General features: G+C 50.2%; 6 protein-coding genes, 1 long non-coding RNA gene and 2 other non-coding genes across 17 annotated transcripts; 1 reads left to right on the top strand and 8 right to left on the bottom strand.

The window, feature by feature from the left end:
* Positions 1-9,855: 9,855 nt before the first annotated feature.
* GCN1 (GCN1 activator of EIF2AK4) lies at positions 9,856-66,799 on the bottom strand. Of its 2 annotated transcripts, XM_045791581.2 has the most exons (58): positions 66,762-66,799; positions 61,680-61,782; positions 57,841-57,904; positions 57,170-57,301; positions 56,542-56,650; positions 53,142-53,240; positions 52,917-53,051; positions 51,741-51,809; positions 51,507-51,615; positions 50,951-51,025; positions 50,570-50,698; positions 49,999-50,049; positions 49,560-49,658; positions 49,175-49,348; positions 47,517-47,669; positions 46,201-46,293; positions 44,825-44,900; positions 44,513-44,672; positions 43,524-43,713; positions 43,293-43,417; positions 42,313-42,491; positions 41,912-42,005; positions 40,988-41,101; positions 40,697-40,895; positions 39,654-39,809; positions 38,988-39,169; positions 37,841-37,921; positions 37,340-37,483; positions 35,857-35,984; positions 35,487-35,676; positions 35,206-35,276; positions 34,417-34,582; positions 33,865-34,059; positions 32,583-32,829; positions 32,027-32,148; positions 31,566-31,680; positions 30,606-30,785; positions 28,204-28,424; positions 26,703-26,771; positions 26,355-26,493; positions 26,031-26,227; positions 25,692-25,834; positions 24,477-24,594; positions 24,149-24,364; positions 22,256-22,420; positions 20,865-21,026; positions 20,487-20,579; positions 20,135-20,278; positions 19,770-20,039; positions 19,411-19,524; positions 18,742-18,972; positions 16,522-16,715; positions 16,266-16,380; positions 14,171-14,267; positions 13,694-13,842; positions 13,084-13,191; positions 11,212-11,430; positions 9,856-10,545 (listed from the first exon to the last, which is right to left on the bottom strand). In XM_045791581.2, the coding sequence occupies exons 1-58, from the start codon at positions 66,777-66,779 to the stop codon at positions 10,420-10,422; spliced, it is 8,016 nt and encodes a 2,671-aa protein (XP_045647537.2). In that variant the 5' UTR covers positions 66,780-66,799; the 3' UTR covers positions 9,856-10,419. The 2 variants fall into 2 exon arrangements, with proteins under 2 accessions (XP_045647537.2, XP_087713410.1); XM_087857284.1 differs by lacking the exons at positions 9,856-10,545; positions 11,212-11,430; positions 13,084-13,191; positions 13,694-13,842; positions 14,171-14,267 and adding an exon at positions 14,740-14,841.
* A 1,352-nt stretch (positions 66,800-68,151) lies between these two features.
* RPLP0 (ribosomal protein lateral stalk subunit P0) lies at positions 68,152-72,289 on the bottom strand. Its single transcript, XM_045791580.2, has 8 exons — positions 72,232-72,289; positions 71,848-71,949; positions 70,702-70,877; positions 70,502-70,589; positions 70,018-70,164; positions 69,722-69,907; positions 68,749-68,889; positions 68,152-68,387 (listed from the first exon to the last, which is right to left on the bottom strand). Exons 2-8 carry the CDS (start codon positions 71,899-71,901, stop codon positions 68,226-68,228), a joined length of 954 nt encoding a protein of 317 aa, XP_045647536.1. The 5' UTR covers positions 71,902-71,949; positions 72,232-72,289; the 3' UTR covers positions 68,152-68,225.
* Positions 72,290-75,004: 2,715 nt separating this feature from the next.
* On the bottom strand, positions 75,005-120,954 carry PXN (paxillin). Of its 5 annotated transcripts, XM_045791575.2 has the most exons (16): positions 120,789-120,954; positions 87,475-87,595; positions 87,045-87,271; positions 86,625-86,740; positions 86,109-86,245; positions 85,810-86,011; positions 84,836-84,971; positions 82,251-83,141; positions 80,815-81,090; positions 80,244-80,561; positions 79,530-79,628; positions 79,081-79,251; positions 78,787-78,960; positions 78,143-78,224; positions 77,846-77,994; positions 75,005-77,140 (listed from the first exon to the last, which is right to left on the bottom strand). In XM_045791575.2, exons 5-16 carry the CDS (start codon positions 86,200-86,202, stop codon positions 76,874-76,876), a joined length of 2,859 nt encoding a protein of 952 aa, XP_045647531.2. In that variant the 5' UTR covers positions 86,203-86,245; positions 86,625-86,740; positions 87,045-87,271; positions 87,475-87,595; positions 120,789-120,954; the 3' UTR covers positions 75,005-76,873. The 5 variants fall into 5 exon arrangements, with proteins under 5 accessions (XP_045647531.2, XP_045647529.2, XP_087713407.1 ...); XM_045791573.2 differs by lacking the exon at positions 87,475-87,595 and having other exon boundaries at positions 120,789-120,949; XM_087857281.1 differs by lacking the exons at positions 80,244-80,561; positions 87,475-87,595; positions 120,789-120,954 and adding an exon at positions 102,282-106,558.
* Positions 120,955-134,971: 14,017 nt separating this feature from the next.
* LOC123788317 (U4 spliceosomal RNA) lies at positions 134,972-135,112 on the bottom strand. Its single transcript, XR_006778469.1, has one exon. It is a non-coding gene; the product is annotated as a U4 spliceosomal RNA (small nuclear RNA).
* Positions 135,113-135,689: 577 nt separating this feature from the next.
* On the bottom strand, positions 135,690-135,830 carry LOC123788318 (U4 spliceosomal RNA). The gene has a single exon (XR_006778470.1). It is a non-coding gene; the product is annotated as a U4 spliceosomal RNA (small nuclear RNA).
* Positions 135,831-137,306: 1,476 nt separating this feature from the next.
* LOC148107438 (uncharacterized) lies at positions 137,307-154,921 on the bottom strand. Its single transcript, XR_015722318.1, has 3 exons — positions 154,651-154,921; positions 152,055-152,220; positions 137,307-148,611 (listed from the first exon to the last, which is right to left on the bottom strand). It is a non-coding gene; the product is annotated as an uncharacterized LOC148107438 (long non-coding RNA).
* Positions 139,879-148,561, top strand: SIRT4 (sirtuin 4). 3 transcript variants are annotated; one of them, XM_087857280.1, is made up of 4 exons: positions 139,879-139,924; positions 144,809-145,306; positions 147,991-148,285; positions 148,409-148,561. In XM_087857280.1, the coding sequence occupies exons 2-4, from the start codon at positions 144,816-144,818 to the stop codon at positions 148,559-148,561; spliced, it is 939 nt and encodes a 312-aa protein (XP_087713406.1). In that variant the 5' UTR covers positions 139,879-139,924; positions 144,809-144,815. The 3 variants fall into 3 exon arrangements, with proteins under 3 accessions (XP_087713406.1, XP_045647526.2, XP_045647527.2); XM_045791570.2 differs by having other exon boundaries at positions 147,991-148,561; XM_045791571.2 differs by lacking the exon at positions 139,879-139,924 and adding an exon at positions 140,063-140,168 and having other exon boundaries at positions 147,991-148,561.
* Positions 154,922-155,713: 792 nt separating the features above from the next.
* On the bottom strand, positions 155,714-162,600 carry PLA2G1B (phospholipase A2 group IB). The gene is made up of 4 exons (XM_045791620.2): positions 162,491-162,600; positions 159,377-159,536; positions 158,736-158,863; positions 155,714-155,925 (listed from the first exon to the last, which is right to left on the bottom strand). The coding sequence occupies exons 1-4, from the start codon at positions 162,522-162,524 to the stop codon at positions 155,801-155,803; spliced, it is 447 nt and encodes a 148-aa protein (XP_045647576.1). The 5' UTR covers positions 162,525-162,600; the 3' UTR covers positions 155,714-155,800.
* A 9,071-nt stretch (positions 162,601-171,671) lies between these two features.
* Positions 171,672-194,877, bottom strand: MSI1 (musashi RNA binding protein 1). 2 transcript variants are annotated; one of them, XM_045791568.2, is made up of 15 exons: positions 194,709-194,877; positions 194,499-194,539; positions 193,860-193,941; positions 193,677-193,761; positions 190,763-190,804; positions 189,123-189,215; positions 185,478-185,526; positions 184,198-184,280; positions 183,656-183,773; positions 180,484-180,564; positions 179,153-179,209; positions 176,094-176,162; positions 175,180-175,367; positions 174,683-174,746; positions 171,672-173,489 (listed from the first exon to the last, which is right to left on the bottom strand). In XM_045791568.2, exons 1-14 carry the CDS (start codon positions 194,765-194,767, stop codon positions 174,705-174,707), a joined length of 1,089 nt encoding a protein of 362 aa, XP_045647524.1. In that variant the 5' UTR covers positions 194,768-194,877; the 3' UTR covers positions 171,672-173,489; positions 174,683-174,704. The 2 variants fall into 2 exon arrangements, with proteins under 2 accessions (XP_045647524.1, XP_045647525.1); XM_045791569.2 differs by having other exon boundaries at positions 175,180-175,334.
* Between the last annotated feature and the right edge of the window lie 23,715 nt (positions 194,878-218,592).

Below are 218,592 nucleotides of genomic sequence, written 5' to 3'. Positions count from 1 at the left end.
GTTTATTATCAGCACGTTTTTTCCCCGTTTTAGAGTGAGTTCCCACCTGCCCTAAAGTCAGATGCTCCTACTGCCATTTTGAGAATTGCAGAGAATTCGAAGTTCCTTATAGCCCTGTCCCTTTCCAGTCAGGTACCTGCTGATTATTTCTACTCGTTTTATCATTTTTAGTTTGACTTTATAAAAAGTAATACTCATGGTTAAAAAACAAACTGTAGGGGCGCCTGGGTGGCTCAGTCGTTAAGCGTCTGCCTTCGGCTCAGGGCGTGATCCCAGGGTCCTGGGATCGAGCCCCACATAGGGCTCCCTGCTCCACTGGGAAGCCTGCTTCTTCCTCTCCCACTCCCCCTGCTTGTGTTCCCTCTCTCGCTGGCTATCTCTCTCTCTCTGTCAAATAAATAAATAAAATCTTTAAAAAAAACTGTACAGAAGTTTACCCCAAAGTACAAGTTACTGTTTTTCCTTCAGACCCACTCCTCCCAGGTAACCCTTGTAACAAGTTCCTGGGACACCTTAAGATGCCTAAGAAATACGTGTTGAATGAATTAATCAATGTCCTTCAGTGAATTTCTGTGCCTATGAAAACACATGTGTGAATGTTGCCTTTTCTCTTTACCAACATGCTTATGCATTGTCATTTAACAGCTGCATGGTATGGTATGCTGTCATAGGGTTATACTGTAATTTAACCACTCTGCTATTGATAGGCATTCATGTTGTTTATGACTTTTTATTGTAAACAAGGTCCCAGGAGACAACCTTGAACAGCTCATGGAGTGTCCAACTCAAATTTTGAGTTGTTTTTCCAGGAGCTAAAAATCAAGTGTGGTGATGTCAAAAGAACATGGGCTTGGAATTTGAAGGTACTGCCTGGGAGAGGAGCTAGCTGTTCTTATGACCCTTTTTTTTTTTTTTTTTAAGATTTATTTATTTATTTGAGAAAGAGAGCACTCGAGCAGGGGGAGGGGCAGAGGGAGGGAGAGAGGATTCCAGGCAGACTCCACACTGAGCGTGGAACCCATCACCCGGCTCAGTCCCAGGACCCCGAGATCATGACCTGAGCCAAAATCAAGAGATGGCTGCTCAACCAACTGAGCCATCCAGGCACCCCTCATATGACCATTTAAGAGTGTTCCTTCTTGGGGCGCCTGGGTAGCTCAGTCGGTTAAGAGGCCGACTCTTGATTTCAGCTTAGGTCATAATCTCAGGGTTATGAGACTGAGCCCCGAGTCAGGCTCTGCGCTGGGTGTGGTCTGCTTAAGAGTCTTTCCCTTGGGGCACCTGGGTGGCACAGTCATTAAGCGCCTACCTTCGGCTCAGAGCATGATCCCAGTGTTCTGGGATCAAGCCCCGCATCGGGCTCCTCCGCTGGGATCCTGCTTCTTCCTCTCCCACTCCCCCTGCTTGTGTTCCCTGTCTTGCTGGCTGTCTCTCTGTCAAATAAATAAATAAAATCTTAAAAAAAAAAAAAAAGTCTCTCCCTTTCCCTCTGCCGCTCCCCTGCCCTCCTCCCTCTCTCACTTGCTCTCTCCTAAAAAAAAAAAAAAAAAAGTGGTCCTTGGTCTAGGAAAGGTTAATGGGATCCCCTTTGATTCAGCAGTTTTAGGAAATAGAAGGGAGAAGAACGTGTCTGTGTAGCCACCAGGTAAGCACACTCGACCCTGACTGGCCAGTGAAGCAGGAGGGCCACTCCAGCTCATCTTCTCAACCTGCTCTGGAGTCAGAGAGACCTTGGTTCAAATGCCACACTCAACATGGGGCTTGAACTCACGACCCTGAGATCAAGAGTCACACGATCTACTGACTGAGCCAGCCAGGTGCCCCAAATGTTAGCTCTGAATCCTGGCTCTAGCCCTTAAAAGCTTTGAGATTTAGGATAAGTCACATCACGTCTCAGAGCCCATTTCCTCACAGAATAGTTGTGAGGATTAGAGAGGTTTGTAAATTATCTGGCACACAGAGGCATGAGATAAACAGCAACATGCTGTTAGCCACGATCATTATGCACTGACTCATTCATACTTCCAGCCATTTCCTATTGTAGACACCTGTCGCACACGTTTCCAAGGCAGCCTCCTGATACCAGGCTGCAGGATACTTTTACTCAAAAGTAGAGCAGAGGGGTGCCTGGGTGGCGCTGTGGTTAAGCATCCGACTCTCGCTTTTGGCTCAGGATGATCTCGGGGTTGTGAGATGGAACCCCAATTGGACTCTGCTCAGCTCCGTGTCTGCTTAAGTTTCTCTCTCCCTCTGCCTCTCCCCCTCCCCTGCCTCACACATGCTCCCTTGCACTCTCCCTAAAATAGATAAATGAATATTTTTTAAATATTTTATTTATTTGTCAGAGCACAAGCAGGGGGAACAGCAGGCAGAGGGAGAAGCAGGCTCCCACTGAGTAAGGACCCGGATGTGGGACTTGATCCCAGGACCCTGGGGTCATGACCTGAGCGAAAGGCAGACGCTTAACCAACTGAGCCAGCCAGGCATCCCTAGATAAATGAATCTTAAAAAAAAAAAAAAAAAAAAAAGTACAGCAGAATCAGCCATTGTGAAGACCAGATTTCTGACTTGCCTGCCTGTGTCTTCTGGAAAACAAGAGGCATTAATTAATCATTTATTCAGTAACTATTGAATGAGTGCTTACCATTTATTATATGCCACAGGTTGTAGAATAGAGTCTTTTCCCTCCAGGAGCTGACAGTCTTCTCAGAGGTAAGACATACTCATAAGGATTTAAAAATACAAGACAATGCAGTAGATAAAGCAGCTGTCAAACAAGCAGTCTAGACTTCCGAAGAAGAGAGCTATCACTTTTAGCTCAAATGATGGGGAAGATCTCATCATAAAGATCTCATGATGGAATTGGAACCTAAGAGCCTTGAATGACGGGTGTATTTAGACAGCGGCTGTCAGTCTGAGAATCATCAATTTTGGTTTGGAGGGGGAATTCCCTATGGGCCAGGATATGTGCCTGGTGTCGCCCAAATGAAATGGAGCACATTTCCTCAGAAACATCGGTAGTTTTTTAAATTTTTTTAAAAATTTTTTTGGGGGGTGGGTAAAAGGAAAGAGCATCTTAAGCAGGCTCCAAGCCCTGCATGGAGCCCAGCATGGGACTCAATCTCACGCCCCTGAGATCACAACCTGAGCTGAAATCAAGAGTTGGACACTATGCGCCGCCCAGGTGCCCCCTAAAAATACTGTTTGACAGTTCTTTAAACTACAGTTCAGTGGTGGGCTATGTTCTGGTAGGTAGGCAGGTAGGTGGGTAGAGAGAGGGAGAAGGAAACTAAAAATGTACAAAGCTGTAAACTGGGGACCCAAGGTAGGCATCCGTATGCGCCACTGGTAGGAAACCCGGTCCCACTGTTCTGAGCAGCCAGTTTACAGAGATTTTGCGGCGCCACCTGTTTGCATGGTAGAAACTACTACGGGGAGGCAGTGAAAGTTTCTGAGCAGAGAAGCAAGATCAACGTACTATTTTAGGAAAGAAGTCTGGTGCAGCATGCAGAGTGGATTTCTGCTGAGCTTTCAAGGTTACTGCTGAAGCCCAGGTGTGAGGGTGACGGCAGGAAGGTACAGATGCAAAGGACAATATGCAAACCACATCGACTAGAGAGAGCAGCATGCAAACAACAATCACGGAACTTACCTGGACACTGGATTCATTTGCTAATTCAAAAAATACTTGTGTGCCTACTAGGTGCCAGGCACTGAAGACCTAACGTGAGCTACACAAGGCCCATCCTCGTGGAGCTTACAGTACAATAGGGAAAGACGAGTCATTCCTCACGTTTGAGGGCTTCCCGTGTACCAGGCACTGACGAAGGGGAAGCATTAGCAGTAAATAAAATTTAAAAATCTCTGCTTTCACGGAGCTGACATTCTGGCAGAGAATACAAATATTGGGGCACCCTGGTGACTCAGTCTGCTAAGCATCCGACTTGTGATCTTGGCTCAGGTCTTGATCTCAGGGTTGTGAGTTCAAGCCCTGCATTGGGCTCCACACCGGGCATGGAGCCTACTTAAAAAGCATGGGTCTGAAGAAAGAGGAAGAGTGAGGGCAGCAGCATGCAGAGGTTCACCAGAACAGACAGTGACGCCATGGAGCGGGAGGGTGTGCTCCTTTTTCAAGAAGTTGGGCGGTGAATAAAAAGCAAACAGAATGATGGTGGGGAGAACAGTGGGGCTGAGTCAAGTATTTTTCAGGATCACATAAGCGAGGGACGAGCAGCTGGTAGGGAGTGAGAGTCGAGTAGTAAGTGTTGAACATGGGCTAAGGGCACTTTATCTTTTAAAGATGTATTTTTAAAGATGTTTTTATTTAGAAAGAGAGAGAGAGGGGCGCCTGGGTGGCACAGCGGTTAAGCGTCTGCCTTCGGCTCAGGGCATGATCCCGGCGTTACGGGATCGAGCCCCACATCAGGCTCCTCCGCTATGAGCCTGCTTCTTCCTCTCCCACTCCCCCTGCTTGTGTTCCCTCTCTTGCTGGCTGTCTCTATCTCTGTCGAATAAATAAATAAAATTTAAAAAAAAAAAAAAAGAGACAGAGAAAGCAGGGGGGAGAGGGAGGGAGAATCTCAAGCAGACTGAGCAAGAAGCCCAACACGGGACTCAAAACCACCACACCAAGATCATGAACTGAGCGGAAATCAAGAGGCGGAAGTTTAGCTGACTGAGCCACCCAGGCACTCCAGGCTAAGGGCCCTTTAAAGAGCTCAGCTGGCAAGGGGTTGGGAAGTGTGATATCACCAGTGGGGAGGCTAGGAGAGTAAAGGAGAGGGGACCTCAAGCCTGAGGCCTCTGCCAGTCAGCAGTGCCTCCAAGGGAGCAGTAGGAGAGATGAAGGTTGGTGCAGCAGAGGCCTGCAGGGGCTGTGAAATCGATTTCACACTGGTGAGCAATGGAATCTGAAGTTGCTGACACAGGCAGCGAGAGAGGCAGACATGCTGCGATCGTAAGCAGGTAGAAGCAGGTGGCAAGTAAGAATTGAGAACGGGCAGGGGAACTGAACACCAGGGACTTTAAAGGAGGAGTCAGGGGCGCCTGGGTGGCATAGCGGTTAAGCGTCTGCCGTCGGCTCAGGGCGTGATCCCGGCGATCTGGGATCGAGCCCCACATCAGGCTCTTCTGCTATGAGCCTGCTTCTTCCTCTCCCACTCCCCCTGCTTGTGTTCCCTCTCTCGCTGGCTGTCTCTATCTCTGTTGAATAAATAAAATCTTTAAAAAAAAAAAAAAAAAAAAAAAAAAAAAAAAAAAAAAGGAGGAGTCAAGATGGGACGCCTCCAACACGCTGATCCAAGAGGGAGGGAATAAAGGAAATTTTGATGGAAATTGGCCTTGATCCCATCCCTGCATGCCTGGTGCCATTCTGAGAGACTGCAGTGGCCTTGCCCTGCCCTCAGGTAGCCCCCAGAATTGAGTGAGCATTAAGTTCTTGCTTGCAGGGGCCATCCTGCTGTTCTCTGGGACCCGGCACGTGGCAGGCACTGGTGTCTCTGCTGCATTCAAGCGAAGTGACACAGAGAACTGGTGAGTTAGAAGGAACATCAGAAATAATACAGGTGAACTCTCTCTTGAGCTTGCGTTCTGTGAGGTGTGGGCCAAGTTTGGGGCCTGCCACCACAACATGGGGCCAACCCCCCGCCCTCTGAACCAAACACTTCAATAGGATCTCTCCCCTCTTTGAGATTAGGTCCGTAGTTTTCCAAGTGTGGCCTGGGGAGCCCAGGGCTCCCTAAGACCCTTTCAAGGGATCTGCAACCTGAAAGCAGGTTCATAATACTGAGATGTTTGTTACTTGCCTTTTCCACGCTCGCCTGCTTACGAGTGAGGTTTCTAGAGACACTACGTGACGTGATATAGCAAGACTGAATGCAGAAGCAGACATGAAAATCCAGACGTGGAAGAGACATGAAAAACGTAAAAGAATGCCGCTCTCCTCACTAAAATGCCTTGTTTTGGAAAACTGAGCTCTATTTGTTATGGTTACTTATGGTAACATGTAATGGGTTTATTATTTTTAAAAGACTACAACTGACAAAAGCTGCCCAGGTTTGAGGTCTATAGTGGTAAGTATCAATAAGTAAGAGACGGAGAAGCAAGAGCTCTTCGGGGTCCTCAATAATTGTTCAAAGTGTCAAGGGGTCCTGCGCCCACGATGTTCGAGAAATGCTGGATTAGACACTGCTGCACCCGGCTTCCCGCCGCCCTTTTTCATGGGAGTCCAAATGGTGAGAAGGATCTAATGTAGCTTCCGACCGGCTGATGCTATCTCAGCCACAGAAATGGTCTCAGAGCAGGTGACAGAGGAACGCATTCCACTGGGGGGGGGGGGGCACAGGAGGTCACACAGAAACCCCACTGAGGGGGTAATCCTTGGACCGGTTTTTCCAGTTTGCTGAGCTTCCTCAGTATCTACACCACCCTTCCAGCCAGACAGGGTGCGGGGAACCCTCCCGACAAACTGAGGGACAGCTCAGAAAGGCCGGTGAAATGACTGGGCTCCATCTCTTACGAAAAGCGAAACCCAGTCACTCACTCCACAGAACCACATGCCAACAACTTGGCTGGTTTCTTGTTGAATTCACCTTCCCAAATTATTGTTACAGAAAGGCCCTGGGGCCTGGTGACCAGAGGATCAAGAAATAGAGGTTTTGCCCAGTTCTGCAAGCCAACTGGCTCCATGACCTTAGAGATGCTCCTTTCCATCTGTATCTCAACTTTCGTCCTCCTAAAACAAGGGCCAGTCCCTTCGGGCCTCCCAGGCACCGCTCGAACAACGGTGGTGACGGGCTTTCCTGCCGGGGCACAGAGAAGACCCAGCCCGAAGCTTACACACTGCTCACGCGGTGTCACGGGTCCAAACACGGTAATCGTCACTTCTCACAAAGAATCTGATTTTAAGTTCAGGGCTTTTTACACTTCAGGCTCAAAAAGTTAACCAGGCATCTGCAGATTCTGGGTCCAGCAGGAACTCCTGAACAGGAACTCAGGGCTTGTGACACGCTGTCGCGCTAACGGTACCTGTGGCTGTCCCTTCCCATTGACATGGCTCGTTTTAACACTCATCATCCACCAAGCGAGCACGTCCCGTGTGCCCGGCCTCATGGAGTGCGTCGTCTCCCTCACTGCAGACCAGCCTGCGACTGTCCTGTCACCGTACAGATGAGGACACGTTGGCTCAGGAGAAGGGACATGCTCTGGGTCACCTGGCTTAACATCAAGCGGTGAAGTTAAGGTTCCAGGCTGCCCTCGAGTTCACACGGCTCCCCTGCAGTGCACCATACAAAGCGAAAGCGCCTCTGCGTTTCCTTATAAACCTCTCAGGACCTAGATCTTCCAGTGAGGCTTTTCCTGTTTCTTCCTATTGTTCTAATTTAGAAAGGCTTGAAGCAATTTGCCACACGTCCATACAGACTCCTACTTAGAAAAACACTCCTAACTACCGATCTTGTTTCAGAATCTGCTCTCAGTAAAATGTTGTCTCCAAATCCCTGCAGACAGAAGATCAATCCCGCAGGCCCCTTGCCCCTCTCCCAGGAGGGCATCATAGCAGGGACAGAAGGGAACTTCCCAGTAGGTTTGGTTCCTAGAAGGCATGTGAAGCACGTCATGCTCTCCCACATTTTAAAATAATCTTGATGCCCGAATTCCAGAGGTTCTCAGAGTTAGGTGAAGGGGTGAGAGGCTCAGTTTAGTTTTCCCTGGGTTAGCCAAGGGCACATCATTTTGTCACTGCCTTTCGGACACATGAAGAGAAAGATAGGAGTCTCCCCCTCGAGGATCACTGGAAGTCCTTGGGAATAACTGTCTTTTCTAAAGCCAAGTGTCCTATGAATGGGGTGAGGTACTGACCGGCCAGCACAGCACCTGGCTGGAGCCCCTGGGCCAGTGACCCAGAGCCGCTCAGCCACATACTCAGTGTCCACCACCAGGACCTGAAAGGGCTGGAGAATGGAAGAATGCTCGGGCCTAAGTAGCCAGCGCAGAAGAGCAAAGCCGAGGATATGTGCTCTGGGGACGGACTGCCACTGATGAGCCATATGACCCCAGGCGAATGACTACTCTTTCCCCTAGATTCCCTCCTCTGGAAAACAGTAACCACAGAGAACCTGCTTCATAGGCAGAGAGGATTAAATGAAAAAATGCCAAATGTCATTGGTTATAATCACTATTATAACTTTGAGAACAAGAGATTCTTAGAGCTTCCATCCCAAATCCCTCATTTTACAGATGAGAAAACTGGCCCAGAGAGGTTGGACGGCTTGCCCAAGGCGAAACAGCTCTACTCATCATCAGGGCAGAGCTTTGCTCCTCTGCTGCTGAGCGCCACTTCCTCCAGTGTTCACACAGGGCTGCTGTTTCTAGGACTGCCAGGCCTCCCCCTGGGCCGGCAGGGTCCTCTGTGCCTGCTCCACTGTCAGGCCTACAACAGCCCTTCGAGGCTCACTTCCTGGGAGCCCACGCCCCCCCCGCAGTCTCAGGGGTGCAATTCAACATGCTCTGGGAGACTCGGAGTCATCTCTGTCTGCATCAACCTCCATCCGTCCACCCTGAACGCAGAGATCTCATCCTCCTCCAGTTTCTGGAACTAGAATCTGGTGTTTTTCCTTTGGATCTTGCTTACTGAGTGTCTTCCACTTCTCAGTACATCAGGTTTCCCTCCCAGTTTCACACTGGGGGCTGAACGCCAGAGATGGACAGAAGCATCTGTTCTAAGATCCTGGAGGAAACACTGAGGACCACACCTCAGAGCCTAAAGAGCTTTCCCAGCCCGCGGCCCCCTCACACAGAAACTTCATCTGCCGCCCCATAGCCGACTGGCAGAGGTGACCATGTGTGCAGACAGCTTGCTGGACATCTGCCCCAGGCAGCTGAGAGGATGCTGATGACCATCTGAATCCCAGAAGCAGGGAACAGTTACCGTGGCTACCAAAAGCTGTACCCATTGGCTGCTCTGGCTCCGGGGACTCACTCGGCTGACCTCTCCAGCTCCCCTGCAGCCCCGGGAGTCTACGGTTACACTGAGCCAGCTGAGCCCATGCCTGCTGCAAGAAAATAGGAAGTCCTGTGATAAAGAAGGTTCGGGCATAGAAAGCAAGGATTTCATCAGAAGTATCTCAGAGGTCACCTTGTCTTACACATCAGAAGTGCTGAGTCACGGGGCTACTTTCTAGCTCTGTTGCATTAATAAGCCACGCCTTGAGTCTTTTTTGGTGCAACATTTTAGACCTTTTTACAAAATGAGTTTGCTACCACCACATTTAATTTTCCTTCCTTTTACAGCTCCAGCCAGTCATTTCGGTAGAGATTTATTCCATATTGTGACCAGGGAAAGAGCCCAGAAAAACTTGTGTCACTGGGCCCAGAGGGGCGTGCTCCAGCAGACAGGACGTGTGGATCACGAGCCTTCTAAGAACCAAGAGGAAGGAAGTCATTCATAAAGGAGGCAAATGCTGAGCCGCAGCTTTGTTTTCCTCTAGCAAGTCCTCAGACTCCAGGAATGTGGTTCGTTCTTACTCCACAGAGGGGACGGACTTCTGTTTAAAACTTGACTGCCAGCAGCTTCCCACCTTCCTGAGTCAGGACAGAGCCAGCAAGTGGCTAACTCGACCCCTGCATTTTCCATACTCGGTGAGATCACGGGCCTGGCTGCACACCTCCCAAGACCTGACCTCAGGACAGAGAAGTGTGCAGATTTCTGCAAGACCTGCTAGAGCGGGAGAGATGCCCAGAAGCCAGAGCGCTGCCAACGCTCACGAGAACGGCTGCAAGCCTTGCCTTATTCCTGGTGCATGAAGCTTCCTGTTTAATGGTTGCTTGGAGATTTTAAAAAATCTGCTTATATCAAGATTAAATCAAAGCCTTTATTAAACATTCCTCCTTCAAACAACCCGCATTTGAACCAGTACCCCTCCCCGACTTGTGAACTGCCAGGGCGCCGCGTCATGTTCACCCGACAGGGGTCAGATACAATCAGGCCACACAACACTGCAAAGCCACGCCAAGACACAGAACCCCGGGCCAACCTCCACGGGTCGGTGGCCCACTCAGGATCTAGGCAGAGGCTGGTAGCACTGGCTCCTGAAGCAGAGCTCAAGCGCAGGGGAAGAGGAACTGGAGTCTGACCCCACCTGTTCCAGACCCAGCCATGCTCAGCTGCTCAGCTCCTGGCTACCATTTGGTGAGGCTCACGCATGTGCTTTTTCGTCTCTTCTCCAAAGAAAAAGGTGAGAGATGGAGGAGGCAATTTTCAGTTGTGTGTGGGTTTGATTTAAGGCTTTGGTTGTGGTCTGTTGAAATATTAAAATACTTTCTGGGAACGCCATCTCCTAAGCTCCCCATTGGAACAAACGTATTTTCAAAAATGAAAACATTGAACAAAGAGGTGGAGGCCAGCACGCGGGGCCTGGGCCATCAGGTCAGGATGGTGTCATCCACCGGCTCCGTGGAGTCGGCCTGGCTGGCCAGCTTCTTCAGGGACCGGCGGTTGCACTCATTCAGCACCTCCAGACTGGCCACGTCCAGGATCTTGGAGAGGGCCTGTGGGGAAGACGGGCAGGAGGAGACGGCGTCAGAAAACCTGACTTCAGGTTTCTCCAAACCAAGGCAAAAACGAGTGTTAACCTCAGAACTAGATGCCCTGTGGCCGAATCTGACAAATGCATTGGACGGATCCCGGGAAGCCCAGAAAACCACGCACCATCCTTTTCATGTGCTGAGAAGGGGTGGGGAGGGGGCAGGGAGGGTTTTCAGAACTTTAAAGGTGCTGGGGTAGGGGTTAGGGCGGGTATCTGGTTGGCTTGGTCCGTGGAGCACGTCTCTTGATCTGGGGGCTGTGAGTTCAAGCCCCACATCGGGTGTAGAGATTACTTACAAAATTAAAAAATAGAAAAACTAAAATATAAATAAAACCGGTGCCTGGGGAAGAGGAATGAGTGAGTAGGGCTCTGGGCTTCACCAGGCAGCCCTCCCGGGATTGGTTTCATAGGTTTGGGCACCATGTGACACTCTATTTGGAGAAAGGGCTCTGTTGCCAAAAGAAGCCTGAACACCAAGGAACAGAGGACTGTTTTTAGGCACTAGACCAGTCACCTGACCACACTCTGCCCCTCAACACTCAGCACACGGGGTGGCGGAGTGGAGCCTGATACTTAAAGACGCCGCACAGAAGGAGCCGCGGGCCGAGCGGCCGCAGCGCACGCCCACCTGGAACACCTCTTCGCCCTGCCGCATCTTGAGGAGGTTGACGATCGCCTGGTCACTGTAGGCCCTCACGACGGTGTTTTTATCCTTGGTGTTGTCCAGAAGAGCCTTTAGGATAGGTTTGATGGCCTGAGGGTCCAGGGGAGGCAGCGGGTCCTTGTTTGCCCACCAGATCATCTTCTCAGCCACCAGCCTGATGTCACTGGACGGGTTCTGCAGACACTGGGAAGAGGACCAGAAGCTTTTAGTCAGGCACATCCAGCCTATTTCTCACGGAAGCCCCGATTTCCACCGACACTCCCTCTTCATCTGGAAACTGATCCCACTGCTCCCTTTCAATGCTTGTCTTCCCCCTCAGGGGTGGATGACAGACAGGCCGTGACTCGGCCCATCTCTCTCCCCGCTCGTCTTGTGCCACTCTCCCTTTTGCTCACGACTCCTGGCCCACACGGGGCTTTCACTTCCTCAGACACACCCGCTCGCTCCTTGCCACCCTCGGGCCTCCGTACTGGCTGGTGCCACTGCCTGGGACGTGCCTGCCCCCAGTCCTGGCATGGTTGGTTCCTTCTCCTCCTTCAAACCTCGGCTCAGGCGTCAGCCCTCAGAGGTCTCCGCAAACAGCCCTCTCTAAATTAGGGTCCTCCCCATCCCCACAGCCTTTCTGCACATCTCCAATTCCGCAGATCTGGTCTGCCCCGTGCACCGCCACAGCTGGAGGCTCTAGCCCAGCCGGGCGCACGGGCACACAGGCGCACAGAGGATCCTAAGTAAACACTGGTGAAGAGCCACATGCAAGGTGATGCCATCATACGGGCTCGATCTCATGGGGACCCTGAGAACTTCCTCACCACTCAATCAAGGGCCACACACCAGCAGCAGCAGCATGGCCTGGGAGCTGGCGACAAAGGCAGAGTCTCAGACCTGGCCCCGCCTCTAAAATGCAGACTCTGGTTCTGATTGGTGCACACATTACTGCTGGAGAGGTGCGTTTTGACACAGGCGGCAGGGGCCCGCTGTGCGGCTCCCAGGCTTTCCTAACTGGGGCCCTGCGGCCACCACAATAACCGTTAAGTGCGTGCCAGCGAAAAGGAGGCAGGGGACAAAAGATGTATTAAGAGTCGAACCCAGGTCTGTCCCAAAGTTTACTAAATCCAGATGCCTAGAAAAAATGCCTCAGAGAGTGGTTCCTAAAGGTCTTATGTGCAAACTACGTAAACAGCTCTCAACACTTCAGTATCAGAAGAGAAAGAATACAATTTTAAGAATGGTAAAAGATGTCAATAAGCACTCCAAGTGAATGTGGGGCTGGCTATCAAGCACATACAAATCGTTCCACAGGACACCCGGGTGGCTCAGTCAGTTAAGCCTCCGACTCTTGGTGTCAGCTCAGGGGGTGATCTCAGGGTTGTGAGAACGAGCCCCACATCGGGCTCTGCGCTCAGTGTGGAGTCTGCTTGAGTTCTCTCCTTTCCCCTCGGCCACTCCCCTTGCTCACACGTGCACACTCTCTCGCGCGCGCGCTCTAAAAATAAATAAAATCTTAAAAAAAACATTTGTTCTACATCATTAGCCATAGACAAATGCAAATTAAACCACGATGTGATACCACAGCACACATCTGAGAAAGGATAAAAGTAAAACAGAAATGTTTTAAAAAATTATATAAAATAGTGGTTCTTAACTTGATTTGGGGTCGCAGGTCTACTTGAGAATCTGACAGGAAGTCAGGCACTCTTCCAGAGAAAAAAGCACAAAGAACCACTCTGTTCCACTCCCAAGGGTTTGGAGATCTCCCAGACACAGCCAGTTCACCAGCACACTTCCAGTGTTCTCTGGTCGTGGGTCCTTCTCACAAGCCAGGCTGCCCCCACTCACCTTAATGAACAGGCTGGAGAGTTTGGCTGGCAACTGTCCTCCTCCTGTTTCGATGTGATGCTTCATCAGAAAACCCATGCCCCGGATCCCACTCACTGCGATGGGGATCTGTGGGGAGAGGAGAGAGCTGGACAAGGCGGCACCCTGCCCCTTCCTCAGAGCAACAGGGACAGGCTCTGTCCCGGTCCCAGTAATCTCCAGGACCCTGGGCCCTCACACAAGCAACTCCCCCACATATACAACTTCACATCCAAGACTCCTTGACAAGCTCTCTTGCAGACAGGTTGCCCTGGCTATGAGGCAGAAAAAGCCGGTGTCACGGCTTCCCAGGAGTGGGGTTCAGAGACCTTCGGACCTAGAAGGGACCTGTAGATGTTCTCACCCAAACTCCTCATTGTTTACAGATGATGGAACTGAGTCCCAAGATCAAGTGGTGGCCCGAGGGCACAGAAAGTTACTGGCAAAGGCAAAATTCGAACCAGGCCTCTCACCGCCCAGTCTAGGGTCAAGAGATCCCCCCAATCCCACCCCGTGATACATTAACAAGGCTACAGAGGTGGAAATTGGGCCAGAGGAGGGGGAGGACGGGTCTGGTTGCCCCAAGCCTTACCCTGTCTGCCACGGCATTGCTGAGGATCATGTCCTGAACTTCACTGCTATACTTGCCCGCACAGAGTCTGCTGGGAGCCACGTTCACAGCCACGGACAGTGCCAGGCTCCGCCCGTGCCGAACCATCCAGTCAATGCCAGACACGTCCGCTGGGTGGAAGGACACAACTGGATCAACCTGCACTTTACAGTGCGCCCCCACCACCCGTGAAGCCCCCAGGCCACCCCACCTGAGCCCGGCGGAAATCCCGGTCCACACTGCACCCGGACCTCCCTGTCCCACGTGGCAAGTTAAGGAGAGGTCTCTCTCAAGCTGCTTCAGACTGGCAGCTGTGTTCTCTGAGCAGAGACGCAAAGGGCTACAGGACCACTGGAAACTCCATTTTGTTTCAAGAGCTCAATTCCCCAGGAGAGGCTAGCTTCCCCATGGAAAGGGGAGACGGCCCTGCAGGGGGTCCCCAGGGTAGAGGAGACCTACCCAGCAAGCACTGCTGAAGAACAGCGCTGAGCTCCTCTTCAGTCAGAAAGGCACACAGCTCACCCAGGCAGCCGGCCGAGGAGATGCGAGTATTGTCCTGATGGGGCACAGAAGAGAGTGAAAGGCGGCATGAGCCATACCACCAGCTCCAAGGCCAGCAGGGCCAGCCACTCTGCCCAGGATGGAGGGCAGGGGAGGTGGCAGAAGGCGACTCAGGAGCTCTAGACCCTGTCCTCACTCCAGGCATTCGTGCTCCTGCTGCCAGAGTGGGACTGCCACTCACGGCAGCTGCCACTGGGTGTGGAACGAACCACCACACGCCCAGCACTCCGCTCAATTACAGAAAACTCCAGTGTGTGTGCACGTGGTAATCATCACCATAACAGCAATAATAACCATATTTATGTAGCACCTTTCTTCTTCGAAAGTCGGAACGCTTCCCGTGTATTCTCTCAATCACTCTCAACAGCCCTGAGAGGCAGGGAGGGGCACAGAGAGGGGCAGCCCCGGCCCACGTCACTGGACGTCAGCTAGGGAACCACTCCGAGCTCCTTCCCCCCCCAGCCCCCCTCCCCCGCCAACCTTGTGTGTCATCTTGTGTCCAGAGCGACGCCCTGCTATCTCTCTACTGTGTCGGTGCCCTAGCGCCACCTCCATTATTCGGGTTTGTCCTAGGAAGTCAGAATGAAGCCACTAATCAACCCAAGGAAGACAAGTGAAAGCTGAGCATTTTCTGTCAAAATGAGAGCCAAATGCAACCTGCTCCTTGCTGCTCCTCCCTAGCCAGCTAACTATGGGAGAGTGAGGGAGCGGATTTTAAGTCAAGTACTATGTTCCTAATAAGCGCCAACCTGACGTGCCTCCCCCCAAACCAACCAACCAACCAACTGAGGGCTAATGACCTGCTGAGAGGCTAATGCCAGGTTGGCACGTGAGGCGGCCACCGTTGATCCAGGAGAAGCTCTGAGTGGGGGGAGGATGGTCTGACCACAGTTTGGGCCTCTGAGCTCCAAGCAGAAGCCCAGGTGCCAAGCAAGGCTAAAGCTGGTTCTCTCTGACACCCACTCTCTCCAACGGGATCTATTTTAAGCTCCACTGTGGTGAAATGCAAATTGGCCTAAATACTAACTTTTGCTTACACTGGGCATGGCCCTGTAAAAATCCTGACAGACTGTGACCAAAGGAAGGCAGAGTTTCCCATCTGCAGCCCGAGAGAAGGCGGGGGCTCTAGTCAGAGAGCAGCAGCTGGGGATTGGGCCAGACTTCCAGAGCAGTGGTAAACCCAGCGGCAGCAAGGGCCGGCCCCACGTGGGCGCACAGTGAAGCGCAAACCGCGTGAACCCAAAGGCTCGCTCCAGAGATTAGCCTCACCAATGTAAATTAGGCTGCACAACAGAGGGCTGTCTGTCAAAGGAGAAGGAGAAAATTCTTACGCATAGACCCAACCCGCTACTGGACCCGCCACAGCGCTGGGCAGCCAATGAGTACTTAACATTTGCTTCCAGGGTGGGGAAGGAAGGGCTGTGCGGATGGAACCCAGACAGCACGAGGGCTCACAGGACTTGGATTCTGGCTTTGGCCCCACCCCTCGCTAGGGTGCAGCCTCAGTTGAGTCTCGCCCTCTCCAACAGGGCTAAGACCTCCCAGCTGGTGTCCCAGACCCCAAAGGGCAAATTTCTTAAGGGCCATGACCATACCTGCTTCACCTCTGTGCTAGACCCTTTGTCTCAGCAAATGTTTCCTGAACCAATAAACGAACCTCTTCATTTTACACATGGGAAAATGAGGAGCAAAGACAGAAGTAGCTTAAGATCAGACAGCAAGTTCATGAGAGGTCCTTACTTTCCTTACCAGGAAAACCTTACCTTCCTTATCTGTGAATCAGAACCAACACCAACACTACCCACCCTGTCTCCCTCACAACCAAATGCTTGGTAAACCATAAAGGGGGACGGGAATGTTGGGAATGATTCTGACCACTGAGCGGGCGGCAGCTATCCCTAGTTCTTCTAACACAAACCAGAGACACCAACCAAAGCAAAGAGAAGGGGAACCAGTTGAGCCCACCAGCCCCGCCATCCACCTGCAGCCGTACCTCGTCATGTCCCAGCATGCTCAGCAGGAGCGAGACAATGTTCTTCCGAATGACCACGTCCACTTTGGCCCCTGCTCCCTGAATCACAAACCTCAGGGCCTGCAGCATGGTGTCCCTACAGAACCAATGTACCCAACTTAAACCCTGGCTCTCCTTTACCACCGCTCCCGCCCACACAGGTCCAGCCCGGCCCCGGGAGGCTTCAGCAGCTGTCTGGCCTCCTCAAGGCCACAGCACTACCCCAGCGGCACCTCACCTGACACCCGGGTCTTCCATGACACGGATTCCATTCAGCAGCTCAGTAAAGAGGGGATCCACCTTGATATGGATGGAGATGAGCTTCCCCAGCGCATCAGCAGCCTTTAGGCGCACCCCCCGGTTGGAGTCCTGCAGGGCTTTGGTAAAAGTGGTCTGCAGCTGGGGCAGGAAGGGCTTCAGGGCAATCCCAACCTGTTTGAGAGACCCACACAAGAAAGCACAGCTGTGATGGAGTCCAAGGCCACAGTGTGCTGCAGGCATAAAACAATCATAAACCCCCATGGGTGGAACCAGCTCCTGCACGCAGGCTAGGAACAGACATTGCATAAGAGATGATAGCCAGCGCGGTCAGGCTCGGTCAGTCCCATTTTCAGCATCCTTCACTGAGCTGGGAGGAGCAGGAAGAGGACCAGTGTCCCGCCACCACCTCCTCCAAGGGAGCCATAGGTTGGTTTAAGTGGAGACTAGTCCACATGGATAAGTGACTTGAAACCTCCATCTCCGAATACATGAGAGAGGGCGCCTGGGCTGCTCAGTTAAGTGACCGACTCTTGGTTTCAGCTCAGGTCATGATCCCGGGGTCCTGGGATCGAGTACTGCATCAGGCTCCCCGCTCAGCAAGGAGTCTGCTTCTCCTTCTCCCTCTGCCCCTCCCCCCGCTCATGCTCTCTTTCTCTCACTCACTCTCTCTCAACTAAATAATAAATAATCTTAAAAAAAAAAAAAAAAGAAAGAAAGAGCGAGTGGGACAGGACGACGGCTGTCAGCCCTACCGAAGACCTAGTCCAGTGCCAAGATAGGGCAATGGACTCATTACATAAGGGCAGGTGCCATCTTCTGAGCAGTCAATATACGGGCTGAGCACTGACACAGAGCCCTCAGAACAATCCTATGAAACAAATGATCTCAGAACGTCACCCCTCCCAAGACTGAAGATTTACTTATTGCTAAATGGGAAAATCAAAGTAGCTGTTTGGAGGTGTGGAAATACTGGATCGGCTACAGGCTGCTGGGAGGCACACTACGGAGTGAAGCCAGTAAGTCGGAGGTAGGAACCACCCGGCCATGGATGACATCGACTCATGGCCTAAGGGGAAAATTCTGTGAGGGAAGGGCTCCATTTGTACACAGAGTTATAAAACGCCACAGAAAGGAACAGCACAGGGGCGCCTGGGTGGCTCAGTCAGTTAAGCGTCCGACTCCGGATTTCAGCTCAGGTCATGATCTTGGGGTCATGGGATCAAACCCTGCATCAAGGCTCCATGCTGAGCACAGAGTCTGCTTGAGATCCCCTCTGACCTTCCCCCTGCTTACGAGCGTGCTCGCTCTCTCGCGCGCGTGCGCAGGCACAAGCGCTCTCAAGTAAATAAATAAAATCTTATAAAAAAAAGAGAAAAGAACAGCACTGAACACAAAGGCTGACACTCACAATGCCATTTTTTATCTGGGAAGTTGCTCCCCACATCTTTCCCTCAAAAGGGAAAAAAAAAAAGCTACAAATTTTAAGCTTGCTTTTGTTTCCAAACCTCAAGTGAGACTTAAAAAAAATGTATCTGTTTTTAATAACAACAAATCTTGGCTCTGTGTATAATTTTTTTACATCTAAAGGGCTTAATAATTGCCCCATGAAATGGGGCAGAAACGGTTAATATGCTGGTTCTTTGCTTCTTACACATTTGGCAAAGACAAGTTATTCCAGCTGCTCTCAGACTTCCTTTTCATTCCTCATCAGACCCTTCGCAACCCTCTTTATGAGAGGGCAATAAAGAACGGAAGCATATTCAAACAATGTGTAATCGTATTTATGTGGCCCTGGATTTTTTTCTTTTGAACCAACAGTTCTTCAAAAAACAGCAATTAGCATTAGTGTGCAGTGCTCAGGATGTGTCAGGCGGCGTGCCCGATGCTACGTCCTCTAGGCCCCATGCTGCGCGGCTCTTCCTGTGGCAGCCAGCGGCACCACTCCCAAATCACAGGTGAGGAGACAGGTGGAGGTTACCGGACTCTCCCAAGGTCGTACGGGCCAAACAACAACTAAGTGGTGGACCCAGAACTGACCACTGCGTAGTGGGAGTCTAGCGCCCAACGTCTCAACTCCCTCTGCCATGCTGTTTCTCCGCAATGAGCTGTCACCTTGCTGCTACGCGACACCAACTGGCAGACAGACCTGTTGTCTAAGACCCATATGGACCGAGAGATGAACGCATCAGTGGCTCACCTTGGCCAGCAGGAGGCTGAGTGTCTCGAGCAGGGCTGCCTTCACGTTCCAGCTGAACCGGTCCCCCAGGATTCGGATCAGAGGCCCAGTGATGCTGACCACGGAGGGCCTCAGGGCGTCAGCTGAGGTCAGGCGGATCACCAAACCTAAAGCTTTAGCCGCTTCCTCTTTCTGTTCTGGGCTGCCGGTCAGGACGCCCTCCCGCAACACGGGAAGGATGGAGGTTACTCCCTGACAAGAGAACCTCACGTGAGAGTCAAATCTCAAAAGCACTGGGCTCAGGGGTCTCCCGTGTGAAGCACAGCCCTCCTGTCAGCCATCCTCTCTGCAGGTGCCACAGTCCCAGCCTGAGAGGGTGCTGGCTGGGGAACAGTCTTTGCTGGGCAGTGATGAGAAGAGAAGAGCTCTGGCAGGCCCATCACACACAGGTACACATGCTGTCACCTCTGTGACTCACTTGCTCTGGCTGAGGTGGCCTCCTCAGTTTAAACTTAAGGCGGCATGGACCCTGTCCTCCTATGGCCACCACGGGGAAGAAACACACTTCTGTGAAGGTGTCAAATAGCACCTAGAACACTAAGTCATCTGCCCTGCCACAGACCTGGGATCGAGGGTGGAGGCAGAGGAAGGCCACATGCCTGTAACACCCCGCACGGGGCCCTGGCTCACCTTCTTCGGGAGGCAGAACCCTGGCACATGCTCGCCTTTGCTCTCGTTCCCTATGAGCCGGATTTCTTTGTGCAGTTCTTCAATCAGTGCCAGTTGGTTGCCAGCATCAAGTTTCTGTGGGAAGCCAGGAAAAAGCAGAGAGGATGTCAGGGTTCTAAGTACAGCCCTCCCAAGACTGCTTCAAAATAATACAGCAGGGGGAAGGGTGTGGGTGGGAGTGTAAGAAGGACTGGCCATGCATTGGTAAATGCTGCTGCTGCCTGATAGGTACGTCGTGGGCTATTTTAAGCATCTAACCTTCCGAGCGTCTGGACTGGTCTATAATCAAAAGCTGGCTGTGTGGTCAGCAGCCTCCTCACCTTGGTGATGGCATTCAGGGCATCCCAGCTCTCTTCCAGAACCACCAGGCTGGAGTCATTGAAGAGGCGGATCAGGCCGGAGACCAGGCTCCGCAGGTGGCTGGTGTAGTCAGCCTTCGAGCGCGAACAGTATATGTTGAGGATGATGGCGGCAGCCTGCCTCATGCCCACCTCGGGGCTGCGGGTCGCTTCCAGCAGATCCTCGATGATGATACGGTGCCCAGTGTCATCCTCTACTGAGAGGATCACGGCCTGACAGTTGGCCATCTCCTGAAACCACAGGGGACACCCGGGCTGAGCACAGTTCCTCCAGGGCAGGCCAGGATGGCTGTTAGAAAGCAGCCAGGGGTAATCACGACACTCACCAGCTGCTCATCCGGAGTCCCAAGCTTCTCCTTCAGGGCCAACATGACCGCTGGAAGGATCACTCCAAGGTGACGGGTCAAGGCATCGCCGGCCACAGACGAAAGGAAAGCCAGCACCCGGGTGTTGACAGGTGGAGTCGTCAGCTGCAGAACGATGAGTCAGTTCAGTGACCGCTACCCCGTGCCGGCGGCTGCGCTAGGCTCTGGGAGATCCCATCGCTGCTGTTCCGGGCACCCACCACCAGCCTCCCCCAGTATCTGAGCGCAGAAAAGGTCTCCACAGCAGGCCAAGGAATGATCACATGGCTGTGGTTTCAGGGCGAGAGGGGGACTGCCACGGAGTAGGATTTACCTTGGGCACGAGGTAGGGGAGCACCACACGACTCTTGATGGCCATAACTTGCTTCAGACCATCCAAGGCAAATTCTGACACTTCCTCATCATCCTGCAGAAGGGCATTGGGGGCAACACTGAGGAGCTGGCTCCCGTCCCCACCTCGGCTGTCTAGACCAGCCACTGCCAACTTCCTTCACCACTTTCCTCCCTCCCTTCCCACTGCACCCACATTCACTGACTGTCGAAGGAGAAGCACAGAGCCAAATCTGAGCCTGCTGCACCCACTCCCTCGGGGGCCCACACTGCGGCTGCTTTGGCAGAACAAGCCCCCTGAGTTTCGCTTCTACAGAGACAGTAAAAGCCAAACTGGTAGGTGTGTGGCAGATCCACTCACCAGCTGCTTCAGTAAAAATGGGAGAATGTCCTCCAGAGCCTGGTGGCCGATGGTGGAGTGCAGCTGCTCGAAGGTCTTGGCCGCGGCCTCTCTGACCTCCTCCAGCGGGTCACACAGAGCCTTCCTCGCCGTGGGTACAAGGGACTCGGAGAAGTACAGCACCTACAACAGCACCCGTGCGCTGTACCTGACGCGCCAGCGAAGGGGGGGCAGAGGACCTCCGGCCCAGCCAAGCCACCACCAACCCCGCTGGCTTGACTTTTAACTTAACGGTTCTGTGAAAATGAGCAAGTATAAAAAAGCAAAGAGGATCTGCAGCGTACAACTGAGGAGACTGATTTTTTAGGTGAGTTCTCCAGACACTCTCCATCTCCCACAAGAGCCCCTTCCCACGGCAAAGGCCCTACATGGTGTGGCCCCCTCCCTCCGCCCATTCTCTCCTTTGCTCTTGGAAAACTCCAAGTCCTTCAAGACTCGACTCGAACACTTGCTCCTCGGTGACATCTCTGGGGCTACCGCGGGGCTGAAGACAGCTCTGCTCCCTTTAGAACCAGCCCCCTCCCCCCAAAAAAGCCCACTACCAATCAGAGGTCTGATTATGTACTGGCCTCAGTGGTGTCAAGGTCTTAGCCTTTGACTCAGTAACTATTCAATGAATCACAACTCCAGTTGATGATAATTTATTTGTATTTTTTGCAAAATGCAAACATAAACCCCAAATATAACACTAATACTGAAACACACAGGAGAAGGGGCCAGTAGCTCAGAGGAGGATGTTCACTCAGGCTAAGCAACTGGCCACGTGCTTACATTTCTGACTGGCCAGCCACTTCCCAGCTTTAATGCCCACTAAGAACCCTATGCCTGCTCAATCAACTTCCCAGGAGTGTTCAAGGATCACCCTCAGAAAGTAAGCTCAGGGCAAGGATCGCTGGCCCCTGAATGTGGCTGGTATAAGACAGTATCACGGCCAGAAATGACACATCTCCACCCATCAGGTACTTACACTCATCTGCTCCACTCCTTGTAAGAGTGCGTGCAGCCCTCCTGCTCCTGCGGCCCCAGGACACGCATGCGTGCATGCCCTCCCTTCCCCACCAAGGATGCTGCACCTTTTAACTGAACTACAGTAGTGACACAAAAGGCATTAATCTGGAGCAGCTTCAGGAGTGGTGAGAAAAAGATCATCTCCAATTTTCATTGGCCACTCAAGGCCTGCCTCTACATTGCTTCATGAAACCAACAAGGAAACTCTGGTCCAGCCCCGCTGCCAACAACACCCTCAAGAGAGGCTTGCATGTCCCTGAGGATGAAGTGTCCCTAGCTTCTCCTGTAACCTACCCCCAGCCCTGCACGTCGGGTCACCTCTGGGGCCCTTAGAAGACACTCACGGCGTCGCGGCTGGTGGACTTCATGATCTCACTCAGCCCAATGCACACGCCCTGCCTCTCGTCACTCTTCTGAGACCTCAGGCCTTCCTCGAGGATGGGGATGATCTCGGGCAGGATTTTTTCCCCTAACTTCCGGACGAGATCGCCCAATGTCCTTGCTGCAATCTGTCAGAAGAGATCAAGCCAGGACATCAATGCCCTGCAAACCCCAGGGTACCCGGAAAGCAACTCCAGAGTGAGGGCCCTAGAACCTCCTAGACTTTATCTGAGTCACTGACTTAACTTCCCCAAATGCTCTTAGCCCTGAAGAGCCAACAGGGTGCTTGCAAAAGACTAAAAAATACAATTATTTCTTTGTGTCACATACACCTACACAACCTAAAGCAAGAGCCAGGACCTAATATATGAACAGGAAACTCATCATATGATGCCTGGTCAAGAGCCGGTTTCCCTAAATTGATAACCACAGCCTAGAAGTCACTTAATCCTGTGCTGTTGCCCAAGGGGAGCTGAACCAGGCACAAACGCTTTTAAGGAAAAAAACCCATCTTCCCTGAGGCCTCATGCAAACCCTTCTTTAGAGCCAAATATGTAGTTTGCTAGCCAGAGATGGGGGTTGGGAGTGGGCCAAAGGGGACTGGCCAAAGCAATCATGAGCCCAGGCTGGGCCCGTCCTCCCAACCATGGAACTACCTGGCCCCACTCCGCCCCTGCCCAGGTCAGGCTCCGCTCACACCCTTGCTCCCATTTCTCATTCCAGACCCAGCAGCCCCCACCCAGCCTCTACTGTTGGCTTCTGCACATCCTGCCCTTGCCTCTACAGCCCTCTTTCCCTAGTGCGGAATAGGCTTTCATCACTACCTCGCCCGGTTAGTGCTTACCCATTTTCTAACCTCAAGCATCATTTCCTGAGCCGCTTCCCTGCGCCCCCCAGCTGGTCAAAGGCCCATTACCCGCATCTGCGGCATTTACATCTGCTTGTGCGATGATCTCAGGAGCAGCCATCTCCTCCCCCAGAGTGTAGCTCACGAGGATGGGGATAAGGCTGCCCTTGCCCCCGTTATATCCGCAGGTTTTAGGCCCTGCTTATTAGCACACAGTAGATGCTTAAGAAATGTTTGTTGCAGAAAAAATTAATAAAAGAAAATCTCCTTTAGAATGGAGTCAGGAGGGGCGCCTGGATGATGCAGTCTGTTAGGTGTCTGACTCTTGGTTTTGGCTCAGGTGCTGATGTCAGGGTCGTGAGATGGAGCCCGCACTGGCTCCACGCTGAGCACAAAGCCTGCTGACGTTTCTCTCTTCCTCTCCCTGTGCCCCTCCCCACTGCGTGCTTGTGCATGTGCCCGCTCTCTCTCAAATCAATAAATCCTTAAAAAGGGGGGGGGGGTCAGGAGGCCAAAACAGGGCACTCCCACACCCTACCACGCTTCATCAACTGCAGGCCCAACAGGGAAAAAACGAACCTTGCAGACTGAACAGGAAGAAACATATTTTACTGGCCCAGCAAGATGAAGGAAGATCTTCTCTTACCCCAGCAACAGCCCAGCCAATGAGAGAACATCACAACTCAGCCAATAAACAGCCACTGTACTTCAAACTCCCAGTTTTCTCCAACAGACTTTTTGTTTACAATAGGCCCCTTTCCCTCTATAAAAAAATCGTCCACTCCTTTGTTCAGCAGAGTTGCCTATAGTTTTGCCATGGCTTATACGTCCCAAACTGCAATTCTTTGCTATTCCTGAATAAATCCATCTTGCAGGCAAAATGTCTGGCTGTTTTCTTTTTACGGGTAACCAGTGAATGACTATGTAAATAAATGTTCTCCTCTTAGATAGGGGGCCCTAGGCACCCTAGCATCTGATGCTGGGTCAGAAGCAAGATCCAGAAACTTACGGTTCTCTTATCTGCACACGTGCTCGCCAAAAAACCCAGGAGCAGCCCAAAGAGAGTGGGCAGGATCTCACGCAAGGTGCGGGGGGTGTTAGAGACCACAATCTTCCAGACGTGCAAGGATGCCTGCCGCACAACCAGCTGGGTGTCTGAGCGGCCCATGTACAGCCCCGCCAACACCCGGTTCCGCCGATCTACGCCCAGGGCAGTGATGATAGCCTGCAGGAGCGGGAAAGAAGGGCAAACGCGGGGTGGTGAAGCCCCCAGAGCACGAGCTCCAGAGCACATCCCTACCATCACCAAGCGCGGAAAACCACCTCAAGGTGCGCACCTTGTTGGACTGCGCAGTTCCGAAGTTATCATCTTCAGAGGCAGTTTCCGTGGTCATCTTCCCGGTGACCCCGGAGATGTGGAACAGGAGATCCCCAAGCAGCTGAACAGAGCTGAACCTGAGGAGGGTGCCAAGAACAGAGTCACACAGCCGCAAGGGGCAGACTCGGGGCACAACCGAGCACTGGGCAAAAAAGACGCTGGAAGGAAGCGCACCCAAAATATTCACGGTGGTTATCATGGAATGAGGGAAGTTACAGACGAGTTTCATTTCTTCCCACTTCCCCACATTATCTCCTTCCCAAGTTTTCTACGAATGAACAAGTATTACTTCAATAAAGGGAAAAAATCAACATTTTTAAAAAACATATGTGGACACTTCTACAACAGAAGTTAGGAAGACGAAGGAGTGTACAGAAGGAAGCACTAACAAGAAACCAAGGACACTGATCACCAGAACTGGACACATAAGGAGAGGCCTAGAAGGATTAACTTTATTTCTCTTCAAACTACATTAGGTTTATCGTTTTTAATGACTGCAAAAATAATAGTCCTATTCCAAGTGATGATTCAAAAAAACACAGAAAAACACAAAGAAAGTGAGTATAAACAATCACCCACATTCCCACTACTGAGGTAGCCACCCCAATATCCTGGTGACACTCCGCACACATTGCCATCTACAGACACACGCACACACTCCCACCCGACGTGGGAAGGAGGCTCGCACCACAGGCGCTGGGCTGTGGCCTACACTTTTCTGTCAGCAACAGGGTGAGGCACTTTCTGCGTCAGCTAATGTGGTTTTCTTGTGCCATTTTTTGTAAAGGCCGAATAAAAGCTCACCATGTGGATAGGCTGGCTTTTTTTAAACCAACTTCCAATTTTCTGAATGATAAAGTATACTGCAACAAACATCCTTCTACCCGGATCTTTAAGCACTTGACCAAATCTGCCCAGAAGTTAAATTTCCAGATTAAAAAGCATTCGTGTTTAAAATTCTAATACAAACTGAAGGACTAAATAGAGCGAACTTTTCAAAAGAGAATCAGGATAGAGACACTGCTACACAACATTGGAGAGTCACTGAATGGTTAAGAGTGAGGGTCTGGAGAAAGTTGGGAGAGTTCTTGGCAACATTCCACTCCTCGTTTCTCAATCAGAGTTCCTAAAACGCAAAGCCGGGGCCACTGGGTCTTTCCACCCGAGTCCTTACCTTATTCTCCAGAGATCATCAAAGAGGCCTTGTTCCAGCTGGGGCAGCAACAGGGCGATGGCCGTCTCAGCGTACATGGAGATGACCCGCTGGCCTGCACGCAGGGCGGTGTCACGCACGAACTCGTTCTCATCAGCGAGAGCCTGTGCACACAGAGCCTGGGTCAGCCAGGGCTGCTTCCTCCAAGGCACCAGACCCAAAGGAAATGGGACCCCCTGAAGAGCAGGATGAGGATTCTTGCCCCTCAGTCCCGGGTGGCAGGGAGCCCTGACTCTAAGGAGAACACGTGCATCCTGCCCCACTCATAATGCTACCCTCAGCCTGGTCCCTCGTGCCTACCTTGAGGATACAGGGGATGATGGGCCCCACATAAGGAGTGAACTTGTCCCCAAAGGTGATGGGCAGATAGTTGAACATCATGATATAGCCATCTCGGACGTGGGGTGCAATATCCACTTTGCTGGCTGTAGCCACAATTTCTGGCATCAGCTTCTCCAACTTCTCCACCCCTAGGCCAGCCATGACCTCAGCCAACCCTACAACAAAAGGACAGAATGAAAGACCTCAGCCAACCCTGCAACAAAAGGACAGAATGAACCAACCGGATCGGAGGACACTTAGTTGGCATTCCCCGTCCGGCCCCTGGGCCTGCCCTGGCCTCACCTTGCGCAGCGCCTGAGCGATCCACGGAGCTCTGCTCATAGGTCAGCGTCTCCATCAGCCACGGCAGCAAGTCCTCAAAGCACGACTCCCCCATGCCCTTCACCATGGCCCCAAGAGCCTTTGCAGACACTGTCCGTACCTGTCGGAACCAAGAGCCAGGATGGGAGGAGCTACAGCGTCTCAAGACTAGGTGTTCATGTAGGAGCAGAGAGAGGCCCCTAGGGTCTCCTTCCCCCTCCCAGACAGATGCAAAAGCACCTTATAAGGAATTCTCAGGAATCAATCATCTGAGGAATGGACTAAAATCATGAGCTCCTACCCCCCCTTCCTTTCTCCTCCCAGCCTCACCTCAGGTACAGGGTCCAGAAGAGAGGCTTTCAGGCCAGGTGTCACGCTTGGCAGGTAAGGAGCCAAGTCCTGCAACAACACAAGAGATGACTTGGGTGGAGGCCCGGCTCCTGCTTCCTCTGGACTGGTTCCACCGTGGACCCTGACCTCACCATTCTGCCGACAAGGAGAGCTCAGCAGGGATGCTCAGAGAGCCAGAAAAGAAGGGCACCTGGAGAGGAACCCCCCTGACTGGTTCCCTGGAGGCCCCAGGTAACTGCCTAGGAAACCTATGAGGGACCCGAGGCCTACCCTCAACAGGTCGAAAGAACCCCCAGCTAGAGTTCAATGTTCTTCCTCCTCTTGCCCTTGTCCCAGGACCAAGGCCTGCCCGGCCTCTGGAATCTAGGAAATTATTTCTGGCACTTTCCTTTCAGAACAATGTTATCATCTTCCCATTCTTCACCCTGAAAGCTTTATGTCTCTTGGTATAGCATTCGGCTTTAGGGAACAGTTTTAAATATAGAAAACACCTTATGTTCACTGCAGCACCATCTAAAATAGCAGAAAACCTTGGACAGTATAGGACCAACAACAGGATTATATAAGTTATGGTATACAAATTCGTTGGAATATGAAAGAACTATTGAACACCAGTTTTGTGAATAATTCATTGTAACTTAAAAATAATCTTATGGGGGCGCCTGGGTGGCACAGCGGTTAAGCGTCTGCCTTCGGCTCAGGGCATGATCCCAGCGTTATGGGATCGAGCCCCACATTAGGCTCCTCCGCTGGGAGCCTGCTTCTTCCTCTCCCACTCCCCCTGCTTGTGTTCCCTCTCTCGCTGGCTGTCTCTATCTCTGTTAAATAAATAAATAAAATCTTAAAAAAAAATAATCTTATGTTCAGGAATATAATTTTGTAAATGTAATAAAAAACATTAGCAGGAATTGTTTTAGTGTTGGAAGACTATGGATAAGTTGTTTCACCAATTTTCCCATTTCTTAAATTCTCTAGGATTGACATGACTTGCCTACTTTATCTTTTGTGCCCAGAGCCTCAGCAAGCAAAGCATGGCCGCAGGAGACCGTGAGCTCACACACGCAAGCCCCGGGGAGTACGTAAACAAACAAAGTAAATCTCCCAAACTAGGCTAATTTCCTCTAATTTGTAGGCTCACAGAAGCAAATGCTTGTGACAAGAGAACTACAAGCAGTCAAAGCAGCAGCCACGTTGCCAACACAGGGCAGGGCGGGGCCTTTCCTCCCCCTCAGCCTATAAAAGGGCCCACGCATGGCCTCATCTAGGAGCTGAGCTAGTAAGAACTTGAACCACTATGCTCTCTCTGCAAGATGCCCAGACAGCCCAGATTTCTACCCTCCACCCCAAACTGGTCTTCTTCCCCTAAACATAATCAGGGATTAAAAGCCCCCAGCCCCCTCATGTCTACTGTGGGCAGGGACCCTGTACCCTAAACCAGCGTCTCCTGGTCTGTCCGAACCAGCCCCAGTTGGGCCGCTACCTTCTGGTCCGTCAGGGAGTACATGTTGCCAATAATTTGGGCTGCCATCTTCCGCGTGTCTGTGGAACGGTCCTGGAAGGCTCTCTGAACAATGGGCATGATGAGGGCCAGGGACGGAGCATCAATGAAGTGGACAAACTTGGTATCCAGCAGGGTCTGCAAGCACTTCTGGGTCTTCCTGGAGGGGTCCGTCAGGGCATCCAGCAGGACTGGGGCAATGGCTGCATGTCCAAACAAGAGAAAAGCTAGTTTATATGAGTCTTGGGTGTGGCAAAGCCGCTGGGTCACCTGAACTACAGAGGGACACAAGAGAAGGGAGACTAGGGATACCCCTCCTCAGAGCCCCACAAGTTACCAGCTGTGGAAGCCAGCCTGCTTGCAAAGAGCAATCCCTGCTCCACGAGGAAGAAGGTGGCAGCCATCACCCCTCTGCACCGCTCAGCCTTATCTGGCAGGACAACTGGGGGCAACCTTCAGTGGGCACCGAGCTGCAGCCACGGTGCTGAGCCTCCATGGGAGCGCTGCTCGGGCACCACGTGCCATCTCACTGGACCGGCAGCCCTGGGTGGTTTTGCAAAAACACTGTTTTGAGACACCAAAGGCCACTGAGCCAGTGATAGCAATGAAGCACACCATACTCAGAGCAGGTCAGCCCAGATAAAACAAGCTCTCCTAGTCAGCATCGTCAGCAAAGCAAAGAACTGCCAGGAGAATACTTAGCGTTTCTTTTCCACAAGCCCAGGGGCTTCAACCACTATAAAAACCCATGCTGTCAGCAATTAAAAACAAAAACACCTGATAATCCAAGTAAAAAACCGACAAAAGATTTCAATAGTTCTCCAAAGAAGATATGCAAATGGCCAATAAGCCCATGAAAAGACGGTCAAGTCGTCAGTCATTACGGAAATGCAAATCGAAATGACAATGAGATGCCACTTCACACCCACAAGGGTGGCTGTACCCAAAAAGCCAGGAACAGTGTCAGCAACAGGAACTCTCACACACTGCTGCTGGGAACGTTCAATGATCCAGCCGTTTTGGCAAACAGTCCAGCAGTTCCTTGGAAAGGCAGTTACCATACCATGACCCAGCAATTTCCATTCCTGGGGATCTAACCAAGAGACCTGAACACGCCTACAGAGAAAACCACCTTGTACACAATGTTCACAGCAGCATTACTTTGAACAGCCAATACTAGAAACAGCCCAAACGTTCAGCAACACATGACTCAAGAAACAAAATGTGGTCTATCCCTATGATAGATTATCGGGCCATAAGAAGAACTGGAGCACTGACCCATGCCACGATATGGATGCACCTTGAAAACATGAGCTAAGCTCAAGAAGCTCCACAAATGATCCCACCTCAGGAAGTGCCCCCAACAGGCAAGCCCAAAGAAACAGAAAGCAGAGCAGTGGCTGTCAGGGCCCAGAGGCAGGGAAGGAAATGAAGAGTGAATGCTAACAGCTGTGGGGTTTCTTTGTGGGGTCAGGAAAATGCCCCGGAACTAGACAGTGGTGATATTTATGTAATTTTGTGAATATACCAAAAAAAAAAACCAAAAAAAAACCCACTGAACTGTGTAAATTTTTAAGTGATTTTAACATTATGCAAATCGTACCTCAATTAAAAAAAAAAAAAAAAAAAAGACCCATGCTGGAGTCCCAAAAACGAAAGCACTTGCCCTCATTTGATAGAGATTGAGACTGCCCCCAGCCCTAGGAACCCCCAGGGCTACTGGACATCGTGAAAAACAATAAAACCCAAGGATACCTGTTCACCGCTTGACAAACAAAAACACACAAGTAAGAAACATAGTTTTCTGAATGAAAAAAAGTCTGGTAACACCCTGGCTGAACCATTACCTACGTTCTACACCGAAGCTTAACACTTAATAAGTGACGTGCTGGGTGAGGTGGCTGCTGGGTTTTATTTCTAGAAATCAACCTCCTGTCATCACCCCATCAAGAACCACACTAAAGAACACAATTAAGGGGAATAACCCTTCCCTAAGCTTCCCCTCCATCACATCTTCTGGAATGAGACAGACTTGAAAGTTCCCAAAAAATATATGATGTTGATGTGGTCCAGAACGTGTCCTTCGATTCTGTTGACCTCAGGGCTCAGCTTAATGCACAGGGCTCTCTCAGAGTCAGGCTGCTTCTGACTCAGTTTCCCTATCTGTGCAGTCAATGACGATTGCTCTAGACCAGTGGCAAAACTGCTTCCGAACTACTTCCCACTAACTATCCTAGAAAAAGGGTTTCCCAGAATTCAGAGGTTATTTCAATGTGAATGTATCTGTCCTCGGAGGGCAAAAACCTTTGCTGAATGCACGTTCCCTGCAGTGTCCAGGAATGGGAGGAGGAGCCAGGGCCGGGGCCCTCATGGGAGAAGTGTACCCAGGATCTCCGGGTTCCTGATGACCGAGCCGATCTGCCTCAGCGCCTGCTGTCCGGCCTTCTGCACTTTGACGTGGGAGTCGGTGAGCACCTCCGTGAGCTTGGGCACAATGTTGGGCAGACAGGACGACAGCTGCTTGGGAGCACAGTATGCCATTGCCCCGAGCAGCTCCACTGACCCTGCAGATGGCAGACACACGCCCAGCATGGAACCACGGAGCATGGGCAAGGGAACCCCTTGTGCCGGCTGCCTGGGCACGGGACAACCGGCCTGCCCCCCTGCAGGAGGAGGATGGAGGGGAGGGGTGGTTCCAGGAGAGCAAGCGCAATGCTCCTGAGGCCTGCTGAGCCACGGCATTCTGGGGGGGATGCAAGGTGGCGTGGGGAAAAGAGGCAAAGACCAGGATGAGGGAAGACCTGGCTGAGCCCTGGAGGTGACCCAAGGCCAATTCACTGAACTTCTCTGGCCTAGTTTCTTTATCCATGTATGAAGAAACTCATTTAGATCTGTGATTTCTCCAACTGCAGAGTGGAACCTGAAGGACTGAGGGGGAGGGGGAGCCGAGGGGGAGGGCCCCAGATCTGGACCCTGCCCAAACCAGAACAGCTCTGCTTGAATCTGTTTTGCATATTAGGATGCCAGAGAAGATTCTATTTTTAAAAAGGGGCTTAATAGGGGAAAAAAGCTTTAAAGTCACAGAAGTAGCCACAAACTAACTTTAAAGCTCTGGGACTTCCTATTTAGGACTATGGCTTCCACCAGAGGCCTGTTCTTTGCATGAAAGCACACGAATTATTGAAAGACTGAGCTGCCTGAGGGCTCAGAGGGTCTTGGCCTTGTCCATGGGCTGGGGAGCACACATTCACAGGACAAGATCCCTGGATTGCTCCCCGGGTTCCTGCAAGGGCAGCCTTCAGAAAAGGAGGTTGGGACAGAGACACTGAAGGGAGCAGCCTTACCAGCTTTGGTCCTCCAGGATTCCTCCTCCAGGGCAGCCAGTAAGGAGGGGAGCACCAGCTTCACCCCGTGAGCACTCAGGTTGCTCATCACAGCCTTGGCACAATCATCTGCAGCCTCAAGGGAGGAGAAAAGGCGTTCAGGGGCCTCTTTGCCCAAGCAAGGGTCAAGGCCTGATGCTAGTCTGAATGTTCCTCCTGGTGACTAACACTTACTGGGGATCTCCTGTGTCAGACCCTGTGCCCAGGCCTACAGACGCAGCTGAGAAGGAGACTTTCTCATCTCTCAGAGCTGTAATGCTTTACTGGGAATCAGAGGAGTCTGTACCAGTCACCGGTGCCCAAGGTGCAGGCAGAGGGGTTCCAGCAGCGGGCCCTTCCACCCCCTCAGCCCCCAGGCAGAGACTCACAGCCAGCGGCTGCCCCAGCTGGCGGCAGGTCTCACGTGCAGCCTCAGGACTTACCTCACGCACATATTGGTTCCCATCCCCGAAGCACAGCAGCAGATGGGGCAGCACGTGAACCACGTATGGCTCGAAGAGCTTCCCCAGCATGGTGCAGAGCATCTCGAAGGCGAAGAGGGCTCCTGGGGGAGAAGGCGGGACAGCTGGAAACAGACTGTGCTCTGGAGGCAGCCACAGGATCGCCTGCCTGCCATCTCCTCGCCCTCTGGAAACACTCAAGGTAGCCCCATGAGAGAGCAGCACCCCCCACGTCCCTGAGAGCATGGACATGGCTAAGCAGAAAGGAGGAGAGAACCGGGCCGTGTCTGCCACTTCCAGGCACTAGCAGCTAGTAAAGCCAATTCTTTCTCAGCTGACGGTCTCTAAGCTGAGTGAGAAATAAAGTCCAGGCCACGGCAGCAAGGACCAGATGGAATGGGTTACACAATCTGCCCCCTCAAGAGCATACACACAAACACCAGGCCCTCGGCGGGGAAGGAAAAGCCAGATTCCTTCCTCTGGCGGTTGTGGGGACTGACTTCCCACCCCGGGCAGCCCCAAGCTCAGAGACACTCACCCTCTCGCCGGCGGAAGTTCTTCTTATCCTGGATGGCGTCGGTCAGCGCGGCCATCATCTCCTGCTGCTTTAGTGAGAGGATGCCCAGGCCCTTCACCAGGCCCGCCAGCCCGTAGGCGGCCCCTTTGCGCTCTGCGTACTTGTCTGACTCCAGCAGCTGCTGCATCAGCCTCTGGATCATCCCTCCTGCATCCTCTTTGATGGCTGGCACGAGAGGTGGCAAGCAGCTGGCCACGGACTCCTGGACCTAGGGGAGAGGCCTGCCTCGTCAGTGCCGCAGCTCACCCACAGCCGGTTCCCGGGGGCTGCCACAGTCCTGTGCAGCGCCTCGCCACTAGATGTCCCCAAGTCCCATCTCAGCCACTGCCTGTCAGACAACACGGCGTCAGGACAAGCGAACAGCATTATATGCCTGTGGAGGACACGGGCTCTGCCACAGTGCACACTACATCTGTAAGGACTGGTCAGGTGAGAGAAAACTCCAGAAGACCCACTCACACGGAAAGATCTAGAGAGAAGCCTTACTGCACTTTCTTAAAAATGGCCCAAGTCTCTCAGTTTTCTGTCAAAGGCACGGGTAATTAATCCAGCCTTGCCTTGGAGGGCCAGGCCCAAACTGAGTGGTACCAAAAGACACCACCAGTTCTGCCTTCCAGCCACAGCTCAGGAAGCCCAAAAAGAGAGCACAGCAAAGCGCTGTGCTGCCAGAGGCCCAGGCAGAGCCCTTGCAGGGGAGTTCTCAAATTTATGTGACCAGTTTTGTAAACCTACATTTGACACACTCTGGGTGATCCAAAATGCAAGTCAGGGGGAGGAGAGAGGGGAGAAATATACACACATATTATGTTTTTCCAAAAACAAAACAACAATCCTTGTGCTGTGGCTTGGAGACTACATTAAAAGGCCCCTGAAGTGTGTAAGGAACACAAAGAGGGTCAGGGAAAGCTCAGCAGACGGAGCCTTCCGTTTGTTTGTTTGTTTGTTTGTTTGTTTTTTTAATCTTGGTATCCCCAGTGCTGGGTTTATACTAAGTGGGGGAAAAAAAAGTATTTAGTAAATGAGTGGAAAAAATGAAAATCTCCAGAAGTCTATTGGAACAAAATAACTCCCTCTCGGGGTGCTTTTTACTATAAACCAGGCTGCCCCAAGAGAGGATGACTCCTTGCTGAGAACTAGGCATTCTGGGCCCTGATCCCCAACTTGGCCCTAGCACCCTGCTGCACACCTCAGTCGGTCCCAATTCCCCAACTGGCTTGTGGGCGCCCGGCCAGGAGGCGGGTACCTGCTGGGAGGGGGTAGAGAGGGCAGCAATGAGCTTGGCAACGATGGGCTTCACTTTGGGGTCGCTCTTGTCCAGGTGCTTGGCCAGAGAGCCCATGAGGACCACCACACTCTGCCGCACGGCATCATAGCTGGCATCATTGGGCGCGTTCTTCAGGAACTCCTCGAACACCGGCAGCAGCGAGTTGACGTTCTCCTGGAAAGCCAAGCCCACCCAGAGCCTCACGTCAACCCTCCAGGCTGCATCTGGGCATGACGGTCTCTGCACTGAGGACTGAGTCCAAATCTGGCTCCAGGACCAGCATCCTGACAAGCCAGCCAGCAATGCCAGCAGGTTTCCCAGTTTGCTAGCAGGAATGCAGCAGACTTAGAAGAATTTAACACCCTTTTGGGGTCTTTTTGGCTCAAAAGAAAGAGATATGAAATTTTTCATGGGGGCCAGTACCCTGCCAGGCCTCCTGGCACTCAGCCTCCCTGTGTCACACTGCTCAGCCCTGCCTCCTGCCCCGGCCCAGCCCGCTCCTCACCCCCTCTGCTGGCTGAGATTTCTCACCTTCCCGTGGGCGTTGAGCGTTGCGAGGGCTGCATCTAACATACACTTCCGGACATCTGGGTTTCGGTCATTGAGAGCATCGGGGACAAAAAACTGGAAGAGGGGCTTCACCTGAGAGCTGTCCAAACACTGGGAGAGCTTGTTCAGGGCCAAAGCCAAGCCACACCTGGGCAGAAGGGGGAGCGTGTCAGGGGGGCGAGGGCTGGCCAGGGGCTCCCTCTGCTGGTGGAATCTATCCTGGTATGCCACGAGGGAAGGGAGCTTGCAGCAGCTCCCTCGGGCGCAGAGCATAGCGTGGAGCCCACTGCCTGGTGCTTACCCACCAGTCTACACAATGGTCTCAACAACCCATTTGTCAAATGGAGACCTGTCATATGCCCAGAGGTCCTACAGGGTGACCTTGGGCAGGGACCAGCTCTGCCTATTTCCGCACATGTGAGTGCAATGCCTACCCTTCTACCTCCAGGGCAGGCTGCAGGATGAAGGCACTCAGAAGTAAACCTACTCTACAAAGGCAAAAGTGCTATTATCCTTTTCAGCTAGAGAACAGTGAAAGGTCTCCAGGGGCCTCTGAGGAAACAGAGGCTGGGAGGAAAGAAGAGAAACATGCCCAAAGTCACTCGGATAGCCCAGGAGTGAGGACTTGAACTCAGGTCTCTCTGACTCAGAGCGACATCTTGCCCTTTCCTTCCACTGTCCCATGACTCCACGCTACCTCCTCTCAACACCCGGCCCAGCCAACCTGCGGTATCTCAGAAAGCTCTGCGTGGACTGCAATGGCTGTCATACCTGGCTTCCCACTGATCTGGAGGAGATTCGGAGATAACGCGTCCTAAGGCATCCAGCACTGGGGGTGGCCGCTGCAACAGACAGGCTGATAAATGCGCTGCGGTGCTCTCCCCAGCCGAGCCGGGCGAGCCAGCCACCCAGCTGTGAGGTGGGAGATCAGTCACAACCACCCTGGGCCACAGTGAGCGCCAAGACTCCTGTCCAGAGCAGGACAGAGGCCAGGCAGAGTCCGACCCACCCTCCCGTGGCCCAGCCCGCAGCAGGGTACGCAGGCCACTCACATACAGCTTCTCCTGATAGATCTCCATGAGTCTGCCCATAACCTCTGCCGCCTGCCGCTGGTACCGGGCCACGGCTTGGGAGAGGGCTTCGGCCCCGGCCTGCCTCACAGCTGCCTCGTGATAGATGACATCGTCGATCAGCAAGGAGCAGAGGTCTGGCTGCAGATCTAGGCCCATCGTTGACCAGAGCCTGTAGCAGACCAAAGGCAGGGACTAGTCAGACAAGGATCTGAAGCACCCACCCCGCCAAACCCAACCACCCGGTTCTTCTCTTGCTGTAGGTGGAGCGCTCTGGGTCCAGTTTTTTCATAAGGGGAGAGAGGACAGAGCAGGAAAAAAAAAACCAGCGCAATCCTCCAGGGGTTCTCACCTCTCAGCCAGCTTCCGGATCTCCTCCTCCTTGTCAAATTTAACCACCCAGAGCCTCCGCAGAAGGTTCAAGCCATTCTTCTCATCGGTGTCAGGCGCTGGCAATACCATGTGGAGTTCCATCAGCCCCTGAGATGGGGTGGGATGGGACTGAGTGAGGCCTGACTTTGCAAGAGCTTCTGACCTGTCTCTTCGCCTCCCTCTCCAAGAACTAGCCCCCAGCTGCATGTGGGTCCAAGTTAAATCAATTAAAATGGATTCTAAGTCAGTCCCACCAGCCACATTTTAAGTGCTCGACAGCCACACACGTTGGCTCATGGCTACCACAATGGACAGCAGAGATATAAAATATTCCCATCACTGCACAAAGCGTCATTGGACAGCACGACCAGTGCTAGGAAATGCCTCGCATCACATCAACTCATTAGCGGCTCTGGCTCTTCACACAGTTTTTCCTTTGGGAGATGATGGGGCATATGGTGGTGGAATCTTCTTTAATGTAAAATCTGAAAACTTAACTCTCAATGTGCAAGACAAAACTTCAGAAAAAGGACATTCCTTTTGTCTTTACGAAAAATTCGCCACACTGCTATTCTTTTCCACATTTTGCCAAGAGCCGGTGCAAACTGTCACAGATCAACAGCAAGCAGCTGCAGACTGGCATTTGGGAAGCCCTGTCTCATACTCCAAGGGGATCCTTTAGCTTTTGGTCCAAAAGTACGAAGAAAAGCCAAATACAAGGTGATGGGTTGAAAAAACAAATTAATCCCCTGAATCTTACCTATCTATAAAAGTACCAAGAGATCCACATTCCATTTTTTTTTTTAAAGATTTTATTTGATAGAGTGAGTAAGAGAGAGAACATGAGTGGGGGGAGAAGACGGAGAGGGAGAAACAGGCTCCCGACTGAGCAGGGAGCCCGACACAGGGCTCAAGCCCAGGACCCCGAGATCACAACCCGAGCCGAAGGCAGACATTTAAACGACTGAGCCACCCAGGTGCCCCTCCATGTTCCATTCTGGAAAACAGGTGAAGTGGGGGCACCTGGGTGGCTCAGTCAGTTAAGCATCCGACTCTTGGTTTCAGCTTAGGTCATGATTGTAGGGTTGTGAGATGGAACCCTGAGTCCAGCTCTGCACGGAGTATGGAGCCTGCTTAAGATTCTCTCTCTCTCCCTCTGCCTCTCCCCACTCTTTCACTCTTTCTCTTAAAAAAAAAAAAAAACTAGATGAAATATTCCAAAGTAAAGACAAAAATAGCCAGTGATGCAATGTGACAGCAGCTTCATCGTCCCCCTTCCTAGAACGATCCTGACCCACCCGTGACCTCTTTTCTTTGTCTCCAAGACACACAGGTGCAGATGTGAGGCATCTCCCATCATCATTTGATGGGCTCATTTGAAAGAATGTCCCTCACGCAGTTCCAACACTTGCACCGAGGGACAAGGAACACCACAGTGGCCCCACAAGGGAGCGGGTGCATACCCGGAGCGCGGTGTCCCGCACGCTGGCACAAGGGGACTGCAAGGCACAGAGCAGGACATCCACCTCCCCCTGCTCTGCGAAGGCACAGCCGTCCTCGCCACTGCTGCTGGCACACAGGGTGGTCAGGGTGTCTGAAGCCAGAACCTACGGCGAACATTGATGCGCTGCGCTCAGTTCAGCAAATTATTTCCTGCTATGGGGTCAGGGAGGGGGCCGGGCAATGGGCTGAGGGGCCCGGAGAGGGATCTGAACTGAGAACGCCCACCCCGAAGCCCCAGTGGGGCTAAGTCCCCCCTGCTCCAGCCCAGGCCAGTGGCAGGCCCCAAGCAGAACCCCTCACTAGCTGAGAATGTTCATGCTGGCTCTCTCAAAAAAAGCAGCCCTTTAGCTCGAATCCAAAAGTGAGAGCTGAGAGAGAACTAGGACTCAACCCCAAGCGCCGGACCTGAGCTCAGGGTCACAAACTCAGGTGCAGCAAAAGCCAGCTGAAAACCAGATCACCTGTAGGCGGGGAGAGCCCGTCCCGATCACCCAAGTCAGGAGGCGCAGCATGGCCACTCGGGGCAGCAGCTCTGGGCCATTCTAAGAGAGAAGAGCAGGTAAGTCAGGGTGAGGCTCTGGGGAAGGTCTGTAACCACGCCTGGCAGCACGAGCAGCGGCATCCTCTCAACCACAGGGAAACCCTGTCAGGTTTACCACTAACCCCATGGGAGCCAACGCCAGTCGGCCACCATCCTCAGGGACTCCAAACAAGTACGTTCTAAAACGTACTTGAAATTCACAGAATGTGAAATACAACGGCCCCTAAACACAGGGATACTTAACTTTACAAGGAGGAGAGAAACGCAAAATAAAATGGGATACCGTTCTTTTACCCATCATTGGCAAGGTTAATTACGATCTGAGGCTGTGTTAGGTATGGAGAGACGGGAACTCATGGTGAGGCTGTAGCTCAGACCGTGCTGCATAACCCAGTAACTCCACGCCTGAGAATGTGTCCTGCGGAACACTCATGCAGGTGCACGGGGCGCTGGGGGCACACAGTGGTGCTCACAGCAGGGAGACGCTGGAAACAACCTTAACTGAAACATGGTGCCGCACAGCATAGAACCCTATGCAGCCCATGAAGCCACTGGCATGAGAGATCACAGTACGTGGTCACATGACAGAACCAGGGCCATCCGTTTTTGCCCTACTGTGTGGGGCGATATTTCCTTTTTTTTAATTTTCTGTTTATGTGTTCTTAGAATTTTTAAACATATGCATGGATTAATCTGACACATTTTCAGAACATAATCTATTAAGAAGGACACCCTTCAGTGAATGAGGTCCAATCATAATCACAAGCAAGTCAAAGGCAGAGCGATCAACATTATTTTCCGAGTTAGAAAAAAAAACAAAAACAAAAAAAACTAACACAATAAATTGCTACAAAATCCTTCGATTTCCCCAGGTCCGAAACCCTCAGAAGACCTGCAGCGTCTCTGAGGCCGTGAGTGCTGCACTAAAGAGGATACCCGGCTGCTGCTAGAGATACGTGCCCACACTCTACGACCCCACCCGAACTGCTGATGGGCGGGGAAGTGTGGAGAGTCCCCGCCTCCCTGACCCCCTCAAGCCAAGGGGAGAGCCGAGCTCCCCTGCCAACCTCGTCCACACGCCCAGGCGGGTTGCTGGGAGAGGCCCTCAGCTGGGCATGGACGGTGAGGATCTGAAGAATCTGGGCCATGCGCTCCTCCTCCTCCTCGCTGTGGTGGGGCATCTCAGTCAGCACCATCTTTAGAAACGGGAAGACTAAGGAGAAGGCTGGTGCAGACAGGGGCGCGGCATCTGCGAGAGCAAGAAGCAGACACAATCTTGCAGGCACCTACAGAGCTGCTGCCTCGGTTTCCATCCTCAAGGTGAATGGGGAAGGGGCGAACGAGGCTGGAGGCCCTTTCTGATGCCCAGAAGCACAGAATATGATGGCAGGGACAACAGCTGGTAGTCCAGCTCCGAATCCTGTTCTTACCCTAAACACTGCCCAGTTCCAGAAGGACAGAGTTAAAACACACAAGTAGATTCCAGTAAAGAGAAGTAAACTCCCAATGGGGATCACAGCGACTCACAGAATACCAGGACTCGGAAATTCTCCATCTGGTCCAACCCCCAACTTTTCAGAGGAGGAAACAAAGGCCAGGAACACAAGTGACTCGCCCAAGGCCACAGCCTCGGGAAGCCCCGGGGGCGGGGGGGACGACACTGAGGCTCATGCACTTGCTACACCAGCACATACGGCCTGGTGCCTGCTGCCCTTACCTGCCCTGTTCCTCACCTGGCTCACCCTTGCCCACCCTGCTGGTGATGGTGTGGCTATGCAGCAGGGTCACTGCCCTCTTCACAGCGACCGACAGCTCTTCCTGGCACCATGACTTATCCAGGGCACACTCTGGCTTCAGCAGGCGTAGAGTCACGTGGCTCACCAAAGTGCCTGTGTCCAAGAGAAGGAACCCAAAGAGGATGACCAACACAGAGACACGGAATCTGGCCCGGGCACAAACCAGGGACCCCAGGCAGAGAGGCCTCACACTCTGACTTAAAAGTAGTCAATGCTGCTGTGCCAAAATGTCTTCAACCTAATTTCTCATTTCAACTTCACGACAGCACTGGTGGGGGGAAGGATGCAGGCAGGCAGGCAGGAGCTGTCGTTCTGACACTAAGAAGTTACAAGTGTGAGCCACCCAGGGTTGTTCGGCCAAGGGTAAAGCTCTACCCATCTGGCGCTCTCATTTCCCTATAATAAGCCCAGGCAGCCAGTAACAGCTTCAGCAGGCTCCATAGGTGCCAACTCTTTTCCACTCAGAACTGTTCCCAGATTCTAGCCTCACCCATTGGAACATCCCCTCTAAGCTAGGCTTAGCCCCCAACAGTGAGGCTACCATAATGCCCAGCCAACCTACCGGTCTTCGTGTCTCCATAGCTAACGAAAAGCTAAAGGCCGTAGAAACCTCTCATCACGGACATGGGGCTGCTCAGAGCTCTGGGCTGCACTCACTGGCCACATGGCACCAAACCAAACCCATTGCCACCGAATTTCTGACTTCTTAGTTTTAAAACCGTTACAGAAAGATCACACTGATTAGTGCCTAAAACTTCATACTCAAGAGTGAAGGCACAGCAGATGTAAAACAGGAGGGAGGAGGCAGCTCTAGGTCACTCCCAACGGTATGCAGCTTGGGGTTCCAAGGCTGCTTCCACAGGGAAACAGAAGTCGGTAGCCCAGACCACCACATGGCTCCCCGTAAGCGCTCAGGAGCACCCTCGCCCCCCTCCCAACCTGCCCTGGGCCACGCCCACAGCCAGCACACAAGAACTAACCCAAAGCCTTGAGCCTAGGGGGCATGACGCAGGCAGCCAAGGACAGGAAAGGGTTCTTGATCCTGGGAGCGGCCAGGGGAGATTTCAGCAAGGGCAGGAAAGAGTCGACCAAAACAGGGATATACTGGGTCAGGCCAGATGGGTTCTTGGCCAGGATGGTGTCCAGCAGGCCCAGCGCCGCCTCCAGTTCACCGTCCAGCTGCAAGCAGAGTCGGCCCAGGAGGCAGGTCAGCAGGGCCTGCTCCGGACAGTGAGGAGTGGGCTGGGCCTGCGCGGGCAGCGGCCGCTCACCTCCTGCAGCCGTCTCCGGATCTGCGCCTCCCTGTCCAGCTGGGCCTGCAGCATCTCCTTCTGCTTACTGGTCAGCTGCACCTCCTCTTTTATGCCTTTCTTCTTCTTTATCTCCTAAAGGCAACGAGCAAACCAATTCTATCTCCAGGGAACAGACCTCCCTCCCCGCCATCGAGCAGGGCGAGATCAGTCCCACAGTCGGCACCAGGCCAGCTCTAAGTCTGTGACCTGGGCCCCCAAACCCGCCATGTGGCCTCCCCGATCTCCCACAAAGTCCATAGCCACCTGGTTTCCAGAGGATGGAGACAGCAGTAGAGAAGTATCTTACTGGATTCTCTAGTGACAAAGGCAAGAAGAGCCTTTTATGTGTTAGAAAAATGAAAAGTTCCTCAGTGTGCTGGAAAGGCTATTCTTTTTTTTTTCTTTTTTTTTTTTTAAAGGTTTTATTTATTTATTTGACAGAGAGAGAGACAGCCAGAGAGAGAGGGAACACAAGCAGGGGGAGTGGGAGAGGAAGAAGCAGGCTCCCAGCAGAGGAGCCTGATGTGGGGCTCGATCCCAGAACGCCGGGATCATGCCCTAAGCCAAAGGCAGCCGCTTAACGACTGAGCCACCCAGGCGCCCCTGGAAAGGCTGTTCTAATCATGCAGCTTCAGAATCTAAACTTTCGCCTCCCTCCTATAGACGCTTTCCCCCAGTACAAGCTGCAGCCTGGAAAAGGCCAAGAAATCACTCATCCATTCAACAAGGACTTACTGAGCACCTCCATTGGTAGAGGAATCCGGGACTGGTGGAGGGGACAGAAGAGTGTGCACAGGCCTCAGGACAACCCCAGGGAACAGGATACACAAAACTCGGAAAGTCACCAGGCTGAGGCCACCAAGCTCAGCAGCCACCCCACATGTAATACTTCCGCGCACTCACCTCCTTGAGCTCCAGCTCGATGATCTGCTCCTTGAAAGAATAAGCTTTGTTCTCTCGCTTCATGTTGGCCTTCTTTATGCTGTCCTGCTGGGCACTAGAACATCAAAGCAGGTGATCAGCCAGGTTCAAAACAGCCGATTGGTCCTCCAGCCTCCCGCCAGCCATGAAACCCCAGCTGGCTTTGAAGTTGCAGGCACCAGCTAAGTGTGGGCTACCTGACATGCTCTCGTATCCCAGGCCTAAGCATGTGCCTGGAACAGAGCAGTACTTGTCCAACGAACGGATAAGCGATTTCATTTATTCCTTCACATTCACTCCTTAACCCTATAAAGGAGGCCTCTCTCTCTTACAGGGAAGAAAACCAAGGCTTGGGCCAACTGAGCCCACGAGCGGGAACTCACCTCTGGATAATAGATTTGTCATACAGCTCCCCGGCAGGGGTCTGCATAATGGCAAACTCCTCCCGCGTCACCTGGCGCAGCGCAGGGTTCTGCACAGAGGCAGTGATGGTGCTGATGAGCTGCGGGAGGACCCGGTCCGGGGACAGGATGGACAGGGAGCCCATGGCATTCATGGAAGACTGTCAGACAAACACAGACACGGTCGGGGTGTGCCAAGGCTGGCACTGGAGAGGGGTCCTGCCACACCTACATGCCCCCGGCTACGGGCTCCTCCTCTTCTTGCCCCTGCCTGTTCTCTCTGAGCACTGTCCGCCAGAGCAGACAGCTGCAGTGTGAGCCTGCCTCCTCAGCAAGCGTTTCCCACTTGGTCTGGTACCAGCACCCTCGCTGGCTGTCACACTCCCCCTCTATTCTCAACCTCCGTGGGGCAGGTGGAGCTGCCCCTACCTCTTCCAGAGGTGGGCATGTGACCTAGACCAAAAAGACAGGCTCAGAAACAAGCACAGGGCCCAAGCCAGGCCACCTCGGGGCAGTGAGACCCCATGCCAGTTGAAATGACTGGAAAACGCAAGCTTCTTCCACAGGAACTGATGGGGGACAAGCTGTAAGTCTGGAAGTGTTATCAGCTGCCCTGCTACGAGAGAAGGGGAGACGGCTGGAGAATGAACCCCCCGCTCATGAAGAGCAGAGATGAGACTCGGAAGGAGAGAAGAGGTGGAGAGCAGGAGAGATGCCACCTCCAGTGTCCTGAGGATAACACCGAAGTCCCTGTAGCCAGCATCACGCGAACCAGTCATACCCTGTGACTCAGTAGTCAGAAGCAGCAGGAAGCTCCCTCTTGTGCTTAAACCACTTTGCATTTTCTGTCACTTGCAACCCAAGGGGTCCAAGGCCCCATTTCACCACACCTGCACCTATTTCATTGAGGCCTCCCTCTGATGCTCTGACCTGAGGCCAGAATTAGTCCACATGCTAATCACCTGGTTCAGGGGACTCTGTGTGGTGATCCTAGGGATGATCTGATCCAGGTGCCTGGTGATGAAGGCTTCCAGGTCAATCTTCATCCTGGCAAGGAGCGCTGGCCAGAGTCCAGACTGCACTGCCACTAAAGGGAAGGGGAGCAATTTGGGGCCTTCTGCCCAGCCTACCCTTACCCTGCCCAACAGCATCCCTGCCCCTCTTGTAACCGCCCCCCGCTCCCCCGCACAGACCTAAGGATGGGTGGTGCGAAATGATCAGCATCTCCTGGGCCAGCTGCTCGGTGTTGGTGATGTCACCCTCCAGTCTTTGCACCCCGGAGATCACACAAAGAGCCTCCTGCAGGACCCTTGGGGGTATGTAGGCTTTGCCTGCCTCAGTCACCTCCCCAGTGTCAATCACCAGAGCCTCTAAGGGTAGCACCTATAAGAAAACAACTCATGAGCCCCCACTGCTCGGAGCCCTGGGCCGGCCTGGCACAAAGAGACAAAAATGCCAGGGACACTGTTGTCTTTCACACACATAGCTCTCTGGAGTTCCTGCTAGAGTGGAGACTGATGCCCAGCTCCCTGGGTGGGACCCGCAGGCTGGGAGATATGCCTGGAAGAACCAAGCACATGTGACTTTGTACCTAAGAAGCCCATGGGGAGAAAAGCAGCCACAGAAACTGGGCCAGGAGACCCAGCCAGAGACCACAAGTCTGTCACTGGCCCGCATCCTTCAAGAGGGGTTAGGGAGGGAGGGAAACAGGGCACAAAGAGCACTGAGAAGGGACTGGGTCTTTGAGGTCACTTCTGCCACCCACTGGCTGGGAAACCCCTGGCAAGTCATTTCAGCTGCCAGAACCCTGGACAACTCATATAAAATAAGGGTGTTTAGGCTGTCTGCCTTTTAACAGCAGTGTGAAAAAAGCAAAAGAGAGAATGGGTAGCAAATGCTCTAAAAATTATAAAGTGTTTTAAAAACAAAGTATTACTCAAGAATAAAAAGGTTGAACTACATGTCACGATACATGGAAAGAAAGAAAAGCATCTCTGAAAAGAAAAAAGAATTACACGAAACGAAGTGTTATCGGAATTCAAGGGCAGGACAGAAGATTCTGGTGTCACACAGTAGTCTGAGTGAGAATAGCCCTGGAAGAGACCAGCCGAACTCCCTTGGCACAACCGGGGAGGACTGAGCGAGTCAGCAAGCCCCAGTTCTGGACCCCAGACACCCTCACCTTGTGAGAACTGAGGACAGCCTTCAGCTCCTCCAGGAGCCCGAATGCCAGCTTAAAGCCCCCAAGAGAGGACAGCAGCTTCCGGACCGTGTGCTGGGCCTGCCTGCGCACACGCCAGGTGCGGCTCAGGAGCACTGCCACCAGAGCCCGGTGGTACTGCCTGCAAGCACAGGGACACAGCACCCTGGGGAGGGCGGGCGCGGGGCTCTCCGCAGCCAGCCCTTCCACCCAGCATGCACCACCGTTTCTCAGGCTCCTGCCACTGTTTGCCTCCCTTGACCCAATGGGGAAAGGTAAACAAGCTTCACATACTGAACTTTGTTGCCTGTGAGTCTGTGCGGGTGGTCAAGGAAAAGCCTCTCTGTCAGATGCAACACGGTACACAGGGCTGGGAGGGAAGACAAACAGAAGTGGTTTTAAAATATAGAACATACTTGGGGGGCCTGGGTGGCTCAGTCCATTAAGCGCCTGGCTCTTGATTTTGGCTCAGATCATGATCTCAGAGTCATGGGATTGAGCCCTGCGTCGGGCTCTGCACTCAGCACGGAGTCTGCTTGAGATTCTCCCTCTCCCTCTGCTCCTCCCCTTGTGCGCGCATGCTCTCTCTCTCACTCTCTCAAATAAGCAAAAAAATAAAATCTTTAAGAAAATAGACGTCTAGAAAGAACTGGAAAGACCTGGAAAGTGAACACTAAAACATAAATGTGACTATCACTTATCAATATGAAATTAGAGCTCATCTGAAGTTCCTTTTTTGCTGACAATGCACACATGTATCTTGGACTAATGAAAAATAAACGCTTTATTCTAATGAATTAAAAAATTACTGTGCAGTTCTAAAAAAAAAAGATGAGGACATACGCATACTGAAGTAGAATGATCGCCAAGTTTACACAGCACAATGGCATGCTACCGTTTGTGTAAAAAAAGGTAAAGAACTAATACAAAAGGTATCTGCTGGTATAAATATAAAATACCAAGGATACACAGAAACTAATAGAACTGGTTGTCCATAGCCAGGGACAGTGGGTGGCCAGAGACAAAGCAGGGGTATGATTTTCAACACAGGCCCTCTTGGATCTTTTATTTTTGAATTATGTGACTGTATTTCCTATACAAGAACTAATTTTTTTTTAAATCATGAAGTGACTAACAGTTTTAGCTCATTAATAGGATGTTGTGATTTGTGAGTCAAAAGACTTTTCAAATCACCGATTAGCAGCAGACAGCCCTAAGGCAACCTAGAATTTTAAACATACACTTAAAGATCAACTGTTCCTTCTCTCCCGGGAGAGAAACCAGTAGTTTTGTGTCTCCTGGTGAGGGAGTGCAGCCAGCCACACTCCACCAGAGCTTCTCAGCTGCCTTGTAATATACGAAAGCCTCTGAGACAGCACCAATTACCCAATCAGCTATAATTACACCTAATATCGCAGCCCCGCAACCATTAGTGCTCTGTCTCCACACATCTACCCACTCCCCCATTCCCCAGGCTTCCATGCCCCATGGGGGTGCATTCATTCGCAAGCAGCCAACGGCACAGCTGCTGACCCCAGCACTCTGATCCAGGTTTTTGCTGAGCTGACTGGTCCAGACAACAGGCAGTCAGGGAAGGGTCTTCTCTGAAGACTCACCAGAGAGACTCAGGCCCAACCTCAAATTCAAGTAAGTTCAGCTACGTAACTCACCATCCTCTGAAGCCATGAGCAGGAATTTCTCAGAAGTGAAAATCTGCTTCTTCTCATCTACAATCAGCTGCCAGAAACCACTCAGTTTGGCCTCTGCAAGAAACAAAAGGTCACTCCCCGACATAGCTCACTCCGTCCGCCACAGCTGGTCCCCTCCGCCTGGAGCTGCTGGGACTGGCTGCACTGACAGCCCCTCTTCTGCAGCAGGCAGCAGGGCTCCCCCAGCATGGCTGGGTCACTCCTAGACTGTCTCTCCCTCCCTGTTCTGAGAACTAATCAGTCCTTCTGGTATCACTGTCTGTATGAACCGTTCAGTGGTTCTCTGCTGCCTACAGGAGCGCAGGCAAGCACTTCCCACCTGGAACTCCCACCTACTCCAGGTGCCATTCACACATGGTGCCTTCCCTGACTGAGGCTGGTCTGAACGCACACTGGGCTGTTCCCTTCCAGCCGGTGAAACCCTTCCTAGCCTTCAGGGCCCTAGTCCAAATGCTCCCTCCTTCATGAAGCCTTTCCTGAAAGCCAACACCTAAACTAACACCTCCTTCAAAACTGTCCTAATGCCACATTTTGTCTTCAACTTTGGACGTATTTTTGCCTCTCCTCACTCCCACTACAGTAAAGAAGCTGAAAACGTGTGGAAGCGCGCTCATGTTCATGTCTGCCTCCCTGCCAAGGCACCCAATGATATATGAGAAGAGCTGAACTACATTTCCAACCGCAGAAATAAGTTCACGTCCATCTGCAGGCAGAGTGGGACTAAAGCAAGCATGGAATACCAGGTAGCCACAAAAATAAAGAGAAAGCTCTTTTGGTTGTCCCAATCTGGAATCTTTTCCAAGGTGTATTCAGTAAGTAGTATGCCATTTACACAGTATGCTACCTGGTGTGATGGGCCGATTACATATTGACTATTTCTGGACAGGAAGAGGTAATACTGTCCAGGGAAGGGAACTTAATGGCTAGAAGACTGGCTAAGGGGAAGCTTTTCAAGTTACACTCTGGAAATGTACAACCAGTTAAAAAAATGCCCCACTATACTAAATCCAGTCAGTCTGGGAATTATATACAAACCCCCGTCCCAGAGCACTAGAACAACAGGTCAAAGGAAGACAGTGACAGAGTCCCCTGGCTGTATTCCCATCTGCCAGTGTGACCCTGAGGCTCATCCCTACAGATGACAAGGGGCCCTGTGGCTGACCCAGTGTGGTAGTGACCAAGCTGATCCTGTGAAATCCTCAACATCACGATACTTCTCCTGGGAACTCTGAATGAGGCCTCATCTACTACTGTGGGGAACAAGTCTAGACCCTTACCAGCCTGCGAGTCAGCCACAGAAAGCTTCGAGAGCAGCAAGGCTGCAGCAACCCCTTCGGTGACTGTGGGAACCTGAGTGCTTTGGGAGGCTGCCTTCTCCACCGTCTGAATGAGCAAAGGCAGCAAGTCCAGGGCCTGTAATAGTGTATCACCTGTGGAGAGAGGACCAGCACCTTGCAAAACACTCTGTCAAGGGTGACAAGATGACTCAAGAAAGGCATTATCTACTCAGGTCCGAACTGGCTGACTAAAACACTACAGTTACCTTGTCAAATGCTGCAAAGTAGGGGAACTAGAACCAAACTCTACAACCATAATGTGACAGCTAGAAGGATCCTTACAAATCCAACAGTCCAGCTGTTCATGTGATCCGTAAGGAAACAGACCAAGAAAGGTTAAGTAAGACGCCCAAGGCCACATAGCTGGTTCAGGGAGGGCCAGGGCCACTGCAAACCTACCAATTTCTTTTTGGGGCTCTTCCCCAATACCAGTCAAGCTCCCAACCCAAATTCCAGAACCAGAACCAATATGCTAACCTATAAACGAAACCCACTTAATTAAAAAAAATTTTTTAAGTGGAAATCTGTTAAAACTATAGCTAAAGCAGTGTTTTCTTAACTACTAAACATATTTCATTTGGAAGACGTCATGGATTTGAATCCAAAAAATGTTTAAAGGCTTATTTTATATTTTATGTTTATTTTAAAAGCATTGGGGCGCCTGGGTGGCACAGTCGTTAAGCGTTTGCCTTCGGCTCAGGGCGTGATCCCAGCGTTCTGGGATCGAGCCCCACATCAGGCTCCTCCGCTAGGAGGCTGCTTCTTCCTCTCCTACTCCCCCTGCTTGTGTTCCCTCTCTCGCTGGCTGTCTCTCTCTGTCAAATTAATAAATAAAATCTTAAAAAACACACACACACACACAAAAAAAACCCAAAATAATAAGAGCATCATGTAGAAACAGCTCAAGCTGAAGAGACTAGTTTAGATCAAATCTCTGCTATCTAGCACTCAATCTAAAATCAAGATTGATCAATGCAGCAGAACTGCGAACTGACAGCGGAGTACGGGCACTACAGAGAAGGGACGCCCTTCTGTGGAATCAGCAGCTCTGGAATCTGCTAGCTGTTTCTCTAAACACAGTTCATCAGAAGTATAAACTTTTTAAAAAAGAAGTACAAGCCTATCTCAGAGGTGAAGATTTTTACCTTGGAGATCAAGTTCCTACGCAGATTGGTAGGTTTCTTCTAGCTTTGCTTAGGAAAGAGGTGGATGCCCACTGCTCAAGTGACAGGTTTGTCAGCACCGCAGAAAGGGCAGTGGTTGGTTTTTAGTTAAATAGAACATAAAGTTTCTATGAAGCTGGACTTTTTGAATCAGACCTCTCACAATCACTTCCCCATGACTTCAGATAATACGGTGACAGGTTGTAGTCCCAGGCCCTCTCTGAATAAAGCTTTGTAACTTGAAGGTCTGATAAAGGGGAGGAGCCAGTCTGTTGTGAAGACTGGACACCGATTCTAGGCTCTGTGGATGACTAAGCCCGATGCTTCCAGAGGCTCAAAAAGAAGTGATGCCAAGTAAGCTAGACTGCAAGGGAAAGCTCGGGACGGTGAGGATGCCCGGAAGACTCGGTCGCCCATGCAGGGGAGGCATCTCACCTCGGAAGCAGGCCAACATACACTGCAGATAGGCATGCCTCACTGCAGAGGTGGAGGTCTTCAGGCTGAAGGCTTTCTTGAACCACTCGGTGAGCTTCTTGGGCACTTCCGTGGTGAACCGGTTACACCAGAGTGCCAGGACAGAGACCGCGTGCACCAAGGTGCCTTCGTGAACTAGGGCAAGAAGCAGAAGTCCGGTCAGTTCACATCTTAGGCCCACGCCCAGTTGCTTGCAGCAGCGCCCCAAGGCAAGCAGGAGTACAAGGGAGAGGAAGCAGTAGTGCTTCAGGGGAGGTCTGCTTGAGAAGGGGTTCATGCAGCTCTGAAGGTAAAAACCAGAGTCAGAGCATGTCCAGACTGCATCCTCCCCATGCTGCCCAGTTACCTTCTTGCTGGAGGAACGGGATGAACAGCTCAGCCACGGTCCCATTCAGGACTTGACTAGACGGCCCAGACACCACGTGATGACTGACACTCCCGATCCCTGGAAGGCAGGGGATTTCCTGCTCAGCACGAAACCACAAACACGAGATTCTTCTTGCCGCTGCCCACTTCCCTAGCAGCCATGCCTCTCCTCTGGCCATCACTGCCCTTCCCTCAATCCCCTCTTCAGATGATCCTGCCTTTTACAGGAGCCAGGCCTCCCCCTAGACTCAAACAAGTCCCACCTGCCACACAGGCAGGCAGCAGCGTCCTGGGAGCCAAGCTGGGATGTCCAGGATTGTCAGAGGGGTCAAGATCAATGAAGGACCTGCCTTACCCACCAGTTACGTTACACCTCATCTACTACTCCACTTACCACTACCCCAGGAGAGATTCTGTACCTGAGAGGACGCTGATCTTCTGGGCTACGATAGTCAGTTTTCCCTCTGAGCCTGAGAAGAGAGACAGCAAAGAGGCAAAATTCCCATCTGCCACATTTCGCAAGGGAGTGATTAACGTGGTCATGTGTGTGACACCAAGATACAGGTTCTGGTTCCAGAAGCAGCCTTTGTATCATGAAGCGGCCTTTAAAATAACATTCACTAGATCTTTCTTCTCACTAGAACAGTAGATGTTCTCACAGAAAACTTGAGAAACAAAAAATATAAAGAAAAGCATTTAAAAATTACCCACATGCCCACTACCCAAAGACGTTATGAACATTTTGATGTGTTTCCCTCTAGCTTTTCCCTCTATGCGTACAATAATGTCTACACTTAAATAAAAAACAACTGAGATCACCCCGTCTACACAGCCTGGTGTGTGCTTCTGTTCACTTCACACGTTCACATTCTACTACGAGCGTTCTCCTGGCCACGCGGCCTTGACACAAGGAGACTTGTAGCCCCGAGTCCCAGGCAGGTCCTGGCACCCACTCCTCAGCCATGCCCCCAGCCAGGAAGGCTTGCTCACCGCCAAGGATCGCAAACAGGTGCCTGGTCACGGCTTCCGTCGCTGAAGAGTCGCTGCACTGGCGGGCCAGGTTCCGCAGCGCCAGCACAGCTTCATCCATCAGGCGGGGACTGTTGGACTTCAACTGACCTGGACACAGACAGCCGCAGCTCAGAAGCCGCCGAGAGCTGAGCATCCGGGCTTTCAGCTCTGTCTTTTCCACGTTCCCAACTCTCCCAACCCAGCTAGGTGTTCTCCTTAGAAAGTATCTCAAGAAACTATGCAAGTGTAGCTTCTTTCTAAACTGAGCTTTCCCCTGCTCTTTTTCCTAAAATAATTGGAAAAATACAACCAAAATCCAAGGTGCCATTCTAGGGGCCGGAGAGGGGTCATGATACTCACTAGCCAGTCCTTTCACGATGTCCAGGGCATACTGGCTGAGATCGAGAGTCACCGATGCCAGCAAACTGGAGATAGCTAAGGGGGACAGAAAGTACGCAGCATGTCTGTCTCAGGTATAAATGTCCATTTCTGCTCTACTCCCCAGCCAATGCTGTCAGGCCTGCTGTCCAGCCACACAGAACCCTGACCACTTTTCATCTTCGTATGGTCACGTGAGTAGTTACATTTGTCCCTACAGTTTCAAGTGCCACCCCACACCAAGTTCAAACTGTCTAGAACAGAGGTTCTTAACCTGAATGGTTTCTAGAAGGTTCTTGGATCTCTAAAATTGTTTGCAGTATTCTAAAGCAGATATACTTTTGTGCATCCTTTTAAGGAACCCATAACTTCCAACATATTCTCAAAAGGGTCCGTGATCTCTCTCCCAAGGTCCCAATGAGGTGAACAGGGAATACACACTTCACTCCACCCCCACTGCTTCTGCTGCCAAGTATCGGAGATGCAGCTCACCAGGCAACCCACCTCCCTCCCACCATCCTGTCAGGCAGTGACCTACTTTCAATAACATTCTCCGGACTCCTAAGTAAGGACTTCTGTATGGTGGGCAGTATCAGATCCTTAAATTCCGAGTGGGACATGTATCGGAGCAGAGGGGCACAGTTATCCTACAAAGAGAAAGGAGAGGGCGTCAGGCACCCAGACCTCGTGCGAACAGACGAAGAAGAAAGGACAGCTCTGAATCAGGATTTCAGTTGGATTTAGCTTGCCCAGCTAAGGGGCACTCACTCACCAACAGGTACTTCTGAGGCTTTACTTTGCTCATCAGGACGTTCTTCATATAAAAATCCAGCAGGGCACTCTAGAGAATACAAAGAGGGTTTAGGACAACATTCTGAGTATCTCATCGCGGACCTAAAAGATCCCTTTGGTGGGAGTGCCTCTAAAAATTACAAATCAGTAAAAAATAAAATATATACATAGGGGCGCCTGGGTGGCACAACGGTTAAGCGTCTGCCTTCGGCTCAGGGCGTGATCCCGGCGTTGTGGGATCGAGCCCCACATCGGGCTCTTCCACTATGAGCCTGCTTCTTCCTCTCCCACTCCCCCTGCTTATGTTCCCTCTCTCGCTGGCTGTCTCTATCTCTGTCGAATAAATAAATAAAATCTTTAAAAAAAAAAAAAAAATATATATATATATATACACATACATAAACAAACAAATAAAATACAAATCAGAGCCCAAATTTCAGTGTCACACACGGAGGGCCCAATGATCACGACACTCATCATTTTAAAACCTTCCACAGCTATCCAGAGCTGCTGGGATTCAGTCCAAAGTCCTTGGCCTGGCTCCCAGGCTGCCTGCTAGCCTGCGCTGCCTCTCACACCTCTCCAGCCCCACTCGTCTCCCCTGCCTGGCTTCTCGTGGGCTGCTTTCTCTGCCCAAAATACCCCTCCTCACCCCCTGACCTTGCTAATACCTATTCACCTTTTAAGTTCCTTCATTACAGCTGTGCTCACTGACCCATGGCCTCTGCCAGGATCCCTACTCCAGAGTATCACCGCTTCCTGCCCTTTTCCTTTGTAGCTCTTATCACAGATATAATTAGATGACTCTCTGTCTGATGGCAGACTCCTCAGACTCAGTTCCCCAAGGGCAGGGATCACAGCTCCCTGGCTCACTGCTGCAACCCGAACAGCTGGCATAGTGCTTGGCACACGGCAGCTGTTCAGTTGGGGGAGAATAAATCACTGCATAAACAGGCAAATTATCACCCCAATAATTGCCAGGATTCTCCCTAAGCCAGAGCTGGAGGGAGAACTTTCCAGCCCCTCAAACTTCACCTATCATGGAGCAAGGCCAGGCTCCCATATGAGAACACCAACAAGCTTCAGATGAGGCCAGAAGCTGGGGCCCCCCCAGAAAAACAAGCTCCCCGTCCTCGCCTCCAGCGAGTCCACCTGCCTTGTGCCGGTTGACCACGTCCATCTCCTTGTGGCTCGTGCAGAATTGCACCAGCAGCCCCAGCATGCCCGCATAGTTCTGGTTGGGTTCTAGGCTGAGAACGGCTGACAAGTACTGTTCCACCAGCCCGGGGTTCTGAAGAGGAAAGCATGAGGCAGGTACGTCACGTGGCAGTGGGGGTAGCACAAAAGCAACGATGCCCACCACCCACCCCAGCCCCGTCACCTCTTTCCACAGCTTGCTGAGCTTCTTCACGGCTCCATCCACGGCGTGCCTGTGGGAGCCACCCAGCACCTCCAACAGGAGCAGGCACTGCACCTCCACCTGCCAGGACGTGAAATGTGAGCGGAGCTGCGGTGGCCCTCACAGCCCACCCAAGACCTTCATCAGGCCCACGCAACCCCAGCCAGATCCTCTTCCCTCCACCCCCGACACTTGGCCCTGTCCCAGAAATACATCTGTTCACTCAAGCACTTCATTAATAAATGTACGCTGAGCACCTATGAGTCAGACAGTGAAAACACATGGAGAAGGAGACAGACGTGGGCCCTGCTTTCATGCACTTTATAGTTCAGAGGGAGAAAAAGATACTACAAAATAAACATACAGGCGAATATACAATTTCAGGGAGGTGAGAGCCATGCAGGAAAAGGATAAGCATCCCGTTTCATACCTGCCTTGACTTTTCCCTCATTAATTCCACAAATACCTGCTGAATACTGACTAAATGGCAGGCACTACACTAGGCACTTTAGTCATGGAAGCGAAGACCAATCAGATGAGCCTGACCTGCGTGGAGCTCCCTGTCCAACCCGGAGTGAAACACATCATAGGTGCTCAACTGAGAAATCTGAGACTTTATATGCCACAAACACCCACAGTCACTGGGGAGCAGTGTGAATGGCCACCCTGAGAAAAAGGGGATGCTTAAGAAGTCTGCTGGGCTCCGTTCGCAAGTGTACAAAATGACAGATGAACACAGTTATCCACTGCAGCATTTTTTTTTTTACAGTAAAAGATTATAAACAACATAAATGGCCATCAACAGGGGACTAGTTATATATACTGTGGGATACCCACTAGGATTAGTAAACCATCATCAAGAATGAAAAACTCTTTATGCACTAATCTGGAACAAATTCTACATGTGGTTAAAGAAAACAAGGTGGGGGGCACCTGGGTGGCTCAGTCGGTTAAGCGGCCAACTCTTGACTGCAGCTCAGGTCATGATCTCAGGGTGGAGACTGAGCCCCGCATCAGGCTCCGTACTTAATGCGAAGTCTGCTTGTCCCTCTCCCGTCCCCTCTGCCCCTCCCTCTGCTCACGCTATGTCTAAAATAAATAAACCTTCATTTAAAAAAAAAAAAAAAGGTGAAAGATAAAAAGTATTTTCGGTACACTAGTGTTTATATAAAAAACGCTATTCCGTCGTATATACAGAAGATATATTTACGCGCATAAAGAATTAGTAACAGAGGAACCTAGACGGCTAGGGAGGGAAACTGGTTATAGCTTTCTATGCTTGTTGAAACCACTTTCAGAACTATATTGCTGTTCCCTCTTCCTAGAATGTTCTAACCCTTGATCTGGGCACAGTTTGTTCTTTCATATCCTTCAGGTCTCTGCTCAAACGATGCCTCCTCTGAGGCCTCCTCGCACAGTCACCCTGTACCGCACTCTCTCCATCCTCCTACCTGCCTTTCTGCCGTGTGACCTTCATCTTCCCACTTACTAGCGGACGTGTGTGGCGTCTACCTTCACCACAGGAGTGTAAGCTCCGGAGGGGCCTGGGTGGCTCAGTGGGTTAAGCACCTGACTCTTGGTTTCACCTCAGGTCGTGATCTCCGGGTCTTGAGATCAAGCTCCACATTGGGCTCCACACTCAGCGCAGAATCTACTTGTCCTCCCCCCGCCCCGGCCCCTCTGCCCCTCTGCACGTGCACGCGTGTGCAACTCTCTCAAATAAATAAATAAATTTTTTTAAATAAATAAATCTCTTAAAAAACTCTTAAAAAAGAGGTGTAAGCTCCAAGAGGGCAAGGTCCTTTTTCTTATTCCCAGCTTTTGCCCCAGCTCCTAGAACAGTGCCCAGCACGTACAGGCCCTCAACAGAAAACTGAGCGACAGAATACATTCTGACCCACGTGTACGGTCGACATTGGCAACAAGTAAAGGAAAAACCCAGACTCAAGACACAGGAGAAACAAACATGGTCTCACGCTCCTGATGTGTTCTGTCCTATAAACACAACATTCCAGGGATGACCCCTGCTACTCCCTGACCCGCAAGCATACTTACTTACCTGGGATAATGGCTATACGAGATCACTGGAGATAAGCCAATGAGGGACCCATGATGAAGTATCTTATTATAAGAGGCCTTGGTAGCATGAAACCCACACTGTGAAGGGGGCCCAATTCTGCTATCCATGACCTACCCGGTTTCAGTGTCCTCATCCTTCAGTTAATCACCCATGGCCACACCATGGTCATCCCCAGCAGCGTGCTGGGGAAGCTCCCAGGGACAGGGCCATCACTGTATCTTACTAGCGGGCTGCTTCGGGAGAGGAGCTAGTTTTCTAGTGCCACTCCTCATTTAGCTGCACAGCCTTCTGGATTTTCCATAGCCCTCTCACACCTCGTCTTGAGCCCCTCTTCACAACAACTTGTGGAGGTGGATTGGGTAGGTGGCACTTTTTCCTATTTCGTAGAAACGGGCAACAGGCTCAGAAGTTACGTACACGGCCAAATATCATGGCCGAGAATCAGAGCCATATCTCAGGCTCCTTTTCAATGAACCATAAGATCATTCCTCTTGCCCTCCACTACGCATATCTAGATATTCAAAAGAACCTCCCAATCTGGCCTATTGGGCTATCTCTGGTTAGCAGAATGTTGCAAGGCAAGGCAGGGAATATGGAAGAAGCAGGTACAGAACTGGAGGAGAGAAATAAAGGTTTAAACACATGGCAAGAGGGATGCCTGGGTGGCTCAGTCGTTAAGCGTCTGCCTTCGGCTCAGGTCACGATCCCAGCATTCTGGGATTGAGCCCTGCATCGGGCTCCCTGCTCAGTGGGAAGCCTGCTTCTTCCTCTCCCACTCCCCGTGCTTGTGTTCCCTCTCTCGCTGCCTCTCTCTCTGTCAAATAAATAAAAAAGAAAATCTTAAAAAAAAAAAAAAAAACCACACATGGCAAGAATTCCGTTTCATTAGCCAGTTCAACACTGAAATCCAAACATAGGGAAAGGAATGATTAGCCGGAAAAAAACAAAACGATTTACAGTACTGCATTTTCTGATTTACTTGCTCTCTTGCTGTCTTCCCCGCTCTGGCCTGCCAAGTCTTCCACATATGCCATGAAGGCAGGAACTGCCTTTCTCTTGCTCACCAGTGACTCCCAGAGCCTAGCACCATGCCTGACAGAGAAGCTCAAACGTATGTGATAAACAGATGGATGTTATTAGGTTCCACCCATGCCCATCCACCAAAGTCACACACCTTGGGACAATCAAAACGCTCGGTCACCCAGCACCAAGAAGAGCACTTGGCCAGAGAAGGTGCTTAAACATGTCCCAACTCTGTGCAGAGAGCTGACCATCAGCACGCCAAAGACCCAGGGAACCTACCAGTTTGTTCCAGATGTCTCCTTGCCGCTTGGCTCTCGAGGGAAAGACAATGCGCACCAGTAAGCAGGTCCAGGACAGGGCCAGCAAGGCAGCAGAGCCGCTACTCTTACTGCAGAGGGGAGCGGAGGGGAGGGGAGGAAAAGGATAAGTGCAGAGCTGCAGCCTCCATCTTGAGGGTAAATGCTCAGTGCAAGGCCCCGCCTGCTATGTAGGACCCGCCCTTGACCTACAACTGGGCAGAACTTGAAACTTGTTCCTCATAAATCATCTGTAACCACTCAGGACAAGGAATGTAGGCCTTGTCAGCCAAATTCCCACCTCTTAGCACTCACAACTATAGAAGCAAAAAGATGGTTTCCCCTATTCAGTGTCCGGCGGCCATTTGGTTTCCCCTCAACATGGCCTCGCTTCCACTGGTTTCCCAACCCTGTTCCTCAGGAAAGTGGTATGTCCACTGAGCCGGACATCCTGGCACCTTCCTCCACTGCAGCAGGCAGAATGTTGGCGCCACTCAGAGTTTCAGAGAGGAAAGAGAGACATGCTCACACCTGCTCAGCACAGCTCAACTGCAGCAGCTTCTCCCGAACAGAACTCCACCAAGCCCCAGCAGGCCATACGGTTCTCTTACCTGGGGACACCAGCTTTGGAGCCAATGCCTGAAGACTGCAGAGAGTGCAGAAGGTTCCTAGCAGTGGCTTCTGGCTGGGCCTCAGCCAACTGCTGGATGGCTGCCTGCAGGGCCCTGCGGGAGGCTGCATCTCTACGAGGAGGAATGAAGTGGAGAGGTGATCACTGGGGGTAGGGCCAAGGCAGCTTAGGCCAAGCACTTGTCTTTCTCTGGAAAACTGGATTGTACTGGATCCCAATGGATCTCAGATTATGGGATTAGGAAATAACTAGAGAAATCTACCTCCTTCTGGAGCCCTAGAAGCAGCTAATAAGGGCAAATGAGCCATCAAGGCTGTGAGGGCAACACCGACATTTACGGAACACTTACTATGGGCCCCAAACTAGGCCAAGTGCTTTCACATGCATGACTGTTGACAGCGTACAGACTCATGACATGGGCATGCACTGTTCCAGGAGCTCTACACTTACTAACCAACACCTATGAGGTAGATAATAGCACCATCCCCATTCTGCAGATAGGGAAAACAGAGGCACAGGGAGGTTAAATAACTTGGCCAGGATCCAACAGCTAGGATGTGACATGGCTCCAAAGCCGTGGCTCTAACCGCTCTCCTGTACCACCTCTCTGTGCAAAGGGCTGTAGGCACAGGGCCTTCAGCTGGGGCTCACCTGTACCGGTGCAGAGTCAAGCAGAATAATTTGCAGAGCCCTTTCACTGCTCCCTCTGGCAGATCTGAAACCAAAGATCACAGAGATTAGTCAATAAAAACTACTTCATGAGCCAGGCATTCTGCCAGGCATGATCTCTACCCATTGGACACTTCCTGTAGGTTAGAGATGGAATTCCCTGGAAGAAAAATCCACAGGAAAATCGGACCCCAGGAAAACAGCTGGTACAGAAAGGCTCTCAGGTGGACATGTGTTAAATGAGCAAAACTAAGGTGATGCGATGGCCTCAAAATCTAACATGCTGGCAAGGGGCGCCTCTGGGCACTGGGATTATTCTGCTGCTTAGACCTGGGTGCTGGTTACACAGGTGTGTCTGGCTTGTGAAGAGTCAGTGGGCTGTTTGCTTATGGTACATGAACTCTTTACGTTTCTTCTAATAAATGGTTTTTAAAAATAGGACAAAATTGGGATGTCTGGGTGGCTCAGTCGGTTAAGCGGCTGCCTTCGGCTCAGATCATGATCCCCGGGTCCCGTGTCGAGCTCCTTGCTCAGCAGGGAGCCTTGCTTCTCCCTCTGCCTGCTGCTCCCACTGCTTGTGCTCTCTCTCACTGACAAATAAATAAATAACAGCCTTAAAAATAAATAAATAAATAAATAAATAAATAAATAAATAAATGAAATAGGACAGAATTAATGTACTCTGAGGGATCAGAGAAGGGCAGAGCACCTCTAACTGGAGTGGCTTCCAAAGGTTCTAAGGACACATAAACTTGGTCTAACAGAATCGTAGGCTATGGAAAAAGGAGAGAGATGTACACACTGAGTGGTGTTAACCACAGGAGCACAAGTGCAGCGGGAGAATTTATAATGCCCAACAGGACACATGAGGAGGAAGAAGAGGACTTAACACTCACAAGGTGCCAGGCCCTGCTCTAAGCACTGACACAGGGTTCCTCATTTAATCCCTGCAAGGTGGGTATGTGACTGAGGCCACTTTAAGATGAAGAAACGGAAGCCCAAGAAACCGAGCAGGCCAGCCTCGTGAAAGAGAAACTCTGGTTGTAACAACAGGGGTCAATAATGGAAAACCAACCTGCGGCCAGTTCTGCCTGCCAGAATGAAGCATGCAGAAAAAAGGGAGAGGGTGTGAGTGGGGGAATGTAAACCACAGTGCAGGGCAGACTCCCACGGGAGGCACTGAGAGCCAAGGACTTGTACAGTGCTTCACACCTTAGGCACCCCAATGATGGGGACAAATGGAGGGGCAGGAACCTCATCCCTCCCAGGGCCCTGAACAGTGTATTGGTCCCCTGGACTTGGCGCTATTTCAGTGACCAAGGAAAAGAGTGACTGGGGCCAGAAACAGGTTGTGGCTGAGAGCTGACACACACTGGGTGCTCAAAGGAAGCAGGCACAGTGTCAAGCACCATCCATACATGTCCTCATTTACTCCTCACACTAACCCTCTGAGGGAGACACTTGCTATCTCCACGCTCAAAGCAAGGAGACAGGCTCAGACGACTTAAGAAACCTGAACCAGGTCACACAGCCTGAAAGTGGCAAGGCCATGGCTAGAACACAGAGCCTATCTGAATCAAACCAAGCCCTTCATCAGCAACTGCTACGCTACAGGCTGGTGACTGGAAAGAGCAGGCACAGTTAACACTCCATCGGTGAGCTTCAGGGTTCAAGTACATGGAGGCAGGACTGAGGAGAGCATCAGAGGCACCTCAGGGCCCTCATGGGCTGACCCATGCTGCCTGTCTGTATCCAGGGCTAGACAGCTGTGAGGAAGTCTTCGACTTCCAGCCCGGCAGAAAATACCTGCCCCCACCTTTGTTTCCCCCACTTCATTATCTACTACCCTAACAAAAGAAGAGGCCAGAATGATTTATTGCTACTCAATGGCTCCTCCTTAGACTCGGAAAATTAGAAAATCGAGAATTAAAGTTTTTAATTTTATTTATTTACTTGAGAGAGAGAGAGAGAGAGAAAGCACAGAGGGAGAAGGAGAAGCAGACTCCCCACTGAGCAGGGAGCCTGACGCGGGGCTCGATCCCAGGACCCTGGGATCATGACAGGAGCTGAAGGTAGATGCTTAACCGACTGAGCCACCCAGACTCCCCCAGAACTAAAGATTTCATGTGGGGTAGTTAACTTCCCACCACCAACTTGCACATCAAAGGTGACTAAACATCTTACAAATATTATTCACCCTGAATGGCAGAACTTCAGGGTGGCCGAAGAGTAAAATCACTCTGAAAAGGTCTTGAGTAGTTCATAAACTTCACTTAGACATGTCAAATGCCTTCCTCCACAAAATGGGAGAAGTGTAGCACTCAGCAGTTATGTAGCAGGAGGGTCAACCACCATGGCTCGGAAGCTGTGTCCAGCTAGTACCCTGTCACCTGGCAGCCTTTTCTAAGTACAACCCTGTGATGAAAAGTGACCAGAGAGACTGTTTGAAGGTGCCATAAAACTCTTACATTAAAGTGTTAACGCAGAGGAGAATCTCTTAGAAGCTGACAAACAGGAATATACTGAATTTACACGCAACTTTAAAAGGCGTGGGTATGTAACCAGGTGACAGCGGATCAGAAGCAGCAAATGAGCACTTGGGTGAAGCAGGCGCTTTACTAACAAGAAGTGAAAGCTTAGGGAAAGGGAGACCCAACTCCACACAGCCATGATCTCTACCAGACTTCAGCAAATGCAGGAGTCGCCTAGAGGGCTTGCTGAAACACAGATGCTGGGCTCGGTCCCCATGGTTTCTAAATCTGAGTTTCTGGGATGAAGCCGAGAATCTGTATCTCAAACAAGTTCTGACATGATGCTGACGCTGCTGGTCCAGGGACCACACTTTGAGAACCAATGCTATACAGCAAAAACACACCAAAAGGTAACTCAAAAGCTAATTAGGATTTATTGGATGAAAGCTTAGTCCAAGGGACGTCAGGGTGGCTCAATTGGTTAAGCATCCGCCTTCAGCTAAGGTCATGATCCCAGGGTCCTGGGATGAGCCCCATGTCGGGCTCCCTGCTCAGCAGGGGAGTCTGCTTCTCCCTCTCCCTCTGCCCCTGCTCATGTGCTCACTCTCTCACTCAAATAAAATCTTAAAAAAAAAAAAAAAAAAAAAAACGCAAACTAGTCTTTTTTTTTTTTAGTTCCAGTATAGTTAACATACAGTGTTATATGAAGGCAAACTAGTCTTACACACCCCAATGGGTTGTAGGAATAGCCCTCAGTTACGGTACAGAATCAGGATAACTACACGTGCTCAGTATTTCTCAACACGTGTTCCCCAGAGCCTGAACAGGTTTTCAGCAAAAAGGAGGTTCAAGAAAAACGCTGGATTTAAAGCTTAATAAAGTTAGAACTTTAGAAAATTAGAACTAAAGAAAGCTTAATAAAGTTAGAACACCTTCTGGGAATATGCTGTGAATCTCCCAGAGGGAAACAGAAAATGTGACCTCTCCCAAACTTATCTGACTTTGGAATCATCTGTTACCATCTCACTGACTTCCATGGAACAGACTGGGAAAAATGGTGCCCCGAATCATAAAGAAAATGTTTTTGCATCCAGTAAATTACTTAAGGTTGTTGGTATATTTTAGAAATATTTCCAATCAAAATGGTTAAAACTGTAAAAAACCTCTGGTACCTAAATGGATCAACTCTCTGCTAACCCAACGGTTTCAACGCACAGTACAACAAGCAAAGATGGCAAGGGAAGGCAAGAAGGTGCTTCGAGGGGAAGAGGCAGCCATGGTTCTAAACAGAGAGCACAATTTACTCTGAAACGGAATCGTCTCTCAGTCACATGGATGGAAAATAAATACCTTTTCCAGCAACACATTTCCCCAGTTCACTGAGGATTTCTCTCCGTTCCTTCACACTGGCTGTTGTCACCTTCCCCGCAAAACGCTTTAGTGTCTCGGAAACCTGTAAAGACCAAACCCACAGCAGAAATTTCAGCAAACTACAAAACAATGAGTGAGTGTGTGTGTGTGTGTGTGTGCGCATGTGTGTGTGTGCACGCGCGTGCGCACATTCTGGGGACAGGGATGCAGAATTCAGTGTAGTTCTCTCTGACCCAAGGTTTCTTGACCTCCACGCTGCGGACATTTGGGGCTGGATAATTCTTGCTGTGAGGCCATCTTACGCTGTAGGATTCTGAATGGCGTTCCTGGCCTCTACCCCCTAAATGCCAGTAACAACACTCCACTCCTCCTGCCTCAGTTGACAATCCAAACTGTCTCCAGACATTATGAAATGTCTCCTGGTGGGCAAAATCAGCCCTGGTGACATGTACTACTTTAATCCGGTCAACTAGTCAATATACCTTATTTAAGTTTAGACAAAAAGGGGCAAGGCAAAAGGCCAAACCTCAGGACGGAAAACTCCTTTCAGAATTATATAACATCTAGTGAGGACCCACTACATGCCAGTGTGTTCCCTCTATTCAGCTCACGTCAGCCTCCCACCTGGGCCATGTCCGCATCCTGGCGGGGCATTCACGGAGCAGAAGCACAGTGGCTAAAGGGTGGAAAGTAAAGAGACTGAATCCCATCTCCGCTTCTTACCAGCTGTGGAAACTCAGTCAAATTATGTCATCTCCTTGGAGGCCCTGGGTGGCTCAGTCGGTTAAGCGTCCAACTCTGATTTCAGCTCAGGTCATCATCTCAGGGTTGTGGGATTGAGCCCTACACTGGGCTCCATGCTCAGTGGGGAGTCTGCTTAAGATTCTCTCTCCCTCTGCCCCTCCCCCCTGCACACTCTCTCCCTAATAAATAAATAAATCTTTTTAAAAAATTATGTCATCTCCTTGACCATCAGTTCCCCATCTATACCATGCAGGTAATAGCACCTACCTTGTAGGATGGTTAGAGGCTAAGGGAGAGAGCCTGCGTAGAACATTTACTCTTCTCTCAGCACAAGGTCAGCTAGTACTACCAACAAGCCTTTGAGGTAGGCATCAGTAGCTCCACTTTACACGTGATGAAAGAGCAGACTCCCAGAGGGGAAGCCGTTGCACAGACTGGGCTTGAGAGCCATAGCACCTGCGTTTTTGAAACTAAGCCTGAAACCGATAGGTCTATAAACCACTGCCAACCAGCACTTAGCTTTCGACCACCATCCACGTTAGCACAGCTGCATCCCCTGCAGGGGGCGGGGTGGGGGGGGGGGTTTGCAAAGATTCCTGAGAATCTGCTCCTGAGCAATATTCTCCAAGCTACAGAACAGATAAGTCACGGATACATGAGCACTAGAAGAGGCCATGATAAGACCCAGGTAACTAACATACTGGTGCTCTCATCTTTTTCTTCTAAGGCTATTTCAGAGACAGGCCTTAGTAGCAAAATAAGATTCAAAGGTGTATAGAGAAACAAAATTATACTTTTTCTTATATTTAAATCCCTGATATAATTCTACCGGCAATGAGTAAACTCGTGCCAAAACTCTGTCTTCCACATAAGTGATTGCTTTAATATTGTCTTTTGTTTTTATAGTCATATATGCAGATAATTAAAGAGTCAATGTCATGTCAACTATACCTCCAAAAAAAAAAAAAAAAAAGTCAAAGCTGAAGAGCCTGCTAGAAAAACCAGTCTCTTGCCTTCACTCCCCACGGGCACCCTCTTTCACCAATTCTGGCTCATGATTTTGGGAGTTACCTCCAGAATCTCTAAATAACTTGTCTGTGACACTACTACTTGATTTTTCAGTTGTACTGCCTTTTATAGTAGCTCTCTTTCTCCAACCCCACCTCATACGCTCCCCTCTTCCCCACCATAATTCCTTAGTTTCACAATATGGGCTGGCTCAGCAGTCAGTGTTTACACTGTATATAAATGGTAGGCATTCAACCTCCAAATATTTTTTTAAGATTTTATTTATTTGTTTACTTATTTCAAGAGAGAGAGAGCGCACGCACATGTGTACATGTACCTGAGCGAGCAGACGGAGAAGAGGGAGAGAGAATCTCAAGCAGGCCCCCAGCTGAGTATGGGGCCCAACCCCATGACCCCAAGATCATGACTGGAGCCAAAATCAAGAGTTCGATGCCCAACTGAGCCACCCAGGAGCCCCGTTCAACTTCCATTTAAAGATTTTATTTATTTATTTGTCAGAGAGAGAAAGAGAGAGAGAGGCAGGCAGGCTGAGGGAGATGCAGGCTCCCTGTTGAGGAAGGAGCCCAATGCAGGACTCAATTCCAGGACCCTGGGATCATGACCTGAGCCAAAGGCAGACAGTTAACTGACTGAGCCACCCAGGGCCCCTCAACCTCCATTTACTACCCTATGTGTACTATCCCAGCTTTATTAACCCTGTAGTGAATAAATGCCCTTTCCCACCTTGCCTCAGTTTGCCTTGTTTTATCTGTTCTAATTTGCAATTCGATCCCAAACTTTTTGCCACTTGTCTAAATCTCAGTACATTTGGGCAGATCAGGTATTCTACCAAATTCCATCTTCCTGAAGAAGTCTCTCCCAGAACTTGATGACCTGCCCCAATCTGGCAGGTGATCCTCTATAGATGGGACACGGTGTATCACCCTGAAAAGGTACTTTCTTGTGTTTAGATGGAGCACATCCTCCATTCTGTAAGTCTTCGCAAATCTGAAAGTGTTGTAGCTCCACACCTGAGTTTAAGTTTGTTTAGATACAGAATACTAGGTTGAAATCATTTTCCCTCAGACTACAAGACATTTCTCACTGAGCTCCAGCTTTCACTGTTGTTACAAAATCCAGTGCCATTCTGATTTTTGATCCTTTGTATGAGACCTGACTTTTCCCCCTGCAAACTTCCAGGACCTTCTCTTTGTGTCCAAGGTTCAAAAATTTCATGCTAATGTGCTTTGTTGTGAGTCTATTTTCATCTACTGTGCTGACCATTTTTGACCTGGAAACACACCCTCCAGTTCAGGGCAAGTTTCTTGAATTACTCTGCAGATGATTTCCTTGGATACTGGGCCTCCTACACCAGTCCTCACAGTGATCCTGTTTTACACTCTCCAGAGAAAAAAGTCCAGGCTTTTGCCAAGGTGAAGAAAGACAGCCGGGATCTGACTGCATCTGAAAAGGGCTTTCAACCAATCCTAATTTAGCCCCTCCCACTCACCCTTATTTCCAGAGGTTAGCTGATACCCCCAGCTCCCTTCTGTCAGAGATTCTGCCACGTGAATCAGTTTGCTTCTCAGCTTTCCCAACTGTTGGCTTAGGATTCATTTTTCTTGGGTCTGCTAAATCCTTGCCGTTCATCACTTTCTAGTTCCCAAAAGTTTACTGCTGTCTGCTCCCCATTCTCTCAATCCTTGTGGGATTACTTTTTTTAAAACCTTTTACTAGTTTTAGTGAGGTTGAGGAGACATCAAAAATAGATGCATGAATACAACCCACTCTCTACCTAGAATTCCCACATAGCTGTCTTTCCAGGATAATATTAAATTCTTGGCTATAGTTTCTCTCACAAAGTTGAAAGAACACTTTAGGTTCAAGGCTCTTCTTTCTCTTAATTAATCAGAAAATGAATTGAGATCCCGTCAGAAAACTGAAGAAATGCACATCAAGATCTTTCAGAGAAGTCTTTTGTTGGTGTGACCAGATGCAAACCCAGCTTTAAAGTTTACAGGTTTCTCTAGAGTGGCACTGTCCAAAACAACCTTGTGATGATAGAAATTGTTTTTCTGCACTGTCCAGTACAGTGGCCAGCAGCCACATGTGGCTATCCACACACTGAAATATGGCTAGTGCAACTGAAGAACTAAATTTTTCATTTCATTTACTTTTAACTAACTTAACTAGCCATTAAATACCCACATGGCTAGTGGATACCATACTGAACAACATGGCTTGAGAGAGATGTTTCTGCACTTGAGTATTAATGTTAAACATTCGGTATGTGTCCCCTAACCCCTTCCAAAATACCCAACAGACCACGCTTTTCTTTTCAGGATTCAATATAACACAACTTGAAACAAAAAAACCAGTGCCCTGCACAGGAAATTCTCAATACACAACTTCCAAATGTTCCCTAAGTGCTCACTCTGGCCTCGGGGGGGCCTCCTTATCAAAATCAATTAGTCTCCTCTCCCGGGAGATCCAAGAAAGCCAAGCTGTCCCTTAGACAAGGGTTTCTTTTTCCCATATTACTGTCTTTTCACTCTAAAAAACTCATAACTACAAATGAGGCTTAGGTGGAGGAAAAAGTTTTTCCCAAGTCCTTCCCAACCTACGAGGTACTCACAGGCGACAACACTCAAGGATGATAAAGCTCTTCTAAAGCAGTAACAGTTCTTTTACTTCCAACCCTGACCCTAATAACAACCACCAACGTATAAAATGCCCTACTTTATCTCAGTGAATCCTCACAAGCCTCTACCGTAGGTACTACTTTAGCCCCATTTTACAGATGTAAAGACTGAGACTTGGCGGAGCTAAGTAACTTGCCCAGCGTCTCACGGAAATCAAGCTGGGACTCAAACTCGGATCTGTATAAATCCAAAGGCTGTGCTCTAAGTCCCTGCACGTAGTAGGTGCTCGAGAAACGTTTGCTGAACGTAAAGTTTAAGGGGGATCCGGCGCTGGCAGGCGTTCACTGCCAGATGGCTCGGAAAAATGCAGCAGAGACTCATAAAGATGAACTTCTGCAACTCCAGGGTCAGGGAGGGCCCCGCCGGGCGCCAGCTGCCGAAGCCCAGGCCGGAGCCCCTGACTCCTGCAGCCCGGGGTAGGTCTGCGCCGCGCGGGCCGGGCCGGACCAGGAGCCGCGAGGGGCCGGTCCGACACGGCCCCGGGGACGCGCCCTCCGCAGCCACTGCCCCCCAGTACCCCTAGGCCAGAGGCAACAGCCGTCTGGCTCGACGGCCGCCGTCCACACCCAGTCGCTGGCCGCGTTGGCCCCGCAGCCGCCCGCCTCACCTGCGTGTCCGCCGCCATCCTGCCGGCGCTGACTCCGGAACCGCTTCCGGAGCGCTTCCGGGTCACAGCGCGGGCCCACGCGGCAGGGCGAGGCCAGGAGCCCGCCGGGGCCGGGCCTGGCGCCCCCGGGCGGGGAGGCGGGGAGGCGGGCAGCGGGATGGGGTCCCTGCGCTGGCGCCGGGGACAGTCGAGGCCTCCTCCCCAGGGCCTGCTCCTCAGCCCCCGGGCCCCTCTCAGCCTAGCCTCGTGGGAGACGAAGGTCTTAGGATTTGTAATGCGGTGAGACTGGCCCGTAGCCTTCGACCCGCTTCGAGTTCACGAGTCCGGCCCAGACTCTCCCACGCGGCCTGTGCCAAGTGAAGACCACATTTTATTTAGATGAGTTTCTTAAATGGCAGAACTAACCTTGGTTAAAAAGGAGACACCAAACTAGCATCTTCTTAGCTTGTAACCCCGTGGCAGACAGTTAGCAAACAAGGGGGAGCTCTGGCTACCAGGGAAGGATTCAGGAGCTGAGAGGGGGCTGCAAAGGCAGAAATGTCCCAGACTGGGAGCTAGGCAAGGCCACAGGGTGGGAGGCTGAGGGCAGAAAAGGGCCTCATGGTCCATGGGGCATTGTCTGAATTTTCAGTGTGCAGATGGGCCAACTCTATGGTGTAGAGAAGGGGGTCTGTGCAGCTTAGCTGTTGGCCCGCTATTAGCAATTGGCCTTCAAACTGTAGTCAGAAACCTAGTTACAACAAATACTATCAGGATCCAGTAGATTTTTAACCACAAGGAAACACCTACCCTTGCAGCAATCACGTTTTATCTTGGTCACCACCTACTCAAAATATGAGGGACCCAGGCTCGTGGCCAGATGGCCATGGAAATAAGAATTCTGGTATAATAAAAATAGTTAGGGGTGCTGGCTGGCAGTCGGTGGAACATGCAACTCTTAATTTCTGGGTTGTGAGTTCAAGCCCAGAGTTGGATAGAGTTTAAAGAACTTTAAAACAAACAACTGTTAAATCTGGGTGGTATTAGGGGGACCTGGGTGGCTCGGTGGTTAACCATCTGCCTTCAGCTCAGGTCATAATGGCCCTGGAATGGAGTTCCATGGAGGGCTCCCTGCTCAGCAGGGAGTCTGCTTCTCCCCACCTGCCACTCCCCCTGCTTGTGCTCTGACAAGTAAATCTAAAAAGGAAAAAAGAAAGAAAGAAAGAAAAAAAAAAAAGCCAGGCGGTACTGGATGCTGATAAAGCAGTACTTCACTTAATTACAAAGAAAAGATTGGGAAGAGAAGGGGGAAAAAAGGACACAGAGACATCAACTTCAAATAAAGCTCATGGCTCTAGTTTCTAGTATACAGTACTGTAAACCTCAAAATGCACAAAATGAGGAGTCCAGAGACTTTTAAGAGAAGTAAGCCTTTATTTCCTTGTTTCACAAATAAACTTGGCTGAATTGGTTGCTTTTTGGTGATTAGTCAAAGAGACCAAATCCCATATCCTCGTCCGACTCCTCCGACTCTTCCTTTGCTTCAACCTTGGCTGGGGCTGCGGCGGCAGCAGGTGCAGCAGTGGTGGCAGCAGCCACGGGGGCAGCGGCCACAAATGCAGATGGATCAGCCAAGAAGGCCTTGACCTGAAGCAAGGGGAAATGTTTGTGATCAAAGTGGTCATCCACAACCTCGGCTACCCACAACCCCTCAGCTCTAGTTCAATGGCCAACAACTTCTCGGCCACTGAAGCCTTCCCTAGAGATGATCACACAAGAGAGCTTGGGTGTGGCCTGGTAAGCTTGGGCCCAGCTCTTACCCATCAACTAACCCCTCTTTGGGTCTCCTGTCATTTCTAAAGTCAAGGACACACCTCCCCTGCCCCCTAACTTCTTAAGTAAACTTAAAAATGTATCTGCTTTGTAAAATACGATCACTGAAGTGCAACTGAGCACGCTGCTGTCTATTTATCCCGTCAGGGCCACTGTGGTCCTACTGGGTTTTTACCTTTTCAGCAAGTGGGAAGGTGTAATCGGTCTCCACAGACAAAGCCAAGACCCGCTTGTATCCATTGATGATAGAATGGGGCACTGATGCAACAGTCGGGTAACCTATCTGCAGACATACGCTGGCAACATTGCGCACACCCTAGGAGGGGGGTAAAAGTTCCATTTCAGTTGAGCTATCTTACAGACAAGACTGTGAAGTCCAAGCAATGTTCAACAGCAGACAAGACTTCCAGACTGACTTGCTGTATCTCACACAGGACACTTACCTCACAGCAAATGCTTCTGGCAGGGCAATTCAGACCCAGTCATTTATAAACGCTTTTTGCCCTTATTCCCAACATGAGTATTTCCTGTACCATAATGATGGCATTTACTTCAAAAGTCACCATCTTGTGAAATGTAAACTAAGCTAACCACTGAGTTCTATGAGAAAAAAAAAAATGTTAAGCTAATTCCAGATGTGAATTTCACCCACAAATGAGATTTCCAAAAAATAGTTAACAGTATATATAGCTGCAATTTTTCATTTGTCCAAGAAAGGAATTACATCTTCTATCACCTTATTCATCAATTAAAAAATATTTTAATGGCAAAAACTAAGCAAGCTAGTCTCAGGAAAAGTCAATCCTCCGCAAACAGGATACCTGGCAACATTTACATGTTACATGGTCGTTTTTCTCATTTCTCCTTTGACTCAGGACACTACTCAAAATCTCCTGTTTTGTTACAGGCCCTAGAATAACAATGGCCCTCACGATGTGCCCAGTGCTGTCTGAAGGCTTTTTACTCAATTCATTAAATTCTTCAACCTTAAATTATTACTGCTGTTTTACAGATGAGGAAACTGAAACAGATTAAATAATCGTCTCTGGTTACGTGGCTAATTTCAGCTGCGTAGCGAGGACTCAGTCTGAAGCTAGCCATGCTCTCAATCATGAATGTACCAAAGGCCTGAAATGGACAGCTTGTACCTCCAGGAAGCGAGAATGCAGAGTTTCCTCTGTGATGTCAAGCACTTCAGGGTTGTAGATGCTGCCATTGTCAAACACCTGCTGGATGATCAGCCCAAAGGAGAAGGGGGAGATGTTCAGCATGTTCAACAGTGTGGCTTCGCTGGCTCCCACTTTGTCTCCGGTCTTAATCAGCTGCACATCACTCTGAAGAACAAGGTAACAGTTGGCAATCAATACCTGGACAGCCAGCAGGTCCACAGCACCAAGCCCCCACCACTTGCCTGGCTAGCACTGGACAAGCCAAGTCCACTCACCAGGATTTCAATGGTGCCTCTGGAGATTTTAGTGGTGATGCCTAAAGCCTGGAAGAAGGAGGTCTTCTCGGGCCCCAGACCAGTGTTCTGGGCTGGCACAGTGACTTCACATGGGGCTATGGCACCAGCACGGGCGGCAGCTGGCACCTGAACAAAAACAACAGTGAGAAGTCTTCTCTCCACAAAGACAAATTGAAAATGGTCAGTTTTGGTTTTATTTTTTTTTTTAAAGATTTTATTTATTTATTTGACAGAGATAGAGACAGCCAGCGAGAGAGGGAACACAAGCAGGGGGAGTGGGAGAGGAAGAAGCAGGCTCCCAGCAGAGGAGCCTGATGCGGGGCTCGATCCCAGAACGCCGGGATCACGCCCTGAGCCGAAGGCAGATGCTTAACCGCTGTGCCACCCAGGCGCCCCAAGTTTTGGTTTTAAAAAGCCAAAATTAATGATACGATCTCCTTAGCCAACCTGATTCTCTCCTTACCTTATTGGCCAGCAGCATGTCCCTGATCTCAGTGAGGTCCTCCTTGGTGAACACAAAGCCCACATTCCCCCGGATATGTGGCAACAGTCTGCAAAGAAAAGTTTACAGGAGATAGTCACCTTACAGCACCATTCTTCTCCAGGAAAGGGGAGAAGGGCACTGGGAAGGGAGGACAAAGATGCCCAAGAGAATTAACTGACTTCTCCAGAGCTGGGTTGTTCTCCAGATGCCCTCGGATGGCCTTGCGCATCATGGTGTTCTTGCCCATCAGCACGACAGCCTTCCCGCGGAGGGACATGCGGATCTGCTGCATCTGCTTTGAACCCACGTTGTCTGCTCCCACAATGAAGCATTTGGGATAATCATCCAAAAGTTGCTACAAAAACAAGCCAGAAACAAACAATGTTTAGCAGGAAGAGGGAAAATATCGAAAGAAACCAAATTCCACAATCATCGGTTTCCATCTCACTCCCTTTCTCCTAGGCTTTTGAAGTGATTCAGAAATTGGGACAATTCCTCCCACTGGGAGCCACCTGAATTGTAAAATTGACAGATTTATCAAAGATTCGCACCCTGAGTATGAATGGTGAAAATCAGGTTTCTACATTCAATCCCCCAATTTTTTTACTGTAACATCCATTTTTCATTTTTCCCAGTCATGAGGCATGTTTCTGATTCACTAAATGGCTGCCATCGACAGAAAAAAACAACTATTCCAAATAAAGTTAGGTTTACAGCACGAGGTAAAACAAACACAACAAAATGCTACTTGCAGAATCTAGATTGTGCATATGTGATTATTGGACAATCCCTTTAAATTCTGTCTAAAAACTTTCATGGTAAGTAGGGGAGAATAGACTAAGCTCCACAAAGCAGCCTAATGCCTGAAGACGACCATGGTCTGCATTTTTGTGCAGGGAAGACACCCTCCCCGCAAAGACCACCCAAGAGAACACATTCACAGGATGTTTGGTATCTGGACAAGACCTAAATATGCAACAAGTTGCCACTTTATAATGAGTCACTCATTGGCACAGGCGTTCCCAAAATGGAGACAGAAGAGCAAAAGTATGATGAGCGCTATTTGGAAACCAGACAGACCAGAGTATGAGTGCTGTCATCTTAGGAGCCACTTAAACTGCCTGAGCCCATTATCCGCAACAGGGCGGGGGGGAGGGGGGGTTGGAGATCTCCGCAAACTGTAGAAATTAAAATGAGATTTGCCTAAAATTGTCGTTCAGTAGCTGGCGCCCAGGAGGTGCTCAACACATGACAGTTCGTGGTCCCTATTAGCGCCCAGGGCCCAAGCAGCATAATGGGCGACCGCGACCCATCCCCACACTTACGATGATCTTAAGGAAGTAGTTGGACTTCCAGGTCGCCCTGTCTTCCCTGGGCATCACGGCGGTGCGTCAGGGATTGCCACGCAGGGTTTAAAGACGATGTCACTGCGAAGAGAGAGGGAGCTCAGACACCCCCCGACACCCGTCACCACGGCCCCGCCGGCCTCCAAGCCCGAGGCCTATGCAGGGCAGGCCACGCGTGAGCGCCCGCCAGCTAGGCTTGGGGCTGCCACCGTCGTCGCCTTCGCCGCCACTCGGGGAGCGCAAGCCATCGTTGAGGCCCCAGGCCGGACAGGCCCGGACCCGCCCCCTCCCAAGACCCCACAAAGAACCCCCCCCATCTTTCCCGCCGCCGGTGCCCGGGGCGACTACAGCAGCCACACGAACCTCTCACGAGGACGCCTGGAGAGAGGAGGGCCGCGCGCCGGCACACACCTTTTATATGTGGACGAAGCGGCCAATCAGAAGACGCGGACAGTGTCCCCACCTATTGGCTGGTGCCGACGCTTGTCTGGTGACGCTTAACTGATGTAGACAGCCATTGGGTGATATTGCTGCCACTCCAGCCAACGGGAAGCTGCCTTTCAATAGAGCCGTTAAGAAGGCGCCTCTTCATGTTGGAGCTGCTGTCTCAACGCTGCTTCCCTCTGCTGGCCCGGAGCCGCTCGCGTTCAGGAGCTAGATCTTGTGCGAGCTGAGCGTTCAAGTCGCAAACTAAAAAGCCGGACGTGGAGCTGAGGAATAATTGCACATGCTTTAGAAACAGCATGGTCTCTTGTCTACTCTATAGTTCGTTCTTCGCCTACCAAAACAGAGGAACCCTTTAAAACCTAAATCAGACCTGCTAAACCTCCTAAAACCTGACTTGCTCAAAATTCCTCAAAGGTTTCCTATTTCTTCAGAGTAAAAGCCTAAAAACTTAAACTGCCTACAGGGCCCTACAGCATCTGCTCTGGACCTCCACCCCTATAATCTCATCTCTTTTCCTACTGACTCTCCCTTCCAGCCAGACGAGCTGCTCTTTGCTGTTTTCCGAAGCATGCTCCCACTTGAGGGGTCGTGCACTAGCTAGTCCCTCTTCCTGGTAGGCTCCTCGCTGATATCCACAGAATTAACTCCATCGAGTCTTGGCTCAAATATCATGTGCTCAAGGAGGCCTACCCTGATCGCCCTATTTAAAATTACCCAAAACCCACTGCCACTCCCCCTTACTCTGTTCTATTTTTTTCCGGTAGCACTTACACCTTTTTTTCTTTTTTTTTTTTTTCTTTTAGCACTTACACCTTATAACACACTGTATAACTTACTATGTTGTGGGTTGTGTGTCTCTCCCTGCAAGAATGCAAGCTCCACAAAGCAGAGACTTTTGTCTTGTGCCTGGCACATAGCAGGCGTATAGTAAATATTTGTTGAGCGAATGAATGCAAGGTTTGCGGTCAGAAGACCTGGATCCATACCCTTCCTCTACCACTTGCTAACTGTGTCATCTTAGGAAGTGATTTCACCTTGCTGACCCTCTGTTTCCCTTTCCTTAACTGTAGAATGGGTATAATGAAGTATCCACATTCTAGAGTTGCTGTGAGAATTAAATGAGGTAGGTATGTGTTAAGACTTAGCCCAGTGCCTGGAATGTAGGAGGAAGTTGCTAAATTCTAGTTTCTTTTATTATGCATTCATTCAACACTTATTTGAACACTTGTGCTAGATCAATAATTTTTTTTTCTGGTAATGACTGAGGTAGATCCCAGGGCAGAAGGGGTGTTTCTATCTTTGGCCTTTCAAGTTAGAAATTTCTGTATTTTTGTTTCAAAGCCTCCTAGTGCCTCTGATGACCGGCTGTTAAGAGAATTGTTGGAGTCAATTACTGCTAAGATCTCTTTTTAATGACAATGTATTACTGCATGCTCACCATTGTGCTAAGTACTTTATACACATTACTATTGTGAATCTTTGCAACAATTCCCTGAGGAGGTACAGTTTTAGCATTTCCGTTTATCAATGAGAAAATTCAGAGAGAATAAACAGCTTGCTCAAGCCCCAATTAACAATGGCTTAGGAACTGAAATCCAGGAGCAAGTTCAAAGCCCATGGGCCTCAAGATGCTATACAGTCCCTTCCAAACCCTGAGGCTGTCTCTCTCCAGATGCACTTTTCCAAGTATATACACCCTCACATGGTACCTTTCCAAGGACATCCTGGCTCTGATGATATAAATACCGTCTCTAATTGTAGTACATCAATATAATGGAATATCATGAAGCCATTAAAAAATGAAGCAGATCTATATTTATTGACACGGGAAAATACAAAGTAGTTGAGTGAAAAAGCAAATTACAGTGAAATGCGCCATATCCATTTCTGGAAATGAAATAAATTCAACATGGTCTGGGAAAATAAACCATCATCACCTTTGGATGAGGGTTGAAGATAATTTCCACTTGAGCTCACTGTTAAATGGCCAAGATTCCAACTAGAATTCAACATGTTGCTTTTGGAAAACTATTCCAGAGAACAGGGAAATTGTGAAGCATCTCAAAGGGGAACAATGCTATATCCTGGAAGTTCCTGGGGCCCAGGACTGGGTTCTGGCTCAGATAAGAAAGCATGCAAATATGGACACGATCACTGGGGGGCAGTAGAGACCCATCCTCCGCTCTAAGTTCGCCAACTTCCGCTGGGAAGGTTCCACACCCAAGGTGTGGTGCCAACACGGGGGGGGGGGGGGGGGGGGGTTGATGGTATCTGGTCAAAGCAGGAACACAGGCAGGGGCAAGCCCTGGGTTCACATCCTGCCTCTGAGCTCACTAAGAGGGTTGTGTTGTGCATGTCAGTTCTCTTCTCTGAACTCTTTTCTGGTTCTGTGTGAGGCCACCCACAGGCCCACATGAGGATGCCCTCAGTGAATCTACAGCCAAGCACTAGGGCAGGGCCTGACCCACGCAGGGCCCAACAACACTGCTCCCCCTGCTTTTCCTCACCAACTGCTGAGGGAGGAGCAAAGCGCATGCAAGGATCCCGTCCCTGGGGGCTTTCTGCCTCAAGTAAGGGAACATCACTGAGTAACCTTCAATATGGTCCCCACGAGTTTGGGGAGGGTTTGGTCTCTCTTCTGGTACTAAGTTGTTACCTCAGACAGCCAAGAAAAGGAACTAGGCATGGGTGAAAATAATGGCAAACTTTATTGGCATAAATCACAGGAATTGACATGGGGAAAAGCCAGGTTAGAAGTTTACAGAGAAAAAAAAAATAAAATAAAATCATCAAATAACCATTGACCCAGAGGGTGGACCCCAGAAACCCCAGTCCCCCTAGGGGAGGGGCCTGGGGCAGGTCACTGTAAACAGAGCAATAAGGCCTATGGGTGGAAGTGGAGACATCAGACCTTTGGAGGGGCCTGGATGACCTCCTCAGACCGGGGCTGCTCCCAGTCCTGCCTCAAAGGAGGGGGACCCTCTTCGGAGACCCCTGCATGCTCAGCCTCTGCTACGAGGCTAGTGGAGTGGTCGGGATCTTCCTCACTTTAGACCCCACAGGGGCCCCTTTCTGCTGACCCAGAACCCCAGGCCTGCCTGCTCCTGTTTCATCCGTGGGGGCCAGAGCTCTAGGGGCTTCCCACTATGTTAGCAGGATCCTGTCCCTCTGCCCAGAGTCCTATCAGGCCCCCTTGCAACCACCTGGGCCCTATTCCCCAGACCTCCAGCCTTCAGGAAGGGCAGGAAGTTTGAGGAAATGATGGGCTCTGTGGAATCAACAAGACCAATGGTCAACACCAAATACCAGCTTTCCTGAGAAGGCAGAAGAGCCACAGAGAAGCGGTGAGGAGGCCGAGAATGTTCAGTGGGTTCTCTTTGTTGCCAAGAAGTTCACAGGGGAGCAAATGCTCCTGATGGCTTACTCAGACAGGAATCAGCACCCCCAAAGTGCACTTCCCCCTTCTTCCTCAAGAACAGGATGGATGAGGTTCAGAATTCTAGGCCCCAAAGGGCAAGACACCCTGAGGCCAGTTTCAGTTAAGAGCTTGCTGGCCCAGGTAGTATCCAGGAAGGGGTTCTAAAATACAGCAGTTTATAAAACAGTCCTGTTGAGCTGTGAAGTTAAGGAAGGGGAGTCATAGAGCTGCTCCCAGTTCACCTGCTTGTGCTAAGAAAAAATAAAATACAAATTGCTTCCCCACCCCAAGCCCTCAGTACAAGGCAAACCCCATGCCACAGCCATTGTCACCAACAGGACCAGTGGCCATGGATGAGAGGAGTACAAAAGGGGACATCTTTAAAATCTCTTCAAAATCATTTTGTATAGAGAAGTAAAAGCAACTCAGATGATATGAATTCAAACCTCAGTGTAGAAATCTATCAAAGTCGGTACAGTGTCCAGGCATGGGGGGAAACTCCCCACCTCACGCCGTCCCAGAGACGGAAGAAGTGACTATAAAACATTATTGCTGGAGAGGCCTTTCTCAGTAGAACCAGAGCAGTTATGGGGGGTCGAGGGGCAGTGGCCCAGGCCTGGGGAGACTGGAAGGGCAGGAGGAGCGCAAGAAACCTTCCACGGCCCCTCGAACACCTCCACCCTTGGATAGATGGACTTATGCTGGCATCGTCTGAAGAGAGCCGGTATCCCCCAAAACCCTCAGGACAAGGATAATTAGGTCGGGATGGGGGGAGATGGATAAAAAAAGACCCTATCTGACCCTGCCTGCCATTCCCCCTGGCTCCACTGCCGAAGTATGAGTAAGAGATGGCTCCAGTGTGGGGTGCTGGCCTGGCCAGGCGGGTTCGTGGGGACACACATGGTGTAGGGCGGGGCCCTCCAGCCTCCACCTCTGGGGAGCCTGGGGAGGGCTACAGGAGGAGGAAGGCCCAGAGGCTCTGGCAGGGGAGAGGAGAGCAGGCCCTCTGGCCATCCTGCACCAGCCGAGGACACGGGTTCCAGTTTCAGTCGGGTTTGCCCCTTCACCCCTGGGCAAGGCCTCTGGGTCACAGTAGCAGTTGGGGAGGCTGGGCCAGGGCAGGGGGGCCATGAAGGACGCCTAGCAGAAGAGCTTGAGGAAGCAGTTCTGACAGTAAGGCTTGTCGTTCTGCTCCTTGAAGGTGCCCTTGTTGAGCTGCTTGAGGCAGAAGGCACAGACGAAGTGCTCCGGATGGAACTTCTTGGCCATGGCGGTGATGCAGCGGCCCGTAATGGGCTTCTGGCAGCCAGAGCAGAGTGAGCCTCGCCGCTCGTGGTAGTGCACCTCACAGTAGGGCTGCCCGTCGTGCTCGAAGAAGCTGCCGTTGATGAAGGGCGTGAAGCACTCCTGCAAGGCAGAAGAGGGGGCAGGGCGGAGGGCGGGGGTGGGGGACTCAGGCTGGGGCTCGGGCTGAGACAGCCACCGCCGGGAGGGGCAGAAGACAGTCACGCTTACGCCTCCCACTTGCTGAGCACCCTATGTGCGAAGTGCTGCACTAAACACTTACTGGATTCTCCCAACAGAAGAGGCCACTGAGGCCTAGAAGTTCAGTAACTTGCCTGAGGTCACGCAGCTACTAAGTTGCACAGCCTGGATTCAAACAGATGTCTGACTCCTGGGCAGGTGGCTGGAACACTGTGCCCAGAAACCAACCTGCATACTTGGGTATTAAAGGCACTGAGAAGTCCTACAGTGAGCAGTGTTTCCCAAACTTATCTGGTCTGAGAGCTCTTGTTGGATCCCTAACGTCTGTGGACTCCCATTACCACCAGAATGAAGCTGGTACTGCATTATCTCATTTCATTCTCACATGCCCTTTTGCTGCACACGACCAGTTCCAGGGCCGCTGCACAAGACAAGGCTGGGGGATGTGTCTACCTTCCTCTTGGTTTCTCTCCTAGCCTCATTCTGATCCCTGGCCCAGGACCCAATGGACTTGAAGAATTGTACCCCCTATCTGCTCAGCACTTTAATAACCCTAAGTTAGATCCAGACAGCACAAAGCGGGGGGGCCTTCTCTCCCAGCTCTCTCCAGATGAGGGGACTCCTTACCCGGCACACAAAGCATTCGGGATGCCAGAGAGTGTTGAGGGCCGAGATGTAGTTCTCCAGGATGGCCCGGGCACAGCCGCCACACTTGGGTGCGAACATGTCAAAGTAATCCTTCCGGCAGTAGGCCTTGCCATCTTTCTCATGGAACCCTGAGAAGCAGGGGTTTGGGGGGCCGAGTGAAGGCCTCTAGAGATGGAGCCATCCCGACTCTAACAACAGCGAAGTCTCCTGCCCCTGCCTCCCAAGCGCTGGGGGGAACAGGGAGGGACAGCGAGGTGGTCTGCCTGCCAGTCATACCTTCGGGACCAAAGAAGGCTCCACACTGGGCGCAGAAGAAGTGCTCAGGGTGCCACGTCCGGTCAAGGGCTGTCACCACTTTCTGTGAGAGTGAAGCATGGGGTCAGAGCCCAGGTGCCGACCCACTGGACAGATCCCGCAGCAGAGACTCACAGGCAGGACTGTCCTTCCCCGCCTGACCCCGCCAGAGATCAGGTCTCTGCTCACTGTGCTGATTACCACTGGGAATTCCGATTTATGGAAGGATGTGACATGCCAGACATACTTTCTCTCCTGAATCTTCCCATGTAGTTAAGGTCACAGGTTCTACTGCGACTCCCATCTTGTAAGTGGAAAACAGGCTCCAAGAGGCTGAGCGTTTCTCTTAACATCACACAGCAGGAGAGGGAGAGAACCAGCACGCCACTCCATTTATCAGGGCAGGGCTCCTAAGCCCTGGAGTGTCTGCAGCAAGTAATTTGGGATGGGAGGTGGAAGGGAGGTAGAGGGGCCCTGCATCCAGCCTGAGTCCGAATCCCAGCCCCACCATTTCCTAGCTGTGTGAGCTCGAGCGTATGAGTGACCTCTCTGAGCGTCAGATGGCAGGAGCAACAGTGAAGAACTGGGCAGTCCACCTGCCCTCCCGCCATGCTGCAGGGACTCACATCCAGGATGGGACCGTTGCAGTAGTAGCAGCGCGGAGAGAAGAGGTTGTGATAGTCCTTTTCACAGTAGGGCTGTCCATCCCGCTCGAAGAAGTTCCGGGATCCGATCTCCTCTTGGCAATGGGTGCAGACGAAGTGCTCTGGGTGCCACGTCTTTCCCATGGCAGTCACGACCTGGGGAAGGAGGCAGAACGTGGCTCAGGGCCCTGGCCTGCCACAGAGCAGCCTCCCTGGGATGAGCCAAGCTCCGGCCACCTGCGGCTCCCTCCCCTGCTCCACCTCCACCATCATCACCTGCCCGGCAATGGGCTTCTTGCAGGCCCCGCAGACCCCTTTGGCAACCGTGGCGACCCCCAGTTTGTTCAGGTCAGACTGCAGGCTCCCCAGCATACTATCCAGCTGGCTCCCAGGCTTCGGGGGCCCCCCAGGGGGAGAGCTGCTCCCCGTCTTCCCCTGGGCCATGAACTGCGGAGACAGGGAGAGAGGCGATCAGGACTTCCCAGCTTGGGGATGAGGTCTCACAACACCGCGGCACCAGGGGCTTTTCTCCCTCCTGGACAGGTGGGCTGAGGGAGGCAGGCAGTACAACCTCCTCCAGGGCCTCCAGAGCCCAGAGCCCAGAGTGTGGGAGTGGCATCCACAAGACATCCTGGTAGTCAGAGGGGCTTGAGGCACCCCACTGGCCTGACCAAGGCCCAGAAAACAGGCAAGCAGGACCCTAAGCCCCCAGCCTCGGCACTGACCCCTCCCTCGTCCTGCCCTTCGGGACTGCTCTGCCTGTCGTTCGGAGGCCAGCCGGCCGCCCACGCTTCTCCATCCGCCATTTGTTCCAGGCCCTGGATCTTGGATAGGGGAGGAAATGAGGACAAGAAAATTGTTTTTAATTAAGGAAGAAAGAAAAAGAGACCTCTGGATCGGACCATTTCACAAAAGGGCATCTAGGATGAGATAAGAGGATCCCACCCCACCACTACCACTGGCAGTACCAGAATTAGGAGAAGTCTAGAGAAAAAATGACCCAACAGAGGCCCAGGGAGAGATGAAGGGGAAGAAGGTGAGCCCACGAAAGGCATGGACACAGGGAAAGAAAGTAACTGGGGCTGAGAGCACAGAAGCCTTCCAGGTCCTGGCCTGGGGGCTGGAGGGGAGGGGCAGGTTTGGTTTCCCTTCTGGGGATGGCTTCCTCAGAGGAGCCTGGGGCAGGACCAAGGGACACGGGGAAGGGGCAGGCAGAGAGAAGCCCCACTGGGAAGCAAGAGGACAGCTGACATCAAGGGGCTGGGAGCGTAGACAGCAGGTTAAGAGAGGGTCCAGGGTCAAGGCAAAGTCTAAGGAAGGACTGTGGTACTGTCCTGACTTGTGGACAGAGGGCCAGAGGGCGTGTGTGTGTGTGTATGTGTCCGCAAGTATGCAGAGTGGGGACACAGCCCAGGGAGCACGGGGACAGGGAGGCCTGCCTGCATCGGGGGGAAGAGCGGGTCCTCGTCGGTCTGGCAGCCCACGGACCTCCAAGTGTGGGGTGCAGGAGGGGGAGGGGTGGGGCCCTGCACACCCTCCTCCTGAAGCCCTGCCACAGCACTCGGGACCCCAGGGGAACCTCGGGCAAGAGCGGAGGGCCCCAGGGAGGAGGGGGCGGGTAGGCTGGGTGAGGGAGAAGGGCTGCTGGCTGAGGTGTCTTTGTGCTGCTGGAGCAAAGGGACAGGAGGAGGAGGAGGAGAAGCCAGAACAGAGAAGGTTCTTCTTAGGGGAACAGGGGAGCCAGGAGGGAAGACGACCTGGGAAGAAGAAAGAAGGGAGAGAGATGAAGCAGAGCAGAAGAGCGGGGAACAAGCCATCCCCAGGCTCCCCCTGGGCCTTCCCGCTCTGGCACCAAGAGTGAGGCCAGTCTCACCAGGCCACAGGCTGCAGGACCCCTTCCCCCACCCTCCCTCACACACCACATCTCCCCTCCAGCCATCCTGGGCAAGAATCAGGATGCCTACTGGCCTGGCCCTGGCCCTGGCCCAGCCCCGGGCACCTCCTCACTACCTTCTCTACCAGCTGCCCCCCAGCCCGCCTCCCACGAGGCTGCACAGTGATGATGACGCCCTCGGTCAGCCAGTCCTCGGCAGAGGCCCCTGCTGCCCCCGCTGCCTCCTCTGCCTCCGGCTGGATGCCCAGCCGACCCTGCAGCTCTGCGATGAGCCGCTCCTGGGATGGGGTCCTGCTCAGGGTGGCGGGGTCCAGCCGGCGGCGAGGGGAGGGCTCCCGGGACATGGGGTGTGCGTGGCCCGTCTCCCGGCTCCTCCTGATCACAGAGCGGATCTGAGGGGGGAGGGGGAAGCTGTCACAGTCCCACTCAGGGCTCAGCCGAGGCTGCTCAGTCCACACTCAGGTGCCCCGGGCAGGAGAGGGCAAAACAAAACTGCCAGAGAAGAGCCAAGCTGAGGTGAGGTGGAGGCGGGGGGCAGAGCAGACTCCCTCCACCCAGCGCTGTCCTCCAAGTCAGCAATGACCTTGGGCAAGACTTCACTTCCAGGGGCCTCGGCTTCTCTATCCTTGAAATGGGGTTAGAGTGTTTTCTTGGCTGCCTTACGGGGTTACTCCAAGATTATTTGAAAGGATGTAAGTGGACATTCTTAAAAAGGCAAAGGCTTGTTTTTTTGATCTGTAATAGAAAAATGTGATCCTTCCTGCCAGTAAATCTTTTAATTAGTTTTTTTCCTGGTGTATATTATAACCTACTGATTTGTAGTGGTTTTGGGTTTTCTTTTGTTGTTGTTGCTCTAGTCTCTTTTTGGAAAGGACATAAAATTTTAATCAAGCAAGAAGCAAATAAGAACAGTAACATCAGCCATGGCTTATTGAGGACCACGTGCTGTGTTCTCAGCACTTTACAGGCATTACCTCATTTAATCCTTGGACAGCGATGAGGGGAAATGGTCTATGATAACCCCTATTTTCTATTTTTTAAGTAGGCTCCACACCCAACATGGGGCCCGAACTCACGGCCCCAAGACCAAGGGTCGCACGCTCTACTGACTGAGCCAGCCAGGCCCCCTTACTATTACCCCCATTTTAAAGATAAGAAAGCTGAGGCTGGTGGGGGTTTGCCCAAGGTCACACAGGGTAGCAAGTACTGGAAGCGCAGTTTGTATTCAGTACTATCTGGTTCCAAAGCCCATGCTTTTAACCATTTCGCACACATCACATCAGGAGGTCTGGGGTAGCCCATCTAGAGGAAAGAGCCTTAAAACAAGCAAGAGGCGGACTGCCACTAAGAGAATTTCCAGGGCCCAGAGGCTCCCTGGCCCCACAGAGCCCACTCTGAATACTGGTCATCAGGGTCACAGGCCACGCGATCTCGGGATTTGCTGCCCAAGCAGACATGCACAGAGTGGGAGGCTACATGCAGTTAGCCAGGAGCGGCCCACACTCAGGCCCGCCGAGGGCCATGCCGAGCAGCCGTGCGAGCTTGCGCCTGCCTGGCCAGAGGTGGAAATCCTCTCAGTGGTGTTGGGCGTGTCCATGACCACGGCAGGTGGAAGCTCCGGCTGTTCCCTCTTGGCCTCGGCAGCAGCTTCGGTGGTACCCTCTGGCCACCTGGGGGTCTCAGGTCCCTGGGTTGGCCTGACCAGGCTTCCCCTCATGGGTCTCTGGCCTAACTGCTCCTCGTCAACTGGGGCCGGGTGGCTGCTTGCCGGCTCCCCTGGCTCTGGCTTTGCCCTCTGCTTCCGCTGTCCACATTCCTTTGTGAGACTCCAGGTATCTGGGAAGATAGCCTGACGGTCCACGGCCACGACAGCTGGCTCAGTTGCTTCCTGGAAGCTGGATGTGGCTCCGTGGGGGATCTCAGGCCTGAGCGCCTCCAAAGCCCATGGCTGCTCCCGAGCAGCAGCCATGGCGTCCTCTGGGTACAAAGGGTTGGCCAACAGCCGGTGGGGGTCTCCAAGCTCCTGGGGACCTGCGTGCCCAGCTTGGCGGGGTGGCATGTGGCAGGGGGGCGCCCTGGAAAGCGCATTTGTAAGGTTTGGTAGGTATCTCCAAACCTGAGCCCGACTCTCTGCACCAAACGGCCCCAGAGAACCCTCCACAGAGGGAGACCTTGAGCTGGGAGTGTCAGGTGTCGCCTGGAGGCCAGCCAAATCAAGCCAGCTGGGAGCCACAGGAGGTAGAAGGCCCCGCCCATTATCAGGGTCCTCCAAACAGGGGACCTCCTGGGTGGGAGCGTGGCCTCCAGAGGAGAGCTTAGTAGTGGATGGCGAGAATACAGAGGGCCCAGGAGGAGGAGGAGAAGGAGAAGGTATATGGTGTGGGGATGGAGCTGGTTTGGGCAGCAGCCCCGGGGAGCTCAAGGCCACAGCAGAGGAGCTGGTCTGGAAGAGGAGAAACACAAGAGGCAGAAAGGAGAGGAGAGAGAGATGGGAGAGGTGAGGAGAGATGCTCTCTGCAAGGGGTGGGCTTGGCCTGAGGGCTCTGAGAGCCACCAACTACACTGACCAAGGCTAGACCGAGGTAGCTGAGAAGCTGAAGCATGGGGACTGGCCTGCGAAAAAGACCCAGACCCCAAAAAGGTTTTCCTCGGCTCCACAACCCTGGCCCCTGTCAAACCCAGGCAGCAGAAAGCTGCCCCTGAGCCATGCCTGTGGGGCCGCCCCAGTCAGAGTAGAGACAAGGGAGAAAAGGCTACAGAGGGAGGACCATGGGGGACCGGTGACCAGGAAGGTCAGCCCAAGCACCAATCGAGGGAGAGTCAGCCGCAGGCAGCTGCTCTGCTTCCTCCAAACTTCTCCACTTGGCCATCTCCCCCAGACAATCCTAGCCTTCCTACGTCCCCCAAGACCTTCATCTCGGGGCACAGCTAGAACCAGCACACTATGACACTAGCTGTCTCAGAAGATAAAAACAGGGGCACCTGGGGGGCTCAGTCGGTAAAGCGTCTGACTCTTGATTTCAGATCAGGTCATGATCTCAGGGTCCTGGGATCAAGCCCCACATCAGGCTCCCGCTCAGCAGAGAGTCCACTTGAGATTCTCTCTCTCTCTCTCTCCTCCCCTGCCCCTCCACCTGCTCCTACTCTCTCTCTCAAATAAATAATCTTAAAAAAAAAAAAAAAAAAAACAGCCTAAAGGTTGGTAGTGCAGGGCTCCCCAGGGCCAACACCAAAGTCCAAGGGACTTGTTTCTGATGGTGGCCACTCACCACCCACAACCACCGACACGTGAGGGTCACAAGCCCATACAGCTCCCATCCCCCACTGTGAAACCCCAGCTGGAGGGACTCTTGGAGGTACCCTCAGGGCCAAGAGCACTCAGCCAGCTCGCTCCCCTTCTCAGATTCCCTACTTCATGCCCCAAAGGTCTCGTGCAGACCCACGTGGAAGGGTGAAGTCAGCAACTGCTAGAGATCAGTCCGAATCAATCCCCATGGAGGCACTGCATCTTCTAAATAAAACATCTCGGGTCTGGCAAGCCTGGGAGGCCCAGGATGGGAGGGGAAGGGAAGCCTCACGCAGGACTGGCCCAGGAGCCTGAAGGGTTAGGTTTCCCACAGACAGAACCTATGGGGACTCGGGCCTGTGGAGGGTGGGGGGAAGGATGGAGGGTGGCTAGTAAAAAACACCTATGCATTCAGGAGCCAGAGGCAGAAAGAAAAGGGATGGGTTGAGGACAGACAGCCAGCGTGGGAGATGGGGCTCCAGGGCAAATGACCTCAGGCACAGGATCCCAGTCCCACACGGCCCAGCAGAGAATGCCCTCCCCCACCAAGAGCAACCATCAACACAGAGTCCTTTGTCCCAGCCTCCTGATCCCCTGGGTGGCTGGGAGCTGGGAGCAACCGGGAGGAAGGAATGTCCCTGCTAAGTGCGTCTCTGCCTTCCCAGGCTGTGAGGCAGCCCAGTGCCCGTGAAGCCTGGTCTGACCCTCCTGGCAGAGGGCATCCTGGTGAGGCCCGAGCACCGCAGGGTCCCTGGCTCAGGACAAGGCTGAGCGCCCAAGTTCCAGCTACTCACACGGAGGTACAGGGGAGGAGAATGAGGGGGCGGGGAAGAGGAGGGGTCTCGGGGCACCTTGAAATCCGAAAGGGAGGCCATCAGCTCGTCCAGCTCCCTGGTGGCAGAGGAGGCTGAGATGCGTGTCTGCTGCTGACTGGAGGTGACTCGCTGAGGGCTGCTCATCTCGCCCTGGTTCACAGTGATGGCGGGGCTGCAGGGCAGGCACGGCATCAGCGGGGACCCCGGAGGCCAGCTCCGTGTTCCCCCAGAGTGGCCCTCTCCTCTCCAGGGTCTCAACATCTCAACTCTCACATTGGGGTCCTCCCACCCGACTCCAGAGAAGCCTGCCGGCTTCCAATCTCTCCGGGGGGCGGGGGGCGGGGTATGCAGTCAGCCACGGGACAGAGCGGAGGGGAGCTGGCATGGGAGAAGAGGGCAGCTCGACCAGCCCCTTTCTCAGGAGGACATCTCTGGCCCTCCTCGCCCGAGTTCGAGCTTCCCTGTTAAACAAGCCCAAGCACCACGTGTACCCACTCCCACAACACCCTATGTACCTGTGAGATTGTTCCAACAACACAGTAACACCAAGAAGGGCTAACGTTTAGGAACCACCAACCATGTGTGTTATGTGCTCGGAGCCAGAAACCATTCCAGATACTTTACATGTATTATGGGGTCTCATCCCATCAAGGTAGGTGGTCTTATTGCCATTATCCTATATCCCTTTATCCCATTTTATAGACAGGAAAACTAAGGCTTGAGAGACAACACTCAGTAAGGAACCCTTGGAGTGTGGCTCCGACCCCTGCCACTTAGCTGCTGGCACCCTCTGCGTGCACGATGTCACCTTTTCTGATGGGTGGGGGCTCAATGAAGGCAGGGAAGGTGTCCATGAGCTTCCACAAACACCCCAGTGCCTGGTCCAGGGCCTGGCAAACAACAGGCCCTCAGAAGGGAATGGGTGACAACTGGCCCAAGCGGACAGACACTGGAGCACAGCGCGGGCTGGGCGAGACCTCCCCTGCCCGGGAAAGGCCAGTGAGACTCACACGGGGCTGGGCACGGAGCTCTCCAGTTCATCCAAGAGACTCTCCACGCTGGGCCGCACGTCCTCCAGCCCGCGGCCCCCATTCCGCTTGGGCTTCTCTTTCGTCAGAGGCCCGGCTTTGCCCCCCAGTGGGCTGTTATTCTCCGGGATGCCATAGTGGGGGCTCAGAGCCCCAGGCAGCGGGGGGCTCGAGTTGGCCTCATCTTGGAAGAGCGAGAGAGAAAGGCTGCTCAGCCCTGATCCCTCTGGGGATCCAGAGGCCAGCAGGTAGGCCCAGGGGGGCCAGGGGGCCAGTCCTACCTGCAGAGAAGCCTGGGGGGTTATGCTGCACCGCGTTCAGTTCCAGCAGCAGGCGGTCAAGTTCAGAAAGGTTGCTGCCCAGGGAGGAGCTCATCACCGTGGGTGAAGGCTCGGCCGACTTCTGCTTATTGGGAAAACTGAGAGGCACAGGGGAGGCCGTAGTGAGAGGTGCCCCCCAGCTTTGACAGCCCCCCCAAGACCTCCCGGAGATAAGATGGAGCAGGTGTGAAGTCTCCCCCAGCAAGAGAGGGGAGAGTGGAGAAGGGATGTGGTGAGAAGAGGGGAAGAAGGAAGTCTTGCCTCAGTTCCTCAACGATACAGGGTGACGTGACAACCCAACCCTGCTACTGTATCTACCGTATGGAGACGGCAGCACTAAGGCCACCGGGCCAGCCCAAGGCAGTACGAGCTGGCCTGGAGCCTCGGGGCCTTCTGCATGCCGTTGCCAGGCCTGACCCCTGGCCTCAGACCTTCCAAGCAGGAGGGGAAGGAGCGCACGGAGGGCTGCGTCAGTACCTGTAGACGTGCTCTTCCTCACCGGCTCGGGAACACGGAGGGCCTGTGCCGTCCTGAGGGACGGAGGCACTGGAAGTTTTGGCACCGGAGTCGTACACGGGTGACGGGGACTGAGGCTGCAGGGAACAGAATGCTCAGAGCCTCCCCCGAGGGGAGGAACAGGAACAGCCCGAGTCACCCCCAGGAGGCTCCGGCTCACAGTCTCACCAGGGAATTTCCACACTCCGGCCAGGAGACAGGTGATTAACACTTGGTCACGTGTCCCCTCACATGGCATCTGGGAGACCTGGACGTTTCCCAGCCCCTCTCCCCATCGCCCGGATCCCATTCCTCCCCTGGCTCCCCAGGCTGCTGCCAGACAAGCTCCTGCTGCCCCAAAGACTCGGTTCCCTGTCTTCCCGGCCCCTGTCCCCACCTTACCTGCTGGTGGATGAATCGGGAGGCACTGGGCTGCCACTGGTCTAAGGGGTCAAGGATCGTGCCATTGAGGGCCTCACTGGACGGGGGCGGCGGGATAGGGGGTGGCACGGCAATCTCCTGGTATGTGTGGTTTCCAGTTGGGTATGAGTAGGGGGTCTCCTCGGGCAAGAACACGGGCCGTTTGGAGATGTGGGAGGTGGTGGACTCCAAGTCTGCCAGCAGGGCGTCTGCAGAGAGAACACGAAGAGAGCTGGTAGGAACCAGGGATCCTGGGAACACACTGTCCAGTGGCAGTGCCCTCCCTGGCTGCTGCACCCAAGAGTTAATCACTTCTGAGCACCTGCCCCACCCCTGGGAGAAAGAACCAGCCCCAGGGCAGGAAGCTATCAGCCCAGACCAGCCTGGCTAAGAGCCAGCTTCTAAAACTGACCTCGTCTCCCCAGCCCACGGCTGAAGGTGCTGTGGAGGCTCCTGCGCGGCCCTTGGGGCTCTCCTACCTCTGGCACTTGGGCACCTGCGTTCCCTCCCGACAGGGCTGTGCAGCTGGCTGGCTGGAAGTCAGAAATGCCTGCCTGGAACTCGGCACTCTGACTGCACAGGGCAAGGCGGAGAGAATGGGCGGGAGGGGCCCCACGTCACAGGGAGGGGCCCAGCCAGTGCCAGGTCCCACTTAAATTCCAGGAGCTTGGGCTTTCTCAGCAACCTCCCCTCATCCAACTGGAGCAGTCCCTGGGGTATGGTACCTGCCTTTCTGACCAGGTAGAAGCAAAACCCCAGGCTCCGTGCTCCTCCCGAGGCCCTGGGCTACAGGGTGAGGTACGTGGGGAGGTGGGGGCTGGGTCGAGGCTGGTGCAGTGTTCCCCACCCCCTCAGCCGAGCAGGGGGCAGGACTGCCCCGTAGGCTGTTTCTGTGGAAGCCTGGCAAGCAGCCTGGCCCCAGAGGCTCCAGGGCCCCGCTACTCTGCTTTTAACAGCAGAAGGGAGCTGAATTGAGTGCAAGCTTCCATTACCCTGGCACTGGGCAGCCAACGGGGGGGCCCTGGATCTCCCCAGTCTCCAGACAAGGGAATATCTGGAGGGGCAGGAGTAGGAACTGCTGACAGCCCCTCAACTTCAATCCTCCCCTCCTGAGACCCTCAACAGCCCCACAGCTCAGAGAGCCTGGCCCCAACACCACACCCTCATTCCTACCATATTCAAGGACTTGATCTCACTCTCACTTTCCCGCCGACCTGCTGGGGGTCAGGAATGCTCAGTCCCTGGCCCTTAGGATATTATTTATGAGAATGTGATGGCTGTGTCTACCGCCAATCACTAGTAACAGGCAGCACGCTAAGCACTGCATGTATGGGGTCTCTCCGTTAATCCTGATACTGGATAAAGCTGGCATTCTGATCCTCCCCTTACAGATGGGGAAAGGGGCTTCAAGAGGCGCTGGAACCTGCCCAGATCACAAAGCCAGTTAGAGACAGGACTGTCTGGCTCTTCGGTAGCCCCAAGCTCCAAAAATCTGGCGTGCAAGAGTCTGCTGTGATCACAACATGATGCCACATTTAAACAGTACAACTTCCTGAATATCGGGGCCCTGGCTGATCCTTCCTCACAGCCCTGTCCCCAACCCCACCCCTGCTCGGTGGAGGGAAGGAAGCAAGGGGGGCCCACACCTCCCAGCAGCCTGCCTGCCCTCCCACGCCCAAGGCTGGCCACACCTACCCCCAGCTCCTACCCAGCTGCTCAGAGGGGGAGCCTGTCACAAGGCCCAGGACCCTGGGGCCAACAGCCCGGCACAAGGGTCTTCTGACTTCCGAGGCAAGTCAGCTCCTGCAGCCCCCTCCCCCTCCAGATCCTCTAGAAGAGTCTGGCTTCCTGTCTCTAACAAAGCAGAACTAGACACAGTCAGTGTGTGCCTAGGTAATAACAGAAAAGAAACCCGTGTCCAGGGCCAATCTCAGTGGCCTCTGAATGGCCGCACCTGCTGCCTTGGCTTCACACAGCACCCCACTTCCCCTGGGCCCAATTCAGCACGGACAGGGTCTCCCCTTTTCCACCAAAGGCAGAGCTGGCTAGAAAACCCCACAGGGCTCCCCAGAGCAGGCAGCATGTGCAGCCCCGGTGGGAATAACAGGAGTAGCTGCCAAGCTTGACTGCCCACCAGGAGCTTGACCCTGTGTTCCTTCCCTTCCTCCTCACAGCAACACTAGCACGGAGGGTACAAGTGAGGCACAGAGAGGCAGAGTCACGTGCCCATAATGCCAACGCTGGCAGACGGGACACAGCCAGGATCTGAACTCAGGTCTCTCAGACTCCAAATACTCAGAAGACAAATGGTTAACCTCTCCCACCAGACCCTCCGAGTGAGGGTTTCCGCTGCCCTCTGCCTCCAATCCCCTCCCCCTCCCCCAGACTCGAAGAGAAGTCCGGTTTACAATTTCACTGGGGTCTTTTAAACACCAATACATCTGTTGGTCAGAAGGAGCAATCTTAGGGAGACAGAAACAAAAGATCCCAGGAGTTCAAGTCCTAGCTCCTCTACCGACTCTCTGCGGCCACACAGCCAATCCTTTTGCTTCCCCAAGCCTCAGCTGTCCCGGCAAGGTGGGGTTCGTAATTCCCACCTCACGGTATTGGCGTGAGGTCTACACGGAACAGCACATGCTACAGTACATGGGAAGCTGCAAACGCCAGATCTTATTCGTTTTGTGAAATTCTGAAAAACACCTTCCTCCAAGGAGGTCAAGTTGGATGCAAAGTACCATCTTCTATGGGCAGGATCTGGGTAAGACATGACAAGGGCAATCCTCGTGAGAAGAGCGAAGTAATAAAGTAATATTCAGAGTGAAGCGTGTGTGGACGCCAGGGAAAAAGCACATCAAACGTGTGTCTGCCTGAGTGCGAGAGAGCACATGCACGAGCCAGGGGGCCTCTGGTGTAGCTTCCTTCTCTCCCTGCACCCTTAGTCATTGCTCAGTGACTGCACAGGACTTGGTGCCACTGTCTCCCCAAAGCCCCCCCACAAATGCCTCAGGGAAGGGAGCCAGGAATATAGGAGGCAGCCAAGGAGGCCTCTGGCCTCTACTTTGGATTCCTATGGGTGCAGAAGGCCACTATGTCCCCAAAGCCTGCAAAATGGTAACGGGCCAAAGTCTCCTTGCAAGCTCAGCAAACTCCTCCCCTGCTTGAGTCAACAGAGGCGGCAGAGGGAAGACTGCTCACAGGAGTCCACTTACAAGCAGCACCCCATGGGTGGGTCCTCCAGTTTTCAGCTACACCTACTGCCTAGTACCTAGCTCTAAATACCCAACAGCCGGGATCAGAGTCCGTCTACACAAACCCCAAAGAAGAATGGACACCGTCCCCCTCCCTTGTAGGATACACTCCAGATACACAGTGGCAGTACCGGAAGCAAGAGGGGTGCGGGGGGGGGGGGGGGCTCCTTCCTCCAAGCTAGGGAAGGCTCTAAACGTCCTGAACATTTCTGCACTAAGTTTCTGGGTCCAAACCTGAAACCTTGCAGACAAGTCAGAGCCACCAGGACCACCCAAGCCACTCTGCGGAAGGAAGCTCTCCCTAGGGCTTCCCATCCCTTTTCTGGAAGAAACTACCCTGGAGGGTGCAGGCTTTTTGCCTCTCTGGGCCAGCTGATGCATGTCCCTGCACTTCCACCCACACAAGAGGGAAAGTGGAAGTCTCTGGGTGAGACCATTCAATGTGTGTGCCAGGGGGAGGGGTTCTGCTCTCCAGATAGGTGGGGGAGGGGATGGAAGGCTTGGTGCAAAGTCTCCAGCCCACCAGGGGCAAAGGACACCCAGCTCTGCCCTGGCGAGGAAGGGGTGCGGCCCGTCCGAGGCTTCCCGCCAGAGGGCGCTATTGGCCCGTCTGCTCCCAGCGGCGGGTACAGTAACCGAAGGTAAACTCGCGCAACCACGGAATTTTCGAGCCGGGGAAGACCCGGGAGCCCCCGGCCATGGGCTCCCTGGGGAAGTTTCAATCCCGAGAAAGCTCGGTGAGCTGGAGGGACGGAGCAGCTACGAGAGGAGCACGAGGTGTCTGCAAACCTCCCACCCGTGCCTGGGGCACACGAATATTTGAAAGCACGACGGAAGAGTGACGCAGCCTCGCAGGGCTCCGGAGACCCACAGGGACGCGCGCCCCTCTGCAGACACAGCGCCGGCGGGCGCCCCCCGTCCCCACCCCGCAGCCGGGCCTGGGCCCAAGCAGCCGCTCAGATCGGGGGCGCCCTCGGGCCCGCAGGCCGCTTGGGGGAGGGGGGGCAGGCGGCCTGAGCGGGCGGGGTGCACCCGGCCAGGCCGAGACGAATAGGCCCTTTCCCGGGCCCCAGTGACCCGCCGAACGTAATCCTGCAGGCTAGGCGGGCGGTGGGAGGTGGGGTGGGGGCGGGAGCCTCGGGGTCTGCAGCCCCGCGAGGGGAGTGAGGGGGCTGATGGGGTTAAGACTCAGACGTCCCGGATGGCTGCCCAGGGAGGGAGGGGTAGAGGGCCGGTCTGCCTGCATTCCAGGATGCAAGCCACAGTTGCGCCCCTGACATTCCCAAACCAGCCTGGGGATGCAGGACAGGGGCATCTTAGCCCTCCTCATGTCCCCCAGACTGCGGTTCTGGGGACCTAGGCTGACCCACTGACACATGACACCCTATAATAAGTTAAAGAGACGCAATGAACCCCTTCCACCTCCACCCCCAATGAAGTATAAAAACAAGTTAGACTCTTTCACAAGCCTGGCTTCCTCCTATCCAAGCCTTGGCCACTCCTGAGTGTGTGATAAAGACTGTCAAGACCAGAGCTGGGCAGGTGCCAAGAGATAAAGGTCTATCCACCAGGATCCCTCAAGTTGGGGGCAGGGGTGTGGGTGATGGAGGACCCAGGACTACTCCATTCTCTCCTCCCAGGCTCTAAAGACACTAGATGTTAGAACTTGCACAGGCGGAACTCTGAGTCACACAGACTCTGCTCAGTGGCCAAGCTGCTCGGCTAGGCTGCTTAACGGTTCTTGTGCCTCAGTTTTCTTGTCTGTCTGACGGGAATGTCACCATTTTACTCACGGGAGCAAGGAATATCATGAGAAAACGGATACACGGTGCTTGCTTAGCACTGTCCCTGGAAGAGAGCACACTCAGTAAATTGCTAGCCTGGGGGAGCTAGCTCCCAGAGAGATGGTTAGCCCTGGAGGGGCAAGAGAAAGCGCCTCCTCTTCCTATCCCAGTCCTGACGCAAAGGAGGCTGCAATACAGGACCAGCGGTTAGGGGCACCATTCTGGGGAAAAGAAAGCCACCCTGGAGAGGCCTCCCCACCAGGTCTCCAGGTCTCCACACCCACTCCTCCATCGGAGGCTCTGGGCTGAACTAGAAGAGGTGGGGTCCTTCAGCCTTCAGAAGACCCCACCTCAAAATGCCTTGTATTCTTGAGGACTGGCCCAGGAAAGCCCGCAGTTAGAACTCATTCTTTTCCTTTTCAAGACTCCACTCACCCACCTTCCTTCTGCGGGCCTTAACTCCGCTTTCGTCACCCCAGGGCAGGGGCTGGCACAGTCTCCTTAGGAGCTGACAAGCAGAAGGAAGGAGCAGCAAGCACCACCCTGAGAGTTCCAGCACAGGAGGCAAGGGGCTGCCATAGCGCAGGGGCCTTCCCCACAGTCCAGGGCCAGCTGTCCATCCCTGCCATTTAATAGGCGATCGGATTCTCAGAGAGACAGCAGCGGCTCAGCCCCCTTCCCACAAGTCCTAGAGAGGCCCGGTCTTAGGCCTGTCTACCCTGCTGGATTCAGAACTCTGGGCAGGGCAAGGGAAGTTTCAGCTCAGGCCCGGTGGCCTCAAGTGTCAGAGGAGAAGCTGCCCAAGCTCAGGGATCCAAGCAGTGAGCGGGCTCAGCCCTTCCTAAGGAAGGAGCTATGTAAACAGCAGGACCAGCTCCTCAGGGATGGTCTCATCTCAGCCCCTTTGCTGAGACTCTTCCAGATTAGGAAGGAAGCCGGACAAGAAGGCGGGTCCCCCTTCCCCCAGCCCTGAGCACACGAGCAGTTAGAGCAGAGGTAATCTAATCCACAGCGGGGTACTTTTATTCAGTGAGTAACTCCCCAGGAATGGGGAGCTGGGTATATTTATCCTGATAACTGCCGTTGGAGGAAAGGCAGATCTGTGACCAGTAAGGGCCAATCCACAATTAGGCCAGCCCCCTCTGCCCCCACCAGGCCCAGGGACCCACAGGGCCTGGACACTGACTAGGAGGTCAATCTCCTGGAGGGGCCTTCCCTGCCAATTTGGGTCCAGTCCCTCTCCCTGTCTCCTCTCCAAGAATTAAGCCCTGGAGAGCAGGGGCCTTGTCGATCTTGCTTGATACCTCTCCCCAGAAGCCAGAATGACAGGGGCTGTGAGGAGGAGGAGGAAGATGGGGAGGGAGCAGTGAGCAGAGAAAAGCCAGTGCAGAGTAGGAACCAGGACGCAAGGATTCCAGGCCCAGACAGCTGGGTGCCTGGCAGCACGTGGAACAACCCACATGGGTCATCTTCTCTGTCTGTAAAATGGGCAGAACCCAATCTGTCCCCATGCCCGGGAGCAAACTCTAGGGAGGAGAAAACACAGTTTCAGGTAAGACTTAGATAGCATCTCCGGCTCTTTGGAGTTTGTCTAAATCCAAGGCATTGCTATTATCTGAATCCCAGACAGGAACTACTTTCCCTAAGGGGATGGATGAGAAACAATCAATACTGTAGTGTCATTTAAATATTTCATAGCCGTGCCTGGAGGTTATGAAGACTTAGCCACCCTTCTCCTTCGCTGACTCATGCCTCACTCAACAGGAACTGCCATTTTACTGTCTCAGCCCTAGAGGAAGTGTGGGCTGGGGGTGACACACGGGAAACCAGGGGGGCAGGCCGGAGTCTTCCAATCTGCTGCCCGGAAAGCTGGGAGGTGGCCCTCTGGGTGTGGCATTTCTACCCTGGGCTTCCCACATGCCAGGGAGGGTGGTTTCCTGTCTGCCGAGGAGCCCTTCCTTGCAGGGGCTGACACAACATGAGTGTGCCGGCTGGGTCACCTTTATTGGGTGCCTGGCTTGTGCCCAAGGTCACAGAGCACAGGTAACCAGAGACTCGAGAGAATAAAGGCAGAAAGGCCATTCCAGAAGTTCCCCGGAGCTCCTCCAGGCAGAAGCCCAAGGGCACCAGGCCCCATGTGCACCAGGTGCCCACACAGGGCCCCCCCCATACTGATTGGGCCCCTGGCTGCTACTGAGACTTCCCCAGGTGGTAGCAAACGGGAGGAGGTGCCCAGATTTACCCTTCACACCTCCCTGCCGGCCCAGGAGCAGGTCCAGGCTGGCCAGACAGCAGTCTCTTTTCTGTTGTCGGTCACTCATCCCTCTGTCTGGGATCAGTAGGCCCCGCCCTCCCCCAGAGGTCCCAGAATCACCGTGGACGCATCCCATTGGTCAGATTTCATTCACCTCTTAGGGTCATCCAGAGACAGCACTTTTTAAGGTCAGGCTAAGGCCCAACTCCAGGCCCATCCCACAGTTCCTTCAACACGGATTTACGTACATAAAGAGCCTCAAATCCAGATACTGGCTCAGGTACTGGTAATTTTCTCAGCTCTGCCACACCCACTCCAATCCACTCCCGCAAACAGGCTCTTCTTGGAGGCCAGTCGTGGGTTTCTGTTGCAGGGCAGGGCGGCTCCTTGGGCCTCTCAGCCCCGCTAATCACCACCAGAGGTTAGGAGGGGCTCAGAAGTGAGTCATCTGCCCTACAGAGACCCGAACAGAAAGTTCAAAAGTTTGCCTGTTGCAGGGATGAGCCGCGGTCTTCGCGATGTTTGTGCATTTGACAGCCGTAGCTACCCACTCTGCCAGTCAAGTTCTGATCAATGAACACAGCTCAAGGTGGTCACAAAATGGGCTGATGCTTCCTGATCTCGGGCACTTGGGGTATTTCCCAAACAAATTCAGCTCTCTCCCTCCTGCCTTTCGGGTTTTCGGACAGCAACCCTAAGAGCTGCAGCCCTCCCCGGCTCCCACACTTCACTGGCACATTAAGTCTTCCTTCCCGGGTGCTTCTCTCATTACTGGCTTCCTTTCTTTTCATCGACAGCTTAGACCAGCATCCAAATCCAGGCTCAGCCCCTTCTCAGCCTTGCCTGCAGCCCCCTGCCCAGGTTCCCCAACTCTGACCCTTTCAGCAGACACCAGCAGTATGAACACTTCTTGGAACCCCCTTTTTGGTGTGTGCCGCCTTGCCCCCTAGACCACACATCCTATGTTCCTGGGGCAGGAACTCACTTCCCTCTGGATAGATCCACAGCACAAATACCATCATGAGCCTCTCCTGCAGTAAGGAGATGTGTGCCAAGCAAGGGGGGACACAATGCTCAGGCACGAATGGCCCTCCCTGCCTGCAGGATAAAATCAGAAGCCCTGGGGATGGCACTCTTGAGCTTCTCAGAATATGGCCCCAAACGAGCTTCCACCTCCTTCTGGAGCATACTTACTGCAACCTGCCTCTCTAGACAAACTGGGCCCCCTCTTCCCTTTCCCCAGCTGTATGCCAATATGCACCATACTAAACATGCCTCCCCCCAATCTTCTACCAGGATATCCATACCCCTCAGGGGACACATGGAGGCCAGAGGCACAGGAACCACCTCAGGATAAATACATTCTGAGGCTCAAATTTACTCAGGAGAAAGAAATTTAAACCATTGCCCTAAAGCAAGCAAGGCTACCATATGAAGCCAAAGGCAAAAATGCAAATGAGTTATAAGATAAAAAGTGAGGCTTCAAAGAGACTCTTCGCACGTGCACTTGGGACTTTGAACAATTTTAAGCAGGACCACAAAGCCACCACTGTCCACACATAAAGCCACCCCTGTCCATACCACAAATTTGGCTGCTCTAGTGGCATTGGGAGTGGGGACAGTCACATAGCTCTTTGTACACGCTCTGGCATCCCAATCTGCTGGGCAGTGTGGCAGAGGGGAAAGAAGCCCCCCCTCACCCAGTAGAGTAGCGAGGCAGATGGTTGAGTCCACCACTCACCAGCCTGGGTGGCAATTTAACCAGATCACTCTGGCTTCAGCTACTCAGATAACCCAGAGAACACATGGTGAGGAATCAATGACAAAGCATGCGAAAGCCACCGTGGTGGCTGGGGAGGACCTCCTCTGCCCTCCCACTGTGACACAGAGGGCACGCTCCGTAGATAAACCCACATCTCTGGTTTTCATCTCTCTTAAGGGTGGGAGGGGCAGAGGTGGAGCCAGGGACAGCGGCCAGGAATCTTGGGAGCTATGACAGGCCCGTCCCTAACTCAGGCCTCCTTGCTGAGCAAACCACTGACCTCACCCCTCCGTGCCTGGGGTTCATTCCAAGTCCTCCTCAGAGTACATCAGCTGAGCCCAGAAGCCTCCGACTCACTCTCCTAGCAAGGACAGAGGCAAGGGAGAAGCTGCAGGGCTCCAGCACCGCCCCCCCCCCCCCACGCCAGCTCTATGGCCTGCCGGGAAGTCACAGCTGTCTGAGAGCCCTGTGGCTTTGAACCTGGAATAGCGACAACAGAAGGAGCTGCCCAAGCTCCACAGAAGCTCTCAGCCTCTGAACTCCCAGAGGAGCAAGCCCAGGACAGAGGAGCCTTTGCTCCGGCCACCAAGGCTCCAAACCCAGCAGAGCTCCACAAAGGAACCCAAAGGCAGGGCCACAGGGCCGGGAAGAAGCTCCGACAGGAGGAGGGGGAGAGGAGTAATCCCTACTGGCCTCACAACACAACCCCTTCTTACAGATAAAGACAAAGAGGCTCCAAGATGTCTAGTGAGTGTGCTCTGCACGCAAGCGAGTCCCCGCAGAGGGCAGCTCTGCCTGACTCCAAGAGCTCATCCCTGTTCTTCCCATGACAGCCCACCAGGAGAGGAGCCATCCCTTGTTCGGCCTGCCCCCACTGCCCTGCTTCCAAAGCAGTCTCCGGAGCCCCTCTTGCAATCCAAACAGGCTGGCCACGGGGTGCTGCTCCACCGGTGCCTCCTCACGGGGCCCTTGCTCTTGGTCTCCCGTGCTCTTCCCCCACCGCAGTGTTAGGCAGGGTCCTGAGCCGCTGCGGAGCCCCTGGCGGTGGCCCTCAGAGCTCAAGAACTCAGAGAAGGCTGGAGCGCAGCGGTCTAGGCTAAGGAGCTGCTGGGCTCACCCGCCAGAGTGTTTCCCTCCCAGGCCGCACTGACCACTGCCAGATCTGAGTGGCATGATGCAAGACGGGGCTGGCCCGAGCCCTGACCTCTGTCCTCTCTGCCAGGCAGCCTTCTTACCTGGATGAGAGGGAGGGGCCTGGGCCATCTGTTTGGGGGGCACACGCAGATCAGTGGCTCCTCTGCCCCCACCAGAAACAGGCAAAGGCAGCATGAGAATCATCAGGAGACAGCTGCTCAGGGCTCCAGGGAACTTGCTAAATAGCCAACTGAGGGACGGACAGACATCTGGTGTAGACTCTGCAACCCAAAGTCAACCCAGGTCTTCCTTTAAGATTTTACTTATTTGGGGGCACCTGGGTGGCACAGCGGTTAAGCGTCTGCCTTCAGCTCAGGGCGTGATCCCGGCGTTATGGGATCGAGCCCCACATCAGGCTCCTCTGCTATGAGCCTGCTTCTTCCTCTCCCACTCCCCCTGCTTGTGTTCCCCCTCTCGCTGGCTGTCTCTATCTCTGTCGAATAAATAAATAAAATCTTTAAAAAAAAAAAAAAAGATTTTACTTATTTGAGGGGCGCCTGGGTGGCTCAGTCGGTGAACCATCTGCCTTCGGCTCAGGTCATGATTTCAGGGTCCTGGGATTGAGCCCCACATCAGGCTCCCTGCTCAGTGGGGAGTCTCCTTCACCTTCTGCCCCCCCCCTCATTTTTTCTAATAAATAAAAAATATTTTTTAAAAAAGATTCTATTTGAAAGAGAGACAGTGCATGCAAGTGGGGGAAGGGGCGAAGGGAGAGCGAGAGGGAGGGAGGGATGGAGAGAGAGAGAGAGAGAGAGAGAGAGAGAGAGACAAGCAGACCCCGCGCTGAGCGCAGAGCCCCATGCAGGGCTGATCCCATAACCCAGAGATCACAACCTGAGCCGAAACCAAGAGTCAGACAGATGCCTGATTGACTGAGCTGCCCAGGTCTTCCTTTAACAGATAGCCCCATGTCTTACCCAGGCACTTAACTCTTCCCAGCAAAAAAGTGGCAGGCCCCAGCTTCCTTCCTCTGTCTGTAAATGCTGTTCCCACTTCCCACTGGCGGCAAGAGGGTGTGGAATGCACTAGCACACCAGGGAAACACAAGCCCAAGTCAGGAGCCGGCCTCACACTAGTTCTCAAGCTGGCTCTTAGCTGTGAGGGGTGCTCCCCAGCCCTCCTCGGCTCACCCTCATAAACTACTGACATTTGCAACTGATTTGCTTTTAAGTTTAGAAAATAAACTGAAGTGGGTTCAAGACTACTCCATGACTGTCAGTCCCACCCACGTGTTTTCAATCTTTTTTTTTTTTTTAAGATTTATTTATTTGACAGAGAGAGAGAGAGACAGAGAAAGAGCATAAGCAGGGGGAGCGCAGAGGGAGAGGGAGAAGCAGGCTCCCCGCTGAGCAGGGAGCCAGATGCAGGGCTCGATCCCAGGACCCCGAGATGGGATCTGAGCCAAAGGCAGAGACTTAACCGACTGGACCACCCAAGAGCCCCTCGATCTGCTTTCTTAAGATAAAGAGCTGGGAAGTGCACAGAGTCCCAGGTGCGCCCTCAAGAAGAAGGATGGGCAGCATGTGAGCCTCATCTGCCCTAAGTGTCACCTGTAGGGTGTGTCCTGGTGGAACAAATGTTGGAACCACTCTCTGAGATGGTCAAGAGCTCTGAGAAGAAGGGGCAGATGGGAGAGAAAGAGACAGAGCCAGCTGCCCCCGTGGTCCCCAGCTGATCCCCAATGATACTTTCACTTCCCTAGAGGGTTCATGCCATCCAGCCCTAGTCTTTGTGGTCTCACAAATTTTGGAAGTCGTCTGCTTCATTCTGGGCAAGACAAAGCTCTCCAGAGGCTATTTGGCCACTGGGGTCACAACTGATGGTTGGCACGTCCTAAGTAAGAGGATAGATGGCCTAGGGAGAGCCCCTCGCACTCACAGAAGCCCTAAGTCCTATCTTAGCCCCTCCAGAGCCTTCCACACTCGCAGGTAGCGTGCCTTGGTGGGATGGTGTCACTAATCTTCAAAGGAAGGATGCCTCCAGCCATTGTCCTGAGGAGGGCAAGACAAGCTTCTCTGGAAGCCCAGCTCCTTGCCAACTCTCCACATCAGGAAATCAGCCTCGTCCTGGACGGGGAGGGAGCAGATGCAGGCCACAGTCCTCCCAGCTTTGGCTAACCAGAGTCACACTGGGAAACCACAACAGAAAAGAAGGCGGGAAAGATGGACTTTCCAGAAACAAAAAGCGTCCAGGGAGACCTCTGGGCTGTCGGCCTCGCTGGCAGAGCTCACATGCAGGGCCACGAAGGTGCAGAGGGGTAGGACAGGGTGGAAACAGAACCAAAGTAAGACCCTGCAGTCTGCCTGCAAGAAGCCCAGCAACCCCAGAGCTGAGACAACGACCAAGTGGACACCAAGTCTCTGAGCCCTGGGGCTCATGCGGCAGAGAGGGTCCCAGGGCTCCAGCCTGACTTAGCGTGGCTGGCCTCCCTCCACCAGGCCCAGCTGGTTACACCAGCAGATTGATGGGGAGGAGGGGCAGGTACCCACCTCAGTGCTGATTTGGAATTTATTGCAGGAGACACTCTGAGGTCTTGGGAATCCAACCCAGCAGAGTCAGGACAGATGGCAACAGCAGTGCCCGGCCATAATGCCCAAAACATCACACAGGAAGTCTCCAATGTACATACACAGAATATTCCAGAAGTTTGTTTGGACGTTGGATCTGAACCATAGGGAATGTCTTCTAATAGAAACAACGCTCTGAGGGGAAGATGTGGGTGACCGCTCAGGTGGACCATTTGTATCATTCACTCCACCGGACGTTAGGCTCTACAGGGTTGCCAGGGAATGCTTTTTCACTCTGAGGGGCCAAAGGGAAGGCCACCTGGGACAGGCAGGGGGCAGGCCAGCATGACCCAGGAGCATCGAACCCCATTGTCCCTCACTCGCAGCGCCTGCTCTGAGCCTCTTGGTGTGCCATGCACCAGGGGTTACCGCTGCCCTGGTCTAAACCTCCCAAGGATGGGTGTGGCGAGAAATCCTGTGCTTCTGCACCCCAACAAGTGTCTGGAAACCTCACGGTTGACCTGACAACCTCTGATCTAAACAAGCCTGCCAGTGAAGGCTGTTGCCTTTCCTCCTGTCTACCTCCATAGCCAGAAAGGAAGTGGTCACCAAGCAAGTCAGCGAGTGATCAAACACCACCCTCTCACTGCCTTCTCTCACACCACTGTTTCTCCTTTTCAAAAGTAGAAGCCTCGGGGCGCCTGGGTGGCACAACGGTTAAGCGTCTGCCTTCGGCTCAGGGCGTGATCCTGGCGTTATGGGATCGAGCCCCACATCAGGCTCCTCCGCTATGAGCCTGCTTCTTCCTCTCCCACTCCCCCCGCTTGTGTTCCCTCTCTCGCTGGCTGTCTCTGTCAAATAAATAAATAAAATCTTAAAAAAAAAAAAAAAAAAAAAAGTAGAAGCCTCGGTCCCTACCCACCCCACCCTGTTGTGCCCCAGACTGCGGTGTCTTCCTCCATGGTCACTGTCCCTTGGTTGGGTGGGGGGGGTGCCTGCAAGCAAATGGGGCGCCTGACCCCATTCCACATTCTTACTCCAAACCTAGTTGAAGTAGGAAGAGAGATGAGAGGGGTCAAACGTCACAGACTACGAACAATAACTCCAGCTTCCACGTGACAGGGACCAATCTTAAAACCCAGGCACACAGCGGCCACAGCACTCTCCCCTGGTGTCCAGGTCCTCTGAGGGAAGATCTCAGGGGACATGCCACCCTTGGAGCCATGAGCAGCTCAGCGTGGAATAGCAGACAAGAAGTGCCAGTGGCCTCTAGAGGTGGGAAACAGGCATCCCAGGATCTGGTAGGCAAGGCCCGAACTGCTCTGGCCCACGAGCATGGGCTCTCGAATGCAGATTTCACAGTTCCTTCCCTTTCTACACCTCCCTATCTTTCTGGTGAAACAGGCATCATAAATGGCTAAGGGTTGGCCCAAATAAATCTTCCAAGATCTCTTTCAGCAATGAACTCTGATCCTTCTCCTTCTGGGATGAGGGGGAAGGGGGGCTCAGGGAGACAACAGAGAATACAGCAAAGGCCACCAGCCCAGGGCCTGCAGGCTGCAACCCCAATCCCCGATGAATGTGGTTATGCTTTTTAAGAAATCCAAGTTTGTCTTAGGAAATCGAGAGATTTCACTTGAAAGCCAGGATTTCTGGCTTTCTGGGAGCAGTCAGAAGAGCAAGCAATACTGGTCTCCTCTCCTGCAGGGCCAGCACTGGCTGCAGCATGAAATCCAGCTTCCTCCTTTGGCTTCATGCACACACAGCACCTGCCTGGCCTCAGCAGGTATGTGAGCTTGCAACACAACATAGTGTGGGTTTTGCAGCTGAACAACTTCAGTTCAAGTCCTAGCTCTGCCCCTTGCTAGCACAGCACCTCTTTGAGCCCAGTTCCCTTATCTACAGAAGGGGTGTAAAAACACCCCCTTACATCATTCGGGACTGTGGAATCCCCAAGCCTCACTCGAGCACCTTGGAGGAAGAACTCAGATAATGAACAGAAAGCCTATCTGGCATATCACAAGCACACGATCCGTACATATCCTTCATGCCTACCTCACCAGGTGATAGCAGCTGACAGATGGGGGCCGAGGGGCTGTCCCACCCACAAAGCTGACATCCCTGACTGTCCCACCTGAGCAGGTGCGAGACCGCACCCAGCACTACAAGCCATGAGCGATCGCAGAGAAGGTGCTCTGAAAGGTGTCAGGCGGGCAGCCCAACTCCACCACACAGACCCCCGGGATCCAGCTGTTAATACACCAGGACCGATCACTGGTCTCTGACAACAAGGAGATCTTGGCTAAAAAGCTGACAGGCTTGTGCAGGACCCAACCAAAACTGTGATCTCTCTCCCTAGCTTCAGAGCCATCCCCGAGTTCAAGGACTTGCCAAGTGGGAGCATCTGGAGTGCCCTGTGCTCAGGGCATGGGAGCTCCGTGCACAAAGCCAACAGGAAGAAGGTACTCACTGCTGGTCCTCCTGGGAGTTTGGTCCAAAGTCCAACCTTCCAGCGCCACGATGCCATCTGTTCCTAACAATCCAAGCTCTGAGGAAGGAGGCCTGGGATGGGCCGAGGTAGTCCCTGCTGCACATGCCCATCTAAGGGCTCTAACTTCTAACTCGCCCAGAGAGCTCAGCCTTTGGGGAAGCACCGACACAAGCCCGCCCTGGACTTGCTCCAGGGGCCTGAGTGTCAGGCGTGACAAGTGCTTGCCTGTTCCATGCGGCCTGCACTGGCCTGCAACCCCCCCTCCTCCTGCTGACGCCATTCAGCACCCCACTTATGGGGCAAAGGGACTCCTCATTCCCCCTTCTAGGGCAAGAGAGGTGGAGAGCCCCCACAGCAAAGGAGCTTAACCTTACCCCGGAGGTCTGAACCTGACACCCACGGATAACCCTCTCAGGGATGTGCAGAACATGTGAAATTACACACACGTCTTGTGCACGTCCCCACAGCATTACTCTTGGGAGACGGTTCATAATAGTCATGGTCCAAAGGGGTCAGGAATCCACAAAGGTGAAACCACTGCAAGAAACAAGGGCTGACAGTGGCCGCTCTGCACCTGCAACTCACTGTCAGGTCCTTGGAAGACAAGTCTGACTGCCTGGGGCTGAAGCAGCCTCAGCTCTCCTTCAATCCCAGGTGACCGGCATTTCTTCCCGAAGGGGCCTTGCTGGGCACTGACCCAGGCAGCACACACGCTCCTCTCCAGTAAAGATGTCACCAGTCAGAAGGCACAAAATGGGCAGGGGAAGCCCCACTTGGGTATCCAAGGCTAACACTGAAAATGGGTGAGTTCTGCATCCCTGTCCCACCTGCCTCCTCCAGTCCCTCCATCCCTCTCCCTGGGCGCCACCTCATCTTTATCAGCGGTGGCCCCAATAATGTCCATGAACAAGTGCTATGCACAGGTGCCATGCTGAGCACTGCAGAAACGGAGACACAGTGTCTATCCCCAGGGAGCGTTAACTAGCGGGAGACCATCATAATCCAAGCAGGGAGAGAAGGAAGGAGGTGCCTTCCAGGCAGACGGAGGAGCAGAGGCAGAGGTGAGAAACAGCCTGGCAGACAGAAGGGGCTGGAGCTCAGAGTACAAGTCTCAGCTTGGTGGAAGCGGAGTCAAGGACCCAGGGCCTGTTACAGAGTCTGGACTTAGAAGGGCAAGCCACGCAAGACCGTCAGCAAAGAACAGGGAAGGCAGGACCAGGCTTGCGTTTGGATCACTCAGTGTGTGCAAGAGAGAAGGGGGAGAGAGGGGGGCTTGACTGAAGGAATGCTCTAGATAAAAGTAGGTAAAATCAACGAGACCTGGCAATTGGGTGGCTATGGCGAAAGAGGGAGGAACAAAGGCATCCCACGTTTGTTTCCTGTGGGAGGACAGAACATCCAACCGATGAGATTGCCGGACTGGAGGAGGAGCAAGAGCGGGGCGAGGCCAAGAAGAAGCATGGAAGGGTCAGCAATCGAGGACAGGCAGGACACGGGGCCTGGGACTTTCTTTTCCCTTGGCCACATCACACGAATCTCGTAGGGGCCCAGAAGGTAGCTATTTAGGAAATGATACAGCATTGCCTCTCCAGTTTGCTTTTCCTTTGAAAACAAGCGGGCGCTGTAAACTACAGGCAGTCTGCTCTGGGGGTCCTCAGAGTGCCCAGTAAAACTATGGGCTCCCTTCCTTGGCCCACTCTTTTTGGTGAAGTCCGCCCTGAAATCCAAATACAAAGGTAGCTCCATCCCCCAACAGCCTCCCGCCGGAGGAGGGCCCAGGCCAAGCGCGTTATCACAGGAACCAGGTCCTTCCTGCCACATGAGCACATGGGCTCACCACTGGGGCCAGTGGGCCCAGGATGAAATCTCAGGCCCCAAACTCTCGGGGAAATGTCGTTCCGAACTGGCCCAAGGCCCCAGCACAGAGAGAGCTCAACATCTGCCCAGAGAATAAAAGAAGTCTCAGAGATGGCCCCACCTCAGCTGTCATACCAAGGCCACCCCATAAGATCATCCCACTGAGGAAGCAAAGGCTAGTGACTGTTCTGGGCCTGGCAGCTCAGGCTGTTCGATTAGTCTGTAAGATCAACTGGGAGGGCACAGGGTGCCAAATCATAGCCAATAAACGTAGCACACACTCAAAAGCCTCCTTCCTCCAGCCCTCTGCACCGGCTGTTCCCTGAGCCTAGACCACCCTCCTATCTTCTTTACCACGCTCAAGCCTTTTGTATCCCTTGAGACTCATCACACTTCAGCTTCCTCTTCTACAACACGAGGATAAAAAAGATTTGCTTTGCCTACATAACAAAAAGGAATGTGTGGTTTTTATGATGGGGCCCTTTTATAAGAAATTCCCAAATCTTATTATGGAATGGTATCTATTTAAAGGATGAAGGTTCGGGCCTTTTATAAATGTCAACACGCCAATTAAAATAAACACACAACAAAGAGTAAGCTTAGGGTACCATTTCCTCCAGGAAGCCCTCCCCGACCACATTCCCTGCACAGGGTTCAAGGCCCCTCTCCTTTGAGTTCCCAAAACACCATGCACTTCCCCTATGAAAGCATGTATCCAACTGGTAAGAACATCTGCCTGAGTGTATATGTCCCACCAGCCTGTGAGAGCTCAGCGAGGACAAGAAGTGTGTCTTTACCCATTTTCACCTCCTCACGTTGAGCAGAGCCTAGACCATAACAGGAGCTCCGCGGACAAGTGCTAAACGAATGAATGACCCTACCAAGCCCACACGAAGAGATCTGCCTCACCACTTCAATCTGTGCTGCTTCTGGCCCTCCAGGAGCACTCACTACATGAAAAGCATGGGAAGGGTGAGCGACGCATGCGCACAGGGCCCAAGCCACTCTATTCTTCTAACCCAGGAAATTTCCCTCTACGGTGATCTAGTTACCACCACCTCCCCAAACAGCACCATTCTCACCCTTAAAGAAAAAAAAGAAAAAAGAACACTCCACAAGATTTTGTGGCCGGACACAGCAGCCCTTTGTGGGTACTTAAGGTTTAAACTCACTGTGTGGCCTGTCTAGCTTCCTCCGTAGGTGGGGGAAGGCGAGTCAGTGAGGGGGCTGGCTCCCAGGAGGGAGGCACCTGGAGGGAGTCTGTGTAAACCAGGCAGAGTCAGGACCTGGGACGAGGGGACACTTTCACTTGGTGCTGGAGGAAGAGGAGGAGGGGCATTAGCAAGCCACAGGGCAAGAAAGAAAAGGGAGAATGGCAGCCCCAGCACGAGGCCGATCGTGTCACACCCCTCCCCATGGGTCAGGGGAGGCAGGAGACATAAGCTGGAATGTGAGGGTTTTCTGAAACGGGTGCCACTGGAACGTGTTAGCAACACCAGCTATGGGCTCTGGAGCCTGGAGTGGCTGATAGCATCACTGATTGTCATGACCGAGCCACAGAGGAGCGGAACCACAAAGCGTATCGAGCAGATAGTGATGCCGAGGGAAGCTCCACAGGCAGGGAAAACTAGCTGGAGAAGGACACGTTTTTGAAAAGGGAGAGGGAGGAGGAAAAAAGAAATGTTTGAAGAAATGTTTTGCAAACATTTCTTTATTAATTTCCTTCTATTTTAAAAAGCCCTTTTTACCAAGGAACAGAGAGTACCAGAAAGGAAATTTGCCTAACAATATAGTGTGAGCTTTATAATACATATAGAAATAAAACTTAGGACATCAGTAACACAAAGGACAAGGAAGGGAAATGGAAATATACCGTTGTCAGGTCTTACATCGTATGTGAAATGATATTACATGACCTGACGGTAGACTGTGATGAGTTATACCAAACAGCAACCTCTAAAAAGGTTAAACCAACAAAGTATGGCTAAATAAGCCAACAGTGGAGAGTCAATGGAATCCTAAAAAAATACTCAATGAATCCAAAAGAAAACAGGAAAAGGAGAATAAAGAACAGACGGTATAGGGGCACCTGGCTGGCTCAGCAGGCAGACCATCTGACTCTTGATCTTGGGGTTGTAAGTTCAAGCCCCATGTTGGGCATAGAGCTTACTTGAAATCAATCAATCAATCAATCAGATGGTATAAATAGAAAACATGGCAAAATGGTAGATTTAAATCCAATCATACTGGGCAACCCTCTCGGGTCCCCTCCCTCCTTGGGAGCTTTGTACCATCACTTTGCTATCGCTCAATAAACTTTGCTTTGTTGCCCACCAAAAAATAAATAAATAAATAAAAATTTAAAAAAACCCAAAAAACAATAAACCCAATCATATTGATAATTACTATAAATGTTAGAAAAATCTACATAATTAAATCAATTAAATCTCTACCTCAATTAAAAGGTAGAGATTGTATGACTGGATAAAAATGCAAGATTTCATAGATGCTATCTATATGAAACACTTTAATTACAAAGACACAGATAAACAGTTCTTACCAGTTTGCTTCGCAAAAAACAATGGAGAAATGTATACCACACTAATACCAAGAAAGTTGGATTGGTTCTGTTATTACCCGATAAGGTAGACGTCCAAGCAAGAATGTTACCAGAGATAAAAAAAGACATTTCATAACGATAAAAGGTTAATTCATCCTGAACATTTAACAGTCCCAAATGCATACACATCTGATAACAGAGCTTCAAACTAGATGAAGGAAAAATGGACAGAATGGAAAGGAAAAAGGGGATGTCTGGGTGGCTCAGTTGGTTAAGCGTCTGCCTTCAACTCAGGTCATGATCCCAGGGTCCTGGGATCGAGACCCACATGGGGGCGGGGGGGGGTCCTTGCTCAGCAGGGAGCCTGCTTCTCCCTCTGCCCCTGCCGCTCCCCCTGCTTGTGCCTGCGCTCTCTCTCTGACAAATACATAGATACATAAATACATATATACATAAAACCTAAAAAAAAAAAAAAAAAAGAAAGAAAAAAAGAACGGAGTCTAGTCAAAGGGGCTGGATGGGACACCGTGGGCTAAAGGAGTCTCTAGATTCCAGCCCTGGCTCCACCACTACCAACAATCTCCCTCAGGCCAATCCCTTCCCTCACTGGGCTTGAGCCCTGGCATCTACAAGAATACTGACTTCATATTATAGAGTGGTTGGGATGGGAAAATATGCAAGTAAGGCATATTTAGTTCTCTCTGATTATCTCTGTGAGTTTTCATCACTTCCTTCTTTGTGCATCTCGGCAGCTTTTTTTTTTTTCTTTAAGAAGGCTCCACACCCAACGTGGGGCTCAAACTTACAACCCTGAGATCAAGGGTCATATGCTCTACTGACTGAGCCAGCCAGACACCTTTGTAGTTTTCAAATTTTTTACAGTGAACATGTATAACTGATAATTAGTAAAAAGACAGTTAAATATTAAAAGTAACATGGGGCGCCTGGGTGGCTCAGTCGGTTAAGTGGCCGACCCCTGATTTCCTCTCAGGTCATGATCTCAGGGTGGTAAGATTGAGCCTGTGTGGGGCTCTGCTCTGGGTGTGGAGACTGTTAAAATTCTCTCTCTCCTTCTGTCCCTTTGACCCCCCCAACACACACAAACACACACACACTCTCTCACCTAAAAAAAAAAAAAAAAAAAAAAAAGATTCTCTCTCTCCCTCCCCTCAAAAAAATAAAAATAAAAAAGTAACATGAATATGATTAGTCCTTTTATTAGGCATTTACAACAATACAGAAAAATAAACTTTAAAAGCAGTGAAGAGATATAAACCAAAAAGAACTGAAAACAGGTATGCAAATAAAAACTTGAACACAAACGGTCATAGCAGCACTATTCACCAGAGCCAAAATGTGGAAACCACCCAAATGTCCATCCACTGACAAATGAATAAACAAAATGCGGTACACCCATACAATGTAATATTACTCAGCCATAAAAAGGAATCAAGTATTGATTCATGCTACAACATGGATGAACTTCAAAAACAGTATGCTGAATGAAAGACGTAAATCACAAAAGGCCACACGCCGTAAGATTCCACTTACGTGAAACACCCAGAATAGGCAAATCCACAGAAAGTGGACTAGTGATCGCCTGGGGGCTGGGGGAGGTACTAAGGGGGGGGAAGACTGCTGAATGGGTACAGGGAGTCCCCTGGCGGTGATGAAAATGTTCTAGGGGCCGCTGGGTGGCTCAGTGGGTTAAGCATTCGACTCTTGATCTCAGGTCATGAGCTCAGAGTCGTGAGCTCAAGCCTCACATCGGGCTCCACACTCAGTGGGGAGTCTGCTTCTCCTCTCCCTCTGCCACACCCCCTGCTTGTGCTCTATCTCTCTCTCAAATAAATAAAATCTTTAATTAAAAAAAATAATAAAATAAAATGGTCAATTGTATGTTATGTGAATTTCACTTTAGTTAAAAAAAAAAACAGTGAAAGAAGAGTATCTATATCATTTGGATGCTTACATATTTGCAAATGTACAGAAAATGGTTGGGAAAGATACACACCGAACTGTAACAACAGTTACCAGTTACCCCTGGTGGGGAAAGGACAAAGGATTTTTCTCTCTTATGCCTCCTGAAAATTTTTGTAATAAGCATGTATCTTTTTGACATTAAAACCTTTTTACAAAAGTAACAAACAGTATCAGATACAAAATGACATGAGAAAGGTCCCTAGAGAAAAGGAAGCTTGAGGCTACACTGTGGCAGGTGTGTAGTTCAAGAAATGAAGAAAACCAGGACCCTACATATTCCTCAAAAAAGGTAAGAAAGGGGTGCCTGGGTGGCTCAGTCGGTTGGGAGTCTGCCTTCAGCTCGAGCCATGATCTCTGGGTCTTGGGATTGAACAGGGAGCCTGCTTCTCCCTCTCCCTCTGCCTGCTGCTCCCCCCGCTTGTGCACGCTCTCTCTCTGTCAAATAAATAAATAAAATATTTTTTTTGAAAAGGGTAAGAAAGAAGAAAAAGCATTGCTCTGCTACTCAGTGTTCTGGGCAAGTGCTTTCTCCTCACAGGGCCTCAGTCTGTCCAACTAGAACACGCGTGGATTGACCCTGGTGATTTTCAAATGTTTTTACGCTGTTATTTTCAATGTTTTAAAAAGCCTCAAAACTCCTTGTGCAATTGCAGTCTTTGATAAAAGTTCAATATATAAACTTATGAAAAGTGCGTCACTCTGACTGAGGAAGGTGATGGGCTGGAGACCCCCCACCCACACCTGCAGGGGATATCCTAAGACCTCCAGCTCTGTCAGTGTAGGGAGGCAACTAAGGAAGACGGGATGGGTCCAGAACCACAGAAAGGGGAGCGCTGACTCATCACACCCAACAGAACATTTCAGAGGACAAATCTCCCAGGCGGAAGAAGCAAGGGAGAAGAGGACGGGCAGAGCAGAGATGACGTCCAAGCCAGAGATGCCAAAAGGAGCTGCCACCAGCCACACCATCAACAGCCAGTGATCAGCAAACCAAGGGTCCCGGGGGGACAGATGGACTGTGACACCCCTGGTGCCTCTGAACGAGGTCAGGCAGAGAACAGCTGTCTCCAGGTCAGCGTTCCTGCTGCTCTCGGGGCACAAACAGGATGTTTGGAAGCAGATGACCACAAGTGACCACGGGAAGCTGTGACAACCGCCTCCAGGTGACACTTCTCTTCTTTACCCAGCTTGTTTCCGGTGTGGCTGCCTCAGGCAGGCAAAAAGACTTCAAGTACTGACCTCCAAAGAGAGAAAAGGGGCAGAAATTCTTGGAAAGTTCAGGACACGGAGGAAGAGGCCATCTGAGCTGGTAAGGCAGGGAGGAAATGAGGCCACCCCGCTACCCAGCAGCTCACCCCAATGGTGCGGCGAGGCTGCCTCTACTAAGGAAGGGTGAGGAAGCCACACATCCACTCACGGGGCCAAGACAGGCAACATGTGACCAACCAAGCCCAGCAGGGTAGCCACGTCGGGTCTCTTGAGACACAGCCTCTCCTTCAAGCCCACCCCAGACTCAAGCCAGCCCGACTTGGCTATCCTGGACTTCAGCAGTGATGAGAAACCACTCCAGTGGGTCAGCAGGCCAGGAGTCCAAGGGTGGGGGATGGCAAATCCAGAGGAAACCGAGTGCAGGCTATGGGACACTCCCATTTCCACCTAAGGAAGAGGAATGTTCCTGGAAACAGCGAGTGAGGAAAAGCCTGGCCAGGACTCTCTGAGCCACTTCTACCTCCCCACAGGGCTCAGGCTTGACCTAACAGATCCACTGCCCCTAAAAAGGCACAGAGGCAGGCAGGGCCGCCCAGCCACTGGGCCAGCTTCTTGCTATTAGCTGGGCTCACTCAAGTGACAAAAACCTCGGTTTAGGGTCCAGAAAACCACACTCTCCCTTTCTTTACTGCTACTGGGAGCCTCAGTGGCCTAGACCCATCCTGTGAGTCTTTAGAGATGTCATGGAGCCCCCTTCACGGCCTTCCTTGACCATAGGAAGGCCTGTGGTTCTAGAAAAAGCCCAGCGCTGAAAGGGATCTCAGGGCTGCTCTCTGTGGCAGCTCTCAAATGTTAAGTGTTAGATGAGCAATTAGTATAAACCAAGCCACGGAACGACCTCCTTCCCCAGCCACTTCCTCCTCAAAGCCACCAAAGAGGCTCTGGGGAAATGCAAGGTCTTATAACTAAAACCAAATTTAACACCACCAGCACTAAGGGGACAATCATTTCACCTGGAGAGCTGTACCCCCAAGCTCTCTACCCCACAGGGTCCTGAGGGTCCCAAATCACATCCTCCCAGGAGATAACCCAAGTCTGATTCTTCCCTCAGACCCAGCTGAATGGTCAACCAGGCTCATGGGCACTAAATATTTGCCACCTGTCCTCTCTACCCACTACTATTTAACACTGGAAAAAAGTAAAAAAATTTAAAAATTAAAAATAAATAAATGTTTGCCGCCAAGGCCACAGCAAACACAGGCAGCGGACTGGTGAAGTGGAGAGGTGACAGAGAAAGCCAAGGCCCCAAAGCAATGTCTGGATTATTCCAAGGAGGAATGATAATAACAACCGTCCCATTTATTGGGTACTTTATTTTTTTTAAAGATTGAGTTATTTATTTGAGAGAGAGAGAGAAAGTGGGGGGAGGGAGAATCTCAAGCAGACTCCCCACTGAGCATAGAGCCTGACGCAGGGCTCAATCTCATGACCCCAAGATCATGACCTGAGCCAAAATCAAGTCAGACACTTGACCGACTGAGCCACCCAGGCGCCCCTTACTGAGCACTTTAAAGCATTTTTTGAGAAGTGTGCCTGCTTCACTGACGTTAAGGGTGCAAGGCGACCTGCCGAGGTCATGCAGGCAGCAATGATACAGACCTAGACTGGCTGATGTCAGAGCCTGTGTTCCGTTCTCCACACTACGCTGCCTCCCCAGCAACCTAGAACGTAGAGGGTCGCTCGCTCGGATTCTCCAGCAGAGGAAGAGGTTTGCTGCAGGTCTGGCATCACAGTGGGTGTCCGCAGTTCATACCCATTTAATCATCAACCACCATCAAATATTTATTAAGCAACTGCAGAGAACCGAGCTGAACTTGGCACTGAGAGATGCCTGAAAGGCAGACAAGATCCCTGTCTTCAAGATACCCTGCCTACATGGTAGAGGGGGAGACAAAAGGAAAGAAGTCCAATTTACATTATACTGAAGTGGGAGGGTCAAGAGGTTGGCTGGTTTGAACCAGAAAAAAAAGCCTTCTCCAGGCAGCGGCGCAGAGATCTTAAAGGAGGAGGGGGAGGGGAGACAGACAAGTGAGGGGGAGGGGAGACAGACAGGTAAGGGGGAGGGGAAACTGACAGGTAAGGAGGCAATTTTCTGCAAGCTGGACAAAGATCCAGACTCAAGGAGAAGCTAAGTGCTTGGAGTGGTCAGAAGTCATATCTCATGCAGAGAATGAAGCTTATTAGGAAAGCCCCTAGATGGGACGCCTGGCTGGCTCAGTCAGTGGAGAATGTGACACTTGGGTCTTAGGGTTGTGAATTCAAGCCCCACACTGGGTGTAAAGATTACTTTTTCATAAATAAATAAAATCTTAAAAATCTTAAAAAAATGAAAAAGAAAAGAGAAGAAAAGAAAAGGAAAGAAAAGAAACGAAAAGAAACCCCTAATATTTAGCAAGTATGTATTTGCCATAAACATGGGGCAGAAAGAGAACATTCTCAGAGCCTCCCCAGGCAGGCCCACTGCAGGCAACGGGAGGACCAGGCCAGCCCAGTGGTGTCTTGGAGGCCGGGCATCTGGTCTTAAAAGAGACAACAGAAGGATCTTTATGTGTAACTCCTAATGTTTTAAATGTTGGCAACTGAACAACACGGGGGTTAAGGGCACCGATGCCCTGAGAAGTTGAAAATCTACATAACTTCTTTTTTTTAATAACATCAACATTTTAATAAGTGACTTATGTCAGTCAGTTATGATAATCCACATATAACTTTCAAGTCCCCCAAAATGTAGCTGCTAATAGCTTGCTGTCGGCTGGATGTCTTACTGATAATATAAACAGTTGATGAAAACATATTTTGTATGTATGTTATATTTTACGCACATTTTTTTGTATACTACATCCTATACTCTTACAATAGAGTAAGCTAGAGAAAAGAAAATGTTAGGGAAATCATAAGAGAAAATCCATTGATAGAACCATACTGTATTTATTTTTTTAAAAACCACGTATAAGTGGACCCACACAGTTTAAACCCATGTTGTTTAAGGATCAAACTATAATTTGAAATATTTTTAAATACTATGAAGGCCAAGCAACACGGGTCTTCAGGCCAAATCCAACCCGTGGTTCCTGTATGAAGAACCAAAAAGAGAATGGGTTTGGTGCCAGAGGACATAAGGTGATGCTCTCAGGTCAAGCTCTTGCATCAGGATCTGGGTGACACTGGGTGTGTCCCTAAGTCCCTGGAGCTGCAGTTTAGCTTCCTCATTTGCAAAATGGGGAAAACTAGCACCCACCCCAAAGAATTGTGGTCAGAATCCTATCAACAATGATGAAGCACAGGAAAACATTGCCTAAATCTCAAAGCGTTGAGCAAAGGCCCACGATGTCACACAGGCGAAGAGAAGAGAGGGGACAATCACAGAGAGGGCAGACAATGCCTGAGGCCACGAAGAGAGAGTGAGGAGGAAATGAGCTGGGTCTTTGCTGGCGTGCAGGCCGGAAGAATCTGGACAATAGAACCCACGTCAGGGGTGGAAATACAAATTTAGGAGTAGCCAGCACACAAGTGAAAAAAGAGGTCACGCAAGTAGATAAATTGACCTAGGTAACTAGGAGCAAAACAGGGGGCCAGCAGAAGCCTTTGGAATAACACAGAGGTGGGCCCCCGCAAAGGGATTCGAAGGAAGTAGGGAAGGAAGCTTGGGGGGGGCGGTGTCTGTGGAAAAGCAGATCTCAAGGGAGGGAGGGGAAATATGGCCGCTAAAGAGTGGGATGCATTCTTAGCAAAAGAGAAAACGTGGAAGAATGGCCCAGGCTGTGTTAAAAACAGAAAAGGAGCAAAGGAAAGACGTCATGAAGAAGTCAGAAGGGGCAGATGGGTAAAGAGAGGGAACGAGAAGGAAAAGGGACCCATGGAGGGCCACGTCAGGTCTACGCTGATGGGATATATGGGGGGGGAAGGGTATAGGGGCTCATGAAAGGTGCTGAGGTGGAGAGATGTGTGGGGGGAGTGAACAAACAGCCAGCCGTGGAGGGTCTATCTGCTGTGTGCCAGGCACTCCCACACCCCTCATCTCCCGTGGACTCCCAATGACACAGGAGGCAGGCTGTAGGCCCATTTTACAGTCTGCTTTCAACAGGATTTTTCTCTTGTCAAGAGCGAGGCCCAGGTCTCCATGGCTTATTCAAAAGGATACACAGACTGCTGTCCAGAGGCGTCTCAAGCAGCCTGAGGATCCATGAGCTAAACCGAAGAGAGCTCCCCAGAGCCTTCCGCCCACCTTCACACTCACCCAGGGCTCTACTATTCAAAACAGCTGGAAATGTGCGCCCTGCTCTCCCCAACAAGAAAACAGAACAGAACATGGCTGTCTCTGCCAAGTGAGTTCTGAATAAGCTGCATTCCATTTCATTAAAACAATTACCTGAGTCCCAGCCAAGAATTACATACAGCTTCCTCACAGCACCGCCCCTCCCCCCCAAAACACATCGTGCTGCGTTTCAAACAGGCAGAGAAAGGCCATGACACACCACTCCGAACCCTCTCACTAGGAAGATCCCTTGATCCCTACCAAGTGGCCAGCCTCTGCGTCCTTGCAAGCTGACAGACAGACGTGAGTCTCAAAGGAGACCCTCGAGTGAAGTGCTCGCCTTACAAGAAAGAACCTGCCGGCTGCCCAAAATGTTCCTAGTAGGCACCAGGCCCTCAAAGCCAAGGGGGGGGCCATGGTGCCAGAATCCAGCTATTTCTCCCAAACAGACGGGAGGCCCAAGTGGCCCAGCTTTGAGTCAGCACAAAACAAGACAAGAGGGACCTGGGAGTGGGGATTCCAGGAGAGGAAGCTTGAAGGCTGGAGAACTGAATGACCAAACCTGAGCTGCAAAGCAAGAGCCCAGGGGCCACTCTGGCCCACGCTGCCCACAGGCTAGTGGTGTTCTTTTGGCCACAGATAAGAGGTTCATGATGTGAGGCAAATGGCATTTCATCCCCTCCCCCAGGCTCCAGCTGCCCAGAGGCTATTCTTTTGCAAAGCCTTGCTCTGCTTCCCACCCAGGCAACCCTCTCCAAAATCTGACCAGAGCCCAGCATCTCCCTCGTCCTGACCCTGGTCTGATTAATGTCGCCACACCCAAAATAACCCCCGGAGGACAGGCTGCCTCCACACTGCGGAAGCTCACTGTCTCTGGCGGGCCCTGTCCTTTTAACTGTGTGGGTCACTGTGACTGTGTGCCCCCACCCGAGCTGAGAGTTACCAGGCTGATCATCCCAGGCCTGCTTGGCTCCTGTCGGCCCACCCAGTCTTTCCACCAGGGGCGCAGCGTCACAGCAGGCCAAGGGTCACAGGGAGACGCTGACGTGCACACGTACACTCCTGGCTGAATAACCCTGAGCCCGCTATGCAGTAACCCATGTTTTACTTTTTGCCAACTTTTTATCATGAAAGTGTCTAAACATACAGAGTAGCTGAAAGACCATTTCAGTGAGCACCCACATACCCTCTGCCGAGATTCAGTCATTAACACTTTGTCATTTTGTATAAACAGGCACATGTGCTTGCAAGCTTTCTCCCTCTATACGTACCTATGTGTGTATATATACACCCCTTTTTTTACTGTATCATTTCAAACTGAGTTGCAGGCATCGTGACATTTTTACTCGCAGATACTTTTAGCACGCACCTAACAACGACAATATTCACCCATAAAACCACAATACCACAACCACACAAGAAATAAGCATTAAAAGGCCATCTTTAAGGGAAAACTTGGCCACCGGGGGCTCTGCTGGGCCTGGCCAACCACACGTTCTGCCTGCCACTGGCCCAGCGTCCAAGGCCTCCCCGGAGAGGCCAGCCCTAAGTCCCACTGGTTAGGCAATCAATTCGTTAGCTGGAAGACTTATCAGGACATGAATGCACGCTTCAGGCCAGATGTGAGACTCCCAACAGGCCCCCAACTGAAGAGGCAAAATGAACCTGGGGGCTGGGGAGGCTCTGGGCCTATCCCAGGTGAGGAGACAACTCCTGGACACCCCTTTTAATCAGGAGTTTTGTCAAGGTTTCTGTGAAACCTCAGCCCCCTAATTCTCTCTCTCCCTCTCTCCCTCCCAGAGGACACCCTCAATTCTCCATCTTAAAAGTTTTCATTGACTTCCTCTTCTGGAAATGGGCCGGCTCCAACTGGCGGCAATGTACAAACACATGAACGAAGACAGGAGCGTGTCTGTACGGGCCAGGGGCACAGAGGGCTTGATTCCAACCAGGAGTAGAAGAGGGACCTCAGAGGACTAGCTTCTGTCCTGAGGAGTACAGGTGACTAGACAGGAGTGACCGGGGCGGGGGGGGGGGGGAGGAATGGGAGGGCATTGTGCAGCAGACCCCATCACAAGTGCCCAGCAGCCCATCCCGAGAAAGAACGAAGGAGAGGGAAGAGGATGGATGGGGGAGACCGAACAGAGAATGGGGGCTGTGGGGAGGGGGCAGAAAAGATTTTTAGCATCCTAGAAATGGAAAACAACCAAACCAACAGGTAAGCAAGATTCAATCCAGTATCATGAACAGAGGTATAAAAATGGTTACAAGCCCAACTCTTCATTTAAACCCCAGCCCTGCCACTCACTAGTTAACAGAATTTGGGTAAGGGGGCTAACCCTCTCTGTGCCTCAGTTTCATTGTCTGTAAAACAGACAGTAGTAATAATAATAATAGAAACTGTGCCTCCTATGGTCAACATGGGTCAGTGAAACACGCGTGTGCGGTGCCCAGCACAGTGCCTGTACATACTAAGTGCTCAATAAACACTATGGGAAAGAGTTCTACGGATGTTCGTTATTATTAATGAAGGCACTGAGACCGGGACAACCCAGGGAAGAGCTGCAATGAGGTGAAGGTGGGAGGAGTTTTTCAACTTTCTGGCCCTGGAACAAGGTAAAGGCCCAAGGAAGCTTTGGGGGGTCAGCACACTCCATGCGACATGAGTTCTACGGGGGAGAGGCGCTGCTCAGTGCCCCGGCAGTAACTCTGGCCTTCTGTGGGCCCCTCCAGCCAAGGACCCACCCAGCCTCCCAATGCATGGCCGTCACTGGGGAAGCTGGAGAGAATATTGCGATGCTCCCTTGGAAGACCTCCAACCCACAGCGGCAGGGCTATGGCCCAGCAACCCGAACCTCTCCACACCGAGCGGGCTACCCAGGCAGCAGACAGCTTAGCACAACGGAAAGCGCACTTGCTTAAGAATCAAACACACCAGGGTTCAGAGCCCAGCTCTGCACCCCACTAGCATACAGCCCAGAAGATCCGGCGCTGACGCGGAACACACCATCGCTCCCCAGGCTGCCTCTGCCGCGGGTCCAGCAGCTGGGTGCCCTGACCCTGGCCTAACACACAGAGGCACCACAGACAGGCAAGCCCAAAGTCCAGACTTTCCATGGAAACAGGGAGGCTCCGTAGCCCGGAATGCCCCAGGCAACTCCCCTGCCCCCCTAGCACTCCCCCCAAGGACAATGAGGCACTGTTTTTCAGAGGGTCAAGACTGCTGAGAAGCTGAAAGAAGACATGTCCAGATTCTAGCAGCAACTGGGCATTGCCAACAGCTGGCTGTTGCCCCTGGAAGAAATGGAAAGGCAAAGCTATCAAGGTCTGAACTGGCCCCACCCTTTGCCACAAAGGCCGTTTATTCAGGATGGCCCCCAGGGCACAAAATTTGAAGGTAACTAGCAATTAGTCAGCAGGCCCATGGCTCACCCCCCAGTTAGTCACCTCACCCAGCACTTAACCTGATTATGATTTAGATGACCAGATCTGGAATTGGATCTGTCTGGGTTCCAATCCCAACTTCCCCCAGTAAACCTCCCAGAGCTCCTTTCCCAATCTGTAAAGCGGAGATAAACACCTCCCTCTCTGAATGCCAGTGATCATAACCCGCGCTGAGTCCGACGCCTGTCTCCCATCAAGCACACGTGACCATTACTGGACCGCAGCTGTGGTCACAGGCCCCCAGAAGGACTAGGAACATGAACGAGGGGACAGTGAGGAGTTGGGTCCGAAACCGTAATCCGAGTACATCTCAGTGTTGTGGGAACTCTGTCCAGGAAACTCCAGCCAGAACTCAACAGAGCGAACTCCGGGCCAAACCAGCATCTAAACTGTAATGGGAAAAGCCACCAGCAGCCACCCCGCAGCACAAAGAGGAGAGAACACACAGGGAAGGGCAGTGTTTATGTTTTTCTGCCCAAAGAGCTATAAATTTGTAACTTATTAAACAGCACATGGTGAGTCTGTCACTGGCCGCTATGGGGAGGAAAGAGTTCCCCAATTTTTAAGACCAGAAAAAAAAAAAAGTCACAGCAGAGACTCTGCCCCCTCTAGCCTTGCCACAGGACGGACCATAAACTCTCCCGTTTCAGGGACCAGGAGGCTCACAGCTGAGAGCACTCTCAGGAAAAAATAAAAACAAGAGGCCTGGCCTTTGTGTCCACCCTAACTAAGGAAAACAGCTGACAGGCAGTGTGTTGAGCAGCGATCCAGACAGCTGATGGGGCCTGAGGACAGAGGCAAATTCCTCTCCTCTCCTGCTCGCCCCACTGCTCCCACCCGGGGCTCCGGGGCAGCCAGGCGTGGCTGGCCTCCTGGGAGCTTAGGCCAAGGAGGTCAGGCAGCCCAGAACAACTGGGGAGTCTGTGCTGAAAGGCAGCAGAAGTTACAGGTGGCAGCCGTCACCCCCTGCAGCCCCTCTTTCACGTGCTGCTCACCCCCCCTCAGGAAGAGGGGCGTCTTGGTACACAAGAGCTGCAGATCTAGGAGCTAAGGACTGGTTTGGTTTGGTCATTCCATGGCGGTGCAGCCTTGGGCAAGTGAATCAACCTCTCTCAGTCTGTTTTCTCTGTTTGTAAAAGGCAAGTAATAATGACGGCAGTGGCCCTAAGTAAGGGGCTCTTATAAAGGGTTGCTGCGAAGGAGGACAGGACAAGTGGAGGTATGGGGAAGCACCCCATAAACAGCAAATTTCAATTCCTGCAGTCCCCTCTGCCAGTATACTCTTTCCTCAAGACTCACTCAGTTTTCTGGCCCTAAATGGAAGACTGTCAGAGGACAGGAATTCTGGACTCCAACAGCAAACTCTACAAAACTCTCTCAGACCTTTGAACAGTACTGTGTGGAAGGGGCTGTAGAAAAGCAACAGAAACACATCAGCGTTTTAGAAACTGCAACTCTGCTCCCCAGTTCCTGCTGGAAAAGCATCGAGACTTTCAGATCCTGATTCAAAAAATATCCCCTAATCTCCTTTCAGCTTATTTTTTATGTGAAAAAAATACCTGCCTGCAAGCCATGCCAACCTTGAGTGTGTTGGAAAAATGGGTGCCAAGCCTGACCCAAAGGCAGAACTATGCTTGGCAGCCATCACGCTCTGCAAAACAGGCAGGACTATACACCATCCCCGGCACCAGGATCTCTCGGCGGCGCCGTGATCTTTTTCAAAAGGAAGCTGGCGGTCCTCCTCCCTGTCCCCTTGGAAGTCCAGCGCCTACAAATAGCCAGTCTTAACTTAATGCCCTGTGCGCTTGGGGGCAGCTAGTCAGGGCTGTCTGATGAATCTACTCCTCAGAGCCTGGGACAGAGAAAGCATCAGTGGTCACACAAGCCACCCACAGTGCAGAGAGGGAAGACAAGGCTCCTACAGAGAAGAAACTTTCCCCCCCTTACCTCCTCAGCTCAGAGGCCCTCTGGCTACAGGCATGAAGGGGAGGAAGAGAGAGAATGAAGAGTGAATCCTCTCACTCTAGGGTTTAGGCCACTCAAGGCATTCCTAGAACCCTGGCATCAACCCCCTTGGGTTTAGTGTCAGGTTCCAGGAGATACTTTTCCCTGTCCTAACACCAGATCAAGACTGGACTGAAAAGAGTAGTCTGGGAGCTCTGATAACATGAAAACAGTAAAACTCTGTTCTGGGCATCCTGTCCTCCTTACCTGTGTGGCCTCCAGCAAGGTTGGATGCTGGGGGATGGGAGGAACTCTGCCAGCCCGGACAAGTCCAGAGATGGCCTTACCTTGGGGCCCACTTCCCACCTCATTCCCCTGGCACTGCACCAGAATCTGGGAGCAGGGGAAGAATCATGTCTCCCCAGCTTATTCTTTTAGGATTCGGCTGATCTCTGATAGGAAAGGGGAGGGGCAGGTCCATAGAGTGGACAGGGCAGTCGGGAAATGGAGTGACCAGCCCACGAAACAGGGTGCCCAGAGCTGGACTGGGGGGGAGTTAGTGGGCACAGGATGAGAAACTTGTCTTTGTGGGGGTGTGGTCATTGGAGGTTCATCTCTAACTTGTGAAATGAAAGGGGTGGCCTTGTAGGGGGCTCTCCCTGAAGTGGGGGTCCTCAAAGGGGTGGGAGCAGGTCCTGGAAATGAGGGACCAACCGAGTTTCGGCAGCTGTTGTTCCCTGAGCTGGGCAGCCGATCAGTGAGGTGGGGGTGGGGGAGCCGTCTGTGAAGGGAGGGTCCCACAGCGGGGGAAGCGATGTGGTGCAGGCAGTGGGGGTCCGTCCCTGAGGCGGACGGGGCGGGTCCCTGAAGTGCAAGCTGGCCCCTACGGCTGGTCTGGGAGATGGGGGTGGGTCCCCGAGGTCCGGGGTCCGGAGGTGGGGCCGTCCCCGAGGAGGGGGCTGGCGGCTATAAGGACCGCCGCGAGGCCGGCCTGGCCCGGGACTCAGGCCCAGCTGGGGATCCCGGCCCCGCGGAACCCCGGTATTCAGCGAGCAGAGTCGGGACGCGGACCGCCGGGGGCGGGATCCCGCGGCCCCCGCCGCTCGCTCGCGCCCGCCCAACCCGGGGCCGCGCGCCCCTCGCAGCCTCCTCCCTCGGCCTCCCGCTCACTCACCGAGGTCGTCCATGGTGGGACCGCGGGCACCAGGAGCCGGGTCGGCGTCCCGCTCTCTGCCCGTCCCGGGGCCGCTCCTCTCCGCCCAGCAACTTTTCCGTCGCGAGCCTCGGCCCGGACCGGTACGCGCCGCCGCCGCGCGCGCCCGCGCCCGCCGTGCGCCCCGCCCCCGCCCGCGGTCGCCCCCGGGAGCAAGCAGGCCCCGCCCCGTGAGCACGCTACCCCCGCCCCGCCGCCGGCCCGCGAGCGCGCGCCGAGCCTTCAGTGGGCCACGCCGGGTGGGGCGGCGGCGCCCCCTCGCGGCCAAGCCAGCAGGCGGGAGACTCCCAGGCCTTCAGGCCCTGCGGTCAGTCTCTGCCCGTCTCAAAGTCACATGTCTGACCGTCTGTCTGACAGATCCATCTCTTGTGTTGACATCTCACGGTCTGACCTGTGTCTGTGCATCCATCAGTCACTCACTCATCACATGTCCATCAGCTGGAGAGTCAGATTTGTCCACCAGTCTATCTGTCTGTCTCCCAGTAGGTCATCTCCCAGGAGGACCCTAAATCAGTACCAGGCAAAGCAGGGAAGCTTTGGAGGACCTTTCTTGGGTCGCCCTGTGGACCGATGGCAGTGCAGCTCGCAATCGGCACTTTGAGGCCAGACTCAATACTTCCGAGGGTATATATCCCCTAATCTTCCACATGTCCACCCTCCCTTAGAGGGAGACTTTTCCAAAACTCTGCAGGGACCAGAGGGGACCCCACCTTGGACACTAAAGGAAAACCTTCAAGGAGATTACACTCAGTGCCAGGCATAGTTTCCTGAAACACCCACTACCACCCCAGAGCCCAGAGGAGATGAGTAGAAACCAGGTAATAGTAACAGAGGCCATTCATCGAGTGCCAGACACTACGCAGCTACTATTGAAGTTAATTCTCATAGAGGCTCCTGTGACTATCAGCCCTTCTCCACTCTTTGCAAAGGGCAAGGGTAATTCGTCGATTCTATATAAAAATGTCCTGTAAGCACAACTTCGAGGTCCCCTGCCCACCAGAATCCAGACCCCAAGACCCTCTAGGTCAAGTCAGGTCCTCCAGGAAGCAGATGTTGAGATGGAGTTAGGGCAGGGGGGGTGACGGGTAAGGCTTGTGAAAGGAAAGGGGAAGAAGCAGGATCGGGCAAGGACTCAGATCTGACAAAGATAAATAACCTAACAGGGAGTGCCGGAACAAAAACTTGTTGGAGGAGCCCCATTGGGCAGAAGTGTTCCGGGCCCAGTTGCCCGGCCATGTTCAACCACTGGCTGGGGATGCCTTGGAAGAGCTTAGCTTTGCCCTGAAAACCCTGCATCTGGAAGCTGCCACTCCTCAATCTGGAGCACAAGCTCTTCTTTGAAGGCAGAACCAGGTAGCTCACCTTTGGCTGCCACTTCCTCCTACATTAAAACTCAAGAGCCAAGACTGCTCCCCAACCAGGCAGTCACGCTATCTCATGCCCTCCCAATGCCTTTAATATACCTCTGTTTTGCAGGCACTTCTCACTCCTGCAATTTACATGTAGTGGTGGGTTTCTTTGATAAATGTCCTTCATGCTATTAGACGAAAAGCACGTGAGGGCAGGAACCATGTCCATTCCTAGGGGTGCAGTATATAGGAGGTCCTGCTCAGTATATATTTGCTGAATGACTGGTGGGCATTATGCCTGACACTCGGAACGAAGCAAACCATAGTCCCTTTCCTCAGAAAGTTCATGGTTTAATTGAAGACACACAAGATAAGTAGTGAAGTCACTCATTAATTCACCCAGTGGTGAGATATTTAACAGTGCCTGCGCCGTACCAAGAGCTGTGTTCAGGCTAGAGATACAGGTATGAATAAAATGGAGATGGGGTCTGCCTTCTTTGGGGTTACAGTCTAGAAAGGCAGGCAGAAGAGCAAATAGGCCTATATGAAGAATGAATACCCTCACACCATTCCCAGCTGCCTAGAACAGCATATGCAAAGGCCTATGCGTAAGGCAGAGGCCATGGTGCACTGGAAGGACTGGAAGGAATTTGCAGCACGAAATATGAGGTGGGGAGTGAAAACGGGGAAACAAAAGGATCAGCAAGGCCATACTTTTTTATATTGATTACAGGTTGTTACAGTAACATATAGGATATATTGGAGTAGATAAAACATTAATTTTACTTGTTTCTTTTTACCTTTTTTAAAATTTTATTTTATTTAATATTTTTAAAAAATATTTTATTTATTTATTTGACAGGAAGAGCAAGAGAGCACAAGCAGCAGAGGGAGAGGGAGGATCAGGATTCGATCCCAGGACCCTGGGATCATGACTTGAGCTGAAGGCAGATGCCCAACCAACTGAGCCACCCAAGCACCCCTCTTTTTACCTTTTTTTTAAATATGGCTACTAGAAAATTGTAAATTACACACATGGCTTGCATTTTGTTTCTAGTGGATAGGACTGGGTTAGAGAGTGCTTAGTGGACCGTTATAAGCATGCTTCCTAAAGATTAACTTGCATTGACAAGGCAGACAAACAGCCCTGCTAAAACTGAATTCAGAGTCCCCAGGGTAAGGAAACAGCCACTGAAAAAGCAGATCCTCTGGTGGGGTCACTCCATGGCCAAATGCACAGAAGCCCATCTAGTCTCTGGAACATCTCCGTGCTGCTCCCTCCGCCCTGATGACTATGGATGTCCCAGCACAGCAGCGCCCGTACTCAGTACTGTGGGGTAGAGGTTAAGTGCACATTGGTTAGGCAGGGGAATTCCACCCAGGTGCAAACCCCCCCCCCCGCCCCCCGCTATGCTCCTTGCTGGTGGTGAATCTCTGGCTTTTACTCTCTGCACCTCAGATTTCCACCTCTGCAGAAAGATGAATACTAACCACCTCTCAGAGTCATTGTAGGATTAAACGAGATACTACACATTTAATACTCAGAATGATCCTTGCTATCAATAAGCACTCTCTGGCTCAGCCCTACCCACTAGAAACAAAATGCAAGCCACATAAGTAATTTAAGACTTTCTAGTAGCCACATATAAAAGGGTAGAAGGGACGCCTGGGTGGCTCAATCAGTTAAGCCTCAGACTCTTGATTTCCGCTCCAGTCATGATCTCAGGGTTGTGGGATCGAGCCCCCCATCAGGCTCCGCTCTCAACGCAGAGTCTGCTTGTCCCTCTCCCTCTGCTCTTCCCTCAGTGCGTGCTCTCTCTAATAAATAAAATTTTTTAAAATAAATAAATAAATAAAAAAAAGGTAGAAAACAACAGGTAAAATGAATCTTAATATATTTGATCTAATCCAACATAGCCTAAAGTTCTCATTTCAACTTCATTTTATTTATTTATTTACTTACTTACTAATCTTAAAGAGAGAGAGACTGCGCAAGGGGAGGGACAGAGGGAGAGAGAGTGTTAAACAGGCGCAGCGCAGAGCGTGGAGCCCACATGACCTTGAGATCCTGACCCTGAAATCATGACCTGAGCCGAAACCAAGAGTCGGAAGCCTAACCAACTGTGTCACCCAGGCATTCCTACCATTTCAACTTTTGATCAGTATGAGAAGTATCAGAAATTTCTTACTTTTTTTTCTGTATGAGGTCTGCGAAATCCAACATGTAGTTTACACTTAGAACACATCTCAGTTTGACTAGCCACATTTCAACTGCTCAGCAGCCACATGTGGCCAGTGGCTACCCTATGGGACAGTGCAGCTTTAAATGTGAGCCGGCATCACTGTTTTTGGGGATTTCAACCTAAAAGCCATTTCCTTAGAAAACCATGCCCTGACCTGCAGGGCCCCTGTTATTAAGATCTTTTTTTAGCACCCTGGAAGGCACTCCTGACAATTATAATTAAACAGTTCCTGTGTGCTCGTTTGCAGCTCTCTGTATCCTGCTAGACTCTAGACTTCAGGAAGGCAGAGACCATGTCTTCACAGTGCATTGACTGACATTGGGAAGAAAGAAGGGATGAAGGGGGAAAAAACATTTTGAAGAGTAAATTCCAATATAGATGTAGAAGTTTTCTTTATAGCAGCTGCTCACTGTAGGAAGAAATTTAGGGAAAAAACCAGATCAACTAAAAGAGTAAAAGCAAGTGTCCATAAAAAAAAATCTTGGAGTGCCTTTTTTTTTTTTTTTTTTAAGATTTTACTTATTTATTTGAGGGAGAGCATTAGCAGGGCCGTGGGGTAGGCAGATGGAGAGGGAGAAGCGGACTCCCTGCTGAGCCGGGAGCCCTAGACACAGGGCTCCAGTCCAGGACCCTGACATCATGACCTGAGCTGAAGGCAGTTGCTTAGCCGACTGAGCAACCCGGGCATCCCTGGAGTGCACCCTTAATTATTTCCTGAAGATCAGTTCCTAGGGGTGGAAGTGCTATATTAGAGGTTAAGTGCACTGTTGTCAGTTCTCTTGCATGGTGTTGACAAAGACCTCTCTCAACACCATCTGTGTCCAGATTAATGGATAACTGATATTTCATGAGCACCGACTTGCACACAACACTTTAGCATGATTCCATGAAGAAATCCCCCCCAGATGTGGTACAAGTACCACTAGTGGAATGAGAGATGTATAAATGGTACACAGGCAGAGATCCCTTATTTTAATAGTTAATGTATTCACGTGTGTTAGAAAAATACCTAATTAGCCCATAAAACCAATACAGTTGACCCTTGAACAACACAGGTTTGAAGTGTGCAGGTCTACGGATAGGTGGATGTTTTTCAATAAATTATGATTTTATAATTTAGGATGAGGAAAAGTTAAATTAAAAAGTGGGTCATTTACAGGGAAGTATGTAGTAAGTTACAGCACCGTGCATTCTCAGTGATAGCAAAACTGGTGATGGTGGGGCTCCTGGGTGGCTCGGTCGGCTAAGCGTCTGCCTTTGGCTCGGGTCATGGTCCCAGGGTCCTGGGATTGAGCCCCATATCGGGCTCTCTGCTCAGCTGGGAATCTGCTTCTCCCTCTCCCTCTGCCTGCCGCTCCCCCTGCTTGTGCTCTCTCTCTGTGTCAAATAAATAAAATCTTTAAAGAAAAAAAAAACTCGTGATGGAGTTTGGGACACTTCTTGATGCCCAGTCACTCCTCAAGGGCACTGTGTCATTGAAGAAGTTGAGCTGGGGCAGAGAAGCACTCAGGAAAAACTGGACAATGAAACAGAAAGTGAGACCTTAGCTGGAATCCCAACGTTCCTGTTACGAGTCTCGTCCATAAAATGGCAATGGTGAGGATTCGTCTTGATAACTGATACAACATACCTGCCTTGGGAGGGAGGAATTTTACACCCAGAATTGCAGGGGCAATTCTTGAGAAGGGATCTCAAGAGACTGTCTGGTCCTTCTGTGGGTGAAGGGGACTGAGTTTCCCTTCAAAGCCGCCCCATCTCAGTGTCCCAATGTCAGCTCTGGGCCCACATGTTGACATGTGCACACTGGAAATTCATCCCCAGTACTCTCTGTCCTTCTTTATACCTAATAAGACACACCAATATCAAGCGTACTAGGGGCACCTGAGTGGCTCAGTTGGTTAAGCTTCTGCCTTCGACTCAATTCATGATCTCGGGGTCCTAGGATCGAGTCCTGTGTCAGGCTCCCTGTTCAGCAGGAAGTCTGCTCGAGATTCTTTCTCTCTCCCTCTATCCCTCCCCTGCTCATGTGGGCGCTCTCTCTCTCTCTCTCAAATAAATAAAATCTTAAAATAAAGTTCAATGGGTTTTGACAGATGGATACACCCATGTAACCACCACCTCAAGATACAGAACATTCCATCGCTCCTTCCTGCCCCTTGCTTTTGATTCCCTGTCCCCTGACTGCTGGTCCCAGGTAACCACTGACTTGGTTTCTGTGACTATAGATTACTTTGCATTTTCTTTCTTTTTTTTTTTAATTTTATTTGTTTGAGAGAAAGTGTGAACGAGAGAGATCACAAGTGGGGGGGGGGAGTACAGAGGGGCAGAGGGAGAAGCAGAATCCTGGCTGAGCAGGGAGCCCCTGGGATCATGACCTGAGCTCAAGGCAGACGCTTAACCGACTGAGCCACCCAGGCGACCCTGCATTTTCTTTATAATGCATTTATGTAAGTGGAATCATATACTATGTATTCTCTCTCTCTCTCTCTTTTTTAAAGATTTTATTTATTTATTCAACAGAGATAGAGACAGCCAGCGAAAGAGGGAACACAGGCAGGGGGAGTGGGAGAGGAAGAAGCAGGCTCCCAGCGGAGGAGCCTGATGTGGGGCTTGATCCCAGAATGCTGGGATCACGCCCTGAGCTGAAGGCAGACACTTAACGACTGAGCCACCCAGGCGCCCCTCTCTCTCTCTTTTGCAGGGTGTGGGGACATCTGGCTTCTTGGCCCCAGCATGTTCACGAGATTCATCTGCGTCGTGTGTATTAAGAGTTTGCTCCTTTTTATTGCTGAGTAGCACTCCTGTGTCTGGATGTACCCATGGTCCTCCACTGTCCTGTTGATGGGTATTTGGGTTGTTTCTCCAGTTTTGGCCTCTGTGAATAAAGCTGCTGTGAATATTCACAGAGAAGTCTTTGTGCGGACATATGCACATTTACCTAAGAGACATCTCTCTTAGGTAAATACCTAGGAGTGCAATGGCTGGGTCACAAAGTAATGTCTAAAAGATGTACGTTGTCCCATTATCATTCCCCCACTTCACCACTTCAGTGGTTTCCTGTTGCACTGAGAATAAATCCAAAATCCTCACGAGGATCTCCAAGGCTGCACCCCGGGTCTCGTTGTCTTCCAGTCTCCCCTGATTCTTTTCACTCCAGCCACATTGTCCTCCATTATGTCCCTCGAACACAGCAAACTAGCTCTGACTTTGGAGCCCTCGCAGCTGCAACCCTCCTTCTGGAATGTTCTTCCCAGATCTTGGCATGGCTGTTCCTGCTCATCTTTGAGATCTCCCTTCACGAGTCACCTCTGCAGATCCTGGACATGTGAGCCACAACCTCCTAACCCCTTCATCAGACCCTATATCCCTTTATGCCGGTTTATTTTATTTACTTTCACCTTTTGACATTATGTTTTGCATTTATTTGTTTACCTGTTGATTATTTGTCTCTCCTTCCCTCCCCCATTAAAATGTCAGCACTATGAGAAGAGGGGTTGGGCTTATCTTCTCCACCAGTGTCTAGAATGACAGGTGTTCGGTAAATATTATTTGAAAGAAGGAAAGGCTGGGAGGGACACTGAGGCATAAAGAGATATGTTGCCTGGGCTGTGGGGTTAGTTGCGTGATCGGCATGAGAACCCCAGCCCCAGCCTCTCTCCTCCATCACAGACCATTCACGGAGTTTCCCAGGACTGACAACGAAGTCTCAAGTATAGGGGCCTTAGCTGCAGTGCTGTTTTGTTTTGTTTTGCTTTAAGATTTTAAGTACTTTTTACACCCCACATGGGGCTCAAACTCATGACCCCGAGATCAAGAGTCACATGCTCCCCCGACTGAGCCAGCCAGACGCCCCTGCAGTGCTGTGTTTAAAAGCAAAAAAAAACTGGAAACCCAAATGTCCATGGACAGGGGAATGGTGAAATAAACTACATACGGTCCATCCTACAACGGAAAACTGTGTAGCCACAGAAGAGATCCAGGAAGATCATTATGTACTAATACGAAACAGTCTCCAAGATCTTAAAAAAAAAAAAAAAACTGAACAGTGTGTGTAACATGTGTATCATTTGTGTGGAAAGCAATATATTTGTTTATAAGATGTTCCTATATGCTGGAGAGATCTGGAAGGATACATAAACACTGGTGTTAACTGGGAAGGGGTGGGGGTGGGGGTGGGAGCAAAGTGGCTGGGGGTCAGGAGTGGGAAGGCGATTTCACTAAATACCCCTTTGAATCTTTTGAACTTTAAACCACATATGCGATTTTACCTATTCCCATAATGAATTGATACTTTTAAAATAAAATACAATTACATTGTAAAAACGACATCGCAGGGCGCCTGGGTGGCTCAGCTGCTTGAGTGTCTGCCTTTGGCTCAGGTCATGATCCCAGGGTCCTTGCTTTGTGGGGAGCCTGCTTCTCCCTCTGCCTGCTTCCCCCCCTGCTCGTGCTCTCTCTCTCTCTCTAGCAAATAAATAAATAATGCTGTTCAAGTATATGAGAATCCCAGAGTAAGGGCAGCAAGAATGAAAGCTTCCAGCCTCTCCTGCTTATCTCCCCAGATGATTCAAAGGGTGGATCCTAGCAGGCATGTCAGCCCTCTGGGGGAAACACTTAGGGGCCAGGAGTCGCAGGATAGACAAGGGTTTAAACCCCAGCCCTGCCACCTGCCAACTGTACAGCCTTGGGCAAGATACCTCGTTTTCTGAGCCTCAGTTTCCTTATCAGTGAATGTGTGTGAGGTTGCAGGTCTGATACTTAGCTGGGTGGTTTGGGGCAAGTGGCTTAACCACTCTGAGCCTCTGTTGCCATAACTGCAAAATCTGGATAATGAAACATATGCCTCCCAGGGCTGTTATGTGGATTCAACAACACGAAAAATGCAGGAAAAGGGCTGAGAAATCGAAGCTCTAATTATCATGGGAGGACCAGAGTGGGACTTAAGGGCTGGGAGAGAACAAGACAGGTTTAGGGATCTATCCAGTCACCAAAGTGTTGCAGAATCAAGATCGTGACTATTATTAATCACATTAATAGTTATCATCATTATATAATCATTATGATAGTAGAATAATAATTATGATTGGGAAAATTTATTGTTCGAAGTGTGGGATGCACCATGTTAAGCCTTCTACATTATCTCATTTAATCCTTTTGAAAATCCAAGGGGGGTTTCATGCCTATTTTATAGGCCAGGAAACTGAGGCTCATGAACAAAGTTACCGGCTGGAGGCCACACAGGTACAAAGTGGTGAAGTCAGGATTCAAAGCCAGGACTGTCTGACTTGAGAGTCCACGGGCCGGCTCACGAACAGGCACATGGGGGTCGTGTTGCTTCTTCTTGGCAAGTGGGAGCTCCCCAGCTGGCTTGGACACAGGGCCTTAGGAAGGCCTTGCTGCCTCTGAATTGGGAGGGAAAGCATGGTCTGAGTCTCCCACCGTCCTGCTGAAATCCTTCAGGACACCAGAATAAAACCCAGTGGTTTTTCCATGACCTCTAACCTCATTAGAAGACCCAGTGTGGCTACTTTCTCCCTTCTCAGCTCCAGTCACAGGGGATGACTTTCAATTTCTCTGGCTCCAGACCCCTGCAGGGGAACAGCCCCTGCAAAAGTTCATCCTTTCCTCCCTGTCCTGGTTAACTGCTCTCTTTTAGTTCACAGCTCAGCTACCCCCTCCTCCAGGAAGCTTCCCTGACCACCACCCAGGCTTGGATAATCGGTCCCAAAACCCCTACTACCAAAACATTTAACTCCGTGTCAGGCACCATCAGAAGCACTTTTCTTATATCATTTAATACTCACAACATCTCTATGGCAATGAGTCTCATCTTTGGTGGCACATCAGAATCATTTGGGAAACTTAAAAAATATATACATATATTATTTTTATTTTATTTTTTATTTTATTTATTATTTTATTTATATTATTAATTTTTATTTTATTTATTAAAAAAATTTTTTTTTTGCCCAGAACTAACCCTCAGAAATTCCGATTTAATTGGCTTAGAATGTGACCTGGGCATCAGGATTTTTTAAAGCTCCCAGCCGATTCTTCTGTGCAGCCAGAGTGGAGACCCACTGGCCTCTGAGGTAGATGTGATCCTGACATTCCTTTTACAGCCAGAGAAACTGAGGCACAGAGAAGTTAAGGAAGTGGCATAGGGTCACATAGCTAGTGAATCGTGGGGCAAGGATTTTAACCCAGAAAGTCTGGCTTCAAAGCTTCACAGAAAAAAAAAAAAAAAAGTCAATTGGTCGTAGTTACTTTCCCCAGCAACAGAGAGCCAGCTCTCTTCTGAGAGACACTGAGACAGGCACTGAAAGCCCCTCTGGCATGGGATATTTTTAATCTCGAGAAGCCAGGGATTCTTGCAGACAACCTAAAGTGACTTGAACACTAAGAAGATTGTTTGGGGGCTGGTGGGTCATTTCCTTGCTGAGATAGTCCTCGGGCTCTCTGTCTCCTGGAGGTAGGGGTCCAGGTTGGCTGGGGCAACAGAGTGGGAGGGTGGGGTGACTATTCCATGGGGAGTTGATGTTTCCAAAGACATTTCCCTACATGGTGGAGGGGGAGAGGGTCAGGATTACTTCACCCCAACCCAGCCTCTTCTTGCTCTCTGTCTGGAAAGAAGCTGGAGAACAAACAAGTGTGGAACTGGATGTGAATTCGCGCCCCTCCCTCCTTCCTTCCCTAACCACAGTAGAGCCCTGTGAAAGCTGCAGAGCATGTCCAAACATATACAAACATTCTCCAGGTGCTCTCCCGACGTGGCTTTGTGGACAAATACACTGGAAGAGGCTTGGGGGGGGGGGTGCCGACTTGGGGGAACCTCTCAAATTCCAAATAAGCACGGCCTTTGTGGAGGCAATCAGACCTACAGAAATTTTCCTAGAAATACCCCACATCCAAGGATGCTCATCCGGGCATTGCTTATAATCAGGAAAAGCTGAAAATATCTCAAATGTCCATCCACAGGGGATTGGTTAGCTGAAGTGAGTTATATCCGTGCAGGAAGAGGGAAGCCATGTACTGACATGGGTAATATGCCCACATTATATTATTTAGCAGAAAGAAAAAGGAAAGAGTAGAACTGTAAGTAGAGTATAATCCAATATTTGTTAATAATAATATTGACATAGGAATAGAACAATTTGGAATAATAGTCCCACCTACCTGTGGCTTTCTCCTCTAGTGATACAAGTAGGCTTATGGTGGGGGGATCTTCAACTGTCTCTTCATATATATAATGCTTGGATTTTATATGCAAAATTACATGCAGTAATTTTGTAATCAGAAAAAATTAGGTGGTGAAACAAAACAATACGTTAAAATCACATGGACTCACTATCAAACAGCTAATTTTATGTTATGTGAATTTTGCTGCAATTAAAAAAAAAAAAAGTTATTGCAACTCAAATTACCCAGCCAAAAGAAGATTCCAGTAAAGCTGAGAGCAAAATATCACACGGATGTTCTATAACTTTTTCCTTTTTTAAAATAAAAACATTATTTTGTTCTCCTTAAGCTATTTGTTCATCTTTTCAGTGATTTTTCCATGGTTTTCTTTCTTGTGTTTGCCCATGAATTAGTCATTATTTTACTTACTTGCTATTAGAAATTCTAAGATAATCTCACACACACACACACACACACACACACACACACACACACACACACATCACACGGGTCAGTGTTTGCCAGAGTGTCAGCTGACGTTCTGATCAATACAAAATGGGAGCACCATCTTCTATTTCCTCCAGACATGGTTCAATACCCTGATTAGGCATCTTGGCAACCAGCTAAGGTGGAAAGAAATGGTTGGGGTGCATTTTCCAGACCACACCATCAAGGATATTGACATTCCAGCCTCTGGGTAGCACTCCTGGCTCCCGTTGAAGTTCTTAATCAACGTGGGATCTTCAGGATACTCCCCCTTTTTCTTTTTTTTAAAGTATTATTTATTTATTAAATATATATTTTTTAAAATTTGAGACAGAGAGAGACAGCTTAAGCGGGGGGGGGGGGCGGGGGGGGCAGAGGGAGAGGAAGAAGCAGGCTCTCTGCTAAGCAGGGAGCCCGATGTGGGGCTTGATCCCAGAACCCTCAGATCACGACCTGAGCTGAAGGCAGACACTTAACTGACTGAGCCACCCAGGTGCCCCTTAAGTATTTTTTAAATTTAGATTGTATGTACATTTTTAAAAGATTTTATTTATTTATCTGACAGAGAGAGAGAGGGAGAGGGCACAAGCAGGGGAGCAGCAGGCAGAGGGAGAGGGAGAAGCATGTTTCTCGCTCTTCCCAATGCCACTGGGATCATGACCTGAGCCGAGGGCAAACGCTTATCCCACTGAGCCACCCAAGCGCCCCCCCCCCCGCTTTTTCTTCCCAGAATGCCCCTTTGAGGAATGTTCACCGACCTCTTCTTTCCATCATGTTTGCTCAGTTCTGGTCCACTGGCTTATCAGGGGACTCTTCTTGACTTCCTAGGACCACAGGTCCTGAATGCAGGGCATCCCCCAGTCCCAGAAAACCTATCCAGGCTTCCAGAGAAGGAGTGGCATTAATTTATCTTACTCCGCCAGATTTGACGACTGATCCGGAAGTTGTTTAAGAGGGTGGTCATGGAAAGCAAAGGGCTTTTAGTCTCAAATGGTTCCTATGGCAAGTGTTCATTCCACAGATTACAGATTACTTTTACAGTAGAGACAGAGCAGTTTACTGCCTTAACCAGGCGCTTAAATTCAGCATCACCGACAGCAGAAGATGCAGTACAGAGGTCACAGAGCCGCCCTTGAACTTCACTTGAATCTAACAAGCTGGGAAGTCCTGGTTACAGGAAATATAGAGTGACAAAGGAATATGTTTGTCAACACCTCCTCGGGACACAATGAGATGAAGTCAGAATGTGGAACTTCTACAAGATGCCTGTCTTGGGCTCTTCAAAAAAAAATCAATGTCATGAGGGAAAGAGAAAAGGCAGGGAGGCTTGTCAAACTGCGCATGGGAAGTAAGGTGATGCAGCCACTCTGGAAAACAATCTGGCAATTTGTTACAAAACTAAACATGTAATTTCCCATATGGCCCAGAGACTTAAAAATTTATGCTCACACAGAACTTGGGAGTTGTTGTTTTTCCTTCTTCTTCTTCTTTAGGAAGCTTTGTGCCCAACTTGGGGCTTGAGCTCATGACCCCAAGATCCAGAGTCACATGGTATAGTGACTGAGCCAGCCAGGGGCCCTTGCTCACCAAAACTTGTACAGGAATGTTCTTAGGAGCTTTACTGGTGACAGCAACCCACATGTCCTTCAACGGGTGAATGGTTGAGCAAACTCTGCTACTTCCATAAACAGAATACTACTCAGCAAGAGAAAGGAATGAACTATCAATACACGCAACAACCTGGATGGACCTCAAGGACATCGTTTGGTGAAAAAGTCAATCTCAACAAATCACATACCCTATGATTCCATTTACATAGACCTCTGGAAAATGCAAATTATAGTGACACCAGGGAGTGGGAAGAGATAGGAGGTGGGTATGGATTACAAAGGAACACCAGAAATTTGGGGGGGGGGGAGCGATGAACGTATTCACTATCTGGCTTGCAGTAATGGTGTCATGGTGGTACGTGTCTCAAAACTTGTAAAATTGTGTGCTCTGAATACGTGTGTTTTAGTGAATGTCAATTGTAACTCAATAGAGCTGTTAACTAAATGAAATGAAGCATATTACGTACTTTTTGTGTGGTCCGGTACACAGTAAGTGCTCAATAGCTGCTGTCGGAACTTAGCTGGTCTTCTGGATGGCTTCACCACATCTCCCTGCTTATTTTCTTCATAGCACTGAAATAATCTGTAAGTTTCGAGTTTATCTTCGTTTACTTATTTGTGGTCTGTCTCAAAACTGTGAGCTCCCTGAAGCAGGGACTGGGTCTAATTTACCGCTGGGGAGGTTTTCCCCGGGGCCGCCTTGAAGCAATAGATGCCGGTTCACCAACTTCGCCCTGAATAACCACATCCTTTTTACAGACCAGAGAAGTGTTTGATGGGTGGTGGCCCACGCATGTCCCGCTGGATCTGCCATGCGCAAGGGTAGGACTCCTGAAGGCTTCCGTCCGGTGACACCCCCGGCTTTCCTAACAGGACGAGACTGGAGGCAGCCGGTGTAGTGGAATCCAGCACACCCAGGGGTAAGGGCACTTGGTTTCATGCACAGCTCAGCCTACAACTCCACAATGAGACCTCAGTAACTAAGTGTACTGTGTCCGTTTGCCTCCTGATTGTTTTAAAAAATATTTGGATAAACGAACTGCGCATTGTATCCCGCTTTTTGCAAATCTGTTACTTTCACAACACGGCCAGCGGAAAAGATAGACTTAACTCCTCTTCTCTGCTTTAATAGGACCTCCGCAACGGATTTCTTGCAGACTCCCACATAAGTTAGCGCTCTGTATGTACTACCACAATACAAACAACAACGAAGATAAAAGCAAACAACCATCCATAATTGCTACTCAAAACTACTTTTCAGCACAAATAAGACTCAGTCTCCGTAGAGACTGTCAAAAATTGCCAATGCCGACTATATTTCAAGTCGTCATGGCGGGGTATTGGGAAAAGTTTTCAATTAGCAATAATCGCGCCTCGGATAAACCTCATTGGCTACGATACTGCCACTGCGCAAAGCTAGAGAACGTGCGCACGCACCCTGCTCCCCCACGGATGACAACTACCTTTGCACTGAGGGTGAGCGACTGCCAGCGAGTTCGTGGATATGATGCGTTCTGCTTCCAGCAATTATATTTAAGGTCCGTCTGCACAGGAGGCTTCTTGATGTTGGATCATCTCGGGTCGAACATTCAGATTTTGGAAATGAGCGTGCATTCGCTGAGGATGCTGGGTAATCTTATGCAAATCTTCATGACATCACAGAGACGACCAGGTTAGACTTGAATTTTGAGTAAAAAACCTGAACCGCAGGAAAACGGGGAAATCGAATGGACCAACCAAAGAAAAACCGAGTTGCTGCCGGTGAAAGTGCATAAATCCATGCGGATAAAGGTCACACCACGTACTTGTTATCAACTCGAACATTACCGAGAGGTAAAAGAAAACGCAGCACAGAATAAGGTTAACCGAACACGAAGAGCATAACCTATACAAATAAACCCTCTCAGTATTAATTCTCAAACGGAAATGGTGATCACTCTAACAAAATAAAAACTAAAATACAACGTGAGCTTCTATTAGACAAAAACAAATCAGTCTCCGTAGAGACTGTCAAAAATTGCCAATGCCGACTATATTTCAAGTCGTCACGGCGGGGTATTGGGAAAAGTTTTCAATTAGCAATAATCGCGCCTCGGATAAACCTCATTGGCTACGATACTGCCACTGCGCAAAGCTAAAGACCAAGCCCCCCTACTCATCATCCCCAATAGGCAAGGTTCCTATTACAGAAAGGCGAGTTTGAGTCGTATGGACAAACCATCAATTATTGTTTGGTTGAAAATTATACAACCGAATAAAGAGCTCTTGAAAATGCATAAGCTATTTCTAAGGATTTTTTTCTTGATTTCACTTAATTAAGTTTTGATGGAGAATGAAGCAAAGCATTATGGGAGGGAACATGCTAATAGCTTCATTCATAGAGTGAATTGGGGCAGATGAAAAATGGGCTGTGTCAGCATGCTGTTCACTTGGCTACCGATTCACAGCGTAACTATTATCTCCAAAATAGTCTTTTTTTTTTAAATTGAGATAAACTGTATATAACATAAAATTTACCATTTTAACCATTTTTAGGTATACAGTTCAGTAACGTTACGTACATTTATTCTTTACAACCATCATCACTCTACCTCTCCAAAACTTTTTCGTCATCCCAAATTGAAACTCTGTACCCATTAAACACTAACTCCCCTTCCCATTCCTTCCTCTCCCAGCCCCTGGCAACTTCTATTCTACTTTCTGTCTCCACGAATTTGACTCCTCTAAGCAGAATCATACAATATTTTATTTTTTGTGTCTGGCTTTTTATTTTTTTTTTAAAGATTTTATTTATTCATTTGAGAGAGAGAGCAGAGAGAGAGAGAGAGACCCTCTCTAGAGGGTTCTAAAGAGTACAAGATGGGGGTTGGGGGGCAAGAGAGAGGAGAAGCAGGCTCCTGGCTGAGTAGGGAGCCGGATTTGGGGCTCCATCTCAGGACCCCAGGATCATGACCTGAGCCGAAGGCAGACACTTAACCCACTGAGCGACCCAGGTGGCCCTTCCTTTTTTTTTTTTTTTAAGTTTATTTATTTCAGTAATCTCTACACACAATGTGGGGCTCGAACTCATGACCTCACGTTCAAGAGTTGCATGCTCTTCCCACGGAGGCAGACTGGGGCCTGTCTGGCTTATTTCACAGCATAATGTTTTAAGGTCTATCTACATTGTAGTTATCTATCATAATTTCATTCCTCTTTATGGCTGACTAATATTCTATTGTATGGAATTTTATTATCCATCCATTATTCTATGAATCTGCATCGCTTCCACCTTTTGGCTATCGTGAATAATCCTTCTATAAACAGTGGCATATTCATATCTGTTTAAGTTCTTGTTTTCTTTTTTTTTTTTTTTAAAGATTTTTTATTTATTTATTTGACAGAGATAGAGACAGCCAGCGAGACAGGGAACACAAGCAGGGGGAGTGAGAGAGGAAGAAGCAGGCTCATAGAGGAGGAGCCTGACGTGGGGCTCGAACCCGGAACGCCGGGATCACGCCCTGAGCCGAAGGCAGACGCTTTAACCGCTGTGCCACCCAGGCGCCCCTAAGTTCTTGTTTTCAACTCTTTTCTGTGTATAGTTGGAAGTGGAAATTCTGGGTCATATGGTAATTTTTTTTTTTTTTTGGCAATTCTTTTTTAATCCCAAAGGGTTTTCTGTTGGACACCTTAATTCAGAGAAGAGAGGCTGAAAATGCTATTTTCATAGAAAAGTCCACAGTTCACAAAGTTTGAAGTAACTTTCGCTCCCACTGCCTGTTTTCCCTTGGCAAGTGGAAAGCAGTCAGAAACTTATACTTGGATTTCTTTCCTCCTGGAACTATATTCTCCAACATACTTTTAGTTTTTGCTACCCATTAAGATGTAAACAGCAATCTCCAAGAAAGTGACATTTTCCCCAACATTTTATTATATTTTTAAAATTTTATTTATTTATTTTTAAAGATTTAATTTATTTATTTGAGAGAGATTGAGAGCATGACGAGGGGAGGGGAAGAGAGGGAGAGGGAGAAGCAGACTCCTAGCTGAGCAGGGAGCCTGACTCGAAGACTTGGGGCTTGATCCCAGGACCCTGATATCATGACCCCAGCCGAAGGCAGATGCTTAACTGACTGAGCCACCCAGGTGCTCCCCAACATTTTATTATAAAAAATTCCAAACATGAGAGGCTGGGTCAGTCACTACAGCATGAGACTCTTGATCTCGGGGTTGTAAGTTTGAGCCCCACTTTGGGTGTAGAGGTTACTTAAAAATACAATCTTTTTTTTTTTTCTTTTTTTTTTAAGTAGGCTCCATGCCCAGCATGGAGCCCAACACAGGACTTGAACTCACAACCCTGAGATCAAGACCTGAGCTGAGATCAAGAGTTGACTGCTTGGGGCGCCTGGGTAGCGCAGTCATTAAGCGTCTGCCTTTGGCTCAGGGCGTGATCCTGGCGTTCCAGGAATGAGTCCCACATCGGGCTCCTCCGCTGGGAGCCTGCTTCTTCCTCTCCTACTCCCCTGCTGTGTTCCCTCTCTCGCTGGCTGTCTCTCTGGCACATAAATAAATAAAATCTTAAAAAAAAAAAAAAAAGAAGAGTTGACTGCTTAACCGACTGAGCCACCCAGGCACACCTAAAAATAAAATCTTTAAAAAAAAAATTTCAACCATGAAATGTTCAAAGTGTTGCTCAGTGAACATTTGTATAGTCATCATCCAGATGCAAAAATGACATCTTTAAAAGTCCTGTTTGATGCTGATATGTAGCTAATTTTTTTTTCACAGGGTAGGAAAAATTAGTGGAGAAAAAGGTTAGCAACTTGATTAATTTTAGATTATTTTACTTTGATCCAAAGACTTAGTCATTAATTCCTGGTGTGGTGAAATTGTGTGTTTCACCAGCTGCCTTGGATGACTTCATCCACTACGGATGACTTTCCAGCGCTAAGAAAAATTGAAAAGTCAGCTAACTTCTCCCTGGAACATGAGATTCTTTGGGGCCTAAAAGCACAATAGCCCTGTATTAGGCAGTCTCTCAATTAATGATGTTCAGTCCACTTGGCAAACTAGAAAACAATATGGGTTGGAAATTTTTCATAATAAATTTGGCTGTTTCAATAGGTTTTGCTCAAATACCCGTAAGTGCAGAAAATGTTCCTGATTACAATTTTTTTGACTTAGTAAAAATTTTCAGTCTACATTTTGGTCGTTTCTTTCAGCCAGTGTGGTCAGGTTAACGAGGGCACAAAAGGCTGTGATGTCAGGTGATTATCCCAGCAGGGTGACCTACCTGAGCTGTTGCTAGAGGTCCTACCCGCAAACACTAAACTGGGTGACTTTACCAATATTTACCTCCACACATTCAATGGGAGGACCAGGAATCAAACTTTTTCTCCAGCTTCTGTAATACCCTTCTGGGCTTCAGTTTATCTTAAAGTGGGGGAAGTGGTTCCATAGATGGTCTTCAAGGTCCGGATTAGCTGGCCTTTGATTATGTTCTGAACACAAATTGATTGATATCTTATTTAGGCGAGGCTAGAGAGCAAAGGTTCTCTTTGGCTACATACTAGAAACAACTGGGAAGTTTGTAAATCGACTTGATGCCCAGGCATCTCTCCAGACCAATTAAGTCAGAATATATGGAAGTGAGACCTAGTCATAGTGTTGGTTAACTTAATAAAAACACAAAAGGAGAAATAAAATTGGAGAAGCCAAGTAGGCAAACACAGTATTCCCCATATATTATATGTGGCGTTAGTTGTTCATATAAACTCCAAAAATATCAATTTTTCAGATGTTTGTTCACAACCCACTGCAAGGTGGGAACTTGATTTCCTCATGGTGAGTGCAAAGGATCATAATCACTGAAGTTGAGTATGAGTCTAATCCAGATCCATTATTAAAGCTTCTATCTTAACAATGAATTCCTAACTTAGTGCTGTTTGGATGTATTATTTTGCACTGAGCACTCTGATGTTGAAACTCTAACCACTTCTCTCAAAGGGACACTGCGTGTGAACTTAGAAGACAGCAGCCCATCTCCAATCAACGTTCAAAACCTCTGACCATAAAACGCAGACAGGTGGCGCTACTAGACAATCTGGGCCCCTCAACTGTGAAGCCCAGAGGATTGTGGGACTTGTAGTTTTTCATGCATCATTTCCGCCTCGTGAACTACATTTCCCAAAATGCAAAAGTAGCCAGTCAGTTGCATTGTCAGTCGTAAAGTGTCGTTTAAGCTGTGAAAGGTGAGTGTGTTCTCTGCGGGCTGCGGGTTTCTAGAAGTTGTGGATTTGTTGTAAGGGATACCGTAGTAACTCTTTGCCCTTCGGTGGTACTTGGCAGAGAGTTGCTGTTCCAATAGAGCGTGTTTTCAGCGGGGTTTCCCGAGTCCTTTGGTCTCAGGTATCCAGGCTGTATTTGTTAGCGGTTCACGTGTTGCTGTGGAACACAGAGAAATCGGGGCCTAAACCTAGATCTGGAAAGCCAAGCGTAAGATAATATTTACATACGGGTGCTTATCACTAGAGAATTTCTGCATTATGTTAAGTAATATGTCAAATCCTTATTTTTACAGCTAAAAGCTGGGGCAGAATGTCGTGCCAGGACTCACTATTCTGTGTCTAAGTAGCAGTGTTTGTGATTGAGGGTAAACTAAAAAAGAATATGATAAAGACACAATAAAAGATGTGCATGTGCTTAGTTACATTAATAAATAAAAAGCCATAAAAATTATAAGTCCGAAATGTCTGAGCAACGATTTCATCAACACCTGGCATACTAGAATTCAAATGTGCTCTTTAGTTAAGAAATACTTCTGATTTATAAAATGGGAAGTAGGTTTATGGAACACACGGTATCCCAAGGGATGGTAGTAATTAAAACTATAAAGGCAGTCCTCCAATGGAGACGTCCTCAGATGTACTCACAGATGGAATAACAATAACTTATTAAGAGATTTAAGAGATGTTGGGAATAGGCCATTAATATTTTGAAGTGTGTAAGAAATTTTTTAAAAGATTTTTATTTATTTGGGAGGGAGAGTGAGCGAGAGAGAGCACACAAGCAGAGGGAGAGGGAGAAGTGGACTCCCCTGCTGAACAGGGAGTCCAACGTGGGGTGGATCCCAGGACACTGGGATCATGACCTGAGCCAAAGGCAAACGCTTAACTAACTGAGCCACCCAGGTGCCCCCTATAAGAAATTTATTTCTGACCAGCCAGGTTTTACTGGGACAAGCAGAACAGGACTCATGTTATGCTAGAATCCTGCTTTACCAATTTGTGTTTTACACTTCCTTTTTATTATTACTATTATTATTTATTTTTTTGAGAGGGAGAAAGAGAGTTCGTGTGCAGGGCGGGGAGGGACAGAGGGAGAGGGAGAATCTTTAGCAGGCTCCACACCCTGTGCAGAGCCCGACTTGGCGCTCAGTCTCACCACCTGGAGATCAGACCTGAGCTGAAACCAAGAGTGGGTCGCCTATCTGACAGCACCACCGAGTCACCCCCACTCCTTTTTAAAAATTTAAAAACATTTAAGAGTCCCTTGCACCATTTTTTATAAGGCAAATGTACAATTTCTCTTGGATGCAAAAATCCTTGGCAGATTCAGCAACGATTTTAAGTTAATTTCCATCTGATGGCTACAGTATAGCAGAGCTCTGGTTGTAGGTTAAGAGGTCAAAAGGACAAGATTGGTTTGGGCTGTTATGAAATAGTCCAGTGTGGAGACAAGATTTTATTTTCTGAAAGGTATTAGAAATTCTTGACCAAAACAAATTATTAAAAAGATAATAAAAAGGTAGCCTTGTTGTTTTGGACAGGATATCATGGGACTCAGGAAGGTGTGCTGGAATTAGTTTTTACCGGTGAGGGCCAACTGTTAAGTATTCAGGGACTTGCTAGCTGGTCGTTAAGCCATTGTTAGCCTGAAACTGGTCATGATGGCATTATTTTCTTGTATCTTTATTTTGGGGGGGGGGGGACAGTGGGGGAGAAGGTAGTTTACCAGCACACCCCTGGCAAGGGTCAGTTTTCTCTATAAGCCTGGAGCCCCAGTGTTCAGTACATCATTGAGTTCTCAGATCCTGAGCTAGCTCACAGCCTTCCAAATTCTACAAAAGATTGATTTCAGTTACAAAGTAAAATTATAAATATACTCTGGGTGTATGTTGGTGGGGGGGAGAGGCTATACCTTTCCAATGAAAGATACTCTTATTTGGGCGTTGTCCTTCAAGACACTGAAGTCACTGATTAATTCATTATCAGGTTGTTCATATAAGCATGCAGTCTGCCACCGGAAGTAGTATGGTCTGAAATATCTACCTTTAAGGTGAAACATTCCACATTTTAGCTTCTCTTCAAACTGGTCCATTCTTTTCTCCCCCCTCACTTTTCTGATCGTATCTCTTAAGCCTTTAAAATATTCAAAAGATATAAGCATTTTCCTTCATCTCCTGGCTTTTGGCATTTCAGCACTTCCGATGTCCTGGGCACAGTAGGACATCTGCAATCCAGACATCCCTCTAGAGAATTATTTTTTCTTAATTTTTTATTGCGGAGGCACCTAGCTGGCTCAGTCCATAGAGCATGTGACTCGATCTCAGGAGTCGTGAGTTCAAGCCCCACATTAGGTGTGGAGCCTACTTAAAACATAACAAAAATAAAACAATTTTTTATTATGGGGGTGCCTGGGTGGCTCAGGCAGTTAAGCGTCTGCCTTTGGCTCAGGTCATGATCCCAGCTCAGCGGGGAGTCTGCTTCTCCCTCTGCTCCTCCCCCACTTTTTCTCTCTCTGTGCTCTCTCTCAAATAAAAAAAAAAACAAATAAATAAATAAATAAATTCCCTTAAAAAAATTTTTTTCCGTTGTGGAGATAGAATGATATAATGAACCCCATCCACAGACCCATCACCCAGCTTCAAAAATTAACAACTCCAGGGGCTCCTAGGTGTCGGCTTAGTCGCTTAAGCCTCTGATTCTTGTTTCAGCTCAGGTCATGATCTCAGGGTTGTGAGATCGAGGCCCGAGTTGGGCTCCATAGCCTACTAAAAATACATATATATACTCTCAATATAGATGGGAGCAAAAAAGATTAGCTGCCATTAGTGCCAATAGGGAGATCCAGACTCTCTTTTTCTGTAATGTTGAAAGTGGAGGAAGCTATTGATGCTTAATGCCTAGATGCTTCCTTTGCTTTTCAGTTATAAATGAGGTATCAACTCACACCTCCCAGAAAGGCTAAAATCAAAGACATAGGAAATAACTAGTATGGGCGAGGATATGGAGAAAAACGAACCCTCGTGGACTGTTTGTGGGAATTCAAGCTGCTGCAGCTACTGTGGAAAACAGTATGGAGGCTCCTCAAAAAATTAAAAAATTACTATATGATCCAGTAATTCCACTATTGGGTATTTACCCAAAGAAAACAAAAACACTGATTTGAAAAGATACATGCACGTCTATGTTTACTGCAGCATTATTTACAATAGCCAAGATATGGAAGCAACCCAAGTGTCCATCCATAGATGAATGGATAAAGAAGATGTCAATACACACACACACACAGAGGAATATTAGCCAAAAAAAGAAGGAAATCTTGCTATTTGCAATAACATGGATCGATCTAGAAGGTACAATGCTAAGTGAAACAAGTCAGAAGAAGACAAATACATGATTTCACTCGTGTGGAATTTAAGAGACAAAATAAATGAAGAAAGAAAAAAGAGACAAAAAACCACTCTTAGGGGCGCCTGGGTGGCACAGCGGTTAAGCGTCTGCCTTCGGCTCAGGGCGTGATCCCGGCATTGTGAGATCGAGCCCCACATCAGGCTCCTCTGCTATGAGCCTGCTTCTTCCTCTCCCACTCCCTCTGCTTGTGTTCCCTCCTCACTGGCTGTCTCTATCTCTGTCAAATAAATAAAAAAATAAATAAAATCTTAAAAAAAAAAAAAAAACACTCTTAAATAGAGAGGACAAACTGGTGGTTGCCAGAGAGGAGGAGGGGTGAGGAGATGGGTGAAGTAGGTGCAGGAGATTAAGAGGACACTTATAGGGGCACCTGGGTGCCTCAGTTGGTTAAGCCTCTGGCTCCCTGCTCAGTGGGGAGTCTGCTTCTCCCTCTCCCCTGTCCCTCCCCCTGCTTGTGCTCTGTCTCTTTCAAATAAAGAAAGAAATGTATATATAAAAAAAAGAACACTTACAGTGATGAGCAATGAGTATAGAATTGTTGAATCACACTGTACATCTGAAACTACTATAACATTGTTAATTATCCTTGAATTTAAAAAAAAGTCTAAAGGGAAAGACTTAAAAAAAAAAGAATTAAGTTCTGGGGCGCCTGGGTGGCGCAGTCCTTAAGCGTCTGCCCTCGGCTCAGGGCGTGATCCCAGCGTTCTGGGATCGAGCCCCACATCAGGCTCCTCCGCTGGGAGCCTGCTTCTTCCTCTCCCACTTCCCCTGCTTGTGTTCCCTCTCTCGCTGGCTGTCTCTGTCAAATAAATAAAATCTTTAAAAAAAAAAAAAGAATAAGTTCAGATACATTCTTCCTTCCAGTCCTAGCAACTACTAATTTACTTTCTGTCTCTATATATTTGTGTATTTTGGACAACTTATGTAAGTAAAATTGTAAGGTATTTGTCCTTTCGTGACTGACTTCTTACACTTTATCCATATCCATATTGTAGCATATATCAGAACTTCATGCTTGGGGCGCCTGGGTGGCTCAGTCGGTTAAGCATTTGCCTTTGGCTCAGGTCATGATCCCAGGGTCCTGGGATCAAATCCCACATCAGGCTCCATGCTCAGCAGGAGCCTGCTTCTCCCTCTCCCTCTGTCTGCCACTCCCCCTGCTTGTGCTCTCTCTCTCCCTGTCAAATAAATAAATATAATTCTAAAAACAAAAACAAAAAACTTCATGCTTATAAGTAAATAACACTTCATTGTATGGACAGGCCCCATTTTGTTTATTCATTCATTGGTTGATGGTTGCCTCAGTTTTTTTAATTTTTTTATTATTTTTTGCCTCAGTTTTGTTCTTCTTGTTTGGGTTTTTTTGTTTGCTTTAGTTTTTGTTGTTGCTGCTTTAGTTTTTAAAACCCAGTTTCTTACATCAGGTTTCTCTCTCTCTAGAACGAGGATGAATTTTGGGTTGACTTTCAGGGCAGCAAAAGGCCGCTGGATGGTGAAGAGCAGCCGACAGTGCTCACGTGGATCCATTGGGTTATTTGTGCCACCAAGTCCTCCTCTGGACCCTGAGAAGGTCAAAGAGTTACAGCGCTTCGTCACTCTTTCCAAGAGACTCCTAGTGATGACTGGGGCAGGAATCTCCACCGAGTCGGGGATCCCAGACTACAGGTCAGAAAAGGTGGGACTCTATGCCCGCACTGACCGGAAACCCATTCAGCATGGGGATTTTCTGCGGAGTGCTCCAGTCCGCCAGCGGTACTGGGCAAGAAACTTTGTAGGCTGGCCTCGGTTCTCCTCCCTCCAGCCTAACCCTGCACATTGGGCTTTGAGCAACTGGGAGAGACTCGGAAAGCTGTACTGGTTGGTGACCCAAAATGTGGATGCCTTGCACACGAAAGCAGGAAGTCAGCGCCTCACAGAACTCCATGGATGCATGCACAGGTGCAGGAAGGTCTAAATAATTTGAATGCAGAAATGTGTCTCCATAAGAGCAGAGACTTTGGCTTTCTTGATCACTGTTGTTTTCATTAGACCTTGAGAAAAGGATATGGAGCAAGTTGTTTATTTTTGGAGTCAATCCCAGCAAATTCACTGAGGAACAAACTCAGTGGGGAAATGAAACAGGGTAGGGAAGAAAAGCCAAGAAAAGGGTAAAGTAATGAATGGGTTGCCGCTTTGGGGAGCTGAGGCTCAATCCTTTGAGGGGCCCTCTGACTATCTAGAGCATGCTTCAGAATCGTCTCACTGAAAGTCGAGGAAGCTGGGGCATTTGTCCATCATGTCCCATCCCTCATTGGTTGAGGGTCAGTCTAGGGGAATTCAGTCCCTAGCACTGACTCTGCAACTCTGGAGAAGGCTTCCTTGGCCAGTGAACACACTAAGAGAGATGCAGGAAATTGCTTATAAGAAAACTATGTGCAAGTAGCCTGTAGGGTGTCTTGAGGGGACTATGAGCAAAGCGCCAACAGCATAGGCTAGAAGCTGGAAGATCTCTGATGCCTAGACATGTAGAACACAGTACAGCCCAGCATATAGTCAGAACCCAGTAAATATTGATGGGATGAACACATGTAGCCCTGGCAGTAACTTGAAGCTAATTGGAGACCATTTCCTTATTTTTAAGCCCCTGAGATCCTCCTGCCAATCATTAAATATTGGGTCTCTACAACATGCGGTGTGCTACTTGGTGGTGTGGAGGGGTCAAAACCAAAGTATAAAACATGATGGTCTACTTTGTATGTGAGAACTTTGTTATCTTTGGGGTGGGGGAGGGATCCAAAAATAACATGTTTAACAAACAACTCCACACAATTGTTAAATTATGTGGTCCTTGATAGACATGTTTTGCAAGTTCAGAAAAACAGATTTGGTAAAGCTTGGAGTAATTGGTTAAGCTTTTATGGGAAAAGTGGGGCTTAAGCCTAGCTCCAGTCCAACTAGGCAAAAGAAGGGAGAGGGCTTTCAAAATGAAGAGGACTTGTAGAGCCCAGAGGAGCCTGGCCTGGCCCCTGTGGAGAGTTACTATGAAATCAGATTGTCTGGGAAGGCTAGACCCTAATCATGGGTGTGTCTGAAAATAGTGCAGTGCAATTTGGGTCTGTTGTGAGAGACCAAAGGGGAATATTAGTGGTTTCTGAGCACGAAAGCAATATGATAAAAATAGCATTTGAGGAAAGCCACACAGGATTAGAAAGAATGACTCGGGGAGGTCAGCCTGAAGGACCTAGACCCAGGTGGTATCAGGGCAGTTCGAGAGCTAATGATGACCCTATGTCCATTAAAACTTTCTTTTCATGATGATAATTTCACATGTCCCTAAAAGGAAAGTAGTATAATGAACTCCCATGTACCATCACTCAGATACAAAGATTTTAGCATGTCTACTTTACTCTCTCTCTCTCCCTGTCTCTTAAAATGTTTTAAAACAAATCCAAGACTTAGCATTTCATAGGGGGCCTTTGTTTTTTAAAGATTTATTTATTTATTTGAGAGTGTGCACATGAGTGCAGGCAGAGGGAGAGGGAGAATCTGAAACAGACTTCCCACAGAGCCCAACATGGTGCTTGATATCACGACCCTGAGATCATGACCTGAGCTGCAACTGGGAGTCCGATGCTAAACTGACTGCGCCACACAGACCCCCTCCTTTTTTAAGATTTTATTTTTTTAAGTAATCTCTATATCCAGCATGGGGCTCAAACTGAGAACCCTGAGACCAAGAGTCACATGCACCACCAACTGAGCCAGCCAGGTACCCTCCTATGGGGCCTTTTAAGTAAAATAATCAACATAATCTGATGGGTGGCTAGATAAAAAGGAGCAAATCGAGTAACAAGTTTTTGCAAGGGTTCCTACCCAAGTAACTGGAGAAAGGATGGTGATGGAGAAGTTGGGGAGTGGCGGGTGAAGACAGAGGTAAGCTGGACAGGACAGTCAAGATGACTTGGAGTTTGGGAGAGAGCACAGAGGAGGGAACCATTAATAGAAGCATTGTGGCAGTGAAAACAGAGTCGCCAGGGTGAAGGGAGAAAGAAAACTGGCTGGAAGATTGAGGAGTAGAGAAGAAACCAACTAAACCACCTTTAGTTCTTTCTTTTAGCTGCTATTTAGAGAACGCTGTCTGTAGGCGCTGTTCTAGGTGGTGGGCATAGCACAGTGGTCAAAGGACTCAAAGTTCTTGCTCTCATGGAGCTCATGATTAGAGAGGTAAGAAGACGAACAGAAGACACTGGGTAAGGACACCAGGGGGAAGAGCGTTTTAGAGACGATGGTGATGGACAGCGACCATCACCCCGGAGGAGAAGGAGGGAGGGAGGGAGGGGAAAGCACGGGTTTGGACACTACGGAGGTCATGTGCAGTTGTGCTACGGGTAAAAATGAGCCGACAGGGTAAGCAGGGGGTGCGAGCAAGGAAAACAGACGTACACTCCTTGTTCTACAGGTTGGCAGTAAAGGAAGGTGAGAAATGGTGGTAGTTAAAGAGGTCACGAGAAGGTATTCCTAACATGGGAGAAAGACTGGGTGTTAGGAATGGCAAGCACCGTTGGAGGAGTTAAAAATGGTTGGGGATGAGGCAGCTTTGTGGCTCCTGGGGACCAGCCATTCAGTCAGCCTCTTGGTTTCAGGGTCCTTTGCGTGGACTGTGGTGACCAGATTCCCCGCAGGGCACTGCAAGAGCGTTTTGAAGCCCTGAACCCCACCTGGAGTGCCGAGGCCCATGGCCTGGCGCCTGATGGCGACGTCTTTCTCACAGAGGAGCAGGTACAGAGCTTTCAGGTCCCGTCCTGCGCTCGATGTGGAGGCCCCCTGAAACCAGACGTCGTTTTCTTCGGGGACACAGTGAACCCGGACAAGGTTGACTTTGTGCGCAGGCGTGTAAAAGAAGCTGACTCCCTGTTGGTAGTGGGATCGTCCTTGCAGGTATCGAACTTGGTCAGGGTGGTGACTGCCCCTTTCGTGGGATGGAGAGCCCCCGGGGGGGCTCCCTGCTTGGTTTCTCTCTTCCTGCATCGAGAGTCCTCACCTGTGTCTTCTTCTTGTAAGGTGTACTCCGGCTACAGGTTTATCCTCACTGCCCGAGAGAAGCAGCTCCCAATTGCAATACTGAACATTGGGCCCACGCGGTCCGACGACTTGGCGTGCCTGAAACTGGATTCTCCTTGCGGGGAACTGCTGCCTTTGATAGATCCACACTGACCGCAGCCTGATGTCCTGAGCCAGAAACTAGGACTTTCTCTGTAATCCTACTATTAAAGGTAAATGCTTTTTAGATAAGTTTCCAGTTCCCCTTAAACAAATAAACAAATAGCACATGTCTAGAAATGGAACATCATAGTCTTTCAAACACTATAGCTTAATGCACATTTAAAAATCAGTTTTAATTAATTAATTAATTAATTAATTAATTAATTTGAGAGGGAGGGGGAGAATCTTAAGCAGGCTCCATGCCCAGCGGGAGCTGAGGCGGGGCTCAGTCTCACAGCCCTGAGATCATGACCTAAGCTGAAATCAAGAGTTGGACGCGTAACTGACAGAGCCACCCAGGCACCCTGGCACATGCTATTTAAGATAATTTTTCAAAATCTGCCATTGCTTTTTTCCCGTTTTAAAAAGAGAACAGCTTTATTGAGACATAATTCACATACCATAAAGTTCACCCTTCCGAAGTATCCAATTAAGTTGTCTTACAGTACACTCACAGAGTTGTACATTACTCACCACTGTCTAATTCCAGAATATTTTCATCATCCCAAGAAGAAACCTTGTACCCATTAGCAGTCACTCCCCACTCCCCAACCCCCCCACCATTCCCCAGTCCCTGGCAACAGTAATCTATTTCTGCCTATTCTAGACATAGCATACAACCTGTGGCCTTTTGTGTCTGGCCTTTTCACTTGGCATAGTAGTTTCAGGCTTATCCATATTGTAGCATGTGTTGGTATTTTATATCCATTTTAATCTATGAATACAACCACTTAAAAAGCTTTATTGAGATACAGTTCACAAACTATACAGTTTACTCATTTAATATATACAGTTCAATAGTTTTTAGTATATTCCTAGGGAAGTACAACCACTTAAAAAAAAAGACTTGAGTGAAGCGTCTGCCTTCAGCTCAGGTCATGATCCCAGGGTCCTGGGATGGAGTCCCTCGTTGGGTTCCTTGCTCAGCAGGAGCCTGCTTCTCCCTCTGCCTGCCGCTCCCCCTGCTCGCTCGCTCTCTTGCTCTCTCCCACAAATAAATACGATGTTTAAAAAGAAAGACTTTAATTTTTAGAGTAGTTTTAGGTTCACAGCCAAATTGAGCAGAAAGTACAGTGTCCCATACGCCCCTTTGTCCTGTGCGCTCACACAGTATTTATCATTCACCTACTGACATCTTGGTTGTTTCCAAGTGTTTGGCAATTATGAATTAAGTTGTTGTAAGTGTGTGGAGGTTTTTGTGTGGGCATAAGTTTTCAACTCATTGGGGTAAATACCAAGGAGCAAGGTGGCCGAACCGTATGATACAAGTATGTTTAGTTTTGTATGCAACTGCCAAACTGCCTTCCAGAGTGGCTGCACCGTTTTGCATTCCCAGCACTGAATGAGAGCTCCTGTATAAGCACTTTCTAAAAACTAACTGAAGTATACTATACATACAGAGAAGAGCATGTATTATAAATAGACAGCTTGATGAACACATAGCATCTAGATCAAGGAATAGAATATTACTAGCACCAAAGAAGCCCCCTTGGCACACGCACTTAAGTAGTAGGCTCCATGCCCAGCGTGGAGCCCGACATGGGGCTTGAACCCACAACCTTGAGATCAAGACCTGAGCCGAGATCAACAGTTGGAGGCTCCACCGACTGAGCCACCCAGGAGCCCCAACACACACACTTTTTTTTTTTTTTAAGATTTAATTTATTCATTTGAGAGGGAGAGAGACAGAGCACAAGCAGGGGGAGAGGCAGAGGAAGAAGCAGATTCCCTGCTGAGCTGGGAGCCCAACGTGGGGCTCGATCCCAGGATGTGGAGATTGTGACCTGAGCCTAAGGGAGTTGCTTAACCATCCGAGCCACCCAGGCGCCCCCCCACACTTTTTAATATACTTTTTAAACTAGGTTATTACTAGAATAACACATATTTATTGTAGAACGTTAAGATGGTACAGATAAGTAAAAAGAATATAACACAAATTACCCATTATCCCACCACCAAGATAACCAAGGTTTAACATTCTTGTATAACTAAATCTGTTTTTACAAAAATCGAATCAAACTGTGCACATTTTATCACATCGTGTTTTCACTTAACGAAGATATGTTGGCCGTCTTTACATGCCCTAAATGCTGTGGTTTTTTGAATGGAAGGCCGATGTTCACAATCATTACCCCCACCGACTCTCGGCTTATTCAGCATTAACTTGTTTCATTTCTTTTCAGATCCTTAAGGATTCCTCCCTTCTTCCTCTAACTAATCGAAGCTCACCGAGTGCAGCCTGCAGAGGGCAGCAAACCAACATCTTTCTCCCGGCCCCTCGTGTGGCTGCTGAGATTTGACCCTGAAGAAACACTTGTTTAAAGCAGCGGCTGCTCTTGATGATAGGGAAAACTGCCTTCACTTGCTTTTTTATCTCACCAGGCAGAAGAAACAGCTTGGGAAATATGTAGGCCAGAACGGTCTCTGGAGTGCTAACCCAGGAATCTCACTAATGTGGGGGGTGAGGGGAGAAGAAAATGACTTAATTTATAATTATAAATGGTTAAATGTCTCTAACTGAAACATTTTGGTATATATATTTTTTAAAGATGAGTAATGGTATGAATGAATTTTTTATTAACTAAGGAATAAAGGAATCATATTTTTAATAGTACACTAGGTATGAGGGCTGTACATTTATATTCTTTTTTAAATCGGCTAAAAGAGAATGAGCTTTATGATATGGTTCTCTAAGGATTTCTGCTGGATTTCAGCTGCCAGAATGAGACACTTGCCTTGAACCTGGTCTGTAGAGAGGAAGTAAGTGGGCTCTTAAACTGATTTGTTTCTGCCAAGTAAGGCAGCAAGACCTGTTTGATTACTGTGTTAGCCAGAAAGAATCACTGTACCAGGCTAAAGCTTTCAGCACAATCTCATCAAAAAGTAAAGCGGATGAAAGAATGACAGCCTATTCTTGATAGTCTTTTGTCCAAAATTAGGGCAAGCAATACATGTTCATCCTGCACCTGCCTAGGAAGTAAATTTCAGTTAAACTGGGATAATCCAGGATCTTGAAACCAACAGAGTTCTTTTCATCTGCACAACTCTATGTTTTCCCGTAGTCATTAATTCTGAAGAAGTGTAAGGTTGTTGTAAATTCCATTCCAGCTTTTTTCCAGAGGAGGATCCTAAGGTGCTTTGAATCATATTTGCTCAGTTACCAAAAGTCAGTACCAGTAAATTGTATTCAAATCTGGGTCTTTTGGATCTCAAGCTATTCTCATCCACAAATTGCATCACTGGTTACTGACAGACACTGTATTAAGGTACTAAGGCTAGAAAGATACAACCTCTTGGCTTCAAGTGGCTCACAGAGAATGTGCTATCTCCCCATCCTATTCTCTACCAGAAAATGTCACAGATTCCTGCATAGAATGACAGAATGAGAGCAAATTAAACGCATCCCCCCTCATTTATTTTGAAGGAAACTAAGATCCAGACTTACTGAAGGCCAGCGGCGCCTGGGTGGCTCAGCCGTTAAGTGTCTGCCTTCGGCTCAGGTCATGATCCCAGGGTTCTGAGATCGAGCCCTGCATCGAGCTCTCTGCTTGGCGGGAAGCCTGCATCTCCCTCTCACACTCCCCTTGCTTGTGTTCCCTCTCTTGCTGTCTCTGTCAAATAAATAAATAAAATCTTTAAAAAAAATAAAATTAAAAATTAAAACAACAACAACACAGACTTACTGAAGGCCATACAACATAGTTTCAGAGCCAGCACTAGACTCTTAAGACTTTCCTCCCAGTTCTTTTCTTTTTAAACAACTGCTTCCTATTTGTCTGAGGCTTATGCTTAGAAAGAAGCCTGAGGTAGAAGCCAGCACTACAACTGGCCAAGGAGACCAGGAATGGTTAAGAGGCAGCAGGCAATGGAGAACAGGTTAGGTTGCCAGGGAGGGAGGCAAGTTCTTTCTATCACCTAATGCTGGCACGATTCATGAAACCACGTCTTCAGGACCTCAGGAATATTCATTTTGTTCATAGTTCCTCCTGAGGTAGAATTCCTCCCCAAAAATTTGTCCCAAAAGGAACTCTGCAAAATTCTCCTGTCTCCTCACTTTACATTTTTGCTTTTTACCAATATGGCAGTTCCTAACCCACCACTATAAGTGCCCTCTGTTGGAATAACAAACCGACTAGTGGGTGCTATTAGTTTGTCATTGCCCGGGTTACAGGCTTCTAACTGCATAAGCCCAGCTTTGGGCATGACTTTCCTCAACTGCTTCCATGACGCTGCTCTGCTGTCACAGTTTTAATAAGTAGAAGTCACAAAGGCAAACAAGTACGTAACACTCAAAACCAATTCCCACTAACTCATATTCTTTCTTTTACATTGTCATAAATTGAGTATCTGTCTCTCACCTCTCCCTTAAATAATGGCATTTATTGAGCACACTATATCCCAAACACTATGCAGAGTATTTTACAACACATTATTAGCGCATTTAATGAGTTAACCCCAGAAGAAATGCTCGGCCACGCATAAGGGTCAGTCTTCAGTGAATGCCAAACTTTTCCTGAGAGGATCCATTTAAGGACCAAAATAGGAAATTCAACACTCCTAGGTAGGGTGACCAACTGTCCCAGATTGCCCAGTACTGCGGGGGGTTCCTGGGTTGCAGGACTTTCAGTGCTAAAACCAGGATGAATTGGTTCCCTGCTCCTAGGAACAGTGTATAATAGTTGATTGGAATAGTTAATCTGAAATAGTTAATTCCAGATACATTATCCTTCTTGAGATTCAAGATGGTGCTCAGATCCAGATTTTTTATTTAATCTTTCTGTCATAAAACAGATAAATTCCACTTCGTGAAGGAAAAAAAAAAGTTAATCTCGTCCAAGAAAGGAGAGTTTTTTTCCCCCCTCAATTTATTAGAAAAGGAATATAGCATGGAATCAAAACTCTTAGGATATAGACAGACCTGGATTTCCATCCCTATCTTGCTACTTATTAGTTATGTTTGGGCAAGTGGTTAATCTTCAATCTCTTTATAGATGAGGATACTAGTAGCTACCTCATTGGGTTTAGGGAAGATTAAGAAAGATAGTGATGCATCTAAAGCTCCTAGCACAGTGCCTGGCACACAGTAAGCAAATGTCAGCCATCATCACTAGCCTAAACCTTTGTCCTCCACTGAGTACTCCTTTAACTAGACTCGCATGGATCTTCTCCAGAGTTACATTTCCTTTTTGTGCACCTTTTTTTTTTTTTTAAAGATTACAAAAGCCAAGTCTTGCTTGGTATAATAAAGACTTTCTAAAGAAAATAAAAGAGTATCTTTCCCTTTCCTTCCCCTTGGGAAAACTATTTATGGAACACTTACTATTCAACAAGCACTGTAGGAAGCATTTTACAAGGCGTTGGCTCACCTAATTCCCACAACCCTATGATCTGCACACTATTATTTCTTTTGAAAGATGAGGATCCTGAAGCTTGGATATTTTATTTAACTAGCCGAAGGTCACCTGGGGTGACCAGGCCAGTAATCAAAGCCAGTCCATCCAGTTCTGAACTCCCTTTCTTTAATGATCTATAGAAACCCGGTGGGGTAACTGCGCAATTGCACTTTGGGAAGGAAGAAGGGCAAGACTCAAGAAACTTCTTGAGGTGACCCCAACTAGGTCCTGAGGGATGAACAGGCAAGCACCAGGAGGAAAAAGGGAGAGCATTCCAACCGGAGGTCAGAGCTGCAAATCCCTCCACCTTTGTTTCCCCTCTTTTAAAGTGAGGACTTGGAGCGCAGGAGCCCTTGGCTCGCCCAACATCCACTCGCCTCTCTCCTGGCGCCAGTTTGGCTCCCTGCACCCCAGCTTCCCGGCTCCCTCGTCCCTTTCCGGGATGGGAGCCCTGGAGGAGCCACCAACCGGAAACTGGCTGGCGGCTGCGGGCGGAGGGGCTTGTGGGAAGCCCAGACACCCAGACAGGCACGCGCACCGCAGGAAGGTGGGCCCCAACGTCATACCCACGTGAGCTCGCTCCTCTTTCACACTCGGCCCGCCCACTCTTCCCTTCCCGCCGAATTCTGACCCTGGAGAACCACGCACCGAGGACCCAGGAAGCCGCGCACGGAGCGGTCGCCGTCACCTTACCCTGACGCCAGCGGGAGCTACCGTTATCAAACACTGCGCCTGCGCCTGCGCCAGCTCGGGCCGACGCGTGAGGGGGCGGGGCCAGAGCCTGGGCGGTGTGGAGGTCGGCAGGGTCCTGGGCCGCTTTTCGCCAGTTTAAACAAAAAAAAAAAAAAAAGAAAAGAAAAAAAGAAAAGAACCGGGGACCACGTGTCCAAAAGATACCCAATCACATTGCCTACTCTGAAATCCCTGCGGGCCGAGGAAATAACTGGGTTGGGCTCAGGATCACGTGATCTGAAAAGGTAAATACAGCCACGTGGTTTTTCCTCAACTGCGGCAAAACTTGGCGCCAAGATGTACCTTCCTTGAACAATTATTTAATGAGCGTGTGCGATGTGCTAAGCACTGCGAAGATACTGTGGCTGCTGGGATATAATCGCTAGTTCAGAATACTCACAATTCAGTTTATTTATTCATTTAAATCTCAGCCGCTGTACTAGTGTTTCCCATATTCCATTTCCTTTAATGAGCACCCAGCAGATGCTCATTGAAAGATTGTTAAAGAGGGGCGCCTGGGTGGCTCAGTCGGTTGAGCATCTGCCTCTGGCTGGGGTCATGATCCTGGGGTCTTGGCATGGAGCCCCATGTCTGGCTCTCTGCTCGGTGGGGAGCCTGCTTCTCCCTCTCCCCCTGCTGTTCCTCCTGCTTCTGCTTTCTCTCACCCTCTGTCAGATGAATTAATAAAATCTTTAAATTTAAAAAAAAAAAAGATTGTTAAAGGAATTTGTTTTCTCTCTCTCCCAGCCCTGGGGATAATGAAAAAAGAGGTAGGATATATTACCTCGGAGGATATAACATGTAGTTCAATCTGGCACAGAGTAATCAGTGTTGGTTAATCAGTATTCAGGTCTATGGTGTTCACTTCTTAGAAATATCCCTCGAAAGCAATTCCAAGGCTAGAAGGAATGATGCTTACAAAGAAGTAGGAAGAGACTTAGAGACACAGATGGAGAATAAAACAGTTTCCAAACGTGAGGCCTTTCAACAAAGTGCTTTATTAGAGGACACAGGCTAAGGTGACTGCCATGAGGCATGTAGGGACGATGCTCTCCAGAGAGGATACTCAATCCTTACAGTACTTCTTGGTGTCAAGATTCTTGTTCTCCTTGTTATATGGGGCCTTTGAAAAGCAGATGGCAGCACTGCGGTCACAGTTGCAGACGAAAGCCTCACAGGCTTTGTTTTTTTCTGGAAAAGAGCAAGACAAGAGGACTGACCCAAGGTAGATCCTGCTTTGTCCAATCTGGGTGCAGGAAGAATTAATTGGAATAATCTGGTGGCCATTCCATTGATACAAATTTAGCGTTGACAGATGCAGCAAATAAAAATACCAGAATATCAGAAAAACAATAAATGCAATGTTTGGAATGTAGAATAAAAAAATGTTCATTGTCTATCTGAAAGCCAAATTGAATTGGGCAATGTGTGTTTGATCTGGCAGTCCTAGGCGTGATGGGTGCCTTTTGGTAAGTCCTGTCTTAAAATGAGCTCTTAAAACTCATATAGCTATAGATCTCTGATAATGTAGGCAAGCAATTTTTAAGCAATATGGAAAACACTGAAACATATACTCAAGGCAGCGAAGTATTGTACATTTTACCTTAGTGCAGTTTAGCAAGGCAATTTCTCTACTTTATATCACATATTTTAAAAATTACAGAACATTCTTACAGTAGAATATTCTAGAGATATTTAAAATAATTAAATACATCTATATGTGGAAATGTTTCCAAGATATTTTATTAAAGGAAAATGAAGGGCAATATATCCAACTGATTACTTTGGGAGGTAGGATTATAGGCACCTTCTCCTTTCTGTGATACATTTCTGAAGAGATTGAAATTACATTACTTTGGCCTTGTTTACTTTTTTAACCAAAAGAAACACCAATGATAACTTTTAAAATGAATTTTAATTTTGTTATCCATAATTTAATTATGTACCTCTGCTTACATTCAATAATCTTTTTAAAAAATATTTTATTTATTTATTTGACAGAGAGAGAGAGAGCACAAGCAGGGGGAGAAGCAGGCTCCCAGCTGAGCAGGGAGCCCAATGTCGGGCTCAAACCCAGGACCCCAGGATCATGACCTGAGCCGAAGGCAGACGCTTAAAACCACTAAGCCACCCAGGCACCCCTCCATTCAATAATCTTATTAAAGTTTTGCTTCTCTCTGATCCTTTCAAAAATAACAAATGTGGGCTCCCTGGCTGGCTCAGTCTATGGAACATGTGACTCTTGATCTTGGGGTTGTGAGTTTGAGCCCCATGATGGGTGTAGAAATTACTCAAAAATAAAATCTTAAAAAAAACCCAGATATTTTTCTTGTCCAGTCCACTGAAACATAATTAGCACTTAATTAGATTATAAGGCATGTACAGTGAGATATTTGTCTGTTGAGTTATTGTTAATTCATATGAATAAATGTCCTTTGATACAGGCTTCTTAACCTGCATTTGGGGGGCAGCTGCATTAATGAATTACTTACAAACTGTGCGTGTGCGTGTGCATGTGTGTGTGTTTTCTCTGGGGAGAGGGCCTATAGCTTTCATCAGATTCGTGAAGAAATCTAGAAACCATGGAAAGGAACACTTGCTGATCATGTTGTCGTGCAAAAATATGAGTTCCCATTATATCTGGCTTTCTAAATTGGAGCACAACCAAAATACCTGTGACCAGGGGACTATGGAAGCAAATGAAGCCGTGTCTTGCCGTGGTTAAAGGAGTAACAAGGAAGGCCATGAGGCAACACGGAAGAATAAGCAGAGCACGGTGATAAGTGAGAAAAAGCAGAGAGCAAGACTTTATCTAAACTATGGCTTCAACAAATATTTTTTGAGCACCTAGGCTATGCCAGGCACTGCTCTAGCTTCTGGGCATATAGCAGTGAAGAAAACAGACAACAATCCTACTTTCTAGTGGAGAGATAGAAAATAAAGAAATAACATGAACGTATCAGCTGTTGAGAAATTCTGTGGAGAAAATACAGCAGACAAGATAGAGGATGCTGGAAAGATGGAGGATGCGTGTGCATGTTTTAAAAGAATGACTTAGAAGGGGAGACAGCACTGAGAAAGTGATATTTAAAGTCCTGCACGGGGACTTCGGGCGGGAAGTGTTTCAGGCAGAAGGAACACAGGACTTGAGGCTGGCACATAGCTATGATTACAACGGTATAAACCGTACTCCACGGACAAGCACATATGGCTACAGAGCTATGAAATCGTTTATGCCTCGGGACAGTGGGACTCCTGGTAATTTTTTTCTTGGCCTCCTGGATTTGAATTGTGGTTATTCCAACGTTGTATGTACAGTTTTGAAAAGAGGGACCCGTCTGTGGGTGCAGAGTAGAAAGTAGTGCAAATCCAGAATGCTGGTCTAGCATGATAATACCCTTCACCTCTCTGAAATGTCTGCTCTTCACAACTACCTCCCTGGAGGGACATACCTCATTATGAGCTCTGCATAACTTAGTGGTTAAGATCAGAACCTTTGAAATCAGAAACAACCGAGTTCAAATGCTGCCCCTACCACTTAGAAGCTGCATGGTTTGGGGCAGGTAGCTATTTTGAGTCTCAGCTTCCTCTCCTGTAAAATGGGGTTATTAAAACCTCTCTCAAAAATATGCTTAGCCTAGTCCCTGGTATGTAAAAAGAAACTCATAAATGGTAGTTCTAAGCTCTTTTTATGAAATAATGAAGCTGTATAGCATGGCAGCTAATAGCAGAGACTTTGGAGTCACATAGACCTGTGTTCAAAACTAAACACCACCATTTATGAGCTGTGTGCCCCATGGCCATTGGCTCAGCCTTCTGAGCCTCAGTTTTGTCATCTGTAAAATGGGTATAATAATAATACCGATTGCCTAGGTTGTTGCCAGGATTTAAGGAGACACAGCCTGGCACCAATGAAGTGATTGATAAATGGTGGGTATCATTACTATTATTTCCTCCCCTGTCTACTGAGGGCCAACAAGCCAACAAGAGACTGAACCTACCGCTGCAGGTGATCTCAGAGCCAGAGCACGAGTATGAGTAGGTATTGGTGTAGGGGTTATCCAGGAGGAATTTACAGCTGTCCAGTTTCTTGGCTTCTGAGTAGCAGTTGTCGTGGGTCTGGCAACACCTGGAGAGGGGGAAGGACAGAGCTGAAGCAGGGGCAGGGAAGCAGGTCAGCCTCGGGAACAGGTAGGGATGATTTAGCTGACATGCTCCGGAAGATATTGGTCCTGTGACTTGAAAAAACTTAAGTCCTTTGATCATATTTATTGAAGGCGATTTTAAAATGGTCGCAGGCATATAGTACAATCATATTCTGAAGATGCGGTGAGAGTCTTTACTGCTGGAAGAAGACAATTGAATCGTCGCTGCGGTGTCTTGTATTGCGATGTTCTCTTCTGCCACTGGAGGGCAGCAGCACCCGCTACTACTTCACATCTCCAACCTTTGGCTTTTCCTCCTGATAGAGCATTGGATTCAGGGTCCTCTTGGAGCATGTTTGTTTATACGACAAGAGGTGAAAATATGTTATCTTTAGCAAATATGCAAATCCCTTTCTGTGCCTCATCGTGGGATCCTTGGCTTGTGCCCTCCCCCCACCCCACGAGCACTCCGCTCTCCCTGCCGACGAATCACTCACTTGTCCAGTTCATCCACAGGGGTGCCGGATCCACCCAGGCCACAGTAGCAGCCGTAGTTGTTGTAGTCCTTCAGGGGATCACTCCCGGGGATAGTGCACTTGATCATGTTGCGGAACTGCCACACTGCCCGCGGGCTGATGCCCCCATCGGCAGCGGCCACTGCAAGACCACACAGCTGGGCTTTAAATAGGTCCTGATTAGCTTTGCCAGCGCTCAGCGCCACCCCCCCCCCCGCCCCCACTGCCTGCCAGGTCTCTGGCCCCACGCTGCCTCCCCGGACCCGCCAGCTGCCTCCTCGGAAGAGAACTGGATGCAGGAACCTGGTCATGTGAGTAGCGACTTTTTTTTCTTTTCGTAAAACTTAAAAAAAATAATTTGTTATTGCGATAAAATTCACATAACATAAAATTCACCATTTAACCACCTAAAATGTACGTTTCAGTGTTTTTAGTATATTCAGAGTTGTGGATTCCCAAGCAGTTTCATCACCCCCCAAAAAAACACCCTGTGCGCATTACCACCAAACTGCTTTCTGTCTCTATGGCTTTGCCTATTCTGAACACTTCATGTAAATGGAATCATACAACATGTGGCCTTTTATGATTGGCTTCTTTCACTTAGCATAATGTCTTTGAGGTTCATCCACATTATACCATTTAACAGTACTTCATTCCTCTTTATAACTGAGTAGTCGTCCACTGTATGGATAGACGACATTTTATCCATCCATCACATGATGGACATCTGGGTTTATACTTTTTGTCTCTGATGAATAGTGCTGCTATTAACAGTTGCATCCTAGTTTTTGTGTGAATGTATGTTTTCAGTGGGGTCTCCATTATTTATCCAACAAATATTCATTGAGCACCTACTATGGGCCCAGTCACTGCCCTAGGAACAGGAGATATATCAACAAGCAAATAAAAGATCTATAACCTCATTGAGCTTACGTCCTAGTGGGGGAGAAAAACAATAAGCAATAAATGAAATCAATAAGGAAATTGGATATTGTGTTAGAGGGTGGAAAAATTGGAACATGGAAAGGGGAATCTAAAATGGTTTAGGTGGGGAATGGCGGGGCTGAGATGGGGCAGGAGTGTAAGGAATAGTCAGGAGGCCTAGGTGTCCTACCATCCTCAACAAGACAAGCTCTTTTCTCCCCCAAGGCCTGTGTACCTGTTGTTTCCTCTGCCTGACACACTTGTCATCTCACTTGTCAAAAAGCGGGAGGATCTTGATTTAAATGCCACCTCCTAAGGGCCCCTGGGTGGCAAAGTTGGTTAAGAGCCCGACACTTGGTTTCAGCTCAGGTCCCAGTCTCAGGGTCATGGGATCGAGCCCCGTAGCGGGCTCCACACTGGGCGTGGAGTCTGGGATTCTCTCTCCATTTCCCTCTGCCCCTCCCCCTGCTCGCTCGGTCTCTTTCAAATAAATAAATAAATCTTAAAAAAAAGATAAATGCCACCAGCTTTCTTGACCAGCACCGAGTGGCTCCTCTGCTATCACTTTTCTTTATGTTTGTTGCTTCCTTGTACCTCTAACAGTCTGTATCCATCTATTTATTTAATGCTTCCCTCTCACCAGGCCATAAACTCAAGACCTTAGGGCTTTTATTCCCCAGGGCCTGACACATAGTAGGCACTCAGTAAGTGTATGATGAGTTATATGAATGAAATAATCAACACAACAATTAAAGAAAGTACCTGGCACATAGTAGGTGTTCAATAAATATCTAATAAATAAGTTTTTAAGAAGTCCGTTTACGGCACAAGGTTTGGGACAGCAGACTCAGGAAGCAGGACCCCTTCACCTCATTTTCAGAGCTATACCCTGTGAGATTTGGTGCCCTAAAGAAAAGAGGACACTATATGCTTTGGGTCCTCTTCAGTCGGCCACCCGTATCGTCTCTTTGCCCCATGCCTTGCCCTTTCTTCCCTTGGTCTGCTGTGCACCCTGGAGCTGCTCCACATGTTTAAACCCCAGGGCGGGGGCGCCTGGGCGGCTCAGTTGGTTAAGCGTCTGACTCTTGGTTTCAGCTCAGGTCATGATCTCAGGGTCCCGTGCTCAGGGTGGAGTCTGCTTAGGTTTCTCTCTCCTTCTGCCCCTCCCCCCTCAAATAAATAAATCTAAAAAAATTAAACCCCAGGGCAAAGGAAGGGTGGCAGCTGGTCCCTCTCCCCTATGAGCAGCCTCCACACTGGCAGCAGACAGACAGGAGTGGCCTGGCCACCTTGGCCCATCTCCAGACCTCCCTCCTGCCTCCCTGTTTTCTCTGTCTCTGACCCAGCCAGCTCTGCTCTTTGCACAGGCCAAACTGGCACAAAGCTACTTCTCATGTGTGCACCTGTGTATGTGTGCATGTGTGTGTGCGTGTGTGTGTCTGTTCCGTAGACAGGGAGCATGGCTTGTTCACCAGTGAGTCCTCAGTCCCAACCCAGAGTCTGATACCTTGGAGCCTCTGATACATCAGTGTTGAATGAATGAAAGAATCATGGATGAATGTGGTGGGATCTGAACCCCAATGTATCTGATTCCATTCATTCATTCAATAAATGGAGCAAACAGCTCTATCCCTACTCTCATGGAGCCCATGCTTCCATGGGGGTGGAGAATAAAAAGCAAAGGAATTGAGGCACCTGGCTGGCTCAGTTTGTAGAGCACGCAGCCCTTGATCTCAGGGTCTTAAGTTCAAGCCCCACACTGGGGGCAGAGTTTACTTAAAATTAATTAATTAACTAATTAATTAATTTAATTAAAGCTTTTAAAAAAGGAAATGAATCAACAAGAAACAAGATACAAATTGCAGGCAAAGGTAGATGCTGGGAAGACCCCGTACCAAGGCCGTATGGTAGAGAGAAAGGAGAGGGGTCTTTCTTTGCTCAGGGGGGCAGGTAGGCCCTTCTGAGAGGGGTCATCTGAGTTCGGACCTAAAGGTTGAAAAGGTACCAGCTGGGGGGGGGGGATTTGAGGGAACCCCAGTATGGGAGCTATTAAGCCCGATAGAGAGCCCCGAGTAAAGTTTCCAGGTCTAGCCAGCCCTGTGAGCTGTGGCCCCCAAGCCCGAGGACTGAGATCTTAGCCCTGAAGGGCTGGGACTGGGGAGACTTGCTTACCTGTGAGGAGAGCAGCCAGTACAAGAAATTTCATTTTGTTGTCAAGTTGCTGAACAAAAGAAAGGACTAAAGTCACTTATGGCTTCCCTCTTTATACCCACTCTATGTCCCCAAGATAAGGCTGTAGTGTTTGCTTTGCTCCGAACCTGCTTTGAGTTGGCCTTGAATCTCTGTTGCAGGAATAACCTTTACCAACAGGCAAACCCTGTCAGCAAGGGATTGTTGGAAACAGTGTATGTATTATCATTAGCACCTTTTAATGGAAGGGATTATTTCTGGAGTTTGCACAGCTTGGAACCTTGACCCTCACCCCACCCCCTTGCACTCAACCTCATTCTATCATTGCCTCCCTGTCTTCTCATGGGCCTGGGTCTCAGCTGTGAGTCTCAGTGAACAGTCCCTACCAATCATGCATTTGGCAGATGAGTAAACACGTTCAGAGAGGTGAAGTAATTTTCCTGAGGTCACACAGCCAGCAAATGGCAGAGCAGGGGCCCAAACTTAGGCATGTCTGATTCTAAGGCACATATTTTATTTTTCCCCACCATGTTAAAAACACCCCTCCCCCATTCCCCGGTGTGGGTTTGTAAGGAAACCCTGGGCTTTGGAGTTCCAAAGGCTTGGATCTGACTTGTAGGAAAAAAAAAAAAAAAGGATCTTATCAAATGTTTGTATAACGTTTTTTTTTAGGGGAGATTCACATAGCATAAAATTAATCATTTTATTTTTAAGATGAACAAGTCAGGGACACCTGGCTGGCTCCGTTGAAAGAGCATATGCCTCTTAATCTCAGGATTGTGAATTCAAACTCCACATTGGATATAGAGATTACTAAAAAAACGAAACGAAACGAAATGAAAACTTACAAAAAAAAAAAGTAAAGTGAACAATTCAAGGGCATTTATTACATTCACTGCTGTGCAACCACCATCTCCAGTTCCAGAACGTTTTCATTCCCCGTCCCCTGCAAAGGCAACCCCCTGCCCATTATCACTTTCCCCAGCCCCTGACAACCACTAATCTGCTTTCTGTCTCTATAGATTGACCTATGCTGGACATTTCACATAAGATATTCTATTTTGTAATTGGGGCTCTCCTCTTGACTACTGATGTGGTCCTCTTATTTTTTAATTATTTTTAAATATTTTGTGTATTTATTTGAGAGAGACAGAGTGTGCACTGGCACGCGGTTGGGGGGAGGGGCAGAGGGAGAAGGAGAAGCAGGCTTCCCGCTGAGCAGGGACCCTGACAACAGGGGCTCCATTCCAGGACCCTGGGATCACGACCTGAGCCGAAGGCAGACACTTAACCGATGGAGCCACCCAGGCGCCCCGAGGTCCTCTTATTTTTATTTTATGTATTTATCTACTCATTTACTTATCTTTCCTGAGCACAGACTTCCCACTTACCCTCCCCCGCCGCCCTGCCCTGTCCCATAGTTTCCCCTGTTATTAATATCTTACACCAGTAACATACCTAACAGTAGTAAATGGTACATTTGTTACAATTAGTGAGCCAACATTGATACAGGATTACTATCGGAAATAATAGTAACAAACTCAAGCTCATAGGTCCTTCAGATGTTCTTAGTTCTCTCCAAATGTCCTGTTTCTGTTCCAGGATTCCATCCAAGATAGCACATTACATTAAGCTGTCATGTCTCCGTGGGCCCCTCTTGGCTATAATCGTTTCTCGGACTCACTTATTGTTGATGACCTTGACAGCTGTGAGGTTTGCAGCCAGGCATATCGTTAGGATGCCCCTCTGTTAGAATTTGTCTGTTTTTCTCGTGATTACAGTAGGGGTTGGGTATAGGTTTGGGGGAGGAAGATCACAGGGGTAAAGTGCCATTTTCATCATGAGGCCATATTATATTTAATCATCTCTTGTCCTGGGATGCATCTTGGCCACTTCCCGGAGGAGGACACTGAGGCTCAGCCTGAGGTAGAGCAGGAAGTGGGCACACCTGGACTTGAACCCATACCTGCCTCTTCCCACTGAACCCTTTCCCTCCACCCAGGCATCCTTACGCTATGTCTGAGTCAGTACAGAGTCCGGTGGCCTAATCCTAACCCTGTGGTCTCTGCTTAAGCACTCCAGGATTCCAGCTCTCTCTACTTTTCCCTTGGGCGTGCACCAGGGCCAATAATAGAAGAAATCCATCTAGAAGGGCCCCTACACTCTTTGTACCATGACCTTAGGCTGCCCCAGACGCATGCACAGGTGTGTACCACACAGCTTCTCCCAGCCTGGGAAAACACACTCTCCAGTGGAAAGAACAGCGAAGGATAACTTCTTGGCTCCTTCAGGTGACAGTGTACCCACACTCCAGCAAGGTCGCACCTGCCCCGCCCCTGAAGAACAAGGCTCTTGCTTTCAGGAAATGCTTCAAAGCAGCTACCGGCTACCACGGCTACCACGTGCTGAGCACTTCTGTTTGCTCGGCACTGTGCTGAGAGCTTCACCACCATTGCTTTCCGGCCTAGCAACAATCTTCTGACATAGTTATGATTGTTGTCACCATCTTTGCCTTTTTACAGATGGTGACACAGGTTCAGAGAGCTTAAGTCACGGGCTCCAAAGCCACACAGCTAGAAAGTGGTGGGGCTGGGACTGGAACCTGTGCATGCTGCCTCTTAGTCTAGAGCCCTCTCCGACAAGACAGCAACAGCAGCAAACACTCCTTGAGCTCTACACGTGCGACCCTGTGATCACGTGCTGGCACAGATGAGCGCACGGAGGCCGTATATCAAAGTATCCAGACCTTTTCCCCCACACCCAAACCAGCCAGCGAAGGAGTTCTTCACGCATTCTGGATGGTAACTTCTTATCAGATAGATCATTTGCAAATATCTTCTCCCATTTTAGGTCACTTTTCACTTTGTTGGGGCAAAGAGATAGAGACAGCCAGCGAGAGAGGGAACACAAGCAGGGGGAGTGGGAGAGGAAGAAGCAGGCTCCCAGCATAGGAGCCTGATGTGGGGCTCGATCCCAGAAAGCTGGGATCACGCCCTGAGCCGAAGGCAGACGCCCAACCGCTGTGCCACCCAGGCACCCCCCTGTTGTGTGCTTTTAAGCACAAACATTTCTCAGTTTGGTGTAGTCCTATTTGTCTGTTTTTGCTTTTGTGGCCTGTGCTTTTGGTGTCATATCCAAGAAATTGTTGCCAATTCCAATGCCACGAAGCTTTTCCTCTATGCTTTCTTCTAGGAGTTTTATAGTTTTGGGTCTTACATTTAGGTTTTTAATACATTTTGAACTTTTTTTTTTTTTAGTTAACTCTAATCCCAATGTGGGGCTTGAACTCATGACCCCAAGGTCAAGAGTCACATGCTCTAGGGGCATGTGGCTGGCTCAGTCAGTAGAGCATGTGACTCTTGATCTTGGTACGGGTGGGGGGGGCGGTCCTGAGTTCAGGCCCCATGTTGGGTGTAGAGATCACTTAAATTAAAAAAAATAATAATAATAAGAGTCACCATCTCTCCCGACTGAGCCAGTCAGGTGCCCCTGAGCTCATTTTTTTAGATGGCAGATGATAAGGGTCCAACTTCATTCTTCCGCGTGTGGATATCTAATTTTTCCAGCACCATTTGTTGAAGACATTGTCCTTTCCACACTGAATGGCCTTGGCACCCTTGTCGGAGATCATTTGCCCACGTAAGTGAGGGTTTGTTTCTGGGCTCTCTATTCTATTCCACGGGTCTATGTCTGTCTGTGTGCCAGTACCCCAGTGTTTTGACTACTGTAGTTTGTCATATGTTTTTGTTTCTTTTACTTTGTAATATGTTTTGAAATCAGGAAGTATGATTCCTCCAACTTTTTCTTTCTTTTTTTAAAGATTTTATTTATTTATTGTCAAAGAGAGAGAGCACAAGTTGGGGGGAGAAGCAGGGTCTCCGCTGAGCAGGGAGCCCGATGCGGGACTCGATCCCAGGACCCCAGGATCCTGACCTGAGCCAAAGGCAGACGCTTAACCAATGGAGCCACCCAGGTGCCCCAGTGTTTTACTATTTTCAATGCTACTGTAATTGGCAATGTTTTCTTAATTTCCTTTTCCAATTGTTCATTGTTAGTGTAAAGAAACATACTTGATTTTTGAGTGTGATTTTATAACCAACAACTTTACTGAATTTGAACTTGCAACTTTACTGAATTTGTTTATTAATTCTAACAGTTTTTTGGTGGACTCTTTAGGGTTTTCTTTTAAAAAAATATTTATTTATTTTATTTTAGAGACAGAGAGAGAGAGCAGGCAGAGGGGCATAGGGAGAGGGAGAGAATCTAAGCAGACTGTCTGCTGAGGGCAGAGCCTGACACGGGGCTCAATCCCACGACCCTGAGATCACAACCTGAGCTGAAATCAAAGAGTCAGATGCTTAACTGACTGAGCCACCCAGGTGCCCCTCTTTAGGGTTTTCTACATATAAGATCATGTCATCTATGAACAGAGATAATTTTACTTCTTACCTTCCAATTTGGATGGCTTTTATTTCTTCTTCTTGCCTCATTGTTCTGGCTAGGACTTCCAATACTATGTTGAACAGAAGAAGCCAGAGTGGACATCCTTGCCTTGCTCCTAATTTGAGAGGAAAAGCTTTCAGTAGGAATTCTTTTGAAGATTTTATTTTGCTACATGCTGGGCTTGAACTCACGACCCCCAGATCAAGACCCAAGCTGAGATCAAGAGTCGGACGCCTAACCAACTAAACCACCCAGGCACCCCTTAAGATTTTATTTTTAAGCAATTTCTACACCCAACGTGGGACTTGAACTCACAATCTGGAGATCAAGAGTTGCGTGCTCCACGCACTGAACCAGCCAGGCGTCCCTCAGTATAAAATTTTTAAAACGTAACTATAATGCCATGATCATACTTAATAAAAATAACAATTTTTAGTGTTATCTAATACTCAGACCATTTTCGGAGACCTTTGAGTGTCTCAAAATGTCTTTTTACACTTCGTTTTTCCAAATTATATCCAAATAAATTACACCTATTTTTACGCATGAATCAAATATTGTATGAAAGGAGAAAAAGAAAAACAAAACAACTACGGGATCAGAAGCATCGGTTTTGAAGTCCCACCTTGCCACTCAGCAGCTGTGTGACTCTAGGTGAGATACTTCACATCTCTGAGCTTCTGCTTCCCCCCCAACCCCGTGTCGGATGCAAGAGCTGGGGGGATTAGTGTGATTAGCCCAGACAGCACTGAGTCCCTTGTGTGGCTGTTTGGAGGTCCAAAAGGCCTTAGGTAACACTGGGCTGGGTTTAACTTAGCCGTGGTCTCCCTAAGGTGCTGATTCCCATCCGTCCTCTTACCAAACCATGTCTCCAGTGGCATCTGAGCTCAGCTGAGACTCTTTCTCAAACCGAGTACAACCACCAAGGAAGCTGATCTTCCTCAAAGCCCACACCTTCAGGAATCCGGGAGCTCCTCCAAAAAACCCCCTCCCCTCACCCCCTTCTCCATCCAGCCCCATCATGAGACATACCCTTCTTTCAACCTAAAACATCCTGGTGCTTCTCCAGCACCTCTTGCCTCCGTGCTCACAGCAGCCTCCTCGATGTCTCCCTGCTCCCCTCCACAAATGACTCCCTCGGATCTGTTCCCCATTGTATTTCCAAGGCCAACCTGATTCATCGCTCTGCCACCCCACTGCCTAACGCCCTCCACACCCTCCCAGCGGCTCTCATATAAGAAACAAAACCAGAGCCACCTGGGTGGCTCAGTCGGTTAAGCATCTGCCTTCGGCTCAGGTCATGATCCCAGGGTCCTGGGATGGCGTCCCACATTGGGCTTCTCCCTCTGCCTCTTCCCTCTGCTTTTGCTCTCTCTCGCTCAAGTAAATAAATAAAATCTTAAAAGAAAAGAAACAAAACCAACCTGGAGACTCATCTGCCCCTCCCCACCTGTCAACATGGAGCGGGTGGGATACCTTCTGCTCCAGCCCCAATAGGCCTTCTTTGAGCTCGTGATTAAAGGCTTCATGCTTCTCCCCATTTCAAGGCTTTTGCACCTGCTGGTCTCTCCTCCCGGTATGCTCCTCCCACTGCACTGCCTAATTACTCTTCCTTCTCCTTTTGCTTCCCTTCCCCCTTCCCTTCCTCCTTCCCTCCCCTTCCTTCTCCCTTCCCTTCCCTCCCGCTTCCTTCCCCTTCCCCCTTCCCTTTTCTTCTCGTAATCTCTTCGTCCAACATGGGGCTTGAACTCAGGACCCCAAGATCAAGAGTCCAAGATCAAGAGTTGAATCTTCTACCAAATGAGCTATCCAGGTGCCCCTTACTCTTCTTTCAGATCTCAGTTTACCTTGACCCCCCCCCAACACACACCCATACTAAATCAATGCTCTAAGGTGACCAGTTGTCCTGGTTTTCCAGGGATGAAGGGTTCTTGGGACTTGGAACTTCCTGTTTGCAAACCTGGAAAGTCCCTGGCAAAGCGGGATGAGTTGGTCACCCTATTAGTGCCTAACACATGGTCTTGCACACAGTGGATGCTAAGGGAATATTTGTTGAGTGAATGTGTGAACCACAGCTGTTGGCCCCATTCAGGAGGGGGCAGCCACTGCTGAGCTCTGATCGCACATTTCCAGGCAACTGGGGCAGCCCCACGTTACTAGAAATTACTATTCACCAAGCGTTTACTCTGTGCCTTGCCTGGTGTTGAGTCCTCTGTGTTCGCCCCTCCCATTTATTTCTCAGTCACCCAAGTTATGGCTAGCACTCTCTTTTTATTGAGGTGAAATTCCCGTAACATCAAATTAACCATTTTAAAGTGAACAATTCAGTGGCATTTAGTACATTGCCAATGTTGTGCCACCATCGCCTCTAGTTCCAAAACACGTTTATGACCTCAGAGGCCAGCCTTTAATCATGAAGCAGTTACTCCCCATTCCCCCCTCCCCTCCCACCCCTCCCAATCCGTTTTCTGTCTCTGTGGATTCACCTCTTCTGGATATTTCATATAAATGGAATATGTGGCCTTTTATATAAGTCCGGCCTCTTTATCCTTCTCCCTTGACACATGAGAAAATTAAGGCTCAGGGAGGTTGGGGAACCTGTTCAAAGTCCTTCAGCTAAGAAGGGGAAGAGCTGGGTGTTGGAATCCCCACAACTGACCATTTGGCTACACCCATACCCCGATTTCAGCCAGTTTCCCTGCCTTACCCGGTTAAGATTCTCTGAGTTCAAGGCAAACCAGAACAAAGGTTCCAATGCTAAGTTTTTGTTTGTTTGTTTTAAATATTGGACTATTGCACTATTGCAATAAATAACTAATATTTATATTTTTTATTAATTTTTAAAAAGATTTTATTTATTTGTCAGAGAGAGAGAGAGAGAGCACAAGCAGGGCGAGCCGCAGGCAGAGGGAGAAGCAGGCTCCCCACTGAGCAGGGAGCCTGATGAGGGACTCGATCCCGGGACCCTGGGACCATGACCTGAGCCAAAGGCAGACGCTTAACCGACTGAGGCACCCAGGTGCCCCTGTTTGTTTTTTAAACAATCTTTACACCCAATGTGGGGCTTGAATCCATAACCTTGAGGTCAAGAGTCACAGGCTCTTCCGACTGAGCCAGCCAGGCGTCCCAGTTATTTTTTTAAAATTGTGGTAGAATATACATAATGAAATTTACTATTTTTACCATTTTGAGTGTACAATTCAGTGGCTTTAATTATATTCACAATGTTGTGCAACCATTACCACTATTTATTTCCAAATTTTTCTCATTACTCCAAAGAAAACTGTCACCACTCAAATAACTAGGGATTCCCTCTTCCCCAGCTCCTGGTACCCTCTGTTCTACATTCTGTCCCGGTGAATTCGCCTATTCGAGGATCTCATGTAAGTGGAATCACACAGTATTTGTCCTTTTGTGTCTGGCTTCTGTCATTTAATGTAATGTCTTCTTAAAAATATATTTTAGGGGCGCCTGGGTGGCTCAGTTGTTGAGCGTCTGCCTTCAGCTCAGGGCGTGATCCCGGAGTCCTGGGATCGAGCCCCACATCGGGCTCCTCCGCTGGGAGCCTGCTTCTTCCTCTCCCACTCTGCCTGCTTGAGTTCCCTCTCTCTCTGGCTGTGTCTCTCTGTCAAATAAATAAATAAAACCTTTTAAAAATATATATTTTAGTTTTAAGTAATCTCTATACCCAATGTGGGGCTTGAACCTACAACCCCAAGATTAAGAGTCGCGTGCTCTGCCTACTGAGCCAGCCAGGTGCCCCTCATTTAGTGTAATGTCTTTTTTTTTTTTTTTTAAGATTTTATTTATTTATTTGACAGAGATAGAGACAGTGAGCGAGAGAAAGAACACAAGCAGGGGGAGTGGGGGAGGAAGAAGCAGGCTCCTAGCGGCCCTGAGCCGAAGGCAGATGCTTAACCGCTGTGCCACCCAGGCGCCCCTAGTGTAACGTCTTTAAGGCTTGTCCATGTAGCAGCACGAATGAGCCCTTCATTCCTTTTTTTTTTTTTTAAAGATTTTTTATTTATTCATTTGACAGAGATAGAGACAGCCAGTGAGAGAGGGAACACAAGCAGGGGGAGTGGGAGAGGGAGAAGCAGGCTCCCAGAGGAGGAGCCTGACGCGGGCCTCGATCCCAGAACGCCGGGATCACGCCCTGAGCCGAAGGGAGACGCTTAACAACTGAGCCACCCAGGCGCCCCACCTTCATTCCTTTTTAATAATATTCCACTGTATGGATAGATTTTTGTTTATCCATTCATCTGTGGATGGATCCCTGGATCGTGTCCACCTTTGGCTATGGTGGGTAATGCTGTCACGAACATTGGTGTGTAAGGATCTGAGTCGCTGCTTTCAATTCCTTGGGGTATATACGTAGGAGTGGAATTGTTGGATCATATGGTAATTCAATGTTTAGCTTTTTGAGGAACCACCAGATTGTTTCTCATCGTAGATGCACCATTTTACCTTTCCACCAGGAATGCACCAACGCTTGTTATCCCCCCCCCTTTTTTTTTAAACAATGGCCATCCTAATAGGTGTGAAGTGGTATGTCATCAACGCTAAGCTGTGAGGCTGGTCAAGAAGTTGTAAGTGGAAGCTGGATCCAATGGGAAGTGTAGACTTTCAGGAGAAGAAGGGATGGTAGGAGAAAACAGGGTGTCATTGGGGTACTTAGACCTGAATGTACACAGAGATGGAAAAGACTCACAAAGCCAGCACCGTTTTCAAATAATTTATTAGGAATTTAAAACTGAAAATAAAACCTGGAAAAAGAAGTTACAGATGTGGAGAGAAGAGACACCGGAGGGTGGTAACTTGCTGGCTTCAAAACACCGTGTAACATCTTTTTAAAAAAATTCCCCAAACAAATCAGAAAACGGAATTCCAGGGCCCTGAGCCCATGGGTGGGCCCAGTGGGGGTGGGATGGGGTCACAAGAAGGGGAGGAGAAGGAAGCTGAGTCTCTCATGACTCAGCTCAAACGTGTAGAAAATTAAAAATAAAAACCAATAAAATGCAGCTTCTCTTTTATTAGGAAACATTAAAAAAAAAAACCAAAAAAAAAAAAAAAAAACAAAACCAAAACCACGAACAGCCGCGCATCTCAGTAACAAAGATTATTGCTTTGTGTTCTCAGGGCTAATAGGTTAAGCACCTCACACAGACAATTAACTCTCCAAAGGGGGTTTTCAGGGATGGAAACTATGATGGGGAAGAGAGCTTAGGTCCCCAGGCTCAGACCTGGGGGAGAGGGACACAGAGAGGGGGGCGACAACAGGTAGGTGGGCCTCAGCCCTGCCATGCCTGCCAGGTCACTCACTGTTCAGGAAGTCAGACCCTGAGCCTCTTTTTACTTTGAGCGGGGTTTGGGGGCTCGGGGCTGCCAAGGGGCTCTGGCCATGGGACCATCCTGGTGGGAAACTTCAGTGAGAGAATGTGGGGGTTCCCTGAGAAGCCCTTTGCTTTCCCCTGGGGTCCACCCCTTCCCAAAGTACCCCCTTGATGCCCGCTCATGGGGGTGCTCAGAGCAGAAACCATGAAGGCCTGACCTAGGTAGGGGGCAGGGGGAGACCTTTGGAGAGTTAATTCCTTTCCAGCAGTGGCTCCGGGCGAGCCCTTCTCTTTCCTCACCCCTTGCCCCCACGCTGGGTTTTTGGGGTGAGCAGGCCCAAGGCCTTGACCCCTAGGGCCTGAGTGAGCGGGCTTGCCTTGGCCACAGTTGAGGCCTGCAAGCTTACAGTAACGGTGTCTGAGGAGGAGACAGAAACACAGGGGGAGACCTTTGCCAGGTGGGGTGAGGCGATGCCCTCACCCCCAAGGGGTCTTAGAGAGGGGTAGGGGCTTCACCTCACAGTATTTACATATGATACAGGACGGGATGGTTCCAGGGGCTTGGCCTGGCCTACGCAACCCTGTCCTCCTTTCCAGGGCTGGAGGGAGGTGGCCAGGGGCCCACACCCACATAGACATTTTGTTCTCAGCTGGTGGGGGGCACCTGGCCCCTTGCCCCCTGCGGCCTGGGGCTTCACATTCACAAACCTAGAAATAGTTTAAAAAACGGTTTCTTTAAAAAAAAAAAAAAAAGGAAAGAGAAAAGGAGGGGGGAAATCCGAATAAAAAACAAGCATAGGGCTCGCGGCCTGTAGCAGACCCCCTCCGCCCTCACTCTAGCTATGCACAAATACAAAAGCCTTCTGGGGGGAGGGTCCTATGGGGGCGCGGCAGGGAGGGAGAGGCACAGACCTGAGAGGGGACAAACAGGGGGTTGGGGGTGGGGCAACCGGCTAATCCAAAATAAATAAAAGCGGGCAGGAGAGGGGCAGGTTGGGGAGGGGAGCCAAGGGCGGAAGAGAGGGAGGTTAGTAGGGGAGCCAGACGCTGTCCAGGGGCAGCAGGGCAGGGGCCGGGCCCAGGGAGTTGGGGGCAGGCAGTAGCGGTCCGAGTCGCTGCGGGGGGAGGGGGCGGCGGCTGCGGCTGAGGTGTCCCCGCCCCCTCGCTGGCTCACTGTGGTCCTCAGTCAGCTGCAGGCTGGGGCGCTGGAACACAGCAGGAGGTTACCGGGAGGCCCTGCGGGAACCTGCCTCCTTCCCGCCTCCCCCTGGGGCTCCCAGAACACAGGCAGCCTCTCCTAGCAGAGCTCTCTCTGTTCACACACTTCGCAGGCTCTGTTCCCTGTTTGGAGTGATCTTTCCCTGGATTTTTGCATGACTGGATTTATTCAAGTGATACCTTCTCGGAGGCACCTTCTCTGAACCTCTAACCTGAAGTAGCCTCTTCACACATAATTTGGAAGTTCCTCATTTGTCCACTAGATTTTTGTCTGTAGAATGAGAGAGGGGCCCTGTCTATCTCCTACCTCCCTCTTTGCTGAAACAGTGCTCAATTAATAGTCATTGGAATAAATGAAGGAAGGAAGGGAGGGAGGGAGGGAGGGAGGGAGGGAGGGAGGAGGAAGGAAGGAAGGAAGGAAGGAAGGAAGGAAGGAAGGAAGGAAGGAAGGAAGGAAGGAAGAAGGAAGGAAAAGTCCCAGGTTCACACAGTACCCCCCACCCCCACCGTGACCATGTGTACAGAGTTTTCTCTCTCACTCTCTAGACATGCATATATATCGACAGTATCCTGTTCTCGACTGTGTAATACGCCATTGCATGCACACGCTCTGATTTATTTAACCACTCTCCTTTTGATGGGCATTTCGGTGCTTTGGAGTTTTTATTTATTTTTATTTATTTTTATTTAAGTAATCTCGAGGGCTCGAACTCAGGACCCTGAGATCAAGAATCACACCCTCTTCCGACTGAGCCATCTGGGTGCCCTGGTGTTTTGCAATTTTTTAAATAAATGCCTAGAAGTGGAATTGTTGGGTCAAGGGCATGAATGTTTAAAACCTGGATAAACAGTGCCCGTCTGCCCTTTGGAAACCCTGAGACAATTTACATGTTGCTTCCCCTACGCCCTCATCAATGTTGGGCATTAGCAATCTTAAAAAAGAAAATCTTTGTCTGACGGGGGGCATGGACTGCCTTATGGTGGTTTTCATTTATATTTTTGACGTAGCAGGTTGAGCAGGTTTTCAGGTCCATTGACCACTGCTGTTATGAAAGTTCTGTCTCCTCCCTGGACTGTGGGCTCCATGAAGGCAGGGACAAGGCCTGTGGCCCAGACGGGGCTGCCCAGTGCCAGCCTCCCCAGTCCCACCCCCGCCCAAGGCCCCAGCCCACCTCCTCACCTCCTGCCACCTGTTTCCTGCTTCAGTGGTACCCATTGGTGAAAGCTGTGGCAATCAAAGGGCCCTGGGGAGAAAAGAATTGGACTCCTAGATTCCTAGGGACGCAGAGAAGGCCCAGGGGCTCCTTTCTTCTGAGGAACACCGAGGGTGAGGCACAGACTCTTGTCTAGCCCTGCCCATATCGCCCCCCCTCCCCACTGCAGATGCACTAGAAGATGCTCTGGAGTAGGGCTTGGAATCTGCATGTTACCAGTACCCCGGTTAAAATGCTGGCACCCCTGCGCTAGACTCTAGCCTCCATATGGCCAGAGACGGTGAGTCTGTGTGATAGCCCCAGAGCCCACCTAATGCCTGGCACACAGATTGAATGATGAGCCCCACTCATCATTGGTGACCTTCTTTTTCCATCCATCCTCCCTCGGCCCCCTTCTGCCCCTGCAGACAGGCAAGACCTCTCCCTCCTCCAACTTCTGAGTCTGCCAGGACTAGCCACTCACCCCAAGACTGTGGCCGAAGCCGGTGCTGGGGGCGGGGCTGGCAGCGCTGATGTAACTGCTGACCCCCGAGTCCTGGTTGGCTGCCCCATAGAGCTCGGCCATGGGGCCGGGGCTTGTGGTCCCCAGGAAGCCCCCTGTGCGGCTGGGAGTTGAACCTGGAGGGGGAGCCATCGTCCAGGGGTGAGAGCCTGGCAACCCAGAAAGAAGACGGTGATAGCCCCGGTGCCCACTGCTGCCCCACGACACCCCCCTCAAACCTGTTCCACCCACCGTGACCTTGAGCTTTCCCTCTCCCTCACCCCTACATCTCAGCAGGGCCCGTGGGTCCATTCCCTGGAGGTCTCCCCAAGTCCACCCACCACCACCAGCTCGTCTGTCCACTTCATCGCCTCCTCACTGACCGCCAGGCCTCCCCTCCAGCCCCTGCAAATTTTTCCCCATAAAATCGACATCGCTCCACTGCTTTGGTGTTCAGTGCTCCCCCAGGACCTGGTTCCTCCTGCCTCGTCCTCCCCACTCCCCATTCCTGTACTCCCCCCGTGCTAACTGGCCTCTGCTTGGGACATTTTTCTTCCTCTTTGCCTTCAAATCGGAAGTTGAGGGGCCCGTCCTCCTGGAAGCCTTCCTGAGAGGCTCTAGCTGTGAGCTCCTCTGGTACCTGACTCCCCCCGGCAGAGCTGGTTCGTCCTTCAGAATGACTGCCTCTGTCACCCCTGCCGCCCCCAACAGCCTGTAAGCTCTGGAGGACAGGGAGTGCCCTTCCTCCCAGCGGGCGCGCCAAGGGCTCCATTAATACTTGCGGAGCAAATGAATAAGTCCCTCCGAAAAAGGGTGGCAGTGGCTCCTCCTCTCCCATCTAGACTTCTCTACCCCCTACACCCCTCCTCTGCTTCCTGCACCCCAGAAGGCCTCACCTGTCCCTCGAACCACAGCCGCTGCCGCCGCTGCCGCTGCCATTGGTCCGTAAGCGGTGAGAGGAATGGCTGGAAGGAAAGGTATGGGCACTTCAGTGTGGTGGGTGAGGGGACGGAGGCGGACAACGGAGGCCCCCTCGGGGCAGAGTCTCTCCAGCCTTGCCCCACCTCAGAGGGTCGGTGCAGTGCCAGCATCGAGGCAGAAAGCACTCCCTTGGGCCACCAGCTGTCCCCTGACCCACAAAATGGATGGAGAAAGGTCGGAGAGTGGACGGCTTCCTAGCAACGGACTCACCCTCAGTTTCCCCTCCCTGGACTCAAGGGACACATTTGAACAACACAAAACTCATGGTGGGCACGTGGGGCACCCCACCCTGAGCTGCTCTGAGCAACGCCCCCTTCTCTAGAGAGTACCCTTCGCTGGATGGGACCACCTAGCCCTGAGGTCCCCAGGGGGTTACGGCCCTCATCCTAAGCCCAGGCGACTGCAGCCAGGGACTGACTGACATGGGGTACAAGAAGCCAGGCCTGTTGCCTCAAGGTGGGACCAACTCGGAGGTGCAGTGCGTGTCCCAGAGCTCCCTGTGGGATCGAGCGGAAGCCAGACTCCAGTCCCGGCCACAGTTCAGCTTCAAACCTTTCGCCTGTCCTGTTTCTCTCACTGTCCTTCTCCCGAGGCCACGCCCTCAGTAAATTGTGTGCACCCCATTCCCCGCCTCGGGGTTCTCTTGACTTCACCCAACCGGAAATGCCCACTATCTCCCCCAAACTCCCCCAGCTCCTTTTCTCTCATCCCCCCTTCAGACACAGAGCTACTGCTATTCCCTTGTTTGCTGTCTACTTCCACGGTGCCCAGCACCCTGCCTTATACACAGTAGGTATTTAAGAAATGTCTGCTGAAGGAGTGAAAGGAACCTCTTCTTTTTTCCCCAAGATTTTATTTTTAAGTAATCTTTACACCTAATGTGGGGCTTGAACTCACAACCCCAAGGTCAAGAGTTGTACGCTTTAGGGACTGAGCCAGCCAGGCCCTCCTAACGGTAACCTCTTAAATAAGTGTTTGGCAGGGACCTGAGCTCCCCTGGGCTGGGGTAGTGGGATGAGCGCCCCCTACTGCTTGGCTCTGCCACTGCAGCCCCTGAGGCTACAACCCCACCCAGAGCCAGTCTTCTGGGTTGGCATTTGCCCTCAGGAATACCAGTCTCCCATCCCAAAATGCACCCTGTGGGGCTGTTTTGGTGACCTTGATCCTGAACTGTACTGCACTTGGGGCTAGGGACTCCGGAAATGGCCCCTAAAAATTCTTGGTAAGGCCTTTGGTCTGGGGGATTAAAGTCTGGGGACAGCATGATTCCCACACTGTGGAGGAGCCTTGCCTAAGAGCCATACAGCTGGTTCCTCACCCCGATGTCCACTTCCTCGACCACCCTCGCTAAGGCAGCCCCCTGCCCCTGGCCCTAAGGCCTTAGAACATCTGCCTGTTTTATTTTCCCTGTGGAACTTCTCACCCTCTGCAATTACTTTATTCATTTGTCTACTTGTTTGCTGCTGTCTCTCTCCACTGAAATATCAGCGCCAGGATGCAGGGACCTTGTCCCTCTCATTCACTGCTGTATCCCCACCTGGAACAGCATCCGACATGATAAATGTCTACTGAATGCCTGAAGGAAACTCCCAGATCTCCTGAAGGCAAGAGAAAAGTTCAGACTCCAGACCTCCAGGGAAAACCTCCTCCCTTGCACCAAGTCAGCTGCTGAGGGGACATGTCTTCTCTCAATTCTTTTAAGGGCAGGGGCTGGGCTCTGAGGTCTGGGTCTTGGTCTGGGTAGGCATTTCCACAAAGCAAAGTCAGCGCAGCCAACCCTTCACAACTGTGAAGGATTACTCATTTATATAATAAGTATTTGTTTTCCTTTCTAGACTGCAAGTCCTGTGAGAGTAGGGCCTCGCCTTGTCTTGTCCCTGCTTTGCCCCCAGGGGCCTGGCAGAGTGCCCCCCACAGTAGGTCCTCAGCACAAAGTTCTTAAATGAGGAGAAAAGAACCCCCCTTCCAACACCCCCATGGAGGGTCAAACCCAACTCTGCTCAGGCAGGGGCCTCTACCACTCCCCACCTACAGGACTCTTTACTCCCTCCCCTTTCCTCACCCCCTGGTTTTCTTCCCCTTCCCCCATTTCGGGGGACCCCTGAGCACCCCTTGGAAGGAAGGTCTCATCCAAAGCAGCATCCATGCTCACGTCCTTCACACACGGCCAGGTTGAGGGGGAGAGTCTGGGATGGGGTGGGGGGAGAAGCGGGTTGAACAGAGACACCCCTTGCAGCCCACCTCATCTGCACATGCCCCTCCCCTCCCCTCGGACTTGGCCGCGCCCCCAGCTCCGGAGCAGAGCTGACGGCCCAAGCGAAGGCTGCAGCTGGAGAGATGGCTCCCCACACGGCCAAGAACCTTCATCCCGCTTGCTCGGAAGCTGCAAATGGGCAGCCTGAGGGCTGGATTTGGCCCTCAAATAGGTTTCATTTGGCCTGCAATGGTTTAACAATTCGGAATTTGTTGCCAACATTTGAGAACGATCGACAAATCCATTCAGAAGCAAAAGCCAGGTTTCTGGATTCCCTCGGAAACTGAGATCTCAAAGCACTAGGTGTGCGTCCCCTCCCGGTAAGGGTCGGCTGGCACAGAGCGGAGGCACGCGCGCTCCAGTCTGTCAAAGACCCCACCTGGCCCACTCTAGTCTGAGTTTGAGACCCTGGCGTCTTCACTGCTGGATCCCAGAGTCTACTCGGTGCCTGGCACATGGGAGGCGCTAGATAAATATTTGCCAAATAAATGAATGAGTGATTTCTCCTCCATCTGCTGGGCTTGGCCCCATGCCCCACCCTTCAGGGCCATGTAGCTACACAGACTGGCCAGGGCCTGGGCAGAGTCTGTTGTGTCCCCACAGCCAGAGGGCTGGTAGGCAGGAGAAAAGGGTCCCACTAGCTGTCCCCGGGGAAGACCCCTGGGTCCTTCTCTTTCTCCCCGTGTGGCCTGTGAGGTGTAGGAAATCCGAGCGACTGACCTGTAAGCTCGGGGAGGACTGGGGCGCTCGGGAGAGGGGTCCGCTCTACACGGAATTCTAAAATGAAACGTAAAACAGCTTAGGAAGATACAGGGGAGGCCCCTGGGGCACGGCCCAGGGAGAACAGATGCACCCACAGGGACACTGGGTAGGGGGACAGGCCATGCACAGGACCCAAGAGCTGGGATGGGGAGAGCACGGTGCCCAACAGGCAAAGGGGGAGAAGACACAGGCAGAGGACAGACAGGGAGACAAAGAGCAGGCAGAGTGCCACGTACACCCCGGGCGTGGGCTGACCCTCCTGGTGTTTCTTAAAAGATTTGAGATGGTACCAAAACACCTCCCAGACTCTTCCTCTTTTCCTGCGTGAGTGTTTGTGTGGGGGGAGATGCTGGCGAGGCAGCACCGGTAAAAAAACAGTGACCCCAGAGCAGGTTGGACGCAGGCTGGGTTCCCAGCTCCAGCACTTTCTAGATGATGGGTCATCTTAGCAGGTCACCTTGCTCTCTGGACCATTTCCTCACCTACAAAATGAGCATGACCATCCTCCCCCGTGAGTGTTGTCAGGGTCAGACAACGTAATGTCGAGAAAGGGCTCCAAGCTGGACAGCCCAAGGGGCAAAGGCTGCGAGTGCTTAGGGACACTCTAAAAAAAAAATAAGGCCAAAAAAAAAAAAAAAAAAAAAGAAAAGAAAAGAAAAAAAAAAAGCACGCAACAATTTGATGTCTGATATTTCAAAGAAAATAACACTGAAGAGCCATCATGGCAAAATTCAGAATTTTGTTGGGCTTCCTGCCACTTATTCTAAGGTCTAGTGTTATTTTTATTTTGAATCACAAATGAGGGCAGTGATCGTCAGGCTTTTGGGTTGCTTTTCAGCATTCAGGGCCGAGAAAGGTCTTGTGGGCCTTGAAACGGCTCGGTGGAGCACGTGGTCATTGTAAGTGTGGCCATAAAGACACAGCTGGCGTTGGCCCTCAGGGACGCTTCCGCCACAAGTCTAATGCCTTCCTTGGTGGAAGTGGCAACTCGGAAAGGCGTGAGGAGGGGAGAAAGGCAGGAGGCAGGCAGAGATCAGCCTGAGAGAGGACCGTGCCATGCAGGACCACGCGGAGGTGGGAGGGGGGTGTCCCCAGCTTCTGGGGAGGAAGTGAGGAGGGGATGGGTGGGGAGAGGTTCTCCTTCCTCAGACATGCCCTTCCTTCCAAGCCTCCAGCAGGCAGACCACCCCCCACCCCCAGCCATGCACCCCCAGACACCGCCCTAAGGAGTCACACTGCCCAGGAACCGGGGACATGCTGGTAGCAGAGGGACACCAAGCAGGACTTACCGGGGAACTGGTAGGTGTAGCCAGGGGCGAGGCCTGTATAACTCCGGCTGGCATAGGTTGTGGCCTGGAAACCGGGGTAACCTGACAGGGCAAGGGTGCTAGTGTCAGATGCCTCACTTAGTGCTCAGACCCTGCTCAGTGGGGAAGGATCTGAGCCACTCCCTCCCCACCTTGTAGCACAGATAACAGCCACTTTTACCAAACACCTTCTGCATGCCATGCCCTGGGCTAAGCCCACTGCATACTTCATTCTCTCCTTAAGCCTCACAAGAATCCTAACAGGCAGGTACTATTAAAAGCCCCATTTTACAGATGGGGGAAACTGAGGCTCAAAGAGGTGACACATTGGCTGAGAATAGTCCAAACCTTTACCAAGACCCTTCATGCTCTGGCTCCTGCCTCCCTTCTGTCCTCATCTACACTCTCCTCCAGTCACATTGGCCTCCCTGCTGTTTCTCAAAGCCACCAAGCTCCTTCCCACCTCAGGGCCTTTGCACAGGCTGTTTCCTCTGCCTGGAACACTCTCTCCCTGCCAGGTTTTCCCATGACTGTGTCCTTGCCATTGTACAAGTCTCAGTTCAAATGTCACCTCCTTGGGGAGGTCATTCCACAAGAGTCCTCCCTCCCATCAGTTACAATATTTATCAACTTCCCCACAGCACCAGTGATCACTATCTGAACTTATCCCAGGTTTTTAAATTTTATTTATTTATTTTAAGTAATCTCCACACTCAACGTAGGGCTCGAACTCATGACCCCAAGATCAAGAGTCACACACTCCTCCAACTGAGCCAGCCAGGTGCCCCTCCCAGGGCTGTTTTAAAAGGGCTTTTTTAGGGGCGCCTGGGTGGCACAGCGGTTGGGCGTCTGCCTTCGGCTCAGGGCGTGATCCTGGAGTTATGGGATCGAGCCCCACATCGGGCTCCTCCGCTATGAGCCTGCTTCTTCCTCTCCCACTCCCCCTACTTGTGTTGCCTCTCTCGCTGGCTGTCTCTATCTCTGTCGAATAAATAAATAAAATCTTAAAAAAAAAAAAAAGGGCTTTTTAAAAAAGAGCTGCTTTTCTGTCTTCCCCATCTTTTATTTCTGTATCTCCAGGACAAGCTCCCGGTGCCTGCTACTTGTATGCATCTAATAACTTGTGCCACTTTGCCAGAAAAATCATATAGTGATAACGAGTAATAAGAGTAATAGTGGTGTAACTGGGATTCGCATTCAGAGCTAACTGATTCCAAGTCTCTTAAGCACTCTTTCCTTCTTTGTCTTTTTTAAAATGCGGTGAAACCAGCTAATGAATCGCCTTGAAAAGAAAACGGGTCTCAATGTTCCAGACCGAAGGAGGCTGGACAACTATGCAATACCTGATTCTAGTCTGGATCTTATGTGAGGGGTGAAAACGTGCTATAAACAACATTACTGGGTCAACTGATCAAACTGGAAAATAGCTTAAAATATTGGAGCAGCATAAATGTATGAAATGGATTATTATCATGTGGCTTCAGGAACAAAATACCCCTAATCTTAGGAAACACACACTGAAGTATTTAAGGGTTAAGGGCCATAATGCATGTAACTTAAGCTCAAAGGATTCAGTGGAAAATCACCAGTGTTCTGTGCGTGTGCGTGTGCATGTGTGTGTGTGAGTGTGTGCGTGTGAGTGTGTATACATACACATATGCACACGTAGATGTGCATAAGGAGAGAGAGCAAATGACAAAGCGAATGGGGTATAACGTTAACGGGTGAGGCTGGTAAGAAGTATGTGGATATTCTTTGTACTATGTTCTTTTTGGAACTCTTCTGAAAGTTTGAAATTCCTTCTAAATAGAAAAAGAAAACGTCAGGGGCGCCTGGGTGGCACAGTGGTTAGGCGTCTGCCTTTGGCTCAGGGCATGATCCTGGCGTTACGGGATTGAGCCCTGCATCAGGCTCTTCCGCTGGGAGCCTGCTTCTTCCTCTCCCACTCCCCCTGCTTGTGTTCCCTCTCTCGCTGGCTGTCTCTATCTCTGTCGAATAAATAAATAAAATCTTTAAAAAAAAAAAAAAAGAAAGAAAAAGAAAACTTCAGGGGAAGACAGTGCCCTGTGTGGCCCCTGCTCTCCTTCACCCGCTCTATCTGTGATCCCAATCCTGACCCTCTAGCCCATGCCATGCACACCCGGCCCCCTGCCTCTGAATTCCCAGAGCACCCCTCCCTCCGCACCTGGCAGAAAGACTCCTCTGTACTGTTCTCTTTCTATGTGTACGCATCTTGTCTCTCCAGGGAGACTGAGAGCTTCCTGGGGGGCCCAGCTCAGATTCTCTCCCCTGGGTTGTGGGCCTCAAGCACTGCGGACTCCTCCTCACCTTCCAAGGCTCACAGCGACCTACACTTACTCCAGGGAGACTCCCGGACCATCAGGTGGGTTTTGGGTGCCTCCTTGGGCCTCCCACAGCCCCCCAACACTATGTGCTATCATCGTCTATTGACTCCTGCCTCCCGCTTGATGGGAAAGCCTAGGAGGGCAGGTCCTGCCTCTCAGAAACTGCTCAACAGATATTAGTTGAGTGACCAAGAAGCAGCTGCTTTCCTTTTGCCTTCCCCCAAAGTCTTTGGGTCTTCATAAATGCTGTTCCCCTGCCTGCAACACTTTCCCCTTCCCTTCTCCCCTGACCTCCTGTAACTAGCACTTACTCAACCCACAGCCTCAGCTTCAGTGTGACTTCCTTTCTGGCTTCTCCAAACCTCGGCCCCAGTTCTCTATGCCCATGCTCTCTTGGCCCCCTAAACTGCTCCCATCCTAACCCTATTTACTTATATTCTTGTTTTCCCTGCCAGACCACAAAGCTCCAAGGAAAGTCACTGTTGTATTTGCTGGCATAGTTCCTAGCATTTATAGTTGCTCAGTAACTACGAGATGGATGGATAGATGTACAAATGGACAGACGGACAGAAGGATCAAAGAAGGAGCAGCGGGGCCATTTCCTGGCTACCGCCAGAGGGCAGCACCCCACAACCAAATCGCCCCACCCTCGGTTGGCTTGGAGGCTTAAGATCCTTGGTCCCCACTCCCGCCCAGTGACTCACGCAGGAGGGCAGACCACAGAGGAGAGGCAACACCTACGCAGCCCCTGGGAGCCCTGGGAGCAGTTCCGGGCAGGAAGTAGCCACAGGTGCAGGCCTAGCACATACCCAGCATGCCGATGCCCAGCATGAAGGCGTCCATCCCATAGGGCATGACTCGAGACCTCCCCCGGGCCGAGCCTGTCGGCGACATCACCTCTTTTGGCTGAGCTTTCTTACATTCCACCTGCAAGGAGACCTGATGGTCAGTCCCTCCTCCAGACGTAGGGTCACAGACCCTCTGGTTCCCTGGCAGGCCTCCTTCCTGTTAGGTTCATAGATAGCATTTACGGAGTGCTCGCTGGGTGCTAGAGATGATGTAAACGGTCCTGCGGACACCAGGGGCTTACACCAAGCCCACGAGGGGGGTAGTACTGTCACAGATGTGGGAAAGCGCTCCGAGCGGGGGAGTCACCTGCCTAATGAACAGACTAGCAAGCGGCAGAGTGAGGTTGTTAATCCAGACCTCTCTGACCCACCAGCCATGCGTTTTAACCACCAGGAGACACCGGCTTTCTGTCCAGATCTTCAGGGGGTGGGAGAACTGGCTCTGCCCCACGGACTGTGATTCTCTTCTGCCTGCACCTCCACCCGTCCGGTCCCCGCCTCACCATTTTGTTGTTGATTTCGTGGAAGTGGATTTCACACACTTTCTCCACGATGTCCTCGCTCTCGAACGTGACAAACCCGAACCCTAGAGGGCAAAGGCGGGGACAAAAACCAGGGTTTATGGTCGAAACCTAGGCCCAAGTGATAGCACACCAACACTCCTCTCTCACCGGCCAGTGCCTGAGAGCTAACAAAAGCCTCTGCCCACAGCCTAGGAAACTCTCAACCCCCCGCCCGCTGAGACAGGGTTTCTAGCCCGCACATTACAGAAGTGACAGCCAAGGCTCAGCGAACTGAAGTGACTTGTCCAAGGTCACACAGCAAATTAGAAAGTGTTAGAGCAGTCGTGAAAATACACTCAACATGCCTTTTCTCTTTCTCAGGTGCTTTCCAAAGGAAGGAAGAACACACACAAACCCTTATGTACATTTACACAAAAGTGTACACACCCAAGCCTATGTTTGTACACGGTCACACATACACATGACATACAGATGCAGACACACACATACCTAGGGTCCCATATATCATACAGATACTTGGCAGCGCTCACATGAATAGTTACCATTAAACAGCAGACACATACGAATATTCAGACACAGACACCCTCGCGTGCACACATACAAATACACACATACATACACACACACCCCAGCACATACCCCAATCCCCAAACAGGCTAATACGCCCTGAAGCAACTGAAGAAACAACCCCACCTCCTCCCGGGTGTGCCCCAGGGGTTGGGAATGGGATTTCTCAGAAGGCAAGGCCCTTGGGAGAAAAACAACCAGGCAATGCACACTGTGGCCCAGATGCTCACAGGTTCAGGGGCAAGGAGGTTGGGGGCTGGGCTCAGCCTGTGGGTAGGGGTGGGAGGCAGGAGCAGGAGCAGACTGCTCAGGGCTGTGGAGTCAGCCTGACCCTGGGGCGGCCTGGCCTCAGCTCTGGTTACCAGGGACAAGGTAAGCCCCAGCAGACACAGGCTGGGCAGACACCGGCTGGGGCGGGGAGTGGGGGGGAGCGGGTGTGGAGGGCTCAGTTTGGAAGCGGGGAGATTGCTCCTCTGCTCCTCTGCTCCTCTCGGGTGTCTGCAATTGGGCAAGTTTCTAGCACAGGAAACGGCGGGACAAAAGCCTTCTGTAAGGCCAGGCCCGGGAGAGGATGCAGATCCTTGGGGATAGGATGTCAGGAGGCAAGATGAAAGGGCAGCTGTGACCTGCAGCCCCCTGGCTGACCACAGGCCCCCAGTCTGGCCTGGGAAGGGGGAGGGGGCCACACTCACCTCGGTGCCGGTTGGTGGTTTTGTCAAACATCAACATGGCATCGTCCACCTGAAACAGAGCCTGCCATGGTGAACCCACCAGATACCAGGGGACCCGCCACAACCCAGCCGCAGGGCCTCCCACACCCACGCCCCTCTTGCACAGGCTAGGCTTTCTCTTAAACCCGCTCCCTGTGCCGGGGATGACTTTCCATCCACAACCCCACCTGGATGGGATCCTCCCATCCAACCACCAGATTCTCAGTGGACCAGCCTGCAAATATGAAGCACCAAATAGGTGCCTGGCACTTTGCCCCACCATCCTCTCTACAGTCCCTGCAATGTAAGAGCCTCGTTTTGTAGATGAGGAAATGGGCTCAGAGAGGTGAAGTCACAGGCCCAAGGTCACACAGCAAATCCTAGACCAAGCCTGGGAGGAGGAAGAGGCACGGAGTAGGTGCTAAAGAAGGAAACATGGGAGCAAGATAGAAATGGGGAAATGAAAGCCTCTTCCCTTTCTGCAAAAGGCCAGGAGGACAGCAGCCACTCCAGCCAGACTTGACTCCCCTCTCCTGGTACAGATCTTTTCCTCTAATTGAGGTTTCCTTTTGCTAGAGGCTGTAATTAAAGCAAGTAGAGTTCAGTGCCTGGGCTGCTTGCCTCCCACTGACTGGGGGAGGGGCAGGGGGCTGAGGAAGGGGGGTGGGCCACATGATCCCCCTCCCTTGCACCCCAGTCTTCTCTTCTTGCTGCTCCCTCAAGGCATCCCCTTGGATACATGGACAGCCAAAGGGTTTAGCTTCCCTCCTGCAGTCCCATTTCCCTCCCTTTGCCTACAGCTGGTGCTTTCTCCTTGTCCTCTTAATTCTTCAGCCAATGTCAGCCACCTCATGGGGTTAAGCTAAGGTCTGATTTGTCCTTGGTGGAAATCAACGGCTGCTTCTATACCCTCCCCACCCCCCACAACACACACATCCCACTTCAGCTGCTGACCCTCCCCCAAATGGTCAGACACCCAAGGGATGAAGGAAAACTTCCTGAGGCCATGGGGTACAGCCTCTCCTCCACTCTCCTTGGCTGTCTTTCCAGCCTGTCAACTGCCTCATTAAAGTGGCAAAGGCAGCCCCTGCACAGGGTGGTCCCCCAGCTCTCCTGAGGCACCAAGCAGCACCAGGGCTCTAATGCCCCCCTGGGAGAACCAGGACCTCACTAAGCCAGGAGGCAGCTGGGTCCCTGGAGGATCTCAGAGGGGGATGACACCTCCCTCCCCAAGGAGCTTCCTGCTCCAGGGGCCTGCAGCAGAGTGCCCCTGCCACTCCCATCCTTACGGACCCATTCTTCGTCCCAATCCCATATCAGCTAGACCGTCCAAACTGGGCAGACACTTCAGGCTCTGCACATCTTCCCCACCCCCTTGCTTAAACAATGGAAAAGAGAAATCCAGAAAGGAGAGTTGTGATAAAAATACAGGCTTTAAGTAGGACAGACTGGAAATGGAATCCAAGATCCTGCATTTGCTAGTTGGGTAACCTTGGGCTAGGTTTCCTCATCCGTAAAACCGGCGTAACAGTGTTTATCAATTGTATAGAGGAAATAAATGACATAGCATCTGTAACACGAACTCACATTACCCGGGATACAGTAAATGCTTAATAAATAACAGCTATTATGAGCTTTATTGTGGAGGGGCTTGCCCACAGTCACATGGGGGAGAAGCAAAGCAAGAGAGTGAGCAGCCCAACACCCCTTGCTTTGAAGGTTCCATGAGGACAGCGCCCAGGTCAGCTATGGTGACGGCCATCCTATGGAGCACCTTGACTTGTACTCAATAATTACGTTTTGAATTAATGAATGAATAAAAGCCACACCCTCTTCCTTAATCCTATAGCTCTGAGTTCCTGCCTGACCCACAAAGTGATACAGCCCAAATCCACAGCCCTTCTGGCCTTCCTTCAGCCAACCATCCAACTCCACCATTCCTGGCCCCCCAGACCCTTCAACCTGGGCCTTGGCTGGACAGACCCCTAGCGAGGCAGTGGGGTTGAGGCCAGGGCAAGGAGCAAGGAAAGTGCCTGGGGGTCCAGGGGACCCCCACTGGTGTCCCCTCCTGGGGCCAGCTGAGGGGAGGGAGGCTCCCAGCCCAGTGTCCTTAATAGGCTTTGGTCTCCATGGGAACCCGGGGGCAGGGGGGCTCCAGCAGGGGGAGGGGAGGCGGCGGAGGCCTGCTGACCAGTGGGAGCCGCCAAGTTCGGCGGCCGCTAAGCCTGAGTGGCAGCCATGGCGGCTGACCATTGTTCCCCCCTCGGTGGCGGCCCCTCGATCCGGGCGGGGGGCCCCCCGCCGCGGGGCCCTTGGCATTCCCGGCTGTCCCCCTCGCTCCCTGGCAGCCTATTCTCCGGCTCCCCCTGGCCTCCCCGGGCCGGTTTCACATGCCAACGCCGATTTAGGCCCGAACAAAAGACGCGGCCGCTGACGGCTTCTCCTGGGGCCCGGTTGCCATGGCAACGCCGGCCCCGGGGGCAGGCGGCCTCCAATCACAGCTGCTGGATCAGATTAGTGCGAGCTCTAATGCTCGGCGCTCAGACACAAAGACACCCCGCCGGAGCCGAGCGGGCCTGCTGCTTCCCAGGAGCGCCCTTCCCTCTGGGGCCCAGGCCGCCGACCTGCCCTCCGTCCTGCACCCGGGTCCCCGCGGAGGCGCCTGAACCTAGGCCTCTGGCCCCCACGCCGCCAGCATCCGCTGGCCAGGGGACCTCCCACCCTCTCCTCTTCTCCCCTAGAGACAGGGCCCTGGAAACCCACCCAGTCCCCAGCTCACATCCCATTCCCAAGGCCTCTGCCCTTTGCCTAGCAGGCAACTGAAAATGCCTTGATGGGCAGGTAGAGACCCAGCCTGTAGCCTGTCTCACGTCATGGAAGACCAGGGACCCCAGCACTAAGCACAGCAGCCCTCCTTCACCCCCAGTCTTAACATTGGCCCCCTCTTTGCCATCTCCCCATGGGACCTTGATGCTCCCATCACTCACCTTTCTGGGGACACCCTATTGTCTGATGATGTCACATCTCCTTCGTAAACTAAACGGTCCAGAAACTTAAGCTCAATGTACCTCAGAGCTGAGAGCCAATCTGCTGGGCTCTGGGGAATTTAGGGTGCTCTCCTCAGTACCCCCCTCAAATAGTTAGGGGATCAGCACCTCCCCCAGCTCCCACCTGGGCAAGCAGGGTGCTGAGTGCAGTTGGGAATCATATTTATTGCCTCCTTATCATCCTCACCAGGAAGGAGTGGGGGAAGGTGCAACCGCCCGTGGCCTGGACAGGTGCAAACTCCCAGGAGGCCAAGGGGTGACTGGATTGAACTGGCTAGGGGAGAGCAGCCTCCCTCGGGAGAATGAAGATAAGCAAGAGAAAAACACAGGGGAAGGGCAACAACAGGGACAGCTACTGTGTGGCTTCCCTCCCTGGGGGATGAGTCCAGAGGCTGAGGCCCACAAATAGGACCGGAGCCTGAACCGGTGGGTTCAGGAGCCTGGCCTCACCCACAAACGGACCCAGTTCCCTTTTCACCTTTTTGCAGGAATTGGAATGACCTGGCTGGACTCTACTTGGTTCTGACCAATTCTACAGGGCTTCCACAGCCCCCAAAAGCACCCCCAGGTTTCGACCCACCTTCCCGAACTGCTCAAAATATTGCTTCACGTCCTCCACCGTGGTGTTCACCGATAGCCCCCCCACAAAGATCTTCTTCGTTCGAGTCACCATCTGTTAAGGGGAGGGAATGAGAAAGTGGGCATCTGAGTCCTGTGGCCTACTGCCACCAGCAGGGGCTCGAGCCCTCCTGCCAGGACGCCAGCTGACAAGCTCTCTGTGGCCCTAGCTACTGGGAAGGCCCCCCCTCAAGCTCCCCCTTGGACCCCCGCCTCTAGGCCTGTCATGGGCAGCTGTGCACCCCACACACTGGCTGGCTGGAGTGTGCCTCCCTCCCGCCTCCATCCCTGGGATCTATGTAGGGGAAAATGTCTTCCGTAAGGACCAATGCCGGGAAGGGGGTGGGTTAGTGACCCAGACCTACAGCGTAACGCAGAGACCCCCCCAGAGAGACCGAGGCCCATCACAGGGCTCCCCTGAACTCAACGCCGACATTTTCCTCATCAACCTCCTCCCAACCCAACCTCTGGCAGCCCTGTGGCCCCAGCCCTGTTTTAGGAAGAACACATGGTCCTAATTACCCCAGGAGCGCATGGCTAATCCACAGCAATTCCCAGCCCCATCCTAACACTAAAGCACCTTCTGTCACCGAACTGCTTAATGGAATTAACCCAATTCCGACCATGTGCTCCCTGGTGCGGCTTCCTTCGAATACCTGCTCCATAATTGCTTTCAGGCCCTCTGCTGGATCCTTCTAGAGATGTCCCCTTCCTGTCTCCTAAAACTTGCCCCTCTCCCTTCACTGTGGCAGGAGCTGGGCACCATGGTGGAAGCCACTGGCTCAAAACCTTAAAGCATCCTGGTTCCTACCAAACCCTGTGCAAAGGAGGGAGCAGATCTCCCAGAGGGGAACCTAGTCCTAGGACACAAGTTCAGTCAGCAGACTCAGGGGTCCTCGGCTCCCTGTACTATAATCAGCCTTCCTTCCTGTCCCCTATATTTAGCCATTTAAAAATTAAGATCTGGCTAGTTGCCTTGGGGCCTGGAATAAAATCTCAGGCCCTTACCCTGCACCAAAAGTCTTGAATGCTACATAGTTCATCTGCTCAGAATTCACACACACCCAGAAAAACTCGCCACAGCGCGGGAAAGAGAGCACTCCACCCAAGTGACAAACAGGTGACCAACTCCATGGTCCCTTCCCCCTCTGCAAGCTGAACACAGTGAACCCCAGAGGTAGGAAGGGGACTGGGGGGTCAGAGATAGCTCCCTGGCCTGACTCTAGCTCAGCCTCAGGGGGTGTCTGTCCTGAGTTTGACCTCCCCAGGGGCATTGGGTTTAGAAGCTGTGATCTATGAGGTCAGAATTCGACTCAGGGTCCAAAGTGTACTGGCTTCAAATACAGGACTGAATTCCCTGTGGGGTTCCTCCTTCTCCCAACACATGCAGTCCCCTCCCAGTCCATCCCAGAGCACAGACGGAAAGATGCAGGATGTCTTCAATCCACAGAGCAAGGACATTAAGAATCCTCCCTCTTCCCATTCCAGTCTATTCCAGAAGGACTCCAAACGGAGGTTCCAGAAGCATCTCCCGTAGAGGAGAATGCTGGGGAGATCACTGCCTGAAGTGACACAGCTCCTCCCAGACACAGACATACCCACCTTAGGCTGTGCTCGCCGAGGAAAGGCCACCTTGGGATCAATCTGAAAGAGAAGGGAGAGGTAGAGGGGCCTTGGTTATCACACTTCAGATGGGTGACCAAGCAGCCTTCAGCCCTGAGGACTTCTCTCATCCCAGGACACAGAGATGACACAGAGGGAACAGAAATCACCACAGCCTCTGGCAGAAAAGTATAGCGGTTAAGCATTTAGGCCTTAGTGCCAGGCTGCTGGGTTCAAATCCCACTTATACTGTTTCCCAGCTGGGAGACCCTGGATAAGTTACTTAACCTCTCTGAGCCTCAGGGCCAAGCTCTCCCGCTAAATGGACAAATAGTAACACCCACCCCAAAGGGGTCGTCCACAGACTATTTGAGAGAACGCTTACAAAGCACTTGGCAAGGTGTCTGGCTCACAGCAGGAACCCCCACAAAGTAAGCAAGCAAAGTCTTATTCCTTCAAGCACGGGGTGCTTAAGGGCCCTCCTCACCTGACTTCACACAGATACCTGTCCAGGTGAGGCATGCAATGCAGACTTTAGAGATGGAAATATTCTTTGTTTCAAGGTAAGAGTTCATAAATCACCAGGAATGGACTCAGCTCTGTTCCCCCAATACTATCAACATCTAACAGCCCTCTTTGAGGCTGCAAGCAAACAGCTCCCTGATAATGCAACCAGGCTTGGAGTGAATCAGAGCACAGGATTTGGTAACGTGCAAGGCCATGGGACTTGGACTCCATCAGAAACTTTGGGCTCCAGGCCTAGCCTCTGCTTTTGGTAACTTGCCCACCCCTCAGAGCCTCAGTTCCCTCATCTGCAAAGTGGGGATAATCACACGCGCTTTTCCCAGGGCAGCCCTGGGGAATCAAATGAGATAACATGGGTGAAAGCAGCCCTTTGTGAACTGCCCTTCATTGCGCAAACAAAGGTGCTATTACCAGCGGGCCACCTTTGCCCTTGGCTGTGAACAACCAAAGGAGAAAAGCAAGGAGCACCTGGGTGCTCCTGGGTACTGATAAACAGCAAAAGCCAGGGCACGAGACCTTGTGATCAATGCAGGACCTACGAGGCCTGGTCATTCCAGAGTTTCTTGCCACCCACATGGGTGGATACCACTCAGAAGTTCACCAGCCAATCGCAGGGAAGATCTATCTTTTCCCAAAGTTCCTTCCGTTCAAAACTCAGCCTCATTCTAGGCAACAGGCTCTGGCTCCTCTCTGCCTAAATGGCATGAACCAGGGACCGGCCTCCTCTGGGCTCCCCCCCTGGATCTGCCCACAGCGAAGGAACCTCTAAAATCCATGCCGGGGCAGTATCTCCTCTCTCCCAAAGTCCCACTGGGCTCCAGGGGAAATCACGACTGCCCACTTCCCCTGTCTGAAGGTGTGATTTCGTACCTCTACGGACATTTTCATCCTTCTCTTTCTCCTGGAAGCAGCCTCCCCAGCCACCAGAGCACCTCAGACAGTCCCCCTGCGCAGACCCTGATGGGGAGATGGTACCCAAGCCACGTCCCACAGACCCACGCACACCCGATCCCTGACACACCCCACCTCCACTCTGACTCACAGCCGGTAACATAAATAAAACCCAACAAGTAAATAAAAGGTGAAAGTCAGAACCTAAAATAGACTCCCCACAATAACCCTCCCTCCCGCCCCCCTCTCCCAGGCCGGCAAATGCCAAACACAAAGCCCTTGCCTTTTTGAGTCCCAAACCTCAGAAGGATGCCCATCACACCCTCCTTCCCCTCTTCTCTCTTCTCCTTATCAATCTTCCATGACCCCCCTCCCCAGCCCCAATCCCTAAATCTCAGCTTCCTGAGCCCTGCTGAAGCCATCAGTGCATTCTGAGGACAGGGGATGGTAGGAGAACTGGCAGCTTGATGGCAGATAATCACCAAAAACAATAGGCCACTGTCTCTCCATTCCCAGCTTGGGTCACTCAGTCTGCGCCAAGAAGATCCTTTCAGAGCCGGCAAAGTTGAGGCCTGGCCTCATTTGCTCATTACTGAGAGCAGGAGTGGGAGCCACTGGGCAGAGATAACAGGAGCTGGGGACAGGCGGTAATTTAGCAAATTCTTGGGCACAACCAGCTATTGTTGCAGGTAAACAGGAGCTAGTGACTGACCCAAGCAGGGAGGCCCAGGGCTGGAGGAGAGTGGGGGAGTGTGGAGAGAGATCACACTGTCCCGGCCCCCTGGCCTCTGGTCACCCCATCACAGAGTAACCCCTCCTCTGACTTTCTCCTTTTCCCTCTCCCCTAGAGCAGGGGCCTGGGCCAGCGCCCCCTGGAGGGCCCAAGACACTGGGGAGCAGTGGGACAGCAGTAAAATGTTTCAGGAGTTTGAATGCCAGAAAAGCAGTCTCTCCTCGGATCCAGCCCTCAGAAGGGTTGTTTCCAGGCAAGGCTAGTTCCCTTCTCATAAATCCCTTCATGGGCAAAGCAGGTTCATGTCTTCCACACAATGCGGGGAGCTCACAGACCAAAAGAGGTGGGGGGAGAGGGGGGGAATTCGGTGATGCTTTGCCATTGGTTTGGAATGGTGGTGGTGGGGAGCCAAACACGAGAGTCCAGAGAAGCCACGGGGTGGGTCACTGGCACCCTGACTCACCCAGTTTGGGCTAGGGGAGGGACCTAGCCCCACCCCGAGCTGCTCCGTGAGGCCTCAAGATTAGTAGGCATAGGGAGGGGCTGGGGGTAGCATCTCACCGCAGGCCTGGGATTCTTCTCCTCCCTCTCCCCCCCCCCCCCCCACTCTGGTGACAAAGTTTCGGAGCTTGGCAGCCCTTCTACTCAGAAAACTCCTTCCTTCCTTAAGGACCCCGTCCAACTGTCCTCTGGGGAGAGTCCTGACCCTCTCCTCCGGCGGCCTCCCTCTCCCAAAGGACCCCCGACGCCCGGAGGGCCACTCACTGTTTTGGAGTCGAGCTCGTGCCGCGACTGCGCCAGCACTTTATCCACCCCCGCCTGGTCCATGAAAGTGACGAAGCCGAAACCCCTGCGCGCGGTAGTGAGGGAGAGGCAGATGGTTACAAGGCAGTGAGTGGCGGTGGAGGGGGGCGAGCCGGGAGCAGGAGGAGGGGGTGAGGGGCTCACCTGGATCTCTTGGTCAGAGGGTCCCGCATCACCAGACACTCCTTCACCTCCCCGAACTGGCCGAAGTATTCGCGCAGCCCTTCTGTAACCACACACCCGCCTTCGGACCAGCTCGGGCCCCGCGCCCTTCCCCCCCTCCCCCGTCCTTTGCCCCCGGTGACCCCGCCGCGGCCCGGCCGCCCCCGCGCCAAGCAGCCTGCGCGCTCTCCACTGCCCCCCCCATAGCCCTCACCCAGCTCCCGTGGAGCCTTCTGGCGCCCACGGGGGCTCCAGGAAGCCGAGGGCCGAGCTGGGCTGGAGGGGGGACGGCTCCGGCCGGGTTCCCGCCGCTCCGGGAGCCGCCTCACAAAAGTTTGAGCCGCAGGTGCGAGCGGAGTTGGCGCTGCCGCCGGCGGGTCCCGGGGGCCCAGCCCACCCCCCGATGCCCCCTGAACCCCTCATCTCCTCCCCTCCACCCGCTGGGCCGTGCGCGCTCGCCGATCGCCCTGCGCTCTCGGGGTCCCCGGGCGGGGCGCGAAAGAGGGCGCGGGGGCGCCCGGGGTCAGCAGGGCGCAGGGCCGGGCTGGGGTGTCCGGTTCCGGGGCGCCGGGGGGTCCAGGGTGCCCTGCCTGGCCGGCGGGCGCTCCCGGGCTCCCTCACCCTGCGTAGTCTGCCAACTGAGTCCCCCGATGAACATCTTGCTGCGGGAGGAGGAGAGACACAAAGGGCCCGCGTGAGCGCCGGGCGCCAGGGCGCAGGGGGCGCGGGCCCGGGCCCCGGGGAGGCCCGGCCCGACCCGGATCGGCCATGTTGGCGGGGCCGGGGCGGGCGCGGGCCGGGCAGGCCGGGCCGGGCCGGGCCGGGCCGTACCAGGGGTCGTGCGGCGAGTCCGGGGAGGCGAGGCCGGGCTGGGGCGCGTCAGTCTCCATCGGGAGCCGCGGGCGGCGCGGGCAGCGGAGCGGCGGCGGCGGCGGCGGCGGCAGCGCTCGGCGCGGGGCAGATGAGGAGCGCGGCGAAGGGGGCCGGACGGACAGGCCATGCTGCCCCCTCCCCCGACCCCGCTCGGGCGGGCGGGCGGGGACGGCCGAGGGGAGGGCCCGCCGGGGGCCGACCTGCCGGCTCCTCCCCCCGCCGCCCTGCGCGCATAAAGCCCCGCGCTCGCCCGCGCGCCCGGGCGCCCGCGGAGGCGGCGGCGTCCGGACCCCGCTCCCACTGGGCTCCCGGGTCCCCGAGGGCGAGAGAGACCCCGAATCCCGAGGCCCGCCGGGACCAGGGCGCGGCGGCACCCCCCCACCCACCCCAGCGCGGGGCCGGGCCGTGGGAACGCCCTCCCGGAATGAAGCGCTTCCCGGTGCCTTCAAGGTAGCTCGGTTCCGGATCGGGGACCCCCTAGTCCTCCCTGTCAGGTCCCCGCTATCCAGAATTTGAGCTCCCCAATCTCCCTGGGTCGGGAGGGAGATAACCCCAGTGCCCCCCCCATGCCCCCCGCGTTCCGACTGGTGGAGGAGCCCTCCATTCCCCCAGTGGGAATGAGAGGCTGCCCCCAATTTCCTCAGAGCCTGATTCTGGGCTCCCCTTCAGCAGCCCTCAGTCCACTCCCAGTGTCCCATATCCTCTATATCCAATTTGGGGAACCCTTTCAATGCCTCGCGTCTCGAGTGGGGAGACTCCATCAGCACCCCAGTAGAAACCGTGTCAGTTTCCTGAATCCCTTCTCAGCCCCTACTGTCCCCTTCAACTCCCCCAAATCCCTTCTGTATGGTCTATTGAGGAACCCCTCTATTCTAAGCCCGGGTTCCCAGTTTGCTGCCACCGCACCCCCTCGTGTGAGGAGTCTTCACTGTTTCTCTCACTCCTGGCTCACTTGTCAGCCCTACTCAGACTTCTGTTTGGATTCGGAAAGCCGGTTCCGGAGGCTGGGGGAGAGGTCAGTGCCTCTTAGAACCTCCCGTTTCCAGTTCAGGAGGCCGCCGGCTCGGCTGTGCACCTTCCCCTCTGAATGACCCCCTTCTTTTGCAGCGTTCCTAGCCCAACCCCATCGGACTGGAAGACCCTCAGCTGTCTACCCACTGCGTTTGGAGTTACTTCTCTCAGTCCGCCTCAGTTTGAGACTTACTCCCCATGAAGGCAAACGCCTTCACTTCTCCCTCCGCCTCCCTCCGCCTCCATCTCCCGGGTCTCTGAGATCCCCTCCCGGTCTCTGAGATCCCCTCCCATACTTTCACCCTAGGCTCCTAGGAGTCATCTCGCCCTCCCCCAAAACTCCCTCCTTCCAGCCTGGAAACCCCAGCATCCATTCTGATCACCTCCGGAGCCGGAGGCCACCTTCTCTATCCCCAGCTAGCCATATCCATCTCCTCTCCTCAATTTCCTGGCTGAGACCAGCCAAGAAAGGGTCAAAGCGGGAGGCTAAGACAGCCACTCCCCCCACACCCCCACCCTGCTGGGAATCTCAGTGCCACACGAGCCCCTCCCTCCCAACTCACCTCCCACTCCTTCCCCCTTCCCTATCTTAAATCCACCCTGTATAACTCAGCGACAGCCCTTCATGACAAACCCCTTGCTGCTCACCTTGACACCCATCCTTCAGTCAGCCACCTTTCATTAATGTGTACAGCAGCTCTGGGCGGCATAACCCTGACCTCTGGAAGGGTGCCCATCCCCCTCTTCTCAATATACCTTCCCTCCCCCTACCCCAACCACCACACATGTAAGAACGTGAGAGACTCAAGTTAATGGTTTCCTTGGGGACCTTCTGGGAACACTCAGCAGGTATATCCTGCCACCCTGTGCGCATAACACTAGAAACAAACTTGCTTTTTCCTGTTTTTATTGTCCTACTTACCCCACAGTTTCTCAGCATCCCCTGGACTGGACGTTGGAGGGGGGCACCTCACACAGGGTATTTCTCACCACCTCAGTACAAACCGGAATATCAGGTGTCTCCCGGGAGTAAGACAGATGAGGGTCAGCAGGTAGCGAATCCGCTGTTAGGGAACCAGCTATTGGTAGATCTAAACGCCAGGTTCCTTTTTTTTTTTTTTTTTTTAAGATTTTATTTATTTATTTGACAGAGAGAGAGAGAGCCAGTGAGAGAGGCAACACAGGCAGGGGGAGTGGGAGAGGAAGAAGCAGGCTTCCAGCATAGGAGCCTGATGTGGGGCTCGATCCCAGAACGCCGGGATCACGCCCTGAGCCGAAGGCAGACGCTCAACGACTGAGCCATCCAGGCACTCCTAAACTTCAGGTTCCTTGTGCGTAAAATGAGGTCAATGGGGAAGTGCAGGGCCAGGGTGGGAGGCAAGAGAGCATTGATTTGTGTGCTGATGCCGCTGGACAGGTGGCTTGGAAGGTGGGAAATGGGTAAGGGTCATTTACTTAGAGCCAGCCAAGCCTGTGTGTATAGTACACTGAGATAGGATCCGTTTATTAGCGTTCTCATTCAGGTCCTCGGACGAGGCAGCGTCTCATCTACTTGTTGTCACTACCTGGTTTGAGGCACAGTGGACTTCAGAAGTCTCCTCCTACCCTAGGTTCATCTCAGCCTCGCTGCTTCAGTCCACTTTGTTCCCAGTAGGGGTAGCCCTCCCAGGACAATGCAGCTGTAAAGGCACGGTCCTTGCAGTGAACCGAGGATCTCAGTGGTATTAAGGAAGAATGATCTTTAGAGCCACTGGCCCAGACTCCAGAATTAGGAGATTAGAGGATGCCCTTCCAGCTCTTTCTCTCTACTACCACGCACACCGAGCATCCCTCAGAGAATGAAAGAATGATTTGCTTTATGGTTAAAAAAAAAATCCTTTCCAGAAAGCCAAGGGACAAATGACATTATACCCAAGCCTAAGATACAACTTGGCACGTTCATTCGTTCTACAAATATTTATTGAACACCCGCTACCTGCCAGGCACTACCTCGAGTGCTATATTCCTAGCACCACTACCTTTGTGAAACTTGCTTTCTAGAGACAGGAGACAGATAACAAATAAATAAATAGATAGGTAAATAAATAACATGTCAGCTGTTGGTAAGTGCTGTGGAGAAAGGAAGGGGGATAGGGAGGGAGGGAGGCATGGAGAAGAGGGTGATAAGCAATTTTAAATCAGTAAATGTATAGGGAGGGGTGATGTTTTAGCAAAGACTCGAAAGAAATGAGGTACATTAATCTACTGTTGTGATCCAGAATTCTCCTTTAAGCAGAATGTTTGCATCTCTTGAGTGCAATAATAATTGATATTCATAATTTGACTTTCATTGCTCTAAAACAGTGGTTCCCAAACCCTAATGTGCATAAAAAAATTACCCAGTGATTTTCAGTAGACGCAGGGTGGATGGGAGTTTTGAAGAATGCATTTCTTAACAAGCGCCTCTATCAGATGATGCTGATAGCTGAGGTTTTCTTCAGACCACTCTTGAAGAAACATTGCTTTAAAATATACCGAAGAGTCTTCTAGAATGACAACAACAACAAAATTAAAGATTAAATTACAGTCCATGTGGTTTTAGTGTTGAGAGTATTTCACTGTGTTTTCATTCTTTGAAAAAGCAAAGACCCAAGCAAAACCCAGGATTACCCAGAACATTCCATTTCTTGTCCGTACAGGAGAAGGGAAATTTTATCATAAACTGATTAGGAGCCAAATATTTATAATCAGTGTGTTTTGCACCCTTCCCGTCATTTTTACCCTAATTTTTCTCAGTGTCTTTTTCCTTCTCCCAAATTTCCAGACTCAACCACGAGGCGATGGGCCAGGGTAATGAGAGCTCTTGACAAGTTGGTCACTGTTTCTGGTTGAGTCAGTCTAGGGATATACCACTCAGCCTTCTGAGCTTCCATATGTTCTCTCGGTTGCTGCAAGAGTTGGGTGAGCTCATGTGTATGAAAACACCTTAAAAATTCTAGAGCAGTGTGGAAGGATAAGGAAGTTCTGTGACTCTGCATTGTGAGGTCCAGTTAATTTTGTCCAGCTCAAATTCAGTTACCTTCAAGATAGTGTGGGACCAGCAAAGGATATACATACAGATCAACAGAGTAGAATTGAGAGTCCAGAAATAAACCCTCATGTTCACAATCAACCGATTTTTTTATTAGGCTACCAACACAATTCAATAGGGAAAAACAGGCTCTTCAAGAAATGATGCCGGGGCAACTTGGCGTCCCTGTGCAAAGGAACTAAATTGCATTGCTACCTCACACCATACACAAAAATCAACTCAAAATGAATCAAAGACCTAAATGTAAGATCCAAATTTATGTTTTAAGATTTTATTTATATATTTGAGAGAGAGAGAGAACGAGAGCACAAGCAGGTGGGGGGGGGGCAGAAGGAGAGGGAGAAACAGGCTCACTGCTGAGCAGGGAGCCCGACGAGGGGCTCGATCCCAGGACCCTGGGATCAGGACCTGAGCTGAAGGCAGACACTTAAGCGACTGAGAATCCAGGCACCTGTAAGATCTAAAATTATTTTAAAAGATCAATCAGACATCATTAAAATTAAAAATTTCTGTGCTTCGAAGAACACTGTCAAGAAAGTGGAAAAACAACACAAAGCATAAGAAACTTTTTGCAAATCGTACATATTATGAGGGACTTATATCTAGAATATACAAAGAAGTCATACCACTCAAAAATGAAAAAATAAATAAGTCAATTAAAAATGGGCAGAGGGGCGCCTGGGTGGCACAGCGGTTAGGCGCCTGCCTTCGGCTCAGGGCGTGATCCCGGCATTGTGGGATCGAGCCCCACATCAGGCTCCTCTGCTATGAGCCTGCTTCTTCCTCTCCCACTCCTCCTGCTTGTGTTCCCTCTCTCGCTGGCTGTCTCTATCCCTGTCGAATAAATAAATAAAATCTTTTTTAAAAAATGGGCAGAAAAGGGGCACCTGGTTGGCTCAGTCGGAAGAGCATGCGACTCTTCATCTCAGGGTCATGAACCCCATGGCAGGTGTAAAGAGGACTTAAATAAATAAATACATAAACTTCAAAAAATGGGCAAAGGATCTGAATAGACATAGCTCCGAAGATCTATAAGTTGCTGATAAGTACTTGAAAAGATGCTCAACGTCATTAGCCATCAGAAAATACAAATCAAAGCTATGATGAGATACCACCGCACGACCCCCAGGACGGCTGTCATCAAAATGCTAGATGACAAGTGTTGGCGAGGATGTGGAGAAATTGGAGCCTTTGTGCATTGCTGGTGGGAATGTAAAATGGTGCAGGATATGAAAACAGTCTGGAAAAGCAGATCCTCAAACAGTTAAACATAGACTTACCCTATAATCCAGCAGTTCCACTCCAAGGTGTATACCCTCAGAGACACGGAAACATTATCCACACAAATCTTGTACATGGAAGTTCTCAGCAGCATTATTTTTTTTTTAAAGATTTTATTTATTTATTTGACAGAGATAGAGACAGCCAGCGAGAGAGGGAACACAAGCAGGGGGAGTGGGAGAGGAAGAAGCAGGCTCATAGCGGAGGAGCCTGATGTGGGGCTCGATCCCATAACGCCAGGATCATGCCCTGAGCCGAAGGCAGACGCTTAACCACTGTGCCACCCAGGCGCCCCTCAGCAGCATTATTTTATAATAGCCAAAAAAGTGGAAACAACCCAAATGTCTATCAACTCTATGCGATGAAATATTACTCAGCCATAAGAGACAATGCAGTACTGATAAACATGCTACAACATGGATGAACCTTGAACACATTATGCCGAGTGAAAGAAGCCAGAAACAAAAGTTCACAAACTGTGTTCCATTTACACAAGGTGTCTACAATAGGCAAATCCACAGAAATGGGAAGTAAGCTGGTGGTTGCCTGGAGCTTGGGAGGGTCAGGGAGAATTCTGGGGGGAAATGGAGAGTGAGGGAGTTATGATGAATGGGTATAGTTTCCTATTTGGAGTGATGAAACATTCTAAAGTTGGTTATGGTGATAGTTGCACAATTCGGTGAATATGCTAAAAACCTGAAATATACACTTTAAATGGGTGAATTGTATTTTATGTGAATTGTGTCTCAATGAAATTGTTACCCCTCCAATCACTGACCTATTGTAAACCTTTCTCTTATCCCAGGACCTATCCGTCAAAATGAATTTACTTTTCTCCCATAGCACCTTGTTTTTACCATCATCATCATCATCTAGAAATTATTGAGTACTTTCTATATACCAGACACCATGCTAAACACATTTCAGGGATTTTCTCATTTCATTCTCCCATCGATTCTTCAGAGTAGGAACGGTTGTATTTTCATTTTACTGACCAGGAAAATAAGTCTTAGAGATGTCAAGTAATTTGTCCAAAGCCACATAGTAGATGGGAAAAGTAATAGTTAAGATTTGTTGAGCAATAAGGTCTAGGCATGGTACTAAGCACTTCAGGAAACTCCTTCGATCCTTACCATAACCCTATAAAGTAGGCCCTTATTTACAAATCCAGAAACAGAAGCATTGGCAGGTAAACTCGCCAATAAAGATCGGAACGGTGGCAAGTGGGGGAGCTGAGGTTTGAACTCAAGTCTGATGTTAGAATCTCTACCATGCACCACTACATTATATTATCTAGGTATTCAATGCATAATAATCCACCTACTAGTACAGATGGTTCTGGACTGTCTGTTACGCTGGAATGAGAGTTACTTAAGGGCAGGGCCCCTGTGCTAAGCCTTTTTGTAATCTCTTCCATGACCATCCCCATTCTCAAGACCGTACCTTATACTGAGGGCTTAATAGTTGCTTATTAAGTGCTTGCCTAGAACTAGTCACCATGCTAGGGTTAGAGGACGTGATGGTGAAGGAGACCGACAGTTATCCCCACTCTCACAGAGCTTACAATCTAGAGACATATACTCACAAGGGTTGTCCATACATCTTTTTAACCAAGTCATTTTCATCAGTCCAACAATCCAATAAAATACGTTTTTTTAATATGCTTGTTTTACAGATGGAGAAATTGAGACTCAGACAGCTGAGGTGACATGTCCAAGGTCACACAGCTAGCACGTGGGGAGGAGGCAGTCCTAAGAACCCAGCTCTACCTGACTCAAACATGATGCTACGTTCTGTCCCCTTTTTTCCCTCTGACTTTTCCCCCTTGCCCAGGCAGGGAGAGAATTAAATAAACTATTCTGCTCATCCAGCTGAGAACACCCACATTCTGTCCAGACCTGCTGACTCCCACTTTCTCACTGTCCCTTCCAATGACAGCCAGAGTCGATTTGATGTGTTGGTGAAAGGGGGATGCTTTTCGAGTTTTATGGTTTCACCATCTGAAGTTGCCTCTCTACTGTAATTAACTATTTGATTTAGTCTGGCTGGTTAATAACTCCACAACTCTGGGGCTGAAGGCAAAGATGCTAAGAGCATACCTCCGTTATTTTTTATTTTTTTAAATGTTTATTTTGGGAAACTAAACTGCAGACCTGGAGAACAGAAACCGCAGGTCTGTCAGTGGTGACTGTGGGGGAGGGGATGCCAGTCTTTTGGCAGGGGCTTCCGATTACACTCAGGGCATAAAGGTGAGGGGCTGGCTAGAGAAGTTTCCATTTAGGAGCCCTGTCTGGGGAACAAAATGTCCTCTCCCTAGAGATTGGGTTTTCAGGATCCCAGGGATTTAGGTTTTGGAGTCCATTGAGTGTAGCAGAAAAAAAACTTTAGACTGGGAGTTAGGAGGCTGGGGATCCTTTCTGACCTTGAAGCAGGCTCTTCCCCTCTGCAAGTCCTACCTAGTTTATTCGTCAGCAAAATGGAAGGTGGCCAGATTATTTCAGAGATGGGAAATTGGTTTCAGTTTTCCTATTGATTAGTAGTGGCTGGGGCTGGGCAAAGACAGAAAGCTATGATTGATTAGCGATGTCTGCCATGGATCCAGGTAATCAGGGAACAGTGGGAGGAGTGCCATATATTTGCATTCCCTAGGCTATTCCTGCATCTTTTCCAGTGTTGGTCTTCTATAAAGTGTAGAACAAGAGGAGCAGAGATCAAGAGCTATGCAGCTGTCTCCAGGGGTGAGGCAGCCAAGACAGGAACTACCAAAATGACAATTTTATTAATGGTAGTAGCACATGATTCTAAATGCGGAAGAAAAGGTCTGAAAGGATTTACATCAAACCAGAAACCGTTAACATCAAATCATTAACAAGGGGGTGGTGTATATCGTATGTTGCTATGTGTATGGATTTTTTCTTTGAATATGGATTTATTTTAAGAATAAAAAAATGTAGTAAAAATACTTTGAAAGAGACTATTTAAAGATTTTTTCAAGAACAGTAATAGTGGCATTATTCGTTACAGTCAGAATTTGGAAACAGGGGCTCCTGGGTGGCTCAGTCGTTAAGCGTCTGCCTTAGGCTCAGGGCGTGATCCCAGGTCCCTGGGATCGAGCCCCACATCGGGCTCCATGCTCCGCTGGAAGCCTGCTTCTTCCTCTCCCACTCCCCCTGCTTGTGTTCCCTCTCTCACTGGCTGTCTCTCTCTCTGTGTCAAATAAATAAATAAAATCTTTAAAAAAGAAAAGAATTTGGAAACATTCCAAATGTCCATCAATAGGAGAATGAAGAAGCCATGATATACTCACACAATGGAATACTACGCAAAAATTAAAAGGAACAAACGAATGGTATATGGATGAATTTCAAAAATTTGTGTTAACCAAAAGCAGCCGGACGCAGACAAAATACATACTGCATGATTCCATCCACATAAAGTTCTACAACAGGCAAAACTAATCTATGGAGGGGGGGAGTCAGAATAGTGTTTATCTTTGGGGGAAAGGGAGAAGATACTGACTGGTAAGTAAGTGAGAATTTTCTATAGGATGAAGACATTCTATACCACTGTTGCCTGATAGAAATAAGACGCAGGGCATCTGGGTGGCTCATTTGGCTCTTGATTTCAGCTCAGGTCACGATCTCAAGGTTGTGAGATCAAGCCCATCAGGCTCTGTGCTCAGTGCAGAGTGTCAATCTCCCTCTTCCTCTGCCTCACCTCTCGCTTGCGTTCTCACTCAAAATAGATGGATAGATAAATAAATAAATAAAATAAGATGCAATCCACAGCGGTGAACCACATACGTAATTTTAAATTTTCTAGTAGCCACATTTAAAAAGTAAAAGGAAACAGGTAAAATTAATTTACAATATATTCGAAGCATTACATTTCAGCATGTAAATAATATAAAATTATTAATGGTATATTTTACATTCATTTTTAAATAATCGTCTATATCCAATGTATATTTTGTGCTTATGGTACTTCTTAGGTCAGACCAGCTACATTTCAAGTGTTGAGTAGCCACATGTGCTAAGTGGTCACTGTAGTAGAAACACAGCTCTGTATCTTAATCTGAGTTGTGGTTACATATAAAAATTAATCAAATTATAAACTTAAAATTTGTGCATTTTACTTTGTGTAAATTATAGCTCAGTAAAAGAGAGAATGAAACTTTACTAAAAAGACAACATTTTTCAATTTAAAAGGGGGCTAACATCAGGAGCCAACCTGGCTGGCTCAGTTAGTAGAGCATGCGGCTCTTGATCTTGGGGTCGTGAGTTCAAGCCCCATGTTGGGTGTAGAGCTTACTTAAAATAATAATAATAATAACAATAACAACAACAATAATAAAAGGATGCTAAAATGAGAGAGTGGGGATAGAGTAAGCAGGCAAAGAAAAAATGGGTTACATCCATAAATCTGTTTCTCATCCTAGCAGGAAAATCCACCAGCACTCAGGATCCCCAAGACTAGGTTAGAAAACCATAAAAGATCAGTTGGTGGAAACTAATCAAGAGCTTGGTCTTCAGGGGGGCCTGGGTGGCTCAGTCAATGAAGCGTCTGGCTCTTGATTTCGGCTCAGGTCATGATCTCCGGGTTGTGAGATTGAGCTCTGCGTTGGGCTCTGCGCTGAGCGTGGAGCCTGCTGGAGATTCTTTCTCTCCCTCTCCCTCTGTCCCTCCCCACCTCTAAAAAAAAAAAGAAAGAGAAAGAAAGAAAGAAAGAAAGAAAGAAAGAAAGAAAGAAAGAGAGAAAGAAAGAGAGAGGAACGAACGAGCTTGGTCTTCAGTCTTCAGTATTGTATCCTAATTTTCTAGTGTGTTACATATAACATGTAACTCATAACAGAAGTAGGTACTGACAACTTGACTGAGCCCTTGCCAAATGCTTAGAACTTTCCAGCATGATCTCGTTTAATCCTTGCCACAGCCCTACTGAGGTTGATTTCCCTTATGAGCCTCTAATTCTATAGACCAGGAAACCAAGGCTCAGTAACTTGCCCAAGGTTACTCCACTCAGGAGTGGTAAAGAGGGGATTTCGATACAGGTCTCCCTAGCTTCTGGTCTGGTATTTTTTTTTTTTTAAGATTTTTTAATTTATGTGACAGAGAAACAGCCAGTGAGAGAGGGAACACAGCAGGGGAGTGGGAGAGGAAGAAGCAGGCTCATAGCGGAGGAGCCTGATGTGGGGCTCGATCCCATAACGCCCTGAGCCGAAGGCAGATGCTTAACGACTGCACTACCCAGGCGCCCCCTGGTCTGGTATTTTTAACCACTTCCTCTACTGAAGGCTGAAAATGCTTTACTTGCATTATAACAGATAAATAAGTAGATGAAGAAGGAAAAGAAATAAGCTGATGAGGAAGAGTGGACTCAAGATTGTGTCTATAAATAATATCACCCTTGCTCCCTGGCTTTCAGACATGTTCTCTTGAGGGAGACAGGAAGGGGTGCATTACATAGAGCTTCAGGCATTCTTATCCGAATGCCCATGGAAGCGTATGTCACATGGGAATGCCATTCATCAGGAGTGCCCCAATTTCAAAAGGTTGAGAACAGCTACTATGGAGAGCCTCTGATGTCCCTTTCTTGCCCTACAGATGGAGAAACTTAGAAATCAGATAGGGGTGTCTTGCCCAAGGTCACACAGGCCGTACTCGGTGGGTCCATCTTTCCAACTTCACTTCCATCGAATGAATTAAATATGCCCTTTTCACTGTGTCACTTACTTTAGAGGTATGTCTTTTTTTTTAAGTTTTGTTTAAGTAATCTCTACACCCCATGTGGGGCTCAAACTCATGACCCCAAGATCAAGAGTCACATGCTCCTCAGACTGAACCAGCCAGGCGCCTCATTATTTTAGAAGTGTCTAAACATTCCTGGGGCACCTGGCTGGCTCAGTTGGTAGAGCATGAGACTCTTGATCTTGGGGTCATGAGTTGGAGTCCCACATTGAGTGCAGAGTTTAGAAAAATAGAGAGAGAGAGAGAGATAAAAATAGACTTTCCTGAATGAGACTTGCTGCCGATCTAAAGGGGCAAATTATATCAAGCAAAATATGAGGAACTTAAGAGAGCTTTGGAGGCGCAGGAGAGGGAGAGAGTATAGTGGGTTGGAGAGGAAAGGGAAGATTGCTGTGTGAGCTGGATCAGGAAGGCAGAAATAGAGGAGTGGGTCATCACCGAAGGAGAGCCACTGGGCACGTGTGTTAGGACTTGTGTATTTCCCATCTGCCCAACTATTGACCTGCCTCTACCGTCCGGCATGGTGCTGGTCTACATTAAGGTTCAGTCAGGGGGCACCCGGGTGGCTCAGTCGCATTAAGTGTCTGCCTTCAGCTCAGGTCATGATCCTAGGGTCCTGGGATCGAGCCCTTCGTCTGCCTCCCTGCTCAGGGAGGAGCCTGCTTCTCCCTCCCCCTCTGCCCCCCCATTCTCTCTCTCTCAAATGAATAAATATAATCTTTTAAAAAAAGGCTCAGTGTTGGTTGACTGAAGCAGGATGGAACTCATCAGAAATATAGAGAGAGGGGGGCGCCTGGGTGGCACAGCGGTTGGGCGTCTGCCTTCGGCTCAGGGCATGATCCCGGCATTACGGGATCGAGTCCCACATCAGGCTCTTCCGCTGTGAGCCTGCTTCTTCCTCTCCCACTCCCCCTGCTGTGTTCCCTCTCTCGCTGGCTGTCTCTCTCTGTCGAATAAATAAATAAAATCTTAAAAAAAAAAAAAAGAAATATAGAGAGAGGGGCGCCCAGGTGGCTCAGTCAGTTAAACGTCGGCCTTCGGCTCAGGTCATGATCCCTGGGTCCTGGGATAAAGCCTGAATCGGGCTCCCTGCTCAGTGAGGAGCCTGCTTCTCCCTCTCCCACTGCCTGCTGCTCCCCCTGCTTGTGCTCTCTCTGTGTGTGTCTGTCAAATAAATACATAAAATCTTAAAAAAAAAAAAAAAAGAAATGTAGAGAGAAAGGTGCATTCATTCATTCATTCATTCGACATTTACTAAATGTCTGTTATGTTCTACCCAGAAAGCTAAGTGCTTTACCTGGGACTTTAGTCAGATACCCTAACTGTCCCCAGGTCCACGTCTCTCTATCTGACATAATAGAACAACAGGAGTAAGAGTAGGAATTATAATTACCATTTATCACAGGCTTACCATGTGCCATGTGCTTTGCTAAACAATTTACATTAATTGATTCATTTAGTATCTCCCCCCACCCCCGCCCCAAACTGAGGTACACACAGCAAAGATATAAGATGGTGGAATTTGAATACAAGCAGGTTCTAAACTACTCTTTTTTTTTTTTAATGTATTTATTTTAGAGCTAGAGCTAGAGAGAGAGCACGAGTGGGGTAGGGTGGGGGGAGGAACAGAGGGCGAGGGACAAGCAGACTCTGTGCTGAGCACAGAACTGGATTGGGGCTTGATCCCAAGGCCCAGAGATGGTGTCCTGACCCAAAATCAAGAGTTGGACGATCAACCGACGGAGCCACCCAGGTGCCTCACTTTTTTTAAAGTAAACTCTGCCACCAATGTGGGGTTTGATCTCATGACCCCAGGATCACGAGTCTCATGCTCTACCACCTGAGTCAGCCAGACACCCCTAAACCACTCTTGAACTCATCACTTCTATCCATCTTCTCGTTCTTCATGCAAGTCTAGGCACCGCCTCCTCAGCAAGACGTCTGCAATAGCATAGTTAATCATCCGGAAACTGCTGTTGCCCTCGGTCCCAACTCCAATGGCTCCCCTGCACTGTGGAACGCAATCCAAACTCTTACGGTGGCACAAAGCCCTACACAGTCTGACCCCTGCCTCTCTCTGCAGTTTCACGTCCCCCAAACCCTACCTCCCTTCTGCCCTCTGGTCAACTGGCCTTTCAGAGCCTGGAATCACCAAGCTCTCTCTCAACTGGGGGCCTATGAACAGCCATCCTCCAGCCTGGAGTATCCATCCTTCAGATTGGAACGCTCTTTCTTCTGCCCAGAGCGCCGTGTCCTTAACCCAGCCTGCAGTCCTTGGTATCCGAGAGCACGTTCATCTTAGCCTGGACCCCCTGTCCCAGCCTGATCGTGCTTGCCCGAGACTGGAGCACCCTTCTCTCCCTTCTGTGCTTGGTTACTTCCTTTCCATCTTTCAGATTTGAGCATAAATGTCACTTTCTCAAAAAGAAAAAAAAAGTCACTTTCTCACGAGACCTTCCCTGATCACTTCTCTGATCCCTTATTCCTTTGCCTTTCCCCGTTTTTTCCCTCGTAGTACCTACCACTGCGTGCGTTTGTGCGGGTGTGTGTGCGCGTGCGCGCGCACTGCTTGGTTAATGTCTGTGAATCCCTAGGTCATAAACTCCTTGAAATTAAGGGCTCTTTTCTTATTCCCCGTTGGTCGGCTGGCACATAGTAGGCACTCTGTAAATCTTGGTGGAAGGAACAAATAGGTAAATACCGTGGTAGGCACGTTACCCTCCTTACACCTCAAGAACAGTAGACGCCCCCCCCCCCCGGGATTTCGCTTTGCACGGTTTCAGTTACCCGCGGTCAAACGTGGGGCTAGAAGCAGATGATCTCGTTCTGACGATCCTCAGAAGGTCAGTGTTAGCCTGACGCTACGTCACAACGCCTGCATCATGCACCTCGCTTCATCCCATCACCTAGGCATTTGATCATTTCCCATCATCACGAGAAGGGGGAGTTTAATACAGTAAGACATTTTGAGAGACGGACCGCATGGCCTAACTTTTATCTCAGTAAATTGTTATCATTGTTTTATTTTATTATTAGTTCTTGTTAATCTCTCCCTGTGCCTAATTTATAAATTAAACTGTATTGTAGGGATGTATGCATAGGAGAAGACACAGGATACCTGGTGTGTGGTGCTCTCTGTGGTTTCAGGCATCTCCTGGGGTTCTTGGAATGCATCCCCTGCGGATAAGGGGGAGCACCTGTGATAATAGTAATCACTGTTGTTTAGCGAGCTCTTATTTCAGGGCAAGCACTTTCACATGCTATTGCATGAATTCAGATAAATATGATGCAGATATAATTATTATTATTTCTATGTTACGGATGGGGACGCTGAGGTTCAAAGAAGTGTCACCACTTAGCCAAGGTCACATGGCTTCAAACCAGGCTTCTCCTCTCCAGGTGTGACTCACCCACCATGGTGGGTGCCTCCTTGAGAGCAGGGCCAGGCCCTTATTCCTGCTTCCCTTTCCTGTCTCTTCCTTCAGTTCCTCCAGTGAGGGGTTCCTGCCTTGAATTCTTTAGCTGGCAGAAGAGGATCCGAAGGTCTGTCAGGATCTGGCTCCTTGATATAGTCAGTAATGATCAATGTTATTGTTAACTGAGCAGTGACCAGGTGCCAGACCCCACATTCCTCCATATACCCTCACAGAGCCCTCACAGCCACGCTGTGAAGTAAGGACTATTATCTGAGGCTCAGGAAGGCGAAGCTGCTTGCCTGAGGTTAGACAACTAGGAGATAGAGCCAGGGTTCCAGCACTTGTCCTTCTGTTATCGGACTTTGTGACCCAGAAGAGGGAAGACAGATCCACTCTGGAGGGTTCCTTTCCACCCCATGCCACAGCAGTCCCTTTAGAAGGACTGCTCACCTCACTCTGTCATCAAGACCAGCAAGTGCCAGAAAGGGTTGAGAGCCTCGGGAGCACTCAAGATGACCCACCAAGAAAAGGCCAGGCCTTCTAGAGTATTTTTTCTATTTCATCTTTTAAAAATATCTTTTGTGTATGTTTTATAGCATAGTTATGATAACAGCATAATTGGACACCTTTATATGAATAGGTAAATCTACATATATTAGCAATATGGGCTCAAAGATGGTTACCTCTTAGGGATGTATAATCACAAAATTTTGGAGGTCATTGGTTAAGACAGTAAAAACAAGGATTAAAATAATTATATAGAATAGCTACATATAAAAGAATGATGTTGCGCCCCTACCTCACACCGTATTAAAAAATGAATGCAAAATGGATCAGAGGTCTAAAACTATAAAACTCTTAGCAGAAATCATAGGGGTAAATCTTCATGATCTTGGGTTTATCAATGGATTCTTAGTTATGTGCCCAAAGCAGAAGCAACAAAAGAAAAATTGGACCTCATCAAAATGAAACATCCTTTGTTTGTGCATCGAAGGACATAATCAAGAAAATGAAAAGACAAGCTACAGGATTGGAAGAATTATTTTGCAAGTTTTAGATCTGATAAGGGTCTAGTATCCAGAATATATAAAGAACTCTTACAACTCAATAATAAAAAGACAAACAACCCATTTTAATTACTTACTTAATTAATTAATTAATTTTTTACAGAGGCTCCACACCCAACGTGGGATTTGAACTCAATGACCCCGAGATCAAGAGTCGCATGCTCTACTGACTGAGCCAGCCAGGTGCCTGGCAAAGAACTCATTTTAAAATGAGTGAGAGAGGGGAAATTCTTGATTTCGGGGTAGTGAGTTTGAGCCCCACATTGGGTGTAGAGACTACTTAAATAGATAAATAAATAAACTTAAAAAATAAATAAATAAAATGAGCAAAAGAGTTGCTACATATTTCTCCAAAGAAGATACACAAATGGCCGAAGAGCAAGTGAAAAGATGCCCAAAATAAACTGATGGTTTCCTAGGGGAGGGAGGGTGGGGGGATGGACAAAATGGGTGAAGGAGATTAAGAGGTACAATCTTCCAGGTACAAAATAAATAAAACGTGGGATGTAATGCGCAGCATAGGAAATATAGTTAGTAATATTGTAACAACTTTGTTGTTGTTGTTGTTGTTAAGATTTATTTATTTATTCTGGGGCGCCTGGGTGGCACAGCGGTTAATCGTCTGCCTTCGGCTCAGGGCGTGATCCCGGCGTTACGGGATCGAGTCCCACATCAGGCTCTTCCGCTATGAGCCTGCTTCTTCCTCTCCCACTCCCCCTGCTTGTGTTCCCTCTCTCGCTGGCTGTCTCTCTCTGTCGAATAAATAAATTAAAAAAAAAAAAAAAAGATTTATTTATTTATTCTGGAGAGAGAGAAAGCAGTGCAGGGAAGAGGGCAGAGGGAGAGGGAGAGAAACTCGAGCAGAGCCCCCGCCCAGCGTGGAGCCCCATGCAGAGCTCCACGACCCTGAGATCATGAGCTGATCCCAAATCAAGATTCAGACATGCTTAACCGACTGAGCCACTCAGGCGTCCCATGTTTTTTTTCTTTTTTTCAGATTTTATTTTTAGGGGCACCTGGGTGGCTTTGGGCTCTGTGCCCAGTGGGGAGTCTGCCTCAGATTCTCTCCCCCTCTCCCTCTGCCCCTCCTGCTCATGGTCTCCCTCTCTCTTTCACTAAAATAAATAAATAGGGGCGCCTGGGTGGCTCAGTCTGTTAAGTGGCTGCCTTTGGCTCAGGGCCGCCTGGGTGGCTCGGTCTGTTAAGCAGCTCAATAAATGAATAAATAAAATCTTTAAAAATAATAAATAAATATTTTAAAAAAAGATTTTATTTTTGGGGCGCCTGGGTGGCTCAGTCGTTAAGCGTCTGCCTTCAGCTCAGGTCAAGATCCCAGGGTCCTGGGATCAAGCCCCGCATTGGGCTCCTCCACTGGGAGCCTGCTTCTTCTTCTCCCACTCCCCCTGCTTGTGTTCCCTTTCTCACTGGCTGTCTCTCTCTCTCTGTCAAATAAATAAATAAAATCTTAAAAAAAAAAGATTTTATTTTTAAGTAATTTCTACACCCAACGTGGGCTCAAACTCACAACCCCAAGATCAAGAGTCGTGTGCTCCACCAGCTGGGCCAGCTGGGCACCCCTGTAACAACTTTGTATGGTGACAGATGATAAGATTTTGTGGTGACCATTTTGTAATGTATATAAATATTTTTTAAAAAAATTTATTTATGTTTTTGACAGAGAGAGAGAGCACAAGCAGGGGGAGCAGTAGAAGGAGGGGGAGAAGCAGGCTCCCCGCTGAGCAGGGAGCCTGACGTGCGCCGAACCCAGGACCCTGACATCATGACCCACGCCGAAGGCAGACGCTCAACGGACTGAGTCACCCAGGCGCCCCTGTAATGTATATAAATATTGAATCACTGCATTGTACACCTGAAATGAATACAATATTGAATGCCAATTATTTTCCAATCAAAAAAAGAAGGAAAGAAAGAAAGAAAGAAAGAAAGAAAGAAAGAAAGAAAGAAAGAAGGAAAGAAAGAAGCACATGATTGGCTCAGTCAGTAGAACGTGGACTCTTGATCTCAGGGGTTGTGAGTTCGAGCCCCATGTGGGGGGTAGATATTACACTTTTTTAAAACACTATAAAATCTTTTAAATAAATAAATAAATAAATAAATAAATAAATAAATAAAATCTTAAAAAAGTAGAAAGAAGGAAGGAAAAGATGCTCAACATCATTAACCATAAGGGAAACACAAATCAAAGCCACAATGAGATACCACTTCAAACCTACTCGGATGGCTATAATTAAAAAAAGAAAAGAAACAAAAGAACCCCGTAAGGGTTGCCTGGGTGGCTCAGTCAGTTAAGCATCTGCCTTCAGGTCATGATCGGGGTCCTGGGATGGAGCCCTGCTCAGCGGGGAGCCTGCTTCTCCCTCTCCCTCTGCTCCTCCCCCTGCTTGTGCTCTCTTGCTCTCTCTGTTAAAGACATAAATAAATTCTTTAAAAAATAGAAAAATAAACTTAAGGAAAATTACAAGAGTTGGCAAGAATGTGGGGAAGTTGAAACCTTCTGTACACGGTCGGTATGTAAAATGGTGTGGTGCTGTGGAAAACACTTTGACGGATCCTCAAAAAATTAAACATGGAATTATCTATGACCCATCTTCTAGCCGTCCATCTGAAAGAATTGAAAACAGGTATTCGAACAAAAATTTGTGCACAGGTGATGCCAGCCAGCCAGCTTTTCACAGTAGCCAAAAGGTGGAAACCACCCAAATGTCCATCGAGTGATGAGTGGATAAAGGGAATGTGGCGTCCCGTACAGTGGAATATTATTCAGCCATAAAAAGGAATGGCCCGCTGACATGCTATCACACAGATGAACTTCAAACACAGGATTCTGAGTGAAAGAAGCCAGATAGAAAACGTCACATATTTTATGATTCCATTTATATGAGATATCTAGGATAGATAAATCCATGGAGACAGAAAACAGGTCAGCAGTGGTTGGGGGTTGGGGGAGGGCAGAATGGGGGGGTGATGACTTCATGGGTGTGGGCTTTGGCTTTGGGGTGATGAAACTTCTGGAACTAGACAGAAGTGATAGTCGCACAACATCGTAAATGTGCTAAATGCAGCTGAATTGTGCCCTTTAAAATGCTTAAGTCAACGTCAATGAAACAAAAATAGTGAAAGAAACACATGATCATGATAAGAAATATGTTTTTAAACAGCACGGAATGGTACTAGGTGACCTCTGCCCCACTTCCCGTTTGTACTCCCCAAAGGAAATGAATGCAGGTCCTGTAATTTAGTATGTGCTCTTCTTCAAATGTTTTCTGTATGCATACAGAGGTGTGCAGCATGTGTGCATGAGTATTTGTGTGCAGATATTTCCTTTCTCTTTTACACAGATGGAATTATGTTCCGCTCAGCATATTGCCTTTTTTCTCTTGGCAATATATCAATGACCATTCCATATCAATACATTTTTCTTAATGGCTCCATTGTCTGAAAGTCCCACACTCTCCCCATCTCTCCATCCTCAGAGTCCTGAATCCCAGCTCCCCTCCCGCCACACACTCCTCCGTGACTTTGACCTCCATTGTTGCTTCTTCCCTCCGCATTGTGAGGAGTGCTAATATTCAGCAGGTGCCTGGCCCCAGGGGCTTTGTGAAAATGACAGCTCTCTTCTCCCTCACTCTGCTACTCTAGGACCAGCTGAGGGCACTGAAGCGTAATGCTGGAGAGTCTAGACTCCCCCTCTTACTAGCTGTGTGATCTCAGGCAAGTTCCCTACCCCCTCTGTGCCTCAGTTTCCTCTGCTGCATTGAAGGTAGCCTCGGTCCTACAGGAGGAAGTAGGTGAAGCACGGGGCACAGGGCCCAGCTCAGAGCTGCCTGGCATCATATGATCTTTCAGGAAGAAAAGGTGGGCCGAGCCCTGGGTCTGTGGCCACCTGCCTTTGGGTAGGGCTCTAATGCGGGGTGCTGAGGGCGGGAAGGTGAGGCCGAGCTGGGCGGCCCTGGGAACCCGCGAAGGAGGCTAGGCTGAAGTGGAAACGATTAGAATGAGAACAAACTGGCTCCTGAATGGAAGCTTTTATTCCTGCCGGAGAGGGCTTTGTTCCCTAAACACGTGACACACAAAAGCCTCTACTTGAATTCGGGAACCCTAATTGGTTCTCAGGTGGGGGAGGAGAGGGGTGTCCGGATTTAGGGATTCCTTAAAGGGACGATACTATGGAGAGCTGAGCTCAGGGTTCGTTCTCATTGTCAGGGGGAGGGGATGGGATGGGGTGGAGGGGGGGATGGGATGGGGACCAGTGGGGGTGGGGCAGCTGTTCAGAAGAGGGGGAAGGGAGAGAAAAGGAGATGGGGAGAGGAGGAGAAGCGTGGAGAAACTCACAGGCCCTCAGCCCCTGGCCCGGTGCCTGGAAAATAGTAGGCTGGGAGGGAAGGGAAGGGAAGGGAAGGGAAGGGAAGGGAAGGGAAGGGAAGGGAAGGGAAGGGAAGGGAAGGAGAGGAAGGGAAGGAAGAGTCGGAGGGAGGGAGAGAGGAAGGAAGGGAATTCACATTTCTTACCGAGTCCCATAAGCCCAGTTTTATTACAGCCCTTCCTCCTTCCCCAGTTTCCTCCCAATCGACTCTTACTTACCCTCTCTTCTGGACCTCCAACCACAGAGCTGCCTTTCAGTGCCTCAGACACTTCAAGCCCCACCCTGCCCCAGGGTCTTTGCACTTACTCCTCAGGTGCGCTCTCCTGCCCCCCTCCCATCTCCCAAGGCTATCCTAAAGTTCAAGTAGCCCCTCGTCAAGAGAAGCCTTCTTGGACCCCCACGACCCTAGCACATCATCTCATTTTACTATCTTCAAGGCCCTATCACTCACAGAAATTACTTGATTGTTGTCACATGTCAACTCCAGGAGAGCAGAACGAGCAAATATGTCTGTCTTGCACTTGGCTCTGGCCTCAGTTCTCAGCACAAAGCTCAGTACATGATCAAAAGAACTGAGACTGGCTGGCTGACCAGTAGAAAAGGGGTAGTGGCCACAGTAAGTACCTTCACTTCCCCGCCCAGGAGCCATTGTTTTTAGGGTCAGCTGGGCTCGTGCCTCCTTTTGAAACTTTCTATCTGAGTGGCCTTGGGCAGTTCACTTTGCCTCTCTGAGTTCATTTTCCTCTTTCTTCAAACAATGTAGAACTCACCTCACAGAGGTGTTTCGAGGGTCGAACGAAGAGAGAATTTAAGCGCTGAACACAGATCGGCATATCATGGGCACTTGATAAATAATAACCACGTCGGTAGTTATAAGTAACACAGTGGGTGCTTCTATGGAAAGCAGAAAAAGGATTCCCATTTTCTGAGCCCCAACCATGTGACAGGCATGCCCATGTGGTATTTTAGTGAATGCTTATAAACAATGTTTGAAGCAGGTTTTGAACTGTCCCCATTTTATGGATGAGAAAACTGAGCCTTGGAAGTTAAGACGTGCCTAAGATTACACAGGTGATAAGCAGCAGAGTCAGGATTCAAACCCAGCTCTATCTCTGTGCTCTGCCCATTCTAACCCAGGTGGGGTTTGACTTCTGTTGCCAGGAGGCTACAGGGGCAAGGGGGGTTGTTCAGGACCCCGAGGGTGGGAATGGGCAGAAGGAAGACCCTCGAGGACCTGCAAAGGTGAGGCTCTCTCAGTGCTCTCCATCAGCACCCAGCGTGGCGCCTCATTATATCCGTAGGTAAAGTCTTGGGTTCTGGCCCCACACGCTCTGTGCTTGTGACTGATTTGAGCACCTACTCTGTGCCAAGCACCAGGATACAGCCACGAACGGGATATAGCCTAGAGTTGTGCATCAATGGGGCCAAGAAGCCCTTTGAAATCCCTAGTGAGGATAGTCATTTTCCCTATGGCCCAGGGTGCTGGCACCCACACTTTGCCGGACCTGAAGGTATTGTTGGGACCTTTCCCTGCTCCCAGCCCCAGCCTGGGCCCTGGGTGTAGGGGCCCTTTAAGAAGATTGTGTCTCTTCCCCCCCATTTAACCCCCCCCCCCCATAATTAGCCAGCTAAAGAAAGAGCTGGCTTGGAATGGGATTGTGCAGACCCAGCTTTGGGCCCCGAGGACGCTAGATCGGGGATTGTTATGCTAATCGCCTGAGATCAGCAGTTCCCGTGCCCTTCAGATGGCAGGTAGCTGAGGCCGGGCTCTGCCCAGCGGCTGTGGATGCAGTTCTGCAAGAAGGCTGGGCTTTTCCTCCTGCTTCCTGCTTCCTCTGCCCGCCCCCCTACCCCGTCAGACTCGCCCTGCCTGTCCTCCCACCTGTCCGGTGGCTGGGAGGCTTGGCCTCTCCTAGAAATGTCCAACCCGGCTCTCTCCATTCTCCAAAGAGAAACCAAGTCCCACAGCCACCTGCTTCCCTTCAGGCTGGGTGCTATTAGAGGACACAGAGGCAGGAAGGAGAACGTACCCAGCTCTCTTTTCCAGGCACTGAGCCTCATCCTTCCTGGGTCCTCCTTGTTTCCCCAGCTCTGGAAACCACACTGGGGGGTGGCTTTGTCTCTTGCTAACTATGCCATGACGAGCAAGTGACTTGCTTCTCAGAGCCTCGGTTTCCTCATCTGTAAAATAGGTTGATAATCACAGTACCTGCCTCAAAGGATTGAAAAGAGGATGGAATGAGGGCAGGTATCAATCCAGAGTTTCACAGGGGCTCTAACGTAGACCACCCATTACATGCCAGCCCTGTGCTCAGCCCTTTTCTACTGCATTATCCCATTTGGCCTTTCAACTGTCCTGTGAGGCGATTAGCATTATCACAGATGCCCCATTTCACAGATGAAGAAACCAAGGTTCAAAGGAACTAACTCACTTGCCTAGGATCCACCCTGAGCCAGCCTGTTCTCTTAACCTTTATTCTGCAGTTTGGCATGTGGCCAGTGACGGTGCAGAAGGGGAGCTTGGTTGGTATAAAAATGTTCACATAAGGGCTCCTGGGTGGCTCAGTCGGTTAAGCGGCTACCTTCAGCTCAGGTCATGGTCCCAGGGTCCTAGGATCGAGCCCCACGTGGGGCTCCCTGCTCAGTGGGGAGCCTGCTTCTCCCTCTCCCACTCTCTTGCTCTCTCTCAAATAAATAAACAAAATCTTAAAAAAAAAAATGCTCCCATAAACATTTGGAATAGTTATATATGGAATGTGCAGGGGTAAAAAATGAAACTAGCATTCCAAATACAAATAGTATTGCTTAGGTTAAATATATTTAAGTCCATACAATGACTAGTACAAGTCTGATCATAGCCGCTTTATTCATAGTAGCCAAAAACTGGAAAGAGCTGAGACATCCATCAACGAGAGAACGGTCGAACCAGCCCCGGTACAGTCATACAATGGAGCACTCCTCAGCCAGCAGTGAAAGGGAACAGGCTATACCGATCCAAGCCACAACACAGACCAATCTCACAAACATAATGTTGAAGGAAAGCGGCCAGACTCAAGAGAGTACATCCTATATGACTCCATTTATATGAAGTTCCAGGACAACTAAAACTAATCTGTGCTGAGGGAAGTCAGAATAGTGGCTGCCAACAGGGGATGGTCTGGACGGGAGGCAATATCCCGGGGAACCTTCTGGGGTGATGGGATTCATTATATCCTAATCTGGGTGCAGTCACATGGGTGTGTGCGACGGTAAAAATGCACCCGGAGATACACCTAGTATTTGTTCGAATTAATGTATGTAACCTATGCATCAGGAAAACCACTGCTAATAATTTTTAAATTAAAAAAAATCAATTCATTTAAAGGAAGATCGTCTCTAACTGGTAGTTCAGGGGTGACGACGATCTGGTCAAAAAGCAACAGCAAATGAACTCCCAGCGACTGAACGCAGTTAAGGGCTGGGCAGTGCAGTTGTATTCGGCTTCCCCTCTCATAGGTGCCAGATAACATACAGGACGCCGAGGTAAATTTAATTTTCAGGCAAAGAAATACTTCTTTAGTATAAGTATGTCCCACGCAATATTTGGGACATACTTACACTTAAAAAATGTATTCGTTTTTGTTTTTTGCGGGGTTTGTTTGCTCTTACTCGTTGTTGATCAGAAATTCGCATTTAATGGCGAGTCCCGTGTTTGTATTCGCTAAATCTGGCAAGCCGGCCCTCCTGGGACCCCGCCCCGTCTCGCAGCCCGGTGCCCACCGCAGGCGGGAGCGCCCAGCGCGGTGCAGTCACGCCGGGCGCAGCCTGGCAACGCGGCCACAAAGGGAGCCCGGGAGGCGGAATCTTTCCACATGCCTGATCAATGG

Source organism: Ursus americanus, chromosome 30 (assembly GCF_024610735.1).
Source record: "Ursus americanus isolate L20-20 chromosome 30, mUrsAme1.1.p, whole genome shotgun sequence".
Taxonomy (NCBI): Eukaryota; Metazoa; Chordata; class Mammalia; order Carnivora; family Ursidae; genus Ursus; species Ursus americanus.
The sequence above is the reverse complement of the archived record's forward strand: the minus strand, read 5'-3'. Positions and strand labels throughout refer to the sequence as shown.

What these genes read in the sequence shown, in the direction of transcription:
- MSI1 (XM_045791568.2), bottom strand. Translation starts at nt 194,767, where the DNA reads ATGGAGACTGACGCGCCCCAGCCCGGCCTCGCCTCCCCGGACTCGCCG. An exon ending in CCTCTGACCAAGAGATCCAG is followed by an intron (nt 193,762 to 193,859) that starts GTGAGCCCCTCA and finishes TACCGCGCGCAG; the next exon opens with GGGTTTCGGCTTCGTCACTT. An exon ending in GCTTCGGCCACAGTCTTGGG is followed by an intron (nt 174,747 to 175,179) that starts GTGAGTGGCTAG and finishes TTTTCTCCCCAG; the next exon opens with GGCCCTTTGATTGCCACAGC.
- PLA2G1B (XM_045791620.2), bottom strand. Translation starts at nt 162,524, where the DNA reads ATGAAATTTCTTGTACTGGCTGCTCTCCTCACAG. An exon ending in CCTGTGGATGAACTGGACAA is followed by an intron (nt 158,864 to 159,376) that starts GTGAGTGATTCG and finishes CCCCCTCTCCAG; the next exon opens with GTGTTGCCAGACCCACGACA. An exon ending in CTCTGAGATCACCTGCAGCG is followed by an intron (nt 155,926 to 158,735) that starts GTAGGTTCAGTC and finishes GCTCTTTTCCAG; the next exon opens with AAAAAAACAAAGCCTGTGAG.
- PXN (XM_045791573.2), bottom strand. An exon ending in AGAAGCCCATTGCCGGGCAG is followed by an intron (nt 78,961 to 79,080) that starts GTGATGATGGTG and finishes CTCCTTCCCCAG; the next exon opens with GTCGTGACTGCCATGGGAAA. An exon ending in GCAACGGTCCCATCCTGGAT is followed by an intron (nt 78,225 to 78,786) that starts GTGAGTCCCTGC and finishes TCACTCTCACAG; the next exon opens with AAAGTGGTGACAGCCCTTGA.
- GCN1 (XM_045791581.2), bottom strand. An exon ending in GGAACCAATATGTGCGTGAG is followed by an intron (nt 31,681 to 32,026) that starts GTAAGTCCTGAG and finishes TCCTCCCTTGAG; the next exon opens with GCTGCAGATGATTGTGCCAA. An exon ending in CCCTGAATGCCATCACCAAG is followed by an intron (nt 19,525 to 19,769) that starts GTGAGGAGGCTG and finishes GGCTTCCCACAG; the next exon opens with AAACTTGATGCTGGCAACCA.
- SIRT4 (XM_045791570.2), top strand. Translation starts at nt 144,816, where the DNA reads ATGAATTTTGGGTTGACTTTCAGGGCAGCAAAAGGCCGCTGGATGGTG. An exon ending in CTCCATGGATGCATGCACAG is followed by an intron (nt 145,307 to 147,990) that starts GTGCAGGAAGGT and finishes TCTTGGTTTCAG; the next exon opens with GGTCCTTTGCGTGGACTGTG.
- RPLP0 (XM_045791580.2), bottom strand. Translation starts at nt 71,901, where the DNA reads ATGCCCAGGGAAGACAGGGCGACCTGGAAGTCCAACTACTTCCTTAAG. An exon ending in ACTACTTCCTTAAGATCATC is followed by an intron (nt 70,878 to 71,847) that starts GTAAGTGTGGGG and finishes TTGTTTTTGTAG; the next exon opens with CAACTTTTGGATGATTATCC. An exon ending in AACAACCCAGCTCTGGAGAA is followed by an intron (nt 70,590 to 70,701) that starts GTCAGTTAATTC and finishes TTTTCTTTGCAG; the next exon opens with ACTGTTGCCACATATCCGGG.